Source organism: Peromyscus eremicus, chromosome 6, assembly GCF_949786415.1.
Source record: "Peromyscus eremicus chromosome 6, PerEre_H2_v1, whole genome shotgun sequence".
In the NCBI taxonomy this organism is placed as follows: domain Eukaryota; kingdom Metazoa; phylum Chordata; class Mammalia; order Rodentia; family Cricetidae; genus Peromyscus; species Peromyscus eremicus.
The window spans coordinates 50,457,284-50,745,641 of NC_081421.1; the positions used below are offsets into that span (position 1 = coordinate 50,457,284).

Genomic DNA, 288,358 nt, shown 5'->3' on the forward strand with positions numbered 1-288,358 from the left:
AGAAGTCTCTAAAGATTAGAAACAGTGAAAAAATATCCAGTCTTTTATATGTAACAACTAACAGAACTATTTTAACTAACTACATTTTGCCCAAAGTGATTAAGGACAAAAAATAGGAATTCTTGTTGCTTTATTATTTGATAAACTGCTAGTAAGCTCCCATTAGAAGATCTTTAACATTAGACCAAGTTGTCTTGGTCTTCTGATCATATATACACACACATATATATATGCATCCTTCTTTTTCAAGTAAAGAAATGTTTAACAGATGTAAACTATTTATTGAATATTTGCCACCAAATATTGTTAAATACATTATCTTGCAGCATATCGCTTTCAAGTTAAAATGTCAGAAACAAACACCAATATTTACAGTTCTTGTAAGGAATGTTATATAATGACACATTAAGGCGTAAATTCTTTTGGCTTATAATTCTTAAAAGAATGATAATAGCAAAAGTGATGCAAAATCTTCAGTGTGAGATTATGATTAAGCTACATTTTACAAAAATATGGTGTAAGATGGCAATAATCCCATTCAACATCCTGGATTAGATCCCTTCAGGAGGGACTGATAATTTATACAGTCAAACTTTAAAATTTACAGATAAATGCAGTTTAATACTGCCACTGAGAAGTACATCTCTTAACATATACAACTTTCAGGCCACAGTTTTGAAGGTCTGAAGTATCAAGTTGGTTTGATGAATTAGCCGGTTGGCACTTATGAACACATTTATTGCCCTGTTAAAAAGAAAAACAACAAGCATTAATTCCATTCCCAAAATTCACTCTTGTAAATAAAGTATTTATAGTTAATGTCTTATATCAACGATAGCAATGAAATAAAGTCGGAAAAGGCAGGTTAGTACTGCGAATTCTAAACTTTCATTCCAGTTTGGGATTTAATGTTTTATTATTTCAAACTGTAGTGTCTAGGAATTACTGCCCCCTGGTGGTTCTGATTGGCAATAAGGAGTTGAAGGGTTGCTACGCCAACATCCATTTATTTACTAACAAATCACTAGTCAAAAAGGATTCATTCAGATTGGTCTTCAGCTATGATTTCATATACAAAATAAAATACAAATTTTAAAAATCCTATCAACAAAATAAAACCTGATATATTCAAAAGGATTCAGATGAGGTCTCCAGTTAGCATGATACTAAGCCTCAAGATCTGTAATGGCATAATAACATCTGGCATCGATGGGCATGAAAACCAGAAAAGTTAACCACTTCTAATCTTACCCACCCTAATCTATCTAAACCCTTGCCAAGAAAACAAAAAAACAAAACAAAACAAAAACCAAGCGACTGATTCAATATGAGATGGAACAAATACGAAAGCACGCTTTTTAAGGCTGCTTTACTAGGATGTTCTCCTGGAGACTACAGGGCAGAGCTGAGCCGTTAGTCTCACTATTGTGAGGCTAGTCCCATTTTGTAGTCAGTCCCTCTGTACCAGGGCTGCTGAAGTTCGGATCTTCATTTTAGGCATTTCTCACCCAGGCAGGGTTATGAATGACCCAGTTGAATCAATGAGAATTTGTATCCCTAGTGAAAGATGTTGTAAAAGAGCGTGCTCCACTAACAATTTCCATTTGGAGTAAAGAAGTACAAAATTCAAGGCACATATTTAAACAAAGTAAAATTGAATTTAAAGCTGCTGAAGAGCAGGGAAACATAGCAAGCTTGAATAATCCATACATAAATAATTTTAGATTACTGAAATGTAAATCCCACCTTTCAATGTTCATTATACATGATTTATTAATTAAAATTAGAAGTAATTATATGATTATGAAAATTATACCTTTGGTTATTTGCATTTCATTTATTAAACTAAGCCACAAAAGATCATTTTCCCTAGACAACCAGAATTTGCATATGCAACATAAAACCATAATGTAACTATCTTTAATTTGTTATATAAACGAAAGTGTTTTAATTTGTCTGAACATTAAAATTGACCCTAAAATTTTTATTTCAAAGTAGTTTTATTTGAAAATATTATTATAATGAATATCATAAGGGTGTAATTTTATAAAGGATCTTAAAACTTCAAGGATATTTGCAGTGCCTGTTTAAAATATTTTTCTAATTTTATACATTATTAAAAATGTTTTCAGCAAGCTGTGGCAGGCAGGTAGATCTCTGTGAGTTCAAGGCTAGCCTGGTGTATAAAGCCAAGGTTGTTGCACAGAGGAACTCTTATTTCCAAAATACAAAATAAAACCAAAAAAACCAAAACAAACAAACAAACAAACCAAACAGAAGTCTTTCACAATACAATTTCTAGCATTTTACCTGAAGTACAGTCAACAACATATAATGAAACCATACTACAGAAGTCATGACCCACACATCTGTTTAAATACTGAGTTTATACACAAAAAAACAGTCTATAGATCTGCATAGTGCTGTACACATCTTATGTAAACTTAAAACTAATGTCCCACTTACAACTCTCATATAGTTCTCTTAAACAGTTATTTGCTTTTGTCTTCTTTTCATTCAGTGTCCTGTCTCTTTAGTATCCCTCTTATTCAGCAGAACAACATGGTAAGCCACTTTACCTTCCCTTTAGGATAATGGATCCCTAGCCTGGCAACACTCATGCCACTTGGACAGGTTTACAAAACATCTAGACCATTCTCCTATGCAGGATAAGATCAGAATTCTCTCAAAGTGGAATTGTGGTAATGAGATTTTTAAAACTGACAAAGATGGTTTTAACATGTAGGCAGGATTGAGAATTATTGTATTAATCTCTGTACAGTACTTTCTCAAGGGACTGGCAGCTTTGACAACATCCAAAAAATCTGAGAAATTATTGGACCCCAATTCCAGACCCTCATGAGATGCTATGAGAACAATTATTTTAGGGGTTGGTACAAACCCTTAAGAATGGCCTTATAGCTCTAAGTGGCAAAAACAAAACAAAGAAAAAAAAATCAAAAGATCAAAGGAAAGATATCAGGAGACAGGTGAAGATTGGTCTCAAAACTTCTCAGTCTAGGTCTGAGTTGTGGTTAGAACGGCAACTACTCACTCTACAGTCATCTACAGTCATCTGCCTTTGTTAAACCAGATGTCTTCAGTATTAACAGTGTAAGACAAGAGCTTAACTTACATGGCTTGTCCTCTCTCCTCCCTTTTCCTCTCCCTCTCCCTCTCCCTCAAGTGGGTGCTCGAATTAAACTCGGCTTGTCAGGCCAGGCTGCAAGAGCCCTGACCCATGGAGTCCTCTTACTGGCACAATTTACATGGTTTTAATGCCCTACAAAAACACATACAGTGAATTTTAGTAGAAAAGTATAAATGACAGTACTTACTTGCCATCTTTAAAATATGTCTTCAGAGTGTCACTGAAACTTTTGGAGTACTTTACAAATTCTTTCTTTTGGTGTTCAAGTGCCTACATTTATGAAAAGAAAAATAAACTAAGTCAAAAGAATAGCACGAAAGACTAAATTAAGGGCCAAGGAGTATAATGAGTATGAGGTGAACTTTATACTCGGTAAGCCTTTTTAAAGAGGGTTTACTAACATAACCACAGAAGGTTTACATCTGAACATAAACTCAATGAGACAATTTCCAACAAGCAAACCCTTTAGTGTGCAGGTCAGAAAACACCTGCATATATGTTCCTATCTAGGGTGGCAACAACAAGCAACTAACTTACCCTGCGGTTCTGGTATTGATATTTCTTGAAGACATTATTCACTGTATCAAGTAGTTCTTTTATTGCACTAGCTATATCCCTGTTGAGAAAGGACAAAGAATCTTTAAAATCAGCTATAGGAAAAGCATGTATGCATGTATGTATGTATGTGTGTGTAATTATGGATCACATTATACCACCCCCACTTCCCTCACTGACACAGGCCAAGCTGGCCTCAGAGACGGTCCTCCCTCTGCCTCCTGAGTGCTGGGACTAAAGTGTGTGCCAAATGTATGGCTGGCTCTTCTTCTTCTTCTTCTTCTTCTTCTTCTTTTTTTTTTTTTAAGATAGGATCTCAAGTAATTAGGGCTAGCTTTGAACTTCCCATGTAACCAAGAATTCTCAACTTTCATGAGCCTCCCTGACCCACCTCCAGGGTGTAACATTTCCTAGTTTATGCAGTTCTGGGGATAGAATCCTCTTCATGAACGCTAGATAAGCACTCTACCTACTGAGCCATACCTACTGCCAGACCCTCAAGTACACTTCATTCCACACTTGATTCTCTCAGTTCAAGACTTTAGCTCATTCTGGAGTAGTAATGACTTCTTTTTAAACTAAACATTATGGTGAATATATGTTAGTGCCTATATTTAAGGTATTGATATTAGGCTGGAACATAAAATATTACCTATTTGAGTAGAATTATTTTGACACTAAAATGTCACCTGGTCACTTGTTACCAGTACTGTTGCTAGTTTAATAGCAGCAGCCTAAACTATAAGGGCCTCTGTATTTTCAAACAGCTTCAATATTCTCTACTGCTGTGATGGGCAGAGCCTATCTATCACATTTAATAAAATGGTGTCACACAACTTTGCTATGTTTTTGAGGAAAGCTATAGCTGCAACCAATCAAAAACATTAAATCTCTATATACGTAAGGCTCAATAAATTCATACTGGAGCTAACTAAAATAGAATATAATTAAGAAGATAATAGCAATCACATAGATATGCAAATACAGCGTCACTTTCTCACGTATTTTAATATTCTACCCAAAAGGTAACTATCACACTGTTGTCATGTCTAATGAGGAAGATGTGAATATAGTGGAAATGGCTGGACAGGGCAGGGCAAACGAGCAGCTCAGAAACAGACTGTTAACTTACCGCAAAGGAACACAAGGAGGAAGAGGAGAAAGGGCTTTGCTACCGTTTACTCTAGATCTGCTTTTAAGAACTGGGAATCTGAAAGGTGGCCTGATGAAAGGCTGCATCCCAGTCTCTAGTACTAGTGCTCTAGTCTCTCCTCAGCACCCCAAATGAAAGAGCTATCACTAACAGCAAACTGTCAGCACAAGGCTATGGAATCAGCTGGGTGACCAGAGCCTGGTTTTAGTTGCATTACAGGAAGTAGGAAGGAAAGAGTCTGCACCATTCCTGTCTTTCAACTTCAACAAGCCCAGTTCAGAGAGAGGTGCCTCTCAGTTAGAGGGAGAGATCTACAAAGATGCAATAGTCCCAGCAAAGCCCCAGTGACACCTAGGGCTGAGCAAAGCCCCAGAAGCTTGTGGACTTCGCTGCTAGAACAGCATCAGGCCACAAAGCTGATGGCCGCAAGCACTCTTACACCAGCTGTGCCCTACAAAACAAGCAGGGAGGAAAAACAAATGCACAGGGCAGGAAAGTTAGCACAGCTTTGTCTCACTGCCCAGGTCAAAGCCTATCATGAGACAAGTACTTAGAGACACTGACGGCCCTGTATGAGAGAAAGAACACAAACAGCCTAGGACCAGCTCTGGCAATAGGCAGAGCACTCTCTGTGCATCTGCATGTCATGTTTAGGCTGCCTGAGGAGTACTGTCCTCCTCCTGAGACTATATGGATCTCTGGGGCTAAGGCTCAGGTAGAACTCAATTTGGTATCAAGTGGTTGCCTCCTTAACCCATCCCCGAAACACAAGCAGTAACGCTAGTTGGCCAGTGCTCATAGTAGACTCTAGCACTGTCTCAGCATCAAACTAGCTTGGCTTGCAACGCTGATAACTACCACCAAGGGTTCAGTATACCTGAGACTGGGCAGACTCAAGCATAACAAAACGTGCCATCGGGCCAGGTGGGCAATGGTCTTTTTCTACCAAGAATACCTCAACCCAAAGTATAATGTGGTGACAAACTACAGCTGCTAAGACAGATAGTACACTGGGCAGTTTCCCAGGCTGCCCTGTTAGCAGAGATTCCAGAACAGCTCGAAGTTTCACGGAAACACAGACCCCAGTCTACCAGACTTCTAACCTAGGAGCATCACTGGTGCCTAGAACTTTCTTTGGTTGTACGTTTACCAAACAAGAGCCTTTGCATGGATGGGCCCTGGTCCTAACCCTCCAATGTGCTGTTCTTCATTGGCCATGGGGTTGGAATATGACAGATTGGTGGCATGGTGGCCACAGCTTGAAGACAGGACTCTAGGAGTGCTCCACTCACAGTGACACCGTCTGAAGCAAGGACAACCATGTAATGTCAAACCTTAGGCCAAGGAGTGTAGACAAGGCCTTCAGCCTATCTGGAGCATAGTGGGAGACTTGGACATAGAGAATTTTCATTCTCTAATTTCTGAATAACAAAACTTAATATACCCACTGACAAAATTGCTACCAAATTCTTTAATTTATTAAAAAACAAACAAACAAACAACAAATTCCAAGAAGCAAGGTTACCTAAACACCAGATAAAAACACAAAGCACTGTAGCAAAATAATCAAAGATTAAGAAATGGACAAGAAACCTAAACAGGTATTTCTCAAAACACCAATATCCAACAGGTAGATGAAAAGACATTCAACACTACTAAGTAACAAAGAAACACAGTCAAAAGCATAATAAGGCACCCTAGGATAAGTGGCACTAATAAAAACACAAAGATAACAAATGCTGGCAAGGCTTTAGAGAAAAGGAGTCACAAACACTGAATGTAAACCAAATAAGGAACTGTGGTAAAATAACTCTCATATAAATTATGAAGAATTTGCAGCAGATGGAGTCTATTATAACTGACAGACATCATGATACAGAGAGAAAGAAATGAGAATCTGCAGTTATTTAGTAAGAAAATTTTGGTTAACATATTAATTGTAATGTAATGGTAGGTAATGGACACCAGATGAAATAAATGAACACAGAACTTAGCAAAAAAATAAAAAATAAAAAAAAAAATAAACCAATGAATGCATGGCTTTTCTTTTAGTGCATAAATCAGGTTTCGCCACTAGTCAACATCAATTGAAATATGTCAGATTTTTAATATAAATTAGTTCTACAATGATCTACATAAGTTCAAATGTAGACAAACAAAAGCATTCATTAATAAAAAAAAATGACAATGAGCCCTTTCCTCCTTCCATGAGCTATAATGTGGAGTATACTCTGGGTTTTCTTTCAGCTCTCATAAGCATTACCTTCATTTCTGAGAGTCAAGAACTAAATAAGAAGCCAAGCAACTTGTAACACAGCTATGTCTTACAATGGAGAGTCAAAACCAAGTCGGCAAATATAACTAAAAATGCTTGCATACTTACTAGTCATCAGAAATAGTTTCACTGTATAAATATAACCTACAGCATCATTTATATCCACATAATATTTCGTGCAGTTAAGTCATATGGGCTTAATATTGCTAAGATGTGGGAAAGAAGGGTAATTACTTTAAATATGAAAAGGTAAGGTATGTTAAAGGAAAAACAGAACTGTAGCCATTTACACTATTCATACATGATTTTGACTTCTCATTTCAGAAATAATGTGCACATCTAAAAACTTACCAAAGCAAATAAATCCTCAAATGTATAAGAAATACATTTGCACTGCCATTACTCGTTTTAATTGTGCTTAGTACATTCAAAAAGTGGAAGTGAAATATTGAAACATCTAAGCCTTTTTAAAAACTACAGGCACACTCTCAAGTGTCTGAGCTAAACCTGGGTTGTTCATAATATAGCTTGCAACCTATTTCCTTGAAGCCACAGCAGGTTTAGGAAAGATGCTCATTGACTCTCTAGGGCAGTGGTTTTCTCTCTCAGCCTTCCTCATGCTATAATACAGTTCCTCATGTTGTGGTGAGGAACATGTATAACCCCCAAGCATATAATTATTTTGCTGCTCCTTCATAACTGTAATTTTGATACTATTATGAATAATATAAATATCGGATATAAAGGACATATGATATATGACCCCCGACAGGTTGAGAACCACTGCCCTAGGAGAAAAGAAACTATCCAAGTAAGGGTTAAATTAAGGTCTCTGGTTCTACCTTTCTGTCTTGGTTTTCATTATATAGTCCTCTCTCTAATCTACTGGCATTCAATGGATAATATCTCATATTACATTTTATTCAAATAGAAGAAACTTGTCTGCACAAAGTTAGATCAATGTTATGAGTCTAGGAATGGAGAACAGTACACAGGAATCTGACATCAAGCTACTAGGGTTCAAGCTGCTCTACAACCTTAGGAATTTAACTTATTTTTCTGTATCTCATTCTCATCTCTTTTTTATTATTATTATTATTATTATTATTATTATTATTATTATTATTGAACAGGGTTTCTCTGTGTAGCTTTGGAGCTTTTCCTGTAACTCACTCTGTAGCCTAGGCTGGCCTCGAACTAACAGAGATCCGCCTGCCTCTGCCTTCCGAGTGCTGGGACTAAAGGCATGTGCCACCACCACCCAGCTAGAGGAATAATTAATTAACATGGGAAAGTGCTTGAAATAGTGTTTAGAACATACGAGATTGCTGCTACTAAGACCTTGCTAATTCTAAAAACCCATGTTTCAATGGTCTGAAGCAAAATCTGCTAAAAGTATGATTGTGAATATCAGTCCACATAAAGGCATAATGTAACTTTATCAACAAATACATAATTATCAAAAGCAACTGAAACCACATTAAGTCATTAGAAATTTAATAAAGAAATCATCTCAACAACTGAGTTTAAGATTATTAACAATAGCCATTAATGTGCATATGCATTTTACTAAAGTACAGTAAGTTAAAAATACAGCTCCCTACACAGGTGGCTATATTGTAAAGACCTTATTATACCCCTGGTTCTCCAGCTGCTTTTGGGGAGGAGAGTCATTCAGGATTGTTTGTTTGTATATCTATCACCACAAACCACTTTTTATACTGGGACATACTCCTGTGCTTCTTTATCACTCAAAACACGTGCTCCAAACATTTGACATAGCATCTTGTAACATAAGTTATACAGAGTATTACTGAAAGACAAAGCTAGCATTTATCCCAAGTGAACTTTCTAACTGTGTAATTTTATGTTTTCAAGGTAGCATACAATGTAGCCTATGCTACAGAGACATGTGCTAATAAAACTAGGATTCCCAGAAGTTTCTACTTATGGTTTCCCCAAAACACTGCACTGATTAGATATTAAAGGTGGCATGTTGGTTAGTTTTTGTCAACTTGACACAAGCTAGGGTCATCTGACAAGAGTGAACCTCAACTAAGAAAAAGTCTCCATAAGATTGGCCTGTGGGTATTTTCTTCATTGATGATTGATGTGTGTGAGCCCAGGTCACTGTGGTCAGTACCACTCTTGGACAGGTAGTCATGAGGTATATAACAAAGCTAAGAAAGCCAGTAAATAGCATTCCTCCATGGCTTCTGCTTCAGCTCCTGCCTAAAGGTTCCTGCCTTGGTTTTCCTCAACGGACTGTGACCCTGTAAGCAAAACACCCTTTCTTCCCCAAGCTGCATTTTTGGTCATGGTCTTTATCATAGCAAAAGAAACCAAAGTAAAAAGTGGGCCACAAGCCTGAGATCTAGTTCTCTAGAACTCCTCCTTTTGCTGTTTGCCTATCCATCAGTCTCTTAGACCCTATTATTTAACCTACAATCCAAAAGACGAGATTTAGAGGTTCAGTCTGGTCAATATCAGAAAATGCTAGACACATCTACATATTGACTTACTCCAATGACTTATGCCATTTCTGAAATGAAAACCATATTGGTCTTTATTGCTACCAATGTAGTGTCTGCCTATGTTTTCATTTGAAATCCACAGGTTCCCATTACTTATATACTTTAAATTATCATGTTATGTTCACTATTTCAAAAATCCATTCATTATTGCCATTTAAACATTCTAAAAAACCAGGATATTCTGAAGTCATTATATTCAAAGATAATGGCATCCAAAAACTTCAGATTTATTCCAAAATAGTATTTTAGTTAAATTTCGTATCAAAATACAAAGAGACTTAAGGACTGTTGTTTTTAAACAAGTCAAAGCAAAAACCTCACTCACTTGATTGTCTGTAGAAACCTCACTCTGTCATTGATCTCGTCTGGGATCTTACTGAGAATCTGTTTAAGTGCCCGTGCCTTTTCATTTAGATCCTGGAATTCTGGCTCTGGTCGTTCAATCATGTACTCTGATAAAACAAAAACACAATAAAAAATGTCATGTAACTCTCTGAAAAATTCAAGTCTAAGAGTTGATCAAAGGAGGATGTAGTGGGAGGAAGGCCATTTTGTTAGAAAAGACAAAGGAAGTTCAACTTGATCCAGTTTAAAAAAAAAAATACCAAAAAAAACCAAAAACCTAGGATTTCTCTGAAGTAAAAGAGGCTAAGATCAAACATTTTTAATTTGAACTATTTGGAAAAACCTAATAAAATCTTAAAAACCACATCCATCCACTAATATAAAGGAGAGGAGGCTTTATCAAGCTCATGAGTCCTCTGATATTCTACTATATCATGAAACCTTAAATAATGAAATTCATGAAGAATGCACAGGTCATTTATGTATCAATGAGAGGGAAAGGCTGAGTTCAGTAACTTAAAACTCCACAATTGTGTTTAATAGATTACAATCTATTACATGAAACTTCCTTTAGTATTAAATATATGATGATTCATTATATTATAACTCCTACAGTATGGAATGTAATATGGTTTATTATATTAAACCCCCCTATAGTATGGAATATACTATGATTCATCATATTGAAAGCTGTATAGTGTTGAATATACTCTGGCTCATTATATTAAAACCCCTATAATATAGAATATACTGTGGATTGTTATATTAAAAGCACAAAGTTGTTTGTATTTTCAGTATATTCCTGGAATTTCAGTTGAACCCAACCTAAGGGCTAGGATCAGCGAACGGATTTTTGGAAAAGAAGTTCAATCAGACTTGGCAGATGAACAGGCCAACTACCATGTTCACTGTCTAGCAGGAAGCTCACCAACTTAAACCTTCAATGTCGGCTGGCCAAACCGGCAGCAAGTACTCAGTCTCAGGAAAGGAAAGACGTGCAGCCAGCCCAACAGAAGACATGTCCTCTATTACTAAATGTAGGGCACTACTATATTTTTCTAAATATTGGAAAATGCTATTAATTTTAAATGAAGCTATTTCTAATTGTTTTTATTAAAAAGCAAAAAAGCAAAAATAATGTTAAAAAGTGTTGTCCTCTCAAATCTGTGGTTGGAAAAAGAAATGCTACTAGTAGTAACTTCAAATAAGACAAATGGCTCATCTCTTTCAAATGCAACACAACGTATTTCTTGAACTTTAATGAAATGAAATTTAAGCGCTATAATGACGGGGGGAAGTCAAAGTACGCAGCATCAACACGTATCTCCCCTAACTAAATCTGACAAACACAGACAGTTAAAGGGCCTGCTTGTCTACTTATACAGACCATGTCCACTACTATCACAAGAAGCATGAAGAGATTAGGGGAGGGAAAAAGACTATCTGGTTGAATGGTAATGAGCTCAAGGAAGTGCTTCTCAAGAATGGAGAACTAAACACAACTCTCCTTTCTGGTACCTTCTACGTCGTCAGCTGCCATACGAAGAAGGGACTCTGTGAAGTTAACTTCTACACTTTTTTTCTCTAATATTTTCATAATGATGTCTTGTGTGAGGCCTGGATTTTCCTTTTCAGCCTGTAAGAAAAAGTTGTCTTCATGTAATCAGCATTTTAAAGATAAACTTTAATAGTTCAGAAATGACTCACTCATAACCAGAAAGCATTGGTGAAGCAGGTGCCACCGAGGGCACCATCTTCAGCTTTGTTCAGCTCACGCATCAGAAGCTCTTCGGTATATGTAAAGTCACAGAGGTACTCAGGATTCCTTGCTTCTCCATTATGTCCTCTTTCAATCAATTTAACAGTGACAGAAATACACACACACTCTCTCTCTGTCTCTCTCTCCATAGTAGTCTTTTCATGAATTTAAGTACATTGAGAATTTTCAGCATACATAAAATTTCCTCTTAAGGATGAGCAATAATAACTCTTATCAAGTGTACTTTGAAGATATTCTGTATTAGAATTACACGCTAGGAAAAACAAAAACTAGGGTAGTTTTTGCAGTTTTTAATAAAATCTATTTCTCTTACCCTACTTTTCCGTACAATAATTTCCACTTCCTATTTTATTTTCATACCAAGAAATTTTGTTCAATGGCTTTTAAAATATCACTCTTTGAAAACGGATTTTTACTTATTACTATTCATGCATGTGTGTATGTGTAACGGGATGTCTATTGACCACAGTGCAAGGGCACATGTGGACAGGTCAGAGGACAGCTCTGGGGCTTTAGTTTTCTTCTTCCACCTTTGCCGGGGTTCAAGGGATTGAATGTCACTCATCAGGCTTGCTTGACATTAGCCTTTTATTTATGCATGGAATCCTCTCTGCAGCCCTCCACAATACCCCTGAAAGTTATATACAGACCATGAGAAATAAATGTGCACTCCTTCTTTGTGACCTGTACTTCTTAGGGCACCAAGTTGGAGCCAAACCAAGGGATTGACTATAAAGGCAAATTTCACATTTCCATTTTCTCAGTCAATTTAGCTTATTCTGTTACTAAAAACGTTCCTAAGCACATTGAAAGTTTGTCTCCTTTAGGATGCCTGCCGATTAAATCCATATGATGATGGTTTTTCTCTTTTGCCCCAATTAACACGTAGAAACCGTTTCCACTCTTGATCCAATGGCACTCACTCTACTTCTTAGTTGTCAAGCACAATTAACCTCTCTGCCTTTGCTGTTTTATTCTGTTGTCACTGAGGTTAATTTTCTTCTGTTTCACCACTTTCTTAAAACACTCTTGTTCTTATGAGGGCTCAGACAGGAAAATCTCAGAGATTGTAAACTAAAGTAGGAAAAGACAAAATATACACATGTACCTCAATGTTGGGATCCCTGTACCTGATGTCAAATGCTATGCCTAACACTTAGATAAATGATTAATGAAGCATCTAAATTCTGTTTGTTTTGTCAAGGTGAACTTTAAAAGAAAAATTGCCAAATATAATTAAATGCATTGTTAGAGTATTAGTTTGCTGAACTACCAAAAAATTGTACTTATTTGGTAACAGTTATTTACCTTCCTTGTCTAAGTAGCATTAAGTCCACCTACATCATAATGAATTATCTCGGGGGCATGAGAGCATTTGCTGTGTGCTTGCAGGAAATACTAGCAGAAAAACATCTTGCTAAAAAGTTAAAGTGCTGAAAGAATTAAATGCTCTAAGTCTGCACACATAGTTTTAAATGCTAGGTTGATCTGAAACAGCAAACTATCAGAAATGGAGAATGCAAAAGTCTCACAGAGGCCCTGAACTTTCTCAGTTCATAAAGCTCTTAGCACCAAATGCTGTTTATCAGGTAGTTTAGGTTGTACAAATAACTTGGGTAAATAGTATGTTCTAACAATTTGGCAACCCAGAAACTTAAATTCTATGCATACAACAAAAGAGACAGTATTTTATCTCATTGCCAATAAAAGCTATGTATTAATGGGAATGCTGGCATTTCCTGAGCACTGTAGTTTCTTAAATACTGGGCTTAGATTGGAACTACCATTCTCCTTTCCTCTTGCACACTGACTTTCTTGTGGTACTTGCTTTTTATTAGTTCCACAAAGATATGACAACACTGAAAGGAATGTAGATCAATCTAGTATGTTGACATCACGAACTATTTCAAGTTAAGTTCATGTAGTGTAAGCAGATGCTAAGTATCATAGTACTCACTGTTCTAAAATACTTCACAACCTCCTTGAGTTTACAGGGTGCCTGGACACAACTTTTGGGAATCATATGTCTTAGAATTTGGGGCTAAAGACCTGGCTAAACTACTAAGTTCAAAAGCTCAAACGGAACAAGTGCCTCTGAAGCCTCTGTTCTTAGATCAGAGACACTATCTGCACTTGACAGATTTCAACCTTGAACTTGATGGGTACTCAACCTTTGTAAACACTCTTAATGTGAGAAAAACATCCACTCCATAAAAGCATAGTTTTGTGGCCAGTGATTTCCAATGTAGGAGACAGCACAACATGTCAGCAACTGCCAAGAGGGGCAGGGTAACAGGTAATCAAGAAATGATACCTTAGTAGAAAATAGTCTGTGACATATTTTTATTTGGGGAAAACCTACTAATCTTTTCCTCCAAATAAAGACAGATAATACAATATGATTTAAAAAAAAAAAATCACTGAATAAGCCAAGAACTGAAAGTATGGATTCAAAAACTAGCCAGGCAATACTTCTTTGCCATGTTCAAAAGGAAAGATTTTTTAAAATTTATTTTTATTATCTTTAATTACGTGTCTGCAGGTGGGTGTGTGCACGTGAGTAGAGATGCCTGAGTAGGCTAGAGGTATAGAATCTCCTGGAGCTGGATTATAGAAGGCTGTGGGCCTCCTGACACTGGTGTTGGGAACTGAATTCAGGTCCTCTGGAAGAGCAGCAAGTGTTTTTAACTCTGAACCATCTCCCCAGTTTCTCAAAAGAGAAATTCAAAAATACAAAATCACCTTTTCTACAGATTCTTTAATTTGATTTGAAATTTAACTAGCTGTGATATTTAACAATAAATCACTGCTTTACTATGTGATACATGATGCTTTCAAATAATTTTCACTATTTTTAAAATTAAGAATCATCCCTATGAACTTGAAGCAGAATAGTACTTGCCTGTAGTTTCCAATACTTGGAAGGTTGAGATCAAAAGGCCTTTTGAGGGCAGAAGTTCAAGGCTAGACCTGTGGCTAACAAAGGTATCCATGGACAAACCTAGATATGTCTATCTATCATAGTCACACAACTGTATTTCTGTCACACTGTCATGAGAAAATTCCTCAAGAATACATTGTTTTACCTATTTCTGAATATAACTAAAGATGACAGCTACTAAAAATTTGTTTACTCTTAATTTAAACATTAAAATATTTGACTTAAAAATAAAAGCGTAAGTTACTTTAGTTAATGATGGGAATTAACAAGTAAACAAAATTAATCTGGGGGCAACCAAACATATATGTGAGTTGAGAAAGCAGGTAATAATTGAAAATAATTTGCTTAATATGTACATTAAGTCTCCAGAGTACAGTTATACAATAGAAATATACCCTGAGAAAAAATATGAAATCAATCATACAATTTTAAGTTTTCTAGTGGTTGTATACAGTGAAGTTGCTTTAGCAGTGTATCTAAAATGAATTCTTATTAAGTTAGCTTAGGCTCATTTTAATACAATGTCACCAAGCATGTTTGTATTTTATACTCGGCACACATCTGTTTAAAGAAATCATACTTCTAAGAGCTCAACATGTTGCCAGCAATGATAAAATCAACAGCTCAGGTCTAAGGCTAATAGAAGAACATCACTTGGAATGCTTTAAATATATTTTCAAAGTAACCGTAATCTGCCATATATGAGGTAGACTTTTATATCTCATAATTAAACAATATGAAGTATAACTAATTTACATTTTTATAAACACGTTTTTAATAGAAAAAGGGACATAAAAATGTTCTTCTAAAACTGACCATCTGAAACACCATTTGTTGTGGTTTGCCTTTCATGAGTGTTTAAAGCGTATACAGAATAGACCAAAGCGTAAGAACTATCTAAGTAATTAACATCATTTTCACTAAAAGAAAACTAACAACAATCACATGGTATTTAGACTTACACACAACAGTTTAGTAATCTAAGAAGTTATTGTAGCTCACCTTAATGAAAGCGGCTCTCAGGGTCTGAGCTGCAGACAAATTTACTCGTTCTAGCTACAATAAAAAAATTACAATTAGTACAAATGTTCTTGGAAAAAAAAATTTCTAAAATTTCACTCTCCAGTAATGATAAATCTTTCATACAATAAGCAAAAATGTTTTAATAAGTCATAATTCTTCAAACATTTAGAATTTGTACTCAAAACTGTAATTTTTTTTTAAAAAAAATAAGATGTATTCTACCTTAAAGGTAGATTTATGATACAGAATATATGATATACACATATGATACAAAATTCTAATTCCTAAGAGAAACTACAATATCAACTTGAATTCCTGAAAATAATGAGGATTAAGGATAAATTCACTGCTCTGACTCGCTAGCTATAGTTCTGTGTGTACATACAACTAACAATCAAAGAATGAGCAACATAAGGAAACATGTGCTTAGATTCTATTTCATACTGCCTTCCTTTTTAATTACTTTAACTCAGTCAAGGATTAAGCTTAGTCTATTTTTTGCCAATCAGCAAATAGTGCTGACAAAAAATAGTAATACTCAAACTGAAGCTCAGATCATCAGAATTTCAGAGCTGTTTCCATCTGTTGTCTACTACTCCAGCAGTAAGTAATTTTCTAAAATAGTAATCCAAAGTTAACTGTAGGTGCTGGAGAGAAGGCTGAGCAGTTAGGAGTATTCACCGCTCTGTAGCGAACCCTGGTTCAACTCCCAGCACCCATATGATGGCCCATACCTATCTATAGCTGCAGGGGATTTAACAACTCTTTCTGGCCTTTACAGGAACTGCACACATACATAATACACTTATATACATGCAGCAGCCAAAATGCTCATACACATTAAAGTAATTTTTTAAAAAGGTTAAATGTAATGACTTTAATTTTACATCAAATGTGAGGCTAATAAGTCAATTTATTTTAATAGTAAACAATGCATTTAAGAAATGTATCAGTACAAATTATGTAGCACAGGACAAAGCAAAATATTCTGCCAAAAATAACAAGTTATGCCGGGTGGTGGTGGCGCACACCTTTAATCCCAGCACTTGGGAAGAAGAGACAGGTGGATCTTTGTGAGTTCAAAGCCAGCATGGTCTACAGAGTGATATCCAGGAAAGGAACAAAGTTATACAGAGAAACCCTGTCTCGAAAAATCCAAAAAAAAAAAAAAAAAAAATTTATCTCCCAATAAACAATGTACCATTTAGCTTAGTATTTAATCTGGCTTCTACGGAGGCCTGTAAAATGCACTAACTAGGTAATGGGAAGGTAAAGGAGCCCAGTAAACAGATATGGGAAAGAACAGACTGTAAATAGCTTTTAACACTGGCAAAGGTCTATCTCAACAATTAAAACAGTTCTACTTCCAATAGTTCATGTAATTATAGTGAATGCTGTTTATTATAGTGAATGCTGTTTAACGGTGCGGCTCATCAGATCTTAGGCTGCTAAGAAATCTGGGACAGGCAGACAGAATGGATGTTTTTATACTGACAGCCCATGTTCTTTGGGTTTACAGCCCAGGGCCTTCTTCCGACCAGCCAAAGCTCTGAGTCAGATGTGTGCCTTCAAGCAGCAGCATTATTAAATAACTCAGTATCATCCTCACTGGAATGCAAGTAAAAGCCCAGAACAGCAAGTGCAGAGCTGGTAAAATGTATCCAAGATAGGAATTTCTAGACTAAATTTGCACATTTGTATTTTACAAAGACAACAGTCACAGGAAGGTCAGACATAGCTTAGTAAATCCAAGCCTGTAAACTGAAGCCCTTCAGCAAAGCTCTGTTGGGAGTCATTTTGTGGTTACTGTACACCCACATATCTGCACTGAACTTCATAGGTTTCTTACTCATCTGGCTTCCAATGCCCAAGAGTTGCCAGGTACACAGGCCCAGACCTCCTATTTGCAGAGAAGTTCCCATCTCAATGAACTTATCGAAATTGTTCTCAAATCTACAGAGGCTTGTATTGTACTTAGGCAACTAGATTTTTACCCACCCTATAAAAAGTACTTCTTTTACCCCCTCTCAGTTGTGATTAAGATTTCACAAAACCATGTTCAACACACTATCCCTTTTCTCCTGACAAAGTTCTGAGAACATTCTAACAACAGCAGCCATTTCATTAGGTATAAACTAAGTGCCTATGGAGTCTCTTTCTACAGAATAATCTCTAATTTTCACAATAAATCTGTTGCTATCGTCATAATTTTACAGATGGAAACTCTGGTTGATACAAATTTCCAACTTTGTCCTGAGACAAGGATCATGCCATAGGCTTGGCTCTCAGGCCTGTACACAAGCAGTCTTTACCATTTTCTACACTGGAGTTGGGAACTTCATCTCTGTAAGAACTAACAGACACCCGAGTTCTACCATGTTGAAGAAATCAATGTTAAAAGAGGATCCAGACCCTTACTAACCAGAAGTTTGAACTCAGTAGCTATGTGAAAAGCTGAAAAGTGGGACTGTCATCAGCTTAGTTTTCGGAGATAGTATCTGAATTGGTTTTAAAGTGGCCTGGCTTCTTAAAACCATCTTCACAAGCTCTACCACTCAAAGATTTCTTCAGAGTTGGTGACACATGAAGATATGATGATTTCATGTTAGTCTCTAACAGAAAAAGAAGTTTGCAGTTTGTTTCCAATACTTATTACTGAGTGGAATCCCGAAAGCTGTTGGAGTTACAGCTGTTGGCTAGAGTAGTTTCATAAAGAACCCTGACCTGTTTGCAAAGTTACTAGATTACTAGTAATTGATAGCTTATACACCACATACTTGGGCCTAATGGGGAGAAGACTACAGCTACATTCTGCATCGCTGGACACCAAAATAAGAAGTGGCATTGCTTGGGCCTCAGCCTCACTTTATGTCACTACTGGAAGGAGGACAAGAAAAGCATCCAAACTAGAGAAAAGAGTGCTGAAGATAGCTCATCTCCACTGTGAGGTGCAGCAACAGTGTCTGGTGAAGGATCCCTTAAGGAAGTGGGCATGGGCCTCTCAGTTCAACCCCACACTATCAACTGCACCAGGGTTCCTTCCTCAGAATTGAGGATAGCTTTTCAACACTATTATCAACTGCACTTGCCAAATTTATACTCAGGTTCACAAATAAAATACTTTATAAATTCAAGTGTAATCCCAGTTCTCAAGAGCTCATTTATTGCACTGGTCCCTCTACAAGCATCAGTTATTCTCATATTTTTCAAGTATCACATGGGTTTCCAAACCCATAGTTAGAAGGAAATAGAAAAGAAAAAAAGAAAGAAATCAATTCAGCCTTTGTTCAAGGTTTCAACAGTATTGCATAAAATCTTGTAAATGTGTGAGTGTGTATGTGTGTGTGTTTTTCTCTAAAGGTCAAAAGAATTCGGTTACTTAGTTCTAAACTGCATATAAATCTACTGGCTTTCTTAACATCAGACAAGATCAGGTTTTCCCAGGGTGACCACCATCCTTACACCGACACCAAGTTTACTGATCCTATTTCTTATGCTAAACCTTAAACTAAACTGGGCCACGTCACAAGGCTAAAACTCCAGGTGTATCTTGTAGGAATGTGGCGAGACAAGTGGAAAAGTCGGCATGTTAGCTGCCACAGAAAGCAAATGTCCTCAGCTCTGCTTTGTCCAGAAGACAAGAAAAAGCCCTCCTCTGTGTTCCCAAGAGAGTAGTTCCCGAGTTTACCAAACTCTATGGCAAATCAGATAAGACGGGCCACATAAATAGTATAAAAACATCTGCTGACTCTGTTGGAAAGTATGCAAACATTCTATGCTGACCACAATTTTATCAAAAATATTGGATGAGATCTTCATAATTATAACACCATATGCCTACCTAGTATTACTCTAAATACATTACAATACATTAACTAATATATTTTCACAGGTTGTTAAAAATTAAATAAGTTATTCTTTATTCCAAGTTGAGTCATCAGGAAATCCAGGCAAAAGTGTGTCTTTTTTGCAGCATTGTACTAAGTGACACCCCAAACTAGGATCACCTCGATGACGAGACTACAGGTAAAAATCCATTCACTTCTCAGTTTGCCTGAATTCTTCCCCTCCCAACAAAAGAGAAAACAGAAGTAAAGAGGTTAAGCTAGAATAGACTCAGGTCACATTTGTTTACTAGAAAAAAATGTAGAGCTACATATCAGCAAAAACTGGCAGAAGGAGCTCACTGAGAAGCTTCTGAATAGAATATTATTCACAAGTATATTTTGAAGTTATTTACTGATAAATTTTTGCAGCCTAAAATTCCTATTTAGTTGCAAAACTTTACTTCACAAAATATGCCCCATAATGCATCAGAATGTATTTTATCTTAAACATATCTCTCCACATACACGTGGCTTATGTTTCCTGGAAGAAGGAACTCCCCTCCTCTCTTCTCCATATACAAAGACTCAGTAAGAACAATGCAGTTACAGGAGAACCTGACCAAAGGCCTGTAGAGGTCTGTAGAAAGCGAGTTTTCCACAATGCAGTAAGGAGGAGGACTATTTCACAGTAAGTTTATGTGTACAATTTCTGGGACTCTGAACTCAGTGGCCGCTGGCTGAACGAGAAGTGTGCTCTTTCTCAGTTATCTTACAGCTGTGTTACTAAGTACAGCCAGCACTCAGAATGCCTGCCATAAACAAGTGATTTGTAAACTTGAGCAACAGTATAAAAATCTCTAACATGAAGCTTGTCCCTCTAGATAGATGATACCTAGACTGTAGCTACTATGAATAAAATGTTAAGAAGGGAAGGAGGAGACTTCCTAATGCTTAGGATATACTATGGGAAAGATCTGGAAAGCCACATCTATTTTCAGCATCCCCACTGTGGTACTATTCTCTGGAGAAGTAATTTGAAACTATTTTTATGTTTATCTCAACCTGTACAGTACAGAATAATAAAGCCAAAGTAAACTATAATTTCCCATTGGTACCCACACAGAAAATTCCGTTTTGAACTACAGTTAACTGTGACTTTAATTCATTGGGTACCTTATATTAATACACAGAAATGCTAAAGAATAACGCTAGCAGTGACTACAATGTCTTTTAACCCAACACTTCATTCATGAAGTCCCAATAATTCTATTCTATTCCTCCATCCAACTCTAGATTTCATCTGTCAAGAGGAAATTTAAATACCACTGCCATATCTAAAAGTTTAGAGCACGTTTTTGAATACAGGACAGGAAGTAATTTTGTTTTTAAGTGCGCTACAAGGTTAGGCCAGCGAGCTGAACCTCAGAATGAGACCTCAGCAATCAGGTGTAGCAATGCTAAGTCTGTCACGGGCAGCCACTTCATTTTCAAACCTTGCTCCTGAAAATTAATTCTTAGAACAACGATGAATCACTAAGTCTATGCCCGTGAGGCCACATGTGTTTTCAGATCTCACCTGGGGTACAGCACCATCTTTACTTATAAAATTACCAGCCTATTCACAGCACTTCCTTTTCTTGGAAGTAAATTTCTCTTACATGTGAGTAAAATAAAGTTCTTATCAGCGTTAATCCTAACAATTTGTATAACCCAAGCCCCATATTTCTGGAGCAAATTCAAGACTCATACACATTAGGAAGTTAGTTATCCCATGTTTCTAGAACAAAAGCCTTCTCACATTCCTCTTCACTGATTGGAGGCTGAAACTGATGCTCTGTAAATGAAACCTGCCTCTTCTCAAACCAAGAGTCAAAATACTAGATTAATCCAGAAATTCTCCCTAATACTGCAGCAGACACTAAGCTGGGCACACAGACCTGGAAAGACAAAGCACCTATGAGTGAAATTATAAAAATGATTTTTGAGAGTGTAAGCATTTCAAACCCTAACTACTTCAACCCTAAGTTCCTTACCTAACCTAAGGGCTTTCTCCTTGTGTCACTCCTGGTACAAAGTCAGCTAAGGAGCCTTAAACAGCCATGTTCCCCAGTGCATTCTGGAGAACAGGTATGATGCTTGTTTCTGTCTATCCTCATGCCCTGGCAGAGTACTAAGCAATAAGCAGTCAGAATGTACCATAAGGAAGCACTTCCTTCTAATAATAGCTACTTGCAACGAAGTATCACAACAAAAAGATGGATCTAATTATTGGCTTGTTGAGAGCTGCCCCAGATGGGACTACCACAGAGGCAACTTTTAAGTTTTACAAGAGAGGCTTTCTCCTTAGTAAGAAAATACTTCTGAATTTTCTAACCTCTTGCATAGTTAGGTTTGGTTAAGTTCTTAAAAAACAGATGTACATGGAAGTCTTGTGTAGGACTTTTTTTTAGTAAAAGTTACTCTAAGTAAGTAGACCCCCAATGGAAACAAGACTTCACATCTTATCCCTTCTGGACAAGAACTTAGGACATGATGGAGCTTTGGTAGCTATCATGCATCCTGAGGAGACTGTAACATAATAAAGCAGAAGATGAATTTCTGATGATACAGACTTACACTATTAGCCTTGAAATCCTCTGCCTCCAAAATCTTTTATGTAATGGAGATAGAAACTTTTACTTATACCATAATTTTGAATTTCTCCTGAAAGGCCTCTGAACCTACTTGGTAATGTTTGAAATGCTACAATATGCCTGGTTTGAAAAAAAGGATAATGAATCATTTTCTCCTGCTTCTAAGATTAAGGTTCATAAGTACATCAAGTGCATCAACCAAAATAATGTGAGGACAAAAAGATTGAGTCTTAGAATAACACTCTAAAATGCTTAGGCATTTTCGTAAGGGCTTCCAGCTATCTTAGCAACAAGAACATTGGTGATTCTGATGATTAACTGTATTGTGCAGCAAAAATATTTATTAGTTTTTCTGTTGTTGTGTTTTTGCTAAAGCCACTGACTTTAGAGCCAGAACTCGCAGAATTGATGTCTGTCTTATGTAAGCTTAAAAAAATAATTTCACTATTCAAGGTCTCCATTTAACATTACAGAGAAGGAATTAACTAACATCAAAGGGACTTACCAGTCTAGAATTCTCTTCATATATTAGAATAATGTTAATTTACAAACAAACAAAAAAAAAATAAGAAATGTACTTGTGTCATGTACCAATCAAGATACCAATGATTTCTTCAGATACAATGTAACAACATCTTCCAAATATCAGTTTTTAAAATGGGTTTGGTCACCATGACCTTGTGCCTGCCATTCTGGCTATGTACAATGTACTTGTTTCTACTCTTGTCTCTTAGATTCTAACATATATGTATCTTGTTTAGTGGGGCCTGTTCTGAACTCTACAAGAGAGCCCATCTACCAATTTCTCAATTTTCCCCCCTTACTTAATAGTATTTACTGTAATTTTCAACTTAGAATTGTATGTAATATCTATCTCCCCCACTAAGAATACCATATCTATTTGCTTTTGTTTCTACAATTGTATGTATAGACTGGACCCAACAGCCAACACCAGTTCATACAAATGTCTGTCATGTGGGAGAACAGATAAGTAAATGAAGCAGGTACTAAGGAATTGCAGAAATCTTAAATGTACACTCACCTCATTAAACACAGGATACATAACTGCATAGAGAGGCATAGAAACCATGGAAGTGGTCTCAGCTTCATTCTTCATCTCTTCCATTGTCATCCTCATTCAAAAGCCAACTACAGTAGAAAAAGCAATGCTAAATGCAAAGGAATCTTCATTCACTGCAGAATTTCTTCCTTTTCTATGTATGTATGATAAAGAATGGTACACAAAAAAGAACAGCAATCTGGTGGAAGGGAAAGGAGAAAAAGGAATTTATACTAAAGGGAAACAACAAAATTCTAGAAACATTCCTTTTAAAATTAAGAGTTGCTGGCTATCACACCCAGAAGCTATTTGTTAATACATGTTCCATGTGAAAACCACCCCAGTCAGCAAGATACTTTGCTCTTCTTTACAGACTCAAGATTCAGAGACCTCTTGAAGTGAAGCACCCTTTCTGTCCCCAGGTACCCAAGGAGCCTAGACGTTGACAAATGAATGTTTAGTACCTATAGACACAAGATGTAGTTCTTACTCATTAAACAGGTCTATACAAGATTCTTCCGAAGAACTCAATTGTCTGACAAAGAGCTAGAGTAGTGCTTCAAAAGCTCCTGTCAAATCTGAGTGCTTAGTATTCTACTGTACCTTTACCAGTGAAAGGGGCTCAACAGCTGCTAACAGCGAAGTCCTGGTTATGGCAATTTTTAAAAATGGAAGGAAAAAAAAAAAACAACAAAAAGCTTCCTTTTACCGAGCTAAACTTTGTTCCCCGACTTTATAGGACACCACCCAAACCAATTCCTAAACTTTGTAATACAGAGCAAGAGACAACCACTAACATAACATACTACTGTAGACTTATGAAGATTGCTTTGGCTCTAAACTGCATGAAGGGAAGAGCAGAGAAGCAGAATTACAGAAAGGGGAAACTTACCAAATTTAATAAGTCAATGCAAGAGATAAATAGGGACCAGAGCTAAGCAAGAAGAAGCAGGTAAATACCAATGGTAGTCTTCCTGTTCCTATGTAACTACTTAATATGCTTCTAGGTGATCTACCTTCATGGTGGCACATGCATCTAATCCCAGCACTCTGGAGAGAAAGGAGCGTTTGCGAGTCAGAGGTCCATCTGTGCTTCAAAGCTAGTCTTACTTACTAATACAGAACAACCAACCACACAAAACAAACTTGGAACCCAGGAGAACATAGACTAAATAGTAAGAATCTATGGCCCCAATGAAAAAGCATGTGAGAAACAGCAAAACAGGACCAGAGACAGACCTTTGAGAGCAACTGAATTTGATAATAGGGAGGATCACTTGTTAAATATTTTATTGATTACCCATATGCATGATAGTAAATACACATCAGCTGATTAAAAAAATACAATCTTTAATCATATAGCACGTCACGAAAGGAAAAGAGAACATGAACAAGTGTGAGTAGCAAAAGCAAAGCTGGCCTGTGTGCTTGTTGAAATGGGAGAAGGTGACAAGATCAGCATTACATATTGTTTCATGAAGAAGGTAGCCAGACAGTTTAAAAGCCATGGAACATAGATAATGACTTTGAAATTAAGAGCACCCTTCAAAGAATAGCATACTAGTATCTTAGAAGCTTAGAGTGAGCTGATCAGAAGAAAGGTTATGTTTTTCCCAGTATTTCCCAGTATTTCAGTAAGAAGGAGATGGCAATGGGCAGAGCAGGATCAATTGGATCATTTTTACTTTACTCTTAAGTATACATGTAAATATCATCTAAAACAGTAATTGACAGGTTCAGGGATCAGGGTAGGTGGCTAGAACCATTAAGAGATCCTGCTGACATCTCTACATACAATAAGCCTACTCAAACCTTATGCATATACTAGTCTTGGGCTTTTCTTGGTCTTGTATTTAGTAAGCAGTTTCTCCTCCAAAACTAACATCATACTATTATCAGATCTTTAACAACCTTTTAATATTGTTACTATGAAAAAATGCTCCTCCAAATACTTTAAAACGAAACTGTTTTTAGAATATACGTTACAAACTGGACCCACTTATGGTTCCAATAGTATGAGATAGCCACCAGTGGTTCCAGTAAGGCTTTTAAAATACTGAATTACTCTGCCAGATTTAATTAAGTTGAAATGTGCTTCTTTCATTCCTTCCAAATGCTTTTTCATTTCAAACGGTTTCATGGACAACCTATAGACAGGCCAAGCCAACAAAAAGCTTGCTATATAAATAGCCAGGGCCCACTGAGCAGAGGCCTGAGGACCTTGTTTTGACAAGCTTCCTTCCTTGGACAGTTGCAAGTTTCAGCCATGCCATGGGAGATGAAAAACACACTAAAGGGTACTTGTTTCTGGGTGAGAAATGGTCCTGCATGTACAGATAACTGAAGATCCCAGATTCTAAATCCCAAACCTTGAAGTGATCTCATCCACCTTCTACTTGTACTAAAAAACAAAAGTACCCAAAGGCTAACTAATGTGTTTGTTAGCTTTACTGTAATTGTAACAATTTGCCTGCATAAAGAATCTTGGAGGTTTCCGTCCACCCTGAAGATAGCACAGAGTAGCAGATGTGGCAGACAGGAAGCAGCAAGTGGCTCTCTCCTTTCTCCATTCCAGTAGATCTTGGTCCCTGGTTTATGGGACCGTGCTACCCACATAAGCAGGTCTGGACAGATTTTCCCCTTAAAGTACTCTGGAAATGCTCATGATGCAGTCTGTGGTGCTTCACTAAGCTTTTAGGTGCTCCTTAGTCCAATGAAGTTTACAATCAATATAGACTACCACACTGCATGTTGATTTACCCATGGGCACAAGTACTTCCTAATAATAACATAAATCATAAAAACTTAGTCAATAAGGTACTTGCTGTTGCCACCATGTACCTGAATTCAATCCCCATCACCCATATAAAAAGGCAGGCATTGGAGTGCAAGTTCACATACTTGTAATTCCAGAGTAGGGAAAATACAGCCAGCCAGATTCCTGGGGTTCACTGGCCAACCTATCCTATCCTAGTCGAACAGTAAGCAATCCTCACATCCTAGTGAGACACTGTCTTAAAAAGCAAGGTGGAGGTGTGTGTACATCTACACACACACACAGAGAGAGAGAGAGAGAGAGAGAGAGAGAGAGAGAGAGAGAGAGAGAGAGAATGTGTCAATACAGGTGAATCTATCAGGAATGGCTTTATGTTTATCTTTTTATTGTGCTGCTTCAGAGGAACTGTTCAGTTCAAAGTGAGCTTTGTAGGTGAATTAGTATGCAACCATAGAGTAAATAAATAAAAATAAATAAATAAACAACACACCACACACACACACACACACACACCAAGGGCTGTAAATGTTAATGATACCCTTAGTTTTTGTTTAGAAATAAATGTTATGATGTAGGATTCTGTTACAAATGGAACCTTCTCGTTCATGTTCCTTATTCAAAATAGTACCATTAAATTCTAACATAAGAAAAATCAGCTTGAAATATCTTCCTGAGTTTAAAACAATCATCACTTGTTTAGAATGAATAGGCATAAAATAATCATTGGCCACTTCCACTTCCAAACTTAGTCTTCAGGGTTCCTGCCCTGCCTGACCAACTCCAATCTGCTCATGTAAAAAGCTACAGTATCTCAGAGTTTCCTGAAACAGACTCACTTTACTCCATCTGGGGCATGAGAGATAATTCTAAAGCTGCTACTAGTTACAATAGACAAAGGGAATAAAGAAGAATTTCTTGGAATTGAACTGAATATGGTTCTTCGTTGAAAAGGGATTCCTAAATAACCTAGACTTTCACTATTTAGCAAACAAAACAAAACAAACGAACAAACAAACAAACAAAAAATGCACCTTTCTCTAGCATGCAGAGTCCATGTGCTATTTTCCAATTCATGTGTATTTCTTCTCTCCATAAGGACTTAAGAGATAGCATAGAGTCATGTTTGAATGAACACACTAAGGATGTAAGTAGACAATCTTTAAGTTCAGCCTTGCTAGTACCTTTTCAAGTACCAAGCTTAGCAAAATAAAAACCAACACAAAATCTAACTAATCCTATTAAATTCCACACTTGGTCACATTTACCAGTTTTTACTTTTAGCTTCCCCAAGCTCTTCCTATTACATTAAACAAAGACAATATAACATTAGAAATTATAAGCAAAATCAAAATTTCACAGTAATTTGGACAAAAGTAAAATCAAAGATTAAATAGTAAGATATTATAAACTCTAAAATCTTATATGTATTATGGCTATTAGAATGTTTTTAGATTCTGAAGGCATAACTGGTGTACACTTTATTTTATTCTTTTAGGATAGGGCTCATTTTGTAGCCTTGGCTGGAACTCATTATATCAAACAGCCTTGCATCTAGCTCAGAGATCTGCCTGTCTATGCCTCCTGAGTGCTGGGATTAAAAGGGTGTACCTCCATGTCCAGCATAATTTCATGCTTAACAAGATTCTCCAAGTAGAAGAATTCCCAATGCTATCTAACTTTGCTTTCCATACAAGCAAGACCAAAAAGGCCAATAAGAATTAGGAGAGAGTAAATCTTTCTCTTTAAGACAAAGTTTTAGCTCCCAAGTGTTGGGAGATATAAGCCATCACCAACTGTTTCAGAGCTTATTAGGAAAACTCATTCCCAAGACTACTCACTTAGAATCCAGGTATCTATTCTTAACAGATGACCCGGATGAGTCTCAGGAAGAGGGCGGTCTGGGAATCACTGTTATGGAACAAAAAAACAAACAAACAAAAAACAACAAACAAACAAACAAACAAACAAAAAAGCAGTGCGTAAACAGAAAATTTAGCAGCTAGGACCAGCCTCAGGGATACAGGTAAAATTAAGTCTGATGAAACATCTGGAAAGAATCTGCAAAGAGTATGTATCATGCTTTATGAAAATCCAATTTATCACCAGCTTCCCTTTTTCCATCAGAAGAAGACAGGTGGTGAAATTGTATCCTTTTTGAGGTCTTTGGCCCCCTAAAATTGTTACATTTCTATTATTATATGTAATACAGGTCCAGAAAGTAAAACAACTCTCATCAGATCAAAAAAATTAATTGTAAGATCTAGTAAAGAGGTGCTCTCCAAGAGTGGGCTGACTGAAAGTTCCAAATAGCCACTTTCTGATTTTCTCTTCATAATTATCAAGAATCTTACTGGTCAGGCTCCTAGAGAAACTAGTTCCCCCAAGCTACATGCCTAGAACTGATATAGATCACACTACAGCCATTTTACAAAGTAGAAAAGCTCTAATTTGTTCTCATGACCTTTACAGCTTTTAAGGTGTGTCAAGAGATACAGCCACTTCCAAGTAAGAGCTAACATTTCCTAAAAGGTTTGGAACGAGGAAGACTGAGGAATACTGTAAGCAGAAAATTCTACTTAGATAAAAATGAGCTTCAAATCTTCAGAATACACTTAGGTTACCAAGCTGTTATGGGATGGTGCATTTAGGAACATATACAAATACCTTGCTAATAGCAAGAAATATATAGCACTCTGACACTATACTGCTGTTATGCATACTTATGAATGTCCATACATATGTATCTCATAATATCAAATAGACAGCTTATACAGGAAGCTACAGGGGGGAAGTGAAATGAAGTCCGCAAATGGGCTCAAATTGTTTTGGTTAAATCGTGTTGTATGTGAACAAATCACCTCACCTCTATCTATTATATTCTTTGTTAAGATAACTCAGTCCTATACTTAAAAGAGATGGAGTTAAGCCGGGTGGTGGTAGTGCACACCTTTAATCCCAGCACTCGGGAGGCAGAGCCAGGCGGATCTCTGTGAGTTCGAGGCCAGCCTGGACTACAAAGTGAGTTCCAGGAAAGGCGCAAAGCTACACAGAGAAACCCTGTCTTGAAAAACCAAAAAAAAAAAAAAAAAAAAAAAGAGAGATGGAGTTAAAAATGAGGTAGTTTATAAACCAAACTATAACATCTTTACATAAATTTTGAGTTACTAAGCATTATATTTTAGGTCTTTTAAATAATTTTCCCAGAAAAGTATATACATACCATAATGATGTCTCACTGCACTGGAAAGTCCAGTTTGTTTAATCAAACAAATTTTCCAGAAATTTCTGAGCTGAAAATGTACCTTACTCTAGCATGGTGCAGAGTCCATGTGAGAGACACTTTTCCCTCTTTCAAATTTGAGTATCTCAAATATGATGTTACAGTAAAAGAAAGCTAACAGAGAACTAGTACTCAAAATGGAGCTATTGACAATAGCTACATGAGACAATGTGAAGGAGTCTTTGGGATCGGTTTTGCAAGAAGGGCTTGGAAAAGTTCAGAGGAACAGTGGGACAAACTGTCATATAACATGGAAGGATGTAAATGTAATCATGTAAAGTGAAGGGTGATTATGTCAGATCAGAAAACACAGATGTATAAAGGAAGTCAGGCTGATGAGGGTCCCAATGGAAATGAAGACTTGACTAGCAATTGCTCTAAAAGCTATGCTTGTCACACCATGGGGTGGAGGGTGCATTTTGTCCACTCTCTGGCACTTTGACGAAGACCAAGCTTAAACATAAATAGGCAAGCTTATCTGGAAGAGGAAATCTCAGGGCAACAGAGCAAGTCAGGAAATGACACAGATATTACCAGCAGGCAAACTTTATAATGACAATCATAAGCAAAAGGAACAGAATGGAAATTTGAAAACTTCCTAACCTGGCTAAAAAAAAAAAGAGCATGTGTAAGGATGCAGCTAGAGGGTGAGGTAGCTAGGCTAGTAGGGATAAAAAATACAACCGACAGTTTGCATTACGAGAGTAGGATGGTGCCTCAGGGCACCTCCCAAATGTGCAAAACCAAGGCACCCATCAAAGGTTCAGAGACTTAGGAGAGCAAATATTTCAGACACCCAATCAGAATCTTGGGAGAAGAGCACCCTGCCAGCCCTTGTCTGCCCAGGGAATGGTTTTCCTAGGATTCACTTTCCTTTTCTGCCAAGAGGAAACACAAAGGCAGCTTCTGTGGTTCCAGTAGGCCCTGGTACAGCTTGGGCTGGTGGCAAACACTGCCATTTTCCACCTGATGCTGAGTTTCCAGGAATGCAGAGTGAAATAGTTAAGTCACACAGGTTTTCATCCCCATTTCAAAGGAAGCCTGGAAGGCCAGCTGTGCAGTTGCAGTCCGAAACAGGCAACTGTGGGGCTGAAGCTTACAGACCATGGTAAGGAGAACTGACATGCAGTGCTCATCAGTAAAACTACAGGAAGCATGAGAGTCACTCGAGTGAGTAACCAAGTGGACAGTAACAAACAAAGCTGAAAAGTAGGGCTGCCCAAGCTCCTGGAAGCCCACATTCTGCCAGTGTGTCCTAGGTACAGATGTAGAGCTTTAGAATTTGATGTTTGCCTTGCTGGCTTTCCCAGGTGACTAGGGCTGAACACTGCTTCCAGGCTCCAGTTTCTCCCTTGTGGAATGGATATGGGCACTTTTTGCCTGTTCCACCTTTGTATTTTAGAAGGATAAGGTTTTCTTTTTTATTTTTACAGGGGCTTGCAGCTGAGTTACACTGATCACTCAGGTAACTCTGGACTTAAACGGAGGAGAAATGTCAGAACAATTAAGACTCCAGGACTCTTAGAGACTGACTGAATATGCATTTTAAATCACAACATGGACATAAGCCTTGACAGGACAGGAGCTGAATGCTGTCATATGGAACTTCGATGTCTCTCAGACCCTCATGTGTCGAAGGCTTGGTTTCCATGGAGGTGATATTAGGAGTTGGTAGAAACTTTACGAAGTGGAACTAGTCCAAAGAACTTAGGTCAAAGGTGTTATGGCCCTGAATTTTTAAAATAGGCCTCTTTCTTGTTCTTTGTTCCCTCTTGTGTGAAATGATCTTATTCCTACCTTGATGGGCTGGCTCTATCTCCAAAGCACTGGGGCCAAGTGACCAGGAACTACAGCCAAGTTGTTTGTTATAGAGAAAGGAAATTAACAGATTTCAAAATTAATATTGCCTACAAGACAACAGGGCCAGAAGTGCTGCCGACAGACCTGAGAACATCAGGAGCACTGATACTCAAAACATGCGTCAATGCTAACATCAGCTAACTTCCAGGTTTGAGGTGAAGAGAGGACAATGTATGGGGCATGGCATAGTAATTAATATTAGCTATCATGATCACGTGCAGAAATGCACACGCAATTCAGGATGAAGTTAGGTATCCTCCGTTGTCACCTCTTCAGGGTATCAAGGACCCTGAAAACAAAACAGCTGGTAAAGATAATGGTTTTAAACCTCTTTAAGACAGCAGAACTTCTGTTTAAAAATAAAATCATCTCCCCTCTCCCCGTATGTGCGTGTATGTCTGAAACAAAACATTATTCTTTCATTTAATAAATTAAGCACTTAAAACTTGCTAGTCCCTCCCTCTCACAGAAGCCATGACACATCTATCTCTCCTCAAAATGCAAGTCACTATTCTATAGAATAACTAATATAACTAGCACTAACATAAGCACTATAAATGAAACATAAGTGAGTGGCCATACTAGTACGGTTTAAAGAGAGCACAGGATACCTAGAACCAAACTTTTCTGTAACTCAGTACCAGATCTCAATCTCTAACCAGTAACTTCCTTTGCTATAGACGTTATACATTTAAAAAAGTTAACTGCTAAAGTTCTAAAACTTTAAATTAAAAATAACCATTACAGACATCAAGCCCAGTCTTCAGCTTTCACAACTCAGAAACAGAATGGTGGTTGATAGTGTTAACCAAATACATTAATGTGCTTCCAAGGCCTCTTGTATTTGGTGTTTACAAACAGTACTATGCTACCCTGCCTCGCTCTGCGTCACCTCTGGCTCAATCTGTACAGAGCAAGAGCTGTGAACTGCCATAAAACTGTCAGGAGACTGAAGTAGGCAGGAATGTAGTTAAGATCTGACTTTGTGAATTTCTAATTTGGTAACTCTGACTCACCTTAAAGTCAATTATTGTACTGTGGCAAATGTATATCCTTACATATTTGGAGGAATTACTGACCAATATAAAAATCTATGAAGTGATAAGAAGCATGTTTTTTCTACAGTATATAGCAGGAGATAAATGTTTAGGTTTGGAAGAAGGATATAGTTTAAATTTTTGCTCAGCTGGGTTATACTATTTAAATTCTTTAATAACTTTCTAAGCTCACTGAGAAATGAAGGTATATACTGATTGAAGTTTTCACTTTACATAGTTGTTTGAAGTATTAAGAACCAACAAACATCTAATTCACATGGTTAGAGATGCTATTTCAAAGTTCCATGAGCCTGAGAGGGCTTCAGGTTGAAAGGAGGCTGAGACAAAGCAGATTAGAATGCAAAAACTCTGACTTGTAGGACATGTGAATTAGTGTCTCCTTCAATTCTGCCACCTCCAGTCGCCTTTGCTGGCCTCATCTTCATCCTGCCTACCCAGCACAGTGGCGATCTAATGCTGGCTATCACAACGTCATACCACTTATACACAACCATTTTCCAAACTTTTCCCTTTCATCTGTCAAAGGAGAGTCAAAAGTTACTTGGCCATCAAAATTACATAACCCACAGGAAATTACTCTCAGTTTAGGAGTACAAAAAGAATTTGGTCACTAAAGGAACTTTAAGACTATTTAAAGCAATGGCCTTAGAACTACTTTTATTTTTAGGGCTGGTGAGATGGTTCAGTGATTAAGAGCATGCTGAAGGACCTTGGGTTCAATTCCCATCACTCACATGGTAGCTAACAACCATCTGTAACTACAACCCAGGGGATCCAACAACTTCTTCTGACCTTCTGTGGGCACTGCACACACATGGTACAGACATATACACAGGCAGAACATCCATGCACATAAACATAAATTAAAAAATTCACACACAAAAAAACAACCTACTTTTATTTTCTTAATGGACACAGGTCAGCTTAATAAAGGAAGCTGTGCCCTAGAAGCAGATTGGGTAGCACAGGAAAATCAAGATGTGATCAAAGACAGAGGGTCAACATATTAAAGGTAAAACTCTAGAATGATCCAAAGTTGACAAACAGAATCTGAGATCAGTCAGTTGGTTGATGGGAAATGGGAATAAGGAAAATAAAAAATGGCCTCTAAGGTATTTGAAAATCACTGGTTTAGGGGATATTATAAATTTTTTATTATGATTTTTTTTATTTCCTATTCCACTGACTAACCAGAATTCAAGTGTAGATAAAATTAAATAATCTGCCCTCTTGATCATGCTCCTCTTTTGGCCATGAAGTTCTCTGTGTAGGGAGCTCATAAATTAAGTGCCCAACTGAATAGTCACTTAGTGTTTAATTGATGCACATGATGGTTTTCCTTTTGATTAGCATCTGTGATCTCTCTTTTTAATTTCACCAATATAACATTACGATTTCATTTTAAAGTATCTTAGAAATTCAAGTGAACAGGTCCCAGAGTATGCTTCTGTTCTCTAAACAAGACCACCCTGGACCATGTCTACTTGCTTTGTACTAACTCCTTTGTGTGAGAAGCCTACTCTTTCATTTAATAACCCCCAAGTAGGTAAGGTTCTCTACAATATGTAACAGAAACACTTTTCCTTATTTGATGGTTTTTACACCAAAACAAGGCATCTAAATGCTGATAGACTCTGTAGCACTAAAAAACAAGTTGCCCCAGGTTCTCTTGTTTAACACTAGGTGCTGCTAATGAAGGCAAGGTTCCCTTGATGATGCCATTAAACTCTACTTTTTACTCCTAACTGATCTCAATACAAATTATCTTAGTTGCAAGAAGAGGGTAATAGAATGGCTATCTATATGGTATTTAGAGTCCCTTCTGTACCCTTCATTTTGTAAAACTGTTTATAAGAACACCTACATCAACCTCAAAATCTCAATACTATTAAAATGTCAATTTTAACATGGATAAAGGCATCTCTCAAAGCATGTGTATTTCTGAATAAAAAGGTCATAGTATTATTCCAAATCTTTTGGAATTAAATTAAGAAAGCCTTGCAATAAAGTGCCACAGAGAGCCACTGCTGCCTAGAGGCCAGGTCTGACTCATTTAACATTTCCAAGTACCTTTTGTTGTACAACCTTACATAAGTATGAGAAGGCAGCAAGGGTGTAACATTTTAGGATTTTGTCATTCCTTCAATCCACTCACAGCTGGATTCCAGGTCATCCTGAATTAAGGCAGGATGGCTGAATAAGACAGAAAGAGTCATTTTAGCATAAAGAGCCAGATAGCAAATTAGAGAAACCATGTTTTGTCCCTCCATATCAGCTATGGCTCCTAATTATTAAACAAATAGATGCATATGAAGTGCTGTATATTAAAATGTCTAAGTGCCAAAGATATCATCTTCACATCTCCTTTTCTATCTAAAGTTTAAACTCCCTAAAAAATGTATCCATTTTCCATTTCCTAGTACTTGTCATAGAACTCTGCACTTGACAGTCTAAGTCAGCAACAGTTGCTCTAATTCTTCAGTGATACAGTGATGAAGTCAGTGCGAGCCCCTGAAAATGAACGGGACTTCGGTGAACAGTCAGTGAAGAAGCAGTGACAGAGAGGAGCACTCCTGCATCTAGTGAGCCATGCCTACTCTGCGAAGACCAGTGGTAGGACTAATTGTCCATGTACACAAGTCCCAGACTGAGATAAGAAAATGGACTACCATTCCCCTGACAAACTCAGGCACAGAGCCTCAGTCTGAACAGCTCCCAGCACTGATTTTGAGTGGTGAATTATGATATATAATAGCAGATTATATATATTTTCCAATAGCATCTGAATAGGAAATCAAATACTTAACCTACCAATCTAAAGGAAAACAATCTATTTCATTGATGGAAAAAAAACCCCTGGATGTAATGTACAAGTGGTCTGTTAGTCTCTGCTGTATGAACTTCCCAGCAGATTTCAAGTGTAAACCTGCTTAATAAATAACAATAACTGTGCCGCAATGACCATGACATCTAAGGGACAATTTCTCTGTTACTGCAACTCTAATGCTACAAGTAGGCCTTTAACCATGAACATCATTTTACTGAAATGATTAAAAGGCTGGAATCTCCAGTGGGTCACCTGGACTGAACTCCTAATGTAATTCCAAGCAAATATGAGTTCTGTGATCTTGGGCAAGTGCCTTATTTTCTCTCCCTTGTTTACAAATTGTGGATAATAATGCTCTTACCTCCTCTGATGGTTGTAAGGATTGTAGGTGGGCATGTAAAATGCTTGATATGAACACTGGCCATATATATTAGATTCTAGCTCATACCAAAGTAGACAATTTCACACATCAAACATACTCAACAACTACACAGGTGAATGAACCAAGGTATTATTACTATACAATTTAGACTTACCTACGGTAAACTTATTCCCAAGAGACAGTTCTGACTGAGGAAAGGGAAGTTAATTTCTAATGCTTACCCAATAATTCAGTGTAACCCAATGATAAAAACAAATCCTTTGTGCTCCCCTTCATCCCTAAAGTAACACCAGATTCTAAGTAACTGTAGGAGATTACATTGGTTCAAATCACTTTTGCATAGTTTAAAAAACCTGCTTCCCATACTCCAAAGGTAAAAGTGGCCTTGAAAAATAAGACTAATAGTGTGATGCCAGCCAAGTTGTGTTTTGTAGCTTAAATGAAATTCTGTTGTTTATATAAAATTGAACTGTAAAATTAAATTACAGCAAATAAATTACCTCTAATTGCCTCAACAGAAGTGCTTTCATTTTTATGTTATTTTCGAATGTGTATATTCTATCACCTTAAATCTGAAACCCACAATATTTCAAATGCAATAAAGTATAAAATCACTCCATCTTCTATATGTTTCAGAGGAAAAATTCATGTACTTGGCTTAAAATTCTTAGTAACAATACCTATCGTAATAACTCTAATATTTTAACAACATATAAACAATACCTCAGCTTAATCTCCTACAAACTGCATATATGAGATAAATATGAAGTTTTATTGAAGATTCAAATAACATTCAGACTAACTTTTTTAAAGTACCAAGTTCAGAATTTAGCAAAGACACATTCAATAGTAAACCTTAGCACATTATCAAAATTTAAAGCAATCACTTTTGACAATATTCTTTTGGACGGTGTATTGGCAAATGTTATGAATGAGTAAAAGGCTACATAATTCAGAGATGTTGAATGCATTCTACTGTGATACTGTAGTACTGTGAAAAATTATATAATTTGTTTTCCAGACAAAAATCTAGCATGCTATATCCTTAAAATTTTTTTTGCAAAATTTTAAAAACACTTTTAATCTTGTGTCATATTCAAAGCAAGTAAAATATTATCTTAAAATCCTCAAATATAACTTTTAAGAAGGGTAAAATATAAGTTCCTCTGAAATTAGAAAGTTAGTTTCCCAAAATCATCTTCTCTCAAGGTTATATTAAATCCAAGTTATAACCACAACCAAAAAAACCCAAAGAAGCATGGACAGGTCTAGATGCAAACCTTGCCTCCAGTCCTTCTAAGACTTTAGCAATTTAATTGTATTCTGAGTTGAATGTGTAAACTTATTTCTTTCTATCTTTGGTGTCCTCGGCCATAGGCAAGAAAAATAACTGTTTTGAAGTAAAAACGAATATATCTAAGGAAGAATAACGTCCATTAAAAAGTTTCTCCCATGTCTATATTTTGTTACAATGCATCTTGCTTGTTTTTAAAAAGCAAGGCAGTAGCACGTTTTCTGAAATGCTGAGCTACACAGCAATTTTGCTGTAAAAGAAAACAACTCCTTTATATTTCCACAATGAAACTACTTAATGTAGACTTTAGAGATCACCAAGAAAAAGTATCTTTCTATAATTTACATTAAACTTCTGGCATTAACTCCTTTACATCTGTCCTAAATTCATTTGAAAATTCCTGTATCCTTCAACTGGCTATGAGGAAAGAAGCAGATGCTTCATTCATTTCTGTATTTCTGTCCCTAGCACAGTACTGGAGGCACTATGCTTGAATATATACATTCATTCATTCATTCTGCAAATAATTACTGAACACTCACTGCTAAATAGTACAAGAGGTAGGCTAAGCCATAACAAATGAGAATGCCTTGCCCAGGTAACCTTTAGGATGGTAAAACATTATTCAATCAGTATAGAAATAGTAAGTTCCCCTTGTGACAGTGTCAATAGAATTCAGAATATGGGAAAGAATTTAGTATACGGAAGAATTCAGAATAGAATACAGGGCAGGAATCTATTCTGGTTTGGGAAAGGAGGGCTCAGAGTAAGACAGGCCTTGAAGGGACTGACCACATTGAGAGAGGGAAGGTGAAATAGGACAGGGAATCTGTAAAATGGTCCCCAAATCAGGAAGTATCTTATATTACAAAAACAATAGCTAATGATAAGGTTGGAGCCATTCAGGAAAAATTGGTGGCATTAAACAGAGTACGAGGATCATGCCATCAAAACATTTGTAATGGTCACTCTTTTTCTTACATACAATAATCAAAGTTTTGAACATAATATTGAAGATGTATGGTCAAAAGACCTGGATTATAACCACCTGATCTGTTACAGGCCATATGACCTTGGGCAAGTCACTAAACCAACCCAAGCCTTTTCTCCTCTCTGTAGCCACTCAATTACTCTACCAACTGGGACTACAGAGATTAATAATACACAGTTCCTGCTATTACAGACTACCCTTTAAGACAAGGACAGCTAAATAAGGATGACCTCCAAAGTCCTGCAAAGGATAATGTCTGAAAGTTGATGCAAAGCTACAGCAGAGAACAAATGTGGCCATTGAGAGCTGCACACTACAGGTTAAACAAGCCACGGTGAATTCTAGCTAGCGACTGAAGGATTTGAAATACAGCAATAACATCACTCATCTCAGCACTACAAGTGTAGTGATGAAACACTACAATTATAATGGACCTCAGAGACACAGAGATGTTTAGAGTAGACAAAAATTAATTTTTTTCATTTTTGTTTAAAAAAAAAAAAAACCTCTCCATAACCACATAGCTATGTGCCAGTTAAAACTCATTTCAAACCTTTCCCAGCAAACAGCAAATGTCCACAGTCATCTAAAAAATATACTGGCATTCTTGCTTTACCAGCATTGATGTATATACGGCCCATTTAAATCTTTTAATCTACTTCAAAAGCAAATTAACCCCACAATTTCCCGTTTGTTTAGTTGCTTCTTCCTTATTTTGTACTACTCTATGCATGATATATTATCCCTGATTTTGTCCCATTTTATGCTACCACACCTCCCCGTTTACTTTAAAAGTCACAGTAAAACAAGACCATATTAACTTGAACGACAGAGAGACAAAGATTCTTCTGATCCCAGAAAAGTTTTGCATTTAAAAAAAACCAAATTTTTAGTATTAATCATAGCAAGCAAAGCACATTCAAAATATAGTATATTTATGTATAGTATATATTATGTATTTAATATTCTAATTTACACAGCATGCCTACTAACTATAAATGTGCATGTTTATGGATATAATCTTATAAAGAAATCTTGTCTTCAATAAAAAACTCCTACAATTCTATTAAAAACTATCTAATAATATCTATCAGCTAAAATTAGTCACTTGTTTGAAACAAGTGCATTGCTTTTTGCTGAATACATAAGCATAATTTTTTCACTCTTTAACGTTAAGAATGAATTAAAAGTCACAGATGATGGCAAGAAAAAGAAAACATACAAGCGCTTGTATTACTATTTATACATGGAGTGAAGAAAATGAGGGAAAAGTAAAAACCTCACACCAAAAAAAATAGTAATTTCTGGTAATGACCATGTTATAACTTCTTCATGATTCTGCATTTAATTTTCACTTCATGAAAACATTAAAATGTGTAAAATAAGTTTTGTGACAGTTTCACCCGTACTTTACTCTTAGTTTTAGAAAATAGAAAAGTACTATTCTCGTTATGGCAATGCTGAGCTTATTGCTAAATATTATCTACCCTTTAAAAATGGCACGTGGAAGTTGACTGTTATCATTTAGTATGCCACAGAAAAGGGGGTAAATATCTAAGCTAAAAACGATCTTTCCTGTTTTAACAAAACGTTAAGAGAGGATGCTGTGGGAAGAATTTCACTCCACTTCAACAAATCTTCACATCCTAACGTTTCTGAGGAATGCACACATTACTTTGCAACTTCTTTTATCCGCTTCGAGCACTACCAACCACCTCCCCACTTTCTTTCTAAGCAGACAACTCTGGTCAGAACTTGGACTTTCAGCGGACTAGATTCTGGAGATCTGTGTGACCTTGGGCACGTCATTTATTTCTTTAGTTTCCTCACGAGCATCCCAAAGTGAAAGCGCTTTTTGAGTACAGTTCAGAAGTAAAAGCATCAGACGTCTTAGAGTTAAAAGGGACAAACCTTTCTAGTTAAGAATTACCCCCTTCAAGAGGCCACATCAGGAAACTGGAACTGAGTCGGAACTGTCAACACTGGCTCTCCTCTTCCCTCAAAGGGCATAACCCCAGTCACACCGGGAGCCGACTCCGGGGCTCCCACGCTCGCCCCAGGCCTTACACAGCTCCAGCCTCACCTGCCGGGGACCCCACCCCAGCACATCCGCCCCCTCGGTCGGCGGGGACCCGGAGGCCGACCTCACCCTTCCCCTCCGCCCGCACCCACAGCGGACTTCCTGGAGGTGCTGGGCCGGGCCGGGCAAGCGGCATTTACAAATCAGCTTTACGCAGCTCGCGTAGAGACCTCGCTGACGCCCAGAGGGCCCCGCTCCCCGCCCGTCCGCCCGCCGGCCAGAACCCAGCCCCAGCGCCTCCGCCTCGGCCCCCGCCAGACCCCAGGCCGCGCTGGCTGCCCGCGGAGCCGTGCGGACCCGAACCGAGAAACCTCGCCTTACCGGCAACTGAGGCACGGACTTCACTTCCCACCTTTGGAGCCCTCTTCAACTCCCGGATCAATTCACTCCGGCGACGCCGGAAGGACCCGAGAGGAACCAGGCGTTGTCCGGAATCCTGCCCAGCAGGAGTCGCGCAAGGCCCGACGGGGATTCGTAGTTCCGCCCGCCAGTTCCGTCAGCACTTCCTGCGATCATAGGACCACACTTCCCAGAAGGCGCTGCGAGAACGCCCAGGGCGATAGGTGGGGACACTTCTAGCAAATAGGAAGAGAGTTCCCCGCCTTTACGGGAGGAAGGGAGATGAAGAGAGAGGGAGCGCCCAGAAACGGAGGAAGGGCGGGGCCGACTCTCACCTGCACCAATCAGAATGCAAGGCCGGCCCTCAGACGCCGCGCCCACCGGTGGGCGGGGCTCGCGGATGGGTGGAAGGAAAAGGGTGGGGGACCAGAGGTGGCAAGCCACCGGCAGCTGGGCTGGGTCCTTCCTTGGGTAGGCGGCAGAGGAAGCCTCCAGGGACTGGAGGGGTGGAGGAGGGAGGGTGAGGGGTGGGCTCCGCTTGGGCCGAAACAGCAATACTCCCCAGGACAGCCCACCCAGTGTTCCCTGGGCCAGCCCACTGAGAGGGCTGAACGGGACCGGAGGAAGCACCAGGTGCGACGCAGGGTGGGGGGTCGGGGGTGGGGGGTCGAGGCGGAGCGGACCGAGAACCAGGACCGGAGAGACACTTGCTTCGGTACCGCTTCGCGCCGCCTGCAGCCCCGGCTGCGCAAACGGCAGAGGGAGGAGCCGGAGCCCGAGGCTCGGCCAACGAGAGGAGGGGAAGGCGGAGCTTGGGGGCTCAGTAGCAGCCCAGGCTCAGCCCGGTCTGTAGTTTCCCCGGAGAGAGGCAGGAGCAGGAGCTCGAGCGAGCGAGCGAGCGAGCGATCGCAGCCCGCCCGGCTTCCTCTCCAGCATCCCGAGCCCGGGATTGCAGGTGAGCGGGAGGTAAGCGTGGGTGCCCTTTGGCGACGCCAGCATACCGCCCGGGGGAGAAAGGTTTCTGACAATAGGAACGCCAGGGCAGAGCTGAAAGAGTGCGACGTTGCCTTGAGATAGCGGCGCAAACCCTTTCAGGGGAACTATGTACAATTTTGGACTTCAGTAGGGAGAAAAAAAGCAAAAGGTAACTCCGTCTGAGGTTTGAAGGGCGCGGTTAGTGGTTTTGTTTTGAGTTGCACCATTAAAACTGATGTGGGAGACCGCAAGATTGAAGAAAGCCCTGTTAATTGAGAACCAGGTGGACGGTGTCTAAATAGGTGCGTAGCTGGTAAAAAGCAAAAATGTCATTGATCTAGAATCACTTCGGAACTATTTCACTAGGAAAATAACTTTGTTCTCTTCAGTGCCTGCCGCTTGTGTTGCTTATCTTGTCAGATTGTTCTGCCACGGACCTGTTATCCAGGGTGATTGTATTGCAGGTTCTTGGGATTGCAAAAATATCTAGATTAAAGGAGCAAATAATAAAATAGAATGGGTTCAGGCTGAACCTATCGTAAGTGTAACTTTTACCGCGATAATGAGAAAATAAATTTAAATAGGTGGTTATTCAGCGTTCCTTCCTGCTGGCGCTGGAATATTGAAACAAAGACCTGGATTCAGCCTACAACAGGAACATATGGTGTACTTCATCGCTGCTCCTTAGTCTCTCATTTGTGTCCGGTAACATTTGCTCGTCTTTTGAAAACAGTAGTACAAGGGAAGCTGTGTGGAGGAGCTTTCCTCTGTTGGAGAGACTAGGTGTAAAATGATAACCTTTAGTATGTTATAATTGGTTCCAATTTTAGAGATATATAGTATCATAAAATAGTTCATTCTCATGTGTATACTTTTAAATGTAAGTTTAATAAATATGTGTGGAATTATGTTGAAATATTTGGTGAAGATAATAGTCTTCCATACCTCTGTGTAACTAGGACAGATTACAGCCTTTTCATTTTGGAAAAATTGTAAGAATCTATCAGCTTAGTTCATTTTCTTGTTGTTACATAGTGTCCGAGATTATATGCCTATTAATGATAGTACCATATTGCAGCAAATCTGCTCTGAAATGCCTTTATTATGACAGTTGACTGTTCCATAGAGTGTCAGAATACTTTAGATTTTTTAAAGAATGATCAATAAGATCAGTAACTACCTTCTATCTTCTTCTGTTGTCGCGCTATTCTGATTTACTTTAGGGTTTTGAATTTTGTTTTGTAATGCACACAATTGCCTTTTTAAGATGACTGGCTGAAAGGTATTCTCTCCATGGCTTAAGGTTCAGTTCTACTGAGTGCTGGTACTGATGAGGAATCTACATCACTGAGTTAATTAGATCCTTCCCTCCCACATTCTCATATCATATGCCAAAGAACTGTGTACACAGACAAATCTTAAAAAATAAAAATAAACACAAACAAAAATATCTAGGCTTAGATTGACAATCATGTAAGTATGAGAAGACGAAAAGAGCTTGTAAGACAGAAAAAGCAACAGAAGCCACTAAACTAAGCCGCCACAGTAAGGATGGATGTTGTTTTGGGTACACTACTGGAGACCTGTTAATTGCTGTAGCCATCTAGCTGGTGTGATCTCCAAACCATGATTTGGGGAGAGCAAATATGATCTGGTGGTTTAGTTACACTTGGAAAGGATTGTGCTTGCCCTTGTTATTTGTGATGTAGGTGCATAGTCCTGAGTCAGAGTCTTGGATGCTAAAGCTCCACTGCTGATTCATCTGGAAACTGAATCCCTGTTGTCTCTAGCTTATTCCTTCCACAGAGTGATAGTAGTTATTTACATGACTACTAATGAAGTTCTTTCAGAGCCTTTATGAGAAGGACCTTTTGAAAGAACTTCTGATGGGAATCAGTCAATAACCAAGAAAATGGATAGAAGATAATTGACATGAAAACAGGTGAAATGGAGATGCATTTTGAATCTCACCTAGCTACATACATCTTAGGTCTGAGGTGTCATAAGACTTAAAAAAAAAGATTGCAATTTTAAAGTACCTAATCTTTCCCTGTTTTCAAGAGATTGGATCCTTTTAAGAATTCAATGGGTGAGATCGGGTTCTTGTGTCAGTTTGAGAGTGAGAAGACCATGTTTCTATATGAGAGCAAATCATTAGAATATCATACTTGGACAATTATTTTTCACCTTGAACTCTTCATCTAGTTTAACTGATGTTCACATTCTATTTCAAATAACCAGAAATGTTTTATTGGTTAGTGTTGGGAAAGGCCATTCAGTGTATATAAAGTATCAGCTATGATTAAAAAGCAGATTATCCTGCTCATCTCATTTTTTGCTGCTTATGCATACCTGTGAGTGAGTATACGGTATGAAAAATGCAAATGTTTCTGTTCTATAGAAACTCCTCGGAGATGACTCTCCTTCGGCCAGAAGACTTGGTTAATTTCAAACAGCATTATTTTTAGGACCTCTCATTAAATGTAATATTCTGACTCTAAGCCTACTGAGTCAAAAATTAGCTGGAGTATGTTTCTAGTGGGAGGTTTGGTGACTGTCTCTGACACAACAGAATAAGTACATACAGGTTCAAGAGCAAATGGTTTTGGTGTGAATGGGAGACAGGGAAATAGATTTTTTAAAAAATGCTTGAGAAGCATACCTTTGGGATGAGAAAAAAGATGCTGGATGTTTTGTGTTCATGTAAGAGAATATGACCTTCCTTTCTCAACCACTAATTTCTACAGACCTACACACATAACACAGACATTACTTTTTTACACTGTAAGTCACTACATCATTAATACATTAAATTTTGAACAGTTGTAGGTTATAAAGGCAGAACAAATACATGGTATTATTTGGACAAAATTTTTAAAAGAAATGAAAACTAAAATGATATTTATTCCCTTAACAGAGCTGCTTAAACAGACAATATAAACAATAACCAGTTTAGATTTTTACAAAATTTCCTAAGGTTAAATACTGGTTTGGGGATCCAGATCAATTGTTTATTCAGATAAGGATTTGTTTTGCTTTTTTAGTCTTACAGCTAATATTTTCCATATCTCATCCTTAAAATTTGGGTAATTATATTTTTTTCTATTTTTATAGGATGTATAAATAATCATTTTCATACATGTAGAGCATTATATTTTTATTGTCATTGTCATGCCTGGGAGTTGAAGCTAGGCTCTCAGGCATGATAGCTAAACACTCTACCAATGTACTATTAGCTCATTAAATTTGGAATTTGAAATCTTCGCAGTCTTTTCTTTGTTTTTGTGTGATAGCATGTTACTCAATTCCTTAGGCTGCTCTTGAAATTTTGACCTTTCTGCCTTAACTTCTCCAGGAGGCTTGGGTCTTGGAAGTTAGAGCATTAGGCTCTCCAGACCAGCTGCTTCTTTTCTAGCTCATGTTGATCTGGAGCAAATCCTATCAAGATCAGCAGAAGGAAGCTGCACTGTGACCGACCACCTGCTCAATTAGACATGTTGTCCAGTACTGGGAAGTATACAGTGAGACACTTGTATTTCCATAGATAAGACAGTTGATCCCACCGAGTGGTTACTGTGTAAGTTAGTTATTCTGAAAATGGCTTTGTTCTGATTAACTATTCAGATGTGTTGATTTGAGCCAGATTTGATTCAGACTTTGTGGGCTGCAAAATTTTTATCTACAGTTTTGGGTGACAGCATTTCTAAATTCATTCCAAAGGGAGGAAATATGGTTGAGATGTGTGGCACTGCCAGGAGACGCTCCCATGGTGGACATTTCCCAGCCAGGGAAGCCTGTGGCTCACCTCCATTTGCCGTCAAGCCTCTGAGAAAGATCTTTGCTAATATCTTCCTTTTAAAACTGAATTTCATTGTGTAAAGTCTGAATTTGTTCTTCAGTTTCTCTAGTTATTTTTTTCTACCCCACCCTCAAAAAGAGGAAAGAGGGCCTTCTGTATTATTTAAGCATTTGTAGAATTGGGTGTTCGATACTTTTGACTTGACATTTTAGAAACATATAATTTGGTTTGTGTCAGAATTAAAATTTTGTAAGGTTTTTTTTTCTCTTTTGTTACTATACACTTGGTGAATGCTAGTTAATTATAAACAATTCTTTGATAATGAAATTAATAACAGCAGCTATTTAGCTGGTTATATTTGTTTTAGCCAACATTTGCTAACATGCTGATGGATATAAATTAGCTTGGAAATGATGATTAATCTTCCTATTTCTTTGACACTCACATGCTTAGTACCATGCTCCATATTGTTAGCTGAGTTCATAACTGTCTTGCTCATCAGATATTCAGGATCTTTAGGACTAATACTGAGTTTCATTGGCTTTTTTATGTATGTTAAGAACCTTATACATAGGCCATATTTAATAGTGGTAACGTGTTCAGCTATTTGCCAAGCTGTTTTATCATTTTACAAACAAGTTCAACTAGGAAACTTCACTTTGCTTAAACATCTGATTTAGCACTGAATTCAGCCCTCTGCCACAACAGTTGTCTATACTGAGCTCAGAATAATCATTGCTGTCTTTTGTTGGATTTCTGAGTGAATAGAGCACATATTGTCATTAACCTAAGCCTAACATGGTATATGCTTTAGTTAGGAATTCATGCACTGGATGCCATTTAAAGATCTTCCACTCCTTGCCTCTAGAACTGCATTGTTTTAAAGATGTCTTTAGCTTATATTATCCCCAAATGCATATGTTTGTGTTTACGTGTGTGTATTTTTTTCTTACCTATAGAAGTACTTACTGAAAATTAGATGAATATAGTATGAGGCTTCATCTGGACTAGAATTTAGTCCTTAAAATACAGCATTTGTTCTCTTATAGCAAAAGGGTTACATCAGGAAGGCCATAGTAATACTAATTAAAATATAACATTTGTTCTATTTTAGCAAAATGATTACATCAAGAAGGCCATAGTAAGACTAATTTAACCGAGTGACACATGTGTTTGTTACCTTGGAGTTGTCACCAGGAAGGGATGAGTTTTGAGACTATGCTCAGTTCTGGCCTGCATCATTTGGCTGTGGAAGCTTGTATGGCATGTCAACTTTGCTACCATTTGAGCCCCTTTGTGGTTTAGCCTAGGAATAGTGCCTAGAGCTCCTTGCTAACTTGTAATTAATGTGATAAGGCAAACAGAATTTACTCTGCTTTAATAAGCTCATTTTGAAAAGTGTACTCATTGTTTTTCTCAGACATATCTCAAGCAGAATTACCAATAACTAGTTCAAATTGCCCAGGCTAAGAGATCAGTGAGTGCCTCTCAACTGTCGTCCATCTCTCTCCTAGCATCTTGTTTTTATTATTGCTTTTCTGTTGTTTTGAAATGAGAAGAGATCACTGGAAAAGTTCTCATATTTTTCTCCACTTGACCTTAGCCAGAAATACAACAAATGATTGATATGTTGCCTGTATTAACTTTCTTTTGTTCTTTATTTTAAGATAGCATTTCATGTTCCCCAGACTGGCCTGGTACTCAATATATATCCAAAGATGATATTAAACTCATGATCCTCTTGCCTCTACCTCCCAAGTGCTAGGTTTATAAGTTTAGGCCACCACACAGCTGTCCTTTGTTTGATCATCTAAATTTTGTTGGGTTATAAGTATTTTAGCACTGTTTGAATTGAAGAAGGAATTTTATTTTTTCCATCTCTTAGTAGGATGCTATTATGAAGTATAATATGAAGTATCATGCTATTACAAAGTATAATACTTGCCACTCACTTGAATTAAGTTAGTTATTGAAGTGTTTAATTATTGTACACCTCACATAACAGTTTAAAATCTTTGAGGCAAGCAATGTATATGAGGTATATTCAGCCTTCTAATTAAGAAGCCTCTATCTAGTTATCTACATAGATTTTTAATTGCTTACATATATTAAATCATTTAATCTATCTTTAAAGCAGTTTAAATCATGTATGATAAGTCCTCTGCCATGTTCTATCACATGAAAGTCGAATGACATATTCTTACAGCTGGATAACAATGTTGTATTTTTTGTTTCAGGTAACTCAGGAAACTTAAAAAGTTATGAGGTCTTACACAAAAGGTGCACAAATGAAATCTGTCAGAAAAGGTGTTTGGTTTTTTCCTGTATTTAACGTCTCTGTGTTCCTGTAAAGAACTCGAGCCACTGAGGTGGTTGAGCAGCTAAAGAGTACTTGCTGCCAAGCCTCATGACCTGGCTTGGGTCTCGGCCTCGAATGGTAGAAGAGAGACCTGACTCTGAAAGCTGCCCATCTAGCTGTGTGTGTGCTCATGGCACTCATGAATGCGCACCCCCCCCACCTACATATGCGCGCGTGCACGCACACACACACACACATACACACACACACACACACACACACGCATTCACAAAATACATATATACAATATAAAATTATAAAGGATTAATAAGAGCTACTCGAGTATAATTTGTTTAAGACAGGTCTCACTAGCTCAAGCTGCTCCCTAACTTGCTGCATAGCTAGGGCTGACCTTGAGCTCCTCTCCTCCTCCCCCTCTTCCCCTCCTCCTCCTCCTCTTCCTCCTCCCCTTCTTCCCCTCCTCCTCCTCCTCCTCTTTCACCTCCCCAGTGCTAGGATTATAGGCCAGTTCCACCCGGGCCTGGTGACTGCTCATGTTCCACAAAGCATAAAAGCAGATTAGATGATTTAGAAATGGAGAACCATTAACAGAGTCACCAATTTGTATATGTCATCTGGCTGCCATTTGTCATTATGCTACGCTGATGACTGATGTCAGCTTGAGCTCTGATATTTTGATCCTCAATTATTTGAGTGGATCAGTTGTTTTAAGGGTGCGGGGCAGGCGCTTGTTGGGTAAATTATTTGAAAGTAAAGTGCATTGAAACTAACAACAAAAACATGTCTGGGCTGGGCAGGTGGTTTGGGGGGTAAAGGACTTTTTATGTAGTTTGAGGATGGATTTCGTATCCCCAGCACCCGCATGAAGCTGAAAGCTTTACAGGTCTGTAATCTGTCTCAGTGCTCCTACTCCGAAATGGGAGGCAGAGGCCGAAGAATACCCCCGCCCCTAGCCTGCCTGCAGTACAGTGGGAAGGACAAAAGGGAGAAACCCTGGCTTAAACAATCCGACGGACGGACGGATGGACGTCATTCATCTCTCTGTGCAGTGCCTGCCTCCCCACCCCACCCCACCCCCACCACCACACACACGAATTTAAAGGAAGGCAAATCAGTTAATAGTAATGTCAAACCAAACATTTTGCAAGACGTGGTAGCCATGCCTTTAATCCCAGCATTCAGGAGACGGAGGCAGGCAGATATCTGTGAGTTGGAGGCCAGCCTGGTCTACACAATGAGTTCCAGAACAGCCAGGGCTATGTAGTGAGACACTGTCTTCAAAAAACATACAAACAAACACCCAAAAAACTGTATTTCCAATATGTTGCCCCCAAGTATTTACAAATTTAAAAACAAACATCTCAATAATAAATACATTCAGCTGTAAGTTTTAGGCAAAATGATAACAAAACAATAGGATTTATTTTACATTCCTACTTTATTTATTTTAAGAGCAGCATCCAGAGGTGAGTAGACTTTGCTTTTTGTGCAGAGGCTAGTATTTTCAGGATCTTTGACCCAGCAATTTCTCACATTTAGGTGTAAGGAAAACAAATCCTTTTGCCCATCTGTCCAGGTATCACGTTCTAGTCCAAGGATGGAAGAATGGGGAATGAAGCTTTGAACCAAGAAATAAAAGCTTGGGGGCTGGAGAGATGGCTCAGCAGTTAAGGGCACTGACTGCTCTTCCAGAGGTCCTGAGTTCAATTCCCAGCAACCACATGGTGGCTCACAACCATCCGTCATGAGATCTGCTGCCCTCTTCTGGCCTGTAGGCAAACATGCAGACAGAACACTGTATACATAATTAATAAATAAATAAATAAATATTAAAAAGAAAGAAAGAAAGAAAGAAAGAAAGAAAGAAAGAAAGAAAGAAAGAAAGAAAAAAGCTTTCCTAAAGGCCTCCAGCAGATATCCACTGTGCACCTCAAAAGAAGATGGGATATCAGGGACTTCTGGTGACTTCTGGTGTATGAAGCAAAAGGATGGAAGTTGGAAAATGACTGGGGGGTAACTTTCGGTAGTGTCAGACTGCTCATTAAAACCACGTTAACTTCAAATTTGACTCTCATCCTTACAAACTCAATGCTTTCTATTGGGATTCATCCATGAAGTCTATTTAATGATCAAAGGAATTTATTTGGGGGTTAACTCACAAGACAGAATAAAAGAATTTCTCACAGGATTCTGGAAGGGTGAGGCATGGTCCAATGCAGTTCTCTGGCAAACTCTGCCCTGGTCTATATCAGCATCCAAAACCACGAGGTAGCGAAGCTAAGAGAAAGCCACATATATGCATCCTAGGTCTTAAGGATCCCTGGTGGCCATGCCCCAAGGGCGTGTACCTCAAGGTCATAGGCAGGTGTAACAGCTACCTGCTACCTTACTAGGGGTGGTGATTCAGGGTATGGCTCAAACAATCACCCACTACAGCTTTCCCCCAAGCCCACCTGGTAGGTTAGCAAAGTTTCCCGCCAACTTTTCATCTGGATAATTAGCAAATTTCAAGTCCCTGGGCAAAGAGAATCCCTAGAGTCATAGCATCTCTCTCCAGAAAGCTACCTAGCCAGCAATCTAAAACCTTTACTGCAGTTTTTCATTGAAACATTTTCTGTAAAATTTGATGATTATATTGTAATCTGCCTTAAAATATTGTAGAATCTATGTCTGTATGGACTGCATTCAATAATATAGGTTTATAGGGCGTGGTAATGCACACCTATATTCCTAGTATTTGAGAGGCTAAGCTAAAAGGGTTATGAGGAGGCCTGCCTGAGCTCCATGGTAAGACATTAACTCACCAAATAAATAAATAAATAATAGTTATTGATATTAGGATTGCGCTTAAGAAGAGCTGAACGTTTGCTAAGCTGCCTGACAAGACAAAATAAGCAATTGCTTCCTAGAGGGAAACCCTATAAAATTTGTTGCCATAGAAAATGGTATTATCCATTTCTAAAATATGAAATGTTGCCAACATCTACACAGTGATTACTATCTGCAGGATGATTCATCTGTACAATGACACATCCTGGACTTAGCAGTTGTGATGAATTATTCTTTCAGATAGGAAAGCCTGAGGAGAATTCCAGAGGAAGGAAATGAAAACAACTGAAAATTTCACCTGCATATAGACTCAATTTTACTGATGTTACCGAACAATCTTGGCCATATTGTTGCTGTATTTATACTCTTTGTATCAATACTTTACTCATCTATCGGGTTCCCTTATGAAAGTGGCTTTGGGGGGGGAGCAAGATTCGCAGTTAATGACCACATAAGTTTCTAAACTCTTAGTCATTTAGTAACATGGGGTTGAGTATTATAGGAAGATAAAACAGAAAACTAATTTACTGCATGTCATATTCTGTCAACATAGTTAACAGAAAAAGGCAACATGAAGCATAATCACATGAAAATGGTCATGCAAATCACAGTTCTAGTATTATAATAGTATTTGAGAAACCTAAGAAGCAGGAAAAATTGATCTATTGGTAATCAAGGAAGATTGTAAAGAAGAATTTAGGCATTATGATATATCACTTAATTTCAGGGAATGACAAGCTGCCAGCTTCCCCTGCAGACACATAACTTTCCTTTGTAAATAAAGTTTTATTAGAACACATCTATTCCCCTTCATTTGCATATTGTTTTCTTACTGTAATATCAGAGTTGAACAAGGAATATCCACAAGCCTAAAATATTTCATATCTGGTCTTTTTAGCAAGTCTACCATCCCCTGAGTATATCAGCTCTGTAGTCAGACTCAGGGTTTTGTTTTTGCTCCATATTTATTGCTATATGATAATAAATATCTTCCATTTCTTTAATTCCTAGTATGTTATGTATAATGGCTCCGTCTGTTTATGTTGGTAGAGTATTTTGCTTTACCTAGCACTAGTTACTGCTCATTAAATGTTGCTTATTCAATATCAAAGTTTATTATGATTTATTATTTTAAGTGAACTCTAACTTTGGTTCACATAAAAATTTAAAACTATAAAATTAATTCCTCCTATGTCCAGGAAAAATGATCAGGAAACTAGAAATGTTATATTTTACCAGTAAGAAATTTGAAGACCTGCGTAAAGTATTGTATAGAGATAATAAGGTTTACTTAGGAATCACAAACTAAGTATGAAGTCCATCTATAGTTAGGATATAGTTAAGGTTAAATAGTGTAGTATTTTAGGAAACTATGAAAATTGATTTTTTAAAAGGGTAAAAATGCCTTCTTAGAAACAAGAGGTAAATGGTATTTAGAAGGAATCATAATGAGATCACCATATTACAAAAATAAAGGTTAGTATGAGGTACTATGACTACAGAGCAACAAATTAGATAACCTTAATGTAACAGGCCAATAGCTAAAGGAAAAACTCTGAAAACTAAGAACTAGAAAAAGTTAGAAATAATCTACCATGATGTAGGAGAATTTAATCCGTATAATTGTAACATAAAATTTAACCACAACAGCACAGTAAAGATCTATAGCCTGGCTGCATATTGAGGCTGTCTCAAGCAAAATAATAATAATAATAATAATAATAATAATAATAATAATAATATAATCCATAATATTTTTAGAAAACTGAGATGATAATTTCTTCAACTTTCTATTTTTTACTTTATTATAAAAAAATAAACTTCAAAATAAATAAAAAAGTCACAACAAAGTTATCCAGACACAAATACTATACAAGTGAGTGAGTTTATATACAGTTAGAATTGGAATTCTTTGGGAAGTTGTGAAGTTTCACATGAAATGTACTTATCCACCACCAAAAGAAAAAAATATCCATGACAGAATTAAACTAAACACACACACACACACACACCCTTGTACATTGCCTGCATTCACTCCGTTCTCATTTCCCTATATTTGCTTCATGTTACACTGTACACATAAGGTACATTTGTTTACATGTACATATATTATTGTTCAGATTCCACATATGAGACAGAACATGTCAGATTTTTTAAAGAATGCTACAAATTTCAGTGCTAAAATTAAAGAATGCTACAAATTTCAGTGCTAAAATTTTTTTTTTTTTTTTTTTTTTTTTGGTTTTTCGAGACAGGGTTTCTCTGTGTAGCTTTGCGCCTTTCCTGGAACTCACTTGGTAGCCCAGGCTGGCCTTGAACTCACAGAGATCCACCTGGCTCTGCCTCCCGAGTGCTGGGATTAAAGGCGTGCCCCACCACCGCCCGGCTAGAATGATATTTAATTATGAAGGGCTAAATGTAGATTCTTAGTATCTGGAAGAAGAGAAGAATATAGAACCTCTCAATTATGTTCGCTGTTCTAGTGAAGAACCTAGAAAAGGCAAATAGAAAATTTCATGATTAGAGCTGGGTGGTGGTGGTGCACGCCTTTAATCCCAGCACTCGGGAGGCAGAGCCAGGCGGATCTCTGTGAGTTCGAGGCCAGCCTGGGCTACAGAGTGAGTTCCAGGAAAGGTGCAAAGCTACACAGAGAAACCCTGTCTCGAAAAACCAAAAAAAAAAAAAAAAAAAGAAAATTTCTTGATTAGAAACAAATAATGAAACCTATACTGGCAGTTGAAATGAATTTTGTATACACAAAACTCTAATAAGCACAGAGGAGAGAGAGAGAGACAGAGAGAAAGAGAGAGACAGACTTGGAACATGCAGCTCTAAATGGGAGATCTCCATCAAATCCCACCCCACAGAGCTCAGGGAACTCCCAGGAAGAAAGGCAGAAAGAGTGTAAGAGCCAGAGGGGATGGAGGACATCAGGAGAACAAGGCCTCTAAATCAACTAAGCAAGGCTCATATCATCAACTCACAGAGATGGAAGCAGCAAGCACAGGGCCAGATGGGTCTGCCCCAGATCCTCTGTATATATATTATGGCTTTCAGCTTAGTATTTTTATGAGATTCCTAAGTGTGGGTATGAGTGAGTCTCTGATTCTTGTGCATTCTCTTGGGCTCGTCTGTTGGTGTGCCCTGTGGTTTTTGTTTTATCTTACATTTTATTTTGTCTTGTTTTGTTATTATCTCTTAGAAGCCTGTTCTTTTCTAATGAGAGACAGAAAGGGAGTGGATCCTGATGGGAGGGGAGTGAGGAAAAACTGGGAGAAGTAGAGGGAGGGAAAACTGTAATCAGGACATATTGTATGAGAAAAGACTATTTTCAATAAATGGGGGAAAATAGATAACATCATTAGAAATTTGGGGAATGAAATTCAAAAATCAAAATGAGAAACTGACAACTATAGAATCCCTTAAATCAAAAAGAGGCAGTAACAGTCATTGACAAAAATTTGACAAAATTGAAACCTTTGTGTTTTGGCCTCTGAGAATACTAGGCACATCCACTTTGAAAAACACTTCGATCATTCCTCAAAATTTTAACCACAAAATTAGCATGTGACCCCAGTAATAACACTGTAGCGGTATGCCCAAGAGAATTTGGGAAACAAGTCTACATAAAAGTTGATTCATAGGCCAATCAAATGTGTTTCCATACAGTGGAGTATTATTTGACCACAAGAATGAATGAAGTGTTGATAGATGCTAACATCAGTTACCATTAAAAACATGCCAAGCAAACCACAGGGTACAATAGGCCAATTTTTCTAGGGACTCTTTAGAACAGGCAAACCCATAAAAACACAAAGTAATTTAATGATGGGTCAGAAGGTATAGAAATTGACTGTTAGTAGCGCGTTTCTTTACACACTAATGGAATGCCCAAAACAGAGCGGGTAGAGATGGTTTCTCAATTTCATGAGCCTGTTTTTTTTGTTGTTGTTGTTTTTTGTTTTAAACTGATTGAATTGTCTATTATAAAGACATTTCAGTGTGGAGAGACATGTGAATGTGAAAGACAGCCAATACTACCCTCTGACCTCTGCATGTACACATGCACATTCATACAAACATGTACAGCACACATGTGTGTACACACAATACAGATAGAGTTATTAAACCTATCAAATAAAAACATGTAGAATCAATTTCAGGGAAAGGGGATTATTTTAATTTTGACAACCCCTGGCTGGCCAGGAAAATATATCTCAAAGATCAGGCAGGAAAAGACTTCCCTGTTATATTTAAAACTAAATTTATTTTTTTAATTATGAAAGGTAAATTGTATTGCAATGAAAGTGATTATTAAGGTACTATAAAAAGGCCAGCCTAAGGCAAATTATACAAAGTTGAATTATGAGAAACTTCAACAGGCAGATAAAAGTAATAATAAAGAAATCAGTCATTTGGCATCAATGGCAAAATTAACGAAGAAAGATTGGCATCTTTAAAAGTGGGGTTGTTTATTGTAACTTTGGAATGCCAGGGCAGGGCTAAAATTTAAGCAGACAAACTGAAGTGGAAAAACTCATTCTAGTAGTTAATTTTCCTATTGATGCAACAAACCACGCGACAAAAGCCACTTAAGAAAGTGAGAGTGGCTTGTGGCTTGAGGATATGTACAGTCCAGCATGGTGGAGAAGCTATGATGGCAGGAGTTCGAGACTTCCCATCTGTAGTTCGGAAGCAGAGAGTGTTGAGTACCAGCGCTCAATTCACTTTTTCCTTTTGGCTTTTCCTGGCCCCTAGTCTGTGGAATTATTCTGACTACGTTTAGTTGGAGTCTTCCCATCTTAATTAAGCCAGTCTCAAAACTTTCTTACAAACATGGCAACAGATCTTGTCAAATTGAGATATTAAATCATCACAATAAACTTGTCATGTCCTCCACTGCAGCACTTAATGACAGAAAGAAATAGTGCAGCGTTCAGGGAATCCCAATGGAGTGTGTTTGTGATTGGGATTATGATTCCTAATCCCTTAGCTCAGCACACAGAAGAGCAAGAGTACAATCTTCTCGGTCATGCAAGGGACAGTGCATAGCAGGGCCACAGAAAATAGCAGATGATTCTTTGTTGCCCACGTAAACATGAATTCAAGATTAACGTAGTGAAACAAGATACAAATGGTTGCCACTTCTTTTCTTTAAACTTACTTAGATCTTAAAAATAATTGTTTTACCTGCAACCAAGTTGTTACAGTGTCAAAAGCCAGGAGCTAACACTGAGATGTTGAAAGGAAAAAGTTAATAATGGCCATATTTTCAGTCTCCCATAGTAGAGGAATGAAAACTGCTAAGATTAAAGAGAGTAGTCTACGCCAAGCAAGCAAGTGATTAAAAGTGGAATTTTGCAGTTATTTTTATGATCACAGGAAGGGTACATGTTATGGGTTTGTGGTCAGACATTTAACATGCCATGAAACATCTTATGGTCAGTCAATTCTCAGAGCAATGGAAACAGTTTACAATGTGTGATTTACAAGATTATTGAGGAAGAACCAGTCCAAATGTTGACCTCTAGCTAAGGACATAATCAAACTCTCACATTGTTTAACTAAAAAGAAAATGGATTCAGCTGTCCCTTAAAACAAATATAAACAAACTACTACTGCCTAGCTTTTAATGGGATTAGAAATTAAATTTGGTGGCAAATACATAATTGCTATGAAATAGAAAATTTTGTGGTAGAAAAAAAATCAATAATAATGTGATAATGTGTTTGGTCACCTATCCCAAACATTGGAAAACAGGAAAAAATGTAAGAAACATTAAATTTGTTTTAAAAACAATTTATTTTTTTTTTTTTTGTGTGTGTGTGTGTGTGTGTGTGTGTGTGTGTGTGTGTGTGTGACATGTTTGCAAGAGTCTGCAGAGACCAGGGTATCAGATCCTCTGAGAGTCACTAGCTTTTGTGAGCCACCTGTGTGGGTGCTAGGAACAGAACCAGGATGCTCTAGAAAGGCAGCAAGCCTTGTTGCTGAGTCATATAGCCTCTGAGTCATCTCAACAGCCCCCATATTAAAGTCTTTTTTCTACCAATGATGAAGTCAATACATGCTTTTTCACATTTGTAGAAGATAATATTAATAATAAGGAATATGATCAAAGCAGAATATAAGCTTTAACGCAGGATGTCAGCATACTAAACCAATTATTACAACTACCCATGGTGTCATCCCTTCCTAATTTTAAATATAGGGTTTTGCTTTGTAGTATGGGCTATAGTTGGACATGAGATCCTCCTGTCTCAGCTTCTGGAGTGTTGTGATTACAGACATAAACAAATGCCTAGCTTTAGTTTGCTGTTGAAGATTAAAAGCTCAGCATTTCTTTTATCTTTTAATGAGACTGGGTCTCATAGCCAAGGATGATGTGTCTGATAGCCAAGGATGGTGTGTCTGTCTGACTAGGGATGACCTTGAACTTTTTGTCTTCCTGCCTCTGCCTCCTGAGTGCTGGAATTCTAAGTATGTGCCTCCAGATTTTATGGATGCTAGGTATTCAATCAGGGCTTCTCTTCATGCGTATTAGGCTACCACCCTACCAAATGAGCTTCATTCCTAGCATCCTGTTATACAGGTTTAAAGAGATAAAGTGAAATAAAGCAATACTGGGGTAAGGAAAAGGAAGGCAAAGAAGTAATATATAAAGGTTAATTTAAAATTTTAAAAAGCCATGGTTATATATGACAGGGCAGAATTCAAGACAAAAGATTGAATTTCATGAAAAGAGAGTCATTTATAGTGGTGACGGTGTATTACATTGTGAAGATACCATAGCATTGAGCCTATTTGTGTAGCTTATGTAGAATTAAAACCTAAAACAAGTTGAAAAATAAACATAACCGTGGCTGTTGGTGTCAGATCTGTATTCAGTCAGGTGGAAGCAAATGAACACACAAAGGGATCACATGGTTAGGAATAAAGAAAAGGGAAGAACAAAGTAGCAGTGAAGCGAGGAGATAACAGTGGTCCTGTTGTGGTAGAAGTCATGTAGATCCAAGGGAAATGTGGAATATGGATTCAGTGGCAACTTTTGTCTTTCAATTGCTACAGGTCAGAAATCAACCCAGAGGTAAGTGTGTGTGGTTACTGAATCAAAATGCCTGTCTGCCACCATCCCCACCGTGCTGAGTTGTCTTGCCTGTGACCTTTATCACCAATGGGATAGCAAAAACTGAAGAAGCATTGGTCATGAAAGTTGTGAATGAGCAATAAGAACGATTGTAGAACAGTTTGTAATCCCAAGTGGTGAAGATGACAAATGTGCTGTTTGATGATTTTTGCCCATTAAAAAAAATGATTATACATTTAGATAAAAAAGGGTTCAGTTATAAAATTGAAACTTTGAAGCATTGCAATTGTTCTGTCTTGAAAAGACAATTCATCGGCGTTCACTTGGCTTCTTGTTGCAAAATAATGGTGCCTTGGACATGTTTACAACACTGTTTTAAATTACCACTTGCTTTTTGATTAAAGATGTCAGTTTTGATTGAAATACCCAGCTTCATTTCCTCTCATTGTGTTTGTGTGTATTTAGTACTCTAATTTATCCTGTTTGGAAATTTTCACATTTTGGTTTTGTATGCCTCTTCATGTCCACAAAGCATATTAAGACACCTGTGCTTTTCATGCTCAGAGTCATAAATCCAGCTAGCTAGCTGGCATGAATAATCCATCACTGAAAATCATTTATCATATGCGGTGTGTCTTGGTAATTGCTCTCTTTGCCTAGACAGTCTTTTTTTTTTTTTTTTTTTTTTTTAAATGTAGTGCTCTGCTGGGGCTATAGCTTAATGGTAGAGAACATGCCCAACATACACAAGGCCCAAGGTTTCATCCCCAGCAGCAACAACAAATACACTCAATATTTTAAATATTTACCTCTTTCCCTTCTCATCGGCATGGCTTGGTAATAAAATCCTGTTATAAGATCTCATCAGTCAAATGGGTATAGAATTCCCACAGAAGAGTAGCCTGTGTTTGACACGGGATTAGCTCCTGAATCTTGCCAACTCATTTGATGAAAAAAAAAAAAATCACTGTATTCATCAGTTAGTGTCTTAAGCCTGTTTCAGAAACTGTTTAATTTAAGCAAAGTGTTTACTTTTCTGTTCATTGCTACTTAATCTGTATGTTCAGACAAGTTAACAATGCTTCAGTAATAGAAGCCAAACGAGAAAGGAGTGGAGAACCCTGGGAAATTAGGGAAACCGAATATTGAGTGAGGTGTTCTGATAGAAGTTCCAGACAGACATGGGACAAGAGTGATGTTCAGTGAGTTAGCGTGGCGAATGAAGGACAGCTCTATTGAATTCAAATGATGATCTTCATGTATGAGGAAGAGCATAAATTCTTGTCTTTCCATTGAGGGGGAGATGATGACACTTTCCCTTAGGGTTTCATACAACTTGTTTAGATACAAAAAAATATTTGTTGCTTAAGAAGTAAAATTACAGCTATTGGCAAAACACCCACCCAGAGGGATTTATTTTCAGAGAAAGGAAACCAAAACTGATGTTTTGCTTCCTCTACGCAGCTGCATTTACTCTTTTTCCAGCTATGGAAACAGTTCATGCAGAAATGCTTGAGATGGGCATATGAACACATTATATGTTATATAAGCTTTCTCCTTTTGCAGTTGAGCTCCGGAAGCTGTGTGAAAAGTTATTTCAGCTATACAGTTTGATGTAATAAGTAAGAACAAAATAAATACAAGGAAAATTAAGGAAGCAGAAGAGGCAACATGGAGCAGTGGGGTTGTACGCATGTTTTCTTGGTACCTGTTTGTATGCTATGTGGAAGCAGTTCTTAGTATGTGAGCAGACAGTGGAAGGTTTTAAGGAGGCAGTGGGTGCTGCGTAGGGGGAAATTTAGAAAACAACACTGTTTTTCAAGTCAGTACCCTTTCTATAACTTAAGCACCATGCCAATATCTATATATCCTCCTCCCCATATGTTATCCCCTTGGTTTTTATAACTGTCATTTGAGTCAATTATTGGTGCAATTCCAACTACTATAATGAGAAAAGTTTTTCCCAAGTTACCCCAGGAATCAACCTATCCTACCAAGTCTGTATTGTTTCTACCAATGACAGGTCCTGCAATCTGACCATTACTTCAACAGTAACTACAGTCCTGTGTGTCTTTCCTTAAATTGTGCAGTTACTGCAGCTTGTGTGTCCCACACCTTACACTGGGCAACTACGAATTCTCTTGCATTCTTAAAATTAGAAAAGTATGGGAGTTTATTATACATCTAAGCCAATTAAAATAAAATACTGATTAAATCTATATGGGAGAATTATAACTTCAGGGGAAAGGGCTCAGTTACTAAAGTCCTTTTCCAGTTTTGCAAGCATAAGGACATGAATTCAATTCCCAACCCCACATGAAAGCCAGACATACCAACATGGGCTTATAGTCTCAGTGCTGGGGAAGCCAAGATAGGAAGCAAGACCTAGGGCTTGTTGACCAGACAATCTAGTTGAATCAATGAGCACCGGATTCACTGAGAGATGCTGTTTCAAAAAACAAGGTGGAGAGCTATTGAAGAAAACATCTGATGCTGACCTTTGGTCTCCCCATGAGCATGTGCGCGCGCGCACACACACACACACACACACACACACACACACACACACAATTCTAATTTCAGACAGAACTAGGCGATATTAAAACACAGCAAGGTTATTTTAAGTCTGATATCCAAACTGTCAGCGTAGTAACTGAAACCTGCCTCACCTCATTAAGTATGCTTAGCAGAGTTTCTATTTTAGAGAAAACACTCTCTCTAGGTAAGATATACCCTCCTCCGTGCCACAGACCCTGCTGGTGTGCTATAGACACTTCAAACTTCTGAGTTTTTCAGGTTTATGAGCCTGCTGGTACATTTAATATATTCTTGCATTAGTCAGTGTTCTGTTGCTATGAGAAACATCTGAAAGAAACAGGTTTAATGGAGGAAAGGTTTATTTGAACTCATGTTTTTAAACGTTTCAGTGGTCCAAAGTTAGCAGGCTTCATAGCTTTGGGACTGAGTCTAAGCAGAATTAACGACTGAGGGAGATTGGGACAGCGGCTGCGACCTTGTGGATGCAGCACAGTGCTTACTGTTAATTGTCAGTCTGACAGAATATAGAATTAACTAGAAGGTGGACGACTGACCATGCCTTGAGGGATTATCCTCATTGGGCCAATGGAGGTAGGAAGTCCCGCCCACCGGGGGGTGGCACCATTTCCTGGTCCTCTCTTCCTGATTATGGATACAGTGTGACCATTGGCTTCAAGCTCATGCCAGTTTTCCTTCCTCACTATGATAAACTCTACACTTGAACTGTAAGCCAGAAAAGCCCTTTCTCCCTTAAGGTGGTCTTCTCAAAGTAATTTGTCATAGGAACAGGAAAAAATAAAAAAAAAAATAAACCCTAAGCTGGAGGGGCTGATATATACCCACCCCATCATGACCTATTTTCTCCAACTACAGCCCACCTGCTTTCTACCACCTGCCAGTTTCACATCCCCGGTAAAGGCCAAATACTAAACACATAAATTTGGGGACATTTCATATTCAAAATGTAGCAATGCTAACACTGAATTACTTACAAATGTTTTGAATGTTTATATTTGAGTAAACTGAGGTAGACCTGTTATTACTCAGACTGACTCAAAGTGTATCAGAAAAAATTCTAAAAGCTTATGCTCCATACTAAAATTAAAAGATGAAACAGCCAATCTTTTCTATTGTTTTCTTAGATGTTTTCTCCCTGTGGGAAAAAAAAATAGAAAATTGGAGATTTTATTAAACCTGATGGAAAATTGGAGATTTGTGAAATTGCAAGTATAAGCAATTTGTTGTTGTTCAATATATAGATCTGTTTGTCAGGGAAGAATCAAGTTCATCAGATGTCACAGCATGGTGCTAAATTACTCGGTTTTCCATACCCTCCCTTTGTTTTTCAACAGTGATTCTCAAAAGTCTTGGGCTTTTATGCAGGTTGGAGTGAGGATGGGCATGTGCAGTGAGATGTGTACATTAGAAGAGCCTTTGTGGTATTTTTACGTCTACCTCATCTCCATCACCTACTACAGACTGGTTATTTTGAGGAATATATCATATTCATTGGATGTGGGCAAAGACTGAGAAACATATGTCTAAATCTTGCATAGATCCAGCATCACTACATTAAAAGATAATTATTGTGTATCAGAAACTCAGTGTTCAGCTAAAGTATGGATATGGGAAAAACTGAAGTGATTTCGTAAGTGATGCTATTGTATTCTGCTAAGAAACAGAATATGTTTGCTTGACTGCTTGAGCTATATTTGGATTTAATCCCAAGCACATAAAATATTTAATAAATCATAACTTTTTAAAGAGGGAGAGTAAATTTGTTTCTTCTTTGAAGTCGTATAAAAATTTTAGTTCAAGTTCCCTTTTCAGAGTTTACCCTTCTAATAATTGTGCTTAGAAGTGATGGAGACTTACACCATATTTACCTTTGTTTTCCATGATTACTACTGTGAATTTCACATTAGTTAATTAGGCATGCAATCCAGGAGGGAAGAATGAATAAATGTTTAGAGTTACTGCAGGATAACACAAATCCCCAAATGGATGAAATGAGAATTTATCTACCAACTGAACCAGACATTATAGCCAGACCATGGACAATAGAGATGCAACTTCAGCCACTGGAATAGAGGGAGTGCCCCTTAAAGACCTCTACTGATCCATAATTGTAAAATGCTCCCAGGCATTTTGATTGTTTATACAATTAAAGTACTTAAGCATCTATAAGTGTTCTGCTTACTTCTCTGGGACATATATTTTCCTAAATTAGAAATTCCAGCATAAAGCTATGCTTTCTGAAGTGTACAGAGTCTGTTCAAACTTGACTATTTTTAATGTCAACATAAAATGTCATTAAGGTTCATGACTCAGCTTTAAAGAAATCCTCTGCTAAATGTTAGAAGCATCACTAATCAGGTAAATTCATACAGGAAGAACCCACTTCTGGTAGAGCTATATTAAAAAAAAAAGGATGTTCACTGAACACACCCATTATGTGTTTAGTTGCAGCATAATTCACTTGTTGGCTGCCACTCTATGGGGCTCCCAGATTTAACTAAATAAATCCCTTTTTATTGTATAAAGCCCACAATGGAAAGCATGTACCCTATATAGAATCATGGGATTAAGTATTTTTCTGAGTCCTCCCCAGCCCAGAATGCTGCTGGTTCCTTATTGCCTAGAAGCACGTTTCCTCTCCATATCACCTACTTTGCTTTCTGTTGCTGTGATAAACACCATGACCAAAAGCAACTTTGGGAGGAAAGGGTTTATTTTATCTTACAGGTCCCTATCACAGTCATCATTAAGGGAAGCCAAGGAAGGAACTTAAGCAGGAACTGAAGCAAAGACCGTGAAGGAATGTTGCATAATGGCTTGCTCCCTGGCTCACATTCAGCTGCCTTTCTTATGCAGCCCAAGCCCTCCTGCCTAGGGATGGTGGCGTCCACAGTGAGCAGGGCCCTCCTAAATCAATTAGCAAGCAAGAAAATACCTTGAGACATACACACAGGCCAATCCCATGGAAGCAGTCACTCAGTTGAGGTTCCCTCTTCCCAGATGTGTCAAGTTGACCACCAAACAGAACCATCATGCTAGCCACCTTCTTTATCTCCTAAGTTACTTCTTTTCTTCCTTTCCTACAGTCCACAAGTATGTTTGGCAACACCTTACAGTTGTCTGAGACAGTAAATGAGGTATCTTACAGTGTGATCTCTATATAATTTCTAAACCATTCATTCAACATATTCAGTTTCTTCTTGACTATGTCTAGTCTGTCAAAAGTTTCAGTAAATCATGGGCCATAGCTCTCGCTGTAAACATGAACCCATAACTGCATGTCTGTATTGCATAAGGTTATCTGTACACAAAAATGATACATCGCAATACAGAATATGTTTCAGGGTGATGATAGCTTAAAAAAGAAAAAAGTCCTTTGAAGAAAAGAGACTCCATGATAAACTTTCAGAACTGTGATCATTGTAATTGAATCTCTTCTCAGATTAATTTCAAATTTGTTTTATCAGTAGCTGACCTTTATTCCCTACCTGAAGTAGGCAGGCAACCAAAGACATTGGGAACATTGATTTTTTTTTTTTTTAATCATAGAGCAAAGCTTGATTTTTATTACTTAAAAAAATTCATATTTATTTTGCTTGCTAACTCTGGGCTTGTGCCTTCAACATTTTCATAGTGATTTTTTGCTCCTCAATAAGGAAAACATGTGTGATCCTGTCACAGATTCACTTAGCATACAGAGTCATATTTTTCATTTGCTTTAGATAATCTCATAAAAATTTTTGGTTTTAGAGCCTGATGCCCTCAAAGTCTGCCTAGCACATACCACATGTGAATTTTCCCGCTTTCCTTGCTTTCTTGTATAGTGCAGACCAATTCATTAACTATTCACATTGATTTGAAGTAAGGGTAAAATGTGAATTTGGTAAATAGTCCTTTAATGTTATTTGCTCATATTCTTGTAAAATTTTTATTTATTAATTTTCACATTTTTTGTAATCTCTGAGACTCCTAAGTATTTTGCAATTAATAAACCAAAACTCTGCATTATTAGTGACTAAATAAGTAGATGCTTCCTATTTTATAAATATGTTTTATTAACTAAACCCCAAAATAAGAATATTTGGTCATAGGTTATGAGGTAAAATATTTTGTTTTAGAAGGTGGGGATAAGTATATCCCCTTGAATCAACATGGCCATCATGGCTATGAAAGAAATTTCCAGTGTAGTGCTACAATTATTTAGATTATGTATTTTATCTGTATCAACCAACCCTCCCCCCAAAAAAAATAAAAAATAAAAATACAATATGCAACCAGCTTTCCTCCTCGGATTTAAAAAAAAATAATGTATTCTGGATCTCAGCTGACTCTTCATTATGTCACAGCTGTAAGCTGCAGCAGAAGAAAGAGTTGGAGAGTCTATGTAAACAGGGCTTTCCATCCTTGAGGAATCAGCTCTGTGAGACTCAGTATTTAAGCAGCTACAAAGAATTTATTAGTGACAGAAAAGTGCATCTACTACCACCTGGGCAAATTTGAGAGGGAGGCCCCTTTACCAGTATCCTTGCCATTATCATATTAATTAATCACCATATGAAGTATCTTCAGTGATAAACAACAATATTACAAATCAAAGACAGAACCTTTCATTTTACCCATGAAGCCAAGAGCTTTTTCTAAGACTAACTTTTGGAAAGGTGCCCAGTCCCACTAAACTGTGAGGTCACTGAAAAACATTTAATTGTTGCATCTGTCCGTGGTTTTCACACAGCATTTGAGACATATTAAACATTCAAAACATGAGACAGTTTGATGAGTTAATAGATGAGACTATGAATAAACATAATAGATGAATTAGTATAGCTTTTCCATGTGTTCTGTTGCATTGAGGATTACATTATGCAATTCATGTTACAGATTGATGGTACCTATTGTTTTTTAAGTTTGCTCATTTTCAAATCCTTGAATTGGTGAACTAGTATTCATCTCCTTCCCCACCTCTCCTGTCTTTATCTCCCTCGCTTTTTTGCTCTGTCTCATTAAAGTTCCCATCACACTTTTTACTGTGCTCTGTACATTCATATAAGTATAAAACAATATAAGTGTTCCTAAATGCCCTCTTGCCAAATGCTACATGACTAAATCTCTAGTTATAGTATAAACATTGGTGATGCTCACTATCCCGAAGTTCTGTGTGTCTGAAAGCCTTTTGTCTTCAATCTGGAACTTGCGTGTCTGGATTTAGTGTCCTATGCCCCTAATATCCCCTGAAAACACAGTTCTTCTTTTAAAATATGTTTAATTTTTCACCCATTCCATGCCATGTTTTTTTTTTTTTTTTTTTTCAAGACAGGGTTTCTCTGTGTAGCCTTGGAACTTGCTCTGTAGACAAAGCTGGCCTCAAGCACATAGAGATTCACCTGCCTCTGCCTCCCGAGTGCTGGGATTAAAGATGTGTGACACTACTCCCTGGTGTCAATTTTTTTTCACTCTTTAGGTCTAGCTCTCATGTAGCTCAGGCTGGCTGGCTTAATTAGGGTTTCTATTGCTGTAAAGAGACACCATGAACACAGCAACTCTTATAAAGGAAAACATTTAATTGGGGTGTTTTATAATTTCAAAGAATTAGTTAATTATCATTACTGCAAAACATGGCAGCATACAGGTAGGTATAATACTGGAGAAGGAGCTGAGACTTGATCCACAGGCAACAGGAAGTGAACTGTGTCACTGGGTGTAGCTTGAACATGAGAGTCTCCAAAGCCCACCCCCACAGTGACACACTTCCTCCAATAAGGCCATACCTCCAAATAATGCCACTCCCTTTGGGGGCCATTTTCTTTCAAACCACCATATTTGGCCTTCTGATTCTTCTGCCTTCATTCCCCAGGTGCTGTGCTATGCTTCATCTTTAAACAAGCATTTCTTTGGATGGATTGATTTCTTGCAAGGCATTGAGGCAAAAACCAAGTCTAGGATAACTTGAAAAGGAATTATAGCAATGTGTTATTATCCATATAATAAAATAAAGTGCATCTAAACTAATGCAATTATGAGCATATAAAGATAACCTAATTTTTACAGTAGAATAGGAATAGGTAAAAATAGAAAGAGTAACAAAATTAGAAATATCACAGTTTGAAAAATACTATGGCCAAAATTGAGATAAGAAAGGGCATTTATATTATCTTAGACTATCAATTCATGAGATAACCTTTTCATAGATTGGAGGATACTAGGAGCATGAGCTAAATATAGTGTTGGATCCTGGACAGAATCCAGAACCAGAAAAATAAAAGATAGTATAAAACTTATAAAATTGGAATAAGTAGGTAGATTATTATGTCAATGGTAAAGTTCCTGGTTTTGATAATTTTGCATTAGTTATAAGATGTTAATGCTTGGAGAAACAGGAAAGGCCACATGGAAATTTTGTACTTCTTCCTATTTCTTTTTATGCTAAAATCATTCTTAAACAGGAAATAATTTAAAAAAATAAAAAGCAGGACAGGTTTTTATATTTTTATGGTGCTTTATAAAAGAAGTTTAAGAGTTAGAGTGAGGGGTGAGAGTCTAGCTCAATAATAGAGTGCTTACTGCTTAGCACCCACATGATGCCCTGGACTCAATCCCCAGCATCCAGAAGAAACAATGGTGAAGAAGGAGAAAGTTGTAGGGAGATTAGGCTCCATATTTATGGCTTAGACTTGACACTGGATGTAGATACCAACTATTTCAGTGATTTATAGAAGGCTATCCATTGAAGGTCAGCTGTTAGATCCTATTTTTATCACTTCAGAAACATCTAGGCTTTAACTTTTTCATTCTCATAACTACAAAATACTTGGAGTTCCCAGTAAGAGTAAAAGATTTTTAAGGTAACACGGGTTATCAAGAGTGGAGTTAGAAGTCGAGTCCGTATCTTCTCATTCTTCATATAATTTTCTCACTATTCATACCCTCAAATTATTCATATTCCCAAAATGCCCTTCATTTGACAAACATTTGTTTAGAATATACAAGTCAAAACACTGCACCAAACATGATGAGAGGCAAAAAGACATGAATTGTTGAGGGTCACCTTCAATAAGGTAAGTTTTTTTAAAAAGTGAAGGTTGGCCAGGTAGAAGGGGCAAAGAATATTATTTGAAGCAAGTGTGGTAACACTGCCTTCAGTGATAGGAATAGTGCAACTGTGTCAGACATGACCTTGGAGCATCGAATCCTCATTGCCTTCTTGGAATTCTCTGTAAACACATAGTGTCCTTACCTCAAGAATGGGACACCTACAGATGACAGTAGGTAAATAGGCATGATTTTCTTCAAACTAACTTTAATCTTGGGATTCTTTTAGAACTGGCAAAATTCTGCTTCACTGAAAATATTCCATTAGTCTTGCTGTCCACACATCTCTGTGGTCCAGCTGGGTGAACTCATCACTTCCTCTGTGTGGTGCCATCACTTGGGTCTGATCAAGATTGGAATGGCTCTGGTAAGACAGGGGCAGCTGCCAGCTGGATCCTGTCAGGAGAAAATGTGCCAACCTGGTCTTGAAATGCTGAGCATCATTGCCCTGTTCTGGCACCAGGACAGGACAGGTGTAACTTTTGGAGAATAGGTGTAACTTCCAAACATCTCATGGAATGTTTCTAGGTCAAGCATGCTGTCTTGGTTTTAAAATGAGTCTATTTGTGGACAACTCTAGGTGTTTTTCTCCAAAGCAGTGGGAGATTTCCTTTGTGTTTTTCACATGTACATTGAGACTCATCTTGAATAAGGATGAGTTCAATATTATGAGCACTTGAGGCAATGATATTTGTGATGCTTTCTCTGTTACAATTCAGCAAATTACAGTTTAGGACAGTATGAGGATGAAATTCAGCAATTTCACATTCTAGGAGGATAAGTACAAATGATAATGCTTTACATGATGGGTGGTTTTGCATCAGCTTTGGAATCTTATTCCTTTGGTGGTATATAGCATATACACCTGTATTTGAAAGAAATTTAACATTGTACAACAACTGGTGTACAGTGAGGGCATTTGAGCTCTTTGCTTGTACAAGAACCCTCTCCAACCTAACCTGGGTGACAGAAAACTGAATCTCGTATGATTTACACTGGTGTGACATTTTCCCACTGACTATGACTTCAGACCTATGAATAATGGACTTGATATATTTGGGATCATTGACTTCATTTTAAGTTTATCTATTGCTGCATTAGCAGCTGGGTTAAAAAAAAATCTTTGAGGCTTGAAGCATCCAGTGGTAGCAATTTCTATTGTTTAAACCATCCCTTGTCTTCTATTTAATGATTTTATAGTCATTGTTAATAAAACTGAATCTGCAATTATATCAGTTTCCAGTTGCATCTTCAAATTTATTAAGGTTAAAACTTTCAGCCCATATCAGCCTTACAGATTTGACGTATGTGAACAGTGAGGGCTTGTGGATAATAGCTTTATTACTTGACTTCTGTGTGTTTTATTTAGTATGGTATCACTCAGTCATGATTACTCATTCTGCATTAACCCTCTGATACTTGCATGTTCTACCAATGTGCTAATTTCCTAAGACATTAGAGTGATTTCTGTTGCATAAATGATAACCTTCATTGCTTATAAAATGCAATGACACACTCAATAATGTCTTCTTCAAACTTATATTGCATTGATTACATCTGGCAGTCCCATATGGTGAAACTTAGTTACGACCTTTTCAATTAAATTATGTTTGGAAACCCACTTCTGGGGTGCAGCTCAGCAGTCTACTAAATTTCTCAGTGACATTCAGAACATGAAATGATTTTAAGAGAATAAATTTGCAATACAAGTGGGAACACAGAAGAAGGTTTTCAATCTGTATTAATTTATTTTGTAAAATCCATTACTTGTACAATATGTTTTCTAATTTTATTCTAACCAAAGATGAGAAACACTGTCTTGGCAAGAATCTGCGCTTTACATATTCCATATGGTTAAGCAGAAATATGTAGTTTCATGCTTATGTGTGGAGAGAATGTTGATGGGGAAAAATGTTCTTAAGGCAGGTTTTACAGCACTTCCTCCAAGACTTTCGAAGATCCATTGGGAAACCATGGTCTCCTGCTCCCACATGCACCCACCCAAATGTCTCTGCTCTCTTGAACTTCACCTTTGCTCCAGTTTCCACCAGTGCAACATCTGTGTTTCTGTCTAGGGCCAGCATGTCTCCTTGTTCTCTATCTCATCTCCTGTTTGCTGCTCTTGATCGCACTCCTGCAAAGCCTGTAATCAATGTCCCCTTCTCCTGGGCCATCACTAGTAGAAATAAGAATGCTATCTTTTCTGGTCTCCAATGTGAAAACAATGAAATTCTCCTCTTAATTGTCCTTTCCTTCATTCAGCTAGATCCACCTTTTCTCTGCTCGAAAGAGCTGCCTTTGCTCAACTTATGAATCTCCCTTAGGCATTTACTCCACTTAGGCATACACCCCTTCTCTGCCCCCTTTCCCCAATTCCATCTGTGTCAGCCTCTCTGCTTTTGAACCAAATGACCTACAGCTTCCTTAGCAATTGCACTTGTAAATTCTGGGCTCTAATCCCAGGATTCTGGAGCTTGCATCTTCATCTTCCTCCTTGGAACACTCCCTTAAAACTCAGAGGTTTGGTGAAATCTTCCTCATCTTTGTGTGTAAAATTCCAATTTATTCTTCTTATTTATTGACTGTCTCTTCTCATTGAATACACTTCCTTGGGGTATTTATCACATTTCAACTATACTTTTAAAGTAAGTTTCATTGTAGATGTTTCTGTAGGCTTGGTAGTTTAACAAGTAACATAGATTGGATAGAAGTCTGTTTTACAGACAGGTTGAATGTCCAAAGAAGAGAAGGCCGTGGGGATATTGAGGGTAAGTGGCCCATGCTTAAGAACCAGACCCGATTGACTGACTCTTTTCTGACTCTTAGAAGCTATGTAGTCCCAGACCGTCTATTCCAAGTCTCCAGAGTCTCCACTGGCTCACATGTAAGTAATTTTCTACACATATCACTTACTCAGCAAATACTGAGGATAGGCTCAGGTCCGGTAGTGGTTGTACTCAGACAGCCCTGAGCGAGGCAGGTTGGCTCCTGTCTTCATGGAGGTTGCACTCTTCAGAGCAATAGAAATCAAGAGTCATCCTGGAACAAGTGTGAAAACCACAGGTGTAGGGGTGTAAAGGAATAGATGAGCTGGCTTATAAAGTGCCTGACTATAAGTAGTGGTCAGATGTCTCCTTCCCATTCTTCTCAGAAAACTGTTTCAGCCGGGCATAGTCTACTTGCTATCCTACCTACTTGCCGTATTGTTTATCAATCCCTTGAAGTATCTTGTAAAAATGTAGGGAAATGAGTCCACTGTGTAGAATTTCTGATTCAAGACATTGAGGATGTGGTGCCTAAAATGCATTTTAACACCTGCTAATGAAATCCCCACACTGAATTTGCCAGACCCCTGAGAAATGCTGATCTAGAGAAATAGCTTTACTGTCTCCCTTTTTAATAATAGGTTATAAAAACACTGTAAAGCATGTCATTCTGAGTAAGTTATGTTCTCCCAGAAGCCATTTAATCTACCATTTTTGCCTCACATTAGTGATATTAATGACCCATAGAGATCACATACTCACTATCTAATCATAGTAGGATCTAAATCTTAAAATAACTTCCCCACCCCCAGAGGATCTGTTTTGTTGCCTGTAGCTTTATTGGAGAAAAAAAAAAAGATACATATGAAGAGTTTTAAAATGCCATCCATTTGAGGGTATAAAAAAGTAGAGAACAGCAAAAACCGCCCACAACCAAAGAGAAAACTGGCCTCGGAGAGTCTTACATCTGCATCCACAGAGGCTAGCGATCAACAGACGGTGCCAACGGTTGCGATTATTAAGTCATGCAGATTCAAATAGGAATGTAATTTCACCCTCTTAATGTAATTACTGCAAGTCAAAGAATTTTAAAATATGGCCTGTCGCCAAGTTCTGCATTCAGTCCTAAACTCACAAAAGAACTTCTTAGAAGTCACAAAGTAAGTTTGAAATTTCCCAGTTCAGTCACATGGAAGACCAGAGAGTCTGCCTTTTAATAATAGTAGGTAATGTAGTAAATATTACTTTAATACCCTTAAAATAACAAAAGTATCATAGCTAGCTGAATCCCAAAAGATTCTTATTTTCTTATATGTTTAAGTTTTCTAGACAACTGTGACATCCTATTGAATATCTAGTACTTTATTTCAGATCCCTCTCAGACTTTACCTAACGTAAATAATGTACATCCTTCCAGAATCTACTGGCTAGAGTAAGTTAAGATTCTTAATATCAGTTCAAGGGCATCATCACTAACACCCAGCACTGGGTATGGCAGTAATGCCATGAGCATCATGAGGAATATACTTACGGAAATGACCTAGACACTAAGACTTTCTATCCTGTGTGTGTGTGTGGGTGTGTGTGTGTGTGTGTGTGTGTGTGTGTGTGTGCAGACCAACATCTTTTGTTTTCTTTCTAAAGACATTGTGCCTGTCTTCAGAGCCCCATCTTCAAATTTTTGGTTTGACTAACAAAGATAGGGAGCATGAATAAAACAATCAGATATGTTCATATTATATGCAAAATTAAAATATGCATTCTGTGGTAAGGATTGAGGTGGCTTTATGAATTTACTATATAAAATTAAAATTATCTTATGGATCTTTATTTTTGACTGCTTAAAGAACTTTTTAAAGATTTTCTTTATTCTGGTTCTTTAGTTGCATTCTCCATCAGAGAACTCTTCTGATATTAAGGCCTTGTATAACTGACCCTTACCCTAGGCCCTGGAGATTTTAGGAGTGTACGATAACTTTTAAGAAGTAGCTGCCTTTAGCCTCTTCTCTTTTTTTTTTCCACAAAAGTTAGTTATTGGGTTATTCTCCAATATTGAGGGCTTATAAAATTAGTAAATGACTAAAATGACTAATAATACTTGAGAGTATTTTTATTTTAACTAAGTCTCATAGATATGAGTTATCTTTATTAATTATAAAGAAATCATATTTTTGTGAGCTTGAGAACCATTTATAGTAACTTCTTGGTAAAGTGTCTGTTCAGTCTTTAATATATACATTTTACATAGTTATATTTATGTTGGTTTTATTGGTTTTTAGGGGTTCTGTGCACCTCTATCTTTTCTATATTTTAAGTTTTTGAAAGCTATTTATTAATTTGAATTTTGTGTATCCATTGGAAAGGGAAGGGTGTGTTTAACCTTACAACTCCCAGGTCACAATCTATCACTGAGGGAAATCAGGGTAGGAACTCAAGTCAGGAACCTGCAGGCAGGAATTGAAGCAGAGATTATGGAGAAACACTGCTTACTGTCTTGCTTTTCATGACTTGCTCAGCCTGCCTTCTTATACCACCCAGAGCCACCTGTTCAAAGATAGCACTGCCCCCAGTGGACTGGGCCATCTCACATCAATCACTAATACAGAAAATAACCTACAGATTTTCTTATAAGCAGTCTCATGATAGGATTTTCTCATTTGAGGTTCTGCTTCTCAGATAATTCTAGATTGTGTTAAGTTTACAAAAACCTATCCAGGACATGCATGCATATCTTTATCAGGATATATGCACATGAATGCAGGTGTCCTTTGCGGCCAGGGGCATCAGACTCCAATATAACTTCTGGGATCTTAACTTAGGTCCTCTTCAAGAGCTTTAACCACTGAGCCATTTCTCCAGGCCCAGATTTTTCTGTTTTCTTTTTTTGTCTTTGATTTTTTATTTGGGGGGTGGACTATGTGAATGTTTTTATTATAACTCAGTCATACTCATTAATCTTTTCTTTAATGCTTTTGAGATCTTGATTATTGTTAGACCTCTATTTCAATACTGAATATGCATTTGTATGTATATACAATAGACATGTTTTACATACATATGCATGTGTAAATGAAAATATATCTGTCTTAAGGTTTCTATTGTTGTAAAGAAACACATTACCATGGCAACTCTTATAAAGTAAAACATTTAACCAGGTAGCTTATAGTTTCAGAGGTTTAATCTGTTATCATTATGGCAAGACATGGCAGCATGCAGGCAGACACAGTGCTGGGGAAGGAGCTGAGAACTGTACATCTTGCAGGCAACAGGAAGTGCACTGAGACACTGAATGTAGCTTGAGCATATATGAGAACTCAAAGTCCACCCCCACAGTGACACACTTCCTCCAACAAGGCCATACCTACTCTAATAAGGCCACACCTCTAAATAGTGCCATTCCCTATGAGCTTATGGGAGCCAATTACATTCAAGCTACCACAATACCAACTCATGAAATAGTTATAATGCATTTTTTAAGACATTCCCATGATGTTTCCCTAGAATATTTATTCATTTGCTGTTAAAATCTTAGATGTCTAGAATTTATTTTGATTGTGATGAAAAGCATACATTACCTTAAACTTTTTACATACATACTCACCCTGTTACCTCTTTTGAGGTCGTGTTTGTTTGTTTGTTTTAAAATAGGGTCTTACATAGTCCAGGGTAGTCTCAAACTAGCCATATAGCTGAGGATAACTTTGAACCCTTGGCCTTCTCTTCTCTACTTCCCAACTTTTCGGACTACAGGTTAACGCAACTATGCCCAATTTTATGTGGTTTCAGGGTCACAAACCTAGGGCATCTTGTATGCTAGGAAAACATTCTGCCAACTTAATCATACTCCAGCCAGATACCATGTTATCTAAATATCAGTTATCACTAACTAGATGATCTATCTTAACCCACTAATTTTAAATCCTAACTTCTGGCATGTATTAATGTTGTATTTTAAGCCATTTTGTTTTAATTATAACTTCCTAGTGCTTTTTATTTTCTGGTCATTATTTTTCTTCAGAATATTTTTCTTATGCTTACATTTTAGTTGGCTTTTATGAATTTCAGAATTAACTTCCGTAATTTGTTGCTATTTTATTGAAATTATGTTATCTATCAAACTATAGGGAGAATTGACATCTCCGTAGTGTTGAATATTCTGATCTCAAAGTATAATATCAGTTCTCATATTTTCTAGTCTTCAACTTTCTCATAATCACCACTAATGATTTTTGGAGTTTGTTTCAAAAAGTTTCCAAATAAAGTCTGGACATTAAGCTTTGTCACTGTCTCTGGGATCTCTTTAAAATCATCTTTCTCTCTTCTCCAGCCAGTAATTCCTGTATGTTTTTTGATGGAACTGGACCACTTGTCCTGCATGTTTGTCCTTTCTGTTTATAGCCCAATACTGTTTAATAATCTGAACTGTTGTTATTTCGGCAAGAACACCATGCAGGGCACTAAGAAATCTACTCCTTTTTCTGTCTGTTCCTCAGCAGCATTTCTCCTATTCTTTTGTATAAATCTTCTTTATTTCTTTTGAGTGTTTCCTATGGTTTATAATGACATCACCTCTGTGGAGGCAATTTGGCAGTATTTCTGAAAATTACAAGTACTTGTGTCTTTTGACCTAGTAATTTAACTTCTAGGAATGTATCCTACGGAGATAATTGCATACCTGTGAATTGATGTATTTCCTGAAATTACTCACTACAGCATTATTTGTAACAGTAAAAGATTGCATGATCTAAGTTCCTATTGGTAGGAGACTAATTAAATAAATGACACACATCTATATCAGTGAAATACTGGAAGCCAATAGAAAAAGAAAGACATTCTTTGTTAATAGAAAATAGCCTCCAATGTATATTACTAGATGAAAATAATTGAACATTTATTTCATTATTATTATCTTACTTACTATAAGAATGATAATGCACCCACTGTATTAGCATATATAAGAGGATGTTAATTGATTGTACTGAGGGAAATTGACTGATGGGAGCAAAGGAATGTGGGAAAGAAAATCACTACCATTATGTCTAGTTTGTGATATCGTTCCGTTGGTAGACTGTTTATTTAACATGCAAGATGCCCTAAGTCTGAGCCCCCAGAACATATAAAACTGGGGATGCTGACACAAGCCTATAAGCCCAGAAGTTGGAAAAGAGGATAGGAAACCAGGGTTCCAAGGTTATCCTTGACTGCATACCTAGTTTGAGGCTAGCCTGGGTTACATTAGACCCTGTCTTAATATGGCTTCACAAAAAAAGTTCCAGTTTTGTTACTCTGTGGATATTTTACCCAGTTCTTGTTTAGTTAAAAATATAATCATTGTGACAAACTAACCTTACCTAAGTAAATAGAGGCTAATATCTGAATTAATATATTTTATGTTTAATGACCATCATATATTATTCAACACAGGTAAGATCAATATGTTAAAAATAGTGAGTATTCCTCTAAACAAGAGAGATACTTCATCAGGAAGTAAGATGACATACCACACACAGTTATGCATGTGTTGGGGTGGGAAGAATTTAGCAGAGTTAATCTTGTATCCATATAATTCCTGCATTAAATGAACAGAAGTGTATGCTGACCTTAAATTCCATACAATGGGGACACAGTAAAACAGCAAAGGATATGAAAACTTCCAACAATTATGTAGCTCCCCTAAACTTACTAGGTTTTAAATTCTTAATCTACACAATAATTTACCTCCATCTTTGTATATATAGGCTTTTTATGAGAATTAGTAATGTAGAAAAAGATGTAAAAAGACACTAGATGGTGGAAAGATTACCCATGCTTATGGATCAGAAGAAGCAATATTATGAAAATGGTCATCAATGTATACGGTCTTATTATTTACATGGAAGCACAAAGCACCAAAGATAACCAGAGCAATCCCCAGAAAAAGCAATACTTCTGGGGGCACCACCATGCTTGATTTCAACATATACAGTGAATTTCTAAATGTGTCATTGATAGCTGTTCATTATATTATTATTCCAGCAGAATTTATTGAATCAGCTGGCTCTTGGGAGGCAGGAAAGAAGGTCAGGGAATTTATTTTATTGCATATTTTCTCTGCAATTTGCAAATTTTAACATTTCTGGAATTTTCCTCTGTGAGTAGTCTGGGTCCCAGCCACCCAAATAGACTCTAAGAGCAATGCTGAAGGGGATAGCGTGCAGCAGGATGCAGCCTCTGCTGGGGTTGCCTGCCTTACATTTGTATCCAGCTGAGATTTAACTGTCATCATTTTCTTACTGGTCTTATACAATTGCATGTGAATATACATCTGTTATAAAATGTATGATGCTCATGGCGACAGGATGCCCATCAGACAGCCATTCTCTGTGGGGGTCAATTCTCTCTCTCTCTCTCTCTGTGTGTGTGTGTGTGTGTGTGTGTGTGTGTGTGTGTGTGTGTGTGTGTGTTTGTGTGTGTGTGTGTGTGTCTGTGTCTCTGTCTGTGTGTGTGTTTTAAGGGTAAACCAGCAGAATAATTGATTTTTGTTCTGATTTACTTATATATAGATTTCATCTATATGATACGTTCTGGCACATTAATGACCATTAAAATATTTTCTGAATTTCCTGCAATACAAGTAGCTTTTGATTTTTGATAACATGCCCAGAATTTTTTTAAAAAAGAACTTAGGCTCTGAAGGGTAGAGTGCCTGCTGCACAACCATGAAGACCCTTGAGTTCAAGCCGCCGCACCCATGTACAATCCCAGGAGTAGTGCTGCACAGTAGTAATCCTAGCCCTAGGGAAGCAGAGACGGGGGATCCTTGGAGCTTACTGGCTAGCCAGTCCGACCTAATGTGTAATCTCCAGGTTGTGGTTGAGAATCGGTTTCAAAAAATAAGATGGAGAGTCATAAAAACAAAATGTTGCCCTCTGGCCTCCATACGCATGTATGCACACATGTATGTGTGTGCATGGACACACACAAATTTAAACCTAAAAATCACACACACACACACACACACACACACACACACACACACACACACACCTGCGTTTTGCCATGGCTCTTACGGAAATCTCCCAGAGGCTAAATTGAGAGAAAGTAATATGTCTTAAGTATACAGGAGAAGGCAGACACTGGATATTCACAGCATAAACTGCTCCCTTCCCCCGTTCTTCTGTCGATGATGGGAAAAGCTTTAAGCTGTTATGAGAGTAGCTTAATAAAGGACAATTTCCTGTCAGTGTGGACTGTTAAACTTGGATTCAATTCAGAAGGAAATAATTAAATCCATTTCTCTCATGATAGCTTAAAATAAGAGGATACTATATTAAGTACCTGGTAGAGAAATACAATAAATCTCAGCTTTCCCACCCACCCCCTTCCTAACAAACTTTCACATTGGCTGACTTCCATGACACATATTTCCACATACTTCCTTAAAGCTGTTACTGTATTATAAAGGCTGCTCTGAATATGAGAGTGAAATGAAATCAGAATCCTTCAACGAACCTTTTTCTATTGGCTTATGTTTTACTTGATTGCCAACACTCAGTACTGCAAATAATAGCTTGTCCTTTCAGTCACTCATGGCAATGAGCAGGACGAAGAAATTAACATTTCTGTTAGAAACCCCCCTGTGACAGATTCATAAACAGTCACCAGGCAGATGTATTCAGGTACCACTCATATAACCCTAGCAAATGTCAGGGAGTTTCATAATACATTATAAATTTATAATAAAATTATCTTTAAGTTCTTAATTCACTCTTGCCATAGTCTCTAGTCCTGAACAGGAACGTTGAAAAGTAATGCATACAAGTTTCCCAAGGGTAAAACCACTGTGAGCCATGAGTGCTTTCAGAATATATGTGTATATGCGTATATATATGCATATATATGTGTGTGTGTGTGTGTGTGTGTGTGTGTGTGTGTGTGTGTGTGTGTGTACAGAACAGCAATGAATGAAAAAAGAGGCTATGAGTTTGAAAGAGAGCAAGGGGGTGTAAGGGAAGGTTTGGAAGGAGGAGAGAGTAGGGAGAAATAGTATAATTATATTATATTCTCAAAGAATGAAAGAGACAATCTTTTACAAAAGAAGAATTAAAAATAAATTGTCTTAAAAAAAACAAAACCAAAGCCCAAGAATCACTTAACCAAGGTTGTTTTCCTGCATCAGTCATGGTTCTTTCTGTCTCCTATACTTCCTGTGCACCTGATGGAGAACAGACTTTTTAGAGGAATTGATAATGAAGAATTTAGTCCTGATTCCTGAGTTTGAATGCATCTTTCAAACATAACAACTCTATGGTCTATAAGGTAGCAAAATAGCATATTAGCCAGCTTGTCTTCATGTTGACACACAGTAATATTCAGTGTGTAGCAGGTTGAAGCATATGACGTTCTTGATACTTGATATTTTTGACATAGGAAGATTGCAGCCTCATAAATTTAAAGTTAATTTGAAAGTTCTTCTTTGTTTACTTATTGTCAGAATCTCATTAGCCAAAACTGCCTTGCTGAATCCAATCTTGAAAATGCTCTATGCTTGTTAGCCAGACAAGAAAATAGCTTTGTGTGGCCTCAGTAGAGACTAGAGTGAAATACATCTAGGGGCTTCACCTCCGGAAAGTGTATGCTGTCCTCAAACTATCATGTGGGATCGCTAACAAATGGCCCAGGATAGAACTAAAGGAGCAGACAGAACACACTAGCTGAGGCTAAGAGCACAGGGACGGGGGCGGACAGAAAATCCAAGAAGAGAAAGGAAACCCTCTCTAAATATAACGTGGTACAGTTTCACCTGGATTCTTTTCTGTGTACCAGTTGTCCTATCCACAGCTCTCCTCAACTGGATACCATTGCATTACAATGATGTATTGGCATCTCTGCAAGAAGTTATGTCATCAAGACTAGTCTAAAACTGACCTTAAATGGTTATGAAGGTTTCTGCAGGACTTCCTTTTTTTCCTTTTTTTTTTTTTTTACATTTATTCTTCTTTCGTACAATACATCCTGACTACAGCCTCCCATCCCTCCTCTCCTTACACTTCCCATCTCCCCTCCCTCAGATCTACTTCTCCTACTTTCCCTTAAGAGCTGGTCTCCCAGGGATATCAACTAAACACGACATAAGAAGATGCAATAAAACTAGACAAACCCCTCACCAGGACTGGATGAGGCAATGCAGTAGGAAGAAAGGGGTCCCAGAAGCAGGCGAAAGAGTCAGAGACACCCCCACTCCCACCGTTAGGAGGTCCACAAAAGCCCCATGCTAAACAACCGCAGGGGAGAGAGAGGGAGGGAGAGAGAGAGAGAGAGAGAGAGAGAGAGAGAGAGAGAGAGAGAGAGAGAGAGAGAGAGAGAGAGAGAGAGAGAAATAGATAGCGGACCTAGTGCCGACCTGTGCAGGCTCCAATGATTGTGCTTCAGTCTCTCTGAGGCCCTATGAGCCCTGCTTAGTTGATTCTATGGGCCATGTTCTTGTGGCTCCTACAGTCTTTCCTCCTCTCTTGCAGGGTTTCTCTAGCTCCACCTAATGTCTGTCTGTGGGTCTCTGCATCTGCTCTTAGCAGCAGCCAGAGGAAGCCTCTATGATGACAAATGAGCTAGGCCCAGATCTCTGAGTATCCAGAATATTATTAGGAATCATGTTTTGTTGTTAGTGAGACAGGTTTTTTCTGTTTAACAGCCCTTACTGTCTTGGAACTCTCTCTGTAGACCACACTGGCCTCAAACTATCTGCCTCTGGTTCCTGAGTACTGGGATTCCATCTTCTCTCTAGGTAGTCAATGAGTTCTCAGTGATTTCCCCTTCATTTCCCCAGGTCATCAGAACATACTCACGGGTCACCGTAGCCTGTATATGGATGAAAAATGAGTCAGGCTACAATTTCTTCTTCAGTAAAATAATTATAAGTAACCTTATTTCTGGGTATTAGATTTTTTTTCAGAGAGAGAGAGAGAGAGAGAGACAGAGACAGAGACAGAGACAGAGACAGAGATCCAACTTTGCATAACTTTATGGCATAAACAACATTTTTATAAAAGAAAAACAGAAAATCTAATTTGATAAAAGTTTAATTTGAAAAGCTGAATATTACATTGAACAATGAAGACCTATCACATGAAGAAAAGTATCACATGACTTTGAACAAGACCTGACTTGAATCAGGCAAGTATTTATTGAGTTAATTGTTTCAATGAATGAAATCTGAGCTATTGTATCCACAGATGAGTGTTTCTTTAGCTCATGAAATACCTTTCATTCTCAGGACATTGTTCAGTATAAATGACTGCTTCCTAAGTACAAAATGATGTGTCTGACAAGGTATTTCTAGTGTGAATATCCACAGTTGTGAAACAATCCATGACCAATGTATGAGGAAGAAACTATGGAGATTTCTTAAAACATTAATGGGAACTTTAAGACCATTTAATGAATGGTCTAGCTCTGAAGTGGACATGGGTAAAATGTGACTTTTATTGAGAATGAGGTTTGATCCATCTCTCTTTGGATGGTTTCATGTCTCTTATTTCTCTCTCTCTCTCTCTCTCTCTCTCTCTCTCTCTCTCTCTCTCACACACACACACACACACACACACACACACACACACACGAAATCACTCATTGACAAGTATGATTTCTTCCAAGTTGTGCTAAATGGAATAATTTATTACCATTATGTAGAAAGTCTAATACACATTTCTTGGATGGTTGGGGTCTTGCCAACTTACCTGGTATTGTGTAGGCAATGATTTGCTCCCCCCTGCCAGTTCTCACCAGCTGAAACTGAAACATTTTGGAATTTCAAATGGAGCCTCTCTGTCATTTGCGATCTCTGAAGAAATGGAGTTTGTTTTTAAGTCAAAGCATCTTAGGTACAGAAGAACGTGCTGTAGGGTTCTAGACACTTTTTTTCTGCTTCTTGAAATGCTTCTGTTGTGGGCTATTTAATTAAGAACCAATGTTATGAAGGGTTGATCTTTGCATACTGCTGGCTTCATCAGATAGCCATTCAACACATGAGCTATTTAAGTTGCTTAAAATTAAACAAAATTAAAATATAATTTTTGGCTACACTAACTACTTTACACAGTGCCTGCTAATACAAGTCCTAATTACTATATAATTGGACAAGCACATGTGGATAATAAATCTATCCGTGGAGAAAGTACTACTAACAGTATTGAATAAAAATCTGACAGCTAGAATAAATGTCTGTGGACTGTTCAGTCAGAAATGGGGCAGCTATACATACCCCTGCCTCCAGGGGTCAGAGTACATCAAGGGAAAGTGGTCAGAAAGATTGTTGTAAGAGCCAGAGGTCTGGAAGGAGCAGGGAAAATGTTTGTTCTGGACATGACAAGAGTGTTGAACTTATGCATTCACTGCAGCTGTAGTGGCCTACACAAGATCAAGCCAGTCAATATTCCAGCACGGAGTTGGGAGAAGCTCGTGGGCCCCTACTCCCTAGCTGAGGAGCTATTGAAATGTGATAGCCTCTCGGGGAGGGGAAGTTAGTTTTCTTATAAAATGTGGCCCCTGGTTCGTCAGCCATGGTGAGTGGGTAGCCTCACACCTGTATATGGATGGCACAAACTAAACTCAGTGGGCCATCTTTTTAAATGATGTGAAGTTAGGAAGACGACAGAGAGTGGAGGTGGATCTCGGAAGAGTTATGGGAAAGCAGGGATGATTATAATCAAAATACATTATACACATCTACGAAAATCTCAAAAAATTAATAAAATTATATTAACAAAAAAACTCACTGCTTGACCAAACTTCAGTCAAATTTCTCTGAACTATTTTCTCAAGTAGGCATTGGACTCTCTCCTGGGTCTGATTAAAACTCCAGTTTTAGTAGGAATCCTGCTGGGTCAGCTTTGCAATTATCCACTACACTTCATATCTGACCAAATTTCTCATTCACTGTCTTCAATATTTTATCATCCTGGTTTGTCTTTCATAAGAATCCTGTTAAGTCAGTTTAGGCAAATTGCCTCTTTTTCCTGGAGTTTCTCTTAGTAATTTTTGACTCATCTATCTCCTTTTTGTGCATGCACATGCTCACACACACACACAGACACACACACACACAGACACACACACACACACACACACACACACACACACACACACACACACACACAGAGAGAGAGAGAGAGAGAGAGAGAGAGAGAGAGAGAGAGAGAGAGAGAGAGAGAGAGAGAGATTAGTAAATATCTATTCATTCTTTTGGTTTTAATCATGCCAATCTCTCTTCACTATTTCAGAACACCCATTGCAGTTTTGTCTCTTGAATAAAGTCTTCCTTATCGTTTTTAACAAGCATCACAAGTATTTTGATAGCATTACTCCAGATTTAAAAAAAAACACAAATTATGTTAGCTTTTAATTTTTGAGACTTCTTTTAAAGAGAGAAAGGGATCAATTAGATATTTATTCTTTCAATAGCTGCTTGATATAAAAACAATTCACCCAAAAGTTATTGTGGCTACTGAATAGTCTGGGAGGTTTAGAGATCCTATCTCCACAGGGCAGGAAGGCTCTTGGGAAACCACTTCCTCTTGGGAGCCACAGGCATTGCCAAAAAAAGGGAGTCTTTTAAGTCACAGTGCACCTTCATTCCATTTAGCTTTGTGTTGATAATGAGCAATTCAGAAAAAGATCTGGGCACATGCCAGAGGGTGTCAGAAAGCTCTGCGGAGCTCTGTCATCATGTATACCCCCTCTCTAGCTTTCAATGTTCATAAGACTAGACTCGTTTGTCCCCATTGGGGCCCCAGGACCAACATCCCTCCTGGATGCGAGCAAAATATCCCAGAAGTTAAGCGATTACTAGTTGTTTTGTGGTCAACAATTCCCAGGTGCAGAGTGCTACCAAGTCATTGTGAGTCATCATAGGCACAGTACTTATTCAATTAGTAACTGAAGGGTATTTAGGAAAATTTTAAAATATCTTTATTCCACTTCTTCCCCACTCAGGTTCTTGGATTGTACTTGTGAAGAAAATATTCTTGACAGAAAAATTCCTAGCTTTAGGTTTTTTTAATCAGTTAAAAGATAATTATTTTTAAAGGTTATAATTTTAATTCATGCAAATATAAATTGAAAATATATTAGAAGTCTTGTTTACATCACTATGAGAGAGTTAGTATAGGATGACCAATTCAGTGGAGAATTCGTGAAGCAGAATTAATATGTGGCTATAAGACATATTAATTCCTTAGTATTATTAATAATATTGCATTAATAATATTGTAATGTGTGTATTGATTAATATATTAATTAATTATGTGTTAACATATAACTAATACAGTAATTAATAACATATTGTCTGAATTCCTTGGCACCAACAGAAAGTCAATTGGAATCCCATTACTTAATAGATGCAGAGCTGGTCTTGTCCACAGGGCAATCATCAGCTGCCTTCCATCACGTATATGTGATCTGCATTTTTATGGACAAAATTATTTGCATCACTGTCAGCCTTGTAAAACTTAAAAGGCTATAAGTCTGTTCAGAATAAAGGTTCCTAAACTCATAGACTAATGTAAACTGAAAATGTAAGTATATGTTTTAGACAATATATAGTTCTCTATTCAGGACACTTTGTCAGCATCTCGGCCCTTTTTTTTCATCGTTTATACTGATAAATTGAATCTTTACAGCTAACTCTGTCCTCAGTTCTGCCCCTTTGATTTACCTGGCATTTTCCCAAGTTCAACTTTTTTGAGATAAGCCTGAAAAAGCTTTCCTTTTTTGCTTGATTTAATCCCATGGGGGAAAGGGGAACACAAGCATTTATAATGCTGAAAACTGCAAGTTAAGAACACAGGGAAAGATGTGCTGAGTGGCTGGGTTTAGATAAAAGAAAAAAGAGGAAGGGACCAAATTGTTGCATTGTAGGAAAGTTCAGGCTTTCTCTCTGTAGATTCAACAATTCAGCTTGCTGAAACAAACAGTAGAGAATTTAAAGGAGAAAAAAAATTCACTACTATATTTGATGTGCATAGCTTGGGAGCCACACAAAATGAGACCTCAGGGGAGGCCCAGATGGTGAAAGCTTAAATACCCTCTTCACAACAGGAAGGAGGGTGGAAAGTACAGGCAATCTGGAGCAGTAATTGATGACCAGAAATCAGCTTTCCCTCTAGAATCTGAAGGAACCTGAAAGAAAAACAATACCTTGTGACAGAGTCCATCCAAACATGATCCCATGCTTACATCTTTCTGGCAACAGCTAGGAAACTGCAGAGAGAGGTGGAAGGTATGCCATGCTCTTTTAAGGCAGATAAGAGGTACCAGACAAAAGCTGCTTCTAGTAACTGCTAGTCTCTAAAGTCTTTTAAGATAATCAGCATACAGGGAAACAGGCTTGGGGCTATTGTTTTTTGAGTCCCAACAGTATCATATGTGATTACAGAGTTAAAGCCTTTGCATTTCCATACTACCTTTGTTTACTGATTTCAAGAAACATATCAATTTAATAACTGTTCCGTGGATAGAAAGTCAATTTATCTATCTATCTATCTATCTATCTATCTATCTATCTATCTATCTATTTTGTTTTTTTTCGAGACAGGGTTTCTCTGTGTAGCTTTGTGCCTTTCCTAGAACTCACTCTGTAGTCCAGGCTGGCCTGGAACTCACAGAGATCCGCCTGCCTCTGCCCCCTGAGTGCTGGGATTAAAGGCATGCACGACCATTGCCCAGCAAAAGACAATTTATAAAGGAAGTAATGTACACATCTTTAGGAGAAAAAAAAAGTGAAGATGCATTCATGCCATGGCAGAAAGTTAATTGTAAATTTTCTAACATTCCTCAGGACTATTTTTGGTTATCACTTCTCTAGCACAGGAGGTAATGTTTCTGTAGTGCATTTAATTTTTTTATATTTAGTGTGTGTGTGTGTGTGTGTGTGTGTGTGTGTGTGTGTGTGTGTGTACGTGCACATATGCCTGTGCGTGTGTGGAACTCATAGAGATCAGAGAACAACTTGCAGCAGTTGACTCTCTCCTTCTACCCATGGATTGTCACTAGCAAACCCATGTTTCCAGGCTTGTTGGCAAATGCCTTTACCACTGTGTGAGCAATGGTAAACTCCAAAAAGCTTATTTCCATTGATACCTTTTTAGCATTTTTGTGATTAAAAAATGTATTCATTATAATATTTCAAAAATGCAGAGTTATTATTTGGAGAGTTCACCCCATAACCCTGCCTTTCACATGCATTTCAACTTAGTCTGATACATAGGATTATAAGACAATTTCAAAAGATATTGGAAAGCCTTGATAGTTTAGCACTCCAACAATAATCCTTATTCTAGAACAGAAGGATTATTTCCCTTGCCTAGCTTTATTTGCTATGATTCATCCTGAGATGTCTGATCGTTTTTCTGCCTTTAACTACTCTGCTTGGCATCTAATGGACAGTTTTTGTTGTTGTTGTTTGTTTTGTTTATTTTGACTATCCCTAAATGGAAAGATATATCTGCTTGCATGTATCTTCTTTCTTGGTCCCTTTTAAAACATTTGGTTGATATTTCATGAGAAAGTTAGTTGTTGTTTTTTTCTCCATGGAAATTTGCATCATGTACAGCAAATTTATGTTCCAGGCACCCTTTCTTGTCTCTTCTTCATAAACAGGATCCAATTGTAGATACTTTCGGATTTAACTTGAAGGAAAAGTTTCAATTATGAAATGCAGAACTAAGGTAAAGAAGCCAGTGGAGGAATCAAAGAAGCCCTGGCAAATGTCCAAAGTCCACACTTGTTCAAACTGTAGCCTGAAACAACCATGTTACAACTTGCCTCTCTGCCTGGAGATTAGCTGGGTTCTGGTTTCTTCGAATTAAAACATTCATTCCAATTTCAGAAAAATTGAAACTGGGGAAAAGGAGGAAGACCCCACATGTTACAAATATAAATTTTGCTGAATTACAGGCCTGCTAAGATGCAGGTTGTTATTATTATTGTTATTATTATTGTTGTTATTATTATTTCTAACAAGTAGTGAACTTTTTCTGTCTTGGACCAATTAATTATTCCATAAATTTTTCGACATCATTGCTGCTGATCTGACACATGCCTTTCTCTTAGTAAAACAGAAAATAAAGACCTGGAGACCTCAGCTCATCACATGTTTTATCAATAGAATAAATACTAGCCAAAATTGGAACAATGTTTTCAAACACCAAATGGTCATCATAAAGTTTCAAAACCTAAGGCAAAATAATTCCCCTCCCCTCCCCTCCCTTCCCTCTTCTCCCCTCCTCTCCCTCTCCTCTCCTCTTTCTGTTAATTATTCATCTTTAGTTATTTCCACCTGCATTTTTTCCCCGTGGAGAAAGGACATTTAGTCATTTTTCTCAACTCACAATAATGAAATTTTTTAAGTGTGAAATAATTGTGTTATTATAATATAAATAAGATGCATTTTTGAATGGTCTCACTAATTATGTTAGATACCAGAAAAAGATTTTTCTTTCTGTTTTTAAATCATTTTGTCATCTATCTATCTATCTATCTATCTGTCTGTCTATCTATCTATCTGTGTGTGCAGAAGAGAGAGTATGTGAGGGGGGAGTGCACATACCACAGCATGCTTGTGAGTCTAGAGGACAGCTTAGGGAATCTGTTCTGTTCTTCCACCATGTGAGTCTTGAGGTTGGCATTCAGGTTGTCAGGCTGGGCAGCAAACTCCTTTGCCTGCTGAACCATCTCATAAGCCTGGTAAGTTTTGTTTTCATTCTTAAATACATTCTTATTCATGAGTATATGTGTGTGCCTCTTTGTATGTGTACCATGTGCATACAGGTGACATCCAAGGCCATAACAGGGTGTCAGACTCCCTGGATCCAGAGTTGTGAGCATTTGTGAGGTCCCTATAGCGGTGCTGAAAATGGAGTTCAGGTCTTCTGCAGTGCTCTTAACACTCTAGCCATCTCTCCATCCTCTTGAGAAGAATTTTTAAAACTATCTATTAAATGTGCTGGCATTTAATTACATGGTTCTCAGAAAGCAGTTATAAGAATATTGTTCCCTCATGTGCTTTACACTGTGCTTTGTAATATAGTGTGCACATAGTCACATGCACACAACCTCCCCACCACTGGTAAGAAGGGAGAGAAGTGCAAAACTCAACAATAGTTTATTCAAAGCTGAATTCTTCTACCTTTTCTACCACTGCAGCACATATCTACTGCTATTCCAGTACTGTAGCCCTTTGTAGTTTTTGCACTAAAGCGTTCAATTCAGTCTGTTATAAATAATAAATCTCCAAAGTTAAGGTTCCATGTGAGAGCCAGTGGCTTGAGAATGTTGCTTATTAATACTAGTGGCCCTGACATTTTGCAGACTAATGTTATCACAGCAGCATTTGGGCAGCCCCTGTGTGATTGCTCAGGGAGATGTGCTTGTTCTTACTGCTTCCAGTGGCCAGCTGTCATGTTATACCCGTGTTAGTGACAGGACCACTTTGTCAGGCTGGAAAAGTGGCCTCACATTCAGTGAGAAAACACTTTATCATAAATAATAACAAATGAAAATGAGTTTCTATCCTCGGGCTCAGATGAAACTGCACTGTAGTGTTCAGAAACTGCAGCCTCTCTGGCTGTGGGACCGATGCGGCACTGTGTGACTCCAAGTCTTATACCACACTAATTCAATAAGCATTGATTTGTCACTTCCTTTGTGGAATGCATTTGCTGCTTATTCACATTAGCTTAGTGTACACAAAGAATACCCTGCGTTAGTGCCCTCAAAACTCTCAAAGGAGATGCTATATATATGGAATTACCTTTGATAGATGGAAGCAGAAAGGGACATTGTTGAAACTCTAACTGAAAAACCAAGAGGGTGTTCCTGAAGGGTGTAGGTGCAGGGCAGAGGCTGAGTTGTGGTTAGAACCGGAGCATGGGGAACTGTGGTAAGGGAGTTCCAGAAGGTGCTGCACAAGCCAGCAAGAAGAGAGGGACTTCTGGGGTTTGTGTTTCCAAAGGGAGTCTGGCAAGAGTGGCAGGGTGCATGAAAGAGTAGTGTGTAGAAATTTATGCAAGGCCAGAGTGCAAAGGATTATATGCAAGACTAAACATTTGGGGGTTCATTCTACAGGCGTGAGAGGGCTTCTGGGGTCCTGTCAAGGCACTCATCTGGAGGCTACCAGCATGTTAGGTTGAAGAGGGTAGTTAGTAGTCAAAGAACAACAGAATCATTGGTTTACTTCTCAGCACAGATCACAAGACAACAACTGCAGTTGTAGCCTTTGAGTAAACATAGCAAGAAGTGTGTAGAATAAGATATGGAAATGTGGGACAACCCACTGAATATGAGGGGAAAGAGTTAAACTAGAACCAAATATTGATATTGTTTTTTTTTCCTTTTTTTCTTTTTTTTTTTAATTTTTTTTTTTAATTTTTATTTTGCAATACAATTAAGTTCTACATACAGGCACAGATTCCCTTGTTCTCCCCCCTCACGCCCCCCTCACCTTCCCCCCAGCCCGCCCCCCATTCCAATCTCCTCCAGGGCAAAGCCTTCCCCACAGACTGAGATCAACCTGGTGGACTCAGTCCAGGCAGGTCCAGTCCCCTCCTCCCAGGCCGAGCCAAGCGACCCTGCATAGGCCCCAGGTTTCCGAATTGACCTACTCTGGTGATGGGATGGCCAAACACCCTAATTGTCGTGCTAGAAACCTCATCCAACTACTGAGGGATCTGGATGCAGAGATCATGACTAGGCCCCAGGTGGATCTCTGGGAGTCCAATTAGCGAGAATGAGGAGGGTTTATATGAGAGAGAATTGTTGAGACCAAGGTCGGATAAAGCACAGAGACAAATAGCCAAACAAACGGAAACACATGAACTATGAACCAATGGCTGAGGGGTCACCAACTGGATCAGGCCCTCTGAGTGGGTGAGACAGTTGATTGGCCTGATCTGTTTGGGAGGCATCCAGGCACTGGCACTGGGTCCTGTGCTCATTGCATGAGTCGGCTGTTCAAATATTGATATTGTAAAAAAAAAAAAAAAGTCCTTGATAAGGTGAGGAGCCCCATTTGAGCCAGACGGCACTCACTGCAAGCGCTCAAGCAAGGGGAAGACTTTGAAAAGCCACAGGCGCATTTATCTATGCACATTGGAAAGTGGGCTTGAACATCTTTGAGAACGTGTTAGTCATTTGGATTACTAGTGAGGCCCTGGCATTTTGTAGACTCGTATGAGAAATGTGTCCAAGAGGAGAGAGCAAGACCCGGTAAGACATATGGGGACCACATACACTTACAAGGTACATTAGGGAAATGAGATCGTGCCCCAGCCAAAAGTTAAATACCCAAGAGTAAGATAGGTGGCACCAGAAATACATAACTAGGATAGCAAAGGAAGTTTGGCCTCTCTTTGTGCAGCTGGGTAGCTAAGCTTTTAAAATGCAGGTCTTTCTATATTTTTGAAAAATGTTTCATGGTCTGACCTGCTGCCACCATCCCGAGCCACAGGCCCCTAATTTCCTAGTGTAATTTGCTGTCCATAGCTGACTGCTCACAGCCTTGCCAGAAACCTTTTCCACAAACATACCGAGTACTTTTTACCAGAGTCCTCTAGTTACTGGAAGATATATTAATGGTTTTAATGATGGTTTCCTGAAGACAAGGGAGACTTGCGAAATGCAAAGCGGCCAAATACAGATTCTTTATCTGAACGATCTGTTGTAGACTAGGGCATCTTCATCCGAGGTCCTTGATAATCCTACATAAGGAATGTCATTTGCTCTTATCAATGTGATACCTTTTTTTGACGGGTCAATTGACTTTCTCCTGACCTTTAGAGAATTGGTTTTCTCTAAAAGATCATGTATTATAGTGTATATTCTCACAGCATGATGTGTGAGGTCCCTAAGGACAAAACCTTATCCTTAAATATATCTTTATAAACCTCTACACTCTTGGCTGCATGAATGTACAAAGATGGTACATTAGCTGGGCCAGGAGGAATTATATATCTCGATTTTCACTCTACAGCTTCTTTTTTGATGGATGTGAATATAGAAACATTTTTTTCCCCATGGCAATGCCCCATTATTGTAACTTGTATATTAAAATGAGTATTTCTGTATTTCATATAGGAAATTTTTCACTTATTTCTTTAATAATTTTGTAGCATAGGACTTGAATTTTCATTTGCCGATGTGGATACTAAGGCTGAGAAAATGCATCTGACTTGCTGGGGTCATTCAGTATACACCAAGTTCTGTTCTCCAACGCTTGTGTCTTTCTGTTTATTCAAAGCCTGGAGGAACATTATCTTAATAGACCAGGCCATGTAAGGATGACTTGAGCCCCAGTTCTGAGTTCAGAACTCCTATGACAATGGGAAAGTTTATAGCATCTCAGATTACATTGTTTTCATTTATAAAGTGTGAGCACTTCTTATAGGGAGCAACAAAATTTAAGCAAGCTGTTATTTTATCATGAGATACTCATTTGTAAATTAAAATGCCTATGAATACTTTTTAACAGACTGAGCATCATTTTCTGGACTGTATTGATGACATAGTTTTGTTTTATATGAATAAAATACATTTTGTTACCTTGAAATTTGATACTTGTGCTAATCCCAGTGTTTTCTAAAGACCTGCATTATTTAATAGTAGATACAGCTATCTTTTTACACTATGTAGACTTTAACATTTTTTTGAATGATTACATTTACTTATTTTTGGAAGTAGTTCACGTCCCATAATGTGTTTATGGAGGTCAGAGAATAGCTTTCACGAGTCAGTTCTCTCTTTTCACATATGGGTTCCAGTGATAGAACTTAGGCCTTCAGATTTGGTAACATGTACGTTTACCCACTGAGCCTTCTCACTAAACCTTTGGTTAAGATTTAATTTTCATTTTTATTTTATACAGATATTTGTGTGTGTATGAGTTTTTGTGTGTGAATTTTTATGTGCGTGAGTTTGTGTGTTTGTGTGTGTGTGTGTGTCATGTGTGCCAGTGCTTGCAGAGGCCAGAATGGGGTGTCAGATCTCCTGGAATTAGAGTTATAAACCATCATGAGATGCTTGATATGAACTTGGTCTGAGAAAGGAACAGCAAACACTCTTAACCACTGAGCTATCTTCCTAGCCCCATAGTATGTAATCTTACATGCATGTCATGAGGCTCAGGTTCACGCCTTCACAGTCAGGAAGTTAAGATGGCATACCAGACTGTTGAGTGTACTGATCAAGAAGATGGGCTTTGGGAGATCGTGAGATGGGTCCTCAGGTTAAGGTACTTGCTTTGAAGACTGAGGTCCTCAGGTCTCTGCCCACTACGCACATAGTGGAAAGAAAGATCCAAACTCCTCAAGTTGTTTTCTTTGGCATGTTCATGTCCCCTACCATACACAAACACATAAACAAACAAACAAATTAATTAATTAATTAATTTAAAAATAAAAACAAGGTGAGCTTTTGAATCTCACTTGGATTTATGATCCACTAAGGATTATTAAACCTAATGAATTAAATAACCGATGAATCTTCTATAATCTTCACCTTAGAAGAATGCCTGCTAATTTTCCTTCCGAGCTCAGAAAGAGGAAGCTCCAGCATGTTCTCGGGAATCCATGAGATCAAGAATGAGCAGCATCTGTGGATGCTCAGTTCTGCGCTCTTGTCAGCTGGCCCCTTCTCAGTACCGCCTGAGTCACAGAGCATCTTCCGATGCAGCTGCTTACCTCCCAGTAGCCATAACATTTAAAACATAGGTTGGGAGATATCTTATTGAGTCTGCCTTCCTAAATGTGCCAGTTTTCCCCAAATCTTATTACGAAAGCAAGGAGATGGGGGTTGTGCAGAGAACCTTGAGACTCTCTTCAGACAAAAAGAAAACAGGTATCTAACTCTAAAATGCAAAGGACTTATAGAAAGTGACCAGACAGTTCTCTGAAACCAGAACCACAACACAGAGCAGTTAGAGTCTTCTGGATGAAAGTCTGTTGGAAGTGTACTCCAGTCAAATTCCTTTGCACAATGTTATTTGATTAATCGAGACTATCAACTCTAATTAAATTACAATTTTCCCAATGTGTTTGTTCTACATTACTCTATGTGGTGTTTTAATGGTATATTTAAAAAATGATCAAGAAAAATAAGTTACTGAATTGTTTGAATAAGCAGTTTGCCTTCCAGATACCTATAGTGACTTAGTGGGAGGTTATGAGAGAGAGAGAGAGAGAGAGAGAGAGAGAGAGAGAGAGAGAGAGAGAGAGAGAGAGAGAGAGAGAGAGAGAGAGAGAACACCAGGTCTTTCCTCAGTGTACAGTGTACAGGTCAGACTATGGGCAAATAAGAACTTTAGAAAACATATTCTAAAGGAAAAGAGCCCATGTAACACTGTGTGTCTGTGCTTGTTAATATATTTGAAAGGGAATTTATTTAGATTGGCTTACACAGCACAGTCTGGATAGTCAGCAATGGCTATTTGTACCTTGGAAAGGATGAGAACTGAGTAGCTACTCAGTTCAGGGCCTGGATGCCCGATCACTCACAATCTAGTGCAGAAGGCCTAGAGAATTCCTGAAGAGCCACTGTTCACACTGAAAAACCCAGGGAAACAAGGCTCCAATGTCAGTGATGATAGCAGTGGTAGCAGCATTAAATACAGATGTACTCACAGGCAATGGGTAAAAGGAAGCAGACAGAAGGCCTTTTTAGTTGGATCATAGAACTGAAAAGCAGGTCCTCACACTTATGGGACAGTCACTGCCTGAGTTGTTTTCCCAGTCTCCATATTTATAGCCCTGGCCAGTCTTATGTCAACTTGACACAAGCTAGAGTTATCTGAAAGGAGGTAACCTCAGTTGAGAAAAGCATAAGATCAAGCTGTAGGACATTTTCCTAATTAGTTATTGATGGGGAGGGCACAGCCCATTGTTGGTCATGCTATTCCTTGGCTGGTGATCCTATATTCTATAAGAAAGAAGGCCAAGCAAGCCATGATCAGTAACCTGTTAGCAGCACACCTCCATGGCTTCTGCATCAGCTCCTGCCTCTGGGTTCCTGCCATTTTTTGAGTTCCTATCCTGATTTATTTCAATAGTGAACAGTGATATGAAAGCATAAGCTAAATAAATCCTTTCCTCTTCAAGTTACTTTAGCCATGGGTGTTTCATCAGAGTAATAGTAAACCTAACTAAGTCAGAAATTGCTGTACTGCTGTGACAGACCTGGATTGTGGACAAATTTTGGAACCGTGAGAAAGAAAAGCCATTGAGTGTCAAGGCTCGGTGAGCTCTTCTGTGGGAATTTGGAAGAGAGAGAGAGAGAGAGAGAGAGAGAGAGAGAGAGAGAGAGAGAGAGAGAGAGAGAGAGAGAGACTGGGCACCCAGCATTTTTGACACCTCAAAGTCCACCCTCAATGACACACTTCCTCCAACAAGACCATACCAAATCCAACAATGCCGCATCTTCAAATTCTTATAATCCTTTCAAACAGTTCCCCTTGCTGGTTACCAAGCAGTCAGATACACAAGCCTATGTGGACCATTCTCATTCAAACCACCACATCCAACTTCTGCCCCATCTCCAGATTTGTAGCTACATCATAATGCAAAAATGTATTCAGATCAGCTTCAAAAGTCCCATAGTCTGTCATAGTCTCAAAACCAGTTAAAAGTTCAAAGTCTCTTTTTGAGACTCAAGAAAATTTCTGAAGTCTAAACCCTGTGGAAAGGGAACATAGTGAGGAAATACTGGACCAAAGCAAGACCAAAAAACCAGGAGGGCAAACTCCAACTTGTGCATCTCCACATATGATGTCTAAGTGTTCTCCAAAACTCCAACTTCCAGCTTTGTTGACCACAACACACTTCTTTCTCTTGGACTGGATCTACATCAGGTCTGCAGCTCTTCTCGGCTGGTGTCCCATGGCTCTAGAATCTCCAGCATCTTGATGTCGCCAACAAAATCTAGGCTTGACCTTCACTCAATGGCCCCTCTGGGCCTCCATGCAGGGATACCCCTGACATACACCTGGTCTCAGTGGCTTTTCTTAGCCACAGAGAAAGAGTCCTCAATCCCTTTCTTGTATTTGTGACTATGAAGCTAGGAAAAGCACATTGCCAAAGCTGTCAAGTTCTGCTGCTTGATGGGGCTGGAACTTGGCCCCCTCTTTCAATTACATTTGCACCAGCTTTCTGTTGTTGATAGTTTCTTTTGCTACTTAAGATTTTCTCTAATTCCTTTTCACAAGTTAGAAGCTTAGCTGTAGCAGGAATCTTAGAGAGTCTTATTAATAAAATGAAACCTGAGCCAGATATTGGGGTGAATTGGAAGATCAGAGAACCAGAACAAGCCACAGCTAACCTCACATGACCAACTTCTCAGCTGGTCTTGTTTCCTCAGACTGGATGCTTCTGTGTCCTCATCCCAATGGCTCTCAGCTTAACTATGCTGCTAGAAGCCTGAAAGCTTAACCAGCCAAATGCTTAACCAGGCCAAATGCTTAACCAGCCAAATGCTTCTAGTTTCTGGTCCTCACGCCTTATATACCTTTCTGCTTTCTACCACCACTCCCTGGGATTAAAGGCTTGCTTTCTGGGATTAAAGGCGTGATGAGTCACCATGCCTGTCTGTATCCTTGAACACATGGATTTCTGCCTCTGGAATGCTAGGATTAAAGGCATGTGCTACCACTGCCTATCCTTTATGTTTAATATTGTGGCTGCTCTGTCTCTGACCCCAGATAAGTTTATTAGCATGCACAATATTTGGGGGAATACAATACTACACTTAGCTGGGTAGGTTTTTGCCCTGAGTTACCACTCCCTTTATTCCATTTAGCATCAGGCTTTTCTTTAAACTTGTCATCTCCTTGAGCACTGGCTTTAACTCCATTACACTTCCTGATGTTTTTTTTTTTTTCACTTCAAACTGTACATTTTGAATATCTCTTTGTCTAGCTTGCTCCTGTTTATTATAGATTCCCATAAGAGTGATTACTGATAATCACATGTCAGAGTCCACGATAGGCTATCTTGAAATCTCCACTACCACTGCCATGAGTCAAAAGCCTCTTAAATGTATCCTCAGGCAGATTTTTAGGACAAGGGCAAAAAATAGCCACATTCTTGGTCAAAATATCACAAGAATGGTTTCTAGGCCACTTACTGAAATTCTTCCCCTCTGAAACTTCTTGAGCTGGGCCCTCATTGTTCAAATCACCCTCGGCACTGTCTTTCTTACTCCTACTAGCTTGGCCCATTCATTAAGCACTGCTTAAAGTATCTGATTTCTTCCAAGCTCCCACAGAATAGCTCTGAACACTCAATGGCTTTTCTTGACCAAAGTTCCAAAATCCTTATACTGTCCTCCCCCAAACAACATGATCAGGTCTACATAGCAGTACCCAAATATCCTGGTACCAATTTCTGTCTTAGTTAGGATTACTAATGCTGTGATGAAACACCATGACTAAAAGCTGCTTGAGGAAGAGAAGGTTTATTTGGTTTACATTTTCATATCACTGCTCATCATTGAAGGATATCAGGACAAGAACTCAAATAGGGCAGGAACCTGGAGGCAGGAGCTGATGTCCATCATGGCTTGTTGAGGCTTTTTATTCTAGAACCTAGAACCATCAGTCCAGGGATAGCACCATCCACCATGGGCTGGGCACTGGCCCATCAATAACTAATTAAGAAAATGTCCTAGAGCTAGATCTTATGGAGGCATGTTTTCAGTTCTTAATTCTGAATGAATTTCTTTCCGATGACTCTAGCGTGTGTCAAGTTAACATAAAACTAGTCAGGACACCATATATCCTCTTAATATCGTGAATGTTATGACCGTATCTATCCTGTTCCTTATATAATCCTCACAACTTAGCAATCTTTTCTGTTCAATTGACTATTAATTGATTCTTTTTAGAAGTAGAAGTTTGAGGATTGTGGCTTGTGATAGTTAATCTTGATTGTCAACTGGACATATGTGGCAAGAAGGGACTTCAATTGAAGAATTATATCTATCACACTCACCTGTGAGCATGTCTGTTTGCCAGGTCCTTGATTTCTCATTGATACAGGAGGGTCCAGTGCACTGTGGGCAATACTTTCACTAGGCAGGTGAACTTAAGTTGTATAAAAAAAATACTTGAAAGACAAATAGACCCTTTCCTCCTCAGATTGACTTTGGTCAGTGCTTTATCACAGCAACAGAAAGCAAACTATTACAGGGGTTTAGCTCAGTTTTAGAGTGTGTGTTTAGCATGTATGCCTTCCATTCCAAGCATGCATGCACGTACACACACACACACACACACACACACACACACACACACACACACAGAGATGGGGCAGGAAAGGAACTTATCCTTAAATCTTTAATGGACATTTTTTACAGATAAATTAATATTGAATTATTTTTTAATTTCAGCTTCTTAAAAAAGTTCATCTTATAATCCATGAAGTACTAATTCTTTGTTTTTCTTCCTTTAATTTATGTATCAGAGGTTATAGTTAATATGTAAATTATTGTTTTCCAGACTTAAAACCATTCCAGGATGGCTTATTTTTTGGCGCTGTTCTCTTTGCTGGCCATGCAAAGTGTGTTGATAGGGGCAACATTCCCAGATGAAACCATAGCTGAGTGGTCAGTGAATATGTATAACCATCTTCGAGCCACTGGGGAAGATGAAAACATTCTCTTTTCTCCACTGAGCATTGCCCTCGCAATGGGAGTGATGGAGATCGGGGCTCAAGGGTCTACTCTGAAAGAAATTCGCCATTCAATGGGATACGATGGCCTGAAGAACGGTGAGTTCCTGGGTTTTGTTTCTCACAAATATTTGAGTTTAACTTTGAATTCAATCATATTGCCTTCTGCCAGAGGCACTAATATTTACTAGAGGTAAGAAATGATCTTATCACAAGAATATGGTTCAAAGGGTTAGAATAAGAGAAAGGGCTCTAATCCCAGCACTTGGGAGGCAGAGCCAGGCGGATCTCTGTGAGTTCAAGGCCAGCCTGGGCTACCAAGTGAGTCCCAGGAAAGGCGCAAAGCTACACAGAGAAACCCTGTCTGGAAAAACCAAAAAAAAAAAAAAAAAAAAAAAAAAAGAGAGAGAGAGAGAGAGAAAGGGCTCATTCCTGTCTCTAGTCATAGCTGAGTAAGTCTAAGGAAAGTGCTTCCCCAAACTATTATTTAAATAAGCCTGCATATTAAAGTAAACAAAAAGTGCTTCTGTAATTTCTAGTGTAAATTATTATAGCAATAAATGAGAAAGTAACTGATGGATGATCAAAAGAAAGGCATCATGATTTTTTGAAAAATATCATATTTTGCTTTACAATTAATGATATTCTCATTGGTTAAATAATATCCAAGTCTTTTGAAATGTACTATTATTATAAAATTACATGTATTAGGGAAAATAACTTTGAAGTGAGGTGTGATTTCTGTTTTAATGCTTCTTTCTAGTGTACACACGAACAAATTCACTAGAAAGTTAAAAAGAAAGTAGTAGATTTCTACCCATGATATTTAAATAGTCTGTTGAGAGGAACATTTAAAGGAATATCTTCTAGATAATTAAATTTTGCTTAATAACCCTAAAAAAGACCAGTTGAATGCAACTAAGCCAAATATTCTGAAAGAAAACAACTTAAATTTGTTTCTTCTTTTTAGAATTTATCAAAGTCACAGTGAAAGGCTGCAGTTCAACCTCCCTAGCATGTGCAAGGTCCTGGGCCTGATCTCTGACTGTAAAACTAACAAACTTAAAAACAAAATGAAACAAGCAAACAAAAAGGAGCAAGGAGTATCACTTGGTAAACTAGACCAAGCTAATCTGAGCATCTAGAAATAGCACTTGAAGATCCTTGTCATTGTCTCTGTGAGGAGCAAGCCTGCTGCTTTTCATTGATCACTGTTCTTCTAATGTCCTTTACTGTGCTATAGTGATCTTTCACCATGTCTGTTCCACTGATATGCTTCTCATTTGTCATCTTGCAGGTGAAGAATTTTCTTTCCTAAAAGATTTTTCTAACGTGGTCTCTGCTGAAGAGAGCCAATATGTGATGAAAATTGCCAATTCCCTCTTTGTGCAAAATGGATTTCATATCAATGATGAGTTCTTGAAAATGATGAAAAAGTACTTTAATGCAGAAGTTAATCATGTGGATTTCAGTCAAAATGTAGCTGTGGCCAACTACATCAATAAGTGGGTGGAGAATTATACAAACAGTATGTTCTTTCTTTTCACTATTTAGCTCAATCCTAAACATCTTTTACTTTGTGATGTATATGTGCCCTCACTTATACTAAATAAGTAAAATGTGTGGCCATGAGTAGAATATCGGCTCTGATCATCTACCATCAATGTTCTCTAATAAACTCCCTCTTATAGCTACTGTGTGGAAGTTTGGTTGAACTGTTTGATAAATTAGTCAGACAGAATGGTAGTTGGTGATAGTTTCATTGTAAAATTAAAATAGAATAAGAAAGAAAGAAATCAAAGTTTGAAGATGTTTCTTGGTTTTGCAACCACAATAACTAATAAGTAATTTTAAGAAGTGAATAGCATTAATTCTAAAAAGAGTGGTCTGTTTTAGCTCAAGTTAGTAGAGAGGAATTAGAAACTGGCTGCACATACTTTCCATTTTATTTCTAATTCATATTTGTTGTTTTAAGATTTATTTTATTTTATGTGTATATGTGTAGGTCTCAGTGTATGTATGTGAACCACTTACATACTGATGGATGCCAGAAAAGGGCTTCAGATCTGCTGGAACTAGAGTTACAGGTTGATGTGAGCTTGTGGGTACTGGGAACCAATCCTGGGTACTGTGTAAGAGCAGCAAGTGCTCTTAACTGCTTAGATATCTCTCCAGCCCCCATAATTCACATTTTAAGTATATTTAAGACTTCTAAATACTTTTAAGTGGTTAAAATTTCACCATTTATTTTCCCATTAGCCAAGAAGATAGTTGAAATAATAAAAATTGAGTCTAATTAAAAGTAGTTTAATGGAAGAGGAGAGAGAATTAAAATAGGAGAATATGTGGGTAATGTGTATAATAAACAATATACATGATGTATGAAAAACAAACAAATTAAAAATAGGTCAATATTTAAGGTAAATTAGTATAGCTATTTATTACATGAAATATTAATGTCAAAACTTCCCAAATAGTTTTATTCTAAATCTTTTGTTAGAAGAAAAAAAAACACTATCAGACATTCTAAACCCTACAATTCACACAACCTTGAGATAGTACTTATCATACAAAGTGGTTAACAAAATGAGAAAATATTAAATAAATTTGATATGAAATTATTTGTGATAAAAGGAGACATTTTAACATTATTAAGCATCTAAAAAGAATAACTATCTACCTGAAATATATTGCATCATTAAAATATGCTAGCTTTCAATTCTTTTGGGCACTCTTAGCAAATAGCAGCAACCTACTATCTTTCAGATTAGACTTGAAAAAGGAGTTTTCAAATGATAGAAAATAATACTTTGTGCATTAAATTAGCTCTCAATTATGTTTGCACACCATTAAGAACAGTAGGAGGATGACCGGTATTCAATGGGGACAAGTTGAACAGAATGACACTTATGTACCTTGTTGAATAATAAAATTTAATGGGTGGAGAGTTGGCTCAACACTTAAGAGCACCTGATGCTCTTTCAGAAGACCTGAGTTCAGTTCCTAGCACCCCATGGTGTCTCACAACCATCCATAATTCTAGTTCAGGGGGCATGAAACTCTCTTCTGACTTCCAGGGGCACCAGTCATACATGTGCACAGGCATACATCCAGGCAAAACACACATACATATAAAATAAAAAATAAATGAATCTTTAAAAGATAAACTTTGAGAAATCACTGTGCTTTGTCTGTGTTCATAGTTTTACATGTATCATTGCACCAAGGAAGTGGTGAAGGCCAAGATGTCCTTGGATGTGAGTGGGTAGTTTTTGTCTCAGGATGCTACTAGGCATACTCTTGATTTTGGATGCCCTTAATTGCTAATGATGTAATTATGTGTGTATGATAGTGTTTTTCCTTTAGAAGTAAGATCCTTCTACTTCTATTATATACACATCTTACATGTTTAGGACCACTCTATCTGAGGGTGGTTTCAAAATTCTTTTCTTTGCTCTTCCACTTTTCAATTTAATGTGAATTCTCATCTCCTTCACCTAAATAGGTCTGTTGAAAGATTTGGTATCTCCAAGGGATTTTGATTCTGTCACTCATCTGGCCCTCATCAATGCTGTGTATTTCAAAGGGAACTGGAAATCACAGTTTAGACCTGAAAATACCAGAACGTTTTCTTTCACTAAAGATGATGAAAGTGAAGTACAGATTCCAATGATGTATCAACAAGGAGAATTTTATTATGGTAAGACTTTTTTTATGTTTTTTAATTCTTGTAGTATATCAACAAATCCTTTAGAAATATGAAATGTTTATTGCTCCAAATCCTTGTGAATATAATTTGGGCTATAGTTCAATTTGCTTGGCTGCATTTCTAAAGGCTTGTCATTAGATCATGACTGAATAGTATAGGTATTGACAGTTTTCCAACATACATCTTTAATTTACAAAGTTAATTATACCTGCAAAGTGCCTTTACTCGTCTAAAATTGTCTGATATTGGGCTGGCAAGGTGACTTCCTGAGTTAAGCATTTGCTACATAAGCATGAGAACCTGAGTTTGAATGCCCAGCACCCAACCCAAACTGGGCCCTATATTGTGCATCCATAATCCCAGTGCTGATACCTTGAAATAGGAGATAGACACAGGAGTTTCCCTGGAAACTCATGCACAGGTACCCATCAGTCACAACAGTAAAACAATGCCAGTCCTGGTATCAAATGAAGCCGTAGGCAAGGACCTTCATACATGCTCCATGACATACTTGTACCTGCGTGCATACACACACACACACACACACACACACACACACACACACACACACACACTAAAAGTTCTGATCTTGAGTGATAATATTCTAGTTTACTCCACGAAATGATTGGCTTTGGGATGGTCTTTAGCTTTATGGTCTACTAAGAACCTGATTTAGTTTTAAACATTCTTATTATACGTTTTTTCTTTTCTAAATTTACTTGTTTGTTTGTGAGCTTGTATACTGTGGCTCATGAATAGAGGTCAAAGAACAACTGTAGTAAGTTGGTTCTCTTCTTCCACCATATGTGTTCTGGGGAATCATAATAAGGTCATTGAACTCAGCAGCAACTGCCTTTCTACTCTTGAACACCCTACCAGCCCCTTGTAAATTTTTCTTTTGAATTTAAATATCAAGCGCCAGAGGAATAGTTCATCAGTTAAAACCACTTGCTGTTATTGTAGAAGACTTGGGTTCAATCCCTAGCACCCACAGACCCGCTCGTGACTCCAGCTCCAGGGGATCTGATGCCTCAGATTTGTGTTTGTGTGGTTGATGCAAACTGTACTTCATGACACAATTCAATGTCTTTGACATTATTTTCATTGAATTTTTTTGGACTCCTCAGAAGTTTAAGGTATTATTTCCTCTTGAATTAAAATAATTAGTTAAGTCATTAGCAGAAATGTAATTGTATAATGAATATACATTAGAATCAACAGTTTTAATTATGAAAACCATGATGGTTAGTGCCATGTCTAATATCCTTAGGAAAATATCAATAACAGAAATATTATTCTTAGTTTTGATGATGGAGAAAATTTAATGACAAAATGGTGTATTCTAAAGTCTGTGTGTGTGTGTGTGTGTGTGTGTGTGTGTGTGTGTGTGTGTGCGTGTGTTTGTATGTATGTACACATGCATAAGAAATTCTGCTAAATTTATGGAACCCAAAATAAATTATCTCACTTCTCTAGTTACTGACTTTGAGGACTTTCTTATCACAAACACACTTGATATACAGTATATAATGCTTAGATTTTATTTTTACTGGCAATACTGGTCTTGTGTCTTGTAATTGTGGTGATAGTGGAGTACCCAGCAATACAAATTGACTTCTTAAAAAGGGAATACTGGTAAATGTCCAAATTGGTACACCCAACTTGAAGCCAGGGATTTATTTTTAGAATTAGAGTTTTCACTATGTTAAATTGGTTAAATTGAATTATTTTATTTAAAAATAAAAACTGGTCTGGCAAACATAAAAAAATATAAGATAATTCTGGGAATTCAAAAGCAATTACATTTTTGGTGTTGATGATTCATTTAATTTCAAGGCCTATTTTCAAATAAATAATCTTGCTTTGGATTCCTGAATTTCTTATTTTTTAAACATTATTTCCTTTTATTTTAAAAATGACTTATTTTTATGTGTATGAGTGTTTTTCTTTCATGTATGTATGTATGTATGTATGTGTACCACAGGTGTGCTGGTCCAGGAGGCCACCAGAAGAGGGCATTTGGAACTCCTGGACATGAAGTTACATATGACTGTGAGCCACTGTGTGGGTGATGGGAACTGAACCCATTTCCTCTGTGGGAGTCTTAATTGCTGAGCATTTCTCTTGATCCCAACATCTTCTCAAGTGAAGACATAAAAAAAAGTCTGAAATCAATTTTTTTGATATGAACTTTAAAGATTTTGTTTCATTTTTAGGAGAATTTAGTGATGGATCCAATGAGGCTGGTGGCATCTACCAAGTCCTAGAAATACCCTATGAGGGAGATGAGATCAGCATGATGCTGGTACTGTCCAGACAGGAAGTTCCACTGGCCACACTGGAGCCTCTACTCAAAGCACAGCTGATTGAAGAGTGGACAAACTCTGTTAAGAAACAAAAGGTGGAAGTCTACCTGCCCAGGTGAGAGTTACTGTGTAGCCCTTTGCATAGCACAATGCTGGGATCCAGAAAATCTCTCGCCAATACCTTTGAGTTTTCAGTGTCCTATTCTTTCTCCTCCTCCTCCAGTTCCTCCTGCTTCATCATTTTTTCTTCTCTTCTTCATCCTTCTTTTCTCTACCTCTTTTTTCTCCTTTGTCTCCTTTTCTTCCTCCATCTCCTCTATCTTCTCTTTCTTCTTTCTCCCTTCTTGTCCTCCTCCTTAATAGTCATTAATACAGACGTGATCCTACCCACAGGTGTACATCTACTCTCGGATTTGTTAAGCATCTAGCTGGGGAGAAAACCTCTGCCATTATTGGAAGCACTTGCAAACAAGCCACTGTAGTAGATACTGACATATGCTCGTATATAAACAAGAAATAAATCTACCTGAAATTTTCCCTGTATCCAAAAGTGTAAGATGTATGCATGGCTTTACTACTGTGACTACTCTTCTCTTGACTCCACCCCAGGGCCCTCAGCATATTCATATTTAACAGCATACCGTTTCTACTTCCCAATAGCTATGCCACATTATGATTACTTTTCCACGTCTGAGTCCCCATTTATATTCCTGCGCTGACCTTTAGTGTCCTTTTCCAAGTATTGTTTACTTAGTCTTAAGGGTCATTTGTGACACTAGACCTTCCAGAAAGCCTTCCATGAACCATGGGCTCACAAGCATAATGAATAATTTAGGCTAGAGAACAAGATACACTAATTAATAACATATATAATGTGTGTGTGCATGGCAGTAAAGTTCTAGGACTCATTTTACATTAAGAAAATTATTCAAATACTAGTTTCTATAAATACTAAAAGATGATAAATAAATTAATAAAGCTGGATTATAAAAAATCTTATTAATTCAAATGCATTTCAGTTTTAGGAGTTGATGTTTAAAGGTTATATTTTATTTAAGTGCCTACTTTGTCCAAAAACTTAGCTGATGTCTTGCCTTTATCAATGAAGATCTATTTTTATTGATATTTGTAGCAAGAACATTATAAAGTCTTCATATATACTATACCTTGCTTACTCTTCTTATGAAAACCAAAGTAATCATAACCCAAGTATTTAAGGTATCTAGCGTGAATCACTTTCTATGATGTAGAAAGATTTTAAAAGTCTGTTCTCGAGAACTAGTCAGTGAATATCTAACAAATGCTAGCAATTTGTTAAAATATAAAAATTGATTTTTCTATACTTATTTTATGAACAAGGATGTTTTAAACTGTAATATTTTATTTATAAACATTAATGATTGAATGTAAAATATTGTCTAAGGCTCAAATTTGTAAACAATTTAACTCATGTTAAAACTCATTCCATGATTTTTATCATGAATTTAATAGTTTCTCATAAGAAGTTCCTTTTGATCATACAACAAATTCAACACAGTGTTAATGCTTCAGTAATTAAATTCCATAAGCTAAGTGTAATGTTTCTAAAAGCTTCCATTCTGTGAAGATATAAAGTTCCTTACGGGTATTTTAATAGAATTCTAAATGAGTGCTTAAATATTATGCATTCTAACTCATCCACATTCACTAGAAAATGTGTCCTCCAGGTCATGTCCACTGAGAAATAGAATGTAATAGCAGAAGAAAATTAAATTTTCATTTTCTAAGAGTTACTCTTCAACTATGAAATAGTTTAGCTCACTTGTTCTTTTTAATGCCTGTTACTAAACTAGGATTAGCTAACTACCATGTTTCCATTTCTTTAGGGGTTTTATGAACTCTCTCTCTACATGGATAATGCTCAGATTGGGAGGGTAAATACTCAATGGGATAAATTTGATTTTTTTTTTGTTTGTAACAAAGTGACTGTTTTGAAATAGGTGTTTGTTTGTAGTAATCAATTACAAAGCTCCACATCTGTAGAATTTGGAGCTTCTAAGTGCTTGATGAAGGTAGTGGCTTCTGTGCCCCAGTTTAAGCAAAGGTAAAAATGCCTCTACTGGATGGATTCTAGATTTACTCTAGGATCAGTTTTTAATGACTCATGTAGTTTTCATGGAGAGGTATTATTCTAAAAATTCAAGCTTGCATTTCCATAACTACATTCCTGTCCTTCGAGACAGGTACTTTAAATTTCAGCCGTACTAGAGTTCACACAGATAGAATTTAATACCAACCATCCTTCAGGGTTGTAGAGTGGAAGACTGAGGATGTGGCGCAGGTGGTAGTGTGCTTGCTTAGCATTCCTGAACTCTGTATGATAACACACACTTTTAATCCCAGCATTCCAGAGGTGGAGCTGGGGGATCAGAAGTTCAAACTCATCTTCAACTGCATACTAAGTTTGAGGCCAGAGATCTGTAGGGAATTTCGAAAATTGTGCAGTCAGAAAGACCCAGTTGCTATCCTCATTTTTCCCATCAATCTATTTGACTTGAGCAAGTGGCTTATCTTATTTACACTTCAATTCTTCTTTATTTTTTTGTATCCTAGAGAAAACAATATTTTCCTCTCAGGTTGTCTGACATCATGATAAGAAACAGGACAGGGTATATGAAATATGTTTGAGGGGGGATAGCAACAGATAGATATGCTAATAGTCTGTAATAAGAGGTGAAGTGATGATTGAACAGTATTTTCAGTTGCTCATAAGGGAAAAAAAAACAGGAACAGACAACCAGAGATTATTGACAGTTTTTATTAATTTTGAACAAAAATCTTAGAAAAAACTAGATTTCATATACTTGGACTGATATGGGTTTTCCTATTGAAGCTACTACAAACATTAAAATAAATTAGACACTGAACAATTCTGTTTCCACAATAAATATTCATATTTTGGTATGAACAATCAATAAAAGTCTAATTTAAAGTAAAAATATAGTATATTTCTGTGTTTGGATTAGTATGTTTGACTTACAGAGACTTGTCTCTTGGTCTTTTCTTGGAAACATTAACCTGCTGAATTATTTTTCCCCAGTCATTTGTCTTTATATCTAAGTATTGTTTTAAAGTTATTTCCCTCTAGTTCTTATGATGTCAGAAATTATGCTAATGTAATGTCTAGTGGATGGTTCAACTTATCTCATTAAAGGCGGAGCCTGTTGTCTAACAATTTATGTGCAGCATTTGTACTCAGCAAAAGGCAGCAACAGAAAAAGGAAAATATTTCTTTCTGATATATTTTTGTTTTGTTTTTAAAGTCTTAAACATTTTCCTTTATTAAATTAAAAAGGTGAAGGCATGTTCATTCAATATCTCTTCCCAGAATGACTGATAACATGACTCATTGGTTTATGGAGAGATTATATATTAACCAAAAAGCTTTACCATAGAAACCATTTATATAAAGTTAAGATTCCATTTATGGCTATGATAATTAATGTTTTATTTCTTCTTACAAAGTTGATGCACTTTTGTACATAATAATTCAAAATCCTTTACAGATTAGTCCTTTTTTGTTTTCAAAAGCTCTACTGTAATTGTAAAAGCTTACAGTATTGAAGATATGATATTTACCTCATTTTCATTGATAAGTAATTTCTTGTGATGATATCATGAAAACATGCTTAGTTATATGCCAGAGTTTAATATAACCACAGTGATAATTTTTTTAACTTAAGCAGTTTCATGGAGTTGAAATGCTTATTTTGTATTAACTGTACAGTCAAAATTATCACTTGTTTAACCTGTCCATGGTGGGGGAGGGGGATGGAGAGGAAGCATCAATTGACTAGATACTTAAAAGCAACAACAACAACAAAACCAAGAAAAGAAAGACCCTGAGTAAACTTGTGGGTAAATCATTATCAGCTTGAAACATCATGGATATTACTTAGTCCATTACATATTTTGAAAATTACTCATTTATGAATTTAAAAAAATGCTTTTATATTTGTGTGTGTGTGTGTGTGTGTGTGTGTGTGTGTGTGTGTGTGTGTGTGTGTATATATGAATGTGTGAAGATCACAGGACAACTTGCTGGGGTCACTTTTTCCTTCCATCGTTGGTTCTGGGGATCAGGATCAAGTTATCAGGCTTGGTGAAAAGTGCCTTTATCCACTGAGCCATCTCACTGGTCCTCATTTCCAAATTTGACATAGTATTTAATAACACCTGACCTCCAAGATCCATCAAACTCTCATGCATTATAGTTCTGTGTCCATAGCAAATATTTTTTCTACTAATGAACTTAAATCCTATTGTGTTACATCATTCGCTTTGATCCATCCTCTTTTCATTGAAAATAATCCTTTATATACAATATATTCTGATCATGCTTTCCCCTCTACCAATTCTTCTTAGATACTTATCCTTCTATCCACACAGACTCTCTAAAAATCAAAGAAACAAAAACAAGAATCTCTCTCTCCTCTCTTTTTCTCACATATTCACACAAACACACTCATACCCCCCATACACACAGAAACTACAGAAGACAAAACATATAAGCCAAAGACTAGTAAGACAAAAAAAATCCAAGCAAAACAATGTAAGACAAGAAGTCTACAAAAATGCCATCAAGTTCAAGTTCCTTTTCGATTGACCATGACCTACACAGGTTCAAGCCAAGTGGGATCCCAGCATTTATAGGGAGAATAGACATGGGTTGCCATACCTAACCAAGAAGCTATCTGTAATTGATACCCACTGGTAAAAGAAAAATTAGTCTTCTCCAGTTGTGACTCCCCTATATTCATAAAAACAATCACATACTTCTTTCAGTGAAAAATCAGTTTTTGCATAATTTACCCACTATAAAATACACTTTTTTTTCTTTTTTTTATTATTGAAAAATTTTGTCATTAACATCCTGAGCATTATATCCTTGTTCTAGGTATGAAACTGTTAACTGAATACTTTCTTCCCATATGTTCTCCAGGTTCACAGTGGAACAGGAAATTGATTTAAAAGACACCTTTAAAGCCCTTGGAGTCACTGAAATTTTCAACAAAGATGCAAATTTGACTGCCATGTCAGGTAAGAAATAATTATCAATTAAAATATTATTCATAAAAAGCTCTTCAAAATAATGATCCTATGTCCATCACTTCTCATGGATTTCTTATATATAGTTATTACTTACCAAATAAATGAAACAAAAGTTACAAAACTATAGATGTAGCCATGGGATTTCATATTGCCTGATGTGAGCCTTTTAGTAGATTCTTTCCAGAACACTTTTTTTATACACCTTCAAATCCTCTATCCCACCTGATAGAATAAATTGTGGAACAGACAAACAATGAATATGCTGATTGAATATCTAAATACATCCCACTGGAATTAGTCATATAGGAAAGATGAAGGAATACCTTCTGCTGTAAGGAACAGACCAAATATTATCTTAAACAGAATAAAAACTACCTAGTGAGATATTGTAAAACTTTTTCTAAGTCTTCAGTAAAAACAATGTTTTTTAAATAGTAATTTTAAAGTAAACAGAAAATTAAAAATAACTAGTTAAATTATTGGAAGAGAAAGCATAAAATGTTAGTAACATTCAGGCATTTATGATCTTTAAATAATTCTGGATATAGTTTTAAGTGATCAACCACAATGTATTTACAATTTAAGCTTAATCCTAAATAAAATCTGAATCCTGGAAATATATTCCCCACTTGTGAAATTGCTTACATGTGTACATGTGTGTATGTATATTGTTATGTACATTTACTTTGGGGAGGGAGAGGGAGGAGGAAGGGAGAGGAGAGGAGAGGAGGAAGAGGAGGAGGAAAGAGAGAGAATCACAGGGTTCAAGAAATCCTAGCACTCAAGCTCTCAGAATTAGGATAGTGAGGGCTGTTTTTAAGCATCACTCAGATTCTAGCAATGAGCTTAGAATGATATATTTCTGATCTACTTCTGCTTCTCATTCAGGGAGCTTGATGCTCTAAGCACCAACAGATATTTTCTGAGAGCCTACTATATAGATGACCTGGCCTATGCAAGAGAGATGTGTTTTCCTTTACTAAATGTCTTCAGGGCTCGTGTCCAAGTTCTTAGAGCTGTAAGCACCTCATTGGCATAGTCAGGAAGGCCAGATGAGTGGAGACTCGAAAGATCATCTGGTATCTCTATACCTGAGTCAGAAATATATTCATAGCTGAAGCCTAGCATAACATTCTAATGCTGTCTTCCTTATAAATTTAGAACATTGATCTTACTCTACTGGCTGAGTTCCCACTGGATAATTATAGTCTACTTTCTTTACCGTGATTCCTCTCACTGTCTCCCAAGCATCCAGGCAGATATTTTACCCAAATATAACACTTGTTGTCACTCAGTCCTGAGGAGTTAGCTCTGCTGCGGTGAGACAATCACTGAGGCCAGTGACTTACAATTTTAGACATAGTTAGGTTCATAAAGTAATATGTCATTATTTTTACTACCAGAGACACAGCAAATCATAATGTTTGCTATGAATCAGATGGCCTAGAGATTTGTAATAAGACTAAAATCTTCCAGAGAGTTTTTACGAGTCTGTATGCAAAGTGTCTAGTCATTTGATCAAACCTATTAGAAAGAGTTGGCACACAGTAAATGTTTGCCAAAGACTAAGCCAGGTTTAGGGATGAAGGGAATGGGGCTGTTTGACATACTATAGTTCTTGGGAAGTCAGTTACCAAGCCAGCACTGGCCATCTTAAACACCACCCTCTTTGGGCTTTGGATTGCTTGAGTGAATCTGAAGCAAACGGCTTACGATTTGCAGTGAGAATTCTTTGATTGTTAAATTAGTAATTTGATTAAACACTGGTAGCTCTAGCGTGCTGGCCGCCCCAACCAATCCTCCTTTCTCCCTCCCTTTTTACCTTTCCCCCTCCCTCCATTTCTCGTCTCTCTCCCCTTTCTGTAGCCGGAGAATTTTTCTCCAGCTCCCACCGCCAAGTCCCGCCAATCCCGGAGCCCACTTATAAGATAAACACACAGACTCTTACATTATTTAAACTGCTTGGCCATTAGCTCAGGCCTATCATTGTCTAGCTCTCACTCTTATATTCAGCCCATTTCTATTAATCTTTACTTTGCCACATGGCTCGTGGCTTACCGGTACTTTACATCTTCCTTGTCTTGGTGGTGGCTCCAGCCCGTCTCTCCTTCCTTCCTCCTTCCTCAATTCTCCTCTCTCCTTGTCCCGCCTATACTTCCTGCCTGGTCACTGGCCAATCAGTGCTTTATTTATATAGAGCGATATCCGCAGCACCTTTCCTTTCTCCTTCATTAATGTATGAGCCATTCATTTGTTTGCCTCCGCTTCATCTAACTTCAGTGTTGTTTCTCTGCCTTCTTTATTTGAGCATCATATGCTCTGCCTCCCATGGTTCAAATCCTTTCTAGATGACTAACTTTTCATCTCTCCAAATAACACAAAACCTTGATAAATAGAGATTCTATAGTTCTTAGTGACCCTCACAAGGACTCAATCGAAATATTTGCATGCATTTAGTTAATACTTTCTACTTTCTCAAGGTTTATGGGGGTGTTAATGACATATAATGTGAATGATATTTCATGCTGTGTCTGTTATTTTCATAAAACAGCTGCTAGTGAGGCAAATGTGTAAGAGAAGTACTGTTACAAATTTAAGAAAATCTTACCCGACCCAAAGAAAGAAGCATGAAGAGTTTTAAAACTTTTATTTGTTTATTTTTATGGGTAAGGGTGGTCAGCATGAACGTATGTTAGTGTACCACATGTATGCACTGCCCACTAAAGCCAGAAGAAGGTGGCAGATCTTCTAGGACTGGAGTTATAGAAAGTTGTTGGCTGCCATGTGGGTGCTGGGCATCAAATCTGGGTACTTTGGAAGAGCAGCTACTGCTTCTAATCACTGAGCCATGGCTCCAGCCCCAAAGCATGGAGGGCTTATGGGGAGAAAGACATAGCTGCCTAATTTAATATAAGAAAGACTGAAAGAACCACTAATGGCGGTTCTCAGGAAGGTCAAATGTCCTTCCCAGCTCCACCACAGGGAAGAGTCAGCGACAGCTCAAGACATGCTTGTGTATCACAACGGGAAATTCTCCTAGTCTCCAGGTAGAGGCCAGTTATGCCTCTGAACATCTGCAATGCATAGTGCAGGCTCCCACAATGGCTAACTATCCAACCTTAAATGTCAGAAGTGGCTAGAGGATGGGAAGCCATGGATTAGAGAAAACATTATGGAACAAGGGAGAAAATGTGCCGAAAGTCAAAGGAGACCCCTGGCAAAGGACAGAAGAGAATAGGTATAGAAATTTCTGAATATGTATAGAAAGGAGTATCTGAAAGTTGAGAATCATTTCAGCTAGACTCACTGCCCAGCAAGCCACTGGGATCTATCCGTCTCTTCCTCTCAGAGCTGGGGTGATGAGTGTATTGTGCCACACCTGGCTTTTTCACGTGGGTACTGGGGATCAGAACTCAGGTTCTCAAGCTTGTACGGCATGCACTTTACCCATAAAGTCATCTAACCAGCCCAGAATTTTCATTTCTTGCAGAGCTCAGTACTACTTGGGATGTAACATTGTCAACAAAAATTTTTACTTAAAGTTTTTTGTTTTTGTTTTTGTTTTTTTGTTTTTTTGAGACAGGGTTTCTGTGCAGTTTTGGTCCCTGTCCTGGATCTCGCTCTGTAGACCAGGCTGGCCTAGAACTCACCGAGATCCACCTGGCTCTGCCTCCTGAGTGCTGGGATTAAAGGCATGTGTCGCCACCGCCTGGCTTAAAGTTTTAAAAAACTATTGAAGAAACAATAACAGAATGAATCTGTAAATTTGAAAGCATTCAAAGAACTGTTGTAAAAATGGTAGATTCTTAAATCACACATGGAGAGGCAAACCAACCACCTTCATCACCTGTTTTCGCTTCAGGAGAAACTGAGTGACTTGAAATCCCTCACTCAGACTTCTTGGAGAGGCTCTTTCACTTTTATCCCTTTGAATCTGCTCTTGTGGGAATGCTTCTCATCGCTGCCCTAGGCTACTTCAATACTCCGCGAAATGGTTTCCAGTCCTCTCTAACCTAATCTGTTGTGTCTTCCCCTGCCAAGATGAATCACTTTACTATTCACTCTCAGATAGATTACATCACCAGCTGAAAGCTTCCTTTGCCTTGCAGGTCACTGTCCCCGGTTCCCCAGGGAACTGAGAGCCCCTCTCTCTAAAGTTGAGTCCTTCTCCTTAGCTTGTGCTCTGGCCACTCTGAACACTTGCTCTGCCTGTCTCCCCAGCTCCTCACATCTGGGAAATCTCTTGCACCTGAATTGAACCTCACCTCCAGACAACCTAAAGTTCCTCAAGCCACCACGACTGCATCGCTAGAAGCAACTACTCATTAAACCCCTAGTATGTTTTGTTCCTCTTTGTTGTATGTCACACATCTTATTTCATATTTATGTTACTCATGCATCTAATATCCCAGGTAGAATACAAATGCCCCGGAGATTGATTCTCATGCATTGTTTCCTCAGTGCCCACCACTCTTACGTGCTTAGTACTCACTGAAAGCGGATGTGAATGAGGTAGGGTGTTCAATATTTATTATGTTGACTGCCCCGTCTCAATTTGATATCAATTGCTTCTGATGCTAAATCCCATTAACATAAGACACAGTAAAGACTCATAGAATAAACACGGAATGCACAATGCTGAGAATCATTTTCTTCTCAGGCTCCATTTAAAATGCTCAGGTACTTTGCAGCCAGGATTCTCTTACAGAGGGAGGCTATTTTTATAATGGAAATGAATGACATTTGGATTAATATGAAATCTTTTTGGAAGGTGTAAGGGACGAGAAAAAGAGACTACTAAATCCTTCAGCATAAAGTACAAGCTTTAATAAAGAAGCCAATAAAATAAAGGACTTGAAAAGACACAGTGAAAGGCATATTCAGGTCAGAGGCAAGTGCTGTGGATGGATGCTGGCCAAGCTCCCATGTGGCCCCTTGTTGCTCTTTCTCCTTGCACTGTAAGCTAGAGGGCTTGTTCCTTCTTCATTGCCACAATTCTACTTTTGTTCCTACTTCCTTGTCTGACTATTGCAAAAGTGAACTTGATCTGCCTATTCCTAGGTATTTACTTATCCAGATTGTCTCCTCACTGGTATCACTTAAACTCAAAGTAAGGAGGACTATTTGGGTCCAGCCCCTCCATAGCCCTCTTTCAGGGTCCATGGAAGAATCTACAACCAGCTGATTATCTGATCTTACATGATAAGTACTAAATACACGATACTCTTTAGTCCATTCACTTTATTCTTCTGAGTCAGTTCTCTCTCTACATAGCTTCTATTCTGCTCTCTTATTTAGCTCCTTTCTTGCCTGATTTCTCTCTACATCTTTCTGCTGTTCCCTCTAAGTGCCATATTAATTCTTTCATCTAGTTCTGCCCCATCTAGGTTCTTTTTTTTTTTTTTTCCGGTTTTTCGAGACAAGGTTTCTCTGTGTAGCTTTGCGCCTTTCCTGGAACTCACTTGGTAGTCCAGGCTGGCCTCGAACTCACAGAGATCCGCCTGGCTCTGCCTCCCGAGTGTGGGAGTAAAGGCGTGCGCCACCACCGCCCTCCCCATCTAGGTTCTTATCCATATAATTCTTTCCCATCTTAGCTCCTCTCCCATCTCCTTCTTTCTCATCTCATTCTTACCTGTCTAGTTCTTCCCCATCTGGCTCTTCCTCATCTTCCATTTCGTCCTTCTAGTTCTCTCTCCTAGTCCTCCAATCTTGTTCTCCTCAAGTCTCTGAGGTTTACAGTTATATACCCATGCAATAGCAATGCTCTGGCTGAGGCAAGGCCACCAGGCTTGAATTCCCTCAGGGTCAAAAGGAGGGGCAATAAGATCCAGACAAAAGAGCAGTAATTATCAGCCATCATCTGGAACCCAAAATGGAAGTGACTAATAGGGAAACGAATCAACTAAGGGCCAAATTTGGTTAATATCTAAGCAAAGAGGATTTATGTGCTCAAACTATATTCTTAGATGTTGTTAGTTGAAATGTTAAGAACCTATAGAACCTATAAGTCACTAGGTCATGGGTGAAAATAAAACTGCCTTCGTTTTTCCTTTGGTCCAAGCTATCTCAGCTCCTACCATTTCCTGGCAGGCTTGGGGGAGTGTACTCGGCGGCTGGGCACCCTGAGTCATTGCTTGATGTACCTGTAAGTAGAAACCCTTTAGTTCTGAGTTAGCTGTTAAAAGTAGATCTAAGACTAGACATAAGACTTTGGAAAGGGGAAGTTTAAGCTTAAATAGTACATCCACCAGGCCTTCTCAAACAGATAGTCTAGATGCTTAAGTCTGTTCTTAGAGAGTCTGGGAGGTATCTCAGATAAGATTCTTTCGTCTGCCTGGGGATGGTCCTGGCTGGATGCTGCTAATGAAGATAATTACAGAAGGGCCTGAAATTAGGGATTTTGACTGTGTCCGCTGTAGCACAGTTGGAGAAAGTTATACAAATACTTTAATTGTATAGGGAAAATTGTGCCCAATGATGGAAAAGCTACAAAGGCACATGAGAAATTCATAGCAGGAAATGGCTAATATTGAAAAGCTAATATCACCAAGACTCCTTGAGCCTTGGCTTTACCTCTGGAAGACCCTTGACTTCTTCCAGGTATTAGCTTGTCATAATCAGCTGAAATCCTACTTCATATTTTTCTTGCGGGCTGCAGCATCAGAGCAAGCTCATGCCATTGTTTATAGACAAAGCCCAGGCTCTCTAACCTCATGGTCAAAACTCTTAACACAAGACACTTTGTCTCCTGCTCCCCAGCCTCCTCATAATATACACTCCACCGAGCCATCTAGGTCATTCCTTCTGTTTCTCTCACATTGTAATTGCATTCCTGTGTCAAATGCCCTTGCCTCTTTCTTTCTCTCCTCTACTTATTCTTCCAGAACCAGCCCAGCTGTCGCTTTTGCCTGACATCCTGCTCTCCTCCTAGGCAGTTCCTTTTCCTTCAACCAGAACATGGCTTTGTTTCACACCTCTGTCTGTTACCATGTTTTTCACCTTTCACTTGGACTGTCTGTTTACACACTTGTGCCTGAGCCAAAAGCTGTTCCGAAGAAGTTACTGTGTGAGAGAGGTCATTCTGTCCTTGGAGATCAGCCTGCTGCTGGTGTGAGGTGGAAGATGAGTGAGAAGCACAGGGAGCATGGCAAAGGTTGCTGCCTGGGTTTATACGAGGCTACTTCTCACTGCTCCCCACCCGTTCTACTTCCCATGCTGGAGCCACTGGGATTTCTTTGGGTCCCTCCCTAAAGTGCTCAGTTTGAATCTGTATCCACACTTGTTTTCACCTGCACCCTTAGGTCTTCCATGGTTGGTGCCTTCATATTCACTGAGTCTCAGCTCCCATGTACTCTCCCATCTTCCCTTACTGAACATTCTTCCAAGCAGATGTTCCCTACTGCCCTGTCATCAGCCAACATACTGTCTTACGTTGTTTTCACAGATATATGAACCACATCTGGAAATCATGGCTGTTTATGGATTTGCTTTATTATTGCTCCTTTATTTATGCCCACGTGCCTTTATATGGAAGAGGTTGTTAGGTGTCCATAGTACGCCTAGTGTATACAGTAGATACTCATGACAACACAAGTGAACAATTTCTGCTTATGGAACAAAATCCATATGAAAACAAATACTGTTCTAATCAGAAAGAAGTCAGGTTCTGGGAAATTCTTCAGAAGTTATATGGGTGGGGCTGAAGGTAAAAATAGAACCACATAGAGGCCCTTTTTGTACATAGGGCTTGGCTATGATACTCTCTTCATTTTGTTATTTTAAGCCTGCCCTTGGAGATGCAGATGTCTATTTAAATTGGCTGCATTCAGAAACAGTGCCACAAAGGATACAGAGGCCAACACTTGCCCACTGACCACCATTCTGGCTCGATGTGTTTCTCATGCTCAGAGCCTTTGTGCCCCACACAATAAGTCAAGTGGAACACTTGCTCAATAAATATTTGCTTAGCCACTGAATGAATGCTTTAGTACTTTGCCCTGCTTTCTCCCCAAGAGTTTGGTTTTCTGCCCAGCTCCTCTCTGGGTAGCCTAGGGTTTTCTGGCTGGTTCTCATCTTATGCACTGTAAAAAGTCTGGGTTCCAGCTGCCTGGAGGAAAGTAGAACCAACCATTGAGCAGCAGTGCCTGCAGCGGCCAGAAGAGAATGCTTGGGGCCCATGTGCAGATGAAACAAAACAAAACACAAAAACAAGCAAGGAAAGAAAGAATGCCTTTAGAAAGAAAGAAAGAAAGAAAGAAGAAAGAAAGAAAGAAAGAAAGAAAGAAAGAAAGAAAGAAAGAAAGGAAGAAAGAAAGAAAGAAAGAAGAAAGAAAAGAAAGCAACATTTGTAGACTAAGGAATACAGTGCTTGACACCCAAGCACCAAGTTCAGTTCCTAGAAGGTACATTAAAAAGTCAGGCTGGCAGGGCTGAGGTGGTGGGGTTCACTTTTTAGGCCCAGGTGTTTGCCGGAAGGTAGGAGTGCTCAGATGAATGAATGGCATAGCCATTGCCTTAAGGAAGGTGGCAGTCCAGGAGGACAGACATTAATGCAGGTGTAATAAATTAGAAAGACTTCATAGAATCAGGTTTTGGGTCCATGGGAAAAGAATGGTCAGATCTAATTGAAAGGTACAGGATCAGAAAAGCAAGAGAAGTCTCCTGGGGTAGAAGCTGAGCTTTAGGAGTATGGAGGCTGAGGGAGGATCTGGCGAGGCAAAACAGGAGTGAAGCTGGAGCATTTTTTAACTCAGATGACAAGAAGCACAGAGTGCAGGATGGAGAGTGTGGAGTGAATGATGGAGAGGCTTCCTGTGGAGGGGCTAGGACTTATACAAGTATCAAATACCCTGAAGGTGGGGCAGCAGGCTGAGGAACAGAGGGGAGGAGCCGTGCTCAGCAGAGTCCTGGGATAAATCATCCTGTGACTAGTGTAGGCAGTACAAGCCTTCCATCACCTAGCTCTGACATACTGTGACAGCCACTGCAACTGTGTAAACGTTCATTTATATAGGTCAATGGTTTAATTTGAAGTTTTATTTTCAGCTGATATAAATAATAAAAAAACTGCATTTTAATGGTGTACCATGTAACATTTCAAGTACACATATGCACTGTATAAAATTTTAAAAATCTAAATTACACTCATTTATTTATTTTCAGGAAGGGGCATGCACATTTCACAGTATGTATGAGAAAGTCAGAGAATAACCTATGAGTCAGTTTTCTCCTTCCATCATGTGTGTTCTGGAGATTGAACTTAGGGCTTGGGAGGCAAGCACCTTTACCCACTGAGCCATTCTGCCAACCCTAAAATATTTTAAAATGAATTTTTATTTATTATTTCTGTGCATATGTATGTGGGTGCACGTGCCATGATGGAACAACTAGGTGAGGCCACTTGTCTTCTTCCACCTTTATGAGTTCCAGAGAGTCAACTCAAGTCATCAAGCTTACACTGCAAATCACTTTACCATTTGGGCCATCTGGACGACACTTGACTAATATTTAAATCAGGCTAAACACATCTATCTCCTTTAACATTTATTCACTTATGGTAAAAGAGCAATTCAGAAATGCTTTAGTGTAGTCACATTATCATCTGCAGTTAATAATCATAACTTCTTACTCCTACTTAACTGTAAGGTACTGTCCATTGATCAGTCTTTCCCTATTACTCCAACACTTGGACAAAGGCCACATGTAAAGGGGTCATGTTTTTCCTATTTCCAGGTGTCTAATTCAGAAGTTAGGACAGGTCTAAGAGCTACTTCGGGCAGTTTCATCTCTGCAAACTGACATGGCTGGATGATCATTCCATGTCTTTGTAAACTCCCTTTTAGAGTATTTAAGTGGGGCTTAGCTGGCAAGCTGGGCATCCGTTGTCCCAAGGAACCAAGTTCAACTGCTTTTGCATTCAGGGCCATAATTGTGTCTTGATTTGTGACCTTCTATTAACCGACAGAGTGAAGATAAAAAGCATCAGGGTTTGAAAATAGTTCTCAGTTGATTGCTAACTTCTTCCTTTATTTCACTGCCTTTGGAGTCATGTATTTGTTTCACCAACTGAAGATACCTGATTAATCAAATGCTTTATATTTTCCTCCCTGTTAAATAAAAATAAAAGAATTCTTGGGTTTTGAGAGAGCTAACTATACTTGATGTTCACTTATAAATTTTGGCTGCATTTTATTTTTCTTTTAGTCATCAAATATATTTTGTAAGAAAACAGAAGCAATGAGCTATTTAATAATGTGATAATTATTACTGATACCAAATATAACCTAAGGAAATGTATCCATATTAGAAGTATATTCACAGATGCCATTGTTGGTTACCATGGTGATTATTCAAAATAATCAGGTGCTGTTTACCAGATGTACCAAAATGTTGGTGAATATTGTTCTCCATGTATAGAAGATAATTGTGTGTTTTTGAAAACTTCAAGGAAAATGTATGTTGTTTTAGGTCAAAGTTAATTATAAGTTATTCAACGGTATAATAGTAAGTCAACTGTGATTTTTTCTGTATGCATGCATTTGTGTGTGTGCGTGTGTGTGTGTGTGTGTGTGTATCAGGTGTATATGTGTATATGTGTGTTTGGGTACACATGTATACAGGTGCATGTAGAGATCAGAGGTCAACACCAGGTATCTCCCTCAAATCTTCTCTGCCTTATTTGTTTGAGACAGAGTCTCTCACTAACTGGGCTAGACTAGCTGGTTACAAAGGCCCAATGATCTTCCTGTCTCTGCCCTTCCACCATGGCTGCCTTTTCAAGTAGGTAGTTGGGATCTGAATACAGGTCCTCAAGCTTTTGTGGCAGACAATTTACCAATGTAGCCCTCTACCCAGCCATTGGATTGTGGCTTCTACAAATGGTGCTGGACATCAACAATACAGTTATTGATCTGAAATTTAGAATAGACTTCTTAGAATTGAAGAAAAGGAAAGAACTTTGTGGAGTAGAACACACTCGAGAACCTTTTATCTTGCTGTCTGTGTTTCTCCTTTTTCAAAAGTACTCGGGATGCATTTTATGGTTCTTTTGTTTTCATCTCTGGGAACAGTTGAACTCAAGACTAGAAGACATTTATTGTTTGCTAGGTCTTCCACAGCAAAGTATAACAGACTGTGGGACTTAGTCTTCCCCAGGGAAGAACTCCCAAGTTGGTTTTCAAATACCCAGTGGTAAGCCTTAAACTCACATTTATACAGGTAACATTATACAGACCGAGCAGGTTATATTTATGTATTTTAGAATATATATATATATATATATATATATATATATATATATACACATATGTGTGTATGTGTGTTATATGTGTAACAATTTTAAAAAGTCATGAATCTGAGAGAGAGCAAGGGGAGTATATGGGAGGCTTGGAGGAAGGAAAGGACAAGAAAAATGATATATTTTAATTTTAATAAAAAGATTTATTGAAACTTAGAAATTCATGTTCCCACTAGCTCTACAGCTAACAGTGTTGACAGAATTGGCATTTTCTGAGGTCTAGTTCCTTGGCTTACAGATGACAGTTTCTTTATTCATCTTCACATATACACTAGTTAAGTCTCTCCAGAGACATAGGACATGTGTGTGCACATATGTGTATGTCCAAATAATACATATTTTATGTGTTTATAGATAGATATTTTTACATGTGTATAGTATATGATAGTTAGATGGCTACATAGATACAAATTTTAGATAGATGGATGGATAGATAGATAGATAGACAGACAGATAAATAGATGGAAAGATAGATAGATAGATAGATAGATAGATAGATAGATAGATAGATAGATAGATAGATAGATTTCTTTTAAGGAATTGGCTTACATATTGCCAAGGCTTTGGAAATGAAAATTCTACAGAGCAGACATCCAAGGAAGAGTCATAGCTGAGTCCAAAGCGATTTGCTGATTGAATTCTTCCTTGCTTAGAAGAGATGTCTTTGTTGTAATACAGCTTCTTCAGCTGATTGGATGAGGCCTACCCACCCTGGGAAAGCAATCTGCTTTACTCAAAATCCACTAATTTAAATGTTAATCTCATCCAAAAACATGCTCAAAGAAACATCCAGAATGTGTGTTCAAGTGTCTAAGTAGTAAAGCTTGAACAAATTGACACATGAAACTAAACACTTCATCTCTGTTTTTCTCTGTAGCTATCTCAGTTCAAATTCCACTTGAGTGGAGACCAGTCATATTTTATGAGAATCCTCCACAGCGACTTGATTTTAAAACCCCATTTTTCAATATAATCATGTACTGAAGTCCTGGGGGTTAGAACCTGAGCAAATGAATGTTTAGGGATCATAAATCTGCCCCAAATAGCATTAATTTCAAAGTAAGCTGAAAGGAAACTCAATGTAAAAAATGTTCTTCCTTTTACTAGAAAGGTATTTTTAATATAATCTTGGAGTGATGTATTTGCAAGCACTCAGATAAGCCAGTAAACCAGACTAGAATGCATATATATATATTCCTTTTTTTACATTTCTAAAGGCAAGAAGTCAATTTTATTTTACCATGTTAACATCATCTATATTATTATAAAAATTATTGATTAGGTTTAAGAAAAGAATATTCTTATTTCTGGATCTTCACCATTTTTCATTGTGAACTTTTCATTTCAAAATAGAGGGCAACAGGAAACATTTTTATCTTGAATTATGAAATCACTTGAGGTCATTATTAAAAACAGAGTTTCTGCTCTCCTACTGCTGAGCAATATAAGAAATAAGTAATGGAAAAAAGAGAAATATACACTGTAAAATTACTGAAGAAAAGATAGAGGTAAATTAGCAAGTGGTTATAAAATGAGGACAAATTTGAAATGATACCATTACTAGTTCCCCCATGCCTTAAGTAAAATCCGGCATTATATTGCCTTTTTTATCAGTATCTTGGTTTCTCAGAGCTTTCAAACTCACTTGCCCAAGGGGTCAAATGTGTCTCTCTGTCTGGTGCTAATGATCTCATTTCTTCTTTTCAGATAAGAAAGAGCTGTTTCTCTCCAAAATTGTTCACAAGTCCTTCATTGAGGTTAACGAAGAAGGGTCAGAAGCAGCTGCAGCCTCCGGTACATACTGAGTCATTTTCTGAACTCTTCTTACTTCTTCCAGATTTCTGTCTTTAAACAGTCTTAGGTAGAAACAGAGAGCCTTTTCTGAAACTGCAACCAAGGACACCAGTCTATTCCGAGTCAGAAGTCAAGCAAAAACTAAAGCAGTCAGAACATTTTCAATAGAATGTGAAGTGTGTCATAGGTCCATGCCTACTGTCCTAGTGAGGACATCACATGGTGGCAGCTCTAAGAGATGACCCCCTGCCACTGTTGCATAAATATTATTAATATTTGCCTACTGTGTATTCAAACATTTTTTTCCTTCCCAATTATTCTTGGAAGTTATTCTTTATTTTTGTCTGTGGAAAGTTGGTTTTGAAAAATTACATGCACAAACAAGAATTGATAGTCATAAAAATGCTTTTAAGTATTTTTAAATAATAATGGTCATGAGATAATAATTTTAAATTAGCAAATTTTTAAATGGACATATATTCCATTTCCAGATTACAATAGTTAATTGTCCTTCATTATTTTTTGTGTGTGATGAATACAGGTTCCTATGTACATCCGTATATGCGTGTATGTTTGTGTGTATGGGGGGGGAGGTGTTTGTAAATCAGAGGTCGGTATCTGGTGTCTTTCTAAATAATTCTCCATCTCATTTCCTTGAGATAATTTTTGTCACTGAATCTCAAGCTTACCAGTTCGGTTAGACTAGCTGGTCAATAAACCTCAGAGAACCATTCTCCTTTTCCAGCACTGTAAGTAAAGTGTAGCCCAACCCACCATGCCTAGCTTTTTATATGGATGCAGAAAACCTGAACTCGGGTCTTCTTGGTTGTAGGGTAGGAACTTGGCTGACTGAGCCTTCTCCCCAGCCCCACCCTTGATTATTTTGATGGTTGTGATTTCCCTAGATAACCAAGAATGACTTTACCATTTGCATTTCCTGTGTCCTCCTGCTGGTTTAGGATTGCTTCCATTGCATACTGAACAGATGAGACCAAATTTAATAAACTTTCTGTTACCTGGTCATATATTAGTTAACTGACGTATATTACTTCTGACCTTATCAGTGATAACAATACTTTCAAAGGGAAAGGCAAACAGTCTTAGGTTATCAAAACAGATTAAAATCTCCAGATAACTAAGCAGACTATAGCAAATGAGAACTTGGGAAACTGAATACCCAGCTTCCTGCAGAGTTTTCATTTATCATTTCAGCCTGGTCATTACTGGAACCCTACCGAACTGCAAGGCACAACACTTACTACAGGCAACAGAAATAACCTGAAAATATGAAAGACTGCCTTCACTTTGACAATTTTTTCTTTCTTTTTCTCCTTCTCTTAGTTGAAAAGGCAGTTTGACTAAAACACAAATATTTGTCTTAGACTAAGGATAACATTTTGACACCAGGCAGAGTAAACCACTCTACTATTTTTGATGGTTTAGAGGGAAGAAATGACTTGTATATGTGTTGTGTTTTTTTTCTTTAAAATATCGAGTATAAATATTAACACTTTTAAAATATTTCTGTCATTAAACCCGTGTTTTCTGTAGATTATTGCTTTTTCATTAAGTGAATAGACATAGATTGTTTTGAATAATTCTCATGAGTCTTGAGTCTTTTCACATTCACAGACATGTAATTACTTTCTCTATGAACCATAGGAATGATTGCAATTAGCAGGATGGCTGTGCTGTACCCCCAGGTTATTGTCGACCATCCATTTTTCTTTCTTATCAAGATGAGGAGAACTGGTGAGTGTGTCATGTGAACATCTTATTGCATAAGCCACAAAGAAGCTTTCTGTTTTAAAATGATATATATTTTTCACATTGTTTCCAATGTTCTTATGCTTTTAAAAAATCCAAATAATGTATATTTTTTAAGTATCTGATTGTTTTGTTCTCTCTCCTCTTTCATTCACTTCCAAACCAATGCAGGTAGAATCTTATTCATGGGACGAGTCATGCACCCGGAAACAATGAACACAAGTGGACATGATTTTGAGGAACTTTAAATGATGACGTTTGAGTGAAAAAGGAAGCAGTAATAAAGCACATTATGTTTGCAATTGGTATATATTTAGGATTTTTGTTTTAGAGGATTACTTAAGGTGATATTTAGAATAGTTCTGGATAGAAGTAATACATGTGACCTATCAGTCAGCCTGTCAAGAAATGTTATCAGTATTAAGGTTATGGTCCTGTTATGTTATTGTGTCTGTTGTGCTGTTGTTTAAAATAAAAGTATATATCGAACCTGTGAACAACTTTTTCATTTTGGAGGTAGCTGTAGTCTGCACACCACTGTAGCTGAGATTTGGAAACTATGTTGTTTCTTTAGGAATTGTAGTAAAATGATCCTACAACGTAAAATGTAGAAACTGCTATTTCTGAGTTTCTTTATAATCATGCAGAATCAACATCAGAGTGAGCAGCATACATGTACATAATAAGCAATAATGTGGAGACAAATAAGTCACAAAAATTGGAATCATCATTTACCATAGAGCTTCATAATAAAATTGTTAGGAGAAAAATTGGGATATGTAAAGCCTATAGATGTTACTGACTTGTGTGTATACTGTAATTTGTACTTTAAATTTATTAGAGTATACCTGTTATATTTACTTTTAAGAGTTTGCTATGAATCTGTATGCCACATGACTCTAGAAACAAGCTCAAGTATCTTATTACCCACTCTCGATGGCATCAAGAGGCCCCATGAAGGGATTGTCTTGTACCATTTAAGTTTAAGTGATGTTTTTGATGTTCATACAAAGATGAAATCACTCAGTGACACATTTCCTAGAATATATCCACGACATCAAGTGTTAGGTACATTGATGTACCAGTACCTAGATGTTTTGACTTTATAGAAAAATTGCTGGTCAGTGCAACATACGGAACACAAACTTAGTGTTTGATGCTGTCGCCTGTTCACTTATTACAAAGACAGATTCTTATCCAGGATGTCTAAGGTAGAATGGGGACCATACCTTTCTAACAAGCTTCCAAATTGTACCCTAGTTGTTTGACCATGGGCTTTGCTGTTTGTCACTTGGGTAGCAAAATTCTACTTAATGTAAGCATTACATTTTGATATTCATAATAAGTAAATGGAAAAACTATCATTTTCACTGACTGCACTTAGACGGAATCACGGTGGAGGCAGGATGTAATCTGCATTAATAACACAATGCCCTTGTCAAGAACTGGTATGACTCTAAAATTGTTTTCTAGTACATACTACAGATAAATGAGATTCTTCTGTATATTACAACACTTGAAATACAGCCTTTAAAAGTATGGAGACATTTATAGGCCATACCCATGAAGGAATTTATGAATATCCAAGGACAGAGTACTTAACACTGAATCTTTTGCAGCTTATATTTTCAGGAGACTTGCAGTTTATTCATAAATCTTCATGTTATTGTAAACTAGTGCTCTTGTTTTCATTTATAATTTATTTAGCTGGGATGGCTGATGTTGATCCAATGTTCACATTCTGAGCTAAGACAGTAATTATCACTGTATCCTTCTTGTGATTATTACACACATGACTATACCTATATGTTCACCAGTTAACTAAATGTATTGCCTGTAAGGAGGAATAAACATCATTATTCAATCATATGATTCTACAAAGTCCCAAATGCTATTTTTATCAACAAATGTATGATTAAGTTGTACTACTTGGAATATTTATCTTAAAATATTTCAATATAAGGTGTTACTTAATTAAAAGTAGATGTTCCCATGCTGATGGAAAGCTTAGAAATAATACTTTACATTAACAAGCTTTTATTTTTATTAATTTAGTATTTCTCTCTCTCTCTCTCTCTCTCTCTCTCTCTCTCTCTCTCTCTCTCTCTCTCTCTCTGTGTGTGTGTGTGTGTGTGTGTGTGTGTGTGTGTGTGTGTGTGTGTTTAAAAGAGAACAGGCATTCATATGCCACAGTTTGTATGTGGAGGTCAGAGGACAAATTTGGGGAGTTGGTTGCCCCTTTGCACCTTGGGATACCAGACTCACACTCGAGTTGTCAGGATTGTACAAGAAGGACTTGTATTCCCTGGGCCATTTCACTGGCCCTCAAGGTTTTTTATTGTTCTCATTTTGCTTTCAATTTCTTCAGTAATTCTCTCTCTCTCTCTCTCTCTCTCTCTCTCTCTCTCTCTCTCTCTCTCTCTCTCTGGTTTTTTCGAGATAGGGTTTCTCTGTGTAGTTTTGGTGCCTGTCCTGGATCTCACTCTGTAGACCAGGCGGGCCTCGAACTCACAGAGATCCACCTGGCTCTGACTCCCAAGTGCTGGGATTAAAGGCACATGCCACCACCACCCAGCTAGTTTTCTTTCTCTTGAAAAAGTAACAATGCATAGTTCCTAGTTGTTTCATTTTTTTTTACAATGGATAATTACTATAAGTGTGTGTGCACGCACACACAAACATTCACACACAATCCCACACACACCATGTACAGAAAAGATTTTTGTTCTATGAAATTATATTTTGAAGGAAAACCATCATTCTGAATATTTTGATATTAACTGAAATTCTTATTTTAGTTGTGTGCATGAAACAGACTGCACTGAATAATTATAGACAATATAATCCTACATCCTTTAATTTCACCATTATGACCAAACAAATATTAAAATAGGTATTATGTGTTTATTTGAATACCAAAAATATTTATTTTATAAGACACTGAAAATAAAAAGAAAATACAGTAACAGCATACTTCATTCTCATTAAATATGCATGTTATATATAATACAATTCACTGATTTTTGATATATAATCAGTTTCTTGAATTTTTAATGGTAGTCATTTTTTTCTATTTGAAATCCTGTCTTATTTTTCCTCTAAAAATAGAGTAGTGGCAGAATTTCACTTAATAGCTGAAGGCAAGTTAAACCAGTTGAAACTTGTCTTTGTGAAGTTTACAATCTTGAGCAAAGATAAAATACAATTTCAAAAATAAAAGAAATAATAGGAAAAATATTGTTGGTGAAAACTCTGCAACTTTGGCCTACTCTCAGAGTCTCATGACATCAATGGTCCATTATAAAGGGGATCTTCTAAAAGCAGACACAGTGCAAGATTCTTCAGTTCAATGATTATTCTGAAGAATGTCCTAAGGTAGAGACTCAAGGAAACATCCTACCAAGGTCCTAAGGTTGCTAGTAGCTTCCAGGAAGCCTAAATGGCCTATTAATATTCTTGTGCACATTAAAAAATGCTTGTAAACACACTTAGAAGTAATATTATACAGACTGAGCAGGTTGTGCTTAGGAATATGTATGTATATAAATATGCATATATTCATCCAATAAGAATCAATGAAAAAAGAGGCCAAGAATTTGAAAGAGAGCAAGGAAAGGGTATATAGGAGAGTTTGGAGGGAGGAGAAGAAAGGGAGAAATTAAGTAATTATAATCTCAAAATAAAATGTTGGAATAAACTTAAGACAAATCTCTCCTCGACTGGAGCATAGAATTATAAGGGATTTCCAGATTTAGGTAACAGTGGGTCCAAAGTAACGTAGCTCAGTTATTTGTCTCTAGACAATAACTGAATCATTAACGGTGTGTGATTTCAGGACAGGGCGTCATAAAGGAGCAAAGAGAAAGTAGGCAAACTTAAGAGTAAGCAGTCACAAGGTTCTACTATTTGATTTCTGGTCTACTTACATGCTATGTATTATTAAAAAGATTTAGCTATTTTCCTTCTTTAAAATTTAACCAGTAAATCATTCCATTACACTCTTGTTAGGTTTTGTGTCTTAATGGGTGTGTGTAGATATGTGTATCTCAGTATATGTCTCAGTGTGTGTGTCTCGATGTGTCTTAGTGTATCTCAATGTATGTGTGTCTCAGTGTATGTATATCAGTGTAAGAGTGTATCTATGTATGTATGTGTGTGTGTGTGTGTGTGTGTGTGTGTGTGTGTGTCAGTTTGTATTTCAGTGTGTATGTCATCTTTTTATTTTCTTTTCCTATTTGTGTTTGTTTTAACAGGTTACTCTCTGCATTGGAGATTTGTCTGCTCAATGTGTCTGTAAATGTTGTTCACTGGGGAGTCATTTGCTGCTCCATCAGGATGCTGATGGTATTTACTCCAGAGTTTAGGGAAACCCCTTTAGAAAAAAGAATATTTTTATGACATGAAACTCATTCATGTCCAGACTGTGCTCTGAAAATCACTTTCTGATCAAAATTTTTAATGTTTTAAATATAGTAGGAAATTTGCCAGTTTTAAAAACATGTAAACTAAGGTTTAGAACAATTACCTGCATATGTCATAGGAAGCTACATAATTGAATGGGATTAAGTGATAGTCTAATCATATTGCACTATTTGACAAATACAAGTGTCTGGTTTATATGTGAATAAAAATGTTTTGAATTGCTATGGTTTAAAAGAGTTACATACACCGAAAGTTGGTCATTTTATGTATGGTTCTTTGGCTTTTAATATATGTAAATCCACGTCATTTTTACAATCAAAATACCTGTCTCCCTTCTCCTCACACTGCCCCTTCATGGTCATAAGGCAGGCAAGCATAGGAGACAGATTAGCTTGGTAACCCCATTTGAATGTGAGTTATGTATGCACTTACACACCTTCGTAATAATGCACTCCACAGCTTAGTTCCTTTACCTGCATTTCCATCACCCTGACTCCAACAAGGAGCCTAGCAACCTTGAAACCTACCAAACTCCCATCTCGATCAGGCCACACATATTCCGGTCTTTGAACAAGTTTCCCCACAGCTGGTAACAATCAGTTTAAGACTGTTTCCGTTCAAAGAGTTCCCAACTGTATTCCCTTATTCACTTTGAGGAATAGAAGAGACGATCTGAACTGAACTAATTCAGGGTATCCTGTGTAGTAATGTGAAACTTGGTCCTTTAGTGATCTTTTGGAGGGAATCCATATTACTATCTTATGCCTGTGCACAATTAGGCATATGTATGATTAAAATCATAGGCATTATGGAAAGGGCTATTCACAAAATAGAAATGATGATATAACCTAATCTGTCAATCAAAATAGAGAATTACCCAAACTAGGCCTCTTAGTAGATAGCCTCTCCTTCTCTTGAAGTCCATAAAAAATACCATAGGGTACGCTGGGCCCCTTGAGTACTCTCACTAATGTGACCCTCTGTCAACCTTAATAGTATGTCCCTTTATAACCTGCACACTTTCTTCACTCCGAGTCAAACTGTCTTGCTTGTTTTGCACATCTACATGAGCTCCTCTTTTCAATTCTTTGGATAAGAGGCCAAAACCATGGAAACATTAGACACTGTCACCCGCAACAGTCACATCAACTCTGCCTGTGTCTTCCAGCAGCCATTTGTTTGCTCTTTGTTTCTACAATTTTGTCTTCTCCTGATCATACGAACATAATAATACAGAAGATAAAGTTTCAAGATGTTGCATTATTCAGCTGTGACATGTTTGGGATTCATCCAACTTTTCCATTCAAGTTATATGTTCTTGGTTTTTAGGGCAGAATCGATCCACTGTATATGTATTCCATGATTTATTTATCTGATAACACATTAATATTATCTGTGTCATTGCTAATTGTTGGCAGTTATAAATAGTACTGTTGTAAAAACTCATGTGAAGATTAGTGTGAACTTTTATAAAAACATTTTTACCAAGTCTGAATGATAAAAATATAACACAGAATAAGGATTACTGAATCATTTAACAATATTATGCTTATAAGAAGTTGCCTAAGTGCACATAGTAGCTGCACCATTCTTCATCTTCCAGTTGATCTCTGTTTGTGTCAGCACTTTCTAGTGTCAGGTTGTACAAACACTTACATGTGCTGACATGTCTTTGTGTATATGTTGGCCAACCTGAAATTTGTAGTGGTTTCTAATTGTGATTTCAACTAATTTATCCCTAATACTTGATTTCTATATTTGGACATATTATGTACTTTTTACATCTATGCCTCTTCGCTGGTATTTGTTAAAATCTTTGGTTTATGACCTTTATTTGATTTTTTTTCTTTTTTCTTATTTGCCTTCAAAAATTCTTTTATAGTTTCAGTCCTTTGTCAAATATGCTACTTGTAAATATTTTCTATCAATCTACAGTTTATCTCACTTTCTTAGCCGTATATTACACAGACATTGAAACATTATTAGTATCAAATAAGTCAACGTTCTTCAGACTCTTGGTGATGTTATAGCTTCATTTCTGCTGTTGTGATAAATACCCTGACAAGCAACATAGGGGAGGATACAGTTTGTTTGCCTCACAATTCCGGGTTATAGTCTACCCCTAGCAGGGAGTTACAGAGGCAGGAGCTTGGTCAGATCACCACTACCTTCAAGCTCAGAGAGAGAGAGAGAGAGAGAGAGAGAGAGAGAGAGAGAGAGAGAGAGAGACAGAGACAGAGACAGAGAGACAGAGACAGAGACAGAGAGAGAGACAGAGAGAGAGACAGAGAGAGAGAGACAGAGAGAGAGACAGAGAGAGAGAGAGAGAGAGAGAGAGAGAGAGAGAGAGAGAGAGAGAGAGAGAGAGAGAAACACACCCATGCTGCATCCTGGCTTCCTAGCTTTCTCTGTCTTACACAGTTGAGGGCCCAGCCATGAAATAATGCTGCCCACAAACAGAGTGCCTCTCCCACCTCAATTAACAAACAAGACAAGACCCCACAGATATATTCACAGGCCAATCTGATTGAGATGCTCTTCTCATGAGATTCTAGATTTGTAGCAATGGAACTAATTATCTCAGGTGATCAAAGAGTTATGCCAAGCCTGAAAATGGATTACTTTCTTATACGTTTATGGTTATTACATCTGTGTGTATAACAGATCTTGGGTTAACTTTTGTGAAGCTGTGGGGTATTTCATGTCTCTGGCATTCTGATGTACAGTTATTACAGCACCATTTACTGAAGACTGGACTTACTCCAGTGAATTGCTCTTGTGTTTTTGTGAAAAATACACTGACAGCATTTCTATGACTCTATTCTGGTCTCTTTAGTCTATTCTACTAATCTATATATCTGTCTTTTCACCAATTACATACTGTCTTGGTTATCATTGCTTATTATAGGCTTTAGAGTTAGGTACTGTGAATGTTTTTTTAAATCTTTTCAATTCCAATTTCATTTTCTTTTGCCCATTCATTGAACACTTCTTTTTTATGCACTATATCTCTCTGTACACCAAAATCTGCCTCTTCATATTCATGCCTAGACATGTATGCATTATAATAATATTGAGCCAAAAGTAATTAAGCCAGAATGCTATATGATTTCTACAAAAAGTAGATGATCATGAATGCTTGGATTTTCTGACCTATTGTTTATTTATTTTTAATAACATTTATTTTTACTTTACAGCATTGTTGTTTTGTCTGTGTGTATGTATATGTGAGGGTGTCAGATCCCCTGGAACTGGAGTTACAGATAGTTGTGAGCCATCACATGGGTGCTGGGAATTGAATCCTGGTCCTCTGCAAGAGCAACCAGTGCTTTTAACTACTGAGACATCTTGTCAGCCTTAACCTGTTGTTTATTTAAATAAATTTATTTTTCTATTTTAACTGCTTTGGAAACATTCTCTATTGTTATCAACAGATGATTAAATTTTCTCTTAGGAAGAATTTAGAAAACTATTAGGTTCCCAGCCTTTTGTTTTGGATGGTATTGGACACTATAAAGTGCAGGGATTTCAGAACAAAGTTTTCAAATTCTCTAATTTGTGAATGATTGTTTGCTTATTTTTTCACCTACATACACATTTCTTTCTTGTGATTGTGTGTGGGGGGTGCATGTATTGAGGAAGGATCTCACTCTATAACATAGGCTAGCCTAGATTTCATGATCTTCCTGCCGCAGCATCACAAGTACTGTGTTACTGGTGTGGATTATTATGCCTGGACTTCATAGACATTTTTAACATTGCTAAATAAAATAGATTTGCAAGAAATAAAAGGTTTAATTTATCTGTCCATTTTTAATTTTATAACATCTTGAAACTTTCACAGAACTGTGAAAAGCTAAAACCATTTGTTTTTCTGAAATGGAAAAAGAATCTAACGGTTTACATTTATTTCTTTGATTTATGCAAGCCTGAGAGCATGATTTAGCCCATAAGCTTTGTTTCATGAATGCCAACAAGGTTCTTCTTGAGAGAACATTGAAGCCTTTATAAGCACATAACAATATCTTGTTAAAAATGTAAATGTATATTCTACACAGAAAGAGATTTCCATAGAAAAATCAGCTTAACTTTTTTTTTAATTTTTATTTTGCAATACAATTCAGTTCTACATATCAGCCACAGATTCCCTTGTTCTCCCCACTCCCGCCCCCCTCACCATCTCCCCAGCCCGCCCCCCCATTCCAATCTCCTCCAGGGCAAAGCCTTCCCCACAGACTGAGATCAACCTGGTAGACTCAGTCCAGGCAGGTCCAGTCCCCAGAAGATAATTCAACATTAATAAGTCAAAAATCTAAAGAGGACACTACTGATTCTGACTCTTTATTTTGATGGGAAGGATATATGAAAAGGATGCTAACTTTGTTAAAATTTTTAAAAAAGGGACAAAATAAGTATTGTCTGCTTAAGTTCTCTCTTTATTATTATACCAGGTGTATACATCCTTTTCTTCTTTTTGAAGTTTTCAGAAATTTTAAGGGAAAAATAAAGTGGTTTTCTGTAACACACGGCATGCTGCAGAAAACATTTCTTTAGCAGCCTTCACAGTCGAGCTAGCTGGTGCCGTTTTGTTCTTCCTCAAATAGATGTTTCATTCCTCTTCCTGTCTATGGCTATAATTCATTAGTATTTAAATCTGACCTTTGTTCACACAATTGTTCTTCTCTCTGACATCCAAAAGAACAAAAAATAAAAAAACTTACCAATGAAAAGATTACCCTTTTGTATATGATAGAGTGGCCTCCTTTTTTCCAATATTTTTTGCTTGAATTTTTTTATAAACATACATCTGTGAGAAAAAACAGGGGGGTGGGTGGAGAATTGAGTTAAAGCCCCAGTCAGCCCTTAACTAGATGGCTATCTTTGAAGCAACTGACTTAATTACCATCTATTTATTTTAATAACAGTATTTACTTCATAATATTATAGTAAAGCTTAAATGATGTCATGTGAATGAAGAGCCTGGGTACTTTATACTTAGCTTCAAGAAAGATGACCTTTCAGCACTGACCTTCATTCTTTCTGAAATATTCCATTTTCCATGTTTCACACCAATGGCGATGGAGGAATCAAAGGTGTTTGGGGATCATTTGTGGTCAGGCAACAGTCAAGACATTTATCACTGTCTGTGCATGCAGTAATCTTGTCACATAACTGGTGTCCCTTGAGAACTCAGTCAAAGAAACAGCTGAGAAACAATCGGAATGATCATTTGAGAAAGCATCATAAATCTTGGTTATTGTCTAAAACACATTTCATTGATTTTTCTGTAAAATAAAGTGCCAGTTTCAAGATGTTAAGAATAGATGTCAATAGCTTGGAAGAATGTCCTAGAGACAAAAAAATTCAGGACTCCTTGGTCAGCACTGAGTCACTGGTGCCCCTGCCAATGGTGTGGGCGAATAAGGGCAACAGTCACTTCACAGAAGGAACTCAGAGCTGGACTGTGCTCTACAGTCACCACAATTTGTTTGTATTTGTATTTCAAATATAAGTACCGTGATATACAATAAAGTTACTTTGAATTAATATACATGAATTTATTGAGTTTTTGAATGAATTTTATATAAACAATATAGTTGATGTCATTTTAACTCAGTGTTTTTTATTCTTTCTTGGCAGCACATTAAAAGAATGATCTTGTCATTGATGTCCTGAGTCCATTGAACTGGGATAGATATTACTCATCTCAGGGCCTAAAATGGCCTGATTTATTAAAGTACACAGCAACAAGAAATGTTGTCGACTGTAATTTTCTAAAAGTATTACTTCCATTGGCTATCATAAGGGCTACTTAAAAGATCAAAATCAAAAGAAGAGGGAGCAAGCAGGGAAAGAAAGGAAGAAGAGATGAGAAGGACAAGTAACTGGAAGACAAGGGAGTGTGGGAATATTTTTCAACAGATGACTGGGTCTTATCTGAAGTAGACTAAACATGGCCGTCACTCACCCGTGGCCTAGGAGTGGACATTAAAGACTGGAATCTGTGTTTGAGCGCTGGGACAGAGGGGAGTCTAGGAGTGCTGAGTCTATTCTGTGAGCCTCTGTAAAAAGCAAGCGTCTTTCAGGGATGTTTAATCACATTCTTACCTAACATACTACACATGCTGATTAGTGGCAACCTTCAAGGAGGCTGATAGCCACTGAACATAAAGAGCAGAGCTTTAATTTTTCCCTGAGAAGATCCTTTCCTTTCAATAAAAATTATTTTAATTGACTGGATTTAACGAGCTCTAGCAGTTATGATCTGGGCAATTCTTTCTTAGGAGAAGACATTAAAATTTTTTATTTCATTGTCTTTGTATGAATCAAATCACAATGAATTTCCTAGGATATTTTCCCATGTCACAATGATACTGATAGAAAAACAAATTAAACAGTAGATAGTTAAATATTTTTGAAGGGCAATGTTTTTCTAATTTAAGTTATTCAGAAATACTTAAAGTGAAATGGTTTTGGTCATTTAGGCTCCACTTAAATTTGTAGTTTCTAAAAATTTTTATTAACATTTCTTAATAGAACTAAAGATGAAGGGGCCATAGAGATGACTTGGTTATTAAGAGGAATTGGTGCCCCATTCATTTCCCAGTACCTATTTCAGGTAACTGACAACCACCTGTAACTCTAGTTTCAGGAATCCTACCTCCTTTATGGCCTCCTAGAGCACCTGTACACATGTGCACATTCACACTCACATGCACCCTCTCACACACTTAAATAAAAATTTGAAAGATTAAGCTTGAGATGTTCCCACCCCCCCCGGCATCAATTTTTAAAGGAAGATGGCATGCAAAATACGCCTTTGCAATCTTGACAAGCTGTTAAGAATAGTAAATGTTTTCCTTTCAATTTTTAAAGAGCTAGATGAGTAGTAAAAGTCCCCCCAGTAGGCACCGAAGCACTGTTGACAATGTTAGTGTATAGCTCCGAATAACACAAACTACAGAAAGTGTCTGCTAAAACAAGACTATTGATGTCAATGGTAAGTTTCAGAAAGCAGAATAAGAATCTTTTCACGATATCCTATTTCTGCCTTGTAGTTGAAGTTTTCCTGTGTCCACCCGGCTCCAGTATCCTTGTGTTTCCACAGCCGCTCAGACCCAAATAAACACACACAGGCTAATATTATTTACAATTGCTTGGCCACTAGCTCAGCCCTACCAGTAACTAGCTCTTACACTTAAACTCAGCCCATTTCTGTTAATTTAGATCTTGCCACGTATTCCATGGCTTTACCTGTGTGCCTGTTACATGCTGCTCCTTGGACAGCAGGCTGGCATCTCCTGACTCAGCCTTCCTCTTCCCAGAATTCTCTTCTCTGCTTGTCCCGCCTATACTTCCTGCCTGGCTACTGGCCAATCAGCATTTTGTTTATCAATCAATCAGAGCAACACATTCACAGCATCCCCAGCACTGCCTCAGATTTGAAGTGAAATAATACTTTTAACTCTTGGAAATAAAAGTCAAGGATGAAGAATCAGCTCTTTCTATGATGATTCTGATGTTCATGAAACAGACCATTGTTAACCAAAGTGGAGATAAAATTGTAAGAAAAACACAGCTTGGGCTACCACACATACACAAATCTCCTTTGATCATATATTCCAAGCTGCCTATATTAATCTCTTCTCCTTGTTAACCTTCTGTTGAAGGGCCCTTCCCATCACACACTGTAGTCAAAGCACACAGATCAAAGCAGAGGCTATGGACTTGTTTCAACCACAACAAACTCCTGAGGGGGAAAAGTAAGTTTAAATGATTCTACTGAGGTTGCCTTTGCCATTGTTAAAAGAGAAAACATTTAATTACAGGAAGTTCTATTTCCTTCTTTTGGGGGAGGCATGTTGGGAGGGGGGTTGGACAGGCTTTGTCTGTGTATTATAGCCTTGTCTGCCCTGGAACTCGTTTTGTAGACCTTGCTGGCCTCGAACTCACAGATATTCATCTACATCTGCCTCCTGAGTGTGGGGATTAAAGGCGTGCGCCACCATGCTCTGCTTGTTTTCTTTCTTTTAATGTGTAAAATGAAGTTACATTCAATGTCTTTGGGTTTTAGTTATTAGGGGGTAAATGGTTGCTATACATGAATTTGGAGGCAACATTTAAAAAACGTGCCCTTCACACCAGGAGAACGTGCCCCATAGAATCATCTAAGCAGGTCTCACAGGGGCTCTCAGAGTCTGAAGTGGCAAGCAAGGGCCCTGCATGGATCTGCACCAGGTCCTCTGCATATATGTTATGGCTGTTAGCTTGGTGTTTTTGTGAGACTCCTGACAGTGGGAGCTGGTGTGTCTCTGACTCTTTTACTGGCTCTTGGGACCCTTTCTTCCTATTGGGTTGCTTTATCCAGTCCTGATATGAGAACTTTTGCCTTATCTTATTATGTTTTGATGTCCAATTTGACTGTCCCCTCTTGGAGGCCTGCTCTTTCCTGAAGAGGAATTAGAGGGGGAGTGGATCTGGGTGAGAGGGGAGGGGGAAGCTAGGAGCAGTGGCAGGAGGTAAAAGTGTGGTTGGGACATACTGTATGAGAGAAGAATCTATTTTCAATAAAAGAAAGAAAGAAAAAATTGCCCCTCATTTCTTTAAATAGTAAAACAGTAGAATATTTCTACAAGCAAACTCTTTAACTACATGAATGCCTTGGCTGTCCATAATGGGTCTTCACTTTTCCTTTTACTGGAATTTTTCCAACTTACTCACTTAATAATTTGCCATATACTAGCGACACACAGATAAATAAGACTTAGAACTGCGTGCATCTTTAAGCTCTTGAAATCTAGTTGAGGGTATTAAAAACAATGCTGAAAGAAGCTTGTACTGATGCAGCTGACAGTGCTCTTATGTCTCAGGTTACTGGTGATGGAGGCCAAAGGTGTATAAATGCAAGATACTTCAGAATATTCGAGAGGATTGTTTATTACCCACTTATGCTTATTGTTTCCTCTGTACTCACAGTAAACCTGCCCAGATGCTTGGTTTCAGTTTTCAGTATTATCAATTTATTTAATTAAGAGCAACCATTTTTAATTTGTATGACTTTGCTAAAATAGCAGAAACATGAGGAACTATTTACTTTATGAGAGAAAACATTTCTCAAGAAAACATTCTCTAAAGCAGTGCTCAGGTAGCTGCATGATCATAACAGATGGTATATCCATTTGCTTCTGCATATTAACCCATTATAAAAACAAGCCCATCCATTGAGCTACAGGTCTGTAAAAAATGAAAAGGCACACCAAAACTCACCTCAATGCATAATAAAGATGCAGCAAATTCCACTGTTCATCCTGTGAGCTGAACATTGTCCATGTGGTAATAGACATTTTCAAATCTATTCTCTAGAGTTAAGAAAAAAAGTCTCACTTGTTTAAGCCATATCTGGTCCAGCCTGAGAGAAACATGGCCACAAATCATAAGCTTCTTGATGCTAACGATGAAGACAAGGAAGAGAAGGTTGTTCTAGTCTCTCACAGAAATACTTTCAAAGTCAGAGCACAGATAACCCATCATGCTTACATACACTTGTATGGTGAAAAAAAATGTATATTCAGAATTAGCCAGCTGGACATAGTTTAGATGATTCCCCAGTTTTGTTGGCAGCACCTAGAACACTGTAATTAGGAGCTCTTGCACAGGGGATTTATACCACAGATAGGTATACAAGCCGCTCTAGAGGATTGTCCTGGCTGGGCGTAGACAGGAACGAGTTCACTGTCATTACACTCCTCCATCTGCAGAGAAATTTTATTCTGGGAGTGCCATCAGGCCGCCAAACCTTGGTCAACCTCTCTGAGGGAGGTGCTGGGATATAGTGTCCACTCACCCTCATTTAGGCCTATTAAATCTTTTGCACGGAAGAAAAAGGAATTAGAGGAAAGGAAAAGCAATGACATGAATAAAGGCCACCTTTAATGTATTCCAGCTTGTCTTGTAACTATGCAGTCAGGTAACCATGTCCTGGCCAATATGAATTGACGTGAACACATCTCTTTACTACCCTCTGGCCCTTTTTCCCCTCACCCCTGCTAGCTGGGTATAATATATCTGAAGAGAGACTCTGACTGTGTGAGCCAAAGTAGTTCCAACAGGAAAGGAGTCTGAGTTTCCATTTAAAGGACAAATACTGAGGACAGCCTAAGGAACAGAAATGTCTAATTGGCCTGCACACACACAAAAATAAAACTTGAATAATTAAACAGATAAATGTGCATCTGCTCATTTTTATAGTTGTTAGGCTGCTGGGATTTTTCTGGGCATGCGTATGACTACTTATTCTCATGAAAAGAAATATACCTTTCTGCTTTTGTTTTCATTTTTACCCCCTTGGCATTTCACCAAAATAATAAACTTTGTAATATACTCACTCGTGACAGCAGTGTGGTCTCCAGTCGGAAAGATGCATTTATTTTAAATGAATACCTTGTCTTTGTGAGGTTGCTCACACTAGAACTTGTTGAATAATGCAGGACAAGTCTCTAACATCACAAGACCTCCACATAGGCCAGTGGATCCCTTAACGGGTATTGATTACATTCTTGCTACCTCTCTGCTTCTGAGAGTTGAAACGGCTTTTGCTGCTCTGTACACGCCTGCCCCAGGATTCACATCATATGCTTGATTGCCACTGCCTGAACCGCTGAGAATGGCAGCTAATAAACCTGACTGACTTTCCTGAAGCTAAGGATACAAGGGTATTGGTGACCTTTAACCTTACCGTTTTTCCCTAGCAAGCTATGTAATAGGGAAGCCATTCAATAAATTTAGTAAATGTTTGCTCATTTGTTATCCCATGAACTGTTTGTTGAGGACCTAGGAACCAGAGTCTTGGGGACACAAACATGAAAGTGCACTCTGCTCAGCTCCCACCCTGATTTCACTCCAGTGGAGAACAGTGAGGGGGAGAGACAGAAGTCAGTGGAGGCAGCTAGGATGTTATGCAAGGTGAGAGGCAGAGGGTGTTCTGGGGATTTGTCAAAATCAATTGAGCTGTGCAAGCTGCAGTTCTGTGTGTTCGTATATGCAGTAGATTTGTAAATTGTGTTTTGTAAATTGTTCTACTTCAAAAATTAATCTAGAAGCTGGAGAGATGTTTCGGCAGCTAAGAGCACTCCTGCAATCCCACTTGCAGAAGACTGGGATTGGATTTTCAGCATCCACATGATGGCTCACAACTGCTTGTGACTCTAGTTCCAGAGAATTCAATGTTCTTTCTGGTTTCTGAGGGCATCAGGTATGTATATCATATACATACATACATACATACATACATACATACATGCAGGCAAAACACTCAGGCACAGAAAATAAGAACAAATATTTAAAAACAAATAAAGAATTTATTAAAATCTATTAACCGGTGGCATTTGTTTGCAGCCTTCCCACTCCTCTGTTGCAGGGAGAGCTTTTTTTTGTGGTCACACTATATTTTATTTTCTTTTAAGATAGTATTTTGTGTATCACAGGCTGACCTCTGACACACTATGCAGCCAAATATGCCCATGAACTTCTGATCCTCCTGCTTCACCTCCTGAACACTGAAATTACAGGCATGTGCCACCAGGCCTGGTTTATCTTCTGCTGGGGATCAAACCCAGTTGTCCACCAACTGAGCAACACTCTCAGCCATTCCTAGTACATTTATTTAAATGGATTCCACCTATTACTTCTGATTTTTAACTCTGGTCTTTATTTTCTCTTGAAGACTCAAGATATTTACTGATCCTTTCTCAACCTACTTTTGAGTTATTTAGGGCATTCACATTTCACAAGCATAACAGAAATTAAAACAGTGCTAAACTATTTAAAAAATATGAAGTGTTATGGAAGCTTTAAATTTTAGTATCAAAGGTGAGAAAGGGGTTGATGATGATTTAGCAATTTTGTGTACATATTTCCCCCAGGAGTCAGACTCAGTGGGAGCTTTATTTTAAGAACTCTGCTCTGGAAAAAAAAGCCCAATATTATAATAGATAAACTCCAAAACCTCAAACGTCAAATCAAACAGGCAAATATGACAGACAAAAATAAACATCGGACTCCAAGCATTGTGGTAGAAATGAAAACAATTCTTTATAGAAACTTTATAGAAACTTAATCTGTGCATCCACAGGGGCAGGAGTGCTGTCTCTTTGCCTCTGTACTCTTGACAAGTCCTTAGAGATGTCCAGGAGTGCCTGATTTACTGTGAAGCAATACAGGCAATAAAGTGTTCTACTAGAAGTTTTTAATCAGGCAATCACAAATATGTTTTTAAAGAGACCCACTTCAATATGAGAAATAGACACAGTAAAAGGCGGTTCTTATCAATCAAGCCATTATCGTCAGCTCTGTTGCTATGTTGGTGCTTTCTGGGCATTTTCGATGGGATGGCCACTGTGCTTTCTACACTCTGTACTGTAGCAGCATCTTAACCACGTCAAGGGCTTTTAAAATCACCATTTATTAAGGAAACTGAGGTTAAAAGCAGCTGTGCACCATGCTCTGACTCAGAGAACTAAATCTCAAGCCCTGTGGGTCCTTCATCAAAACCATAATTTTCCATCCCTGTGTAAACTGTATGTTATGCTTCACCCAGAACCCAGAGCTTAGAACTATCAAGCACAGTCAGCAGTTCCATCGCGTTTCATTGTTCACCTCTTCCATACTCAAATACATTGCCACACAAACAAGTCAGTGACAACGGTCAGGCAAACCACAGCAGTATCATCTCACAAGGAGGTCTGCTACAAATTTTCACCAGGACATCTGGATGATTGGGTAGCATGCTCACTCTTTTAAAAATTCATGTGATAGTCAGCTTTTCATCATTGTGATAGCATTTCTTACATGAAAGACAGATTTGTTTGAGTTCACCATCTTGGATAGTTCAGTGTATGGTTCATTTTCCTATGGATTTTCAGCCTGTAGCAAGATAGCATATCATGATGGGAGACTGGGAAGGCAGAGTAACTGTTTCATAAAAGCCAGGAACTATGATAGTAATGATATATGCTTCTCACATCCCTTTCAAAGTCATGCTTCCTAGTAGTTAACATTTTTTTTTTCACTAGACCTTACCTCCTAAAGATTTTACTATCTCCTAACAGCACCACAGATCACAGACTGGGAGCCAAATCATCAACACATGGCCCTTTGAAAGCCACTTAATAAAGTGAATCTTCATTGGATTAGATTTCTTACTATTTTAATCATTATCTTAACAGAAAATAAAATGTAAGACACTTATGAGACAGGAAAATGTGAAGTACCTCCAAAGAGATTGGGACTCAAAAATGTGACTGAGTAAAAGCGAAAAGAAAAATAAATCACCAGTGAAGTGGAGGACACAGGAGGGAGGAAGAAACAGTAATGTGTGGGGAGTGTGGGGAGGAAAAGGAGAGGGTATTGAAGCGCATAGGACATGAGAGCAGAAAAGAGCTTGGAGGTGAGCAAGGGGACCAGTAAGAGGGATGTAGGGCAGTAGGAGAAGGTAATGGAGGAGGGCTATCTCAGTCTCCTTTCACGTTGCTATCGTGAAATACCCTTACAAAGGCCATTTATGGAAATGGGGTTTTATTAGGCTTAAAGTTCCAGGTTATAGTTTATCATTGCAGAGAACCCAGGATGGAAGGAACTTGAAGCAGCTAGGTACAGCCGTAGTCAAGAGCAAAGAGAGAATGAACACATGCATATGATTCTAACTCTCCACTCTTAGAGCACCTAAGATCAAAACCCAGGGAACGGTGTCACCTAGAGTGGGCGAGGTCTTTCCACATCAATTAAGGAACCAAGACAATTCCCCACAGACATGCCTACAGACCCACTAACCTAGACAATCCTTCATTGAGACTCTCCTTCAAGGTGATTCTACATTGAGTCAAGTTGACAGTCAAAACCAACCATCACAGAGGACAAGTAACAACAACGTATGTACAAAAATGCAATAATGAAATCCATTACTTGGTATGTTATCTTAAAAATAATTAATGACAGCCAGGCTGTGGTGGCGCATGCTTTTAATCCTAGCACTCGGGAGGCAGTGGCAGGCAGATCTCTGTGAGTTCGAGGCCAGCCTGGTCTCCAAAGTGAGTTCCAGGAAAGGCACAAAGCTACACAGAGAAACCCTGTCTCAAAAAACCCCAAAAAATGATTAAAATTATGTGCTAATGCATTAATAATATCACATTTTAAAATCATAATAAGTTTTACATAGCATCTAATTACATATAGCACATATATATGTATCTCATACATGTGCACACACACACAAACACACACACACACATTCTCTAAGCATAAGTTATCATTCAGACAACAATGTATTACTACTGACACGTCTTTACTGAGGTCTCAGTGTCATCCAGCACCTAGGCATTGAGTAAATAGACCCAATAAGACAGACTGAAGTCTATTGGAAATCTATTGCAACAACATTTCAGAATTTTGAGAACAGTAGCAATTTAAACTGTATTTTCTCCAAAATCTCCATTATAAAACTCCCAGTTCTTTGTGAAATGTCCTTATTTTAACATGAACATGCTCTCTAAGGCTTTTTCTCAGCATCAAAAATCAATACAATAACTTCTTCATTGACTATTTAGTGACCATTCACTACATGTTAGCCTCCCCAGGGTAGAGGAGTGAGTACTACTTTCATGTTTGGGTTCAGAGAGAAATGAGTAGCTGCAAGTCAGTTCATGGTGAATTGCACACATGTTGAGAACTGATCTTTATAGAAGGCTAAACTCCCACCTGTTTTCTCTCTCTCAGTTAGATGTAGGATTACCTAGGAAACTTCTATTATAAAGAGATGAAAAATGAAAATAGATTCTCATTTTTAAATTATTCTAATATTTCAGGAAGGAAGAAGTTTTAAAAAATTAAAGATAAAACAATTTTAATTTATCATGAATTATAAATAGAATGCATAAAAATATAAGGAGAGTTCCCATGTGCATTTGCATTTGAGTTGCATAATTAATAATTTCTACAAGACATGGTGGCTATATGTATTAGTAAATCCCATCATTGAACTTTTATCATCACTCAATAACCTCAGCAACTTGTGATTTTGTAAAGTAATATGTATTCATTGCATAAAATATGAGATAAATGTCCATCAACACAGGAATTAATGAATAATTTATTATAGATTCATATGCTCAAACATATATTAAAGATAATAAACTACAGTTCCAACTATTGATGTTAAAAAATTAAAATATATTCAGTAAGAAATATATGGCATGATAAAGTTTCTAAAAAACATTTAAAGTACACAAAATGCATGTTGCACTTTCGTGGAATGAGCATTTGTGTCCCTCCCAAATCCATACGCTGCCCTCTTTCCATAGCGTGATGACATTGTAGGTAGGATTTGTGAGTATAATTAGATCATGTGTGAAGAGTCTTACTTAAAGACCCTCAGAGAGCTCCTGCCATTCTTTATACCATGAACAAGCAAGGGGAAGTCAGCTATCAGCAGCCTAGAAGAGGACCCACACCAGTATTGTTGGAGGTTTTTTTCTTTTTCTAGGAGGTCAACCACCCAGCTCCCAAACAAATTACATACAGAGGCTTATTCTTACTTATGAATGCCCAGCCTTGGCTTGGCTTAGTTTTTAGCAAGCTTTCCTTAACTTATTCCGACTACCTTTTATCTCTCGGTTTTTCCCGTTCTCTAACTTCTATAAATCTTACTCTTACTCCATGGCTCACTGTGTAGCTGGGTGGCTGGTCCCTGGAGTCCTTCTCCTTCTCTGACTCCTTGAGCTTAGATCCTTCCTCCCAGTTTTCTCTATCTTTCTTTTTTTTTGTTTCCACATTTATTTATTTATTCATTTATTTAGTGTATACACATGCACATCCATGCCAGAGAACACATGTGGAAGTCAGAGAACAAATTGTAGGATGGTGATTAAGTGAACTGGCTTCTCTTCCAGAGGACCGAGGTTTGATTCCCAGCACCCACATGGTAGCCCACAACTGTAACTCCAGTTCCTGGTGATTGGCACCTTCTTCTGGCCTTCATGGACACCAGGCACACACATGGTAGATGCAGGCAAAACACTCATACATATGAAAATAAATCTTTAAAAATTAATAGTAAAACTTGACAACTGCTCTCTAGGAAATACCAGTTCAGATGCATGATCATCTCAAGCCAGCCATATTACCTTGGGCATACATCCAAGGAATGCTCAATCATACCACAAAGATACATACTCAACTATGTTCATAGCAGCACTATTCGTAATAGCCAGAATCTGGAAACAACCTAGATGCCCCTCAACTGAAGAATGGATTAAGAAAATGTGGTACATATACACAATGGAGTACTACTCTGCAGAGAAAAACAATGACAGCTTGAAATTTGCAGGCAAATGAATGGAACTAGAAAATATCATCCTGAGTGAGGTAACCCAAACCCAGAAGGACAAACATGGTATGTATTCACTCGTAAGTGAATACTAGATATAAAGCGAAAAACAGTCAGACTACAACCCACAGAACTAGGGAGGCTATATAGCCGGGGAGACCCTAGGATGACTGTGGTTTATAATAAGTTTTGGTTTTATTCAATTATTGGGCAAGCCTCAATAAAACATTTCACTATTAGGATAAGAATTTATATTGTATCAAGCTGATAATAGAAAAATAAATTTAAAAAATGAAAAAAAAAGAAAGAGATCTAGGTGTGATAGTGTACACTTACAGGCTCAGCACTCAAGAGGCTGAGTTGAAAAGATTCTGAGTTAAAGGTTGGACTGAGCTACATGCTGGGTTTGAAGCGGCATGGGCTATCTATGCTCTTATCTCAAAACACAAAACTTTGCTGCCCAGCAGTGGTAGCACATGCCTTTAATCTCAGCACTCGGGAGGCAGGGCCAGGCAGATTTCTGTGAGTTTGAGACCAGCCTGATCTACAGAGCAAGATCCAGGACAGGCACTAAAACCCTGAGAAGGGTTTTGAGACAGAGAAACCCTGTCTCAAAAAACCAAAAAAAAAAAAAAAAAGTGAAAAAAGAAAAAACCCAAAACTTTATTCAGCTAACTAAACAAACAAAGGAAAATTCTGGAAACAGAAGAAAACATAGCAAAAGGTGTATAGAACGCTATGGTTGTCTCATCTGCAGATTGGGCACAGCTAAAGAAGCAATAAAATTAGAGCCAGGCTAATGGAAATCATGCAAATAAAAACATACAGGAAGTGAGGTCACTGGTTTATGGAAGGAACAGAGTTGAGTAGCTAAGAGAAGATATCCTTGTGACTGCCTGCCATTTACCAGGTCCCTGCGGCACTTACCCAAAGACAGTTTTCTCTTTCTATATATACTCTCTGCCTGCCAACCCTGCCTATCCTTTCTCCTGCCTTGCTATTGGCCAATTCTTTATTAAACCAACAGGTGTTTTACAAGGCACAGTAACACAGCTTCACAGAGTTAAACAAATGCAACATAAACAAAAATAACACACCTTAAAATATTCTACTACATACCAGGACCTCACCATGGAGAGTTTTGACCTCAGACCTCCAACCTCTGGAATCCTGAGGAATGTAATGTATAACTACTTGACATATGCTATTTTGTTATAGCAGCACAAATTGACACAGAAAATAAATATAGGAAGTAAGAAAATAAAAACTTGTGTGGATGATAAAGGACATAATCAGAATAGTGGAGAAAGGTAAAAAAGATAAGCCCATAGAACAAGGAAGGCTATCTAAGCAAGAAGGCCAATGCACCCTTTCATTTGGAACTCTTTCTTTGTTGCACAACACATATATCTGTGCTAAAGAGTCCTTCCTGGCATCCAGAGTTACCTGAAATTTAACTCTTTTTTGACTGTGTTTACTTGAGGAACTTTCTCATTTATTCTTTCCCTGCTTATAGTTTACTTAGCCTTCTGCAATAGTTTTCTATTATGTACATCAGCATTTTATTATGTATTGTTGTGAGCATTTCTTCCAGATGTGGCTCACCTTTCAATTTAGAGGTAAAATTTCTCTTTATATTTTCTGTTGCTGTATATTTAGAGTTCCCGTGTATCCTTTAGCGTATCTGCTTCATTTGCCATTTGGATAGTCAACCTAGACACAATTTATTTTAGTATATTTCAGCCAATGATGTTAGGAATCTAATTCTTCTTTTATTATAAATCATTAATCAGATATTTCAGGTGGATTTATTAAATAACTAAGACATACTTTTGTGTAGTTATTTTTTTGAATCAAATATATGATATTTACTAGATTAGCTTAAGGGATATGGTCCAGGAAATGCAACAATGGCTGCCTCATGTCAGGAAGGCTTAGAATCCAGTAGTTGCTAAGTCCACAGGTCTCTCTTACCCTCACACAGGACTGTCTAGTGCAAGGTGGCCCTGCCTACGTCATTGTGGGTGGGATGTTATGAGGCCACAGCAGTGTTTCAAGATGAGGAGAATGAATGTCTCATGGAAAATTAATGTAGATTATGGAGGGTTAGATGAGGTAGTGTCTCCTCTCCATGCTGCCAATATCTAGTATTGATCTATGGTCCAAACTGTCAGCTGGGGTTGAGGGGTGGGTATGGATTGGAATTGGTCCAGAACACACCCAGACACTAAAATTCTTCTTAACACAAAGGATATTTAACACCTCAGAGGGGCAAGCAGGTGCTGTCTCTGGATCGGACAAAGGCAGCAGCAGGTGTCTCTGCAGAAGTGGGTTTTTTTTCTAAGGAGAAAAGGGGAAATCTCTGCTAGGATGAGTCGGTAAGTCCTGATTGGACAGGTTAGCCTGTGTAGCCAAATAATGAATCTTTATTGCTGGACCATGGTGTTTAGTCTCAGGAATGAGTCAATAGTCAAATGAGGGAATAGACCTTGGGGGCTGGCTTTAGTAATGCAATCGAAGGCTTTAACAAGGGAGAAGAAAGGGGAAGGATAAAGCCTGTCTGTAGTGCTTGGGCCTACTAGACAGCCCTTCACAAAGAGTGGACAAAAATGACAAATCTTTTCACAGTGTATTGGGCCTTGCCTATGCTTTACTTTAGTATTCCCTTTGTACACTGAATTCCAAGATCCACTGAATTTCCTTGGAATGGATGAAAGTGGAGCTTGAGAAATCCTATTTATTCTCTGAAAAAAAATTCCAAAATACAAGGCCAATCCTTTACTATCTTACATATTTGGGAAAACATCTGGAAAAATGGCAAAAAAATTGTAGTTAAACACTTTGAATGATAGAATCCTGAGATGCTTAAAAAAAATTCACTCTAAGAAGTTGTAAGTGTTTGGATAAAAGTTTCAGTACCAGGATGGGTTCCCTTCCTGAAAGTTGTTGGGAAGGGGTGTCCCTGAAACCACACAAACCATCAATGCCACAGCCCCTGCTGATGATTGCACGCTAGAACTAGATGTAAACCATTGCTAAAGAGACTGCACGTGGTTGTGGGACTTAGAGAAACCAGGCTGGAGTTGAGCTGGTGGCTTCCGCTGCCTAGTTTTGTAAGGCCAATAGATACACTGCCTCAGGACAATTAGTAGAAACTGTAGCACTGCTGGATTATGGAACCTGCATCCTCTACTACAGTGTGCCAGGTAAGATGTGCCCACTCTTGTATTGAAATCACTACTCCTACAGATGCAAGTAGCTGATTGGATTAAAGGCATGCTCCCAAGGAAGAAACTAAATGCTTGGCACTGTTAGTAAAGACAATGATAAAGGGATGGACAGGTCATAGGCTTCAATAGAGAGATCATTGATATTATGTTAAGTGGATGTGATGTATGAGTCAAATTGCTAAACATTTGTGTTTGCACCAACACATTGCTGCTACTCTCAGCATCAGTCATAGAGGGAAACTTCTCCTTTGCAATGGGTAGTGGTTGCTATAGCATTTCATAGAGTAGGACAGATTACAAAAAGTGACAGTGGTTTTGGTACATTAATGCCCAGCAATAAATGAAGAAAATAATGAGACAGCTATACTATTCTACTCAGGTATAGAGAAGAAAAGCAGAAGATATCAGGACATTAGCTATTGATTCCTGACATTTAAAATTTATACCTTAAACAAATCCCACAACTTGAACTCATAATAAAGAAGTTATGTAACATACAGGCACTTTTTTCTTTTATTAAAAATAGATTTTTCTTCATACAGTATATTCATATTTTTTTCCTTTTCCTCTACTTTTTCCAGTTCCTTCCCACCTCATCTCCCATCCAGATTCACCCCCATCTGTCCTTTGTTAGAAAACAAACAGGCATCTAAGGGCTAATAATAAAATAAAAATAATAAGATAAAACAAAAATAAATCAGAATAGAACAAAACAAAGAGAAATAAGAAAGCCCAAGAAAAGGCACAAAAACCAGACAGACACAGAGACACACATTTGCACACAGGAGTCTCATAAAAACACAAAACCAGAAGCCATAATATATATGTGAAGGACATGTAGTGTAGAAAAAAAGAAAGTAAAATAAAAATTACGTTCAACTGGGGGGGGGCATAACATTCTGAGACAAGGAACCACACAGAAGCTGTTGAGTTCAAGGGAACACAATACCACCACAAGTGGGCCTTAAGTCACATCAGATATTGGTTGGTTACTCCCGTGAACTTTGTGCCACCATTGCAGCATATCCTGCAGGCAAGATACCACTGTAGATTTAAGACTGTAGCTGGTTTGGTGATTATGTTTCTCCTTTGGTAGTGTGCAGAGTACCTTCCATTACTAAGAACACTAATCCTCAGGGGTAAGGAATCTAAGGAGCCACCAGCTTGACTTCCTGGTGTTCAATGAGTAATGTTGGTGTTGTCTTCATCAACAGAACCTCTCTTTTATGGAGAGCCACCAATAGCCTTAGCAACAACACGGATTGTTTGGGAGTTCTCATAGCAACCCTTTGGCCAACAAATCCCTTAGATGTAACTAATTTCCCTACTAGAAGCTTCATTTGTTGGTAAGTGATGTCCAGTTGGAGCTCAAGCTTCCATGTTATTTGGTGATTTCATTTAGATCACCTTCATATATGTATATATTTTAAGAAGCTTGTAAGCCTTTAGTCTTGGCACTCGGGAGGCAGAGGCAGGAACTCTGTGAGTTTGAGGATGACCTGAACTACATGGTGAGTTCCAGACAGCTAGAGTAACATAGTCAGACCCATGTATCAAACAAAATAATAAATAAATACCTACCCAATAATCACTTCTAAATTGTTGAAATGTAATAATAGGAAACCCTGAGGCTAGATTACATTTCCTTCTATGTAACTAAAGCACAATACCACACAGTGTATGGAAGTATCAGAGTTATACCTGCATGCTTTCTCTTTTCCTAATGTAAGTAGAATGAAATGAAAGCCCAGAGACATTATCTAAACTGTCATAGTCTTTTTCTTTTTATCTGTGTGTAATCAGGACTCTAATCATCTTTCTTATTCTTCATTCTCAAATGTCAAAAGAGTATGCTGAGGCTTGGGCTAATTGAGCTATAAATATGGACAACTGGATTCTAATAGAAAGATTCAAGAATATGCTTCAATCCTTATCTTTCGAATTCATCTGACTTAGAAAAGTAAATCTTTAGAAAACTCAATAGCAACTTCACATTCTAGACATTTTAGCCAGGATTGGTGGCACAGGGCTTTATTTTCAGCTACTCAGGAGGTTGAGGAAGGAGGATCCTAAATCCAAGATCTTCTAAGACTACAAAGTGGTTTCAAGATAAATGTGGGCTATTTAGTGAGACCCCATTCTAGATAAAACATAAATATGTAAATTAAAGGAAAACGAGCTGGGCATGTAGCTCAGTGGTGTGCACTTTCCTAGCATGTGTGAGGTCCTGGGTTCTACAGTCAGTATTGAAGAAAGAAAGGGAAAATGAAAGAAAATTTAGTATGAACACAGAAAGAATAATAATGAAGAACTACCAAACATTTAACCACTTGAAATTTCAATTTTGATATTTAAGAACTGTCAGGGTTTTGGCCGAGCGGTGGTGGCGCACGCTTTTAATGCCAGCACTCAGGAGGCAGAAAACCAAAAAAGATAAAAATAAAAGAAAAAAAGAAAAAAGCCTAGGGTTTCTATTGTTATGATAAAGACCATGATCAAATACAACTTGGGAAGAAAGGGTTATGGCTTATAGCTTCTATGTAGTTCATCCAGGAAAGTCAGGGTGGAAATTCTAGGCAGAACCCTGGAGGCAGCAAGGGATGCAGAGACCATGGAGGAATGCTACTTACTGGCTTCCTTCCAAGGCTTGCTCAGCCATCATCTAGGAGCACCAGCCAGGGATGCCACCTCCAATGGGCCTGGCTCTCCAACATCAACTACTAATTAAGAATATGCCCTACAGGCTTGCCTACAGATGTGCTAGTACAATAGCGACATGAATGGGTGTAACTAACCACTTTTTGACTGAATTTATTTTACCCACTCCTTATGAGATGGAACCCATACATGGCACTGCTAATGAGGCCCCAAACAAGAGACTAGCTAGAGCATGGAATCTAGGGGGAAAGCCATTGTTCTCCTAACCAAACAGAGCAGTAAACTTGATGCATATTGCTATCCACATTGATCGACACATCACTCACTCCTCATCAGAGAAGCTTTTTCTTGCTATAGATGGTAATCCACATAGAGATCCAGAACTAGATAATGTTCAGAGAGTGGGAGACTTTGGAGTACTCAGCTCTAAATGGGGTGTCTTTATTATACCCCTCCCCTTAAGCCTCAGTCTTTATGTGCAATAGGAGGCAGAAAGACTAAGAGCCAGAAGAGGTGGATAATTCCAAGGTAAGTGTATTTATCCAAAAATAATGGGGTTGATGCATATATGAATATACAGAGACTGTGACAACATGTGACAACCCACCGACCACTAAAAGTTCAAGCTGGACAAAATCCCAGCATGGAGAAGGGGAAGTAGGCAGATGGCTCACACCTACCCAAGAGGCTGGTAACTTCTAGGAGAGAGGAAAATCATTTTTTTCCCCATGGAGTAACACCAGGTTTATCAACCACACTCCAGGGCAGGCCTCATGCTCAGGAGTAGTTGACCAACACAAAATGACTTCATTTAAAAAATTTGCATTGTTTTCCTGTTTTGTTGTTGTTTTAAAAGATAATGAACATGAAGTTGGATGGGGTGGGGATCTGGGAGGAGGTAAGTGGGAACAGAGTACAATCAAAATATATGAAAAAAATTAAAAGTTTTTAAATTTCTTTTCAATATGTGCTAATTTAGAATGTTTGTGGACTAGGATGTGACGTTTCACACAAATATGCAGTGTGTGACGATCATATTGGGGGCAAATGGCCAGTCTTTCACACTGTTCATCATTCTTTGCATTGGGAATACTTACCATCTTCCTCAGTAGTTACTTCTTGACACAGTCAACTGCCCCTTGAACTCCATGACTCCAGGAGCTCTACTGATCATCTTTGACTAATTTCATGTCCTGCTCTGATCTTCTCTGAAGAGTTGCACACTCAGTATAAACAAACCAAAGTATGTTGTCTTTCATATATAAACAAAAATGTTTCTTTTTTTCCACCCAGCTACTCCATCAGCATCTCAGAAAAGGATGTATCAATCCAGTTATTCACACCAAATCCAGCAGTGAGATTTTCGAGAATCTTCTCTTTCACAGTATAGCACCAGTTGAAGACCTGATGGTTCTCCTTCATCCTATCTCCTTGCAGCAAGATGTTACTTAGGAATTGTCCTTGTTTGATTATTAGTTGCTGTGATAAACATCATAACCAAAAGCAACTTGGAGAGGAAAGTATTTATTTCAAGTCAACCGTCAAGGGAAGCCAAGGCTGTAACTCACAGCAGGGGCTTGAAGCAGAAACCACAGAAAACGCTGCTTACTGGCTTGCTTCCAGGCTTGCAGACAGCTACCTTTGAAATACAGCCCAAGCCTACCTGCTCATCGATGCTAAGGCTGACTGTGGATTGGGCCCTCTTTTGTCAGTTAGTAATCAAGAAAATGCCCCATGGACATGCCCAAAGGTCAATATGATACAGAAAATTAAGTTATAACCAAGATCAGACATCATAGTAGTACACTGATATTACTTTAAGTCATGAATTTTAACTTTCTTAACATTATTCTTATGAGAAAAAGTTAAGATTACAAAGATGGTCTTAGACCAATTACAATTTATACATATGGGTAATGTGAAGGACTAATTTTTCCTTGAGCACAAAACGACATTATTGAGCAAAATTAATGTTCTATTTCCAAGAATTTTTGCTATAAAGTAGGCCACCAATGTTGTCTTCCAGAATTTCCAGTTTGACATCATGTATATGTCATCATATATCTATATGTACATCAGCTCCAAGAAATCAAGGCAGAATCATTTGGGAATAGATTTGTGAGTGAAAGGATTTTACTTACTTTTCTAAATGTACAAGAAGAAGAAATTCATGTTATTAACCAACATTTATAAACATTCTCCTTAGTCAGTTCATTGGGCTCGCTCAACAATTCTGGATAAGTGATTCAGCTGGTGTATGATGATACATACTTTACAGGGGGGAAAAAGTCAAAAGTTCACAAATCAGGAAGGTAGAGTGATTCTTGCGAGGGCGTTCGGCCATGGGATGCTAAGACTTGGCCAGGGAGTCTGTGAAGATGACTCAGTTGGTGTAATGCTTGTGCAAGCATGGAGATCTGCATTCCAGTTCCAGCCCCCATGAACAGAGCAGGCACAGCACTGGGAGCCTGGGGTCACAGTGCTGAGGAGGCAGACACAGGGGAACCCCTGCAGTTACCGGCTAGCCTGCCTAATCTGTCAGTGAACTCGGATTCAATGAGAGACCTTGTCATAAAAGTAAGGAGAGGGGCTGGGCATAGTGATTCATTCCTTTAATCCCATCACTTGCTAGGCAGAGGCAGGTTATCTCTGGGAGTATGAGTTCATCCTGGTCTAGAGATAGTGAATTCCAGACCAGCCAGGATGACATGGTAGGACTCTACCTCAAAATAAAAATAACTTAGAGAGAGGTTAAGAAAGACACTAGTTGTCAGCCCCTAGCTTCCATATACATGTGTACACATATACATGAATACTAGCACACACACACAAACATATATACAAACATACATGCATGCATGTATACACACAGCCTATACAAGAGCACAGGCATCCTGCTTCCCAACTGTGACCTTTTCTTTATATTCCAGACCCTAGAGCATTAACAAGGAACTTGTTGGAAAAGCCATCTCTCAGCGTTTGCCCACCAGATCTCCTGTATCAGAAACTCTTGGATGTGGTCCACTAGCCTGTGCTGAGCAAGCATTCCTGGTGATTCTGATGCACCCTGAGGTTTGAGGATAACTGAGCTACGCATAGGACTTACACAAAAATCAATAACTTTTCTTCCTGCGTATTATGTGATTAAACAGAAAAAAATTGCCCCCTTTTCCTGGAGCTGGTCTCAGGAGCCCCCACTTCCATTCAGGTCCCTGGAAACCTCAACATCATAAAGTTTTGTTTGCCCTACCTACTTCTACACAAAGAGTTCTCTATTTTAAGGACACACCCATGGGCCCCTATTTCCAAAGTTCCGTTCTTGGATTCGATGAGCAGTGGCTAGGTCTTCCCTACACAGCCTAAGCTGTGTATGAGCACACAAAGTGAGCTAGGGAGCTAATCTCACAGAATTCATTTTCTTGTAATGAATAATGAGTCATACTGAACTCTTACCTCTGCCAAAAGGAAGGCCCTTTGCCCTCTGCTTCCTGTCTATTCCTGACATCCAACCTTTATTTTAAACCACAAAACATGCAATTATTTTCTCTTCCCTGAGAAAATAAGCAGCAAAGAAGCAAAAACATTTCAGTGACTAATTGTCATCCCTGACACAGATGACCTAAAATTATTTTAGATGAGATACATTTGTCTTCTCCCAACTCTGATCATGTGTTTCCCCATATTATTAGCATTGTATAAACTCATAAATCAAAGGTCTGTGTCTGCAGTTGGCCTGTTCTCTATATTGCTGACATCTTTATGTACCTAAAAGGAATAATACATTTGGGGACAGTTTTAGGCCCAGTTAATATATTGGCTATGTCTGTATCCTATCTGGGTGCTCTGTTTTCCATGCCTGTAAAGCTAGTTATGCACAGATATTTTGCTGGTTGCTTTTCCCTAGAGTTATACACTGCAAACTTTTCAATATTGTTTTCTTATATCAGCACACATTGCATCCAGTTCAAACTTATCTCCACACAGAAAGGAAGCATACATGTTACCCTTGAATGGCCGTGACCATGCTGCTCATTTCATTTCCCTTCAGTTTTGTTCTTCATTTTAAAAACAGTGTAAGGCAATGGTTCACAAATTCTGAGGTGGATTATAGTTGTATGGATGGCCTGGAAAAGAAAACAAAAGAGTACCTAGCTAAATCAGCCACATAATTTCTGATTCAGTAGGTCTGTGGTAGTAGCCAATGATTTATATTTCTATAAAGGTCCCAGATAATTGGTGGCACTGCTTGTCTAGAGACAAGGCTTTGAAAAACACCACTTTACTATTATTAGGACAAAAATGTAGTATCTGCCAGAAAAAAAAAATGCTAATTTCAAATAACCTCCTAATGAATGTTAGTCCCCCTGTCCTCCACCTCTCTTTAACTTTTCATCAAAAGAAATTAAATAGATGGTAGCAATGAGCCAGTGACATTGGGCTTGAATGAAAGTAAGCTAAATCCAATTATCTCTGGGCAAGTCTCCCTGGAAGCAACCCAAAAAGTATTTCTATAGAAATAAATTCAAGAAAATATTTTAGATAATGAACATTTAGAAACAACTGATTGAATTTGTCAAACTCAACAGGTGAAGAACACTCCTGTACACTGTTAGTAGAAAAATATTCATGGTTCAGGTGGCAATTTGGTAGTAACTATCAAAATGTGAATAAGGCATAAACTTGGACCCAGCAATTTTAATTATAGAAATATATCCTTCAGAAATATGTATGCTCAGGGATTGTATTCAATCGTTTAGCACAGCAGTTTCCAAACTCAAGATACAAGAAACACCATGCTGTCACCTATGAGTCAGCTTGACTTATACCTCAAGCCCATTTTGTCAGGCAATGAGAATGAATCTCATTCATTTCAGATCTCATCTCTTGATACTTTTGTGGAATTGCATCAGAAAACCAGGAAGAATGCACAGAGTAGTAATGCTGGGGTGAGAAGAATACTTGACTTTATGTTTAATCTCATTGTGTTGTCCTCTTCTGACTTGGCCATCATTCAGAGAGTACTTGATGGATGTCACATGCAAACTGTTGCTAAGTCACATCCTTCTCACCATCCCACACTGTCTCCACCTGCCTTGTCTTCTTCTTTTGCCCCAGTGCCACACGGAGCTGCCTAATGCTCAGGGAGGCAGACCTTGACTCTTTGCTGAGCTTCAGAGACCTAGGAACATTTTAGTGTATTCTGTGTCCTAAAAATTCTAAGCTGTTCCAGAGAATGTAATCAACTTTACATCTACTTATTTTAGTTCCACCAACAGAACATATCCAGATATTTTAAGTGCTAGTTAGGAAGTGGTAAACACTTCCATCTGAAACTTTGTGCTTCTGTAGTTGTTATCAAGGACTGAACAAAAGAAAATAGCCATTTTGATGCTGAAAAATCTTGTTTCCAAGACAAGTTCCAGATGTTCCAGCCACTCCTTAATCAGCGACTTGGTGATTACAACTTAGCAGCATGCAACTCCATAGTAACTATCTATAGCTCTATTTTTGTCGGCATTAAAATGAGCCTCTGATGGTCAAAATAGGTTTTTTAATGTTCAGAATTATAGCAGATGTTTACCCTTAATTTTCAGAATAATTTTAGAAAGTCGATACTTTGCTCCCCCACCCCCACCCCTCAACCAGAAATGACTTCATTGTTTAGATACAAAAAGAAATATGTTAAATCACTCAACCAATGTTGCTTGGAATAGACTTCTTTAAAGCATATTTTGATTGTGTAACTGTTCTGAGCTAAACTTGGCTTTGTCAAGTCTCTGGATGTTATATAACTTCATACAAAATACAAAATTAAGAAATAAAGACAGAATTAGCTAAGAAACAACAAAGCTGGAGAAATTTGGCGTGTTTTAAACCTCCACGTTGGCTGAACGTTGTAGATACAAAGATGGATAGGACATAGCTCTTGTCACTGGCCTCTTACAAGTGGGAAGATAATTAGATAACAGAGACAAAGTTCACCAAACAGTGAATTGAATGGACAGAAACAAAGGCTGGGGAGATGGCTTAGTCAGTTAAGTGTCTGCTGTGAAGCAGGAGGACCTGAGTTCATAACCACCACACACTATGTAAGCCTGGTAAAGTGGAGAATGGGCCTGGAACCCTTGTATTGGAGAGGCAGAGACAGGAGGAACCCTGGAGTTTACTGGTCGTCTAGTACTGCCTAACCACTGGGTTCCAGGTTCATTGAGAGACTCTGTGTCAATAAACAGGGTATAGAGGAGCAATTGAGGAAGACACCCAACACTATCTTCTGGCCTCTGTAAGTGTGCACACGCATAGATGGTATTGATCCTGACTGAAGAAAGGCTTCATAGTTAATGTAATATTCAATCTGTGTAGAAAAATCTCTTCAACTATTTTCAAGAAACAAGGTCAAAATTGATCAATTTATTTATTTATTCAATGTAAATAATGTAAAGTACCGGTAAGCCACAAGCCACGTGGCAAAGTAAAGATTAATAGAAATGGGCTAAATATAAGCGTAAGAGCTAGACAATAACAGGCCTGAGCTAATGGCCAAGCAGTTTAAATAATGTAAGAGTCTGTGTGTTTATTTTATAAGTGGGCTCTGGGACTGGCGGGACTTGGTGGCGGGAGCTGGAGAGAAATTCTCCAGCCTGAGAGAGATTTGCCCTGACCGTGGGCCAGGCAGGAAAACTCTAGCAACAAATGGCGTCCAACGTGGTGGCAAGAGTCTCCACCTAAAAACGGAGAAAAAAGATTCTAAAACGGAGCTAAAAACAGCTCCTAGTTGTCTCTTTTAAGCTAGCGGCAGCCTGCATGTTTGAGCTACTATGGCGGGTTCCTGGCGTGCATTCTCAACCTGCCGCCGTATGGCGGGAATGAGGCCCCTGCAAGTGGCACATTAAGCTGTGTGATGGATTTAGCCTTTGCTAGTACAAAACAAAAAAAGAGGTTTTTGGGCTACACGCTGCTTGGATAAAAGCATAGACCCACGATAGCTCCCAGAGCTGGCGGTAAAGGTAGCCATGTTGGGAAGCTGAGGTGGGCGGAGCCAGCAGCCACAGCTGCTGCAGTTTAAGGCAAGAGATTCACAATAAGACAGATTCAGATGTAATAGTTTACAATGTGTGTAAAAGATACGTAGGCTTGAAAGAGAGAGAAAAAGGTGATATATAGAGTTATAGAAACAAATACATAGTTTTAAAAAATAAAGTCATTAAAGAGACAGTAAAGGTAGTATAAAAAATAAGCCACGTAAAAATGGATATTACACAGAGAATCTGGATTGTGTTGTCTTTGGGATTTTTAACTGCAGAAAAACATTTGATTGTAAAAGCTGTTGAGTTATGGCAAAATGTATATTTTAGAGATACCTTGACTTCAAAATTTGGATATAAGGATATGTTACTTTGGAAAGGAGACTCTGCTTTTGTTCCCACAGAAAGCCAAAGGCTATGGATTTGTTCCAGATTAAGATACATCAGGTTTGACCAGCCAAGACCCCCTGAAAGATCTCCGATGACACCATGGCCCAGATGATCCAACATCCAGAATGGTTTGAAGGCATCTGGCTCAGACGACACAGCCTCATGGACTATTCCATAATTCTAAAATTTTCTTTGTTTCCCCATAAGATACAGCGCCCCCCTCCAGCAGGAAGTAGTAAGAGAAGCTACGCCCAAATTCCCAAATATACCAAGCTGACTTTGGAGATATATAAAAGTTAAAACCTTCCTTTTTAAGAAAAGAAAAGGGGAAGTGCTGTGGGATGGTCTGTATGTCAAATGTGTTGTTGATTGGTCAATAAATAAATCACTGATTGGTCAGTGGCCAGGCAGGAAGTATAGGCGGGACTAACAGAGAGGAGAATTGAGAGAACAGGAAGCTGGGGAAGGAGACACTGCCAGCCGCCATCAGGACAAGGAAGATGTAAAGTACCGGTAAGCCACAAGCCACGTGGCAAAGTAAAGATTAATAGAAATGGGCTAAATATAAGCGTAAGAGCTAGACAATAACAGGCCTGAGCTAATGGCCAAGCAGTTTAAATAATGTAAGAGTCTGTGTGTTTATTTTATAAGTGGGCTCTGGGACTGGTGGGACTTGGTGGCGGGAGCTGGAGAGAAATTCTCCAGCCTGAGAGAGATTTGCCCTGACCGTGGGCCAGGCAGGAAAACTCTAGCAACAAAATAATGATCAATCTATTTATTCAATGTAAATTGTGTATTGAAAGGAAGGTTGACTGATTAACCTACTGTGTGCATAATGCCTAAGACTAGCTGATGCTCTAGAGTAGTAGTTCTCAACCTATGGGTAGCGATCCCTTTGGGAGTTGAATGACCCTTTCATAGGAGTCGCATATCAGGTATCCTGTATATTAGGCATTTACATTATAATTCATAACAGTAACAAAATTACAGTTATGAAGTAGCAGTGGAAATAATTTTAGGATTGTGGCTCACCACAACATGAGAAGCTATATTATAATAGGGTCACAGCATTAGGAAGGTTGAGAACCACTGCTATAGAGGAAATCTATATATATATATATTCATTGAACTAATGAAGGCCTGACTTAAGATAATAGAAAAAGGCTCCAAATTGTTCTATTCTTCTCAAACAGGAAGAGCAGTGTTCACACTTGAGATAAACTAGAAAGAACAGCAAAGATGCTATGGACATGATTTAAGGAATTAGGATTCTCTATTCCTGACAATGGGAATCTCAGCAGCAACTGAGCAGGACAATCAGAGCTAAGTATGTAGTAGGATGCTAAGTGGCTATTTCCAAATGTATGAAGCAAGGCCTAATACATGAGGACCAATGCTGACCACTTCAAAGACAACAGTCATCCAAAACATATTTTTTACCATAACCCCTGCAACATACACTCATACACACACACACACACACACACACACACACACACACACACACACACACGTGCACATGTGCATGAGAACACATGCATGCTCTCACTCACCTACAATAGCAACAGCAATAAATGAGAGAAAACAAGGGAGAATAGCATAGCATTTTGAAGTGAAAGGTGAGTTGGTCTCTCACTTGGCCAAGAGGGAGGCCCAGCCAACTCTATTCCTTTCACCAAACTTCTAGATCCCTTTAATTCTGTTCTGTTCTCTTACAGGGCCATAAAAGTTGAGGTGATTAACAAGTCTTCACTGACTTCTCTATAGGCAAATTATAGCACAGTCCCTTTTCTACATATACTGTTATAGCAAGTTTCTGGCCTTCTATATTTCTAGACTTGGAAATCAGTCTCCATGTCTCAGCTCACATGTTATCTCCAGGGTACAACCGTGGAGGAGTCTCAGTTATGATATTCCCATCCTCACTGCAGTTTTAAAGAGTGTGGTCCCATGATTCTGCAGCTGTTCAAGTATCCAGACAAGAATGTAAACAAAATACACTTTTATGTATCCCTAAGCACTAATTCTGAACCATTACCATCCTTTTTCATCACTTGGCTTGAGGAAAGATGGAACATGAGTTGGAGAGGAAAGGAGGAATGATTTTCTTCATAAATATTGACCCAAGGAGGCATAGTTCCCTCCTGTTAGTTCAGGCAATTTTTTTCTTGTTTGTGTGTATATATGAGTATGTGTGTTAGTATATGTATATATGTGTGTGTTATATGTGTGCGTGTGCTTGTGCATGTGCGTGTGCATGTGTGTGTACATGTGCATGTGCATGTGTGCATGTGTGTGTGAGTGTGCGTGTGTGTGTGTGTGTGTGTGTTTGTGTGTGTGTGAGAGAGAGATGAATGTTCAGGTTTGCTGTTCTCCAACTTATTCCTTTGAAACTGGGTCTGTTACTGAACCTGGATCTTGTAGTCTTGGGTCTAGGCTGGTGGCCATCCAGCATCAACAGTAACAAGCCCATGTGTCCCTGACCAAAATTCTCTATGAGTTTTAGGTATCTAAGCATGGGTCCTCATCCTTTCACATCAAAGCTCCTACCTGCTGGGCATTTCTCCAGGCATACCTCAGAGCTTTGTTGCATCCTATGGCTTTCTCTTTCCTTTAGAGTGTGAAACTATATTAACATTGGTCTTCAATTATAGGACCTCCAAGGCAATTCTAAGGGAATAGGACAAATGACATTCAATACTCAACATGGGCATTTAATATGAACAGAATGCAAACTACATGTGCCATCTTAAATTTTCTAGTAGTCAAGATAAAATTAAACAGGTACCACTAGTTTTGTAATATACTGCAGCATACAGTGTAGCTACATATATTTTGATAAGTAATCATTGAAACCCTATTAATGAGGTAATTTGCATCTTGTCTTCTTACTGAGTCTTCAAAATTTAATGAGTACTATACACTTGCAGCACACATCAGCATAGCCTTGTCTCATTTCATGTGCCCAGTGGTTTTGTGGGATCACACAAAAGACCATTTACCAAATGTCTACTATAAATGTATTTTTGTTTTAGAACTTTTAAAATAATGCAGGGATCTGAGCTCAGGGCCTTGAGCATACTAGGTAAGTGCTTTCTCACTAAACTATATCTTAAGGTCTGTACTTGTGCTTGAGAGGGAAGCTGTCTTTAAGGCACCTAGGAACATGCTTGATAAGTCTCTTTCTATTACATGGTTAGCAAGACCCACTATTAACACATACTTAGTTTCTAAGTGCTTATGTAGAAAGATGTTTTTAAAACTAAAAGGAGTATTTTCCCTGACTCAGATCACTGTCTTTATTGAATTTATGTGAGTTCCTAGAATAATTTTTATTTAAATGTTGTATCATAGTATTTTAAAGTAGGTGATACTTATTACCTGTTAGAACAAAAATCAAATGATCTTTCTACCAAGGTGGTTCAGTATAATGCTGTGAATATGGATACGGATGCTTTTGATGGCTCAGTATCCTAACACAGTCTGGGTAAGCCCCATGTACTCTGTCTCAAATTTATTCCTTCAGACTGAGCAAGAAATAATCAAGATAGAAATGATAGAGTAAAATAGTCTTTGCTTTTTAGCTTACCAGCATTTTGTTGTTGTTTCTTGTTTCTTTCTTTGTTATGTGTTCAGGTTTGCTTCCTTTTTGTTTTTAGCAATCTTGCCTCATTTTCTGCATCCTTTATGAGATGCTTATGTCTTACTTCCTGAAGGTAAAAATGACACTCTAGTCTGTATTCATTGCGTTGATGCCCATCTTGAGGATGCATGATAAACGTTGAAGACATCTTTGAACCATCAAACCCTGCATACTTCTGGTTTACAAATCCTGCCAACTTCCAGGGTGTAACTACTAGGAATAGACAGATGGTTGGATAGATGAATAAATGAATTTATTTGATAGCTCACTGCCAAAAAATTGCTACCTATAATAAAATCATGTTTCTTGGTTTTGTTCCATGAACCACAAGGGGAAAAAAATCTCAAATTAGTATCAAACAGAATTTAGAGTAAATATATGATAGTTCCTTGCCTGAAAATATATTTTGTTTGGTTTGGTGTATATTGTGGGAGCCCACAGAGGTTTCCTAGTGAGTTCTGAGCTTGCTTTACCCAGCAGGGCTGCATAATGGGATGGATTGGCCACATGTGTGGTTACCAGATGTTTGGAAGGGTCTGTATTTGGATGTGTGGTGTGCTTTAATCTAGCAAGGGGAAGACTTTAGCCCCATCCCTTGGTATTTCTATAAAAAGCCCCTTTGAAGAGTCAGAAGGGGCCAGTGAATTTTAAACCAGGTCCTCCCGAAGCTATTCTGTATTTCTATCTGTCTCATCTCTGCTATCTTTCTATCTACTAATTCCTTATGCCTCTCTCATCCTCGTAGGAACCCTGTAAAATGTGGTGGTAGGCCCCCCACAGATGGAGCATGAACAGGGACTTGGGTGCAGAAGAAGTTAAGTGAGAGTAGAAAAGAACCCCACGGAAGCAGTTGGAAATGTCGTTTTGCAGTGAAGAATAAGGGTGGTGGTATTTTATTCTTTGGAGGTATAACTGTAAATATAAAGTAGTACAGAAATAGGCTGCAGCAAGTATCTCTCTCTGTCTAGGTTTCTTTTTCTCTCTCTCTCTTAATTTCTATCTATTAAAATTAAGTAAAAATATAGGGTTAAGTATAGGAATATAGTGTAGAAAAAAACTTAGGGTAAGGTAGAATATAGAAATATAAGTTTAGGGAAAAAACAGAAAAGCAACAAGACAGAGGAGCTGTGTTCTTGGGACCCTGAACACAGAATCCTGGGGGAGAATTGGGGTTGAAATGCAAAAATATTATGAAGAATATGGGCCAGAAAAGATTCCCATGGAAGCTTTTGGCCTGTGGGCATTGATTCAGGACAGTTTGGATCTAAGCCCTGAGAAGCAGGGGGAAATTTTCCCTGAGGTGGATTTAGGAGAGACAAAAACCTTTTGCTCCACCATCAGTGCCTGAGAACACTTTTATAACATCGTACCATCAGAGTCAGCTTCCTCTTGGCAAAAGCCTATATGGAACAGGAGTCTTGGGAAAAATCTAGTAATTTCTCTCTAAAAAACTGAAAGCTTCTCAGGTCTCTCCCTTTCAGAAGGATACTCATCTACCTTCTGTAGGGGAAGAATTAGACTCACCTAGGGTGGTGTCTATCAGAATAGAAAAGTTGCTTGCAATTCCCATAGAAAACAACAACAACAACAACAACAACAACAACAACAAAAAACCTTCTTGGAATATGGTAAACTCTCTCTGCTAGTCCTCTCTCCCCTTCAAGCCAGTATTTTTAAAAGCAGCTTTAAAAAATTAAGAAGGGGGAAATTGTAACCACAGAAGCTTGATGGCTGTCTGAGCCTTTGGTGAGAAGTGGGGAACAGAGGGATGTTAGCTCCAATGATGCTCCCTCAGAGGAACTGGAGTGAAAGCAGCTAAACAATGTTCCTAATATTGAGGTTCCATCTTTCAGTCTTCAGTCTGGGAAAAGCAGGAGACTATGGGGACCCCCAGACTGCTGAGAAGTTTGGGACAAAGGTTTTGTCACTATTTAATAAAAGCTGAAAGGAAACGGAGCTCAGAGTCACACTGCTTTTGTTTGAATATTGGCAAATTGATGTGTGACTCCTTTAAGAGATGGTTCCTAGTAGCTGCACAGGAAGTTTTTTCTAAGAGTTTTACAACAGCTCAGTATGGCAATTCTACCCTCTCATTGAGGCAAGTTTCTCAGGAAAGACTGCCATAAAGTGCTGCTGTAGCTAGGAGTGAAGTTTCAACAGCACTTTGTTTAATTGTGACACTCAGGGGAGCTGCAATGAGTTTGGGTGAAGGGGCAGCCCCAACTGGCAACCATCTGCACTATGTGCACTTCTGCCAGTTCCAGAATGGCTGGCAGGGCCAGCAGTAAAGGTGGCTTTGGGGAGTGATGTTGTCCCAAGTGTTATAGTTCCCTAGCAACAGCACTCACCAAACCCCAGGGTTGGGGGAGTTGGATACAATGACTCTAGAGCCACTGATGAATTTGGCTCTTGTTTCTAACTGTCAGGGGAACTTTAACGATGTTATCAAAACTCACTGTGAACTTCAGAAATGAAGCAGTTTTGAGTCAACCTGCAATTTTAACTGTGGTGATTCTCAATTCATGTACTCTGTCTTGTTGGAAGAAAATGTAAATAGTTCTGTTAAGGAATCTGTTTTAGATGTTTGCTAAAGTTTGCAAGGTCATCCTATAGAGAGTTTGCTTTTGAATTTATGTTTGTAAGAAGTGTAAATATGTACAGTAAATAGTCATGCTAGTTGTAAATATGTATAGTAATGTTCGTACTAGAATTATGTTGATATTAATAAACCATGGTTTGGTGAAGCTAAGGGAATCTTTAAATTTGATGTAGTTTATTTGATGATGTTTGCATCAAGGGTTTATTGATTTTTAAAAAGGGCTTGGCACAGCTAAGGCTGTTATAGACATCTTAACAAAAAAGAACATTCCATTTTGTTCATCCTCTACTCCTTTACTGGGGGTGTGTGGCAGCCTAGGGATCACTGGGTTGTTCAAATTGCTAGCAAACTCTTAGTAGGGACCTGAATTAGAGCTGAGATAAGCTCTGTACAGAGCTCTGACAGAGGTCTGTAGTCAGAGATGAGAATGCTTTTCTTGCTAGCTTCCAACCAAAGACAAGAGTATGCTTGATGGAAAGTATATCTCCATGATGGGTAATGTTTGTCTGACTGAAGAAGACAATCTATGGCAACACAGTCTATCTGAGGGGCCTGAGGGGTCCTTTAAAAAATTAAGAGGAGGGATCTGTGGTAAACATGCATGGTTACCAGATGTATGGAAGGGTGTGCACTTGTATTGTGGTATGCTTTGATCTAGCAAGGGGAGGGTTTTGCCCCACCCCTTGACATTCCTATAAAAAGCTCATTTGAAGAGACAGAAGGGGCTGATGGATTTTGATCCAGGTCCTCCTGAAGCTATCCCATGTTTCTGTCTATCTCATCTCTGCTATCTTTCTATCTACTAATTCCTTATGCCTCTCTTTTCCTCACAGGAACCCTGTAAAAAGTAGGGGCAGGCTCCCCATAGTATATGCACATATGTACATATTCACATACACAAGTGTGCACATGCATGCAAAGGTCCGAGATCAGTATTAGATCTTTTCCTCTGTCACTCTTCAGATTTAAAATACATCTTATTATATTTACTATTCTATATCTACCTATCTATCTATCTATCTATCTATCTATCTATCTATCTATCTATCTATCTATCTCGTTTGTGTGTGTGTGTGTGTGTGTGTGTGTGTGTGTGTGTGTGTGTATGTGTAAATGCAGGCACACCAGTGTCATGATGCACATGCAGAAGGAAGAGGACTTCTTCCTCCTTAGGTTGCAGGAACTGACTCAGGCTGTCAGTAATTCAAAGAAAGTGCTTTCTACCTGCTGAGTCATTGCACTGGCACTCCACCTTATTTTCCACACAGGGTCTCTCACTGAACCCAGAGCTCACTGATTTGGCTACACTGGCTGGCCAGCTAATCATGGGAATTTTCTTTCTCTGCCATTATGGTGTCTGGTGCTAGGGATCAGGACTTGGGTTCTCATGTGGGTGTAGGCAAGTATTTTACCTACTGAGCTATCTCCCTAACACCCAGATATTTTAAACAAGATTTAAACCCCAGAACTCCTGGCTAATAGAATCTATTACAGAACTTCTAAGAGAACCTTCTGGCACTTTTGAATGAAAGAACTCTGTTACCAATGACATTAATGTCATATTCATTATTTAAAATGGAATTGAGTTCCATTTTAATGCTAAACATACTGTACATCAACACCACTAGTCATCCGTCAGATTCAATTACTTAAGTATTTAGAATAGCATCTACTATGTGACAGGCACTGTTCTAGGCTCTGGAAAATATGGGACACAGATGGGACTGTCATTCTATTGGAATATTAATTTCAATAGATACTTAAAAAACTAAGCCACTTAATGTAATCGATGTTATAGATTAGTTTGAGCATTGCTTGTACTTAATTCAATTTTTTATTAAGAAATTTTCTATTCATTTTAGATATCAACCATAGATTCCTCTGTCCTCCCTTCTACCACTCCCAAGCCTTCCCCCCCAAAACACCCCCAATTCTCACCTCCACCAAGGCAAGGTCTCCCATGGGGAGTCAGCAGAGCCTGGTACATTCAGCTGAGGTAGGTTTAAGCCCCTCCTCCTGCACCAAGGCTGAGCAAAGTGTCTCAGCACAGGCCCTAGGTTCTAAAAAGCCAGCTCACCCATCAAAGACAGGTCCTGGTCCCACTGCCTGGGGGCCTCCTAAACAGTTCAAGCTCATCAACTGTCTCACTTATCCAGAGGGCCTGGTCCAGTTCCATGGGGGCTCCTCAGCTATTTTGGTTCACAGTTCATCTGTTTCTGCTAGTTCGACTATTTGTCCCTGTGCTTTTTCCACTCATGGTCTCAATATCTCTTGCTCATGGCATCCCTCCTCTCTCTCATCTGTTGGACTCCTGGAGCTCTGCCTGGGACCCAGCCATGGATCTCTGCATCTGCTTCAATCAGTCACTGGATGAGGGTTCTATGAAGTCAGTTAGGGTATTTCCCCCATCCAGTCACCAGAGTAGGTCAGCTAAGGCACCCTCTTGACCATTGCCAGTAGTCTATGGTGGAATCATCTTTGTGGATTCCTGGGGACCTCCCCAGCACTCTGCTTCTCCCTAGTCCCATGGTGCCTTCATTTATCATGGTATCTCTTTGCTTGTTCTCCCATTCTGTTCCTGATCAAGCTTGAACCTCCCACTCCCCTAAGCTCTCATTCCCCCATCCCTTGCCCTCCATTACACCTCCCACCCCCAGTTTGTTCATGTAGATCTCATCCATTTCTCCATCACTGGGCAATCCCTGTGTCTATCCTAGGGTCCTACTTACAAGCTAGTCTCCCTGGAACTGTGTGTTGCAGTCTGATTATCCTTTGCTTTACATCTAGTATCCACTTATGAGTGAGTATATACCATGTTTTCCTTTCTGAGTCTGGGTTACCTCACTCAGGATGATATTTTCTAGTTCCATCCATTTGCCTGCAAACCTCATGATGTCACTATTTTTCTCTGCTGAGTAGTACAACATTGTGTATATGTACCACATTTTCTTTATCCATTCTTCAGTTGAGGGGCATCTAGGTTGTTTCCAGATTCTGGCTATTACAAATAGTGCTGCTATGAACATAGTTGAGCATGTGTCCTTGTGGTATGATGAAGCATTCCTTGGGTATATGCCCAAGAGTGGTATAGCTGCGTCTTGAGTAAGATTGATTCCCAGTTTTCTGATAAATCGCCACACTGATTTCCAAAGTGGCTGTACAAGTTTGCATTCCCAACAACAGTGGAGGAGTGTTCCCCTTGCTCTACATCCTCTCCAAAATAAGCTATCTTCAGTGTTTTTGATCTTAGCCATTCTGACAGGTGTAAGATGGTATCTCAGAGTTGTTTTGGTTTGCATTTCCCTGATGACTAAGGATGTTAAGCATTTCCTTAAAAGCCTTTCAGCCATTTGAGATTCTTCTGTTGAGAATTCTCTGCTTAGCTCTATAGCCCATTGGACTGTTAGGTATTTTGATGTCTAGTTTCTTGAGTACTTTATATATTCTGGAGATCAGCCCTCTGTCAGATATGGAGTTGGTGAAGATCTTTTCCCATTCTGTCGTTTTGTCTTATTGATCATGTCCTTTGCCCTATAAAAGCTTCTAAGTTTCAAGAGGTCCTATTTATTAATTTTTATTCTCAGTGTCTGTGCTACTGGTGTTATATTGAGGAAGTGATCTCCGGTGCCAATGCTTTCAAGACTACTTCCTACTTTCTCTTCTATCAGGTTCAGAGTAATTGGATTTATGTTGAGGTCTTTGATCCACTTGGACTTAAGTTTTGTGCACGGTGACAGATATGGATTTATTTGCAATCTTCTACATGTTGACATCCAGTTATGCCAGCACCATTTGTTGGAGATGCTTTCTGTTTTCCATTGTACACTTTTGGCTTCTTTGTCGAAAATTAGGTGCTGTGGGATGTTCTGTATGGCAAATGTGTTGCTGATTAGTCAATAAATAAAACACTGATTGGCCATTGGCTAGGCAGGAAGTGTAGGTGGGACAAGGAGGAAAATAAAGCTGGGAAGTGGAAGGCTGAGTCAGAGAGACACTGCCAGCCACCACGATGACAAACAGCATGTGAAGATGCTGGTAAGCCACGAGCCACGTGGCAAGGTATAGATTTATAGAAATGGATTAATTTAAGCTATAAGAACAGTTAGCAAGAAGCCTGCCATGGCCATACAGTTTGTAAGCAATATAAGTCTCTGTGTTTACTTGGTCGGGTCTGAGTGGCTGTGGGACTGGCGGGTGACAGAGATTTGTCCTGACTGTGGGCCAGGCAGGAAAACTCTAGCTACAATTAGGTGTTCATACATGTGTGGATTAATGTCAGGATCATCAATTCGATTGCATTGGTCCACATGTCTGTTTTAATGCCATTACCAAGCTGTTTTTATTACTGTAGCTCTATAATAGAGCTTGAAGTAAGGGATTGTGATGCCAGGATTCTTTTAGCTATCCTGGGTTTTTTGTTTTTCCATATGAAGTTGAGTATTGCTCTTTCTGGGTCTATGAAGAATTGTGTTGGGATTTTGATGGGGATTGGATTGCATTGAATCTGCAGATTGCTTTTGGTAAGATTGCCATTTTTACTATGTTAATCCTACATATCTATGAGCATGGGAGATCTTTCCATTTTCTGATATCTTCTTCAATTTCTTTCTTCAGAGACTTAAAGTTTTTGTCATACAGGTCCATCACTTGCTTAATTAGAGTTACCCCAAGGTATTTTATGTTATTTGTGGCTATTGAAAAGGGTGATGTTTCTCTGATTTCTTTCTCAGCCCGTTTGTCGTTTGTATATAGGAGGGCTACTGATTTTTTTTTTTTTAGTTAATCTTGTATCCTGCCACATTACAGGTGTTTATCAGCTGTAAGAGTTCCTTGGTCAAATTTTTGGGGTCATTTATGTATACTATCATGTCATCAGCAAACAGTGAAAGTTTGATTTCTTTCTTTCCAATTTGTATCCCCTTGATCTCCTTTTGTTGTCTTATTGCTCTGGCTAGAACTTCAAGTACTATATTGAATAAATATGGGAAGGGCAGACAGCCTTGTCTTGTTCCTGATTTCAGTGGGATCGCTTTGGGTTTCTCTCCATTTAATTTGATTGTGGCTGTTGGCTTGCTCTAAATTGCCTTTATTAGGTTTAGGTATGTTCCCTGTATTCCTGATCTCTCCAAGACCTTTATCATGAAGGGGTGTTGGATTTTGTCAAAGGCCTTTTCAGCATTTAATGAAATGATCATGTGTTTTTTTTTCTTTCAGTTTGTTTATATGGTGTATTACATTGACAGACTTTCATATGTTGAACCAACCTTGTATCTCTGGGATGAAGCTTACTTGATAATTGTGGATAATTGTTTTATGTGTTCTTGGAGTCTGTTTGCCAATATTTTATTCATTATTTCTGCATCAATATTCATGAGGGAGATTGGTCTGTAATTATCTTTCTTTTTTGCATCTTTGTTTGGCTTGGGAAGCAGAGTAGCCTCATAAAAGGTGTTTGGTAATGATCCTTCTGTTTCTAAATCCTTCTGTGGCACAATTTAAAGAGTATTGGTATTAACTCTTCTTTGAAGATGTGGTAGAATTCTACGTTGAAATCATCTAGTCCTGGGCTTTTTTTTGGTTGGGAGACTTTTAATTACTGTTTCTATTTCCTTAGGAGTTATTGATCTCTTTAAATAGTTTGTCTGGTCTTTATTTAACTTAGGAATGTGTTACCTATCCAGAAAATTGTCCATTTCTTTCAGATTTTCCAATTTTGTGGAGTACAGGTTTTTGAAGTATGACCCATGATTCTCTGGATTTCCTTGTTTGTCAGTTGTTATGTCTCCCTTTTCATTTCTGATTTTGCTAATTTGGGTGCTCTCTCTCTGACTTTTGGTTAGTTTGGATAAGGGCATGTCTATCTTGTTGATTTTCTCAAAGAACCAACTCTTTGTTCCATTGATTCTTTGTATTGTTCTCTTTGTTTCTATTTTATTGATTTCAGCCCTCAATTTGTATTATTTCTTGGCATCTGTTTCTCTTCAGTGAGTTTGCTTCTTCTTGTTCTAGAGCTTTCAGTTGTGCTGTTAAGTCACTAGTGTGAGATTTCTTCAACTTCTTAATGTGGACATTTAGTGCTATGAATTTTCCTCTTATCACTGCTTTCATAGTGTCCCATAAGTTTGGGTATGTAGTACATTCATTTTCATGAGGAAATCTTTAATTTCTTTTTTTATTTCTTCCTTGACCCCTTGGTGATTCAGTTGGGCATTATTCAGTTTCCATGAAATTGTAAGCTTCCTTAATTTTTGTTGTTGAAATGTAACTTTAAACCATTGTGGTCTGATAGAATACAGGAGGTTATTCCATTTTTTTTTTTATCGGTTAAGATTTTCTTTGTGACCGAGTATGTAGTCGAATTTAGAGAAGGTTCCAAGGGGTGCTGAGAAGAAGGTATTTTTTTTTTGTTAGGGTAGAGTGTTCTCTAGATATCAATTAAGTCCATTTGAGTCGTAACATCAGTTAAGTCCCTTATTTCTCTGTTAGGTTTCAATCTGGCAGATCTGTCCAGTGGTGAGAGTGGGGTGTTGAAGTCTCCCACTATTAATGTGTGGGGTTTTACATGTGATTTAAGCTTTATTAATGTTTCTTTTACATATATGGGTGCATAAATGTTCAGAATTGAAACTTCATCTTGGTGGATCTTTCCTGTGATGAGTATGTAATGTCCCTCTTGATCTCTTTTGATTGATTTTAGTTTGAAGTCTATTTTGTTGGATATTAGGATAGCTGCACCAGTTTGCTTCTTAAGACCATTTGATTGGAAAAACTTTTCACAGCCTTTACTCTGAGGTAGTGTCTATCTTTGAAGTTGAGGTGTGTTTCTTTTATGCAGCAGAAAGATGTGTCCTGCTTCGTATCCATTCTATTAGCCTGTGTCTTTTTATAATTGAATTAAGTCCATTGATATTAAGGGATATTAATGACCAGTGATTGTTAATTACTGTTATCTTTTGGTGGTAATGTGTGTGTGTGTGTGTATTTCTCTTCTTTGGGATTTACTGCTGTGGAGTTATCTATTGCCTATGTTTTCATAGGTGTACCTGACTTCCTTCGGTTGGAATTTTCCTTCTAGTGCTTTCTGTAGGGCTAGATTTGTGGATAGGTATTGTTTAAATCTGGCTTTGTCTTGCAATCTTTTGTTCACTCCGTCTATAGTAATTGAATGCTGGGTATATTAGTCCAGGCTGTCTGAATGACATCTGTCCAGGTCCTGCTTTCAAAGGCTCCATTGAGAAGTCAGGTGTTATTCTGATGGGTTTGCCTTTATAAGTCACTTGGCCTTTTTCCTTTGATGCTCTTAGTATTCTTTCTTTATTCTGTATGTTTAGTTGTTTAATTATTATGTGGCGAGGGGATTATTTTGGGAGGTCTACTCTGTTTGGTGTTCTGTAGGCTTCTTGTGTCTTCATAGTTATTTCCTTCTTTAAGTTGGGAAAGTTTTCTTCTATGATCTTGTTGAATACATTTTCTGTGCCTTTGAGTTGATATTATTCTCCTTCCTCTATCCCTAGTATTCTTAGTTTTGGTCTTTTCATGGTGTCCCAGATTTCTTGGACATTTTGTGGTATGACTTTTTTGGCTTTGGTATTTTCTTTGACTGACAAAACTATTTCCTCTATTGTATCTTCTATACCAGATATTCTCTCTTCCATCTCTTGAATTCTGTTGGTTATGCTTGCATCTGTGATTCCTGTTTGTTTACTCAGATTTTCTATTTCCAACATTCCCTCTGTTTGTGTTTTCTTCATTGTTTCTATTTCACTTTTCAGGTCTTGAAATGTTTCCCTCACCTGTTTAATTGTTTTTTCATGGTTTTCTTGGCTTTCTTTAAGAGATGTATTGATTTGTGGTGGTATTGTGTTCCCCGAAATATTGTGCACACTAATAAACTTATCTGGGGTCAGAGAACAGAACAGCCACAATATTAAACATAGAGAATAGGCAGTGGTAGCACACGCCTTTAATCCTAGCATTCCAGAGGCAGAGATCTACCTGGATCTCTGTGTGTTCAAGGATACAGCCAAGCATGGTGACTCACTCCTTTAATCCCAAGAAGTGAGCCTTTAATCCCAGGGAGTGATGGCAGAAAGCAGAAAGGTATATAAGGCGTGAAGACCAGAAACTAGAAGCTTTTGGCCTAGTTAAGCTTTTAGGCTTTGAGCAGCAGTTCAGGTGAGATTCATTCTTGATGAGGTCTCAGAGGCTTCCAGTCTGAGGAAACAGGATCAGCTGAGGAACTGGCAAGGTGAGGTAGCTGTGGCATGTTCTGCTTTTCTGATCTTCCAGCATTCACCACAATAACTGGCCTTAGGTTTGATTTAATTAATAAGACGTTTTAAGATTTCTGCCCCATTGATTTCTTCCAATTTTTTGTTTATGTTTTCATCAATTTCTTTATTGATTTCTTCCAATTTTTTTTGTTTTTTCCTCAATTTCATTTTTCATTTTTTCTTGAAAGGCCTCTAGCATCTTCATGAAGCTATTTTTAAGGTCACTTTCTTCTGCTTCTTCTACACTGTGATGTTTAGGTCTTGCTGTTTGGGGAGGGCTATGTTCTGGTGATGTCATATTGCTCTTCATGTTGTTGTATGTATTTTTGCCTTGATGTCTGCCCATCTTCTCCTCTAATAGGTATAAGAAGTGCCTGTGTCTGAGCCAGTTGCTGTTGGTCCACTCTGTGCTTGTGTCTGTGTTTCAGGGGGCCCCTCTGGGTCCAGTCTTGGCTCTTGGTCTAATTGGAGCTGGCAGATTCTATATCTCAGGGAGCTGCTCTTTGCCTAACTCAAGCTAGTTGATTCTGTGACTCACGGAGCCGCTTTTGGTCGTATCAGGGCTCTTGGTCCAGTCAGAGCTAACAGATTCTGCGTCTCTGGAAGCCTCTCTTGGCCTAATGTGAGCTGGCAGATTTTATATCTCAGAAAGTCACTCTTGGTCTAATGAGGGCTGGTGGATTCCCTGTCTCTGGAAGTTACTCTTGGTCCAATGAGAGCTCTTGGTCCAATGAGAGCTGACGGTTTGGTTTCTGTGCCTCAGGAAGTTACTCTTGGTCCAATGAGAGCTGGCAGTTTGATTTCCATGCCTCAAGAAGTTACTGGGGTCATAGGAGGGTAGGTACTGGGGCAGGGCGTGGAACTTGTAGATTGAATGGTCCAATGAGGGGTTTCAATTGGGGTGCATCTTCCCACAGGAGTTTTCCCTGCTGGCCGGCAACTGGCACAGAGTTGGGTGGGGGTTTCCGGGGACTTCTTAATTAAATTTCTATATAAGAGAATATCTACAAGTTGGATGTCAGAGCTAAGATGTCAGCCCATGTCTTCTGATTACAAAATGCATGGTTCCCCTGTCCCCATGATATTGTGACAAACATTTGTCTTTCTACTCAACTTGTTCAAGAAAGGCTTAAGAAAGCTACATGATTCCCTCCAGCCCAAATATGTTCTGTTCTGTAATAAAATGTTTTGATCAGAAGACAGTTTCAGGAAAACCGAGTTTCACTTTGAAAATGAAAATGATAATGCTGAAGATAATACTGGAAATATTATTCATCCCTGACATGGTTTCACAATTTCAGGAAAAATGTGAGAAAAAAAAACACCATATAATCATAATCTTTAGATTTCATTAAGATGACGGACATTATCTAGTAACCTGGAGATGGTCCATGCTACATTCACATTCATTAGTTCCTTTTCTTTCAGGACTGCTCTGAAGTGTGTTCCTCAGGGTAATTAAGATCTGATTGTTAGCAGAGCAGCGATCACCAGGGTTCGGCACAGGGTGGAGGTGGGTGCTCTGTAGAGGAATTATTGGCCAAAAGCTGTAACATTTCAGTTAGGTAAGAGCAGTGAGCTCCGATGGGCTCCTGGGCAGCATAGTGACGGGAGAAAGGGCAGTGCACCGTGTTCTTGAAAGTCATGTAAAGAGCAGATTCCGTGTTTTCTTACCAAATTTTTGGCCACTAAAGTCTGTGTTGATTAATGTGTGTTGCCATTCCACCATGTGTAGGCGTCCCTGAGCAGTAGTTATTGAGAACAGAATCTTCTCTTTAATAAATAAAATGGATTTATATTCTTTTCCTATTAAAAAATGAGAGATTGCTTTCTTATAAATGACAGACAGTCATAGAAGCTTTTCAGTTTCACCAAATTACGTAGCTTCTCAGAACCAAAGGACCCCATCAGCTCTGGAACATCTGTTACAAACCGATATGTACATTTAAATCTATATATAGTTATGTAGTCTATATTGTTGGCTGAAAGCAGAGTACACAGAGCAGATAACATGGGAAATAAGAAAGAGGCTGGGTGAGACTGTGTTTTACAGAAGTGGGGCCCATCCAAACAGCTAGGAGTAACGTATTAACATATTCTGAAAAAAATATTTTTTCCTCTGTTGCTGCTTTACTTAAACAAAGACAACTTCTTACCTTCCCAAGCTTTGCTGTCTGCTCAGACAGTCCAGGCCTCTGGCTGGCTGCCTCTGCTCTCAGATCTGTGCCCCCACCTGCTACTCTGCATTTATAACTACTTTCTAAATTTTGGCTTTTTAAGGTAGCTGCCAGTGTCTCAGAGTCAAAATATCTTCACAAGAACTCACTGTGTCTCTCAATGACATGAATCTCAATAGCACTTACAATTAACTTTTTATGCCAAAGTGTTGTTTCTCGGGGAACCAAAAGGAAAGGCTTGAGGTCCTGCCTGTTGTCAATGTGCTCCCAGAATAGGGAAGAAGGCACATAGGGAAAAGTTTATTTACTATGATAGATGCATACAGGATCATATGGAAACATTTACAAATAAACAAACAGTTGAAAACTAGGAGACTACAGAAGAGAAGACCAGGTCCTTAGAGAGGGCGCTCTGTGATGACAAGTCACCTCTGTTCCTTTCTGGGACTTGAAGCTCATGGGTAGTGCAGTGTATTCTGCACACCACTTCTCCTCCATACTGTGTAAAGACACATCTCCATCACAGGTTGTGGTGAGTACCCATTTCTCTTTTTCCCAGAGCATAGACACTCTTGGTCATTCAGTGTTGTTCTTTAATTCCCAGGCGAGTTAAGATGTAGAGGCACAGAAGAGACAAACATTTTTTTTTTTAATCTATATCAGAAACACGCTTTGTAAGAATTGAAAGCTTTCTCCTATTGAGGTGAGTATAAACATCGGAAATGTTTTAGGAAATAGGTGAAGAGCTCTCGGGTTTTATTTGATTACTAAAGCCAAGGCTGTGGAGTGACAGTGAGGAATGATTTCCACTTTGTGCTGTGTACGCATTTGTCGAACCTCATAGGTAGCAGTGTAGATATTATAAATGATCACTGAACAGGGCAGGGGATGATCATTTTTTAAATATCAAAATGATACCACTGAAAAGCTGAAGCAAAATGAGACAGATTGAATGGTAACTTCCTTTTACCCTCTCCCTACCTTCATACTCTATTGCTGATATCCAGCACAGAAGACTGTGTCCAAAGATACTCTAGTAACTGAAGCCTTTAACTGTAAACATAAAGAACAATATAGGATGCTATGATATACAACTCAGGTATCATTTTGCCCATCAGAATGTGCTGGTAAGATTCTTTCGCTGAAGACACCATACACTTTTGCCACAGGTCTTGGAGATATTTTGCTGGTATTGATCTAGAAGCTTCCTCCTGGTTGGCTAGATTTCATCATACTATAAGGTGCTATCTAAGCTACAGAGGGAAAAAGCCCTCAGCAGTCTTTCCCAGCCGTGAACACTGCTAGCTATGATAACAACTGGCATGCAAGACACACCCATGGGTGCAATAGTAGTACAAATGTTATTGGTGTAACCAATTGCTTTCTGACTGGGTATAAGAACCACTCTGCAAGAGAAATGCATAACTGACAGAATAAATCTGGCAAGGACTCATGACTGAGGAGCTTATAGGCCCCAAGGGTAAACCCACTATTACTATTTTGCCAAATGGACATAGTATCAAACTACCCTCTCAATGTTTATTTCTATACCCATAGACTCGTGTGCACCCAGTCTTCATCAGAGAAACTTCTTTGTTCAGTTGACCAAAGTTAAAACAGAAATTCGCGACTGGCCAAAATACAGAATAGCTTCTGTGGAGTGCTTAGTCATAAATGGGACATCTATATCACAATCCTTCCCCTTCAAAACTCAGGAAATCATGGGAAAGAATGGGTCAAAAGATTATAATGGTCAGAAGTCTTGAAGGACAGGGGAGACACTGTATCTTCCAGATACGACAGGACTGCTAAGTTCATGAACTCACAGCAGCTGGGGTTGCCTGCATAGACCTGCCTAAGATTAAGTCAGTTAGCATTCCAACATGGAGGGGTCTAATTAAAAGTACACTCCTTTAACCAAAAAAAAATCTACCTTTAAGCATCTACACAAATATTAAAAATTTCCATATATAGCTATAAATACTTTATGGCAACTTATCCAGAGTATATGCTAGTTTTAAAAAGATGTATTACACATGATACAACATAGCTCTGGTTTGGAAAATTGTTGAAAGATAGTGATGTGTGTGTTTATATCTTGGTATAAGTGCATGCAAAAATCCAGTAAAAAATAGGCCCTAATTTTTATAATAATTATGTCTGATTTGTAATATCATAATAAAATAAATTTTCAGCATCTTTGATTTTTTTTGAAGTAAAACCTTACAATAAGAATACTCAGAGAACTTCCTATGCTACTAAAGTTTGATCTTCAAGTTTTCTCATTCTCTATGCTCCATCTGTTTACTGGAAATTCCTCTTCACCACTGGCCCAGTCTATCTGTCAAGAACAAAGGGACATTCCTACAACAAACTTAAAGCTAGATGAAGTGAAACGCTGGGAATCTCATTTTGCAGTTTCCTGACATAAAAGTGCTGTTGGGATTTAATTTTTTTATTACCACACTGACTGAAAAGCCCATGTTTTTGCAGAAGATCCATGTCACACATGCAGGTTTCTCAGACTCCTGTAAAAAGCAATGGCCTCTCTCTTCTTTAATCTTCAAGCTTAATTAGTATCAACATAGTGCCATGTTCAGTTCTCTCTCCTTAGTGAGTGCTAGTCTACTGTGTGTGTCCAACCTGTGGTCCTCTGTCCCTGAGTCCCATAATAGCAGTGAATGTGGCCCAGCACTTTTGTACATGACATGTTATGTCACGTGTGAAAGGTTGGACACCTTTAAGATGGTAAACTCTTTGAAAGAGAACAGCTTCTTCCCATTTGTTCCCCACAGAGATTAAACGGCAGCTTATGGAACAGAACACCTTACCCACCTCCTCAACTGCACAGTGAGAAAGAAAGATGAAAGTCCTAGGGAATTTGAGAAAAAACGACCACAGAATGATGCCTTTTGACACATTAAAAAGAAAGTTACATAAATCATGTTCACCCAATAGGTATTTAAAATTTTTCATGATAATGAACAAAACAGCCATCAGGGTTACATTTTATTATCAGCATAATGAGCATTAAAAACTCCAATAATGCTAAAATTTTGTGGTACAAATGTAATGTAAATCACACATAAGAAAATAAAACATTAAATGGTTTCTCCTTGAGCAATTGATTTTGTTCTTTTGGGTAAGTCTTGCCTTGCTTACAAAGCATCATCTCCCTTGAAATGAAGAAGACAAACATCTAACAGGTCATGATGTTGTAGGGAATGTTAAGCATTGAGTTTGAGGTACTATTTCCTAATGTGTTTTACAATTTTTCATGATTACATTTTATTTATTTATTATCTATGCATGTGTATATCGGTAAGGTCACATGTACCACAGCATGTGTGTAGAAAAATCAGAGGACAACTTGGGGAAGTCAGCTCTCTGTTGGTGCATATAGGTTTCTTGCATCCACAGATCACTAGAGAAATCAGGAATGTTAAATACACGGGCCTTGCCTCAATGGAGCAGATAAAATACCTGTTTTCCCTATTAGAAGGCTGGGTGTAGATTTTGTTAATGACCTCCCACAGATTTTGCTATCTGGGAAGCAGATCTCATCTTCCTTTTGCTATAGAGTCAGACCTCACTCAAATTCTCCAGAATGATTATCCCAGACTCTTCTTTCCCTAGTCCATTACCCATCCTTAGAGGAGATGCCACATGCCCCTTATAGACAGCTGACCTCTATGGTATCTTGGTAAGAAACCACATTAACCTTTTAGCTATAGAATTTACCCTCCTGGTCACATGTACTTTGCAAAGAGGATTCTATGCATCCACACCTTGAGCTTTTATTGTGTATCTGGAATTGGAATGATTGTTGCCTTGAAATCTTTCCCCCAAATTGTGCTGTGTTTTAAATACGCTGACAATGAACCACTTGGCATGAGACTCCCTGAAATCTCATCCAGGTTGATGAAGCCAATCACACGTGGTTTTCATTCTCATCTCTTCCCCCGGTTTGCGTCCCTGTGTGACACCTGAGGGGACTCCCTCAGAGGAGACAGGTCTCGGGTATCCAGACTTGGTAGCAGGCACCTTTAACCACTGAGGCATCTGCCAGCCCCTAGTGAGTTTTAAATATGATGCCGTGGCACCTAAAATGAGGGATAACCAGTTCAGGGTTCTAAAACAAAAAGATCCCAGGAGCAGGTGAGCCCTCTTTACTTTCTACTCTTCAAAGAGCCATGTCCCCGGAGAACTCTGGGCACCTGGGAAGTTGGAACTGAATTGCAAGCAGAGCAGTCCAACTGTCCAGTAACCGTTCTCAGTCCAGGACAAGGTGGCCATGTTAAAAATGTTCAAGGAACTGGACTCTGACAAAAAGAGTGTAATTGTTGACCGAGTTCAGCTTTCAAACACCTTTCTTTGTGTTCCTTGGGCAGTTCTGAGTTAGACGGAAGTGAGATGATAGGATGGAGCTGTACTTCTCGAATTTAAGCTCCTCCACTGATAATCCTGGAGTCTTGCCTTCCAGAAAAAGCCAATGTAGCTTTGTTTAGGACTGGGCAGTCACAGAGCACCAGAGTGTAGCAAGTCCACTGGGCTCCCAAATGCTGAGGAATCACCACGTTTTCCCCAAGACAGTTGTTTAAACCAATGACACGTGGCTCTAATGGAGGTGATCAGACCCCAGTCTGGAGGGAGGCAGAGGGGAAGCTCAGGCCAGAATGAGCCTTGCATCCTATTGCTGGGCACCTGACACACGTTTGGGTCCCGTTAGATGCAAACTGTGCAGAGAAGGGGGCAGTCCTGTTCCTTCCATGGTGGTGGCCCCTTAGGTAGGTCCCCCAAACACAGCTCAGTCAGTGGAGTTTAGCTTTGTCCCTTGTCAGCACAGAATGGCAAAGACTGTTCCCAGATTGAGGTTAGGGCTGGAGGCCAAGTGAGGGTTGTGTGTGGAGATGAAGATATATGCTCCTTCTGTACCCACATCTTTGCAAAATATCACATTAGATCCCATCCTTTTCTTTCAGAGAAGTGACAGCAACCTCTTATTTACTTGCTGACTATTACTACCTCCTGGCATTCACAGCCCTGCTATGCCTTTAGGAAAACAGGAAAAAGAGACCCTTCCTGTGGGAATGGCTGAGTGGAACCCAGGAGAGGGCTGGATCTAAATTCTTTATACCCCATGCTGACCAGTTAGCAAAACACAGCCTTTACTACTGAGGCTACTCCCAGGAATAAAGCTCAGCTTGCTGAAAACCTTTGAGCCTAGAGATCTACCTAGATGAGACCATTTCTCCCAGGTCCCTGCCTACCCACCTGCAAGGCTTGCAAAGACCCTGGAGGAAGGCTTTAAGGCTGCCATTGGGCTGATGGCTCCAGTGCATACTGGCTGGGAATCTGCTGTATGTCTCACAGATCCAGAAGAGCCATGACATGGAAATTGCCAAAAATAGTCCTGGACCCTTGCCAGGCCTCACTAGGACTTCTGTGTAATATAATCTTAAATATGCCAGATAAGCCAGAATCCTAAAATAGCTCAGTTGTGGGAATAATAGAATTGGGTCTTTTCTTTTTTAAAGTTGGATCCCTAATCACTAATTTTTCAGATTCTCTTTACTTGTACAAAACCTTAAAGGCTGCAACTCCATAGATTTTGAGGTAAAACATACTTAAAGTTAAATGCAAGGTAATTTCCACTTATGACTATATGATTTCTGCTCTGATCTGGTAGCTGTTTAAAAGAATGATTGTGGGGCTGGAGAAATGCTTCAGCTGTTAGGAACATGTGTTGAACTGGAGTTCTGTTCCCAGCACCTACATGGCAACTTGCAACTGCCTGGAATTCCAACACCCTCTTCTGGCCTCTGTAGACACTGTGTGTACATGGTGCATAGTCATAGATGCAGACATAAAATAAAAATAAATAAATCTAAAAATTTTAAATAATGACAGCAAGTTTCTATTCATGATTTCATTGTTGATGCCTACTTTTGTTGACTTTACTGGAGAATGTATATGCTCTGATAATGTCAGAAAACAATGTTCATTCTCTGTGTGGAAAGCATTACAATGTATTTATTATTGTTGTTATTATTATTCGTATGTGCATATGTGTGTGTATGCTTCGGTTTGTCCACATACTTGAAGACTTGCATGCATATATACACATGGGCATGTGGAAGCCAGAGGTCAACACTGTATGTCTTCCTCAGTCAGATCAATCTCCACCTTACTTTCTGAGACAGGGTTTACCATAGAACCTGACACTCATGGATTCAGCTAGGCTGGCTAGCCAATGGGCCTCAGGGATCAACTTGTCTCTGCTTCCTCTCCCCCTTCCTTTTTATGTGTGTTGTGGGAACCCAAATGCTGTGGAATAATCCTTTTGTACTCAGTGTGAATATATGTTGCTATGATTGGTTTAATAAATAAGCCAACTGGCCAATAACTGAACAGGATAAAGTTAGGTGGGAAAGCCAAACTGAGAATGATGGGATGAGGAAGGGCAAAGTCAGAGGAGTCACCAGCCAGATGAAGAATGAGTCGGACATACAAAATGGGATAAAGGTAAAAGCAAAGAGCTTTATTGCAGCACATAGATGAATAGAAATGAGTTCATTTAAGTTGTAAGAGCTAGTTAGTAAAAAGTCTGAGCTATTGGCCAATTGTTTATAATTAATAAAAGCCTCAGTGTGTGACTTGAAAGCGTTGGGGACAGGAAACATCTGCCTACACCCAAATTCAGGTTTTCATGCTTGCACGGCAATCACATCACCCACTGAACTATCTCCTCAGTACCACCCTTTAAAAAATGCATATGTTTGTAAATATTTGAAGACAGGCCCACTAATTCTATTTTTATGCCACGCAGCCTCCTTTGATTAAATTGTCTTTATATTTCTGGAGGATTAAGTTTCGTGTATTTGATATGTATGTCTGGAAAACAAAGATGTAGGCTTTCCTTCAGATTATAGCATTTTGTGAAAACTCTAGTGTCTTTGTTATAAATTCTACTTTAACTGATACCTTGGTATCTTCAGCACTCTACATTTTATTGGCATTTACCCTTATAATTCTCTTTCAACATTGGCCCTCATATTATTTCATGTGCATTCTTTTTAAAAATTATTTATGATTTTGTGTGTGTGGGTGCTTTGTCTGAAGGTCTGTTTGTGCGCCGTGTACATGAAGGACTCTTGGAAACCAGAGAGGACAACAGATAACCTGGAACTAGAGTTACAGGAAGTTGTGTGGTGCCATGTGGATGTTGGAGATCAAACCCATTAACTGCTGAGTCATTGCTCCAGCTGCATGTGCAGTCCTAAAGACAGGACATGCTAACACTTTTTAATATATATAAATTTGATGTTTGTTTTGTTTGAATTTTATTTTAAAAGTATGTGGTTTATTCTTGTCTTATTTGCAATTTTCCCTTTTCTCCTTTATTTAAATTTTTTTCATATTCTTTTCAATCACATTAAGCATTCCACTATTCAATTTGTCTTCCATCTCTCATTTGTACTTTTAGTTTTAAAGATTTGTTTTATGTTTAATTGCACATGTATGTGCGTGTGTGCGTGCGTGCATGCGTGTGTGTGTGTGTGTGTGTGTGTGTGTGTGTGTGTGTGTGTGTATGTGTGTGTGTGTACTGTTGCCCTTGGCGGCCACAGGAAGCTGTCAAATCTTCTGGAACTGAAGTTAAAGGTGGTTGTGAGACACTTGGGAAGGGTGCTGGGAATCAAACTCAGATCCTCTGCAAGAGCAGTATGTACTCTTAACCACTGAATCTCATCTCTCCAGCCTCTGAACTTTTAAATGAGCAGTGTTTCATAATTTTCCATAAAATAGGTTCCACACACAGAATTACTAAGTCTAGGAACCATGTGTATATTGTTATGTAAGTATCTTTTTTAACACATAAATATCCATGAGTCAAATAATAATTAGGATTTTTATTTGCCCTTAACCCTTTTACCTCCCGAACAGAAGTGCTGTGGGATGTATGGCAAATGTGTTTCTGATTAATCAATAAAACACTGATTGGCCGTTGGCTAGGCAGGAAGTATAGGCGGGGCAAGGAGGAGAATAAAGCTGGGAAGTGGAAGGCTGAGAGAGAGACACTGCCAGCCACCACGATGACAAACAGCATGGGAAGATGCCGGTAAGCCACGAGCCATGTGGCAAGGTATAGATTAAAGGAAATGGATTAATTTAAGCTATAAGAACAGTTAGCAAGAAGCCTGCCACGGCCATACAGTTTGAAAGCAACATAAGTCTCTGTGTTTACTTGGTAGAGTCTGAGAGGCTGTGGGACTGGCAGGTGAAAGAGATATATCCTGACTGTGGGCCAGGCAGGAAAACTTAAGCTACAAATGGCGTCCAACGTGGGGGCAAGAGTTTCCACCTAAAAACTGAAAAAAAAGATTCTAAAACGGAGCTAAAAACAGCTTCCTAATTGTCTCTCTCAAATGAGCGGCAGCTGCCGGTTTGAGCTACTGGTGGGTTCCTAGTATGGCGGAAATCAGGCCTCTGCAAGTGGCACATTAAGCTGTGTGGTGGATTTAGCCTTTGCAAGTACAAAACAAAAAAAGAGGTTTTTGGGCTACATGCTGCTTGGATAAAAGCACAGACCCAAGATAGCTCCCAGAGCTGGCGGTAAACGTAGCCATGTTGGGAAGCTGAGGTGGGCGGAGCCAGCAGCCACAGCTGCTTCAATTTAAGGCAATAGATTCACAATAAGACAGATTCAGATGTAATAGTTTACAATGTGTGTAAAAGATACATAGGCTTGAAAGAGACAAAAAAGGTGATATATATAGAGAGAGAGTTATAGAAACAAATACATAGTTTTAAAAAATAAAGTCTTTAAAGAGACAGTAAAGGTAGTATAAAAATAAGCCACGTAAAGATGAATATTACACAGAGAATCTGGATTGTGTTGTCTTTGGGATTCTTAACTGCAGAGAGATATTTGATTGTAAAGGAAGCTGAGTTAAACCAATATGCATATTTTAAAGATATCTTGACTTCAAAATTTGGATATAAGGATATGTTACTTTGGAAAGGAGTCTCTACTTTTGTTCCCACAGAAAGCCAGAGGCTATGGATTTGTTCAAGATTAAGATACATCAGGTTTGACCAGCCAAGACCCCCTGAAGGTCTCCATGACACCATGGCCCAGATGATCCAACATCCAGAATGGTTTGAAGGCATCTGGCTCAGACAATACAGCCTCATGGACTATTCCATAATTCTAAAATTTTCTTTGTTTCCCCATAAGATACAGCGCCCCTCTCCAGCAGGAAGTAGTAAGAGAAGCTGCGCCCAAATTCCCAAATTATATGTAATTTTACTTTGTTAAGGTTAATACCTTCCTTTTTGAAAAAAAAAAAAAAAAAAGGGGAAGTGCTGTGGGATGTATGGCAAATGTGTTTCTGATTAATCAATAAAACACAGATTGGCCGTTGGCTAGGCAGGAAGTATAGGCAGGGCAAGGAGGAGAATAAAGCTGGGAAGTGGAAGGCTGAGAGAGAGACACTGCCAGCCACCACGATGACAAACAGCATGGGAAGATGCCGGTAAGCCACGAGCCATGTGGCAAGGTATAGATTAAAGGAAATGGATTAATTTAAGCTATAAGAACAGTTAGCAAGAAGCCTGCCACGGCCATACAGTTTGAAAGCAACATAAGTCTCTGTGTTTACTTGGTAGAGTCTGAGAGGCTGTGGGACTGGCAGGTGAAAGAGATATATCCTGACTGTGGGCCAGGCAGGAAAACTTAAGCTACACAGAAGCTATTTTCACTGGTCCTATTCCTCTTGCCCTTTGAAAACTTTTCTACCCTGCTCAATAGCCAATGCCTGGCTTATACAGCAATAGTTAACACTTTAAGTATTTTGTATTCTAGCTCTCTTTCCAGAGACAGAATTTTCTTTTATTTAGGAATAAGTACTTAAAATTTAAATGTATTCCTGCAATATAAGCTCATCCATTTATCTTTATTTTTTAAAATTCATGACACCTCATGGTTCACTATTAGCAAATGCGTCACCATGATTCATTAAGTGAATAAATTCTAAGTGGAACATCATATTGCCTTTTTATGCTTTGGATTTTAGTAATATCCTTCATGTTCATGATCCAGGTGGTAAGATAGAAAACAAGATTTTATTCAGTAAAGCGCCCTTCACTGCTTTTGCAAGCTGAAAACTTTTGCTGGCATTTTAGTTAAGTTTTACCATAACTCACAAGGTCAAATCCCATTGGGAATTCAGCTAACTAATACAATGGAATCCTGGAAAACTGGGAATTAGGCATGTTTTCTACAGGCACTGATATCACATACTTCACAGATTCCATAACTTTTATAAATTCTCTTTTTCAAATTGAATGTGAAGCTGTGAAATCTTTAGAAAACAGCTGAATCATTATTTCTTGACTGTCTGCTGCATCTTAAAGCAGGAATTATGAAATAACTCAAGGGAAGCAGGGAGACATTTGCATCCATTATCCTCAATAGCTTGTCTCCCAGTCACATACGGATGAAAATGATGTGGACAGAGAGAAATTAAAATTGAATTTTGAAGAACATATTGAAGAACTTCCTGGGATATATTTAGATGTACAGGCTGAAAATTGATATGTATCACTATTTTATGTAGATGGATTGCAGCAGTTTTAAGGCTACTTCTCACTTGATCTCTTCCTCCTTTCCATGATTTCTGCAGAGATTTATTAGGAGAAATAAAAAGATCGATGCATGCTAACGGTTTGCTGAAGTAAACTGTCTCCACTAAAGGGAGGGCACAAGTCATACAAATTTTCTGGAAGAAATTCTGAATGTGTACACTTAGTTTTTGAAAATCTCATACACTTTTTAAAATAGAAAAACTCCAAATTTATCTTAAGAAAACACATAAGCATTTATGCAAATATTTATGTAAATGAGATATCCCATCCACTGTTGGGAACACAAGAAAAATGGAAAATTCCATAAGCGTCCATCAGAAGGTCCTGGTTAAAGAATTTACCACGTCTCCACTTATTCATTAAGATCAGTCACTTAATATCAATGTATTTCCATTGAGTAATGCCTATAGCTTATTACTATATATTTTTATTTTTGTGCCTGTGATTGTGTGTGCCAATGCATGTGGGGGACAGTATGTGGTGCACGTGCAGGTGTGTGTGACTGGCTGGAAGTCAGAGGACTCAGATCCTCCTGCTTTTGAGCAAGCGATTTACTCACTGAGCTATTTCCCCAGCCCCAACAATCTATTAACTGAAGAAAGCATAAACTTACAAAAAAGAAGACAAAGGATTTTTCTTTTCTCTGTGCTACTGAGACAGTAGGCCAAAATAATAGCAAAAATTTCCACCCTTTAGGAATTAGATCACAATGAAGTATAGTCTGAGCCACAATTCTAACCCCTAATGACCCACGATGCCTTACAGAACTGGCTTGTATCAAGAGAAACACCTTATACTGTATCCAAGGTAACAGGAGGTCCCCTGCCCCCTGGCTGGGGGGCTGCACAGCAGTCCCATGCTGACAAGACCAAGTGACTTCCCTTCAAGTGTTACAGGAAAACTGCCACTTCTTCTCCTTCTCTGCTTGTGCTACCTTGTAAGTTCCAGCTGCTAACAATTGATTGCACAATTGGAGCCCCTCACCCCGTCTCAATGGCACAATCTCTTCTCTGGGAACTGTTTGCTGCTTTCTTGGAGTCTTGTCTTCTGTCTTTTCCTGTCTTGATAATATTTTTTTAACTGCCTATGACATCAGCCTTACATATGCCATTTGGCACAGCACATTTCCCTCCCTGTCTTCTTCAGATTAACTATAGCTTAAAATAGTTCTTACTGCAGTAACATATTTTGGGGTAGCATCCTCTAAACCTCTTCAAACACAAGGCCCCTTGTTTCTTTGTTCATAGCAGAAAATAACCACCCCTGCACCTCTATCAGTATCACCCCTGCCTGAGTTTTAAACACCCCTGGGTTCCCTGAAGATGAGCCGAGAGCTGTTGGATCTTTAAGTGACTGAAGAACCTGATGTGTGATGGTAGTGAGACATTGGGTAGTGAGGTTTCCACACTTAATTTTGTCCCTAAAAGGAGATATTTAGCAAATGACAAAGTTGTGTGCTGAGTGGAAGTTCTGTGGACAGTGTATCTTTCAAAATTATTGGAATACATCACTTCAGCAAGGGAGGCAAGCCAACTTGATGTAGGATTCCTCATCACTATCAGCTAGAGATAACGATGTTACTTTTCTGGACTAGATATTGAATGCATAAACCCATTTCAGAATTCAACAAGACTTCTGAATCATGATTTCTTTGATTTTCCCTGAATATAGCCAATAGAAAGTATAGAACACTCAATTATGCTGAAGTTTTAAGACGTAGAATTTAGGAAAATTTGGATTAATAGTATGATTTTTTGAGTAGAAGCAATAAAAATAGTTGCTAATTATTTACTTTAGGTTAAAAATAACTGTTTAAACTTCTCAAGTGTTAAAAAAAAAAAAAAAAAAACTACCCCACGTTTTGTCAGTATTTTCTTTGTAAAGCAGCTCCAGGCAGTGATTCTTGGAATTTCCTCCTCTTCTTGGCTGTGTGCTGTCATTCATTTGGCCTTGTTTCAGCAAGGATAGGTAGAGTGTACTAAGAGAAGAAACCAGTAGCAATCCTACCCGAGGAGTTTCAACTGTTTCCGTGAAATAAGGCTATTGTCGGGCTGGGGACAGAACAGATATGTATTTCAGTGCTCCACCATGGGGTGCTTTGTGTCTGTGGCATCGCTCGGCCCTTCCAGCCAGCGCTGTCTCACTTGCCTGCTGGAGATGAAGAGCTCTCTCCTTGTCAACTAAGGCCAGAACTATAATACATCATCTGTTTGGGAAGAGGAATGACCGATCCCAGATGAAAAACAATATATTCTAGCAGACTAGTGGTTGCCAAGTGAGATGTTTTCATAGGAACTCTCCTTTCGAAGCAGGAAGAACAGCTGCACTATGCTTTACCCAAAAACGAGGCCTTTTCCTTCGAACTCACACCTCTGCACCCTGAAAGCTGCTTTAGACCTTAGATTCTTTAATATTGGAGATAGTTATAACTACTGTAAAGGTTCCTTTTTATGCCATTATTAATTCAGCCTGCATTTCCCTCTGGGTTTTACATATGTAAAAACACACAGAGTGCTAACAATGGGCATAATAATTAAAAGTTTTGTTGCTGAGGTCACCCCATGTCTCAGGTTAAGAATATTAAACATTACTATATTAATAATACTAACTACTTAATAGGGAATTAAATAGCATGGTTAATAATGGGTGTCAACTTTATGGGATATAGAATTACTCATGAGAGAAGCCTCTGGGCATGCCTGTGAGAGATTATCTAGGTCAGATTAACCTCTGGACATGCCTTTGCGTGATAATTCCCGTACACACTCATGTGTGCTTGTGAACACACACACTCACACACATATATACCTATACATAAACATATGTATACATACATAATATACATACATACATATGTACATATATATATATATGTAGTATATGTTCTGGTTTATTAGAGAAGCCAGAATTATACACATAACTAATATGTTCACATTGTAATATGATGGTTGCCAGTGGAGACTGATTGTTTTTGTATATTTGGGATAAAAGAGTCAACTCCAAGATCTTTGTGTATCTCTAAAAAGAGCTAAAAAAGTCAATGTTAATCTAAGGAAAACAGAAGTTTGAGTATGCCGTAGGGCTTCCCAGAACTTTCAATTTGTTCTGTCTTAATGTTTTTTAATATCAGTAGTTCCATAGTGATCCACTTGGCTAGACACAGTTAATATTCTTCTCTTCTTTCTAAGTAAAAAGAACTTCTATTGTTTCTAGCTCCATAAATGTGAATATAAAATAGAAGTATCTTGAAAATGGATGTTATTTAGGTAAGATTTAAAAATAAGTCTCTTCAATCTGAAAGTTTAATTTTATAAATCTGTATTGTCCCAAATAATGATGGAATCCTTTGATTAACACAGTGAAAAATTTGACTCTTTTAAAACATAGAAATGGTTGGTCTGGTAGAAGGTCTGGTAAATACATAGTCATAAGCAAATCTTTTTTTAAACTTTTTATTTATTCTTTCTATCTTTCATATCAGGCATCTCAGTCCCATTCATTTCCCTGTCCCTTTGTATCCACCCTCTGCCCTTGCAACACCTCCCCAAAATAAAATAAAATTTAAGAGACAAGAAAATAAAAATCTCATCAGAAATCTTGTCATGTGACACAGTGAGTCATGAAATATACCCTTTTATCCATATATCTTTACTTATAAGTGTTCATTGCAAAAAGTCATTGGTCTGGTTCAAGGTCTCTGGCTTCTGCTATGCTATTGATGATACTCAGCCCTCACGGGGCTCCTCTTGGGTATCCTGTTGTTGTCCTGCGCCATGGAGATCCCTGCAGCTTTGATCTGCAGGACACGCCCCTTCCTGTGCTCCACCAGACCATAAATGGGGTGGATGTTGGGGTGGGCTAACGCATGGCCCTGGTTCTGGGCCTGGCTTGTTGCAGAGTTGGTCAGTCTACCAGCTCTCTCCTATCTTCACAACCAGGGTGAGCTCTCCAGCATTGTCCTGGCTAGCTCACTCTTTACAATGATGAGTAAGGGGTTGAACGGTGCTCCTGCTTTCATGCCCCAAGGGTCGGCTCACCTACACCTATACCACCAGGGCCAGCTCTGCTGTTTCCCAGGCCAAGTGCAGGGGACACACTCTCCAGCGATGCAGCTGGTGAGAACAGGGACAGCTCTCCCTCTCTTACTCTCTTATGACCTCAGCTCTTCCACCCACCACAGGCAGCAAGGCACAGGCAGGGCGCCATCATTCCCCTGGCCCGTGCCCCCTTATGGAAGATGAGGCGGGGGGGGGGGGGGGCGCAGATCTCCCATGCTCATGTTCTTGGCTCACCCCACACCCCAATCAACAGGGTCAACTTCACTGTACTGCCCAGAGGAGGTGCAGGGCCCACTTCCCTGGGTGCTGCAGCTGGTAAAGGCGGCGGCGGCAGTGGGGAGGGTCAGATCCCTTGTCAGCTACAGGTGGTTGGGGCAAGGAGGGAGGGCCTCTTTCCCTAGCCCTCACTACCACAAGGCAGGTGAGGGTGGGTACCTGCTATCCCATTCTCACACCCTCAGGGTTGGCTCACCTGCACCCCTGTCTACAGGGTCAGCTCTGTTGTGCTGCCTAGGCAAGGTATAGGACTCACTCTCCTAAGCGCTTCAGCTGGTGAGGGTCAAGACAAGTTCTCCCTAGTGTTGCAGCCAGTGAGGGGCGGGGCCAATTCTGTACATCCCTATCCCCTTGGCCTTTGGTGGTATCAGGAGCCAAGGACATCAACACAGACCATGGCTTAATCAGGGCAGCAGCGCAGGCCCAGACGTCACCAGGACCCTGGATGGCAATCAAGCTACCACCTTAGCCTGCTCCTCACTGCGTTCACTTCTTCAGATTTGCCTCTGTCCACAAGACAAGAACCATTCTATCTCTCTCTTTCTCCCATACCCCATCATAGATTCGCTCACCATAATAGTGCCTGACTTCCTGGCTCTGCAAGGCACCAGGTGGGCCTGAGTCCTTGGAGCCCAGAAAGGAGAGTATATGTGGGTCTCCTTGTCCCTCTGCACAGTCTGTCATGGCATTGGGCAGGACCATGACAAGCAAATATTGATGGATGCGATGATATAATATCATCATCTTCATTTGTAGTTTCCCTAGCATCAAGAACAGCAGCATTATTCTTAATATTTAAAGAAATATAACAAAGGAAATTCCAAATACCTCAAATAATTAAAACAAACTCAATACAAAAGAATTAAGAACTACACTATAAGAGTGAGAATCAGTAGAAATGATGTCAGTGGGGTCTTTGTCAGTCACATGGGGTGCTCAGTCATTGATAAAGTTGGAAGTATCATTCAATTCTTCTGAAGTCCTAGTGAATTCATTCTCAAGTTTAAGATGATAAATACAAAATCTAAGAGTCTAACTTTTAAGTTTTATAGAGCAGGTGGTGATTGGAAGTAGCAGAGAGTCTCTTTTTCCTGTGCTTGAACAGTTTTTGATGTAGATTTTTTTTTTCAAATGATGAAATCACTTGCTTTTCATTCTGATTCATTTAATTCTTCATCTCCTGGAACTCAAAGGTGCGGGGGTGACTGAAAAATCACCTGCATCAGTGAGTGAGAAGTCCCATGTCCTCCTAAGTGGTCACATGATAAAAGAGGCATCATGGAGTCCCAGAAAACTTGTAAATTGCCATTGAAAGCTAGGGCATCTATTACTTTGTTAGCAAACATTGATGAATATTTTATTTGTGGCTGATCAGGAAAAATAAATTTGCTTTTCCATCCCTCAGTTCTATTGCAAATAAAATAAATATAAAAAGCCCTAAACACAAACAAAATGCAAAAAAGCTACTTCCTGTCTCATCAACCAAGTTTTTAAAATTCATCCGAGATTCTGGACAAATAATTAAAAATGATTTTATCACATGGTTCTTATAAGTGCATTATATTACTTGAGCACCAGACACTTCTGCCCCATGATTTTACATCCAAAATATGGAACACTTAATATAACAATGAATTATTTTTTTCCAATGCTAAATTAAAATTCACTTTAGATCAACATGGTGGAAAAACCTTCATGCTCACAACTACACCATACTTTGCTTGTAGCCTCCATAATATTGGGCAGGAAACAGTTAAACAGTGAAACTCTGAGCTGTTCCAGCCAAGGAGAGCCTAATGGAATTACAGATTAAGTGTCAGGCATCCTCATTTCTGTTCAACTAGGGAAATCTGCTTTCAACTCAAGCTCTGATAAGAAAGCTACTCTTCCAGACAAGGTAACTAAATGACCTATCATGACAGCAAGGAAGACAGTGGACAGAATCCCAGAGGAAGCCAGCAAGAGAAAGGCAGCATTACTGGCTAAGAGAGACCATAGATGTTGTGTCATGCTACCCTGAGAAAGATTCTGTTAGCTAGGCACAACACTCTAGGCATGTTTTACAGAGCATCATGGGAGTGGGACCAAAGCTTCCTTAGTAATGCTTGGATGCCATCCCAGCAGGGTAGTGAGAGAAATTCAAAGATTAGTCAAGGCAACATGACAGCTACAGCCCCGAGAGTCCACAGGAGACAGAGTACGGGAGAGTTTAGAGAATACAGGGAAGAAAAGGAGAGCAGACTGAGTGGGAAAGAGAGCAATATTTTAACCAGGTGTGTCTAGCAAGGTTCTTTGCCATGAGGTGGTCCAGAAGCCACCTGAAAATCCTGTATACCTGCAGGTATATGTGCTTATCTGTCACTGGTATTGAGCTAAGTATCATTCCCAATCTCCACTGTAGATTCAGTCATTCCAAAAGGATACTTCTGTTGCCTTCTTAGTACTTAAGCATGATCTGGATTATGATATTTGAACTGGATGCTTATCTCTCTAATGTACTACAAGGTAATTAATTCAAGATAAGGAGAAGCTGGACATAATAGCTCTCACATGCAGTCTCAGTACTTGGGAGGCAGAGAGAGGCAAGTTTACCATGAATTTATGGCCACTCAAAAAAAGGGGTGGGATGAGTTGGGTTGGGGGTACAACTGTGTCTATATTTTTTACTTCCACACTCATAAAGTAAAAACGGTGACTGGATAAGGGACGATGTTCTACAAATATTTATACAAATTGTGTCAGATACTATTTTGAGAATTTTCTTAAAAAAATTCTGACAGTTATATGATTTGGGTTCCTAACATCTAAAATTATTATCATTTTATACATGAGGACATGAAGAGTAGAGCAACTAAGTAATTTGCTTAAGTTTCTAAGAGCAGGGTTGTGGCAGAGTCCAGATTTGCTGTTAGACACTGAGACCCCTCTAGCTGCTGCGCTCTCTCCCTGTATCAGGCCACATTCCCTATAGTCTCCCACTCTAAGCCAAAGTAACTTCAATGCTCCTACATAGGGTTCAGTTATCTCCTTCTCCCTGTGGCTATAAGCAAGCCCAACTCTGTCTTCCAGCACCTGGACATAAAATCACCTTGCATTATAATTTTACTATCTTACTTAGGTCTCTTCTTCATGACAGGGGACACAGAAGAAGTCACAAGGAACCTTCCTATTGCCTCACTCTGGAAACTTACAACAGAAAGAAGCTTCCTTTGTCTTATGGACACCAAAGTTGTGTGTCCTTTTGTGGCCCCATGTGACTATGGCCAGGAGATTCTGACTTCCCTAATAAAGTTCTTCTTAAGAGTCCTTTGGTCTCAATCTTCCTTCCTATGCATTTCCTTTCTTTTTATAAGTTACACCACTAGTGATTATAAACAAATATAATGGTATATGTACATATTTGTTGTGAAATAGTAGAATATGTACTTCTTTGTGGACATGTGAACATGAATATAAAACTAAATCCTTTTCAATATAATTCAGTTCTCTTTTAATATACAAAAAGTAGTGGCCCATAATATATTAATGATGATTTCATCACCCACCTTGTACTGCTTCAGCTTTCTTTGCAACCTCAATGAAATTTGCTTTCCAATGGTAGTGGCTTTATAAAGCTTTACGACTGCAAAGTTTCACAGTCACAAAGAACTCTGTCTCATAGGAGCTAGATGTTCATGCATTTTAAAGAGAATTTAAATTTTCATGCAGCCAGACAGCCTCATGTTTGTAATTCTACATCTGTGTTACATAATCTTCTGCAGTTGGTCCATATTGTTCACCTCATTTCAGTCAATTGTGTTCTAGAATCTAGAATTTAGGAGACTGTCTGATGGTGAACAACAGCAAAAGAACTGAATGTTGGAAGCTGAGAATATCTGAGAAAATTTTCAGAATTTGTACATCATGAACCTAAGCTTCTTGGAGATTGAGTTTCCATTCATACTTCTTTGTGGTTTGTTTTCCTGCCTGCCATGATGCTTGCAGGGATCCCCACATGATATATTTTTTCTTTCTCTCTCTCTTTCTCTCTTTTTCTTTCTTTCTTTCTTTCTTTCTTTCTTTCTTTCTTTCTTTCTTTCTTTCTTTCTTTCTTTCTTTCTTTTTTTCTTTCTTTCTCTCTCTCTTTCTCTCTCTTCTTTCTTTCTTGTCAAATTAGACAACAAAAGACACATTGTTACCAAAACTAATGGAAACATTTTAACAGGTAGTCAGCAAGTTTGATGGGTACTTGACTAGATTTACTTAACTTACCAAAAAATAGCTATATTTCAAAATGATCTACACAGCACACTGAAGTCAGACAGAGAGCAGTGAGTGTACCAGATAATTTCCCATCATTCAAAGCGGTCTCTGAGAAGCTGGACAGCCTGGGAAGCTTGCTGACAAAACAGTAAAGTATACAGACACTGAATTCCGGTTTTGGTGCTAAAATGCTGCAGTGGTAAGTCCATGACTCGAGCAAGATTCAACAGAGATTGTTCTAAAAGAATAAATACTTTCAATTCCTTGATCAATTCCCTAGGCTTATTTAATGCAAACAGATTTAGAAGCAAGCCCATACTTTTGTGAGTGAAGCTGGTTCACTGAATAAAAAGAGATTCCTTTTAATAGAAAGCCCTTTTTAGCAGGCAGAAAGCCTTGGGGAGAGCTTAGCTGGAGAGTCAGCTGTGAACTCCCTGAGAGCAGGGTGGATGACACACTGGGAATGCATCAGCACTTCAGCTTCCTGGGGGAGAACAAAAGACTCAATAAGAAGCTGTCACCATTTACCACGCTCTTCATGGATCCTCTAACTGGAAAATAAAGTTGTAAGAACAAGGGGAAAGAGGAAAGTTGCCTTCCTGTCCTCACCTTCGATTCAATTAAGAGGAAACTGCAGACTATAATAATCCCAAGGCTAGAGAAGGACATGGTGAGTGTCACTGTGGGACAAGGTTAGCAACAGGCATGAAGACTTAGCTGGCTCTTGTTACTAGAAATCAATCATGAGATTGATAGCAACCCAAGTTCCCAAGATTCTACAAGGATGCCCTTTTAGGTACCTTCTACAATGAGTCAATACAAAATTGGATGTATAAATGATCATACTGGAGCAAAGACGGGAAAGAGTTTAAACTAAGTCTAGAAATACTTGCTCACAGACTCTGTGTTTGCCAAGGCTTCATATGAAACATTTTTTAAAATCTAGTAATAAAAACAATGACTATAATGCATTTGTCACATCACATACAAGGCATAGCACAAACATCCTTGTCATATTTTATCTCATTTCACAAGACACAGTCTCACTAGGAAGGTGGAATTATTAGCTCCATTTTGCAGGCTAAGAGCCTAATCATAGGGAGATTAATTAATTTTCCCATGGAAGAAATGATGTTTTAATCTATACAATGAGCCAGGCAGTGGTGGCGCATGCCTTTAATCCCAGCACTCGGGAGGCAGAGGCAGGCGGATCTCTGTGAGTTCGAGGCCTGCCTGGACTACCAAGTGAGTTCCAGGAAAGGCGCAAAGCTACACAGAGAAACCCTGTCTCGAAAAACAAACAAACAAACAAACAAACAAACAAAAACAAAAAAAAATATACAATGTGAGGTGAGGTGTGTCCTTTTACGAGTTAAAATAACTTTTCATTTGTGTTTATTGTAAGACAAAAAACAGAAAGTAGTTATGAATAAAAAGCTGTATCTTTACAATGCATTTAATTTGTTTAAGAATGGTTAGTCACTTAAAAATTCTCCCGAATTGTTTCTTATTTCTTTTCCAGTAAAGGGTTAGCTTCTTCAGGAACTTTTATTTTTCAAACACTTTTCCTTAGGTAGTTCCTTGCACATCCTGGCCACTCAAATGTGTGTAAGCCAAATGAATATAAGAAAGCTGCCTGTTTGGGCTACCACACCAGCCTGGTTACGGCGCCTCCCAGACAAGCTTCCTAAAGACAGCCACACAGTGCCAGAGTTGGATGGTGAAATTCGCCAGGCAGTCCAATTTTTGGGTACAGTGTTATAACAACTTCAAAAGTGTGATTGGAAAATTCAGTTGAGACCGAACATTTCAGAAGCACTTGCTCCTGTCTTTCCCACTCACAGAAAAATCCTGGAGCAGCAACTCACAGATAAGAAAGCGTTTTTCTCTCTTCAGCTCTTTCTTCTCAAATGTTGTACTTGGCTTTGGGAAAAGTAGGTATTATGAAAGAAAGGGTGAATAGAATATATGTGGGAAAGAATGCACAACTTTATCAAACCAAAGCAGTTGTTTATACAGTTTATAGACAGTTTATACAGTTTGTACACAATACAAAGGGAATTGCATTCTTTAGGTAGGTACTTATCTAATGAACAATTAGAAAGGAGAAGAAAAATGCATAAACATCCAAATAAAATCCTGGGTTAGCTGTTTCTATTAATTGATATGCCTTTTTCCTGTTTATTTACTTATTTATAATTAAAAATTAAATTTGGTTAAGAGTATAGCTTAGTGGTGAAATACTTGTCTAACATGCAAAAAGGCCTTGGGTTTAACCCCCCAAATCACCAAAAACCTTTGAAGCAGTACAATTCATCAGATACCACACAATGTTAATTCCTGCATACACTGGGTCACTTTCAAGCCAAGAAAAGCATGATTGACATATTCATATCGTATGTTTAAACTCTAATTGTTTGTCAGAAAGAGAAATGTTTTGATCATTATTATTCACATCCTGGCTGATATTTTATGTTTCTTATCTTCCTATTCATGGTAGAAAGCACCCTTGCTGCATAGATAGAAGTCATTGCTTTCTTAGAATGCTACTCATCTTGTACCCCAAAATATGAGTGTGATGGGAACTTCCAATTGATCATCTCACCATTTGGATGGCCATGGTGCTATGTGGGGTCTCCGTTAACACCAGGGCCAGCAGGGTGACAATCCACGTGAGGCTAGACGGAAATCTGGTTCCACACGACTCAGTAGTTGATTCAAACTTTTAGAGTCTGACCCCGGGCAATTTATCAAGTACAACATGATTTTGGAAAAAAAAAAATTCTGATGATAATTGACTCAATCCTGTATGTACAACAAGCTTAAGACATATTTACATGAAACTCTTTAGAAAGTACATATAACCTCTTCCATAAAGATGGGTTCTATTTGCTGAGAAACAACACTCAAGATAAAGGCCTAGGGAGAATAACTGAGATAAACATAAAAGTCTGTGGGTGTCAGGTGTGGTCTGGCCTTACAGATAACACAGAGGTCCCTCAGGTAATTATAAGGTACATGTTGTGACATCTCCAATAAGGATGAATTCCATTGACTGAGAAACAATATTCAAGATAAAGGTCTAGGGAGGAAGAATCTGGGATAAACATAATAGTTTGTGGGATTCAGGTATGACCTGGCTCTAAAGATATCACAGGTCATCAGGTTATAAATGCAGAAAGTACCCTGAGCGTTTAACATTCCTGGTTCTGCTAGTGCTTATCTGTAAGCACAAGGACCTCATGCCCTCTACAGGGCTAGACCAGGGTGGATCGCATATCCTACATTGCTAGTCATGGTAATTAGCCTACATAGGTGAATCATGATTCAGGCCAACCAGAGAACTTTAATGGGTTTTCTTTAAAGCTAGAATTAGAAGTGAATAATTATGTTTCTTGCTACTTGGAAGAATATAAATACATGTAAATCCAAACTAGACGCGAGGGGGGGGGGGGGGCGCGCGGCGCGGCAGATAGACGGGGACACATTCACACACATACACACATGCATGAGAGAGAGAGAGAGGAGAGAGAGAGAGAGAGAGAGAGAGAGAGAGAGAGAGAGAGAGAGAGAGAGAGAGAGAGAGAGAGAGAACAAGAGAAACAGAAACAGAAACAGAAACAGAAATCAACTCCTTTCCGAGGGTCACTCCTAGTAACTAGCAGATTGCCAGTTTTCAGAGCTGACTCGAGTTAAATTTTTCTCATTTAACCTGAAGAATCCCGACTAATATCCCATACTGTGGGCGTGAAGTAAACAATCTATAATAATCTATTTTCCAACTTCTATTCCCCTTGACATGTCCTCAAGGAAAATGGAAAGGCTGAAGCTGTTTTGACAAGTGCATGATAATTACAGTATTCACCAACGTTAGTATGCTTCTTTTGGACTAGGATAAATTTGGGTAAGAACTGTTTTAACTGAGGGCTTTAAATCTGGAATTTAAAGGTACAGTGCCCCAAGGGAAGCTCAAAATTTGAATTCTTGGAGCATCACAGTCTTTGGAGAGCAAAGTGAGAAGGCATAGGGGACACATACACTTGCAAAAGGAAGCATATATGGGAGAAAAAAAGTTTTCTGTGAAATTTGTACAACAAATGTTTCCTGTGATCACAATGCACATGTGTAGAGGGGTCAACAGAATTCTGACTTTCAAAAGTAGCCGGGCGGTGGTGGCGCACGCCTTTAATCCCAGCACTCGGGAGGCAGAGCCAGGCGGATCTCTGTGAGTTCGAGGCCAGCCTGGGCTACCAAGTGAGTTCCAGGAAAGGCGCAAAGCTACACAGAGAAACCCTGTCTCGAAAAACCAAAAAAAAAAAAAAAAAAAAAAAAAAAAAAAAAATTAAATATTGTGCTAAGTAGTCAGAAATATATCCTATATGCTATGAGAAGTCACCTGCAGCTCCCAGCCAAACAAGTGGTAGTCAGATTTATGCATACATGAGAAGCTGTCTCTTTATTGGGCCATTTATTGATCAGGTTGCTTGATTTCTCGTTGTTTAGATTTTTGAGTTCTTTGTATGTTCTAGTTACTAATTTTCAGTCAGATGTATACCTGGCATGGATTTTTCTCCCATTAGCAAGCTGTCTGTCACTTGATTAACTGTTTCTTTAGCTGCGAAATTCCATTTGTTGCTTGTTATTTCCTCAGTGGCTGGAGTCCCATGCAAAAAGACCTGTCTAGGCCAAAACTGAAACTTATTTTCTCTTTCTTCCTTCCTTTTCTTTCTTTCTCTTCCTTTTACTTTCTTTCTTCCTTCCTTCCTTCCTTCCTTCCTTTCTTTCTTTCTTTCTTTCTTTCTTTCTTTCTTCCTTCCCTTCCTTCCTTTCTTTTTTCTTTCTTTCTCTTTCCTTCCTTCTTCCTTTTTCTTTTCCTTTTGTATTTCTAAATTTTTGAGTCATGTTGAAGAATACTTCCCTAGATTCAGACTATAGAAGAATTCACAAATATTTCTTTCTAATACATATGTGGTTCCTTTTTTAACCCTTGATTTAAATATCTGATCCATTGGGAATATATGCTGGCTTCTGATGTAGGAGATGGAGCCATTTTTATCTTTCTCCATATGGATATCCATTTATAACGTTTATTTAAAAGTCCATCTTCTACCCAGTGATTTAAAATGCCTCTCATCTCTCACACTGAATTTCCACCTACAATTGCATCTGTTTCTTAAGTTTTCTGCTGTTTCCATTGGTGTGTATTAGTATCAATGTGCTGATAGTGATGTGTTTGAATTATGTTTTGTGCTGTTTCAAACATTTTTTTGACCTGGCCTTTCTTCTATTTGTCGTTCTTCTTCTTCTCCAGGGCTCATTTAATTATTCCTATTACTTTTCAAAATACTTAATGAATTTTCCTAGGAAAGTTATTGATTTGTAGACAAAATCCTTACATGCATTTATTCAGGGTCAAGCTAAATTTATAAATTAATTAAAGTAGTTGTTATGCTGTTGTTTTTCTCTCCCTGCTTATGGTCTGCCTTTTCATTAATTTATATCTAGTTATTTTTAAACCTTTTTGTTGCTTGGTTTATATAAATAATGGACATTTCTTGGTGAGTTATGGCAAAGTGCTTTTTTTCTCCTGTTTTCTTTTTGATGACAGATGTCACATATTCTTCCATTGCATATTCTCTCTCACTGTTATTGTGTGTGTGTATCTATATTTTCAATTACATATTTTGTTGTTTAGGCATAAAATGCATGCATACTGATTTTTATATCCTCATCTAAACACTTATCATTTTAACTTATCATATTTTTTGTTATGGTTTTCTATAGCTCCTTTGGATTTTTCGACTCATATAATACAGTTTATCTCATTGTTTTCTATTATGCTAGAATAATGAATGTTGTCTTATGTCTATGAATTGCATTGATTAATGTTATTAACTGAATGTAGTATAAGAAAGAGATATTGGAAGACAACTGTAGCAATCTAAGTGAGGGCTTGATGGAGTGAGAAACTAATGTAGGAATGCTTGTAATTGCTCCCCGTTATGTTAACCTTTCTTAATAATCTGTGAGTCTACAGACAGATGCTTCAGGGCTATATTTCCAGATCGCATTGCAGTGGACAATATACTCTGTCACTGAAGAGATAAATAAAATCTGAATGAATGAATAAATGAATGAGTAAATGACTGGATAGAGATAAACTATGAGGAACAATCCCAGGTGATTTTACCAAGTTGAGTCAACACGTTACAGAGATCAAAAACTGTGAAAGATTAGAGAGTCAAAATTAGGTGGGATTTCTACTATTAGCTTAGATAGACAATTCCAGAAAGAAAACTAATACTTAAGACTTGGCTATATTACCTTGAGGTTTCCTGTAAAACATCTTAGTGAAGATATTTGGTATGCATGCATTTATTTTCTAAGAAGGAGTTTAATGACACTATTTTATTTCTTTTTAAAATTCTTTTTAGATGTTATGGTAACTCTATCACAAGCACTGTTCCATTCTAATTTATACATAACAAGACAGTAGGACTATTCCATTCTTAAAGTGCAGGGTAAATGTCAAACACAATAGAGTTAAGAAATATATCAAGACTATGGTACGTGATATGCCAAGACTTCCTAAACATGAAGTAGTGGCACCAGTCTTCAAACTCAGGTGTTCTACTACCAAAGCCTACACAAAGTTATGTCAGACAAACTACTAAGATTAAGAGAGAAGCCAGAAGGGGGTTCATCATAGTTGAGACATCAGGATGTATTGAATTATGTTTTTGTATTATGTGCAGAGAACAATCATGAAAAGTAACTGAAGCAAAATAACTTAAATAGTTGACTGAAGAGGATGAGGCTGAGCAGAAGTGGCAGAGAGCTCAAGGGAAACCACAGGGGGCATCCTGGACAGATGCCACTACTCTACTCTCAGAACTAGAGAAATTCAGTTTGCTTTTTGATGGTGTGTGTGTGTGTGTGTGTGTGTGTGTGTGTGTATTTGTGTGTGTATTCTAATTCCAGTTTGTTTAATGTCGATCAGTTCTCATTGTTTAATTTCTTACCTTTATGTTTCTCTCAGATGCCTTCCAAGAAAAGAAAAGTTGTCTGGTACACAATATCCTAGGCTGCCTATAGCTACAGGAAATAAATAAAATGTTTTATTAGGATTTAAGTTAGCATACAAAGTAATGGGTGTTATTATGATTGTCTCTTCATTCTTCTTCCTTCTTTTGTCGTTAAAATATGGACTGGTTCCCAAGTTAGCATGTCATCTCTGTGGAGGAAGGGATGTTTTAGAACTCTAGCAGGGTCACTGTGTCTAGGGTAAAACATTGGGGTGAATAGTTGTTTCCTGGAAGGACTTTAACCTTGAAGAATCGTTGTGGAAAACTATGATTGTTTTCTGTGATTTGTAGTACTGTTTTTCTGAGGGGGCATTACAGCTTTTGCATGACTTTGGTCACAAGACACTTCTGGCACACCTGAAGCTCTTGGACTATTGTGTACTGCAAACTGCACACAATAAGGACTAAAGTAGCAAAAGTATGTGATACTCCCATTTAGAGAAACATACAGATTAGATTAAGGACCCTGGTATGAGGAAATACTTCACTGGAAAAACAACTTTGTGTAACAATCAATAAATATGACTTTGCACTGCTGTTCAAAGTTCAGTTCAGCTCATTAGAGGCTGGACCTTCCTGCTGCCAAAGAAGCCTTAAAAATTTCGTCTTGGAGTGACTTCTTTCATCAATCGACCCATGCAATATAGAGCACCCCGGCAGAGGGGGCAGATGAATCTTCTCTGTATCATTTTATATTTAGTACATGAGCTACTGAAGCAAGCACAGGAGATAACATTTATCAAGCCACAGAACTCCTTTGATAGGATAAGGGAATATTTATATGCTTCCAAGGAAATTTATAAACAAAGGTTTCACATTTTATGAACCTATGTTACTACCATATATTTAAAGTAATTGGCCAAATGCAAGCAATTAGCAATTCAAAAGAAGTTTGGCTAATTAGAATAACAATCTCTAGCATATTCCAAAATTGAACTTTCATAATTGAACCATAATTTTGATAGTTTAGGGTTTTTTTTCATTATTTTATTCTCTGAATTTAAATGGCCACTTACCAGCATACTGATCAAATGAACTGACAATATGTCAAAGTTATTTCTTAAATGCAGTATTAGGGATGGCAAGATGGTTTTGCAGGTAAAGGTACCTGCTGCCGAGCCAAATGACCTGAGTTTAACTTGAATTCTATCACTGTGGCCCACATGGTTGAATCAGAAAACTGACTTATACAAGTCCTCTGACCTCTACTGGAATGCCATGGCAAATGAACCCATCTCTTCCCACCCCCATACAAAGTAAGTAAGTAAAAATGTAATAAAAATTTTTATTTAGTATATCTAGTTCAAAATGCAGTAAATGTCTTTGTTTTTGTGACCGACGTGTCATTCCTTTCTGTTAAGATACTATCAAGACCAGTGAGATTGGCCATTTGGCCTTTGTTGAACAATTTCCAGTGTAACAGGGCCTTTCATTTTCACAGTCATCTAAATGCAATTTGTTACCTAGTATTGTGATTCCACTTTGCATTGTGTGGAGTTGGTAAGATTCCCGACAGTTTTGAGAATCATCCATCTTGTACATAGAGGAAGGATTGCTTTAATGATTCCATCTTTATGACAAAATCAAGGAAACAGAAGAGAAAAACGTGTCACAGAAATAACAAATCCCTCAAGACAAAGAAGGATGGAGAAGATGGATCAATAAAATTTTGTTTCTTCAACTTGTCATTCATTGTAAATGATCTTATAACTAGTTTCATTTCAAAAAGGATTTTTTGAATATGGTAACCTCTGCCATCTAGTGGCTGACTTGGTTACTATGTGATAAGCAAATTTTCTTTATTTTTATTTTGAATTTTTATTTCTTTTTTTATTAAGAAAATTTTTATTCATTCCACATACCATCCACAGATCCGCCCCCATCTCTCCTTCCACTACTCCCACAGCCTTACCCCACCCCCAAGCCAACCCACAAGTCCCTCTTCCAAAAAGGTATAGCCTCCCATGGGGAGTCAGCAAAGCCTGGCACATTCAGCTGAGGCAGGTCCAAGCCCCTCTCCCTGCATCAAGGCAGTGCAAGGTGTCCCACCATAGGCAATGGGCTTCCAAAAGCCAGTTCATGCACCAGGGATAGATCCTATTCATACAGTTAGAGGGCCCTCAAACAGATTGAACTACACGACTACCTCACCCATGAAGAGGGGCCGGTCCAGTCCCATGCAGGCTCCACGGCTGTCAGTCCAAAGTTCAAGAGTTCTCACTAGCTGGGTTCGTTTGTATCTGCAAGTTTCCCCATCATGGTCTTGATGACTCTTGCTCGTAGAATCCCTCTTCCCTGTCTTCTACTGGACTTCCGGAGCTCAGCCTGGTGGTTGGCCTTGGCTCTCTACATCTGTTTCCATCAGTTACTGGATGAAGGCTCTATGATGACAGTCAATCTGATCACCCGGGTAGGCCAGCTCAGGCACCCCCTCCACCACTGCTAGTAGTCTAAGCTGGGGTCATCCCAGGTAACCCAGACTCAGAAAGACAAATATGGTAATACTTACTCATAAGCGGATACTAGAAATAAAGCAAAGGATAACCAGACTACAACCCACAGCTCCAGAAAAGCTAGGTAACAAGGTGGACCCTAAGAGGGATGCATGGAATGTCCTACGAAGGGGAAATAGATGAGATCTCCTGGGTAAACTGGAGGTTGGGAGGGGGGCAATGGAGGGTAGGAGATGGGGGATGGGAGCATGGGGGATGGGATGGTCGAGCTGGAACAGGGGCGGAGTGGGAGAACAATGATGGAGATATCTTGATAGAGGGAGACATCATGGGGATAGGGAGACACCTGGTGTGAGAGAAGTTCCCAGGAATCCACAGGGCTGGCCCCAGCCTTTTCTCATTTTTCAAGACAGGTTTTCTCTATGTAGCCCTGGCTTTCCCAGAACTTACCCTGTAGACCAGGCTGGCTTTGGGCTGAGGGCTCAGGGATCTGCTTGCCTATGCCTCCTTAGTGCTGAGATTAAAGGAGTGCACCACCACTCTAAGCTATAAACTAGACATTTTTATTATGTCCAATAAACCACATGAGGAGGATAGAGTTTGGCATGGTTCTTCATCTGCTCTCTCCGTTTTCTTGCTGCAACACAATGAGGGACACATAGATCGTTATTTAACCAATTTTTATAGGTAGTGCCAAGTTTGATCCAATAATAATTAACTCTTTCTAGAGCAGGCACCTTCTAATATAGTGGCAAGAAAAACAGGGGGGAAAAGGAAACCACTTACTAGGGTCTTTTCTAACCATAAGCATTGTTTGTGGGTTAATTACACATCAATTTGTGATTTGGGGCCTGATATCACCTTGGAACACTGTCCCTTTCAGTGGCCTGCCTGCATGTCCTCACCATGTAGATGTCCACTGGATAGCTTCTGCCTCTCAATTTCCTTCTTCTAGCCAACTTAATACACTGTTCATTCCATTACCTGAGCATGAGCTTTGTTTCTTCCTCATCAGTCTTGCTAGATCCAATCAACAAATAACTCTGGTCAGCTTTACCTTTTCCTTATACATACCCACACTTCCACCAATTGTCAACACACACTGTGGTCAGGTAAGTCAGCACTATAATCTGTGGCAAAAGCTTCTGTGGAGGCCACATGAGGAACTTTCAGGTTCTCTGCTTCTTCCACACAGAGGCCAGAATGACTGTACTCGTTTCTTTTTTGTTATTGTGATAAAACAGCCTGCGAAGGAGCAACTAGGAAAGAGAAAGGGCTTATTTTGGCTTGTAGATCCAAAGAGATGTAATCTATCACGGCAGGACTGTGTGGCAGCAGAAAGCCAGCTTGGCACATTCCATCAGCAGTCTGGAAGTAGAGAGAGAACAAAAGTGCAACCAGGTTATAAAACCCAAAGCCTGCCCCAAATGACATCGGTTTTCCTCTAGCAAGGCTCCGCATCCTAAGGGTTCCATCACCTTCCCAAACAGCACCACCAGCTGTAGACCAAGTGTTCAAACACACGTGCCTGTGGGAGACATTCTCATTCTAGCCACAGCACTGATGAAAGATGAGAAAATGGCACAGACAGCATCTGTGTAACTCTCTTTAGTGGCTTTTTAGAACATACTGAATAAAGTCTAGACTTGTCACTACAATCTGAAAATCTTTCAAAGAATAAGAACATGCCTACATCCTGCTGGAATCCCATGCCACACACTAGCTAGTGTCCTAAACTCCAGGTCTCATTGCTTTCTTCTTTGCAAGAAACATTGCACTCAGCTTCATTTCAGTCTTTGCATTAACCTTTCTGAGGGCTGGACTGATAGCATCCATCCTTGATCTGTTCCCACACAAATTCAAGGCTTCCCACTGTGGATTGTGAAAGGAAGGATATAGTGATGGTGGATGAGAGACTTTCTGTCAATAGTTAGTTATTTATAGTCAGCATCTGAAACGTTATGTTAAAGGTAGATGGATTCTGTAAGTATATGTAATCTATACATGAATTTTAAACATATCTCATTTTTCTAAATGACTGAAAATTACTTTTAATTTTAAAAATTGATGAACAAAGCTTAAATTACACAAAAAAATCTTTTTATGCTTCTTTTTGAAGATTTAAAAATTAAATCAATTTTTTAAGACAGGGTCTCAAAATGTACCTGAAGCTGGCCTCAAGATCATTATCCTTGTGTTTTGGCCTCTTAGCTGGTGAGGTACAGGTATATACCACCATCCTCAACTTCTTTAACTTTTAGCTTTGATCTGCTTGGCTAGAAAGGTACGTATATAAGCAAATATTTAATTGTCTCTGGTAATAACCTCAGAAGAAAAAAAATGAGATTATAGTTATGCTTTGTTGATGGATCACTAATTGCTGCATAAGAATCTAAAAGACATTGCATTGCTTTGGTTGGTAAGCATGACATTGTCTTTTGGCTATCATACATGAAAATAGGTGCAATCTGATTACTATATTGTTTTTTTTTTTGTTTTTTTTGTTTTTTTTTTTTTGGTTTTTCGAGACAGGGTTTCTCTGTGTAGCTTTGCGCCTTTCCTGGAACTCACTTGGTAGACCAGGCTGGCCTCGAACTCACAGAGATCCACCTGGCTCTGCCTCCCGAGTGCTGGGATTAAAGGCGTATGCCACCACCGCCCGGCCTGATTACTATATTGTTTAAGTGCAACTGAACAATATTATATTCTAATAAGATTAGCGCTGTTCTACAAGATGCACAGTAAATACATAGTGAGTGAATTTTCAAGAATATTTCACTTGTAATTCAGAACACTTATGTGGGGTGATGTAGCTTTTGCAAGAGATATTTTTTTTTCGAGACAGGATTTCTCTGTGTAGCTTTGGTGCCTGTCCTGAATCAGGCTCTGTAGACCAGGCTGGCCTCAAACTCACAGAGATCCTCCTGGCTCTGCCTTCCAAGTGCTGGAATTAAAGGTGTGCACCACCACTGCCCAGCACAGATAAATTTAAAGAGCGGAAGTACATATGAGAACTAAATGCAGATCAGCATGTTTGTCTCATTTGTTTTTAATACAGCAATCATGGACATAATACTTCACATTGAATTAAGTGTCTTAGGAATGGTTTCATCTTTTAATATCTTTCCTGCCTTTAGAACCTCAAAACCTAGAGGGAGCCCTAACAAATATGTGGGTTGTTACCTCAAAAACTATAATACAGTGAAGATATACACAATATAATGGAATAGTATGGATAAAGTATCTTGGACAAATAGGACAATTTAGGTCAAGGGTTCGATGTGGGGATTGTTACAAGAGAAAACAGAGATGAGATATATGTTCTGAAAACATACATACAAGTAACATCATACGGACTGAGCAGGGTGTATTTATGTATATAAATATATGTGTGTTTCTTTATATAGCAACTATTAATGGAAAAAGAGGTCATGAATTTAAAGAGAGAGCAAGGAGGGGTATATGGGAGGATTTGAGGAAGGAAAGGGAAGGGAGAAATGGCATAATTATATTATAATTTCAAAAAGTAAAAGAAATAATTTAAAGAGACATACAACTAAGTAGGTATGTTGCTGTGGGGATGGGGAGAGACAGATTATTATTAAGAAATAAGGTTCTTAATGCAGACAACAAGCAAGCTATATTGACCTTGATGCATCATATTTAGACAAACTGTCAGCAACAGAGAGTCATCAGAGGTTTGGAAGCAAGTGGTCTAGGAAAAAGATGCTGTATAGAGATGAAATTCTCAAAACTGTCTTCATGTAAATTACTTGTAGAATCTTTTAAACTGAATTCTGATTCAATGTATCTAGTGAAGGCTTGTAGTATTGTTATCAAAATTCCAAGTGAAGCTATATTTACTGGTTGGTAGACACACCAGTCAGCAAAATTTTGGGGAGTTTTTCTTTGCAAGAATCTCATAAGAGCAGACCAAGGAGATAGTTGTAGCATCTGAGATGAAAAGTGTTGAGGGACTAGAACAAAGCCATGGTAGTTGATGAACATGTTTGGTGTTTTGTTACATTTTTTTTATTGCTGTGAAGAAACACCTTGACCATGGCAACTCTTAGAAAGGAAAAACATTTAACTGGGGTGGATTACATTTTCAGAGGTTTAGTCCACTATCACCATTGTGCAACATGGTGGCACACAGACAAACGTTGTGCTGGAGAAGGAGCTGAGAATTCTACATCTTGATATGTAGGCAGCAGGAAGTGAACTGAGACACTGGGCAGGGCTTGAGAATATATGAGACCTCAAAGCCCATCCCCCCTGTGACGCACTTCCCACAATAGGCCATACCTACTCCCATAAAGCCACATCTCCTGTTAGCGCCACTCCTTATGAGCTTATGGAGGCCAATTACATTCAAACTACCACATTTCACTCCCTGCCCGCATAAGCTTGTAACAATATCATAGTGCAAAATGCATTTAGTCCAACTTCAAAAGTCCCCATAGTCTATCACAATCTCAACAACATTTAAGGGTCCAAAGTTTGAAGTCTCTTCTAAGATTCATGCAATCTCTTAACAGTAATCCCCTATAAAATAAAAGCAAAAAGCAGATCACATACTTCCAACATATAATGACACCGGATATATATTACTCTTCCAATAACATAGGGAATGGAACATAGTGAGGAAATACTGGGCCAAAACAAGACTGAAAACCAGCTGGGAAAACTCTAAACTCTGTGTCTCCATGTCTGATATCAAAATGCTCTTCAGAACTCTAAGTCCTTTCAGCTTTGTTGACTAAAACACATTTCTTTCTCTTGGGCTGGTTCCATTCCTTGTTAGCAGCTCTACTTGGCAGGTATTCCACAGCTCTGGCATCTCCAACATCTTGGGGTCTCCAAAGCAATCCAGGCTTCTAACTTCACAGCTTCACACAATGGCCACTCTAGGCCTCCATTCAGGAATACCACTGACACATGCCTGGCCTCATCAACTTTGCTTAGTTGCTCCTTGACTCTAAAGCCAGAATGATGTGGTCAAAGCTGCCAAGCTCTGTTGCTTGCTGGGGTTGGAACATGGTCCCCTTGTTCACTTACATCTTTATCAGCTTTCAGTTTTCCATGGTTTCCTTCATTGCCTAACCTTGGCTGTTGAAACTGGATCTGTAGAACAGGCTGGCCTTGAGCTGAGAGATCTTCAATTACATCTTCACTGGCTTTCTCTTTTTGATGGCTACCTTCACAGCCTATGCTTGGCTGTTCTGTGTTGTTGGTTATTTTTACTCTTTTGGCTCTTTTGCTCTTTACTCTTTTGTGGGGCCTACCACCCCGCTCCCAAATAATCACACACAGAGGCTTGTTTCTGGCTTGTTTCTATCTAGCTTTTCTTAAATTATCCCATCTGCCTTTTGCCTCTGTGCTTTTACCTTTTTCTCTTTCTCTATATCTTGCTTTACTTCTTACTCCATGGATTGCTGTGTAACTGGGTGGCTGACCTCTGGAGACCTCTTCCTTCTCCTTTTGCTCCCTGATATTCTCCTCCCAGATTTCTCCTCCTATTTATTCTCTCAGCCTGCTCGCCCCACCTATCCTTTTTCCTGCCCTGTTATTGGCCATTCAGCTCTTTATTAAACCAATCAGATGCTTTATACAGGCAAAGTAACACAGCTTCACAGAGTTAAACAAATGCGACATAAAAGAATGTAACACAACTTTGCATTATGTTCCACAGCATAAACGAATGGAAAACAACCTAAAATAATATTCTATAACAGTTCTGGAACTTGCTCTGTAGACCAGACTCGACTCTAACTTAGAGATCTGCCAGCCTCTGCTTTCTGAGCTCTGGGATTAAAGGCATGTGCCACCACACCTGTCTCTAGGCTCTAAGTTTTTCTGTAATTTCTTTTCACAAGTTTGAAACATGTGGGTGGGATCTTGCCCTGATGTCACCACTCCCTTTATTCCATTTCTTTTCTTAAAAGATGGATTAATTTTTTTCAATTATTTTACATAAACCAACCACAATTTTCCCTCCCTCCTCCCTTCTTGTTCCCTCTCCCACACCTCCAAACTATCCCTCCAGCATTCACTTCTCCTCCATTCAAAAAGGGGCAGGCCTCCCATGGGAGTCAACAAAGCATGTCATATTATCTTGAGGCAGGACCAAGCTCCTCCCCCTGCATCAAGGCTGGGCGAGGCATCCCTGCTCAAGGAATAGGTTTCAAAAAGCCAACTTATGCACCAGGGATAGGTCCTGATCCCACTGCTAGGGGCCCCACAAACAGACAAAGCTACACAACTGTCACCCACATGCAGAAGTTCTAGGTCAGTCCCATACAGGCTCCCTAGAGGTCAGTCCAGAGTTTGTGAGCTCCCATTAACTTGGGCCAATTGTCTCTGTGGGCTTTCCAATCATGATCTTGACCCCCATTGCTTGTAAAATCCCTCCTCGCTCTCATCAACTGGACTCCCGGAGCTTGGTCTAGTGCCAGGCTATGGATCTTTGCATCTGTTTCCATCACTTACTTGATAAAGGCTCTCTGTTGACAATTAGGTTAGTCACCAATCTGATTATAGAAGATGGCCAGTTCATGCACCCCTTTAACTATTGCTAGGAGTCTTAGCTGGGGTCATTTTTGGATTCCTGGTAGTTTTCCCAGCAACAAGTTTCTTCCTGACCCCCAAATGTCCTCCTCTATCAAGATATCTCTTTCATTTCTCTCCCTCTCTGTCCCACTCCCAACTAGACCAACTCAATCCCTCATGTTCCCATGCCCCCATCTCCTCCCTTCCACCACCTCCACGCCCACTGCCACTGTTTACCCAGGAGATCTCATCTATTTTCCCTTCACCAAAGAAATCCATGTGTCCCTCTTAGGGTCCTCTTTGTTAACTAGCTTCTCTGGGGCTGTGGATTGTAGCTTCATTATCATTTGCTTTACATCTAATATCCACTTATGAGTGAGTACATACTATGTTTGTATTTCTGGGTCTGAGTTACCTCACTCAGAATGTTTTTTTTTCTAGTTTCATCAATTTGCCTGCAAATTTCATGATGTCATGATTAGCAATACTCCATCGTGTCAATACACCACATTTTCCTTATCCATTCTTCTGTTGAGGTTCACCTAGGTTGTTTCCAGATTCTGACTATTATGAATAATGCTGCTATGAATATAGTTGAGCAAGTATCCTTGTGGTATGATTGGGCATCCTTTGGGTATATGATCAAGATTGGTATAAGTGGGTCTTGAGGTAGATTGAGTCTCAATTTTCTGAGAAACTGCCATGCTGATTTCCAAAGTGGTTGTACAAGTTTGCATCCCACCAGTAACAGAGGAGTGCTAACCTTACTGCACATCCTCTCCAACATAGGCTGTCATTAGCATTTTTGATCTTAGCCATTTTGACAGGTATATAAAATGGTATTTCAGTGCCTTTTGATTCACATTTTCCTGATAGCTAAGGATGTTGAACAATTCTTTAAGTGAGAGAAAAGAACAATTCAAAGATGACAGAAATCATTTTTTTTTTCAGTATTATAAAATGTGAAAACTATTCCTTGTTTGTCCTGGGGTGGGGATAAGGACTAACCCACCTCTACTTTTCTCATAGGTAGCAGCACTTGTTCACTTAAAGATTATTAAGCAAAGGCTCCTGTTTGTGATGAAGTAAAATTTATTCTTGATTAACTTTAGGGAATTCACTATGGCGACATTAAAAAAATACACTTTAAATTTAAATAAAAAATAAATTAAGTCATTAAATTATTCCTAAGATATTATATACTTTAATTATATTTTATGGCTCTTTTAAACACAAATAATTGAGGAAGTAGAAAATACCAGAAAAAAATCATGGAAATTGTGAGGAAAAGGATTGAATAAAATAAGCCAAAATATCAAAAGAAAATAAAAGGTAGCATCATTAAATAGGACTTTAATATAAACTCTTAAAAATCAAAACAAAAACAAAATCCAAAAACAAATAAAATCCAAAACACAATATGAATATCTATGTTCAAGTATTTTTTTTTTTTAATTTTTATTTTGCAATACAATTCAGTTCTACATATCAGCCACAGATTCCCCTGTTCTCCCCCCTCCCGCCCCCCTCACCTTCCCCCCAGCCCGCCCCCCACTCCAATCTCCTCCAGGGCAAAGCCTTCCCCACAGACTGAGATCAACCTGGTGGACTCAGTCCAGGTAGGTCCAGTCCCCTCCTCCCATGCTGAGCCAAGGGACCCTGCATAGGCCCCAGGTTTCAAACAGCCAACTCATGCAATGAGCACAGGACCCGGTCCCACTGCCTGGATGCCTCCCAAACAGATCAGGCCAATCAACTGTCTCACCCACTCAGAGGGCCTGATCCAGTTGGTGACCCCTCAGCCATTGGTTCATATTTCATGTGTTTCCGTTTGTTTGGCTATTTGTCTCTGTGCTTTATCCAACCTTGGTCTCAACAATTCTCTCTCATATAAACCCTCCTCATTCTCGCTAATTGGACTCCCAGAGAAAAACAATGACATCATGAGGTTTGCAGACAAATGGATGGATCTAGAAAAAATCATCCTGAGTGAGGTATCCCAGACTCAGAAAGACAAACATGGTATGTACTCACTCATAACAGGATACTAGATGTGGAACAAGGATGACTGGACTGCTACTCACATCACCAGGCAGGCTACCTGGAAAACAGGACCCCAAGAAAGACACAGGGATCGCCCAACGACAGAGAAATGGAATGAGATCTACATGAACAGCCTGGACAGGAGTGGGGGTAGTGAAGGGCGAGGGTCGAGGGAAAGAGAGCTTGGGTGAGTGGGAGATCCCAGCTGGATCAAAAACAGAGAGGGAGAACAAGGAATAGGAGACCATGGTAAATGAAGACCACATGAGAATAGGAAGAAACAAAGTGCTAGAGAGGCCCACAGAAATCCACAAAGATACCCCCACAACAGACTGCTGGCAATGGTCGAGCGACAATCCGAACTGACCTACTCTGGTGATGGGATGGCCAAACACCCTAATTGTCGTGCTAGAAACCTCATCCAACTACTGATGGACCTGGAGGCAGAGATCCATGACTAGGCCCCAGGTGGATCTCTGGGAGTCCAATTATGTTCAAGTATTAAAGGTATCATCCACTAAAAGTTTTGGTCCATCGATTTGTAGCTTATTTATTACAAGTTTAATATTTCCAAGGGAAACCATTTTAAAATTGTATTGTTCAGGAACTTCATACACACATACAATGTGTTTCTATCAAATCCACCCCTCATTCCCTCCCATGAAATTTCTTTCCTATTACCTTTGTTACCCTCAGTACTGACTTCATGTGCTCTTTTATCAAATGAACTGTCTACTGAATGCTGCCTGTTTCTACATGGGTGTAGGACCATCTACCTGTGTCCTCAGACAGGCATATTGTTACCATTCTTTAGGAAAATAAGTGATTAGAAACCAGACTGGGATGAAATTCAATATTTATTGTTTTCAAATTAATATATTTCAAGAAACATGTGTACACCCACCCAATAGATTAGAACTTGTCTAGGAATGTGTTTGATTTCTAATATTTGTAAAATTTAATGTTCTTCAGTAAACTACAATAATTGGTTTCACAATAATTCTGGAATCACATTTGTTTCTCTCCCCATACTCATTTTTAAGGCTACATGAGAATCGTAAATTGACCATTACTCAAGATTCCTTCCTTTGCCAGGCAGATATTTTCTTCACGCACACTCTCTCCAACTACCTTTCTACCTTCTTGAAAAGGAAAGGAAACAGGTGCTCCATTGTGGGGTGATTCTCTCAACTTCCTGCCACATCTGCAAATGTTCTGGTCCTCACACTTTTTTCTTCTCTTGCTACATTGGGAGAATTGTCATTCTCTGTGACATTATTTAAAATTAATTGCTGAGCCGGGCGGTGGTGGCGCACGCCTTTAATCCCAGCACTCAGGAGGCAGAGCCAGGCGGATCTCTGTGAGTTCGAGGCCAGCCTGGGCTACCAAGTGAGTTCCAGGAAAGGCGCAAAACTACACAGAGAAACCCTGTCTCGAAAAACCAAAAAAAAAAAAAAAAAAAAAAAGAATTGCTGATCTCTGTGTTCTTTCCCTTCGAATCTCTTCGGAGCTCATACAGCATTAATTGTTCTAGCCCCGACTCCTCGTTCTCTCCTGGCCTAGAGCAGCGTAGGTCTGCAGTATCCATTAAAGCTTTCCACCCTTTACAATGGATCCTTTCTTCTTCACTCCTCTTACATTTCCTCCAGCAGTCTGATGCAGTGCTGTGATTTACATCATCAAGCACGTGTCCCTCATTTACACTTCCCCTGAGTTCTAAACCTATATTAAGATACATTTTCCTGTTGCTTCTATCTGAATGTCTTTGGATAACTGAACAGTTTCAACTACCATTTTTTCACATAGTACCGCCGTTCTCTTTGCTGGAAATGTCAGAAACCTTAGATGTCATTTTCCCCCTTCTCCTTACCCTTTTTGTCGACCAGTCCTGTCAAGGAGAACTTCCAAGGGGTCGCTCAAATCCATCAAGCTTATATTGCATCTCTCCAAGGCCCTCCTATGTTGGCTTTGACCTCCAATTTTGCTCTATGCAGTCTACATCTGCAATGCAGTCAGATGATCTTGTTGAAGCCTTGATTGTTATCATATTGTTCTCCTTATTAAGATGCCTTAGTGGTTCTTACAAAATCAGGTTAAACTCTTTCATAAGGCGAAGTGATAACATATCTCTATTTGCTTTGCATAGTTGGATTGATACTGATAGCCCCAAGGTCTTATTTGGTGGTGCTTTTTAAATGAAATATGCTTCAAAAGAGTCCTCCTCCTTCAGATGATAACTTGTATATTAAGGTCCTTTCCTTGCATATAAAGGTTCTTTCTGGTCAGATTTTAGTTTGTGTCAAAAGCCTCATTTTGAATTGTTATTTATTTTTATTTAGACCCCAACCAGCCTGATTTTCAAAGCTCCATACTGCAATCAGGTCTCTCAGCTCCAGTCTTCTGCATATGCTGACCTTTCTTTGCCTCCCCAAACCTAATAATAGTTCCTATATTTCATTGAAGAAAGCAATGATAAAAAATTAGTATGACTTTGTATTTACCTTTAATGCTTATTTTAACAATACTTTTAAGTAACTGCTCTAAGAACAAACAGACTTTTTGTTGGCTTCAGGTAATAAAAATGACTTCAGATACACTAAGATTACTTGGCATTTACTCATTTTAGGAAGATCACATTTAAACATAAAGCACTTTACTAGGCAAAGTGATGGTCAGCATAATAAAATCAGAATTGGGGTTTCATTGTGAGAGATTGTTAATTAAGATACTTAACAGTGATTTATTGGTAATAATAATTTGAGTGACCTCAAATGTAAAGTAGCAAAACTATTATAAATTATTATGAATAAATTTTTATTTTCTGGGAAGATGATATGCTACAGGCACAACACCACACACACACACACACACACACACACACACACACACACACACACTTCTATTGTTCAATTAGAATGCAATAATAGAATTACAGTCTGTTAAGAAGTCAGACTTATAAACCTCCCTTCACCTGAAGAAGCAAAACACATAGATAAGAAATTTCAGTAATTATCAGAGGTTTTAGCAAAACACAATGAGATTCTTAGTACATATGACATCATAGTTTTAAATTAAAAAATATTTTTTCATACAATATATTCTGAGTATGGTTTCCTCTCCCCCAACTCCTCCTAGGTCCTGCCCACCTCCCGTCCACCCAAATCTGCACCCTTTGTTTCTCTTTCTTATTTGAAAACAACCAGGCACCAAAAAGCAAGAATAAAATAAAATAAGATAAAATAAAATAAGTACAAACAAACCAGAATAAGACAAAACAATAGTCAAATAGCCAAAAACAATAGAAAAATAATAGCCAAAGGAGGTGGGTGGGTAAAAAAACGCATACAGACTCAGGTACAAGTGTGTTTGCACACAAGAAATTCCATAAAAACACAAAAATTAGAAAGTAATATACATGCAAAAGACTTGTGAGATTTAAAAAAGATACCCAGGCAAAGTATTATGAGACAAAATCACCTCCAAAATACCACTGAGTTTGTTTTGTGTTGACCATCTACTACTGGGCATGGTGCCCACCCTTAATTGTGCTTTGTGTACCCAGTGAGACTCTACTGGAAAAAAAATGCATTTTTTCATTGTAAGTGGTTATCAATTGATGATAGCTTCTGGTGTAAGGAAGCAGGCTGGTATTTGCCTCTCTTCTCAGTGCTGGGACCCCATCTGGTTTGCCAGAGTCTCTGTGAGTTCTCAAGCATTGTCAATTCGACTGTGTCTAGAAGGGTTTGCTTCCTTGGTGTTTTCCATCCCCACTGTATCTTACAGTCTTTTCTCCTCTACTTCCATGAGTTCCCTGACCCATGAGGGGAAGAGATTTGATTGAGAGATCTCACTTAGGGCCAAGTGTTCCAAGATCTCTCACTCTCTGCACATTTTCCACTTGTGGGTCTCTGAATTTGTTCACATATCCTATAGGAGGAAGCTTCTCTGCTAATGGCTGAACAAGGCCCTGATCTATGAGTATAGCAGAGTATTGTGATGAGTCATTTATTGTTAGGCTGCTTTAGCAGAACCAAGGTATTTGGTTATCCTCTAGGTCCTTGGCCTATCTAGTCTCAGTTCACCCAAACAGGGTCAGGCATCGGTTATATCTCATAGAGTGGGCCTTAAGTCTAATATCCAATCAGATGGTAGTTGGCTACTCCACAACAACGTTTGTGCCACTATTTTACTGGTGTATATTTTAGGCAGGTCATCATAGTAGATGGAGTTTATAGCTGGATTGGTGCTTACCTTTCTCCTCTGATATCATGCAGAGCACTTTCCAGTACCATGACCACTAGTCAGTTGGGGTGAAGGCTCTAGATAGGCACCAGCTTGACTTCTCCATGTTCAATGAGATTGTAGGTATTGTCTTTAGCAATAGGGTCTTACCATTTCTGGATTACAATCAATAGCTTTGGCATAGCCTGGTTTATTTAGAGATTTTCATGAGGCCCCTTTGGTAAAAGGAAAAAAAAAACTCAATTATGTGTAAACCATTCCTGGCACTGAATCATTTGAAGGGTTTTATAGAAACCTACTCAGTAGAAGATTTTTAAAATATATACAAATATGGAAGAAATCTGTATGTAGTCACCAAATAATAGGATAGACAAAGCTTTACCAAGACATCTCTCACAACAAAATGACATACTTTTAAAGATTGAGTTGAACTGGCATTTGACTAGCTGACTATAAGGAATAAAAACCTTTAGAATATGATTGTTTTGTGTTAATTTATGTAAGATGTTACATATGTGAGAAAAACAGTATTATATAAACAATATATATATATATATATACATAAACAATACTGATATAATCAATAGTGGGTAGATCAAAAGTTTTGGAACAACCCTTGTAGTAGGACAGGACCACAGGGTCGAGAAAATTGGCTCAGAACAGTTGCCAAGGCATGCACATAATGTACTTCCTTATGCGCATACCGAGAGTCTGCCTGAAGGCCTAGCAACAGGTGCCTTCAGAGTTCCTGGTTGCTGTCAGAGGTCCTGATCATGTAGAGTCTGCTTGAAGGCCTAGCAACTGCATTGTCAGAGTTCCTAGTTGCTATCAGAGTTCCTGATCATGCCCAGCCAAGGAGGGATGACCACGCAGACTGGATGCTGGGAGGAGGGTATATAAGGCCTTCCCTGTTATTGAATAAACAAGCTCATTATTTGCCTTCAACTGACTCCCAGTATCTGTCGTGCCTTCTCACCCCCTTCCCCGAGGGAGCCATTAGGATCCAACAACAAACCCTAGAAATTATTTCATTATTCTCTTGGATTTAATTAATCAATATATATAAAATGTGTCCAGAGTAGAACTGTTTTTATCATCTCATAATTTATCTGAAAACATGGAATCATTTTCCATATGTCACACAGTCTCTTGCACACCTATGATCTTATCTTGTCATAGCATATGGATTAAAGTGGAATGACCTGCCCCAGGGCATCTGTGGGCTTCATGGAAGATCAGTAAGTCGATGCTGAAGAAGTTGTTGCTTTTATTATTGCTTCTGTTTACTAATATAGAATGGAGCTATGACTCTCAAAGATCCAAAGACTGGTCTACAAGCTACTATCATTAAAGCCTAAGACAAACAAGAAAATACAGTCCAGATTTCTAAAGAGAGAGATTTTCTAAAGGGTTTGTTAATTATACCTTTGAATAATGCACACAGTTCAGTAGTAACTGAATGCTAAGGATGTCAAGTTTTCAAACAAAAAGCACAAAGTAGCAGGTTGGATTAAAAATACAGGATATATCAACTTGTTGTTTATAAGAAATGCATATCACTGGCAAAGACAAACAAACTTTGAAGCAAAAGGAGAAATGTAATAGAAAAAAAACAGTCCAAAAGATGAAATCTTTTTTTTAATTGGAGGTGTAGCTATGTTAATGTCTGACAAATAAGACTTGAAAATAAAATTATGAAAGATAAAGAAAGCTATTTCATATTTATCAAGGGAATAATCTATCCAAAGGACATAGCAATTATATATACCAAACATCAGCATACTCAATTTCATAATATAAGCACAACCATCTGTAAAGGCACAGACTGATGGGAACATGTTAGTTGGGGGGGGGTGACTTGAAGGTCCACTCTTACTAATATACAAATTAACTAGACAAAACAAATCAACAAGAAAAGACATGTGTCAAATGATGTTACAGATAAATGGACTTATCAGACATCTTCAGAATATTCCACTCAAAGACTCAAGAATACATATTTCATTCAGCATCCCGTAATCATCCTTTAAAACACTGGACAACAGAAAGGTAACCTTAATGAACATTTAAAAGTATAAATGTTGTGTTATATTTTATTACAATGTACTAAAACTAGAAATCAACAGCAAGAGAATACATACAAGATTATGAGGACTTAACACTGTATTGAGTGGTGAATGGGCCATTGAAGCAATCAGGAGGGCAATTAAAAATCCTTAGACTTAAATAATTACAAAAATACCAGAACCCATGACACATGATGCAAGCAGGCCTAGAAGGAAGTTTATCATCATAAATGCATACATTTAAAAAATTAGGGACGTTTCAAGTAAAACTTGATGATGAACATAGAGCCGTAGAAAAATAAGGATAATAGAAACACAAGGGTAGTGGATGGGAAAAAAAAAATCAGAGCAGAACATAATGAAAATGGAAATGAACAAACAGTCAACAAACCAGAGTGTATTCTAGGGAGAAATAAAATTGTGAAACTCTTACTAAACTAACCAAGAGAGGGAGAAGGGCACGTGCCTCTAAGATTCATAAAATAATTCAAGTACATTGTAAAAACCTATATTTCAATACATTGGAAAAATTAAAAGACATGAATAGATTTCTAGACACTCATGGCTTACCTTAGCTGTATGTGTTCACCTGTATGTGTCTAGATGCACATTGTGTGTGTGTGTGTGTGTGTGTGTGTGTGTGTGTGTTTATGTAAGCCAGAGGATGATACTTATGCTGTCTTACTCTGTTGCTTTTCATCTTTTTTTTCTAGGCAGGTTCTCTTGCTGAATCTAGAGCTCACTGATTTTAGCAAGACTAGTTTGCCAGCAAGCCCCAGGAATCCTCTTGTATCTGCCTCCCCGTCACTGGGATAAGAGGCGTGTATACATAACCACGGTGGGCTTTTTATGTGGGCCCCGGGGTTCTGAACTCAGGTCCTCATGGTTACACAGCAAACACTTTACTATCTAAGCCATCATTCCTGCCCCTTTGATATGCTTTTTGTTTTAGAAATGATAACATAACCTAATATTGCCATTATTTTTATTTTATTTATTTTTGAGAACAAAAATAAAATTTTATCAATAATTAACTAAAACATTTATATTTATACCATACTCAAAGTTTAATCCATAACTATTCCACAATGCAAACTTAGAGTATCTTTAGTGAAAATGTAAAAGCTGCCTCTATACTTTGTATACATACATCTGTACATATATATATATATATATAATTATGATAGAAGATTTCATATGATATGGTTATTAAAAATAATAGAACCTGGACTGCCTTCTGCTTTTCCTCAACTTTTTTTTAGCTAATACCAGTCTTTCAATAAAGTTTCTTGTGTCTTAGGCTGCTTTTTAACGAGTACCACTACAACTTCTTTGCTATTTAAAAAAAGAGTTTTATTCTCCAATAATGAGGAATATCAATCCATTTCTAGTTAAAGCAGGTTTCTGAACTAAAATCTGCCATGGGCCACGCACTCAAACTAAGCAACAACTTAGACAAAACAACGTTCATACCTCAGGAAAAAACAGGGTGAAGCTGAATTGTCAATGTGACTATATTCTCCCCCAAATAATGGAATATGAGACATATAACTCTACTAGAAATATGTAATGGAAGTTCCTCAGCATTTGTCTTGTTTTCTTATCTACTTGTATATTGTCAGATAAGAATAATTTTTTTCTTGAAGCTTCCACGTCAGGTTTTGGGCGAGTCCAACCAATGATTTTGTACTGAATACAGCCCCTTGAAGTATTTTCTGCGAGCACCATATTTATGATCACATTTCCCAGGAGCTGTACCATGAAGCTTATGGTCCATCTCTGAGCTGCCTGACAGCTTTCCATCTTTCATATCAGCTGGGTAATTGTGGACACGTCTATTTGCAGGCATCAGGGTGAGCAACATAGATCAGGGAGAGAACCTTCTGCAATGTCAGTTACAGAGTGGTGGGTGACAGCCCGTAGGGACAAAAAACAAGACACTTTAGCTACTCATCTGCTTAGAAAAAGCCCTTCCTTCAACTTCTAGATGGGATTCGGCTCTTTGCTATGCAGAAATCTGCTGTCATCGCCCACTGCGTATATGTATTAATATACTTAATATACATGTGAATCTGATCTGACATGAGCAGAATGGTTGTTTCAGTACCATTCCCCTCTGCTGTCAGAACCCAACACAATGCTTGTTCTACACACATATGTTGTGTTAAGGTTAAAGTCTTACTTGAGGCAGAATGACCAAGTTTTTTTTTTCTTCTATAATATCATCACCTATTCTGCACAGTCATGGCAACTAGAGATTACTTTATTACTTCCAGAGTTGCAAAGCGGATTGAGAAGTGTGATTGGGAGAAGACATGGCACCGAACTTTTCTTATATTTGGTATGCCCTGACCCTAGTGATCTTCACCTCTTGTCTGACTTACCCAGGTTTTGCTAAACTAGACTTGTCACTATCCTAGAAAACCATATGAAAGGAATAGTTAATCACAGAAAAGTTGAGAAATACATAAAATTATAACCATATTTTTAATTATTTTGGTAGAGGTTTCAGGCCACACCCTTTGACCTTGCTCAGTAGGCATGTATTTTAGGATACTATTTGTTCCCATCATGCTTCACTTTCTAGTACCCCGGGGCTTCTTCCAATGTGGTTCTGTGAGGTACATTGCCTTTTCTTGGTGCTTTGTTTTTGAACTTCCCATTCCTACCAGACTTTGACTTTCCTTTTCATGGAAAATTTCCATGATTAATAAGTTTTTGATAATCTAAATATTATCTAGAAACTAATGAATAGATGTGTAACTATAAAAATGCCACTATAACTGCCAAGTAGGTCAAGAAAGAATATTACTACTCACTGAGGCAGTCAAGAGGCAAACCCACAAGTTTAAAGTCAGCATGAATAACAGAAAGATCCAGATAAAGAATGACAGAGGATGGGAGGGAGAATACTGATATTCTATGATTAAAAACTTGTAGGTTAAAATGCATTAACATGACCCATCACAAATACACTGAATCATTTTAACAGGGCTCCCAGTGGCTTTCAAAACATGTAAGCAAATCTCTTAAAAAAGAAAGCATACAGAACTCCATGTATCAAACAGATCAGAATAGTGATCCATTTGTTGAAGCTCAATTTAAAATCCAAACATTCGTTACTGGTAGACAAAATTGGCGTCAAAACAAGAACATGAACACAAAGACTCGGGTTTTCTCCTCAGCTTCATTGTATTTCTGCACTTGTTTCACTTTTTTTTCTGTTTCTTCTGCTTCTGTTTTCTTTTCTCCTCCTCTTTGGCATTGTCCTTCTGCTTTTTCACAACCTCTCAATCTTTTTCTTCTTTCTTTTCCTTCTCTTTACAAGTGTTTATGAATGGTTGGATTTAACAAACTATATATTTCAAGTAGTTTTGTGTTTTGACATCCATCCATACCTGTGAAATTCTTGTTGCAATCAGATAAACATCATAAACATAACTCAGCATTTTTTTGTCTGCTTTTCTTGTCTGCCCCTGGAATCCCATCCTCTGCTGTGCCCCACACTTCCCACATGGCCAAACAAATACCCACCGGCTTCCTGTCAGTGTAGACTGGCTTTTGTTTTCAACAATAGTTAGAAATCTCCTATTCTGGAGATTCCTGTCAATGGTCATTGGTTTCATTGATTTTAACACATTAAACACTGGGGATATTTAAGACAGAAAGAGCAGAGGTCCTGACTCCATCTTCAACCTTAATGCCCTTTGCCGTGTAAGGTGATGTATTTACATGTTCTGAGTATTACAGTGGAAACATTATGAGCTTATGTACCATTTTAGTTAGGGTTTCTATGCTGAGAAGGGACACCATGACCAAGGCAACTCTTAATAAAGGAAAACATTTAACTGGGGCTGTCTTACAGTTTAGAGGTGTAGTCCATTATCATCATGGTGGGAAACATGGTGGCATACAGAGATAAAGTGCTGGAGAAAAAGCTGAGAATTCTACATCTGGATCTGCATGCACAGCAAGAAACTGAAACATACTAGCCTCACTTGAACTGAGACCTCAAACCCTGCCCCCAATTACACATTTCCTCCAATAAGGCCACACCTACTCCAACAAGCCACACCTCCCTATAATGCCAGTCCCTATGAGCCTGTGGGGTGATTTTCATTTCAGCTACCACATGCACATTTTCATCATTTGGTCTAGTATACTTTGCCTTGTAAAGTTTTAAGATGTTCCTTTTCTTCTTTTCTTTTTCATAGACCAGCTGGCACTTTACCATCCCTCTTTTTTGTCTGTTTTTATCTTTCTCAGAAGATATAAGTTTCAGAAAAGGATTCTTCACGTGCCACTTGTAATTTTATGTCTTGCATTCTTTGAAGACATTGCCCAGTAGTTCCCTGTTCTGATTGCCTAAATATTATACTATTTTTGGTTCAGAGTAGGTTTAGTATTTCTAGTGGTTAACATTGTGCTAAGTCAACTTCAGGTTCTTTCTGTTTTCTGATCTGCCGTGGTTTTGTCTAGACTGATCTCTAGTCTTGCTGTATGATGAGGCTAGACCTTTTAATGAGAAACTCAATGGACTTGATTCAGTTGTTTTAAAGTTTTGCTGGTCTCTGCCATTTTTCTCTTTCTAATTTTTCTCTCATTAGGGATTGAACCCATGGCCTTCTGTATGCTGGGCATTCAGCACTACCACTGACCTACATTTCCAGTCCCTGGTCTCTGTTCTCAAGCATCGTGAATATACACATTTTTCCTTATTCATTCACATCAGTCCTGAAGAAAATATGAAGCCTGTATGTAGGCTACTACAATTATCATAAGCTGCTTATAAGTTCTATGTTTTGATTCTGTAGTATTGATAAAATTATCTATTACCTTGAGAAATACTCATAAACAAAAGCTTATTTTTCATAGGTTATGTTCCAGATGTGAGATTCTCCTTTTTTAAATTGACATTGAAGTATAAGGGAAACAAAGTAAGATTAATTTTAAAACTAGATATTAGTCCAGAATGTTAGTCAGTCCAAGCCTTGATTGCTTTGTTACTTCAAAAGAAATATAATTGTGAAATATTATCTTTTTAAAAATGATATATATTGGTGCCTTGTATTTCACTTCAAGAATGGGTAGCACATGAGTGAGCTTTTTGAAAGTTTACTTCAGGGATGTAATGTTGAGATGCATGTAAGATATCCATGTGAGTCTAGAGAGGGAAGATAAATAGGAAGAGGAAGGGAGAACAGAGAGATGGAAGGAGGGATAAATTTCTATAGTTATACAGGTATACATTTTAGAATCACTGTCATGTAGAATATTTGTTTATATATCCTTAGTCATTAATGGAGTTGAGAGAGAGAGAGAGAGAGAGAGAGAGAGAGAGAGAGAGAGAGAGAGAGAGGCAGAGACAGAGACAGAGAGACAGAGAGAGGCAGAAATCTAAACATTGAGGTCTGAGCACAGTAATGATAGAGTTTGGGAGATGAGTATTAAATAGTAGAGGAGATTATAAAATAAGAAGAAAAGGCATTGTACATGGGACCTTATATGTCAAACCAAGTCAGCTGGGAGAAGAGAATGCATAGATTCCGCTGAGGATTTAAAATCCACTATTAAATCAGGTAGACTGTCAATCATCCATGACTTTGCCAGAAGTAGGTTAGTAGAACAGTGAAGTGAAACATTTGGGTTAGTTTAACCGAGTCTAAGAAGAAGATTGGAAGCAGCAGGTGTTGAAATCACTTTTCATCTTGTCTTGTATTCTGCAGCAGATGTAAAGTAACATGTTGAGAAAGAAGCTGAAGAGAGAAGTGGGTTAGAGAGAGGTTTTTTTTTTCTAAAACTTTTGTTTTAAATGAGAAAAACTACACATGCTTCTATATGTGGGAATGATTCAGGGAATAAAAATGACATGGGTGATGTAGAGGGCAGAGAATCTCTAGACCTCCAGTTAGAGACAAAAGGCGGGAATAGAGTCTCTCAACAGAGAGAAGCGTTGATAAAGCATACTTCTAACAGATGAGGAGAGGAAAAGGACTGGGAGGTGTGATCAAGAACATAAATGGATGGTGAATTCCTATGGGGATACTTGTCTGACTGGTCAGGTGAGAGTAAGAATGAAAAAGAGATGGGGGAGGTGAGAGAGAAAGGAAGTTAGAAAATTATTTAGAGACTCATAGAATGAGAATTGACCTGAGAGTCTACAGTGCAGAAAAGAAAGACTGGAAATCACTGTATTTTATAGAACTGGGATGTTCACTCCTCCTTAGTCAAGCTGTGGTCCCCTACTTCTTGGAGGTCACCGTATTGATACTGAACGTAGGGAACACCCTATCTGCTGTAGTGCACTACAGCTCAGAACCGGCAGACCCAGTGATCCTCCTGCCTCAGCCTCCCAAGCAGCTGGGACAATAGATGTGTGCCACTGTACCCAGCAAGAATGGCAGTTTTAAATATATAACAAAAACCTTGTTTTGAAGTTAGATTTGAGTGAAATGCTTTCCCTCATGTCTTGTTCTCAGAAGCAGAAAAGTCTGTGGAAGAGTTTCCTACACTTTTTGCAAACAGCAATTTCTCAGCCCCAGAAGCACCGATGTGTAGGAGCAAATGAGGTTCATCCCTCCCTGTGGGTCTTCAAGCAGTTAATGTTAGTCAGGAGACAGTGTCTTATTTTTCTTCACTGGGGTAGCCACTGATAAGTTGCCCATGCTTTAGTAAATAAACTCCTACCCACACTCATTAAGGAAATTTAAATTGAACTCCATGGGCCACATATATACAAGGCATGAAAATAGGAGGGAGACTTCTGCAGGAGAGGGAAGGGATTGAGAGAGGAGACTATGGGAGTGAAAATGACTAAAATTTATTATATACATATATGAAACTGTCCAAGACTTTAAAAATAGTTAAATGTCTAGATTTGTGGAGGAGACACAAATTGCAGGCTTATAGAACTTGCATTTTATTGATTGATGAAATTAAAAATATAATGTGATCTATGTATCTAGTAGACATCCTGAGCCAACTTAATGGGTTAGTAAATAATTATACAAATAAAACATGATATTTATTCCTTTTTTCTGTGAAAAGAGGTAAAATGTTTGTTTTGAAATAGAGTATGTTTCTTTCTTGTTATAGACAAGGAAGAATCCCTTGTATTTAAAGGAGTTTCATTTGCACAAAGTTCAAGCAGGAATCAATTATAATTCATCTTATCCCTTCTAATTCTAAACTCATGGAAAAGAAGCAAGAAACTAAATACCAAGCGACATTTTGTACAGGGCTTCTACTTCAGGAAAAGCAAACACACAAGCATTTCAATAATGGTACTAGCTCCTCACCTCCTGATCCCTTTGTTTCAGCTTCCAACTCTCACAATCATTCCCTGGGAACCTGCGAGCCATGCCTGCCAGGGAATCCGGTAGGCAATCTTCACTCTCTCTCCTCTCTTCCAAATCCAATCCCTCATTATCAAGCCCATCTTTGCAGTAGATCACCTGCTAGGGCCTTTCTACCTTCTCTGTCCCCATTCCCAGGAACCTAAGCGGATCGTGGTAGCAGACTCCGCTTTCTTCCCTCCTGTGGACACCATAAACCCCTTTCTAGCCCATCCCTATTCCTAAGTGTGAGGCCCCAATACCTAGAAAATAAGTTCTACCAACAGGGGCAACTCCTGTCAGGGCAGAAGCATTCCCTACCAGGCAGCCCACAGCCACCACACTCTCATAAGAACTAGACCTAACCAACTAACAGAACAACAACTAACAGAACACCCACCCAACAAAGACAAGACTAGATATCACCACCAAGAATTACAACCATCCCAGTCCCAGATTCCTAGACACTAGCATAAAAACAGAATCAATAACAGCCAAGACAATATTTTCCCCCACTAGAGCCCAGAACTTGAAAGGAGAATTTTCAGCTTCATATACAAACACACACACACACACACACACACACACACACACACACACACACACACGACAGTTAAAATAATTTTGAATAGTAAAAGAATTGTTTGAGGTTATCACCACCCATGATCTCAAATTGTACTACAGAGCTATACTAATAAATATATCATATATGTACAAAAGTAGATGTGTTGATCAATATAACCAAACTGAAGTCCCAGATACAAGTCCACACATCTATGGACACCTGATTTAAGATAAAGAAGCCAGGGATACACTGGATGTGAGACAACCTCTTCAACCAACGATGCAGGTCAAATAGGATGTCTACATGTAGAAGAATGCAAATCCTCTTTATACTCAATCTCTGTTATTCACACTGCACAAAACTCAACTTGAGAATGATCATGGACTTCAACATAAACCCATACACACATAATCTGATAGAAGAAAAAGCAGGGAATAGTCTTGAACTAATTGTTACAGGAAAGGACTTTCTGAGTAGAACATCAATAGCATAGGCACTAAGAGTGGCAGTTAAAATATGTGACCTCATAAAATAGAAAAGCTCTGTACAGCCAAGAACACCATCATTCTGACAATATGGCTGGCTTCAGAATGGAAAAAGATTTTTACCAACTATATATCTGATAGAGGGCTAATATCCAAAATATATAAAGAAGTCACAAAACCAGACATCAAGAAAACAAATAACCCAATTAAAAATGGGATACAGATTTAAACAGAGAAATCTCAAAAAAAGGAAATTCAAACGGCTGAGAAGTACTTAAAGAAATGTTCAATATCTTTAGTCATCAGGGAAATGCAAATCAAAACCACTTTGAAATTTCATCTTACATCAGTCAGAATGGCCAAGATCAATAAAACAAATACAGCCCTCGCTGGAGAAGATGTAGCATAATGGGAACACTTGTCCATTGCTGATGCAATGCAAACTTGTACAGCCAGTATGGACATCAGTATGGCAGTTCCTCAGGAAGCTGGGAATTGATCTACCTCAAGATTCGGCTATACTACCCAAAAGACTCTACATCCCACCACAGAGACACTTGCTCATCCATGTTCATTGCTTCTCTATTCATTATGGACAGAAATTGGAAACAATCTAAATGCCCATGAACAGATTAATGAGTAAAGAAAATGTGGTATATTTACACAATGGAATATTACTTAGCTGTTAAAAATTAGCTTTGTGATTAAATGAATGGAGCTAGAAAAAAGTCATCCTGGGTGATATAATCCAGAATCCGAAAGAAAAATATGGTATGTATGCACTTATATGTGGAGGTTCGCTGTTAAGTCATTGATAAGCAAGATGTCATCCATACAACCACTGAAATTAGTTATAGAAAAAGGGACTAGTTGGGAGGGATGAATCTCCCTAGAAAGGGGAAATAGATCAAATAGTTATAGATGGATGAGGGGGATACTAAAATAGGAGAATCAAATGGAGAGGGATAGCAAAGTGGAGGGACAGCTAAATCAAAGGGTCATTTAAGGGGCTCTATGGAAACCTAACACAGTAGAAGCTTCCTAAAATATTTACATATATGAAGTCGATCTAAACGAAATTACCAAGTAACAAATCACCAAATCTCCCCTCTGTCTGTGGGAAACAGAGCCCCAATTGGACATCTCTTGTCATTAAATGAAGCTTCCAGTACTGGAAATGGGTTACATCTAATCAAGTTGTTGGCCAAAGGGTTCACAAAACTAACTTGAGTGTACCTTTGGAGGTTTTTAGTGTTATAATTTTTTTAAACCCCACAGGTCCTTTCCATACTTATTTTCTGGTTTTATGTTTTTATGGGATTCCTATGTGTGTGAACATGTGTGTCCCTGCATTTGTATATGGGTTTTTGTGTGTATGTATTTTTTCTTTGGCTGTTTATCTTCTGGTTGTTCTCTCTGTTCTATTCTGATTTGCTTGTTTTTTCTTATTTTATTATTGTATCATAAATGCCTGTTGTTTTTTAAGTGAAGGACAGAAAGAGTGTGGATCTGGATGGAAGGAGTGGAGGTGGGGAAACAGTAATCAAAATATAATGTATGAAAAAATCTATTTTTCAATGAAAAATAATGATAATGAAGACAGTAAGCATTAGGGTATGGCTGCAGATGTTCAGCCCCCTCCTGCTGTATCTTTAATTTCTGTAGTCAAGATTCAAGTTACACTATAGTTTTAACAACTCTTTGTGAGCAATGCTCATTGTTAACCTGTGCTGGGAGCACAGGAACTCCTTTGATGAGCTCCCAGAGAGTGGTAATGTGACCTCCTAGATGACCATGTTGCTAGGTAACAGCTTGTTTCCTTGGTCACAGTGAGTCCATAGAAGACTCCTGTCCCCAAAGTGGCAGCAGATTCTTGGTGGACAGTTCTCATATCCTTGGAAATGTGCAAAAGATTATCTTTAGAAAAACAGCTTTTATGAAGCAAGAGGGACTTTTCTTCACCTGCCAGACATGTTTAAAAGGTAGGAAAATAGAATTAAAAGTAACCTTTATTATTACTTGATAGAGAACATGAAAGTCCAGCAAGCATAGATAACTTTACCAGATTATATTGCAGTTAAAGATGTAAAGTGCTGACCTGGAGGCTGATGAAGATTGCTTCCAGAATGAAACAAACTCATCCATCACCATCTGCCCAACACTTGGAGATAGCTGTAAAGTCAAAGGCAGCTCCTGCCTTATCAAAGGGAGGTGGCCTGTTGTTCAGTACATATGTCTGCAGATACTCTTTAAGAAGTGGGTGGGAATTTCAAGGGAATAAAAGGGGCAGCTAAAAGAGAATATCTATTAATATTGACTAGGTAGATTTAAATAAATCTATTTACTGCCAGTAGGAGACTATAAATTAGTTCCAGGAAAAGCCTAGTCCTTCCTTACACGATCCACATCTCATCACTGTCTACTAAGGGTTTCACATATCTTGTAAATAATTGAACAATGCATGTTTTGGAGGATTATAGTCTTCTTCAAGGCTTTTTTTTTTTTTGCTTTATATTGCTGTATAACTGGGTTCACATATTTTAAAGCATGAGATTTACCCTTTCTGCCTTCAATATTATGTACACCATGACTTCATAAAATACAGAAATTAGTTGTGGCTTCCACTTACTGCCTGTAATCAAGAGAAAACATTTTAGGTGTGGAACTAATGAAATACCAGAGTGATCTGCTTCTGTAAGCCAACTGTGTACACCTAAATCAGTGTCTGTTTTATTATTAAAATATAAATGCTTCATAATGCTTCATAATTTGGAGAATTGACAGGCAAAATAGTCCTTTTCATTCGGGTAGAGATTGTAGATACAGTGCTTTGGACATCACTTTTACCTGCACTAGAAGGTAACTCATGAGCTTTATGTAAGCTGATATTTACCATCAGTAATGCCATTTTCCACCTGCATTTATGAAACAATTTTTAAAGGCATTGTAAAACAAGTGACAGTGGGGTACAACTTGTCTTTCATTATTCAAAATCTGAAAGAGAAAAGGATAAGGAAACAATAATAGGTAGGAAGAGGGCAGAAAAGGATGGAAAAGGGGAGGGTAAAGAAAGAAGGACGGGGGAAGAGAGCAGAAGGAGGGAGGGCAGGGAAGGGAAGAGGGGAGAGGAGAGCAGAGGAGGGAGGGCAGGGAAGGGAAGAGGGGGGAGGAGAGCAGAGGAGGGAGGGCAGGGAAAGGAAGAGGGGGACCATGTTCTGCACACTTGGCTTTGGTTTTTGCCAGTCACATTGTCTGCACACTGTGATTCATAGGACTTCCCTAAAGGAGTCTGTTTCATTTGGGGTTAGGTAGTTATACTTTTTTTTTTTTATCACAATACTGATGCCCATCACATGCCCATCAGTATCTACCCTCTACAGTAGCACTGAACCTGGTTACATTTTCGAAATTGTAACAATATATAAACAGGACAGAGTCAAAACCTAGCAGAACTTTGAGTGCAAGGACAACAAAGGTCTCCAACTTCTTAATTTGGTTTTTAGAGAGAGTATAAAAATATTTCTATCTTCCTTGGTTCAAGTATTTGAGCACATCCTTTGCTCTTACAAATACCAGTGAATTCACTGATACCTCTGCAACTTAAAAGTTTTTTCGCTGTGGAAGGCTCTTTTTTGCTTTCTCACTTTTATTTTACATAGATTTGTGACTCATTGATGTTTATAAAGCCAGGCATGGAGGTGTGGCAATGAGAGCAAGCAAAGTTTATAGAAATAAAAAGTTGTTCACATAAAATTAAAGTCCAGCTCAGGAGTATATATATATATATTCTTTATTGAGTGAAGGAGGAACTTGCAGATTTGGGAAGAGTGCTATTTGCTAACTGAAAAATAAATTGACCCTTCTTCCCTCCTCCTTCAGTAGAAGCTCTCATGGGAAATCCACAAATAGAAATGGAAGTTTTAGAAACTGACTTGTACTGAACGCTATGCTATTAACCCTGTGTGTCAGCCCCTGGCCCTGAGGTGTGCCCAGTGTCACTTCTTCTGGACACAGAGCTCAGCTTCCCCCTGAGAGGTGGGCTACCTGCTGTTTCCTCCTTTAGTGACCTTACAAGTTACGTAACTGCCAACTAGACATTTTAATTAAGCTGATAGCTCCTGCTGTTCCAGACACGTTATACGGCTTATAAATTCATGGCTGTGAAGGACGCCACAGTCTTCTGATGGAAGGTGCTCAGGAACTGATAAGTTCCTATTGTTGTTTTATATCCTGTCCTCTTAGTTCACCTGATGACTTCTTGTTAGTCACTCTACATGTTTAAAAAATAAGACTAGATGACCAGTTCAGACAATGCCACCTATTTTTAAAGACATTCTAAATCAAGCCCGATGGCTGCTGCGCAGTTACAGCCAAGGCACTTTCTCTAGGACAGCTTTATATCATAGCATTAATAATAGTAATTCCTCTGTCATAAGGGTTTAGAGTTGTAATTTATGATTGCTGTTTGTTCGCTGCTGGCAGAAAGATTAAAACGGAGCAAACCAATATACCATGTGAACTGCATATGTCTGGCTTATTTGGAAGTGAGGGGAGTGAGGAAAGTGTTTTACAGGCAGAATGCTGCTGTCTAGAGTGATGTTCTCATCCGGTTCCATGTTTGAAAGTTTAACTATTGTGTGCAATGAATGAGAACTGTTCAGAATTGCAAGTTCTGTTCAACAGTGGAACACTCAGGATAAGAAAAAAAAACATAGTAATGATTTTCTTTATCAAGTGTACCCTAATAATGACAGGTTTACAATTTCTTAAAAGTCAGTGCAGTACATATCTGATACTTGCATTTGAATCATTTGAATCCTAGTAGTTAATTAATGGATATTTATTGGGGGGGTACCTTTGGAAAACTACTCTCTCTGTATTAGTTACATTTCTGTTGCTATGATAAATTACCATGGCCAAGGCAACCTACAGAAGGAATAATTTATTTGTACTTATGTACTGGAGGGAGAAGAGTCTATCATGGGGGCAGGGATGGCAGCAGGATGACATGTCAATTAGAGAAGGATGCTGACAGATCACATGCTCAACTTCAAGCAGGAATCAGAGACTATATAGTCTTTCATCCTACCCCCAGTGACAAAACCCCTTCATCAAGGCCGCACCACTTAGACCTCCCAAAACAATGTCAGCAACTGGGAAAAGAGTATTTAAATGCTAGAACTTGTGGGGGAAAATTTGTCATTCAAACCACTCCACTTTCTGGGCTTCAATTTTCTCATCTTTAAAACAAAAGTAAAAATGTTGTATATTTTATTAGGAACATAAAAAAGTTGAATTTGTGAATCCATGCAAAACTTTTCATGCTGTGCCTAGCAAATAGTAAGTGTTCAATAAATATCGGCTCTAACATTGTGTTAGTAGTATGGGCCAGCAAGATGGCTGAGCAGGTAAATGTACTTGCCTGCAAGGCTGATGACCTCCCCAGAACCCACATGGTATAAAGTGAGACCTGACTTCTTTGGGTTATCTTCTGACCTTCACATGTGCTGCCCCAAACATACAAACACACAGATGCCACACACATGTGCTCACACAGACAAATAAATGTACAAAAATCAAAAGATCCTTATGTCAGCAGTAACATCAAGAGCATTACAAAGTCAACATGCCCAAACCTAAGTCAGGAAGCTTCTACATCAACTTCTGAATGCTGAAGGTAAAGAAGTGATGATAATAGATGCTGAGCACCTGTCTGGGTCACTGCAGTCACCACAGCCCAGAGACCTGGGACTCACATATCTTGCAATGTTGGCTTTGGTATTATGCACATTAGGACAGTCGTGGATGGAGCAGTTATATGACATAGAAGACACTTCAGAGTTCTCTTTTCCAAAGGGTCAAAAAAAATTCTCCTGTTTTCTTGAGATTTCTCAGTAAAGCAAAGCAAACAAAAAGAAAAATGAAGACAAAAATCCTTGTTCCATATGGCATTTGGGACAGAAGTGAAATCACTCACTATTTTCAGAGTTCCAGAAGGCTTTTATCACAATGTTGTCCTAGGGCATGGCTTCTGGTCACTGCTTACTGCAGTGCTGCCCAGGGGTGACAGAAGAAAGTGAGGGTAGAACGCAGAAATGTCACACTTAAGAGGGTCAAAGTAGTCATCTACAGCCGCTAATCTTTGTAGCTCCTTTCCTGCAGTAAGAGGGAGTCAGAACAGAAAGACAAACATGGTATGTACTCACTCATAGCAGGATACTAGATGTGGAACAAGGATGACTGGACTGCTACTCACATCACCAGGGAGGCTACCTGGAAAACAGGACCCCAAGAAAGACACAGGGATCACCCAATGACAGAGAAATGGAATGAGATCTACATGAACAGCCTGGACATGAGTGGGGGTAGTGAAGGGCGAGGGTCCAGGGAAAGAGAGCTTGGGTGAGTGGGAGATCCCAGGTGGATCAACAACAGAGAGGGAGAACAAGGAATAAGAGACCATGGTAAATGAAGACCACATGAGAATAGGAAGAAGCAAAGTGCTAGAGAGGCCCACAGAAATCCACAAAGATACCCCCACAACAGACTGCTAGCAATGGTCGAGAGACAGTCCGAACTGACCTACTCTGGTGATGGGATGGCCAAAAACCCTAATTGTCGTGCTAGAAACCTCATCCAACTACTGAGGGATCTGGATGCAGAGATCCATGACTAGGCCCCGGGTGGATCTCTGGGAGTCCAATTAGCGAGAAAGAGGAGGGTTTATATGAGCGAGAATTGTTGAGACCAAGGTTGGATAAAGCACAGAGACAAATAGCCAAACGAACGGAAACACATGAAATATGAAGCAATGGCTGAGGGGTCCCCAACTGGATCAGGCCCTCTGAGTGGGTGAGACAGTTGATTGGCCTAATCTGTTTGGGAGGCATCCAGGCAGTGGCACCGGGTCCTGTGCTAATTGCATGAGTTGGCTGTTTGAAACCTGGGGCCTATGAAGGGTCCCTTGGCTCGGCCTGGGAGGAGGGGACTGGACCTACCTGGACTGAGTCCACTAGGTTGATCTCAGTCTGTGGGGAAGGCTTTGCCCTGGAGGAGATTGGAATGGGGGGCGGGCTGGGGGGAAGGTCAGGGGGGTAGGAGGGGGAAGAACAAGGGAATCTGTGGCTGATATGTAGAACTGAATTGTATTGCAAAATAAAAATTAAAAAAAAAAGAGGGAGTCAGAAGATGGGGGACTAGGGGGGTATTGTATACTTTCCCACTATGACTACTAATGTTTTCATTACCCACTTATATTAATAAATGGTTCATAGTTAGTAGGATAATGTCACAAAGAGTTCTACTTTAAGTCAGGAAAATGTAGGGCTAAAGATATGGCTCAGAGGCAAAGCATAAGCTTTACAATGGCGAGACCCTGGCTTTGATCCCAGCACAACAAATATAAACGAACCAGAAAACGTTAATGCAAACAGGGGCGTGGGATGGCTTTCACTTGCTTTTAGACTTACTTTCACTTTGCATCCCCTGCCCCCAACACACACACACACACACACACACACACACACACACACACACATACACACACACACACACACACACACACACACACACACACACACAGTGAAAACCACCAAGTCCCTCTTTCTGTCAGATCTGATTTTGTGATCACTTACTGTACTTCAGGGAAATGGTATAAGTGAAAGAAGAACTTCATGGTTAATGACCCAGAGAGAGGCAGAGGATGTTTTTGTTAACTCATACTTTGTGAACATTATTAGAGTTGAGACCCATTAGCTACCATTTACCCATGCTTACTAAATTTCTGATTTCATTTACACTAGTGCATTTTATTTTTCATTAAGCAATTTTTATTCATTTTACATACCAATCATAGATAACCTCTTCCCTCCTCCCACCCCTCCAGCCTCTCCACCTCCCCCAAATCACCCCCATTCCCTTCTACAAGAAGGTAAGGCCTCCCATGGGGAGTCAGCAGAGCCTGGTACATTTTTTTTTTTTTTTAAAGAATTAGATACAAAAGTCAAATGTGTAGCCACTGTTAATCCCTAAGGGTATTGTGTTATTTTCCTTCAGTTTTTTCCCTCATGATTATTAGCTAAAAGTATGTTTGTTGACATCGGGATTTGATTACATTAGTAATTATGAAGTTCATAGACTATAGTGTTGTTCTTCAAATGCCTCTAAATTTTTTTCCAAAACAAAATACTCTCTGGAAACTTCTAGAACAAGATAGAAACTGTTGAGGTGGGTGAGGAATAAGGCTATGCCTTCTGACTTTTTAAAACTTTTTAAGAGAGCGTGGCTGCAGAAACAGCAACAGATTCTTAGAGTTTGAAATATAACCTACCGAGGGAGAAACAAGCCCTATAATAGAGGGGCAGCTTCTTTTTAAAATTTATCTTTATTTTATTGTTTATTTTTCAGTCTTGACAATCCTTCATTGAAACTTACTTTCCAAGACCAGACGTGCTGGCACATGCCTTTAATGTCTTTAATACCAGCACAGCACTTGGGAGGAATAGGCAAGCAGATCTCTGTGAGTTTGAGGCCAGCTTGGTCTATAAAGCAAGTTCCAAGACAACAAGGACTGTCACACAGGCAAATGCTGTCTCAGACAATCAATCAAACAAGCAAGCAAGCGAACAAGCAAAAACAGCTTCTGAATACAAATCATGTTATTTTGTCTTAAAATTATTGATATTTAAATTATGTATAGTACCAATTACAGGAAGAGAAACTGATACCAATTGCTGAGAAAAGTATAGAAATGAATAATAAGGCAGGGAATCAGTAGAGAAGAATAACGACAACAAAAAATAAAGATGCTTTCTATTTCAATCTAACGATAGGGAAGAATGTAGAAGAAACGAGACAACCAGGTGGACTGCTGGGCAGCATTTCAAAGTGACCGAAGCTGTTCACAGAAGCTGTTCCTTTTTAGCTTGTTTGCCACCAATTTTAATGGTAACTCTCAGGGAACACTTATGGCCCATATTTGTGAGGTGCTACAAGAGAAAGAGAGAGAGTTAGGGTGCTGGCAGGTGCCAAGTCAGCTCTGTAGCTCCGTGCAGAATGACAATCCAGTGCATGGCCTGAGCAGGTTGGCATCTTATAAACTTGGCAGTGTCACACACACATGTATGTATGTTTAGGAGGTTGTCAAGATATAAAAGTTTTTTTATAAGCTCTTGAAGTATCACTTACAACTTCTGTAAATGGAAGTTTCTGCTTATAATTTGCTGTTATTTTTAAAGGAGGTATTTATTTTAAGACAGTAAAAGACACACAAAAACACTTTCCCACATTCTTTCCCTCAGCTGCTCAGATCAAAGTGCAAGTAGCAGAGGGACCCGTCCATCTAACACAGCATGCTGCTCTGATCTCAGGGAGTCTCACACCTGTTCAGCTCTTTCAAGGAACAGGAGATGTCCTCCACGTGCAGATTCTGGAATATCATCCTGGGTAAATATTTTTCCATTGGCAATTTAATCTGTATTATGTTTCAAAAAACACATGACCTTGTATTTAACATGAACCCAGAGTGTTTTTATTTCCTCCCCTTTCATTAAAATGGTTTCACTTATCCTATAGGAATCAGATGCGTTTTTTTTTTAATGTCTGCTCTCAAATTATGGAAAATAAGGCTTTCAAGCATAATTATTGTATTTTATTCAGTTTCGCATACCTAATATCTGACAGAAGCTTGTCACACACCAGAAGATCATCTATGTATGTATACATATATGTATAAGATAATATTCATTCATTTATATAAATGAATATAGCAAAGCACACAATGAGCCATTGTAATGCCAATCTAGAGACAAATGAAGAATGTATTTAAAGAAACCTAGAATGTAAGAGGCTCTAGATAAATCAATCGAGGCATCAAAATTGGAAAAAGCCATAAGGCAAGGCTTGAATGTTCACTATCATCTTGTAGAGGAAAAAAAAATGATCACACACCATACCACACCAACAACTTAGCACAATGGTAAGCAAGACACACCTACTTTCTTTGCCTGTAAGAATAGAAGCCACAAATTAAGCCATATAACTGCTAAAAGAATGGATTTCAGGTGAAAGATGGAGGCTTTTTGTTGTTGTTTTCTGTTTCTTTTTTCCCCCTCATATACAGCTTTAGCTTAAGTTCCCTTCTATTTCCACTACTAGCCTCATAAAGAAGTACTAAGAGGCAATGAGACATGGCATCCCCAGGGAAGTAAACTTGCAGACAGTTTTTCTATGTAGAAAATTTCACCTAGATTCCATAATAGAAGAAAGAGAGGACACATTCTGAAAATATATAAAAATTTGAAACTATATTTCCATAAACATATAAATCATATAACAGAGAATAAGTTAATCACTGTAGTTTACTAATCTAAGATCTAGTTGTGTTTATTAGTTAACTTAGAGATAGTTCATAAAAGCAACTTAATTCCTAGAAAATTCATTAGCAAACACTGACCACTTCAACAAATTACACTAGCACTCCTAACATGTTAGCATCTGTTAACCAGATTTTGGGAGCCAGTTTATTTTTGCAATGAAAATGTAGGTTATGTAATTAAAGATCCCAGATCATCAAGGGAGTAAGTAATGAAATCAAGAGATCAAATTTAAAATTTTTATTTTCTTTATTATTTTTAATTATATATATATGAGTATGGGCCACTCTGTGAGCATGTGCTCTTGAGTGCAGTTGCTGGTAGAAGGCAGAGCCACTATGATCCCCTGGAGTCAGAGTCATAGGCAGTTGTGAAACACACTGTGTCTTTGAAACTGAACTCAGGTTTGCTAGAGGAGAAGGAGATTCTCTCAAGTTCTGAGACTTCTTCCAGCCTCAGAATCCATGGATTAAAGATATCCCTTCCTAATTCAATTTGTGACAGCCTTGTTCCAGTTTTCCCACGTGTTGGGCCAAGAATGAAAGGCATTATGATTTAAAAGCTGTGGAAACCACTCACAGTATAGACTCACATGTATATTAGCTCACTAAACATCTGAATCCCATAGGAAAAACTCATGTTTAATTTATACTAACCATCTGAAGGATAAATTTATCTAGCAGTTGAAGTATTTTTTTACATTAGTTACACAAATTTACACCGAAGCAAACCGTAAACTATGTGAGAGGCTCAGTGAGACTAATGCAATCATTCTTAATGCTTTGAAGACACTTTGGTAAGCCCTTACTCTGAGTTGGTCTGTTCTATATGTGTGTAGCAATGGATAACAGAAGAATGAATCTATGGTGTGTGTGTATATTCAGCATAGCCTCTTTTCAGTAATGTAAATTGTATTCATTTGTTTATGTTAACCTCAGTAATGCCATCAGAGTTACAAATGCTGGGAATTCTGATTGGTGACAATCTTTGCAACAGATTGCTGGTGGAAGTCAGAGGCACTGTAATCCTCTGGAGCCAGAATTGTCCGTAGTTGTGAAACACTTACCTTGTGTCCTGGAAACTGAATTCAGGTCTTCTAGAATAGCAGGAAGTACTTTCCCCAGATATGGTTTCAGCACATGTTCTGGTCAGTGCTAATCTGACCACAAAAAAATAAGATGACCAAATCTGAAATATTTTATTCAATAATAGCTACACAGTTTAAAGATTGTATTAATAAATAGGACTGCTTCACAGGAGAAGCTACCAGGATATTTAAAAGTTTATAAATCAACATCTGTGTGTGAGAATTGAATTTCTTAGGAAGATAATCAATACCATCAGACATTTAATATAGTAATCACAGACAGAGAGATTCTTTTATGTAACTTCACAAGGGCAGACCTCGCACACACAAAACAGTTTAGAAGACTTATATAATGAGGCAATCTTATAAGTTAGTCCTGTTCTATAATCAAGTATTCATCATGAAACAGTATATAGTCATTAAAGGGTGTTAGAGTTGCTTAAAGTAGACTCATAATGCATTTACACATGTAAATATATATATGATTTTTATGTATATGTATATATTTATATGTATCTATATGCACATTTATTCATTCTATTTTTGACTATCAAATATAAAAAGGTTGCAAGTGCTGGGGCACAGAACATGAAGATGCATAATGTAGAATTCACTAAGGTGACTTCCATCACAGGATACTTGGATTTTAATTTGATTTAATATTTGATGCATATGAGTAAATTAAATACATTATATGATGTATACATATAGTAGATGATATTTCTCTTCTCTTTTATTTTAAGCTTCCACCAGATTCTTATAAATACCTTGCGTGGTACAATATAGAACAGCATGATATTCAAGGAAGTCAGCTACATTGCCCAAGAATAAGAAAAGGTAAAAAAAAAAAAAAAAAAAAAGGAATATTCTTTTTGTACTTTCTGAGTAGATTTTATTGTGTGTATACATGTCATAGTTACTGTCCTATTGCTATGAAGAGACATCATGACCAAGGCACTCTTATAAAAGAAAGTATCTAATTGAGAGCTTGCTTATCTATAAGCAGCAGCCAGGGAGAGAGAGTGAGTATGCATTGTTGCTTAGTCTTTGGTCTTTACTCTTTTGAGGGGCCCGCCACCCATCTCCCAAATAAATCACACACGGAGGCTTATTCTTAGTTATAAATACCCAGTCTTAGCTTGGCTTGTTTCTTGCCAGCTTTTCTTAACTTAAATTAGCCCATTTGTCTTTTTCCTCTGGGCTTTTAACTTTTCTTACTTCTGTAACCTTACTTTCATTCTTACTCTGTGGCTTGCTGTGTAGCTGGGTGACTGGCCACTGATATCCTCCTCTTTCTCTGGCTCTTTCTTCTTTTCACTCCTCCATCTCTTTTCCTTTTCCTTCTTCCAGATTTCTCCTCCTATATATTCTCTTTGCCTGCCAGTCCCATCTATCCTTTCTCCTGCCTCACATTAGTCATTCAGTTCTTTATTACACCATCATGTATTTTCAACAGGCACAGTAATACAGCTTCATAGAGTTAAACAGATGCAACATGAACAAAAGTAACACACTTTAAAAAAATATTATACAGTGTGTGTGTGTGTGTGTGTGTGTGTGTGAGAGAGAGAAAGAGAGAGAGAGAGAGAGAGAGAGAGAGAGAGAGAGAGAGAGAGAGGATGGGCCTGGTGTGTGCTTATAAAATTTTAAATTCCATCCTTAGTGACACATATCCTCCAACAATGCGACACCTCCTAATCCTTCCCAAACAGTTCCACTAACTGGGAACCAAACCTTCAAACACATGAACTTATGAGACCCATTCTCTTTCAAACCACTACAGTGTACATTAAAATATATTCCTATATTTTTTGGGGATGGGGAAAGACATTGTTTATGGATTGAATTTTTCTTTTGTAATAGCAAAGGATTGCTGTGGGATGGTCTGTATGTCAAATGTGTTGCTGATTGGTCAGTAAATAAATCACTGATTGGCCATTGGCTAGGCAGGAAGTATAGGCGGGACAAGGAGAAGAATTCTGGGAAGTGGAAGGCTGAGAGGAGAGACACTGCCAGCCGCCACCATGACAAGCCGCATGGGAAGATCCCGGTAAGCCACGAGCCATGTGGCAAGGTATAGATTAATGGAAATGGATTAATTTAAGATATAAGAACAGTTAGCAAGAAGCCTGCCACGGCCATACAGTTTGTAACTAATATAAGTCTCTGTGTTTACTTGATCGGGTCTGAGTGGCTGTGGGACTGGCGGGTGAGAGAGATTTGCCCTGACCATGGGCCAGGCAGGAAAACTCTAGCTACAAATGGCGCCCAACGTGTTGGCAAGAGTTTCCACCTAAAACCTGAGTAAAAAGATTCTAAAACAGAGCTAAAAACAGCTCCTAGTTGTCTCTTTCAAGCTAGCGGCAGCCTGCGTGTTTGAGCTACTATGGCGGGTTCCTGGCGTGCATGCTCGACCTGCAGTATGGCGGGAATGAGGCCTCTGCAAGTGGCACATTAAGCTGTGTGGTGGATTTAGCCTTTGCTAGTACAAAACAAAACAAAAAAAAAAGAGGTTTCTGGGCTACACGCTGCTTTGATAGAAGCATAGACCCACTATTTCTGAGAGTTGATGGCTCCCAGAGCTGGCGGAAAATGTACTACCGCCATGTTGGGAAGCTGAAGTGGGCAGAACCAGCAGCCACAGCACCAGCGCGTTTCAGGCTTAGAAGGCTGCAGTTTAAAGCAATAGGCTCAAGCTAATATAAAGAAATAAGCCACGTAAAGATGGCTACCACACAGAGAATCTGGATTATGTTCTCTTTGATATTCGTAACTGAAGAAAAACATTTGATTACAAAAGCTGTTGAGTTATGCCAAAATGTATATTTTAAAGGTACCTTGACTTCAAAATTTGGATGTAAGGATATGTTGCTTTAGAAAGGAGGCTCTGCTTTTGTTTCCACAGAAAGCCGGAGGCTATGGATTTGTTCCAGATTAAGATACATGAGGTTTGACCAGCCAAGACCACCTGAAAGGTCTCCGATGACACCAAGGCCCAGATGATCCAACATCCAGAACTGTTTCAAGGCAACTGGCTCAGACGATACACCCTCATGGACTACTCCATAATCCTAAAATATTCTTTGTGTCCCCATAAGATACAGCGCCCCCCTCCAGCAGGAAGTAGTAAGAGAAACTACGCCCAAATTCCCAAATATACCAAGCTGACTTTGGAGATATGCAAAGGTTAAAACCTTCCTTTTTAAGAAAAGAAAAGAGGAAGTGCTGTGGGATGGTCTGTATGTCAAGTGTGTTGCTGATTGGTCAGTAAATAAATCACTGATTGGCCATTGGCTAGGCAGGAAGTATAGGCGGGACAAGGAGAAGAATTCTGGGAAGTGGAAGGCTGAGAGGAGAGACAAAGCCAGCCGCCACCATGACAAGCCGCATGTGAAGATCCCGGTAAGCCACGAGCCATGTGGCAAGGTATAGATTAATGGAAATGGATTAATTTAAGATATAAGAACAGTTAGCAAGAAGCCTGCCACGGCCATACAGTTTGTAACTAATATAAGTCTCTGTGTTTACTTGATCGGGTCTGAGTGGCTGTGGGACTGGCGGGTGAGAGAGATTTGCCCTGACCGTGGGCCAGGCAGGAAAACTCTAGCTACAAAGGATTGTTTCTATAGTGACTCCATCTTTAAAGTATTATGAAAATAATAATACCTAGTACTAAATACTGAATAGAAAGGTAGAGAAGGTCCTGTAACCAACCATCTAAAATAATCAGATTTTCATATATATATGTATATATATACATTTATATGCAAAATTTTGTATTTTGCATTTTTCTTTAATATGCTGTCACCTAAAACATGCATTTTAAACTTGTATTCATGTGTAATACTTGTACATATTAAGTGTATTTAATCAATGATAATTTTTAGAAATTAATTTATTGCTTTTATGAGTATGAATAATGCCTCAATTTATGAGCTAATGCAGCTTTAATTTAGTGTAAATATATACTAAAATCAACAGAAGAGGGCCAGGCTGTGGTGGTGCATGCCTTTAATCCCAGCACTCGGGAGGCAGAGCCAGGCAGATCTCTGTGAGTTCGAGGCCAGCTTGTTCTACAGATCGAGATCCAGGACAGGCACCAAAACAAACAAACAAAAATCAACAGAAGAGAATATTCAATGTACTAGGGTTCTCTAGAGAAGCAATATTTTTTTGGTCTATAAATAAAATTGTAAGATATTTATTATAATAATTGGCTTACATGATTATGGAAGCTGTGAAGTCCCAAAATATGTCAACAAGTTTGAAGAACCAGGAAAGCTGGTAGTGGATTTGAGGCTGAGTCTGAAGACCTCAGAAACAGGGATGCTGATGTTGTGACTGTCTTAGCTGGAGCCCAATAGCAGAATTCTCATATACAGCCTACAGTCCAAGGCCAGGGCCTCTGGAATCCTAATGGATCCCAGCTCTAGAAGTGAGAGTGAACTCACCTTCCTTCTACCTTTTAGTTCTCTATGGGCCTCAATGATTGAGCGGTACCTGTAGCAGGAATCTTAAAAGTTCTTATTAATAAAATCAAACCTGGGGCCAGTTATTGGGGTGAACACTGGAAGATCAGAGAGACTGAACAAGCCACAGCTAACTCACCTGGCCAACTTCTCAGCTGATCCTGTTTCCTCAAACTGGAAGCTTCTGTGTCCTCATCCCAATGGCTCTCAGCTGAACTGCTGCTAGAAGCCTGAAAGCTTAACCAGCCAAATGCTTAACCAGCCAAATGCTTAACCAGCCAAATGCTTAACCAGCCAAATGCTGCTAGTTTCTGGTCTTCACGCCTTATATATCTTTCTGCCTTCTACCATCACTCCCTGAGATTAAAGACTCACTCCTTGGATTAAAGGCGTGTGTCACTATGCCTGGCTCTTTCCAATGTGGCCTTGAACTCACAGAGATCCCAGATGGATTTCTCTCTCTGGAATGCTAGGATTAAAGGTGTGAGTGCCACCATTTTCTAGCCTTTGTATCTAGTGGCTGTTCTGTTCTCTGACCCCAGATAAATTTATTAGGGTACACAATATTTTGGGGAACACAATACCACCACAGGTACCAGCCCAGGAAAGTGAACAACAGCCTTATTTATTTGTATTGAAACACCCTCTAATGATGATAAATTTAATTGTTACCCTACCTGGATGAAGGAATGTGTAAATAGATGACAAAGTGTTGTATCTGGTCTTGCCTGTGAGGATACTGTTGAAAGACTATCATTTAAATTAGCAGACTGAGTAACAAAGATTTACCCTTACCTAGCACAGGTAGAAACCATCTAATGAGGACCATGAGGACCATGATAGAATAAAAAGGCAGAGAAAGGGGGAAGTGTGTCTCTCTTCTTGGGCAGGAAAACTCATCTTCTCCTGTCCCTGGACATCAGAATCTCAATTTCTCAGGCCTCTGGACTTATACTTTAATAGATTAGGATTGTAAAAGAGGACTATGCATTTCTTATGTCATTGTGTATTTATCCCCTGTAAGTAGGTAAAACAATACTATGCAATTCCTGTTTCATTGAAATTTTAGTCTTTATGAAACTTCAAACATTTTGTTATTTTTCTCATCTATATTAAAGTATTGCAGTAATACTGTGTATCATATAATTTAATGATTGGTTTCGGAAAGGAGACTTTAGAGATGTTTACCTGTTGATTTCTTTCTCCCAGAAGCATTATTATATCCACAGACTACATGTCTATCACTCCAACTCAATCAGCAAAGGAAGACGCAAATAATATTTTCTTAAACCTGGTACAAAACATGTTCGCACACTTTTGTGCTATCAACTGTATAGGCAGCTAAGCACTAACTCATTTTTTAAAAAATACCATTAAATACCATTATGACACACAAATTAAACATGGCCTCTAGAAACATTAGGCTATTTTTTTGAAGGACAGAGAAGTTTTAGAAAATCATTAAGAGAAGAGATCAGAAGATGGAGAGACCAAGTGTGGAGAGAGGAGTTGCCAGTGCACAGGAGAGGGAGCCAGGACACTAGATGAGATAAACAGGAGTCAGCTTGGGTCTTTAAGTGCATCATGTGGAAAAAAAATCACACTTCTGGGCCCTTTATACCACAATGTGAGATTGTTCCTGTGGGATGGGCTTCTGGAGCCTGCCTGCACTTGTTAAATGAGGGCAGCAAACTCTGTTGGAGATTATCTGAAGGCCTTGCTATGAGATGTGCTGAGTGTTTTGAGAAATATTTGCTAGACAGCGAGTCAGTAAATAGAGGAAGAACACTGGTGTGTGGGTGTGGGTGCGTGTGCAAGTCCACGTAGGTACACAAGTGCTTTGGGGGGTGCTTGATGGTTTTGTCAGCTGCAGTGATGCAAAAAGAAGCTGTATTCTGAGAACAAGTGGAGGGTGGAGGTGTGAGAGCTGCAGAACTGAAGAAACATGAGGACATGAAAAGAGTAGGAAAGCCGAGAGGAAACTGAACGTGAGCGTGTACAAAGACAGTTCATAGGCCTCCCCTCCTCCCTGATTTAAAGGGCCAGGTCAAATGCTGAGGTCATCGATCAGCGAAACCAATCCAACGCCATGACAATAGTAACCATTCATGCAGAGGACACCATGGCTCTTCTGAGATAAAGGCACATTTCTCTTCCTTAGACCATTAACAGCACCCAATCTCTCCTAAGTGACTAGTCATAAAAGAAACAGAGCATTGCCTAGGGGAAGGAAAACACTGGACAAAAATCCCATCACCTTAAACTATAGAGAAAACAGATGCCCCTTCTACAATGCCCTTAGTTTGGTTTAAATTTGTTTTTCGAGATGGAAAACAAATGCTTTCAAGAGCAGGCTGATAAGAATTATCCTCCTTTGAGATTAGATCCTCAACTATTTATCAAAACTATTTTAGATGGTCTCAACTGTCCCAATTGTCCATTCCCAAAGATGTCCATTTCCTTGGTAAGGAAAGCAAGGTTATCTGGTGTGTGATAAACAACAATTTCCTGAGGGTTTGATTGCTGGATCAAGAGTGACTTAGCCTGTCCCAATTAAATGAAGCAAACCAGCCTATTGTTGAAAGAATCCTTCTAAAGGATAGATTTATTCTGCTTGACAATCTCCCAGCAAAGCGATTCTCTGACTGCCATTTTTAGCTATACATTCAGCAAGGACACAAAGAATGAGCTGAGAGATAGTAAATGAGAGCCAACATCCCTGGGCTGTCAGATACTCCAATCTATAGTCTTAGCTGCTAAGATATCTCTTCAATTACTAACCCAGTAAGAGTAAAAAACACCAATTTAATATAACTTCTCACAGAGGAAATGAACTTTGACCTCCATTATCAAAGAAATCTTTGGAAGCTACTCTAAAGAGAAATAATTAAAAGACCAGAAAATCAATAGCACTCAAACCAACAGTGCAGGGCCGAGCCTCAGAACTCTGGGGTATTCAACACACAGAGAGCATTACCAAATGTAGACAGGGTTTGAGACAATACTGTTTGAAGTTTTCCAGGGTCAATTGGGTGGGTTTTTAAAGCTTTGTACACTATGGATTTTATTTCCAATCACCTTCATTGATGAAGAATATTTCCTAGCTGAGGTTATTTTATTTGCAAGTTTATGGACCCTATCATACTCAGGGTCAAAAGATTTCCTGGGTTACCACAGTACAGTTCATTATGACAGAAATAGGCCAGATGACACCTGGACTTATAGCTCCCCTTGGTGAAAAAGACTAATGTTTGTGTCAGAATAATGAAACATTTGGGCTCTCTCTTATTGCTTCCGTAAATTCTTCACCAAAGGAATCATTATGTCTTATCATCATCTAGACAAACATGCCACAGAGCAGTGTTGGCCTGTGGTATCTCCAGTGTTCCTTTTTCTATTACCTTTATCTTTGAAAAGAGTAGAACCATGAATTTCAGAAAAAAATAATCTACAGAAATGAGTACAAAGGCCACAGGTACAACACATACAAATACAGTATATTAGAGCTGGGAGGCAGCCTTTAAAGCTCACCACCAAGTTGTTTCAGGGGCCATGAATGATAGAAGAATGAGCTTTGCTGGGGGAGCTCAATAAACAATGCTGTGGATTGAGGAAATAAGAGAAAATATGTTGGCCATTTTTTTTAGAAATATATATTTTATAAACAATTATGGATACCAAACAAGTATGTTTTCCCTCAAAACTCAGTTCACATTAAGTCCTTGCATCTGACCTTTCTGGTATTTTTAGATATGCAAAGAATTGAATGAAAGTCAGTACCTGAAAATCCTTTATCTGAAGTCTTGTGTCTCCTTTTCACTGACCTCAGCATTAACAGCAGAACAATATTTCATAACCTTGAGAATTGTGAACACATCTTATTTGGAGGAGAGTATTGAAGTAGTAGAAAACATGTCTGGAAATGCAAATTAGATTAAAATGTGGGCAGCTCTGTTGGACAAGACTGGGTTTGTGGGCAGGCAGTAAGACATGCCGTGTTTCGAATGTGCATGCTCTATGATAAATGCTACTGGAAGGATCGGTGGCAACTTACAAAGAGGCTCCTGAGAAAGCAGCTGCAGTTTAAGGGGAAGATATGAGTATCCCGACACTGAAAAGGGATGGAGTCTCATGATGAAAATGATCAGATTAAAAACTTACTGAATTGAGAGACCAAAGGGAGAAAGTCAGTAATGACTTCACACTCCTCTACACAGATTATATCAAGATTAGATATACTAGTGGCTCTCCTTATTTTTGTGTACCAGCTAAAATTTGCATAGGGATAAAGGTTAATTCTACATACTGATTTTTCCTCCACTAATTAAATGAACTCTTTTCACATTTTAGTAGTTATAGAAAAAAAGATTAAATTGTATTTGAGCTTTAAAACATACCCTCAGAATTTAGGGTCGTTTAATAAAATGACAGATGATGTGTAGTTTAAATATCATTTTCCATAGTAATATGCTACTTCAAATTTTAAAAGAAATCTACATATGAATTTGTGTTTGTGTGTGTGTATGTGGTTACTGCAAACCAAACTCTAGGCCTTCCATATGTCAGGCAATTATTCTACCACTGATTCACACTCAACTCATACAGGTAAAAATTTACTCTTAATTATCTTTGGAAACATGAAACATTGGTTATATGTATGTACTATACATATATATTAATATATACATATATTACCAATGGCCTATACATATGTAAATTCAAATAATCTGCATCTGTCCTTTTTCCTGTTAACTATACTCTCTTTTCTGTCAGTTCTATTGAAAATTAAAATTGATAAATGGAAAAGAAGTAAAATTGTTTGCTACTTTTCCTCTTGTGATGGGAGTATTTAGAGAATAAGATGTTGGACAGGGCTTCTTCAGCAGAGGAAGGTACAAGGAAACCAGGGGCAGGGGCTTAACTCTCCGCCAGAGCCATATCTATGAATCTAATTCCCTGTTTTAAAATCATGAGTTCAGCTTCCCAGTTGACCATCTACTATGGGTTCTACATCCATAATTTCAACCAATGACAGAGAACCTGTAGATGCAGAGGCTGGGCTGCACTTTGCAAGATAAGAGAAAAAGTCCATTGGGTAAAGTTTAAGGAAAACATTTCTGGTGATACTTAGATAGAGGAACATGTAGGGAAGTCATGTGATGTGGTAAAGTGATCCAGCTTCCTTCTACCTGGATTAGGCATGGTAATGGGGTAGAGCACACATCAGATGGGAAAAATATGAACTTTTAAATAAATTCATGTTCTTTTCCATCTAGGTAAAGAGTGAAGTTTCAAACACTTGACAAAAAACAAACAAACAAACAAACAAACAACAACAACAACAAAAAAAAAAACACAAGCAAGCAAAAATGCCAGTCCTGCTCTCCTCTCCTCTTCTGAGGTTTCACAGTGTGGTTTTGGTTTAGGACCCTCTGAAGAATGGTTACTCTCCAGACAAATGGGATGCATCTTGGCTCCAAAGAACAGAGTCCTTGAGAAAAACAAATGGGAAATGTGGTTGCAGGAAAACTGGGAAGATTGCAAGGTGAGCTCTGGTAAAGCCTTCTCTCCCTGCTAATCAGTTACAGCATGACTCATTTAAAAACACTTTGAGAATTTCACAGAGTATGTCTTTCTTAAGGGCAATTGTCAGCATAAGAACCAAAAAGTCCACCATCTCCAGATTTCCGTGTAAAAATTCATCTTTCCTTCATCTCTCCTTCCACTTTCTCTTCATTATGACAATGCTGTGTATTTTCTACCTGTATGGCAGTATTGTTAAACACTGGGAAAGCTGAAAATAATTGACAATGAAACTGTGCTCTTTGCTTAAAAAAAAAAAAAGTTGAATTTACGGTAGGATAGATGCTCCGTGGTTAAAAGCACTGGCTGCTCTTCCAGAGGACCCAAGTTCAGTCTCCAGGCCCCATGTTGTGGCTCACATTGTCTGTAACTCCAAGCCTAGAAGATCCCATGCCCCTCTCTGTCCTCTGTGGTCACTGTATCTATTTGGTGTGCATAGACGTGCATGCATGCAAAACATCCAACATGTAAAATAAAAATAAAAGGATTTTTTAATGTCAAAATTTAGTGTAATTATATCAGCAAGTTTATGATGCTATCTAGATTTTCTTGACTGATGGGTCATCGTAAAAGTTTTAGACAGCTAAGGTGGCCGAGCTCCTCTGCACGGAACCTTGCGAATGAACTTTTTCACCAGGGAAGACCTGAACTGCGGTTTCACAAGGTGCAGCTCAGCTGACTGAGTTGCTGGCACTGAATCAGCCCTTTGATTAGTCATCCTGCTGACTTATAGGTGACAGCACCTGTGGTCACTTGCCTTCTAATTTAGTCCCCTTAAAAATCACGTGTAGGGGGCTGGAGAGATGGCTCAGAGGTTAAGAGCACTTGCTATTCTTCCAGAGGTCCTGAGTTCAATTCCCAGCAACCCCATGTGGCTCACAACCCTCTGTAATGAGATCTGGTGGCTGGGCGGCAGTGGCCCAGCACTTGGTGAGGCAGAGCCAGGCAGATCTCTGTGAGTTCGAGGCCAGCCTGGTCTACAGAGCGAGATCCAGGGCAGGCACCAGGACTACACAGAGAAACCCTGTCTCGAAAAACAACAGCAACGAAAAGGAGATCTGGTGCCCTCTTATGACACACAGGCAGAACACTGCATACAAATTAAATAAATGTCTTTAAAAAATCATGTGTAGGCAGAGGATTGCATGTTTATTTGGCAATATGGTTGGTAGCATTGTTAGAAATAAAAGAGAAAATCATTCTCTTGCAAATGCTTCTGGAAATGATTAAATTACACTTGAAGGTTTTAGGACATCTGGAGATGAGTGTGAGTTCTGAAGCTTTGGATTGGGTTCTCCTGATTCTTACTTTACTTCACAAGCTGACTTTGTATGTCATAGAATTGGTAGTGTATGGGAAGGAATTACAAAGAGGCTCTGTTTTAAATTCCTCCTTTCAGAAGAAGTCCAGTAAAAAAGTTGTTTTCCCAAGGTTGCAGAGATTATTAGTGGAAGATAAAAAGAAGAATACCATGTTTATAATATAATGCTTTTTTAAAAATGAATTTTAAATCATTCCTCTAAAATAAATGGGTACACACTACCCTTTCTAACTTAACAGCCAGCATACCCACTCACTTATTTTAAAAAGAGAAACTCTGCACCCAAGGCTCTGACCTCCAGTTCCAGCCTTCTCTTTCTTGGTGATCATTTTGGTCTATTCATTCTTTACATCTGTAATTTAAAGCATTTGGCTAACATAAAGGTCAATGGAACTTGCTAATCAATTATCAACAAAAATATAAGCACCCCCCTCCAGCTATCCTCCACCCATCAATGCCTGAGGAGGGTAGGAGAGCTGTCCTCAGTACTTATCTGTCATGTGGCAACATGGGCAGGAGAGCCCCTCCTCAACTGGCTCAGGTGGGAGAGCTGGCCCTGAATTCATAAGAGCAAGAGAGCTGTCCCTGCTCCTCATCAGCTGCAGCACCCAGAAGATTGGCCCCTACACCATGACTGTGCAACACAATAGAGCTGGCCCTGAAGATGTAGGTGTGGGAGAACCAACCCTGAGAATGTGAAAGTGGGTGAACTGGCCCTGTCCCTTGCTCACTGCTGCAAGGGCTGAAGTAGCCAGGGCAATGCTGGAGAACTCACGCTGGTGGTGAAGACAGGGGAGGGCTGGAGGGCTGACCAACCCTGCAACTACCCAGGTCCAGAGCCAGGGTTATGTGTTGGCCCACCCCAACATTCGCCCCATCTGTGATCTGCTGGAGCATAGGTGTGTGTGTGTGTGTGTGTGTGTGTGTGTGTGTGTGTGTGTGTGTGTGTGTGTGTGTGACTGGTGGGGGGCTGTCTTGCAGACCCCAGAGCTACAGTATCTCCACAACATAGGGCAGCAAGGGTTGTCTGGGCAGAGTCACAGTGAGGGCCCAGTGTCAATGGTGTAGCAGAGGCCAGCGACCTAGAACCAAACCAATGATTTTTTGTGATGGATGCCTGCATGTAAAGATGTATGAACAAAGGGGTTTACTGTGTGACTCACTGTGTCACATTGTAGCTTCCATGATGAGACTTTTTTCTTTCTTCCTTTTTTATCTTAAATTTTATTTTGTTTTATTTGGGGGGGCATTGCAGGGGCAGAGGGCAGATGCAATTGGAGGGGAGATGGGTGGGATCGGGATGCATGATGTGAAAGAAACAAAGAATAAATATAAAAAAGAAAGTTAAAAAATACAATCAACTTTTGGATAACTATAAAAAGCTGACTTAATAAACTGTAAACTATCATGGAAGACCTAATTGCAAGATAACAGTAAATAGGAAAACTGATCAGTGACATTGATGTGTAGGAGATGGGTATGATTATTCTCATTCCTTATGTTTTATTTTTAGGTCAGAGTCTTCTATGCTTATATAAAACAGAATTTTAAGTGTGAAATTTTGTAATGTTTAATGTCCACAGTATCAAGACCTCAATTTTTATTTTATTTAGCCTTTTTGTGTGTATGATGTGTGTATGCACGTATGTGTGTGTGTGCACATACCATGTGGAATACATGGTGATCAGAGAATGACCTTAGTTGTCAGTTCTTGTCTTTCACCTTCTTTGAGACAGGGATACGTTTGTTGATCATCCTACATATTTCAGGCTAGCTGGCCTGGGAGCTTTGGGGAGGCTCCTTTTTCTCCACCTCCCATCTCATGATAGAACCAGGATTACGGATTCCTGCTATCATGCTCACTTTTTAAATGGGTTCTGGAAGTTCAGGCTTAGATCCTCACTATTGAGTGGTAAGCATTTTATCCTCTCAGCCATCTCCCCAGCCTCAGACATTAATCTTCCTGAAGTAAGGTGCCTGTAGTTCCTTAAATACAGCAAATTATTTTGCTTCAGCACTTTAAGGGGGTTACTATTCTACTCAACAGCTTTTATTGGCAGCAGTTGGTGGTGAGACCTAGTTTCAAACATTATATTGTCCTTTATGAATGGAGGTTTTAGAGCAATGTTACCCCCAGGGATAGTAATGACTTCCTATACCCAACATTTGACCAATATCAAAAGTAAACATTAAGTTACCATGCTTGAAATAAAGTCATTTATGAATACATGTTTGTTACTTTAAAAAAAAAACAAAGTTTTAATGTTCTGAATAATGCTCTTCCTCTAGATTTTTTTTATAAGTATGATTTTTGAGTATTTCCAAGTGAGGCCAATGGACTGATCATTTAGACCAGTCATTCTCCCACAGATTTTTACTGACTGTAATCTGTGCCCCTAGAAAATTTCAGAAGTTTCTTGAGGATCCTAAACGTCTCTCATTTCCCTCTAGCCTTGTACCACTCAACAATTCTGATTAGCTCCCAGCTTCCTTCAAGCATCCTGGCAAGATAATTGTGATTGTTCTGGGGGATGAACAATATTCAAGATGAATAGAGAGATGATTTAATAAAAGTTTAGTAAAAATGCATTATCACATTTTGAGTAATAACTACATTAAAACTGACAAGTTATTATTTTTGTTTTTTTTTCTTCAGCAGTTGAACATTTCATTTCAGGATTTGGGGGACCCTTATCAACTTGAAAATTTCAACAGGATTCTTAGAAGATTGATTCGAGTAGAAACCCTATGGTTGGTGGATAATTCACTGGTGGATCTAAGTGCCATAAGATTGCCAAGGTACTAGTGACCATTCTCAGTTTAATATTTGCTTCTTGGACACACATGCCTAGTGTATCCGTAGAACACACCTTCATTTGTGAGGTCAAATGGATCTTAGAAACGACCATTTATGCTAAAGTGCACATATGGCCAGGCAACAACAAAATGTTTACATCAAAAAACGTACTTTAGAAATAAAAATGTTTTCTTCCAAGTAGATACTTTTGTTTTTGCCAATTCTTAGCACAGTAATTGGAATCATGAACTCTGTGAGCAGAAAATCTTGCCATATTCCTTGTGTTGTAAACTAGAAAATACAATTCCATCCCACACACACTATGGTTGTAAGTTAGTAATTTTTACATAGCTGCATTTCTTGAAGACTTATGTGGAGAAACCCTAAAAAGTGGTTAACAAGAGAATTATCTTCAAGGTGGCATAATATAGCTGTTAAAGTTGCCATCATCAAGACAAAAATAAATACAAGATTAAACAAAATATTTTATAAAAAAAATTTCTCATGAAACCCTTCTTCACTCCAAAGATTCCAAATTCCTGTTAGACAAGCCACTCTTTGTCTCCAGTCAGAGTTGTGCAAGAGTATGCTTTGCAGAGAGCTGCTTACAGCTCCATCAGACAGACTGGGCAGGTGGCATGAGCACTGGAAGCCTTAAGAGGCAGGATGAAGTCTTCCGGAGTTGATCAAAAGACTGTCACGGTTAATTTTGTTGTCACCTTGACACACTTGGGAAGAGAGAAATTCACTGAATAATTGCCTCCATCATATTGGTCTGTTGGCATGACTATCTGGCATTTTCTTGATTACTGATTGACATGGGAGAGCCCAGCCCATTGTAAGCAATATCATCCCTAGGCAAGGTAGCCTGAGCTATATAAGGAAGCTAGCTGAATATAAACCTGAGGGCGATCCAAAAACATCATTCCTCCAGGGGTTCTGCTCCAAGCTCTTGCCTTGGATTTCTTTGGTGATGAACTATAACCTCTAAGTTAAATAAACCCTGTCCCCCAAATTGCTTTTATTATGACATCTATCACAGCAGCAGGAAGCGAATGACAACAGAGAAGGAGACAGAGACTCCACATAAAAGGAAAGTCAATCCCAGAGCAATTAAAATGTCTCTGACGCGGGGCTGACAAAACCACAGAAACATACCAGCATCACTGTACAGGAGACAAGAAATAGCCAGGGAGATGTAAAATCATCAGAATATTCAAAGTGTCCATGTATCCATCACCACCTTCAGTAATTTTCAAAGTCTATGTGACACCTCAGACTACTTACATAACATTTAAATCTACTCCTGGTCATTTTATAAATGAGTTTAAAAGAACACAAAAACTTTCAAAGAAACTTTATAATACTAAAATACACACACACACACACACACACACACACACACACACACACACACACCCCTCCTATACCACTTGACACCAACTTACTATTAAACTTGGTGACTTAATTGGCTGATTAAGCTAGGAGGGATGCATCAGTTATATTTGGCCAATAATTACAGAAACAGAGATTCAACAAAGGCAACTTGATGGTCACATAGGTTCAGAGCATATTTAGAACACTGAACTAGAAAATTTTGACTTGGAATATTGAATACACCTTTATTCATATATTAAGGTAGTGTACTAGAGATAGATTTTGTATTATTTTTTCCATTATCACAGTCTCATACAATTATTATTTTAAGGCAAAAATATTGAGAAATATTATATATCATAAAATCTATTGAACTTAAGTGCCTAACATGCTTTTATTCTCTTAAGGGTACTCTGTAGATTTCTTTTTTATATAAAACAAAATTTACTTCTGATTTAAAATGTCATTTTCTCATTATATAATTTCTTCAGTACACCAAAATCAGGAGGAACAACTCCTTCCAACTCCTTCATTTCTTAGAGGCAATATTCTTCACAAGTTGAGTTACTTTATATTCTTTTATGCTGAGGAAATAGTATGGAACAAGTCACTTTTTCAAGAAAAAAAAAAGAGGCATTCAACACCCATTGAACACAAGGGAAGAGATGCCTATGCGTAGCAGGCTGATGATCTACTCACTTCACTCCAGTAGTTAATGTGGCTCTTGATAATTTAATTTCCTTTGTGGTGTTCTCACTGTCAATCTCTGGTGTGGCCATGGTCTTAGCAGGACAGGAAATGGTGTGAGATTTGGTAGTTCACTGCCTACTTTAGAAAGCAAATGACAAGACCTTCGCATTGTCTCCAGCTGCAGAGTTTTAAATATGAGCAAAAACTATTTCACATCTTTCAAACAACTACCAAAGATACCTCAAATACAACATTTATCACTGGCTGAAAACCACATTGAGACACTGGCTGGCCTCTCCAGTTTACGGTACACACCACTGGAAACCCTCATCCTGAAGAGAAATCCCTGTGAATTTCACCAAAACTACAGGAAACAGTAAGGCTCAAATGCCTGGGTTATCTTTTGTTGAGTAGTGTACTGTTAGCCATATTGCATGTTGTTTCTCTCTTGTTTACACTCACATAGCAAAGGTTTGCTTTTTTTTTCTTTCGTGTGCATGTGCGTGTGCGCCTCAGTGCATGTATATTCACCACCTGCATGTAGGTGTCTGTGGAGGCCAGAGAGGGTGTTAGACCCCCTGGACCTGGAGGTACAGGCTTTTGTAAGCCAGCATATGGGTGCTGGGAACTTAGACATCTCTCTAGCACCAAAATATTCATCATATTTGCTCTTTATTGAACACTGTATGATTCTAAAATATCAGAAACAATGAACCAATACGCATGTGATGTTTTTGTCTTTAAAGGATGACTTTCTTAGTTAACTTTATGGTATTAGCACTGATTATAGGCCCATAGTATAACATGAATTTAAAATTATGGCATTATTCATGTACATAATGATGTGCTTCATACTTTTTTTTCATACAAGCATATCATGTTCTTTGACCATGTTTGCCTCATACCTCCTCTCTACAGCATTTTCATTTCCCTTCCCTACTCCACAGCCCTTCCTTCCCCACACAGTCTTATTTCTATTTTCATGTCACATACACACATACACATGTATGTGATTTTATATATCTCTATATAAAATAAAGAATCTAATAATGAAAGAAAACCAGTATTTGTCTTTTTGCAAATTATTATTATTTGGTTAAATTATGATTTCCAGTTGCATCCATTCCTAGAAAATAAAATAATTTTGTTTTTCTTTGTGGCAGAATAAAACTACATCGTTCAAATATACCACATTATTAATTCATGTATATGTTGGTGTACACCAGGACCAATTTCATAACTTAGCTTTTGTGGTCAGTGCTACAATAATTATAATAAATCCAGCCACTGTTACTGTGTTGAGTTGTTTTCCTTGTAGATAACTAATAGATGTCTTCTGTCTTTTAAATGAGTATCCTTGCCTGTTTCTTTGATTAGAGAATTGAGGCCGTGGACATTGATAGTTTTTTAAGTATATAGTAATACTTTCCATTTCTCTGTTTTTTTAGCATTTGATACTTCGATAATCCTTGTTTTTCTTTTGTTTTCTTTATTACATTCTCTAGTGTGGTTGATTCTTTCTGGTGACTTCATGGGTATTTCTATTTTTGCCTTCTGTGTGTTGGATTCCTTCAGTTACCTTCTGCGGGGCTTGCTTAGTAATAATGCATTTCTTTACTTTGTCTAGGCATGATACACTTTTTTACTTTAATTATGAAAGGTATTGTTATAGAAAACATAAATGTAGGTTGGGAGCTATTACTTTTCAGAGATTAAAATAAATTATTCCACTCTTTGGAGCCCTTAAAGTCTTGAGAATTCCACTGCTCTGATAGCCTTGCCTTTATATGTGATTCAATGATTCTCTCTTGCAGCGTATGACAGTCTGTGTTCAGTATACTCACTGTTTAATCTCTGATGTAGGTGAATCTTTCATGGTCTTGTTTGTTATTCCTAATGTCTCCTGTGTCTGGGTGGCCACCCTTTCCTCTAGATTTGGGGACTATTCTGTTATGATTTTACTGAATGTAAATTTTCTGTTGTTACCTTATACTTTTTCTCCTCCTTCTGTACCCAATTTGGTCTTCTAATGGTATTACCTACCTCTTATGTGTTTGTACTTTATTATTATCATTACTTCTGTCTGAAAGTTCTAATTTAATCTACCTTTTCTTTAAGCCCTGATATTTGTATCTTTTACTTGATTACTACTTTTGGCAAAGGTTTCCACTAAAGTTTTTATTTGACTCAGTGTGATTTTCATTTCCAAAATCTACTTTGACTGTTTTTCCAGCATTTTAAAATCTTTTTATTGAATTTTTCCATATTCTAAATTGCCTGCTTCTCTCATTTAGCTGTGTGTGTGTGTGTGTTCTCTTTTAACTGATTCAGGCATGTAATTATGTCCCTTTTCTTAGAATTAAAAAAAATTATGTATATTAATGTTTTACCTGCATGCATGTATATGTACTACATGCATGCTTTATGCCTGCAGAGGCCAGAAGAGAGTGTCAAATCTCTTGGCACTGGAGTTACATGCTATTGTGGGCCTCCTAATGTGGGTGCTGAGAACTGAAGTCTGACCCTTAATCATAGCACCAGGTACTCTTAACCATGGGACAATCGCTCCAGCTCTCTCATTTTTCATTTTGTTGAATAGTCTTGTAACCATTCTTTCAAATTCTTTAGGATTTCTTCTGACTCTCATTGGAGTTTATTATTATTGAATTGGCAGCTTCCAAAGGAATCTTGTTGCCTTGATTTTTTTTTAAAGATTTCTTACATTTTTGTCTTGAGATTTATGGTTTTGCTCTGATAACATTGGTTACATTGTTCTAATCGATTTTCTTTCAGTTGAAGAAAGGAACTAGGTTATCCTTGAGTTCGCTTGTTATTCCTCTTCTTTGCAATGGAGGGAGGGCTCAGCCAGGAAATCCTCCACCCATGTGTTCAGAGAAGCGGGCACCATTGTTAGTATCACGTAAGCGTAGAATACTAACTACAGAAGCAACCACAGCTGGAGCAGAAGCCCTTGCAGCGTGGTGATCTCATCTTGCCGGGCCTTTTATGCCTTTCTGTTAGTGTCCACCGTCCAATGTGCGCATGTTTGCTCCTCTGAGTGTTAGTTCTGCTCAGCTTAAATGTGGCTCTATGATTCTCTAGGTCTCGTGACCTCAATGCACTGAGTAGAAGCTTTGGGGCTTGTACCTGTGCTTGTGCCGTTTTGTTGACAATCCCTCTTAAGATTTGCTGCAGGATAGTAGACTGACACCGAACACGTGGCCCTGGCTAATTTTCCAGTGTCTGAGGCACATGGCTGGTGGCTCTATCAGCAAAATTTTGTCTTTAATGTCTTTGTCACTGAAGATTTTCCTTTTTCATTAGTGTGTGGTGTTGCTGGAGAATTTCTCTCCAGCTCCCGCCACCAAGTCCCGCCAGTTCCAGAGCCCACTTACAAAATAAACACACAAACTCTTATATTATTTAAACTGCTTGGCCATTAGCTCAGGCCTGTCATTGTCTAGCTCTTACTCTTATATTTAGCCCATTTCTATTAATCTTTACTTTGCCACATGGCTTGTGGCTTACCGGTACTTTACATCTTCCTTGTCCTCATGGCAGCTGGCAGTGTCTCTCTCTCAGCCTTCCACTTCCCAGAATTCTTTTCCTTGTCCCGCCTATACTTCCTGCCTAGCCAATGGCCAATCAGTGATTTATTTACTGACCAATCAGCAACACACTTGACATACAGACCATCCCACAGCACTTCCCCTTTTCTTTTCTTAAAAAGGAAGGTTTTAACTTTAACATAGTAAAATTACATATAACAAAACAATTATCAAGCAAGAATTACAGTTACAATATTAAAGAAGAGATCCTATCTATCTTATATTTGTGAGTTTAAGGTTTTATATCTAACTTATCTTTTATTATAACTAAGGAAAATTGTAAGTATCTAGTCTTTAACCATATCAAAGACCTCAGAAGGATATAATACTACCTGAGAAATGGAGAAGGATATAAGCAACTTTTAGGAGTCTTGTAGGGTAGACAGAGACAGCTGGCAGCCTGGACAGTCATTCAAAGTTCTCTTGTAAAGTTGGGGCATCTGTCTTCAGCCCTCAGGCCTAGAGTCTCTTATTCACTTTTCTCTGTGTCCTGTAGAATGTCTGGCAGTTTTTTCTGCAAAGCAGGAACCTGAAGGACCATTTTGTCAAGCAAAGTTCAGTGGTCATCTTTGTATGGGTCCTGCATGTCCAGTTGATCAGGCAGTCCAGGCAAGAACAGTTTCTTGCCCAAATGGCTATTTTTGTCAAGGTGAAGATAAACTCCGTATGGAGTGTCTTCGATGCCCATCCTCCTCTCTGAAGTAAATCGGTGCTGTCAGGAGCAGACATGTCTCACTGTCCAAAAAGTCTAAATTTTTAAAACATTTTAAATGCCATATTCTGTAGGTCTTTGAAGTGTTTGAAGACTACCTATCTATCTGAACTATATCTATGTATACCTAGAAGACTTAACTAACATGGCTACAAATATTATCATAGATGACTAACTATTAATCTATTTTTTAATTATCCATTACAATTTTAAATGAGTTACATAAACATAATACCTCAAACAAGAATAGAAATATATATACAGTATAACAAAATTAAGTTTAAATTTGTATCAATAAACTAAAATTTATAGCAATGTAAAACATTTTAAACAAGTTGTTACTCTTTAAAAGTAGGTTCATTAATCTACCCTTTCATCCTATCATATCTAAACTATCCCCCTTTTTGTTTTAGAAAGAGATTGTATTTATAATCAACCTGATTTAAATAAAAATATTGGTTTTTGTCTGTCCCACACCAGAGGGCTCTTCTGATTTGAGACATAAGAATCTCTTAACCATTTTTTTTTTTGAGCAATATGTCTGGGTTTAGAGGGGGAGTGAGCCAATTCCATCTCTAAAGCCAGCTTGGTATATTTGGGAATTTGGGCGTAGCTTCTCTTACTACTTCCTGCTGGAGGGGGGCGCTGTATCTTCTGGAGACAGAAAGAAAATTTTAGGATCATGGAGTAGTCCGTGAGGCTGTATATCTGAGCCAGTTGACTTGAAACCATTCTGGATGTTGAATCATCTGGGCCATGGTGTCATTGGAGACCTTTCAGGGGGTCTTGGCTGGTCAAACCTGATGTATCTTAATCTGGAACAAATCCATAGTCTCTGGCTTTCTGTGGAAACAAAAGCAGAGACTCTTTTCCAAAGCAACATATCCTTATATCCAAATTTTGAAGTCAAGGTGCCTTTAAAATATACATTTTGGCATAACTCAACAGCTTTTACAATCAAATGTTTTTCTGCAGTTACGAATATCAAAGAGAACATAATCCAGATTCTCTGTGTGGTAGCCATCTTTACGTGGCTTATTTTTTTATATTAGCTTGAGCCTATTTCTTTTAAACTGCAGCATTCTAAGCCTGAAATGGCGCAGTGGCTGCTGGCTCCGCCCACTTCAGCTTCCCAACATGGCGGTGGTCCGCTTTCCGCCAGCTCTGGGAGCCGTAACTCTCAGAAATAGTGGGTCTACACTTTTACCAAAGTAGCGTGTAGCCCAGAAACCTCTTTTTTTGTTTTGTACTAGCAAAGGCTAAATCCACCACACAGCTTAATGTGCCACTTGCAGGGGCCTCATTCCCGCCATACGGCGGCAGGTTGAGCATGCACGCCAGGAACCCGCCATAGTAGCTCAAACATGCAGGCTGCCGCTAGCTTAAAAGAGACAACTAGGAGCTGTTTTTAGCTCCGTTTTAGAATCTTTTTTCTCCGTTTTTAGGTGGAGACTCTTGCCACCACGTTGGACGCCATTTGTTGCTGGAGAATTTCTCTCCAGCTCCCGCCACCAAGTCCCGCCAGTTCCAGAGCCCACTTACAAAATAAACACACAAACTCTTATATTATTTAAACTGCTTGGCCATTAGCTCAGGCCTGTCATTGTCTAGCTCTTACTCTTATATTTAGCCCATTTCTATTAATCTTTACTTTGCCACATGGCTTGTGGCTTACCGGTACTTTACATCTTCCTTGTCCTCATGGCAGCTGGCAGTGTCTCTCTCTCAGCCTTCCACTTCCCAGAATTCTTTTCCTTGTCCCGCCTATACTTCCTGCCTAGCCAATGGCCAATCAGTGATTTATTTACTGACCAATCAGCAACGCACTTGACATACAGACCATCCCACAGCAGTGTGGTTCAAGAGCAGAGGCACCATTAAAGGCTTTTCTTCTCTCATCTACTGCCTTGTTTAGAGCTCTCTGGGTTAGAACCTGTTGATTCCTTTACAAACTGAATATTCTATATTTCTATATTTTGTTGAATCTCTCACAGCCTGTTGTTGACAGTGAGCCAACCTTGACCTTCCACGTGCCTCATCTTCCTTTTGGAGTTACAGATCAGACTTCTTCTTTCAGGTTTATAGGGTCATGTGAGAGTGTTGTTTGTCCTCACTCACTGTCTTCATTCGATCCCTGTAATGTGTCTTTCCAGATATAAAAAGATATTTCACTTTGCTTCCGAATTTGAAATATTTCCTCTCCAAGGTATGGTGATATTTTATTTGTGGTGAAATGTGGTGATATTTTTATTTGTGCTTTAATAAATTTGCCTGGAGATCAGAGAAAATAGCAAGCCATTTTAAGTAAACAAAGAAGTCATGCAGCACACGCCCTTAATCCTTTAGCAGACAGGATCTCTGTGTGTTCAAGGCCACACTAGGGAACAGAGCCAAGCGTGGTGACACATGCCTTTAATCATATGGAGTACCAACCATAGAGGCCTGGAGGCCTGTACAAACAGACAGAAAGTGACAGAGCTGTGTACAAAGAGGAAGTGAGGTAGCTGGGCTAAGATAGCCAATGAGAGGGTAGAACATCAAGGCATATAGGTATAGGTAGAAAGGAAGTAATTTGCATTTGGAAGCTGCAGAGTTGGTGAGATAAGGTTGGCTGTGGCTTTCCCTATTTCCCTGAACTCTCTAAGGCTTTCACCCCTATATTTGGCTTCATGTTTTTTATTTAATAAGACCATTTAGAAATTCATCTACACCTAGGTTAAAGAGATACTCTGTCTTTAGCTATTTTTTCTAAATACAGGTTCCTAAAATGTTTCACAAGATTGTCTTATACATTCACTATTCTCTGATTTTTATTTTCATGATGGTCCATGAGCACCCCATGCAAACAAGTACTTGATTTAGTCTAGTGCAGTGATTAAAATAACATACAATCTACCAAAAGGAAACCATTTTGTTATTTTTTTCACAGTTGGGAACACTCCTAATGGTGCTAGTGGAATTTAACTAGTCTTGGATTGTACACTAAGCAAAATGCTCACATAGATATATAGATGATAGATAGATAGATAGATAGATAGATAGATAGATAGATAGATAGATGATAAATATAGATAGATAGATAGATCGATAGATAGATAGATAAAACAGATAAACATCTCTAGCTAATTTTCTATGTACAGTTGGTATTCTTAAGGGAATTGAAAAGATAAGAGCAAGTAGCTGAATTCCAATCTCATACTTGATCCCATATAACCAGAGATTATCTTATCTCTCAGCTAATTTTGTTCTACTAAGGGTCAAATCATCTCTAGGGACAGTCTAATCCTATTCTATGATTGAAACCCTTCTCAGACATGCGGCTTCAACAACAGATGTAGTTCTTCCCATCTTTACTTCTCACGATGTTGGTTTTCCCACAATAGCAAAAGAGCTTTAGGTAATATTAAAGTGCTCAATGCCTGGTGCACAGTGAAAAATTGTCAAATATGAATTCTAATCTCTGTTGTTACTACATAAATCCATTATTTTGGTTATCTCCCCTATAACTGTAGTTGGAAAGCAAAATTTCATGTTGGTGATCATAAATTCTCAAATTGCTTTTACAAAGTAGTGAAAACTGGCAGCATAGTGACTTTAATATTGAGCTAATATTTAATCATAATAAAGTTTTGAAGCTTAAAATTATATTTCCTGTCTTCAGAGGGGGTTTAGCTGGATATTTCAATATCATTCATAAGAAGGCACATTCCTAGTCATAAAGATAATTGAACAGTATGATATTTCAGTTTTGTTAATATGTGGCATTTTATAAAGCATTTTGGTGCCAGCTCAGTCACTTGCCTTCCTCTGAAAAACACCTTACAATCGGAGCATTAAGATGGTCTGAAATCTGATATCTCCTGCCATTTCACTATAATTCTGTCTTCAGAATCCATGTTGTGGTATAGAGTTAAATGAGAATAAGTCTCTCCTGCTTTTCCAGTATTAACTCCATTGGATTGGGTCCAAAATGGATGTATACTGACTTTTAAGCTACAAAAGGCAGGATATGTTTACTTGGGCACTTCAGGGTTTCTTTGAAAAGAAGGATGGGGTAGTTTTAACAGATGAAGAGAGGATTTAAGCTTCCATTCATGCTGAGCAGCTAAGATGAAGTTCAGAGTTCATCTAAATTTGAGTTCAGTTACCAAACCAGTAATCCACACTTTGAAGATTATAGCCACATTTATTTTTTTTCACTAGGTGTTCATACTCAGGATTTGGGTCAGTCTCTAGAGATCCTTGACACCATGCTTAAAATTATTTCAGATGTAGCTTCTCTGGGTTATTGTTGCCTGGAATGATGACTTTCCTTTTTCCTCCCTGTGTTCTGATGACAGGTCAGAAGATAACATGATTCTAAAGAGAAAGGCCTCAATTAGAGAGTTAATAGTATAAGTCCCAGATGGCAGAGAACCCCACTTGCAGGAATGCTAATATATTACAAGCTTTATTCTCTACCACTTTTCAGAAATCAATGTGATATGATTTTCACCAGAGATTTGTGTTTTGAAAGCTGAACGTTAAGGGAATCTCATGAGCTAAGTCTGAACAACGACCCCAGAAGACTTTGATTTTATTTTTTCTTTGGCCAAGACTGAGATCTGGAATAAAAATACTTAAAGCAGGGAATCAGAATCAACTTGATAGAGCTGCTGTGAGGATTGAATGAAATAATGTGCAGAATGTATTTTTCTGAGAAAAACAGGCAGGGGATAACAGGAACTCTTAAGCAGGTCAGTGCCACCATTGGATGACCCAGCATATCTTATGACAGGTTTAGGATTTTTCATTTTCACTGCGAAGGCCATAGATTACACTTGCTTGAGGTCTAAGAGTTCCAAGAGTTCGCAAATGTAGGACATCTGTCCACTTGAATGAAGATACTGCCTTCCGACAGTTCTCTGCATATGATCACTTTTTAAATGTACTGATTAGAGGGATCTCTTCTGACCTTGGAATTGACTTCCTAAATTTGAAATATGACCCTCAGAAGAACTTTCTGTCATAACAAAATAGCTTACAGAACATATTTCTCATCCTACTTTTATACCTCTCATCTCTCAGAAACAACACTGCCTTCCCCAAAACCCTCACTCAACTTGTAACTTTATAACAGGCACATTTACCATCACAGTCTCATTATTTTCTTTATGAAATATTCGCTGAATCTGCTCACTGATTTTTTTTTCCTTAGAGGAGTTTAGGAAAACAGGAATGGAGTTCTCTGATAAAAAGCAGGCTGCATGCTCTCTCACTTCTCTGATCAATATTTACATCTGCTGAAAGATCCATTAGATCCAAGAAAGGGAGAACTATGCCCAGGTCATTAGCTCAAGGAATATGAATGACGGCTTGTTTTAACCCCTCTGCAAAGATAAGGAGAGCAGAATAAAGTGGCAGCCAAGCACCTTTCTTATTTGAATAGCCTAAGTACATTTATTCAGAGGAAGTAAGTGAAATAAAATGCTTTCTTCAATATACTTACTTAATTTTCATTTTGTTTTGCTGTAGAGTGTTCTCCTGTTTGCCAAACTTAAAGATTCTAGATGGGATCTTGAAGTTACCTGAAGACTGTTCACCTCCAGAACTTAATTCTTTTTCAAAATTATGTATTTTATCATAACACACTCTACATAGAAAGAAATCAGTTAACTGTTGCTGATAAACAGCTAAATATAAAGGTAATGTGTGATTAAATACTCCCTCGATATATATTTATACAATATATGCATGTATATTCTGCCTCTAATCATGTTAGGAGAATATTTCCTTAACAGACCATTTCACAGACAGGGTGAACCAAGCATAAAGCTCTAGGTTTGACTCCCCGCACTGCACAAATAAAGGATCATTTTGGACTATTGGCTACGGTTTTGTTTCACTTGCTCACCTCAGTCCTGTGGAACAAAGTCTGCCATAGACAATACAGAAAAGTATGAATGTGGCAATGTCCCTGGAAAACTTGTCTTCCAAAACCATAATGTCATGGATTTTGTTGACTTCTGCTCAAAGTTTCAATGTCACAGTGTTGCTTGCGTTACTCGTCACCAGATTCACCTGCTTTCTCTGGAAGAGGCATTTATTCGCCACCCCTCCAGCTCCTGAAGTCGGCCATGTTAAAGAACTTTCTTCCACTAGTGAGATAGAGGGATTGTGTTACAGATCACTTACAGGCAGAAATTTGAGTATCAAGTTTGTATTTTGGTATATTTTTCAAAATTGTATCACACCAGTGAGCAAATAGCCAGATAAAAGTTGCTTCACAGGGCCTGACATGATTGTGGTTGAGGGACAGAGCCATCATCAGTCCTAGGGAAGATGTATATATACAAAAATAATTTCATGATGTTTTATTATAGACTCACCTCTACCACCTAATGTCTCCATAAATTTAGGGACTGAAACGTACCTTACCAATGATGTGTTTCCTTCCACCCCCAAACAGCACAGTAAGCATTCAAAATGTTGAGTGAATGCATGTAACCACTGCAGAAAAACATTAGTGGTGGGTAGAACTACCAGGTAGAATATAGTTTTGGGAGTTTGGTGAAATTAAAAACTTTCTTTGGGATAATAAATGTTGGAAATTTTAAAACTGTTATGAGAATGCTGGAAATTGAACATAATGGGGGAATAATATTTCATCAGTTACACTAATTTGAGTTGGGTTTTCTGGGAAAATGCAGAAAATGTTTATGGTGAAAACATAAACAGCAAGAAAACCATGGGTTTCATACATGGAAAACAAGAGGTGCAGGGTTGCTGCCCTTATCTCTTAGAAACAACGGCTAGATCTACTAGACTTTAGGTTAGGGATCTCAGTATGTACATAACACAATACCAAAGACATAGCCTATGTTTGGCTTGTAATCTAGACTTATTGAGTAAGTCTAGAAAATGTCAAAAGTCAATACTCAATAACAAGTGGGCAGGATGGCCAAAGCCGCTGGATTTAAGTAGTTGCTGCCTATGCTGGAGGAGAACTGAACAGAGAAAGTACATGAACTGACTACACAGGCCTATGACTTGGCTCTGCTCAACAACTCTAGCAGTTTCCATGGCTTACACATCAATGAGGGCATTCCAATTATGGCCACTCACATGGCTTTCCTTGTACCTCCTAGGATGCACAGAGACCTGACTCATTCTTAAGCCTTAGCATTACCTTTAGACATACTATGTTGAGAAGTACACAGGGACTTTTCAAATCAGCAACAAATCTGTAATTCTGTAAATTTAGGCACACCAAATGAAAGCTGCCAACTTCTGGCTACAGTTTAATGCTACAGAACAACAGATCTCCCATGAAACTTTTGGTTATGCCTTCATGCTAAAATGTTTAGTGTTTCTCCAATAATAGTAAGCTTATTATTTGATTCTCTTAGATGTCACCTGCTTTAAGTTATTATCTCTTTCTACAGGAGAAAAAATATAACTTACTGCTTATTATTATACTACCAAATAACATCAGTGAATCGGCAGTTTTTAAAAGGCTAATTACAACCGTGAAACAAGGTTCTGATTGGTTTTAGTGTTCTGGAGCAAATGAACCAATGTTTTTATCACTGCAAGTGTATGTTTGCATCTCTCTTATTTGTTGTATCTCAAAAGAAGAATTAGTCTTTCGTTTTTGTTTAGAATTTCTGAACAATCAAATCAAACCATTCACACTACTTTATAAAATGCCTTGGGAAACCTGTGGCTAATAAAATCTTTATTTCTGTAGTGTGTCAGTGTCTTCCATGTCATATTTTCCTTATATTTTATATCCAGTTACTTTTTACAATATATCCCAAAATACCTGTTCTTGAAAAAGTAGAAACATCTTTTGTATGTTTGTGTGTGTATGATGTGTGTTTATATATGACATGCATATGATTTTTATGAATGGTATGTTATGATATTATGTATGGTATGTATGTTATATGTGTGATATGTGTACTATGTGTTTATGATTTGAGTATAATATGTGTATAGTGCATATGATAGTAAGTGTGTATGCATTAGATGTGTTCATATGATACATATATATATACACATGTGTGTGCAGATGTATACTTTCAGGTATGAGTATGGAATGGTGCATATCTTGAGGCAGTCAGAGGATAAGCTTGAATGCTGAGTCTACTTTTCATCTTGTTTGAGACAAGGTCTCTTGTCCATAACTGAATATTCAGTTTCCCATCTTGTCAGAGGAGCATGGGGATTCCCTACTACACTGCCTTGTCTGGCTTCACACTGGTTTGGGGATTTGAACTCAGATCTTCATGTTTGTGTTACAAGTGCTTTCTCACTGAGCCATCTTCAAAGCCTCATCTTCATGCCTCTTTATATCTCTAAAACACCTAAGCAGGAATATCATTGAGTGTGATAGAGACAAGTAAAATTCGATTCTGTCTTCATAAAGAGATTTCTAGTGCTGGAAAAACATCAGTCACACTTTAAATGTCTAAAGGAATAAAAGTTATAGGGTTTAAGAACTGTTTTTTTGAAAGTCGAAAAACCTCAGAATCATGAACTTTTGTATGGGGCAGAGGATGCTAATCTTGGGTTTGCTCTGATCTACTTTTCACTTCTTCCCATGACCAAGTCAGATCAACAGTTCTGCACTCATGGTTCCTTCCCTCTGAGGACAGGGGTGTACTGCTTGGATTCTGATTAACAACACAGCTGAGGAATTGATAGTTGGAAATTTGAAGAGGGCTTTGTTATCTTTTCCTAATGCCCTCCCTTTCATTCACTGAAAAAACGTTCAGAGAACTGCTTTCATTGTCTGTTACATGGTCAGTCCCTCCCCCACCTTGCCCCTTATAGGACCAGGCCCTCTCTTCCCCAGTCCTCTTCTCTGTGCACACACAGAGCAGAAACACATGGGGGAGGGAGCACTGTGGCAGGTGGTCTTGGCTGAAAGCTTGACAAATGGAACTCAAGCCTTTCTACTTGCTTCGTGTGTGTGTGTGTGTGTGTGTGTGTGTGTATTTATTTATTTAAATTATTTATTTATCTTACATCCCAAACACATTTTCTCCTCCCTCCTCTCCTCCCATTCCTTCCCCCATCATTCTTCCACAACGCCCACCCCTTGCCCATCCACTACTCCTCTGTTACTGTGGATTACAGCATGGTTATCCTTTACTTTACAGCTAATATCCCTTGTGAGTGAATACATACTACGCTTATCTTTCTGGGTCTGGGTTACCTCACTCAAGGATGATTTTCCCCAGTTCCATCCATTTGTCTTCAAATTTCCTGATGCCATTGTTTTTAACAGCTAAATAATACTCCATTGTATAAATGTACTACATTTTCTCCATCCATTCTTTGGTTGAGGAGCATTTCTAGATTCTAGCTATTATGAATAAAGCTGCTATGAACATAGTTGAGCAAGTGTCCTTGTTGTATGATTGGACATCCTTTGGGCATATACCCAAGAATGACACAGCTAGTTCTTGAGATAGATTGATCTATCATGATCTATCTCTATTCAGAGCATTAAATAGGTATTATTTTTTCTAGAAAAGTACTCTGGCCAAATGTTATTTTAATATCATGTTAATATCACCCAGTCTCAACAGGGTTTGTGCTTTCATATAAAATAAAAATGTGCTTATAGATACATATTAAGTATTAACAGTTTACCTAACTCAAACACTACTGCAAACACTAAAGCAATATCTTAAGTCTTACAGGTATCAAGCATATAGTTGTTTAACCTGTTGTTCCTATTTATGTAAAAGATATTCTCTATTCATATTATGAATATTTTATATACTATATAATGCAAAAGCTAATAACATAAGTGTGGGGGCCCACAGATGCTCCCTAGTAAGGCTTTACTCAAGGTCAGAAAGTCTGAGCTTGCTTTACCCAGCAGGACTACATCATAGGATGATTTGGCCAGGACATGGCTACCAGGTGTTTTGAAGGGTCTACACTTGGCTGTACATTGTGCTTTTATCTTGAAAGGAGGAGGTCTTTTGCCTCTCCCCTTGGCAGTGTATAAAAAGCTCATTAGAATAAAACTCTGGGTGACTGAATATTGACCTAGGGCCCTCCCAAAGCTATGCTGTGTCTCTGTCTTTCTATCTCCATCTATATTTCTATCTAATACTGCTTGTTCCTCTCTCCTCCCCCACAAGAACCCTTCGACAGGTCAGAGCTGGTCTCCGACACATAAAAGAGCCTTGTTGTTTAATTAACTAATGAAAATAAGGAACAAATATGAATTTGTTTATTCTCACATGGAACTATCAAATTCAAGCAATAGCTGTATGTTAGTCTATTTATTCAGAGAGACTGTTCCCCCTACTTCCTAAAATAAAAATAATAGCAAAGCCATTAACTACTAAGTAAAAAGATCTAAGGTGCTATTCACATGAATTTATATGAAAGTATATATCTATAAGGCATATCACTCCACCTTTTAGAAATGAAAGTCATATTGGTGGAAAAAATGTTTCAAAATATTTATTTCCTGTTTTCACAAGCATATATCTGTTCAATGACTAGATATATTTTCTTCATTCTTAAAACAAGTATCAGTCCAAAATACATTATAAAAAAGTCTTTGTACCTTATTCTCTTAGCAAATTAGCATGTATCAACATAGAAAGTGTCTTTCTTGTGAAAGGAAACACATTCATAAAGAGAGAATGAATTCCAACATGCCTTACTGTTTTCAAGGAAGACATCTGTACATCTCTCTCTGATCTTTCCATATATAATTTTCTCCAGCTCTGACATCTGCACAAAATGAGACCATGTAAACTAACTCTCACTAAGACCTGTGAAGCTCAAATTGCATCCAGATGTGGCGGCAAGTCCCTACAGATGACTCAGACATTCTGGAATGTTCTGAGGATAACTGACATTGATTTAGTAGCTGCAGTATTCAAGACTGTGTGATCCTTTGTAGATCCGTGGCTGTCATACATGTAATTTCTCTCCTAGTCTCTTTTTTTCTTTTTTTAAAAATTGTTCTAAAACCAAATAATGCTTTGGGATATGAGGGCCTTCATACTGTCCTTCTTGTCTACAAAGTTGTCTTCAGGGACTCCTTTTTACATTCTGGCCCTCAGATCCACCTAGCAGCAAATATTCTGTTTTCACAGAATCAGAGTAGATAGAGAAAGGGTAAATTTGATATGAGCACAACTGACTGGATGTGATGGCTAATTTTATATTTCAACTTGGTTGGCATAATTCATTCTAGATGTTTCTTTGAAAAGTTTTTGGATGATATTAACATTTAAATGGGTAGATTTTGATTTAAATAATCCTTCTTAAAATAAATAAGCTTCATCCAGTAAGGTAAAGACTTGAACAGAATAAGATTAATTCTCTGCTCTGACCACTTATGAAGGAATTTTGCCCACAGACAGACTCCTATCTGGAATTGCTCTGCATATTCTTCTCTTCACTGAGACTTCTCTCCCCTCTCCTCTTATCTCTCTCTCTTCTCCCTTCTCCTCTCCCTTCCTCCATTCCCTTTTCTGTTATTTTGGTTCTGATTTTCAGAAGAACCTTGACTAATACACAAGACACAAGGTAATCAGCCCAATGTGTATACCCCCCCCCACACCTTTGTTTTGGCTTCTGTTTTTTACAAGCTAAATCCAAAAAAGTGGCCATCATTACTTATTGTTTTTATTTCACGTTTCTGACTCTTGTAGTATACCCTTCACCTTTCTTCTTCTGTGATTCACTTATCCTTCATGTCAGAGTCCATCCACTCTAACTTCTGAAACTTAAAAGGTCTAATCCAGAAAACAAAAGCCCCCAAGTTCCTCATCCCTTTCATTGAAAGTGTAGCTAGCTCTTCAAATCTTTTTGCTATGTACTTTTAAAAGTCATTTTGAAAGTCAAAGCTGGACGATGACTTTTTTGTTTTAGTTTTTATCTTCCTTTCTTTAAACTAAATGGTTATTTGTGTATCTATGCTTAGAAAGCCAATGTCAAAGCTAGACAATGACTTTTTGTTTTGGTTTTTATCTTTCTTACTTTAAAGATCAATGGATATTTGTGTATCTGTACTTAGAGAGCCAGAGGCAAAAGAAATCATGAGAGAAAGTTTTAAAATCCAGATAATATTTGTAAATATTGCCATTCTGCAATACAATACCATAAAACAGTATTATCAGTCCTGGTTTGGAATAGAATCATCAGGATCTTAAAAAATATAACAAAAGTTGAACCCAACCCTAAAGACAGTCTGACTTGATTGGTATAAAATTCAGGTATTATTATTTTTGCCATTTTGCTAATCAACTCAGGTGATCCTCATGAAGGAAAAGCCTAGGCACTGGAATCCCTTGATATGAAAGTAAAGACGTTGCAATAGACTCTCATGTCCACTGTCACCTGAAGCAGCTGTGAGACCCAGACTTCACGTCAAGTTTCAGTTAGCTCATATGAAGAACAAGAAGGTAAGGTTCAGTGTCTTCAATGGACCTTCCACCACCAACATTCTGGAAATTAATTGCTGTGAGAACTAAAGGAGAGGCTTGAACCATGGCTCATTATACACATGAAAGAGAGAAAGTCAGTCTAGTCAAAGAAGGCACCTACTCTGTGCTGTGCTGATGTAGAATTACTATAAGAACCCAGCAGGTCTTTCTGTGTGATGATCTTTCCTTTGGCAGGTTGATCAGACACCACATCAACTTAGAAGTAATGTTACCCACAGTCCCACTCCTTCAGGTGCTAGCTAAGCTCAGGGTGATGCAATCTAATGACTTCATTTTTGATATTGTGTCAAAAAAAGTGGAAAAATTATTGAGTTCTCACTAGTAGAGTAGGCTGAGGTCTAAATGTTGCTTAAATATTGTGTGTGGAAACTTTATTGCCATGTGAAATCATTAAGAGATGAGGCTTTCAAGAGGTAATAAAATCATGAATTACATTGGATTAGGATGAGGATTAGATCCTTTTGATGGGTTTGAGGCTTGAGGAAAGGCAGGGGCCCTGGAAAATGTTCAAACTAATTTTGAAATGAGTGTCTTTGGAGAACCCAAAGGAGAAATTAAAGAAAGCTCTAGAAATGTCAAAAAAATCTAGAAAGTTATAACAATGCCAATATAAATGTATGAAATAAATAGATAAATGTAATCTACCATATGAATTAACTGAGAGAAAAAGCAACATGATCATATTATTAGATGCCAAAAATACCTTTGACAAAATCCAACATTTCTTTATGATTAAAACAATTTACTGAAAGTCCATAGCTAATATCAACTTAAATGGAAAAAAACTCAAAGCAATTCAACTAAAATTGGGAAAAAGACAAGAATACTCATTATCTCCATACCTATTCAATATAGGACTTGAAGTCTTCGCTAGAGCTATAAGACAACTGAAGGAAATCAAGTGTATTCAACTTAGAAAGGAAGAAGTCAAAGTATCATGACTTGCAGATGATATTATAGTACATAAGTCACCCTAAAAATTCCCCTGGGAAATTTCTACAGCTAATAAATACTTTCACAACATAGCTGAAAACAAACTTAACCCAAAACATCAGTAGCCTTCTTATATACAAATGACAAATAAGTGGTGAATGAAATGAGAGAAACAATATCTTTCACAATAACCTCAAAAATATAGGAAGTGAAAGACCTATATAATCCAAACTTTACGCGATTGAAGAAAGAAATTGAAGAAGATATCAGAAGATGGTAAGATCTCTTATACTCACGGATCAGTAGGATTAATTTAGTAAAAATTGCTATCCTACCCAAACAATGTACAGATTCAATACAATCCCCATCAAAATTCCAACACAATTCTTTACAGATCTTGTTAGGACAATTTTCAGTTTCATATGGAAACATAAAAACCCTAATACAATCCCAAATAATAAAAGAACTGCTGGAGGTATCACCATGCCATGTCTCCACTAGTTCTACAGCACTCTAGTAATAAAAACAGCTTGATATTGACACAAAAACAGACACGTTGATCAATGGACTCCAGTTAAAGACCCAGACACAAATCTATACTTCTATGGAGACCTGATTTTTTTTATAAAGAACTCAGCAATATACACTGAAAACAAGATAGCATTTCCAAAAATGGTGCTGCTTAAACAGGATGACTGCATTAAAAATGCAAATAGATCCATATTAATCTCTCTGCACAAAACTCTACTACAAATGGATTAAAAACCTCAATGTAAAACCAGATACACTGAACTCAATAAAGAAAAAGTGGAAAATAGTCTTGAATTCATTGGTAGATGAAAAGGCTTTCTGTACAGAACTCTATTAGTGTAGGTACTAAGATCAACAACTAATATATTGGACCTCATGAAACAGAAAAGCTTCTGCAAGGCAAAGGGCACCATCTCTCAGACAAATTGGCCAGCTACCAAATGAGAAAAGATTTTTACCAACTAAATATCTGGTAGAGGGTTAATATCTAAAATACATAAAGTACTAGACAAAGGATATCAAGAAAACAAATAACCCAATTGCAAAAGTGACATACATCTAAACAGAGAATTCTCAGAAGAGGAATTTCACAAAGCTGAGAAGCACTTAAAGAAATGTTCTACATCATTAGCCATCAGAAAAATGCAAACCAAAGCTACTTTGAGATTTCATCCTTCACCTGTCTGAATGGCTAAGATCAATAGAACAAATGACAATATATGATGGTGAGGATATGGAGTAAAAGGAACACTGATCCTTTGCTGGTGGGAGTGCAAACTTGTACAGCCACCAAGAAAGCATGGAGGTTCCTCAGAAGGTCAGAAATCGACCTCAAGATGTAGCTATATCCCTTTTGACCATATTTCCAAAGGTCATTTCATCCTACCGCATAAATACTTGCTCAACCACATTCATTGGTGTTCTATTCATATTAGCCAAAAATTGCAAACAACCTGGATGCCCACAAACAGATGAATGTATAACAAAATGTTGCACATTTATACAATTATTACTCAGATGTTTAAAAAGCAAAATCATTAAATCCACAAGTAAATGAATGCTAGTAGAAAAACATCACCCTGGGTGATGCCAGGGTAGTAGCAGATGAACCTCTCTAGGAAAGAGAAATAGAATACATAGTTATGGATGGATGGGGGAAGGGGGCTGGATTGGGAGGATCAAGTGGGTTGCGGGAGGAAAGACGAGAATGAGGGAATGAATAGAGGAGAGAGACCGCTACAACTAAGGGCCATTTGAGGAGTAGTATGAAAACCTAATACTGTAGAAGCTTCCTAATATATACGCAAAAGTGTATATATCTAAATAAAATCACCAAAAAATGAGGGATACAGAGCCTTAGCTGGACATCTTTTGTCATCAAACATAGCTTTAAGTACCAGGAATGTTTTACATCCAACTGAGATGTTGACTGAAAGGGTCCCAACGAAACTCCCAGACTACTGAGGCTGCTGACAAGACTATAGGTTGTTCTCCACAAACTGACAGCAGAGCCTTATTACTGAAGACACCACCTACACAACTCGTTGAACACCAAGAAGTCAAGCTGGTAGCTGCTTAGAGCCTTCATCCCTGTGTGCTAGCATCTTTGGTACAGCAAAGTGTTGAGGGATATTTTTACACTGTGTATAAATGTATTACTGTGATTGATATATTAAAAAGCTGAACAGCCAGTAGCTAGGCAGGAGGTGTTAGCAAGACTTCAGAGCAGAGAGAGAACTCTAGGAAGAAGAAGGTGGGGTCACTAGCCAGCCACAGAGGAAGCAGCATGAGCAGTACAGAGACATGAGGTAACGAACCATGCAACAGAACGTAGATTAATAGAAATGGGTTAATTTGTTATAAGAGTTAGTTAAGAACAAGCCTAAGCTAATACAAAGCTGTCATAACTAATGTCTCTGTGTCATTATTTGGGAGCTGGCTGGCAGAACAGAAAAAGACTCATTACAGGAAGGTGTTCTATAGGCCATCAAAGGATAAATCTAAACACTTACCGAGCTACAAACACTTTGATCTACAATGGTTTTCCAGCCTGCAAGATATGCTAGTGCAGTGGTGGCACAAAACTTGTGGGATTAACCAATCAGTATGTGATTTGACTTAAAGCCCACTCTACAAAATGGAACCTACATCCAACTGTTCCTTGGGAGACAAGAACCAGAGTCTAGGTAGCCCTTGGATCTAGGATAAAACCATATACTGCTGTTATTCTAATAAATGTAGCAATAAAATGATTCCTAATGACATTCTGCTATACTTATAGATCAGTATCTTGCTCAGCCATAATTACAAAAGTTACCTACCTCTACAGATGGGAACTAATACAGAGATCCATAGGCAGACAAAATGAAGAGAGTGAGAGGCAAGGGAACATTCAGCCCTAAATGGTATGCTTCCCTCAAATTCCTCCCCTGAGTTTGAGAACCCTGTGGAAGAGGAGACAGAAAGATTGAGAGAGCCAGAGGGAATGGAGGACACCGAGGAGGCAAGGACCTCTAAATCAACAGGATGGATGAATATGTGAACTCACAGAGATTGTGGCAGCAGGCACAGAACCAGCACCAGATGAGGTCTTAGAGCTAAAAGAAGTGGACAAGTGCCTCTACCCCTAACCTAGACGCTATTTCCAATTGACAACAACTCACAAGTGAAATTTTAGTTTTCTCTAAGGGAGTCTCAATGAGGAAACAAACTACTCTTGAGAGTTGGCTTCATTCCCAGCAGTAGATGGCCAACAGAAAAGAAAGTCAAAGGCATCTTTGAAGGTTCCTTGTCTTATAATGTAATGTGAAGGCTTCCCCCCCATCTCTTTAAACCCTACAGATCCTTTGGGTATATATTATGGCTCCCAGCTTAGTCTTTTTGTGGGATTCCTAAGTATGCAAATGAGTCAGTCTCTGTATCTCTCTCTGTTTCTTGTGCCTCTTCTGGGACTCTTGACCTTCTGTTTTTTTTGTCCTATTCTGACGCATTAGTTTTTATTTTCTTATTACATTTTATTATATTATTATTATTTTATTTTTATTAGAAGACTTTTTTCTAATGAGAGACAGAAAGGAGTGGATCCAGATAGAAGGAGAGGTGGAGCTGAACTGGAAGGAACTGAGGGAGTAGAAATCATAATCATGATATATTATGTAAGAAAAAAATGTATTTCCAGTAAAAGGAAAACAAAAAAAATAGACATAACAAAACTAAAAAAAAAAAAAAAAAGTTAAGATGGAAAACACATTTTTACAATACTCCTACTTTCAAATTCTCTTACCATCATTCTTTCTTCAGTATCTAGCACAGGTGATTAACATAAAATATAGCACTGCATGCATGCACCAGTCAGAACCAGTTGCTGCTGCTTGTTGACTCCAGAGAGTAGGTACCAGAGAGAAGTACACTTGTTGGTGGCATAATCCTCCATAACTTTCCCTGGGTTTGATAAATCAGTGAAAGGATCAGGCAGTTTTTCACCGGAGGTCTTGAATGGAGTATAAGGAAAATAAAGCATGGAATTTGAGGGCATAATTTGATTATAACAGTGGGTTGTGATCACCAGAACATCTCTCCCCCTAAAATACCATTTTAAAAGCTTTTATGGCATCATGCCAAGAATTGCAAAAGATTTAATGCACCACTTTCAATGGCAGTCAAAGGTGCATTTGAGTTTTGTAAAGTGTGCTTTTCCAGGAAGAGGACAAAAGAGACACATACTTCAGATTCGGTTAATTGTTAGAGCCCTAAAGTGCTCCTATTAACAATCACCTTCACCATTATCAGTTATCTAGTACAATGGAAGACAATTATTTAGCAAAAGACGAATCACAAACGCTTTTAGTTAGGAAAAACGTTAATTTTAAATACCCGTGCTTTTTAATTTCTTCATCTGTTAGGAAGTTGAACAGTGGGGACAAGTAAAGAGGGTTGAAAAGCCAAGGCGAGGAGGAAACATAGCAATTGCTTGTGTAAGAGATCAACTGTATCTGCATACCTCAGGCAAGCATGCCCACACTGTCTACCTCCAAAAGCAACTAACGGAAGCTTCATCCACTGGTGTGGGAAGACCACCTCCATCACATATAGTTGTGATGTTAAACATCTATAACCCCAGCTGTTAAACATTGCAGAAACTGTTCCCAAATAAATTCTATTTTGCATTTATTCTTACCATCTTTTAGAAAACATGTGTTCCTTCCATACTTAAAGATCATCAGAAATGCAACAAATGTGAAAGAAAAGGGTCTAGCCTCTAGCATCTCTATAGATCTTTAAAACCTTTAACCAAATTGACTCCTATCATTGTAGAAATGTCATGAGAGGTTTTGTAATTCAAACATTTCTTGACAAGTTTACCAAGAAGTGGACATGCATGCCAACTGTTTAATCATCAACCTCTTTATTATTGCATCATAAAGTTCTTAAGAATATTGAATTTAATGTACAGGCCTCCATACAAATCACAATTCCTGCCACTTATCTCATTAATTCAGCTGATTTTCCCTCTCTGAAGCAAAGTGGTATCAGTGTTGGAATTGATGAATTAGTTTATATTTGGCATGACTTCTTAATCTGAGTAGGCCCTACAGATTATTTTCCTATTGTTTACAGCTGTGGCACCAAATTTATTGCTGTACAGATCCTATGTTTTAAATTCTGAAGAACCTAAAATTTAAGAAGAAGAAAATAGGGTTATCTTGGGAATAGGAAGGTGGAGTGTGTGTGTGTGTGTGTGTGTGTGTGTGTGAGAGAGAGAGAGAGAGAGAGAGAGAGAGACAGAGACAGAGACAGAGACAGAGAGACAGAGACAGAGAGAAAGAGAGACAGAGACAGACAGAGACAGAGACAGAGAGAATGCTCAAAAGTAGAGATAATGTCCCTTGTTCGGACCCTTCAATAGATCAGATGATGAATCTGCCTATTACACTGATTCTAATGTTAATCTGGAAACATCCCATAGATATCCAGAAATGTTTTATGAGCTGATATAATGGTATCTCTTAATCAAGATTATATCTCAAAATTTCAGTTTCTTAAATCAATTGAAATGCTATAAAATTAGAAGAAAGGTGAAAATGTAACCATGCTGCACTCAAAATTATCTGTCAGTTCTTAATATTCCTACTGGAGTAACAGATCCAAGGAGCCTCTCACTATTCATCTCCTAGGAGAAGCTTCATCATTCCATAAATAGACCTGAGCTGACCAAGCTACACTTGTCCTGCAGGTATGCCAGGTCATGTGTTGGCTCCAACAGCATACTCAGCTGAAGTGGCACTACAGCTACACACATAGTGATTTTGAATCTGAACTATCATCGCTTGGAACAAATAAAAAAATAAACTTGTTTTCTTTCATTCTCTTGGGTTTTAAGTATGTTGGGTGTTTTATCAGTAGAGAATTCAGTCTTGTGACTCATGAAGGATTTGATAAATTGGTGCTTTTAGATGACTAAAATTTTAATAAGTCCTTGATTTGAAAAACTTCATCTGAAAAATCTCTGAAACAAATTCCTTATAGGTGAATAAAAATCTAAATTATGTTTCTGGACTTTGCTGAATCACCTTCTCATATGATACACCTTAGTAATATTAAAAGCCCAAAGAGAAGAAAGCATATAAACTTGTTGCCTCCTTTTCTTTTACGGGAGGTAGAACCTGACTCAGGTTACAGCATAAACTAGTCTAAAGCAAATACAGCAAAAGAAATGTGGTATATCAGCTGCCTCACTGGCTTGAGTGAATGAACTGTCATAATCTTTCTTTTAATTTCATTTCTTTCATAAAAAATTTGCCGAAATACAGTAATTATACATAATAATGGATTTTTAATAAAATTTTTGCACATTATATAATGTGTTTTGATCATATTCACTTCCATTACCTTCTTGTCCCCTTCCTACACCTGATCTTTCTCTTCCCCAAAAGTTCTCTTTCTATTTTCATGTCCTTTTGTGTGTGTGTGACCCAATAAGCTTAATCAGGGTTGTTTATGTGAGCATGGGTAAGATGTTATTACAAAAGTGTGAACACCTTACTAATAGCTACACTGTGCATAGCAGTGGGATTCCTCCTCGTATTTTCATGCATAGACGCCTCTTCACTTAACACATCTCAAGTTCCATTAATTTTCCTGAAATGTCACAACTTCACTTTTCTTTATGATGATAAAACTCCATTGTATATATATGGCACTTTCATTATTCACGTGTATTGGTGACTCCATTTCCTATCCATTGTGAACAGAGCCGCTTTTTAGCTCTGATTATAGATGCTCTTCTAGTGAAAAGTCAGTTCAGCTCTTCCAGGTACATAATAAATTTTCAAGCTTATAACTTTGACTTGCAAGCAAAGTGACCTATCATGGTCTCTCTGGACTTGTATATTAGTCCCTGTTTGTGTTTTGTCTTTATAGTGAGGAGATAACTAACGATTAGCACTTGGTGAGATCCAGGCACACTTGAAAAACATTTTCTATAATATCCATAACAACCTATCATGCACATACACATATATTATGTATAGAAATTGAGCTGAAAGTCGGTTAAAAAATAACCACTCATTTGTTCAAGTCAGAATCTGTAAATTGAAATTTTAAAAGGATTTATGATAAATATGCCATGATGCCCCTGTGTTAGTAACAGCTAATGCAATCCCATATGATGCTCTAACAACTATAGTTAAAAACGAGGTAAGAGATTTTGTGGTTCGATTAGTTGTTTAATTGTAGAAGTATGTAGCAAGCTTTCTTTTTGGCCACCAATCAGCTCCCAAATCAAGACACAGAGACTTATTATCAATTTTGCATGCTCAGCCTTATCTTACGCTTGTCCGATTAGCTCTTAAAACTTAATTTAACTTGTTTCTCTCCATCTACATTTTGCCTCAGGGCTTTTTATCTTTCTTCCCTTATGTATGTCCTACTTTCACTGTTTCCTCCTTGTCTGACTAGCTGGAGCTGCCTGGCTGGCTGCATCTGGGCATCTCCCTTTCTTTCTCCCTCATTCTCTCCTCCTTACTCAGAACCTAGATCCTCCTACTACTTATTCTCTCTGTCTGCCAGCCCTGCCTATCCCTCTACTGCCTAACTATTGGCCATTCAGCTTTTTACTAGACCTATCAGGTACCTTAGGAAGACAAAGCAACACATCTTTACATACCTAATTAAACAAATGTAGCGTAAACAAATGCAACACACCTCTACATAGTTGAAGTAGTATTCCACAACAGAAGCATTTTGGAATAGGATAGGAGATCTACTGGTTTCAGTGCTACTAGTATTCTTTCAGGCAGATATGACCCACAACTATGATGGCATGATTGCCACCTAGCCTTCGTAAGTTTGGTAGCAGCACACTTTTTTTTAGGGTGTCTTCCCCTACTATGTTCCTCCTACTCTCAGAACCATCTCTAAGAATGTTCTCTGAATAGTAATTCTACTGTGTACATGTGAACATGCCATCTCCTCCCATCATTCATCCCTATGCAACTGGATTATGACCAAAGTCTAAACCACATGATTCCTGGCACAAGTACTTTTGACCTTACAATCCATTCTCTTTTCTTGATCATAATAGATATGCACTCTACAGCTGCTATATTTCTTATGTAACCTAATATCTTGTATTTCAGTTTGCTAGTATATAAACATTATGTGTTTGATTTTTATTGTTTGTTTTTAATTATCACTTCTAACTGCTCCATTCTGGATATCTTTCTGTGGGATAGTGACTCCCTTAAATGCATGCATTTTTATTCTGATTTATTAACTCCTATTCCCAATTTATTATTCCAGTGCTCTCATTTTTACATTTAGAGTCAGTACCAAAAGTACGCTTGCTTCTTAATGCATTGTGAACTGAACATGTGCATCATGATAATGTGAAATGGGCTGAAGAGATGGCTCAGTTGGTATAGTGTTTACTGTACAGGCATAAGGACCTCAGTGTGAATTGCTAGTAACCACTGAAAAAGCTGTTCATGGTGGCTTGTTTGCCATCCATGAGGTGAGAGGCATAGATAGGAGGATTCCTGAAGCTCAGTGGCCAGCCATCCTAGTCAAATGGCAGAGCTCCGAGTGCAGGGAGAGACCCTTTTAGTGATTTGAATGAAAATAGTCCCCATAGGCTCATAGGGAGTGGCATTATTTGAAGGGATAGAACATGTGGCCTTGCTGGAATAGGTATGTCACTGGGGGTGGGCTTAGACATTTCAGGAGCTCAAGCCAGGCCCAGTGGTTCACTCATCTTCCTGCTCCCTTTGGATCCAGATGTAGAACTCTCAGCTTCCTCTCCAGCACCATGTCTGCCTGGATACCACCCTACATCCTACCATGATGATAATGAACTAAACCTTTGAATGAAAGCAAGCCCCAATTAAATGGTTTCTTTTTTAAGAGCTGTCCTGGTAATAGCACCTTTCCACAGCAATAAAATCCTAAGATAACCCTTTATAAGAAAATAACAGTAAATAGTTATGGAGGACGATACCCAACATCATTTCTGGTCTCTACACTCATGCACAAAGATATGCACATGCATTTATACACACTTATGAACAGTTACACAGACCACATGCACACATAAAGTACATCTGGTCTTATAAAATGACAAAGCAGAAATACTCTATTCAGACTCCAGTATTCCTTGAAGAATCAATAGCAGCATGATGGCCTGAAACACTCTACGTATTCTGTAACTTTAAACTTAAGAAGAACCTTCAATTGGCCAAAGCTGTAAATACCATCAAAGGGTTTAAGCCCTTTGGAAGTCAGTTTTCAGGTGTTACCTTGGAAGCAATTTATGCTGTTCAGGAGTAGAGGACAGATTTTAAGGTCACTTTGAAAGGACTATCTAACCCTAGTACAATGCTTTGTACTTTGACTGTGGATATGACATAGTTTTCTTTAAAAATAGATGACTTGACCCAAAACAAAAGATCCCTTAAATCTGGATATAACAGTCAGAGGCAAAGAGGTCAGAGATTTGAGGAGAGGCCATTGTCTTTTTCAGAGATGGGAAGATATTGTGGACAGCTTCTAGGAGCTTAGGGTGATCTCAAGATGAGAACTAGTAAGGGAACTCAAGCAACAAGGCCCTGCCAATAACTGAATGTGCTAGAAAATAGGGTATACCAGAGTGCAACCTTGCTAACACCTTGATTTCAGCAATAGGAGAGCCTTAGAACAAAGCCTGAATGTATGGTTAAGAGAATGGTGAGTTATTACATGACTGTCATTTGATCTGGAAACTTTGTGGTGTCCATTTTTTTAATGAAGAAAAATAAAACTAAGAGAATATCATGTTCCTAATATATAAAAGCCAAATTTCGAAAGAAAATTGAAATATTCCACAATAAATTCATACTAGGAATAATTTATTTATTAATATGCTAGTGAGGTAACCCTGACACAGCCAGATGTAAATAGTTAAATCTTTGCCTTTTATTTGAAATATGATTTATTTTGATGATGACATTTCCCAATGAAAGATGACATCCCTGGTCTTTGAAAGTACTTATCACAAACCCACCTTTCAAGTTTTGATGGTGAGTAGAAGTTAATATATCCAGCAAGGAACTCTCTTACAACTGTCCACTAAATGTGGCATTTAAAATTTTATGTATTAATTGTAAAACTGAAGTACTTCTGCCAAAAGAGCCCAAGCAGAATTCACATGATAGACAAATGAGCCTACTTGGAATACAGTCCCCATATCAGATTAAAGAATTATGTCAACTCACTCCAGCTCTGGCTGACACTCAGCAGTGCTAGACACTATACCCTGACACTGGCAGATTCTAAGTGTGCACTTGTGCTTATGTGAAGCAGAGCGGCAAGTATTCCCTGACAGCATTCATCTTGACCTATGAGACAGGAGCTGCTAACCCTCACGATCCTGGTGAGACTCACTTTACCTCCATAACTGTGGCTTACATTCCATCGTATTACCAAATTGCCATGAATTAGTCCTCTTTATTATCAAATGGGGGCCTCATTGACACCCTGATCTTTATTTTAAAATCCAATTTAAAATATTTTAAAATACATCAATGTTTTGAAATCTCAGGAATTAACAGTAATGCATATCACCACAAATCAAACACAAGTAGAAATTATTCAAAACTTCCCTGGGTAGAAAGCCATTGAACAACAGAGGGAGACAACAAGTGAGGGAGAAAGAAACAAAGTACCTCGGAAATAACCAGAAAACAAAGGACAAAATGTCTGTTGTAAGTACTATGTAAATTAATTAAGTTCTCCAATGAAAACATAGAGTTTGAATTGAAAAAATTGGGATCGACCTACACTCTTGTAACTGGAACTTACTCTATTTTCATGACACACATAGAAAGTGAAGTCATAAAAAAATACTTCATACAAATAGAAACTAACACAACAGGAGCAGCTGAATTTATAGCAGAAAACACACAGTTTAAGTTTTGAAAAAGCAGAGTGAAGAGCGTAATATAATGGTAAAAGGGTCAAATCATCAGAGGCATTATCTGTAGGCATACACATCTCTACCTAGCTATATGTAATATAGCCCACAAGAGTACTAAAAGATAAAATAAAACAACTGATAAGGGGCCTCAAACTGGAGACATTAAAATACAATAAAAGTTAAGTATTTTGATGTCTAATTTCCAATGAAGAACAGATCATCCAAACAGAATTAGTAAGGAAAAAATTGGTCTGAAAGAATGCTTTAAACCAATGGATCTAACAAAAATATAGAGAATATTCTGCTGAACAATAGCATACTATGTATTTTTTTTTCAATGAAAAATCTGTTAAATGGGCATCCTAATTGAAGAAGGAAAATTATCCTTGTTTATTGATGATGAAATTATATATGTAAGCCCCTCCCTAAAGGCTCCTACAATTTCTATTAAAAGCAATAACTGAATTAAGTAAAGTATCAGGTTACAAAATCAATATAAAAAACATATTTTTATACCAACAAGCTATCCATAGAACAGATCAAGAAAATAGTCTCATTTATCGTAGCTACAAGAAGTAAAGTACTTAGAAATAAAGAAGGTGAAATGTCTGTATGGTTTGCACCAAGTAGATAGAAATAGGAAATGCATATGAAATTAAGTAAGTAAAACACAGAAAGACAAACACTGAATATTCTTTGTCATGTGTGGAAGCCAAAAAAAAAAAAAAGAGAAAACAAGCATAAAAACATTACTCTTATGGCCAATGCTGGCCTCAGTCTCTTTATAAAGCATGTGATCACACAGAACTGCTAGTCTTTCTGTCTTCTTCCAAGTGCTGAGATTTTAGACAAGAGCCATCCCACCATGTGATGCTTATGGAGTGCTGAGGATCAAACTCAGGTCCTCACACATAACAGGCAAAAACTCTACTAACTGAGCTATATCTTTAATCCACAAAAGTGAATCTCAGTGTGATTTAGGGGTTGCTCACGGCTTGGAAGGACATTAGAGAGGGAAGGTAAAGGAATGCTGGATGATGAGTAAGGTTAGGAGGAAATTCCAAGTTACGTTGTTTTATAGAATACTGGAAGAAATATAGTTAATAATAATTATTATATATTTTACGATTAAGTAAAAAGTGATTGAAGACTCCAAAGTTAAAATAATAACGATAAAAGAGCATTAGTTATCCTGGTTTGATAAATACATATTTTTTATACATGCAGATATATCAAAGTGTATTATATATTCACATAACTTCTATGTGTTGATCAGAAATACTAAAACATATTGAAAGAGTTAGTCCCATTTGGTAATTACCAGTTATATAATATAACAAGTATTAATGGAGCCTGTTAAAGATACATTACTAAAATTATAATAAGTTTTTTCAAAAGATTAAGTGAAATGAAGGGATATACAAATGAATAGGTAAATATACTTTTTTCAAGGTTTGGGAAAAATAGGAAAAGTAACCATAAAATCTATATGCAAAAACAAAAATCCTGCCAGACGATGGAGGTTCACACCTTTAATCCCAGCACTCGGGAGGCAGAGGCAGGCAGATCTCTGTGAGTTCAAGGCCAACCTGGTCTACAGAGCAAGTTCTAGGACACCCAAGGCTTCACAGAGAGATCATGGAGATCATGCGTTGAACAAAATAATCCTTAGTAGACAAAGAACACAAAACTGAGACATCATACCATCTGGTATTAGACTATTATCTAAAGCTGTTGTCAACAAACTACATGGTTCTGGCATTAACAATAAACATATCAATCAGTAGAACAGACTTCTCACTCTCATCAGTTCCAAAAACTGAAAGAGAAGTGTATTAAATGGTTGAATGTAAAACAAATCTAGAGGAAGGATAGGACAGAGTTTTGGGACATTGTCATGTTCAGAGATATTTTTGGAGTTGATTCAAAAATCATAGGATATAATGCAAAAATAGAAAAATGGGATTACAGCACACTTTAAAGGGTCTGTACAGCACAGGAAATTTCAGCAGAGTACAGAGGAGAGAAGGGTCTGCAATTGATTTAACAAGGGTTGGTGCCAGGATTATACTAAGAACTCAAACAACAATAGAAAAAGCAAAAGATGTCCATGCTCCTAATGGGGCAATATTTAAGGAAAGGACAGTTGACCTAAACAATGCCCCACAGACATGAAAAACGTTAAATACCATTAGTCCCTAAGGAAATGCAAATCAGAACTACAAGGAAATGCTACCTCATTCCTGTCAACTGGCTATGTAAAATGAACAAAGCTAACAAGAGCTGGGATGCAGAGAAGGCTCAGAGGGAAACCTGCCTGCTGTGCAAGCCTGACTCCCAGAGCTTAGAGCATCAGAAGCCGTGAATCTAATATCTCTCTATACCCATATCATTTCGGAATCTTGAATTCGCTTTTTTAAAGATATGTTATTATATCTGCCTATTCTCCCTGTACATTTCTGTCCCATTCTTTATACTAACACACATTTTCTTTGATAGCAATGTGTTTTAACATTGTTGAACCTGGTGGATAGTCAGCTAATGCTTGCTGACTCAGTTGCAGAGAAATTAAAGGCCTCTATGTGCAAAGTAAGATGGCAGCCATTGGGGTAAATGCAAAAGGTGGCAATTAACCGCAGTCCTGATGGCCCTGGAGCTTCCAATCCAGGAGGAGACAGTGACAGCACATACCATGGAGTGTCTAAGAAGCTGAGAAAACAAGAGCCAGGACGTGAAGTCTTTAGAGAAACTTTCTAATTTATAATTGTGTAAAATTGACATAACCACGTGTATCCCCAGCAATAAAACCCAGTGGGCTTTCCTAGTTAAGAATTTACAAGATCTGTCATCAATCTATGCATTGCAGTTACTGTTAGTTATTGCCTCCCATGTGTACATTACTGTACAAGTAAACACTGACATACAAAATTTATGACAGCTAAAACAAAATGTTAGCAACTTAACTCCTTCGAGAGAAGCTCATATACTTTTAATTGGTGTTTCCTAGAGAATTTACACTTCCTGTTAGAGAAATACTCCTACACTTTCATCAGTACTTCTTACTTGTTTTATTAAGCTTACATTTTTCATGCAATAATTCTGATTAGAGCTCCCCCTCCAACTCTCCCCAGATCCTCCTCACCCACCCAAACCTACAAATTTTATTGCTCTCTGTCATTAGAAAACAGACACGATTGTCAAGGAAGCTAACCGTCCCCTTTACCCGCTGCAGCAATCGGGGAAGTGGGCCCTGCACCTTGTCTGGGCAGCATAGTGGTTCTGACCCTGTTGACCAGGACACAGGTGAGCAGGCCCTGAGGGAATTGGCTCATCTGCTATGTGGTGGTGACAGTGAGGGAAAGATAGCCTGCCCCTTGCTTCTTCCTATTCTCATGTGGTCTTTATTTACCATGGTCTCCTATTCCTTGTTCTCCCTCTCTGTTGTTGATCCAGCTGGGATCTCCCGCTCCCCCAAGCTCTCTTTCCCTCGACCCTCACCCTTCATTACCCCCACTCATGTCCAGGCTGGCAGGGTCGCTTGGCTCGGCCTGGGGGGAGGGGACTGGACCTGCCTGGACTGAGTCTACCAAGTTGATCTCAGTCCTCGGGGGAGGCTTTGCCCTGGAGGAGGTGGGAATGGGGGGTGGCCTGGGGGGAAGGTGAGGGGGGCGGGAGGGGGAGAACAAGGGAATCCGTGGCTGATATGCAGAACTGAATTGTATTGCAAAATAAAAAAATTTAAAAAAAGAAGATAGCCTGCCCCATGACCAGTGCTTCCTGAGGTGGGCGAGGGAGCTGACTCTCTAGCTTACCAGCTGCAGCATTGGGGAAAGCTTCCCCAAACCCTTCCCAGCCCCTTGCTGCTTATGGCTGGTGGGAGAGCTGGCCCTGAGGTCCTAAGAGCAGGAGAGCTGTCCCTGTCCTCACCAGCTGCAGCACTCAAGAGGGGCCCCTGTGCCTGCCTGGGAAACACAGTAGAGTCGGCCCTGACGGTGCAGGTGTGGGTAAGCAGATCCTGAGGGCATGAAAGCAGGAGAACTGGTCCTGCCCCTTGCTCATCATTGCAAAGGGTGAACTAGCCAGGGCAATCAATGCTGGAGAGCTCACTAAGGTGGTGAACATAGGGGAGAGCGGGTGGGCTTACAAACTGCAACTACCCAGGCCCAGAACCAAGGTTACGAGTTAGCCCACCCCAACATCCACCCCATCTATGATCTGCTGGAGAATGGGAAGAAGGCATGTCCTGCAGATCCAAAGCTGCAGGATCTCCATGACACAGGGCAACCATAGGATAGCCAAGAGGAGTCCTGTAAGACGAATTGCTAAACAGGCTTAATAAAAACCCAGAGCCAGATATTGGGGTGAAAAACTGAGAGATCAGAGAAATAGGACAAGCCACAGACAACCTCACCTCACCGACACCTCAGTCTCCAGAGACCTACTTCCTGTATATCCATGCCTATATGCCTTTCTGTTTTGCCAGCTCATTTCCTGTCTCCACCCAGCTACATCACTTCCTGTCTGTCTGTACAGACCTCCAGACCTTTATGGTTAACTAGTGATGGAATTTAAGGCATGTGCCACCATGCCTGGCTCTGTTCCCAGTGTGGTCTTGAACGCATAGAGATCCAGATCTCTGCCTCCCGAGTGATAGGATTAAAGGCATGTGCTACCATTGCCTGACCTCTATGTTTACTATAGTGGCTGGCTTTTTCTTCCTATCTTCAGATAAAGTTTATTAGGGTGCACAATATACTGGGGACACAATACATCACCACAGAGTCCCAGTGAGGGCCCAACATCGATGGTGTAGCAGAAACCAGAGGCCTATGAACCAGACCAGTGACTCTTTGCAATGAACACTTACAAGTAAAGATAAATTAATAAAAGGGTTTAGTGCGTGACTCTCTGTGTCACACTACAGCCTCCATGAAGAGATTAATGGCAAGGTTTTTTTCTTCACTTTCTTCTTTTTTTTCTCATAAATTTTATTTTATTTTAATTTTTGTGGGGAGGCTGCAAGGGCAGAGGTTAGATATGAAAGGACGGGGAGATGAATGGGATTGAGAAGCATGATGTGAAAGACACAAAGAAAATTTAAAAAAGGAAAAATTAGGAGTAAATAATAAATAAACACAAACCTGAATAGGACAAAAACAAAGAAAGAAAGAAAGCCAAAGAAAAAGCACAAGAAACAAATACAGATGGAGAGACACAAGCATTAGCATACACAGAAATTCTGTAAAGACACAAAATAATAAACTGCAACATGTAAGCAAAAGACCTAGAGGGTGAAAGGGGGAGAAATGTCCACAGAAAGCATTATGAGACCATAAGTCCTCCAAAAATACCACTGAGTTTCTTCTGTGTTAGCTATCTGCTACTAGACACGGGGCCTGCGTTTAAGTGTGGATTGTACACATGGTGAGACTCTAGGAGAAAACTACGTTTTCTTTGTAAGTGGTTATTAGTTGAAGATAGCTTCTAGGTTAGGGACGGAAGCTAATGTCCATTTCTCCTCTCAACGCTGGGACCACATTAGCTTAGATGTGCAGGCACCGTGAATGCTATCGCACTCTCTCTGAGGTCTTATGTGTACCAGTCCTGCTATGTCTAGAAGGCCTTTCTCTTTGGTGTCTTCCGTCCCCATAGGCTAGAACAATCTTTCTGTTTCCTATTCAACAGAGTTCCCTGAGCCAAAAGGAGAGGTATTTGGTAGCGACATCTCATGTAGTGTTGAGTGTTTCAAGGTCATTCACATGTCTAGTTGTGGGTCTCTGTATTTGATCCCATGTACTGCCAGGAGCTTCTCTGATAATGGCTGAGCAAGGCACTGAACTACTAGTATTGCAAAATGTCTTTAGGAGTCATTTTATCGATACATTATTCTAGCAGAACAGTAGTATTTGGTTTTCTTCTAGGTCCGTCAGCTATCTAATCTCAGGTTCTTGGCCACCTCAGCAATGCTAGACATGGCTTCAGTCTCCTGGAGTGGGCCTTAAATCCAATCAGATACTGATTGGTTACTCTCACAACACCTATGCCACTACTGCACCAGCATATCCCTCAAGTGGGTTGGTCACCACTTGAAGGGGTTAGAACTGGTTTGGTGCTACTTGTCCCCACTGGTAACAGGCAGAGTACCTTCCAGGACCATGAACAGTGTTCAGCAGGGGTAGGGATGAAGGCTTTAGTTAGGTACCGGTAAGCTCAGTGTCTTTGTGCTCAGTGAGAAATGTAGGTGTCATCTTCAGCAACCACGCCTTATGGTCAGTTTGTGGAGAGCAATCAATAGCCTTGCCCAAAGCCTGGGTTACTGAGGGTTTCTATGGGGTTCCAGTGGCCAACTACTCTATCAGATGTAACCCTTGCCTACCACTGGAGGTTTCATTTGGTGGAGAGAGATGTGGAGAGGGGGCTTTGTCTCCCTGTTATTTGGTGACTCCACTTAGATCTCTTTCATATGTGTGTATATTGTAGGGAGCATAACTGTGGGGACTTTTAAGTGATCCTTAGCTTTTGCTGTCTCTCACCATGCTTGTTCCCTTTCCCTTCCTGTTTGATCTTCCTGTTCCATTCCCTGTAACCCAAGCTGCCCGTCCATAACAATCTCTTCTATTTCTCCTTCCTGGGGAGATCCCTCCCTTCGCCAGGTCCCTCAGTCTATACCTTATGTACCATATGGATTATAGCCTGCTTATTGAATTTAACAGCAAATTTCTACATATAATAAGTGAAAACATACTATATTAGTCTTTTGGGGTTACCTCACTCAGGATGACATGTCACGTTTTATAAAGGCATTCTAAAAACATAGGAAAGTATGGGCAGTAAGTATGAAAAAGAGAAGCATGAATCTTTAGGATAATAGGCAAAATCTACATGTGACAGCTAC

General features: G+C 38.5%; 3 protein-coding genes across 13 annotated transcripts; 2 read left to right on the plus strand and 1 right to left on the minus strand.

Annotated features, from left to right (window-relative positions):
• Nucleotides 1-260: 260 nt before the first annotated feature.
• Pdcd10 (programmed cell death 10) lies at nucleotides 261-40,411 on the minus strand. 9 transcript variants are annotated; one of them, XM_059265494.1, is made up of 10 exons: nucleotides 37,297-37,414; nucleotides 35,615-35,648; nucleotides 34,322-34,444; nucleotides 23,260-23,476; nucleotides 15,737-15,790; nucleotides 11,532-11,649; nucleotides 9,994-10,120; nucleotides 3,689-3,767; nucleotides 3,339-3,421; nucleotides 261-744 (listed from the first exon to the last, which is right to left on the minus strand). In XM_059265494.1, exons 4-10 carry the CDS (start codon nucleotides 23,353-23,355, stop codon nucleotides 663-665), a joined length of 639 nt encoding a protein of 212 aa, XP_059121477.1. In that variant the 5' UTR covers nucleotides 23,356-23,476; nucleotides 34,322-34,444; nucleotides 35,615-35,648; nucleotides 37,297-37,414; the 3' UTR covers nucleotides 261-662. The 9 variants fall into 9 exon arrangements, with proteins under 9 accessions (XP_059121477.1, XP_059121480.1, XP_059121482.1 ...); XM_059265497.1 differs by lacking the exons at nucleotides 35,615-35,648; nucleotides 37,297-37,414 and adding an exon at nucleotides 40,147-40,408; XM_059265499.1 differs by lacking the exon at nucleotides 35,615-35,648 and having other exon boundaries at nucleotides 23,260-23,366; nucleotides 37,297-37,427.
• Nucleotides 40,412-41,031: 620 nt separating this feature from the next.
• Nucleotides 41,032-122,714, plus strand: Serpini1 (serpin family I member 1). The gene is made up of 9 exons (XM_059265502.1): nucleotides 41,032-41,130; nucleotides 96,091-96,361; nucleotides 97,560-97,790; nucleotides 99,768-99,962; nucleotides 102,188-102,392; nucleotides 107,259-107,356; nucleotides 120,372-120,458; nucleotides 122,121-122,210; nucleotides 122,397-122,714. The coding sequence occupies exons 2-9, from the start codon at nucleotides 96,109-96,111 to the stop codon at nucleotides 122,471-122,473; spliced, it is 1,236 nt and encodes a 411-aa protein (XP_059121485.1). The 5' UTR covers nucleotides 41,032-41,130; nucleotides 96,091-96,108; the 3' UTR covers nucleotides 122,474-122,714.
• Nucleotides 122,715-226,908: 104,194 nt separating this feature from the next.
• LOC131912450 (uncharacterized) lies at nucleotides 226,909-264,810 on the plus strand. Of its 3 annotated transcripts, XM_059264739.1 has the most exons (7): nucleotides 226,909-227,047; nucleotides 234,365-234,509; nucleotides 237,269-237,362; nucleotides 246,421-246,539; nucleotides 250,555-250,697; nucleotides 262,597-262,766; nucleotides 264,507-264,810. In XM_059264739.1, exons 1-6 carry the CDS (start codon nucleotides 227,037-227,039, stop codon nucleotides 262,706-262,708), a joined length of 624 nt encoding a protein of 207 aa, XP_059120722.1. In that variant the 5' UTR covers nucleotides 226,909-227,036; the 3' UTR covers nucleotides 262,709-262,766; nucleotides 264,507-264,810. The 3 variants fall into 3 exon arrangements, with proteins under 3 accessions (XP_059120722.1, XP_059120720.1, XP_059120721.1); XM_059264737.1 differs by lacking the exons at nucleotides 262,597-262,766; nucleotides 264,507-264,810 and adding an exon at nucleotides 252,941-253,250; XM_059264738.1 differs by lacking the exons at nucleotides 262,597-262,766; nucleotides 264,507-264,810 and adding an exon at nucleotides 252,941-253,250 and having other exon boundaries at nucleotides 250,558-250,697.
• The last annotated feature ends 23,548 nt before the right edge of the window (nucleotides 264,811-288,358 follow it).

What these genes read in the sequence shown, in the direction of transcription:
- LOC131912450 (XM_059264737.1), top strand. An exon ending in ATTCTGGAATATCATCCTGG is followed by an intron (nt 234,510 to 237,268) that starts GTAAATATTTTT and finishes TTTTATTTTAAG; the next exon opens with CTTCCACCAGATTCTTATAA. An exon ending in TTGCCCAAGAATAAGAAAAG is followed by an intron (nt 237,363 to 246,420) that starts GTAAAAAAAAAA and finishes GTTTTGGTTTAG; the next exon opens with GACCCTCTGAAGAATGGTTA.
- Pdcd10 (XM_059265500.1), bottom strand. Translation starts at nt 23,355, where the DNA reads ATGAGGATGACAATGGAAGAGATGAAGAATGAAGCTGAGACCACTTCC. An exon ending in GGCAGCTGACGACGTAGAAG is followed by an intron (nt 10,121 to 11,531) that starts GTACCAGAAAGG and finishes TTGTTTTATCAG; the next exon opens with AGTACATGATTGAACGACCA. An exon ending in ACATATTTTAAAGATGGCAA is followed by an intron (nt 745 to 3,338) that starts GTAAGTACTGTC and finishes TCTTTTTAACAG; the next exon opens with GGCAATAAATGTGTTCATAA.
- Serpini1 (XM_059265502.1), top strand. Translation starts at nt 96,109, where the DNA reads ATGGCTTATTTTTTGGCGCTGTTCTCTTTGCTGGCCATGCAAAGTGTG. An exon ending in AAATTTGACTGCCATGTCAG is followed by an intron (nt 107,357 to 120,371) that starts GTAAGAAATAAT and finishes TCTTCTTTTCAG; the next exon opens with ATAAGAAAGAGCTGTTTCTC. An exon ending in TATCAAGATGAGGAGAACTG is followed by an intron (nt 122,211 to 122,396) that starts GTGAGTGTGTCA and finishes AAACCAATGCAG; the next exon opens with GTAGAATCTTATTCATGGGA.